At 45.8% G+C, this 288358-nt stretch overlaps 1 protein-coding gene across 1 annotated transcript; it reads right to left on the bottom strand.

The window, feature by feature from the left end:
* Nucleotides 1–51478: 51478 nt before the first annotated feature.
* MYO1F (myosin IF) lies at nucleotides 51479–287284 on the bottom strand. The gene is made up of 28 exons (XM_069217167.1): nucleotides 286819–287284; nucleotides 223111–223248; nucleotides 195731–195820; nucleotides 178713–178807; nucleotides 174946–175033; nucleotides 165390–165479; nucleotides 164070–164201; nucleotides 163185–163319; nucleotides 147964–148096; nucleotides 145063–145259; nucleotides 142255–142335; nucleotides 140177–140263; nucleotides 139613–139699; nucleotides 138406–138573; nucleotides 137728–137813; nucleotides 133386–133467; nucleotides 119945–120051; nucleotides 118734–118832; nucleotides 116743–116887; nucleotides 94592–94706; nucleotides 93896–94065; nucleotides 90399–90544; nucleotides 88116–88262; nucleotides 86619–86767; nucleotides 72440–72520; nucleotides 69659–69863; nucleotides 64353–64522; nucleotides 51479–52303 (listed from the first exon to the last, which is right to left on the bottom strand). The coding sequence occupies exons 1-28, from the start codon at nucleotides 286819–286821 to the stop codon at nucleotides 52227–52229; spliced, it is 3303 nt and encodes a 1100-aa protein (XP_069073268.1). The 5' UTR covers nucleotides 286822–287284; the 3' UTR covers nucleotides 51479–52226.
* Between the last annotated feature and the right edge of the window lie 1074 nt (nucleotides 287285–288358).

The following is a 288358-nucleotide window of genomic DNA, read 5'->3' as shown; positions in this document are numbered from 1 at the left end:
GAGAAATTCAAGATGCTGACTCTAGCGCACGTCAGGTACTTCTGGCGTTGAAAAAAGAGGATTTGGATGGTGTCTGTCAACTTGCAGGATGCTTACTTTCATATCCCTATTCTCAAGCCGCACAGGAGGTATCTCCTGTTTGTGGTGGGGTCGCAACACTACCAGTTTGATGGCGGTGGTTGCAGCAAGTCTCAGGAGGAAGGGAATATCGGTATTCCCTTACCTGGACGATTGGTTGATCAAAGCCAAGTCTCCAGAGCTCGTGCTGCATTACTTGCAAATGACAACTCAGTTGTTGTTCAGTCTGGGCTTTTCGATAAACGTGCCCAAGTCTCACCTGGAGCCCTCTCAGCGCCTCCTGTTCATAGGGGAAGTACTGGATACAACATTGAATCTGGCCTATCCTCCGCCTCAGCGGATTCAGGACATTCAGGCGTTGATTCCAATGTTTCAAAATGGAGTGGTTGTTCCAGTCCTCAAGGTCCTACGTCTGCTCGGTCTGTTCGCTTCTTGCATTCTGTTGGTCACTGATGCACACTGGCACATGAAGGCTCTTCCGTGGTGCCTCCACAGGCAGTGGTTTCAACACAAAGGGGATCTCGATTAGTCGATAACGATCTCCAGAGATGCTGCAGCGGATCTACGATGGTGGCTGTGGACGGCAACCTTTCCCAAGGAAGGGCGTTTTCACTACTGCCTCCGGTGGCTACCGTCATAACGGATGCTTCCACTCTAGGGTGGGGAGCTCATCTGGGGGACCTGGAGATCAAAGGTCTTTGGTCTCCAATGGAACAGACTTTTCATATCAATCTGTTAGAATTGCAGGCAATACGTCTGGCTCTCAAGGCCTTCCTCCCGTCACTTCGCGGTCAGTCAGTTCAAGTCTTGACGGACAATACTACCTCGATGTGGTACATCAACAAGCAGGGAGGAGTGGGGTCGTACCTTCTCTGCAGAGAGGCTCTGCAGCTCTGGTCCTGGGCCCAGGACCATCTGATTTGCTTGATAGCAAATCATCTGGCCGGAGTTCTCAACATACGTGCGGACAGTGTCTCAGTCGACATTTCTCGGCTGATCATGAGTGGTGTCTCCATCCGGATATGGTCCTTCACATCTTTCGGATGTGGGGTTTTCCGCAGATAGACCTATTTGCCATTCGGGAGAACGCGCACTGCCCGTCGTTCTGCCGCCTCCGGTTTCCGGTGCAAGGAGCTTTGGGGGATGTGTTTCAGATGTCTTGGTGTCTCGGGTTCTGAGGAAGATTTGCCAAGATCGGGCTCAAGTCATTGTAATAGCTTCGGATTGGCCGAGAAGGGTGTGGTACACAGACCTTCTCCAACTCTCACTGTGCCCTCTGCTCTGTCTCCCTCTCAGGGCAGACCGCCTCTAGCAGTCACAGGGGCAGGTTCTGCACCCCCATCTCCAGAGCCTGCACCCACATGCCTGGAGATTGAACGGGGCAATCTGAGTGCTTTCTCTCTCCCACCAGAGGTAGTGGATGTTATTTTATTGGCCAGGCAACACTCCACTAAGATTGTTTATGCCGGGAGGTGGGCAAAATTCATGGCTTGGTGTGGAGAGAAACAAATTGATCCCTTGAGAGCCCATCTGTCTGATGTTCTGTTGTTTGCTTTGACATTAGCACAGAAGGGTTGTACAATTGCGACTGTCAAAGGCTATTTGTCGGCACTGTCAGCCTTACTTTGCCTTCCGGATCAACCTTCCTTGTTCAAATCACCTATTGTTGTTAGGTTCTTGAAAGGTTTAACAAATACATTTCCTCCCACTCCGTTTCTTATGCTGCAGTGGGATTTAAATCTGGTTTTAATTTTTATAATGGGTTCACAGTTTGAACCCATGCATTCTTGTCCTTTAAGATTATTGGTCTTTAAGAAACTTTTCCTTATAGCTATTACGTCTGCTAGGCGTGTGAGTGAGCTTCAGGCCCTTAGTGTCAAACCTCCCTTTACATCATTCATTGCTGACAAAGTGGTGCTGAAAACCAGGGCGGCTTTCCTTCCTAAAGTTGTCACTCCTTTCCAAATGGGGCAGTCTATTACCCTTTCATCTTTCTACCCTCCTCCTCATCCTTCAAAAGAGGAAGAAAGACTCCATTGCTTGGACCGCAGAAGGGCTCTCAGTTTCTATAATGAGAGAACAAATGACTTTCGGTTGGATGACCAACTCTTCGTTGGATATGTGGGAAAGATGAAAGGCAGAGCTGTCCATAAAAGAACATATCCAGGGGGGTCATTCTTTGCATTAAGATCTGTTATTCGTTAGCAAAGAAGATTTCTCCTGGGGGTATTAAAGCTCATTCTACCAGGGCTAAGGCTGCCACTGCAGCTTTGGTTAGGGGTGTGCCAGTGGTAGATATTTGTAAAGCGGCAACTTGGGCTTCCCTTCATACTTTTGCGAAGCACTACTGCTTGGATTCGGAAGTCAGAAGGGGTGGCCATTTTGCACGTTCTGTGTTGCAGGATTTCTTGGTGTGACTAGTCAGACACCCACCTCCGAGTGCAGTACTGCTTTGGGACTCTGTTCATAAGGTGAGGAATCCACAGGTAGTTGTATCCATCAGAAGAACAAGTTACTTACCTTCGGTAATGCTTTTTCTGGTGGATACACTAGCTACCTGTGGATTCCTCACAGTCCCACCCGCCTCCCCGTTGCCTGTCTGGTCATACCAAGACTTTTGTATTACAAGTGTATATATGTTTTGATTAATTTTTATATAAATAATTGTTGTAATTATGTTACATCAATTTGGTTATATGTATGTATTTATTTGAGCTACCGTGAGGCCGGTTTTCACCTGTTTGCCTCAAAGGCATGTAAAAAATGGGTGAAACTGACGCCAGCACGCCAGCGAGGACCTCTTATTGCCACGGTGACGTCAGACAGAGTCGCTTGCGGAGCCGTGCAATTGTGATGTCCTCGTCGTGGAGAGCTCGGAAGAAGATTTTCCATCGCATGCTGGCACATTGGGAGAATTCATAAGGTGAGGAATCCACAGGTAGCTAGTGTATCCACCAGAAAAAGCGTTACCGAAGGTAAGTAACTTGTTCTTTTGGAACAAATTACCACAAAATACTAGAAAGGTGACCCACCCTTAGAAGGTAAGTAATATACTAAACTAAATATATACACTAGTAATCAGAAACAGGCATACAAAAGGTTAGAAAACAGTGCAAATAGCAATAACCAATAGTGACCGTAGGGGGAGCACAAACCATATGCTAAAAAAAAATGGAATGCGAACAAGGTACCCCCACATAGGTAAGTAAAATGTGTAGAGGGGAGCTGGGGGTATCAGAAAACCACTAAGGAAAGTAACACAATACCACCCAGTGACCAGGAATGCAGGAGTAAAACACTGGATTTTCCCCAAGCCACCCAAAGGAGGAAAAGAAGAAAAAGAAGACACCCAGAGAAGACTGCAAGAAAACCAGCTGTGGATTCCTGAAGAAAGAATACGTGGGGAGAGGGGACCAAGTCCAAGAGTCACAGTGGAGCCCAGGAGGAGTAGGAGCTACTACCCCCTCAGCTGTGGATGCAGGAGTTGGACAACAGTGACAAGGAACAGGTCAGCACTGCAGCGCTGGAGCCGGATAAGAGTTCCTGATGGATGCAGATAGAGCCCCACGCTGGAAGGAAGATTGCAGACAGGTGTTGGTGCAGGAATTCCGCCAACAAGCCTTGGCAAAGGCAAACTCGCGGTTAGTGGAAAAGAGGTGCTGCCGGAGACCAGCAAGGCCAAGGAGGACTCAACTCAGAAAGGGGAGTCAGAGGGGACCCTCAGTGTCGCAGAGAGTCCACAGGAGCAGAGGCAGCACCTACAGGAGTCCCACCGGACAGGGACACAGGAATTGCAGAAGAAGCCCATGCAGCACTTCAAAAGAGGATCCCACGCCACAAGAGACCCACGCTGGAGGATGTGCTTTGCAGGATGGAGTGCTGGGGGCTGGAGCTACACGTTGCCTGAAGATCCCTTAGAGGAGATGCAAACAAGCCATGGCAGCTGCAAGGGACGCGTTGCATAGGTGTACTCCCCTGCGTGGGAAGGCAAAGGTGTACCTCCACCAAAGTTGGACAGCTGGCAGAGGGGACCAAGAGGACTGCTCCGGACCACCACCTGTGATGCAGGATCCACGCAGCTCAGCAGGAGAGGGGATCCACGTAGCCTGTCATCGCTTGTTGTAGGTGCCTGCCGTTGGAGGGAAGTGACTCCTTCACTCCAAGGGAGATTCCTTTGTCTTCTTGTGCAGGCTGAAGTGTTGCAGCCTTCGGAGGGTGCACGGCGACTGAAATGTTGCAAAGCTGGCAGGAGCTCTGGAAACAATGTTCCTGAAGAGTCTCTTCTTGGAAGCAGCTTGTAGGGTCCTGTAGGTTCCAGTCACAGTTCCGGAGGCCAGAAGTCAAAGCAGAGGAGTCATGCTGGAATCTTGCAAGCAGAATCTGAGGACCCACCCAAGAGAGAGACCCTAAATAGCCCTGAAAGGGGGATTGGTCACCCAACCAGGTACCATGCCCAGGTTCAGAGTTACCATTATGTAGCTGGACATAGGTAGTTACCTATGTCCAGTACAGACGTAAAATGGCATCCCTGCACTCACAAAGTCCAGGAAAATGGAACTGGAGTTAGAGGGAGCACCTCTGCTAGTGCAGGGGTTCTCTCACACACAGGTACCTGCACCCTGCCCTCTGGGCTGAGAGGGCATACCATAGGGATGATTTATAGTGACATGGTGTAGTGACCTGTAGTGAAAATGGGTGCATGCACCTGTTTCACGCATGCTGTAATGGCAGGCCTGCAGAACCCTTTGCATGGGCTCTCTATGGGTGGCAGAATAACTGCTGCAGCCCATAGGGATCTCCTGGAACCCCAATGCCCTGGGTACCTACGTATTATATACTAGGGACTTCCATGGGGGACCAGTGTGCCAATTATTGGAAGAAAAAGGTACAATTCAGAGGAGAGAGCAAAACTACTGATGTCCTGGTTAGCAGAATCCCAGTAGACATAGTCAAACATACTGACAACAGGCAGAAAATGGGGGTAACCATGCCAAGAAAGTGGGTACTTTCCTACACCTACCTTTTTCTTCACTCTTCATTCTTCGCTTTCCTCAGCACGGGTGTGGTGATCCACAGATAAGGACTTTAAACACATATCTTTGATGGTTCAGTTTGTTAATGTAATTGAGGCATGCATTTGGGACTTAATAGATTGCGAACCATGATTAAGAAGTATATGCCCACTTGGGTGTTAAGGGAAGCAACACAGTCCAATTGATTCTTTTACACACTGGACTCCTTATGTAGTTCTTCCTTATATATATGTTTATATTTAATTGTGCGGCATGCATGGGGAAATATTACGAACTTTATCCTTAGCACTAGACATCTCAGGCCTCGAAAAATCATAAAAATGTTACTAGACCTGCAAGTCGAGTAGCTTGAATAATCTACTTGACCTAACTGTGATATACTTGACCCAGAAACAGGTCTCAAATTGTGTGATCCTAGGCAAATATTGTATTTTAGAGTTGCCTTTTTCTTCGTTCCCACATATGAATGCACCTTCAAATATGTGAGTTCAGCATTTCTGCTGTAAAAAAAAATCCTCTTTTGTTTGATTAAATACACTAAACGTTTGCTCCATGTATAATAGATCTAGCCCACATATCCATGCATGACTTGCCTCTTAGTTTACTAATAGCTTTGCCATCAGGGCATGAGTGTTTCTCGGTTTATGTTTAAACACCCACTTTTAATAAATATATTACTAAAGCATGTGTTAGTGCATTGTCATTTACAGACAGTAAATTTCCAAGAAATGTCCAAAAACCTTCCCACTAACTTGCAGCTTTATTGATAAAACTATATAGTATATTAACAATAATCTGTGAAAATTGGCTTTCAGAAAACATTTTTTGTTTGCACATCAGTAAGTAAAGTGTTCTGACCTTTCATTCTATTAAAATAGTTTTTCATCACACAGAAGTATAAAAATTTGTCTTTCACAGCTACTGTAATTAAAAATATTTTGAAATATTTGTAAAGTTGATTTAGTTATATAAACGATGTGTGTTAGGAAAAGCCTGATAATCAAAAGCCTTTCATTTCACATAGGTCAGACAGTTCACCTTACAAAATCCTGGAACTCTGCAGTCACAAGGAAAAGTATTTGCATTGCAAGAAGACAAACTGACTTCTGACCTATGTCTATGAACACAGAGCAAATGTGACAAGAATAAAATTTAAAGGAATCTTAATTGCTAATTTAGTTTCTGACTGAACAGAACACCTCTTCTTTGTCCACTCCCCAGAAGGGTCCAGTGGAATCTAAAAATAGCTTGACCTCATAAAATAAAACTCGGAGTCCTGATCATGTATATAGCATCTCACCCTTTCTTGCTCACTTGGGCTTTATCATGTGATTTTGCTGCATTAGTTTGAGGGTGTAGTGAATCCTAGTCTGTTTTAATGGGATACAGGAGTTAGCTTAGCCTTTGGCTTGCAGACTCGTGCCCCCGTCACCTAGTGACTTTTACCGCACTTTGCTTGTTCACTTTTAGCGCATTTACTTAAATAAATCTTTTAAGATGGCTGCCTTGTTTTTAGTTAGGCCCATATTTTAGTTTGCATTATCAGTGCCACCATGCTAAGGTGTCAATATCAAGCGACAAATATAAACAAACTGTAGGTGTTCACATTAGGTACTTTCCCTCTTCACGCTTTCGAGGGAATTGTTTATACAAATTACCATCCCAAGCATGTCTTGTTATCTATTGTTTGGGAACAGACCTACGTCAAGGGTCCAAGCAGATCTGTATAAAAACTCCTCACTTAAACAGATAGTCATAGGGATTCTGACCAGATGCCATATGTCGCCTTGACGCTGACCCAGTCTTCGTGTCCCTACGGAGTCTGAGCTAGAAGCCTCATTCCGAGGGTTGGGGGGGCTCTTCTCATGGACATGGCATTGACAGATTAGGTTTAACATACCTAGCTCTCTTTTAGGTTAGAGGTTAGGATCATTATGCTAGGTTATTAGGACATATTTCACATCTCATGTCATTACATGTTCTTGCAAGATGGTGGGGGTCTTTGTATTAATGACTCTTGTCTTTACCATTCTGTTTCTTGCACTGTTCATTTTCCTAATCATTGCAGCTCAATCAACTTATTGCAGATTGCAGTTCAGCTAAATAAAACCTATTGAAACTTTATTGCATCTTCTTCATTGCCTGTGTTTGATTGAGACATGTTGTTCATGTGAGAAAGGGGTAATCTCCGTTTAACCATGACACTCCTTGAGATGTCACACTCTTGAGTCCATGCGTAAAGGCTGGCACAAATCACCTTTGACTGTTTGGGTTTTTGGTGAGGTGCAGCTTGTGAGCCGGGAGGGTTGGGACGACAGTTGCGAGTTCTTGTAGGATTAGAATAGTCACCTACAAACATAAGTACTGTCATCCTTAAACCAGCAGTCTTGCCTAGAGCAAGAGTCAAACTATGACATGGTGCCACCAACGATGGTGTTTAGGCAATAATTTACGGGTACCCCGACTATCACTGTATCACATACTTCAGATATCCTAAGTACCATTATACGGGGATGTCCGTGGTCTTGGGGAAGATCCTCCTCAGCTGAACAGGGAGCGCCTAATTAAGCTGTAGGTTGTTTAAGCTCAAACTCATAAAAGAACTTTACTCCCCATTTGGTGTTTCTTCTCTTATACATATTATACAATATGGCTAACGCCATAGACATTCATGAGAATGCTGGACAAGCATTAACACTACACCTAGTAGCGCATGACTTAACAGATGAGGGCGGGGATGTCACATTCATAGTAGAAGCTAGTGAAACTTACCAAACAGAAACATTCTACTCTTGTGTCACCTTTCCTGAGGACGACCAAAGATCATTTACATTCCACACATACAGAATTGCAAACGTACCTCAACGGTACCAAGCATACCATTATCTTGAGATTCAGATTACTTATCAACAATACCAGAACTGGTTTAATGGCGCCCTACCACATGTAATACAACCTGTGAGATCAGGTCCCTTAGGTAATGATGGACCAACGTGGCCTATGTTTGCCACATACACACCTCACCCAGGTGTACAAAATATGCAGGCAGCAGATCTGCAAAACGTATATCTTGAACTAGTAACACTCCAGACGACCTTTTCAGTTCATAACGTGAACTCTACCCCTGCGCGTGCAGCTCCACCAGCACCTGCTGGATACCAATTGGCTACTGGGATTAGTCCACAAACAGTACAGACTATCATGGGTAAGGTACCCACAGAACAAGAGAAAATACCGTTCTGGATAGCCCAGAAAACAAATCGGCTGAAAGCTGTGTTTCCCCATACGGGACCACAGGAGAAACATAGAATTCTCACAATGTGCCTGCCCTTCGGGATGGTTACCTCAGTGGATGACTGCGCCACATGGGGTACAGTCTTCGCTTCAATTTATACAACCACACATGGTACCCCAACATTGCCAATTTACCGGAAGTGTTAAAACAAATACAGAATGAGCATGGGCCTGCACCAGCCCTAGATTTGGGGATGAAATTAATGTGTAATTTCGACGCAGTCTGCACAATAATACTTAGTAATATCAAAGGGGAAGCAGTAGCAATGGCCATACACCAGCATCTCCGAGAGATTCCACATTTGGACCAGGAGAAAGAGCTACCGAAAATTATTTCCAACACCTATACCAGTATAGGACGGGATAGTTTGGGAGCCAAGCCAAAGAAGCTGGAATTACAGAGTACCACCACTAAGGAAGGTACTAAGCAAGCTCAGGTGGGTTCTAAGAAGCACTGGGATAAGCAAAAACAATTTAAGGATAGACGAAATAAGAGAGAAGATTCTCCACATCTGGAGAACTCCGAAAGGAAATACACTCTCAGAAATAGAGAAAATATAAAAACTCCTGACAGATATACTGATTCACGTCCCTCTCGTTCCTTTCAGGACGCACCGGATAGACGTAGCGAGAGAGGGGGCCGCCCTGATCGACGTCCTGAATATGTGAAACAGAAGAAAGACTCACCACAGTCTTCAGACAAAAAAGAAAATTCCCCACAACCAAAGCCACGGTTTAAAAAGAAAACGTTGGCAGCACTGTCAATTAAAAATGCCAGTACACTTGAGAACATTGCTGAAGAACAAGACGTGGGCAGTGACACTGCTAGACAGCGCAGCAGAGGTCACGATATGTCGTCAGTCTGAAAGATCATCTGGAGGTGACGGCAAATAGCAATTTCATTGCAGTTTAGACTGGGGTTGGGCGCGTACTCACACCCGACAGGGTTTATGATTTAAATATCCAAATTGAGGGAGACGTAGAGCGCACCATTGGTGTGATTTTTTGGGATGAACTTAGTTGTGATATCCTGCTGGCTGAAAGGGACTGGCCACCAGAGCACATCCGTAAGCTCCCACATGGAGAAGATGTCATTTTGCCTTGTTTCTCTGATCTTGTTCCAGAAGTGGTAAAACAAGCCTACGCTGTCAATTGGTCTTTAGCGCAGGCACCTGCGTTATACCGCAATCATGTAGGTTGGGACAAGGATTCTCCTTGCCATGTAATACCTATCAGGTCTACACCCCAACCTCAGCCACAATATCCTGATAAACACAAAACATAAGCTCCAGTGAGGGAGATCCTCACTCAGCTCGAGTACCAGGGAGTAATTGAGTCCTGCGTCTCTGCAATGAATAACCCGTTATTTCCCGTTGCAAAACACGACCATTCTTATAGAATAGTTTTAGATTACAGACATTTAAACAGTCATACACGTACATACGCTATACAAAATTCACATAGCACAGCATTAATTAACAATATAGTGCGTAAAAATACAAAACAACATTGTATATTTCCAACGGGGTTTTCTGCCAAAACTTAGCACACGAAAGTCGGGACCTGAGTGCATTCTCATTTGGCTCATAAAAAACGCTTTTGCCGTTTACCCCAAGGCTACAAGAATAGCCCAGGGCTGTTCTCATCCCATGTAACATCAATATTATATGATATTGATTCTGAGGCATTATCCTACGTGGATGACTTCTATCTCACAGATGACGACCTCAACATTTATATTGCTGGGGTCGATCGGATCGTTTTAGGATTCGCAGTCCTTGGTTACAAATTCAATTTTAGGAAAACTAAAATAGCCTTTCTCAGCGTATTGTTCCTGGGATACAAGCTATCAAACAAGGGGAAGAGCCTCGCCCGCACTTTCTAGAGAAATGTGTTCAACTCCACCCACCTAAGAAACTACAGGCTTTACTTGGTTTCTTCAACATTGGCAGAACATACATTCCAGACTATGCACAACGTATCAAGCCACTCTGACTTAATATGCCCCAATTTTTCTAGCAGACACTGGACAGTTGAACACACACGCATCCTTAGGGAATTGCAGCAGGACATGCAAGAAGCAAAACACTTGCACACCTGTGACAACAAAACAAATTTGGTCATCAGAATAATTGCTGGTGCCATTGGGTTTACTTATGTCACCTTTAATGAGGGCAACACAGCGCCCATAGCATATAAATCACATTTATACTCCAATGCAGAACAACGTTTTGCACCTACAGAAAAAATACTAACTGTAGTTCAGATGGCTGTCATTAAGGACAGGCCACTTGCCTAAGGGAGACGCATCATTGTTGTTACCTTAGAGGCCGTCACCAAAGCAAGCGTTCCTAACACTAAAGCTTTACATCCACGCTGGATTCAGTGGGCGAACCTCCCTTACTGCCACCGATGTTGACTACATCTTTAATAAAAAAAAACTTCAGGCACAAGAACTTCTCCAATACGAATAGGAGTACCCCGCTCTTCTAGATATTTTGCCACTTGACAGATACCATACTGTCATTTACACTGATGGTTCAGCACAACCAGCTGTAGGTACCAAACATCAATATTGAGCCGCTTACGCAGCCGTGAGTGGAGTGATAAAGGATGGATTTTTCCTCCCTTACAATACCTACACTCAGACCTTAGGGGACTGCACAGCTCTTCTGGCTGAACTCAATTATTCTAGCGCTGGAACACAGAGCCAGGATTGCTGACTTTAATTGTCTGTGACTCGTACTACTGCTTCCAGTCCTACAATGATTACCTCAATCATTGGAAGCTGAACGGGTTAGAGACTCCAAAGGAAACACCATAAAACACAAAACATTGTGGGGGAGGGTGGCTGATCTCAAGGATAAGCTACCTTGTGTCCATGTAGTACATACATTGGGCCACCAACATGCAGGAGTACACATTATTGGCAATACTCTGGCTGATGAAGCAGCCAAATCTGCAGTAGCTACGGCTTCTGTGGCTGCAGTGATTCGTTCTCAGACGAGATTGGAAAATGAAATTCTGACTGCAGTGAAAGCTTTGGCTGAAGTCAAGTCTCTCCCAAAAGCATACCCCACAAAATACTCTTACCACATAAGTGCACAGAATGTTGCTTATGCAAAACTTCCTGAGGTTGGAGATCGAGTGATTCCCAACAAAGACCAGAGATTGGATCCAATAAAAGCAGCGCATGACGGTGTCTCTTCTGCACATGCTGGTATCTCGGCCACAGAAGCACTCTTACACAAACACTTCTGGTGGCCAGGCCTATACAAACAAACAAAACAGTACGTCCTTTGTTGTGACATTTGCCACCAAATTAAGGGCTCCAACATTAAACACCCACCGCAGACATCCCTCTTAGTGTCCAGCAGGCCACTACAATGTGTGTACCCGGACCATTGCAGTCCACTTCAACCTGATGTTGCATACAAATACATCTTAGTCACTGTAGATTCTTGTTCTAGATTCCAGTGGGTATGGCCTCAGCAGTCGGCTGACACTCAAACTGTTATAAAAGACCAACTGATCTTTATTGGTACATATGCGGTTGCAGCATTCCATTCTGACCAGGGCCCTGCATTTGCCTCCAAGGCATTCAGGGACACCATGGGGACTCCTCACCATACCATCCCGAGGGAAATTCGTTAGTGGAGAGGCAGATTCGTGATTTAAAGCAGTCCTTAACAGCTAGAGTATTAGGCTCTGGCCGCAGCTGGCTTCATCACCTATATAGGGTCCAGAGAGCACTGAATAATCTGCCAAGACGGTCCTTGGGAACACACACTCCCTATTAGGCTTTCTTTGGGATACCTATGTATGTCCCAGATCTTGATGGCCCTGGTTTGGTGGCAGCAGACACACATTTTGACATAAGTGAACGCCTCACTGTTTAACAGGAGCTTCAGCAATTTTGTGATGATAAATCATCCGCCAGTACTGCCACCTTAGGAATAAGGGATTTACCGACAACTTCCACTGGCTGGATTCTTAAAGTCAGGGATCTGGTCTGTGAGAAGAACGCTGTGAAGAAGGAACTCAGTCCGTCCTACAGAGCACCGATCCCAGTCCTGGGAGTACAAGGTATCAGAACTGTCATCTTGCCACTGCTGCCTGGTTCCAAGGCAAACAGATTCAATTCCATTGATGACATCAAAGTTCACCATGTGGCTGATCCTGCACAGTAGACTAAGAGGTCCCTTGAGTAGTTCCTGGTCCCCTCTCACTACCTAACAGGACATACCTCTTCAAAGTAGAAATAATTACACTACTTCGGACTACACAAGCATGTCCAACAATGCTTCAAATACCGCCTCGATCGTTGGGAGGGTGGAAAATGAGCTCTTGCTGATTCCAGTTACCACTTCAACAACAACACCTGTCCAAGATTTGGCTGTTTTCCACACCAACACTACACAGACTGACAACACCGTCTACTATGAACCTCCATGCAAAGTGGATCCATCCACCGGTAATGCACCTGCTCCTGCGTTTGCTGAGACTGCTTCTGGTTACTTCATCGACATTGATGACTTTTCTTCAGACTCATTCACTCCAGTAATTGAAAATGTACCAAAGACACATAAACTGTGCCTAGGGCTTAAAAATAACTATTTAATTCACCCAAGGAACTATTTATGGTTCTGCTTGAGATTTTTTGCATTGTTTCTATGGATTGGTTTCGTGACTGTTTTCTTTTTACTTATAAATGGCCATTACCTTCCAGAACGCTCCTCAGTTGAGCTTGTGGATGAAGTCTTAACTCCATATCATTCCTCACATAAGGTCCGAAGAGACTTGTCCCTTGTAAACATTTCAGCTGTACCAATTCTTGATGGTATTGTGTGGGACAACGTTCCATTTGATATATACGGGCCTACTGAGGTCATTCAATTCCATATGTATTCAAAATTTCTATGACAGATGTAATTACACCTGGTAGTGTATCTGATGATTGGGATGTCTAGACAGTTGATTCTATGTTAACTGAAATGAAGGACTATTCAGTATTTGACAGTGATGATGTATATAGACATACAAATGAATTATGGGAAAATGTTCTGTTATAATAACTGGAGACATTACAACCTGCACTGTGCCACTAGACATAGACCAGTACTTAACTACACACAGTGGGAACACTGTTCAACACCACCTGTGGGGGGCCCCAAATGTTATTAAATTTACTTATTTTTCTGGGCATGACACAAAAAAATCCAGAATCAAATTATTTCGAATTACCTCCTTCACGAATTAGGAAAATTTTGCTAACTGATACAAAGCTTGTTTATTCATATTCCTTTGTTTCCTGTCTTGCAGTTGAAGGTTACAAATACTGGAGGAACACTGATGATTTAAAGAGTATATGGGGAACACAAGATTGGCAAATACATGATAGGGAGGCTTTATTTAGAGCATGCCTGATTCCTGTGCAAATGACACCATTCAACAGACATCCTGTCTGGGAAATGAACACGCCCAGTATCCCCACACCGCCAAAGTTTCATGATTGGCAATTCTTCTTGAATGTCACAGAGGAAGAGCTTGATGCAAAGGTTCAGGCTGGTACCTATAACTCTTCACTTTCCAGTCCCGACGGGTGGTTGATTTGGCCAATAGACACCAATGGATGTCAGGCACGTTTTTTCAATTCCTCAGGGGGTTTCAAGATTAGCAGGCCAGACCCTCGCTTCGTCTCGGGTCAACACTCGGGTATGGTTACAACATATAGGGGGTCATTACGACCTTGGCGGGCGGCATTAGCCGCCCGCCAAGATCTGACCGCCGTGCAGCCGCCAATGCGGCCGCACCCCCGCCACGGCCATTTGGAGATCCCCGCTGGGCCGGCGGGCGGAAACCTGGTTTCCACCCGCCGGCCCAGCGGGGATCACGGCCGCAACATAGGAGCCGGCTCCAAATGGAGCCGGCGGTGTTGCGGCCGTGCGACGGGTGCAGTTGCACCCGTCGCGCTTTTCACTGTCTGCATAGCAGACAGTGAAAAGCTGCATGGGGCCCTGTCAGGGGGCCCCTGCACTGCCCATGCCAGGGGCCCCACGACTCCCTGTTCTGCCAGCCTTTTCCTGGCGGTGCAAACTCCCAGAAAAAGGCTGGCGGTCGGGGACTCGTAATCCCCTGGGCAGCGCTGCAAGCAGCGCTGCCCTGGCGGATTATCACCACCGGGGCAAAAATGGCGGTATACCGCCGACCCCGGCGGTGCGACCCCGGCGGTGCGACCGCGGCGGTACGCCGGAAGGCATTGCCAGCCTGTTGGCGGTGCTCCCGTCGTTTTGGCCCTGGCGGTCAAAAACCGCCAGGGTCATAATGACCCCCATAGTGTGGGTAACAATGGGTACAGTCTAACACTTTAGCCGCAGTTAAAGAACATCTTAACACTCTTTCTGAGGATATAGACTTGCAGGACTTTTTGCTAGGTCCTAGAAAGCCACGCTCTAAAAGATTCATCTGTGTTATGTATAATGAGATCTGGAAGCTTTCTCAGATAGAAGCTGCTGTGCACTTAAGGCAGATAGACAAGGAAAACTTAGAAAAGGCTTTAGCTGTTGTCGATAACAACATGAACACTCTGTCCAACAAGATTTATCCCCTGACAAATATAGTATCGTCTGCGATAGATATCATTCAGACAGACATATCCCTTTTATATCATGGACAAAGTCAGCTGCGTTCCATCATGCAGTTAGGTCGGATGTTACAGACTTTGAAAAATGGCCGAATTCCATGGAAGTACATTAACAGTAGTGAATTGTTCACTGCTTTTAATTTATCCAGGGAACAACAGACAATGGCCCTCATTCTGACCCTGGCGGTCGGTGATAAAGCGGCGGCCAAGCCGCCAACAGGCCGGCGGTCTAAAATATGCAATTCTGACCCTGGCGGGAACCGCCAACACAGCCCGCCAACTTAACACTCCGCCCGCCACGGCGGTACAAACAAACAGCGCGGCGGTTCCCGCCAACAGCCAGGCGGCAGACAATGTACCGCCCACCCTATTACGACCCACCAATCCGCCACCTTTTCCGGGGCGGGAGCACCGCCGATAAGAACACGGCGGAAACAGACTACGAACGGGAAAACGCTCACCTCTACGCACTCCACGCGAGATTCCGGCAGTATGGAACCAGAGTTGCAGGTCATCCCCGCACTCCTATACCTGCTCATATACCAGGAGCACGCCCGGCGGCGCGGAAGACATCGGTGAGTACTGCACCTACGACACAGGGGAGGGAAAAGATTACCGGCACACACCCACCCACCCACACCCACTACAACACACACATCAATGCATTCCCACAGATCACTGTCACAACCCACAAACCACCCCCCTCCGAAATAATGCAAAGACCAAAAGAAGAGATCATAAACGGGCAGATATATTGAAATATGGACACCAGTAATCCCAATAAATAAATAAACTATGTACAAAATATATACAGCTACTAAATGTAGTCCAACCACTGTCCGTGGATCACAGGGGTCCTGTGCAAAGGGGCAAGGCCCAGTCCCACGACAAGAACTCCACGGAGAGAACACTGCAGGGGCATCAGAAAGAAAATAGGACAGGCACCTCAGGGGGAAGGGAAGGGGGGGCACCTCAGCCACTTGAGTACACGACGCCAGATCCACGAGGGGACTCCATGACCACTGGGCCATCCTGGGGAGTGCTAAGCCACAGTCCATACAGTGGGTGGCCTGCCCACTGGCCCATCCTGGGGAGAGCAAAGCCACAGTCCATACAGTCCATACAGTGGGTGGCCTGCCCACTGGGCCATCCTGGGGAGAGCAAAGCCACAGTCCATACAGTCCATACAGTGGGTGGCCTGCCCACTGGGCCATCCTGGGGAGAGCAAAGCCACAGTCCATACAGTCCATACAGTGGGTGGCCTGCCCACTGGGCCATCCTGGGGAGAGCAAAGCCACAGTCCATACAGTGGGTGGCCTGCCCACTGGGCCATCCTGGGGAGAGCAAAGCCACAGTCCAAACAGTCCATACAGTGGGTGGCCTGCCCACTGGGCCATCCTGGGGAGAGCAAAGCCACAGTCCAAACAGTCCATACAGTGGGTGGCCTGCCCACTGGGCCATCCTGGGGAGAGCAAAGCCACAGTCCAAACAGTCCATACAGTGGGTGGCCTGCCCACTGGGCCATCCTGGGGAGAGCAAAGCCACAGTCCATACAGTCCATACAGTGGGTGGCCTGCCCACTGGCCCATCCTGGGGAGAGCAAAGCCACAGTCCATACAGTCCATACAGTGGGTGGCCTGCCCACTGGGCCATCCTGGGGAGAGCAAAGCCACAGTCCAAACAGTCCATACAGTGGGTGGCCTGCCCACTGGGCCATCCTGGGGAGAGCAAAGCCACAGTCCAAACAGTCCATACAGTGGGTGGCCTGCCCACTGGGCCATCCTGGGGAGAGCAAAGCCACAGTCCATACAGTCCATAACAGACCCCACTGCCACTGGAGGAGGCAAGTTGGCCAGAGGACATCCTGCAGCCCTGCCCGAGATAGATCCTGCCCTGCCACGTCTGCCAAAGGGCCAGCGGTTCTTGCCTTGAAGGGCCCAGTTCAGCGCTCCTTGCCTTGAAGGGCCCAGTTCAGCGCTCCTTGCCTTGAAGGGCCCAGTTCAGCGGTTCTTGAGACGGCGGGGCCCAGCGGAGCGGTTCTTGAGACGGCGGGGCCCAGTTCAGCGGTTCTGGAGACGGCGGGGCCCAGCGGAGCGGTTCTTGAGACGGCGGGGCCCAGTTCAGCGGTTCTTGAGACGGCGGGGCCCAGCGGAGCGGTTCTTGAGACGGCGGGGCCCAGCGGAGCGGTTCTTGAGACGGCGGGGCCCAGTTCAGCGGTTCTTGAGACGGCGGGGCCCAGCGGAGCGGTTCTTGAGACGGCGGGGCCCAGCGGAGCGGTTCTTGAGACGGCGGGGCCCAGTTCAGCGGTTCTTGAGACGGCGGGGCCCAGCGGAGCGGTTCTTGAGACGGCGGGGCCCAGTTCAGCGGTTCTTGAGACGGCGGGGCCCAGTTCAGCGCTCCTTGCCTTGAAGGGCCCAGTTCAGCGGTTCTTGAGACGGCGGGGCCCAGCGGAGCGGTTCTTGAGACGGCGGGGCCCAGTTCAGCGGTTCTGGAGACGGCGGGGCCCAGCGGAGCGGTTCTTGAGACGGCGGGGCCCAGTTCAGCGGTTCTTGAGACGGCGGGGCCCAGCGGAGCGGTTCTTGAGACGGCGGGGCCCAGCGGAGCGGTTCTTGAGACGGTGGGGCCCAGTTCAGCGGTTCTTGAGACGGCGGGGCCCAGCGGAGCGGTTCTTGAGACGGCGGGGCCCAGTTCAGCGGTTCTTTAGACGGCGGGGCCCAGTTCAGCGCTCCTTGCCTTGAAGGGCCCAGTTCAGCGGTTCTTGAGACGGCGGGGCCCAGCGGAGCGGTTCTTGAGACGGCGGGGCCCAGTTCAGCGGTTCTGGAGACAGCGGCCGGTCTATGGCCAACTGCTCATTGCCTGGTGGTGCCCTCCTGGGCAGCGGGGATGGTGCTCCTTCAATGCCCACCTGGGCTGTGGGTGGTGGGGCCCTCCTGGCCAGCTGGGCTGGGTCCTCCCTGGGCAGCGGCTATGGGGGTGGTGGGCTCTCCCGGGGCAGCTGTGCCGGTTCCTCCCGGGGCAGCGGCTATGGGGGTTGTGGGCTCCTCCTGGGCAGCAGGCCTGCTGCCTGACCTCTCCGACTTGCTGCCCTTGCCCTCCTTAGTCGTGGGCCTGTGGCCCTTTCCTCCCTTTGGAGCTGTGGCTGGTGACTGTCTCTGGGTGGTGTCCGGGGGGGATGTAGAAGGCGGGCTCCTGCGGCGCCCCTTCCGCCTTCTGCTCCTCTTCCCAGGGGGTGGGCTGGCTGTCCCCTTGCTGCTGGGCGAAGATCCAGACATGCGGGCTGGCGGGCTCCAATACCCCTGCACCCTTGTCAAGGGGGCTGCAGGGCTGGTGGTGGCTGAGGTGCTCTTCTTACCCCAACGAGAAGGAGGGGGGGGCTCAGGGTCAGGAAAGAAGTTAGTAGTGGCGAGGAAGAGCTTCTTGGGACAATGGAGAGTGGTAGGTACAGTGGGAATGGGAGTGGAGGGAGAGGACGTGGTTGTAGGTGAGTCACGTTTGCTGTCTTTGGGTGCAGGTGCAGGAGGGATAGGCTGTCGTGAGGTGGATGGCTGTTGGGTGGGTGGGTGGCTGCGTTTGTGTGGTGTGGAAGAGGGGGTGACAGACACAGTGGGAGAGGACACAGGGGACGTGTAAATGGCAGTGGGGGTGGTGACTGCACGTGTGCGGACTGGAGTGGAGGGTGTGCTGGTGATGGAAACACTGGCTGATGGTGAGGTGAATGGAGGTGTGAGTGTAGACGTCACAGGGAGGGAGGAGGGAGACGAGGAGGTGGGGGTCACAGAGGTGGTAGTGACTGTTGGCATGTCTGCATCGGAATGTTGCGTGTGTGAATGTCTGCGTGATCTGTGGTGCTTATGTTTGGATGAGCTTCTCTTGGGTGTTGAGGTGTGTGCAGGCTGGTCTGATGGTGTGGGTGGGACAGGCAGAGGAACAGGAGACTGGGAGGAGGGAGTTAGTAGAGGCAGGCAGGAGACAGGGACAATGGCTGCCGTCAGTGCTGAGGCCAGAGCCTGGAACGATCGCTGATGGGCAGCCTGACCCGAATGAATGCCCTCCAGGTACGCATTGCTGCGATGAACCTCCCTCTCCACCCCCTGGATGGCATTCAAAAGGGTAGTCTGCCCAACAATGAGCGTTCGGAGGAGGTCAATGACCTCCTCACTGAGGGCAGCGGGGGTAACAGGGGCAGGGCCTGAGGTGCCTGGGGCGAAGGAGATGCCCGGCTTCCTGGCAGAGCGGGCACGGGGCGAACGCTGAGGGGCTGCTGGGAGGGCGGAGATGGTGCGCTGGGTGGCGGCTGTACCTGTAATGGCGGGGGGCACGGATGGTGCCACCCCCGCAAGGGAGCCCCCTTCCGAGGACGTGTCCGTGTCGCTGCAGGGTCCAGTCGTCCCCGTCGTGGAGCTCCCCTCGCCCTCCGTCTCACTGGTCCAGTCTGACTCTGTGGCATGGCCCTCCTGGGCCATGTGAGATGCAGCTCCCTCCTGCCCCGATGCCACTTCTCCTCCGCCTGATGATGCTGATGCACACAAGCACAGAAAGACAAACAAAAAGGGGGGGGGGAGAGAGAAATAAAGGGATATTGATTACATGGATCTCCGGTACAGTTAGCGGACATGACAGACACAGATGCCCCCTGCACTAAGTTGCGCACTTGGGGTCCGCTACGCATTCCGTGGAACATGCCCTACACGCCTAGAGTTGACAACTGCACCCATGGATGACACGGCCCAGGGATGGCTGTACTGACAAACTACTGAGGGTGGTGGCTGGGGACACAGGGGCTTACGGGGGTGCCCAGCCTACAGATATCGCCCTGGCCTAGGGGGACCCACCGCCCTCCTCCCCCACCCAGACACCTCCACTGCGCGACAACAGAGTAGATAATGCTTGGACTCACCCCCTTGTGTCTGCTGTGCTGCCCTCACGCGCCCATCCAAATCAGGGTAGGCCACCGCCAGGATCCGGAACATCAGGGGGCTCAGTTGACGGCAGGCACCCCGCCTACGTTGGGAGGCCATCCCCAGCAGAGACTCAGCGGTCTTCTTGGTCCCGCGGCGGATGTCCTCCCACCTCTTGCGGCAGTGGGTGCCCCGTCGATGGTGGACCCCCAGGGTCCGGACTTCCTTGGCGATGGCACGCCAAATCCCGATCTTCTCATGGGCGCGGACCTATGTGACACGTACAGGGAGGGAGAAATACCACGTTCAAGTTTGTCAGCATTTTCCTTGCCAGTAGCCCAACGCCCCCCATCCCCGCCAGACCCCCGCCATGCCCCCGCCAGGCCCAACAAGCCCCCCATCCCCGCCAGGCCCCCCGCCATGCCCCCCGCCAGACCCAACATGCCCCCCATCCCCGCCAGGCCCCCCGCCATGCCCCCCGCCAGGCCCAACATGCCCCCCATCCCCGCCAGGCCCCCGCCATGCCCAACATGCCCCCCATCCCCGCCAGGCCCCCCGCCATGCCCCCCGCCAGGCCCAACATGCCCCCCATCCCCGCCAGGCCCCCCGCCATGCCCCCCGCCAGACCCAACATGCCCCCCATCCCCGCCAGGCCCCCCGCCATGCCCCCCGCCAGGCCCAACATGCCCCCCATCCCACCAGGCCCCCCGCCATGCCCAACATGCCCCCCATCCCCGCCAGGCCCCCCGCCATGCCCCCCGCCAGGCCCAACATGCCCCCCATCCCCGCCAGGCCCCCCGCCATGCCCCCCGCCAGACCCAACATGCCCCCCATCCCCGCCAGGCCCCCCGCCATGCCCCCCGCCAGGCCCAACATGCCCCCCATCCCCGCCAGGCCCCCCGCCATGCCCAACATGCCCCCCATCCCCGCCAGGCCCCCCGCCATGCCCCCCGCCAGGCCCAACATGCCCCCCATCCCCGCCAGGCCCCCCGCCAGGCCCCCAAGCCAGCCAGTGGCCCCAAATCCAGATTGAATTAAACTCACTTGTTGGTCTGGAGGACCGTAGAGTAGCGCATACTGGGGGAGGACCCCATCCACAAGTTTCTCCAACTCCTCTCCAGTGAAGGCAGGGGCCCTTTCCCCAGGCGTAGCAGCCATTGTTCCTTCCAGACCGAGGTCACAGCAACACTTGCAGTATAGGTCCTCTCCTGTGAAAGTTCAAGTCGCAAGTGGATAAGTAGATAGAAAATGGCGGTCACGTCCGCGGCGGTGCGTACCGCGGCAGTGCGTCCCGCCACCGCCGGCGCCCTTCGCCATTGGCTCCTGAAACCCATAGGCTTCAATGTTAACCAATGCGGCTTCGCGCCGCGGTCTTCGCCCGCCGCCCGCCGCGGTGTGCCACGCCAGCGCATTGACCTCACATCCCATTGTCACACTTCACAGGTCAGGCAGCCGCCATTTCCAGGGCCCACATGGCTCAATTTCAACTGCGTCACACAGGCCTAGGCCTTGCATAGCCACTCAGACACGCCATTCACTGCATAGAGAATCGTTTACTGTGCTAGCTGTGAGTACGTACCTGTGGGTTGCTTGACTGTGTGCTCCATGTTGTCCTTCCTAGGCACCGTCCGCTGGGTTGGGCGAGGAGACGGATGAATCCTCCCGTGTACCGACCGCTGGTGGACCTGTCGACAATGGAAGAACGCCACATTATCCTGACCTACCGTCTTAACCGTGCCACTATCCATGAACTGTGTGCCCAGCTGGAGCCCGACCTGATGTCCCCCATCCGCCAACCCACAGGGATTCCCCCTCTGGTGCAGGTCATGTCAGTACTCCATTTCTTGGCAAGTGGGTCATTTCAGACAACAGTGGGAATTGCTTCTGGGATGTCTCAGCCCATGTTTTCGAAGGTGTTATCCAGAGTGTTGTCTGCCCTGATGAAATCCGTGAGGAGCTACATAATTTTCCCTGAGGTGGGCGAATTGGCTACAGTGAAGGGTGATTTCTACGCCGTTGGACATATTCCCAACGTAATTGGTGCCATTGATGGGACCCATGTGGCTTTGGTTCCCCCAAGTGACAGGGAGCAGGTGTACAGGAACAGAAAAAATTACCATTCAATGAACATCCAGGTGGTGTGTTTGGCTGACCAGTACATCTCGCATGTAAATGCCAAATTCCCAGGGTCAGTGCATGACGCCTACATCCTCAGGAATAGCAGCATCCCTTACGTGATGGAACAGCTACAGAGACACCGTGTATGGCTAGTGGGGGACTCTGGGTACCCCAACCTGTCGTGGCTACTGACCCCAGTAAGGAATCCCCGGACCAGGGCAGAGGAACGGTACAATGAGGCCCATGGGCGTACTAGGAGGGTGATCGAACGCACCTTTGGCCTCCTAAAGGCCAGGTTTAGGTGCCTGCATATGACAGGTGGATCCCTAATGTACTCACCTAAGAAGGTGTGTCACATCATCGTGGCCTGCTGCATGCTTCACAACCTGGCTTTGCGCCGCCAGGTGCCTTTCCTGCAGGAGGATGGTCGAGACGGTGGTGATGTGGCAGCGGTGGAACCTGAGGAGAGTGACGAGGAGGAAGACGACGGGGCTGAAACAGACAACAGGGACAGAATCATTGAACAGTACTTCCAATAGGACACAGGTAACATTTCAAAGATAATTTAGTAAATGTTAACTACTCTCCTGCATCTCTGCTGCCTGTCTATTTGCCCCAGTGTATGATGACTGAGTTTTGGCTTTTCCCTCCCTATTTCAGATCTGGGGTCCCCACTACGAGTCCTGTGCTTCGTTTCCCCATGGACTACAGCTTTGTGGCAGCTGTTTGTTGACTTCACCATGTACAAGGACATATTTGCACTGTCATGTCAATTACAATATATTGAAATCACAGCCAGACTCCAGATATTTTGGTGCAAAATAGGTGTTTATTTAAGTGCTCAAAATGGGATGGGTGGTTTCAAGTGGGTGGGGGCTATGGTGAAGGAATGTCCATGGCAGAGTCCAGAGTAACAGTCACACAGGTGCATTGTCCAGAGGCCTGTGGAGAGATGGAGCATGGGCAGTTCAAGCATGGACAGGGTGACAATGTGGGACAGTGGGATGACATCAGGTGGTATCCATTGCTGGCGGGGGTCTTGACATCCTACTCTGTCTTCTTGCGAGATCTCAGGGCCCTCTTGCGGGGTGGTTCTTCTCCTGCAGGAGGTGGGGGTCTGGTGGGCTGCTGCTGTGCGGGGGCCTCCTGTCCACTAGCGCCGGCGGAGGTGGTTGGCTGTTCTTGGTCCAGGCTAGTGGCAGGGGCCCTTGGGTGTTGTTGAGTGTCCGCCCTGGTGTTGACGAGGTCCTGCAGCAGCCCTACCATGGTAACCAGGGTGGTGTTGATGGCTCTGATGTCCTCCCTGTACCCCCGATAGTGTTCCTCCTGCAGTACCTGGATCTGCTGGAACCGGGCCAGTACCGTCGCCATCGTCTCCTGGGAGCGGTTGTATGCTCCCATGATGGTGGTGAGGACCTCGTGGAGAGTGGGTTCCCTGGGCCTCTCCTCCCCCCCCTGTCGCACAGCTGCCCTCCGAGTTGCCCTGTTTCCCTGGGCCTCTGCCCCCTGGCCGGTGTGCCCACTACCACTGCCCCCAGGTCCCTGTTGTTGTTGGGGTGGTGGGTTATCCTGGGTGCCCTGTAGTGGTAGACACACCGCAGATTGACGCGCCCTGGAGACAGAGGCATGGGCCCGCTGGGTGGGAGCTGTGCTGGTGTTCCCAGAGGGGTTTGGGTCTGTAGTGGCCTGGGCCTGTGTGAGGGGAACCGACTGTCCAGAGGTCCCCGATGGTCCGGGCTGGTCATCGGTGTCCAGGTCGACAGAGCTGCTGTCATCGCTGACGGCCTCTTGGGTGGGGGGTGTGGAGAATTCTGGCCCCTCCGCCGCGGTGTGTTGACGGTCGGGTCCTGCAGGGGTATAGAGGTATGGTTATAGTTTCAATGTGTGGCATATGGGTGTATCTATGGGTTCTCGTGTCCCCAAGTGCTGGCATTCGTGTGTGGGGGCTTTGGTGAGGGTGGCTTGTGGGGGGGATGTGTATATGCATTGGGCATGCTTTGGTGATGGGTGTCCATGCTTAGTGGACGCATGCAGGCCTAGGTTTTGGGATGTGTGGGTTGTGATGGTGAGACATTGGCGGGGAATAGGTGTGCTGGGGGTGGGGGTGAGGATGGTGGTGGGGGTGAGGATGGTGGTGGGGGTGAGGGTGGGGGTGAGGATGGGGGTGGGGGTGAGGGTGGGGTTCGAGGATGGGGGTGAGGGTTGGGGTATGATTTGGCATGCAGGTGGGGGGGAAGCAGTATTGAAGCTTCAACTTACCAGTATCCATTCCTCCGCCGACTCCTGCGAGGCCGTCAGGATGCAGGATGTTCAAGACTTCCTCCTCCCATGATGTGAATTGTGGGGGTTGAGGTGGGGGTCCTCCGCCAGTCTTCTGGACGGCGATGTTGTGCCTGGATACCATGGAACGCACCTTCCCCCGTAGGTCGTTCCATCGCTTCCTGATGTCTTCCCGATTTCTGGGGTGCTGTCCCACTGCGTTGACCCTGTCGACAATCCTCTGCCATAGCTCCGTCCTCCGGGCAATGCTGGTGTATTGTATCTGTGTGCCGAACAGCTGGGGCTCTACCCGAACGATTTCCTCCACCATGACCCTGAGTTCTTCGTCTGTGAAGCGGGGTTGTCTTTGGGGTGCCATGGGGTGGTGTGTATGATGTGTGGGGTGGAGTATGTGTATTTAAGTGAGTTGAGTGTGGTGGTGTGTGTTGTTTTGTGTGTGGATAGTGTGTGGGTGATGGTGTTGAGTGGCTGTGGCTGTTAGTTTGTGGATGCTGGTGTCTCGCTCTGGCCTTCTTTCTGAATTTTTTTGCGTAGGGGTTTGTGGGTGATGTGGGTGTGTGTTTTATATTGTATTGTGTGTGTGGGAGTGGTGTGTGTATGTGTATCAGGTGTGTGGGATTCAAATCGTCCAATGTGGCTGAGTTTTGTTCGTTTGTGTGTATTCTGACCGCGGCGGTGTGTCCCGCCAATGGAATACCGCGTTTGAATGACCGCCGCGTGGATTCGTGGGTCGTAATGGCATGGGCGTATTTCTGTTGGCGTGGCGGTGGAGGTTTGGTCACCTCCACCTTTCCGCCGACCGCTGGTCTGGCGGTCGGTTGTGGCTGTCGGATTTTCGGAGGTTTGCCTTCTGCGGGTCAGAATGACCGTGGCGGGTTTCCGCGGCCGCGGCGGTGTTATGGCGGTCTTCTGACCGGCGGTAAGTGCATTTTACCGCCGGGGTCAGAATGACCACCAATGTCTAAAATGGAAGCAAGTTTCACCATGCTTCACACAGAAAAGTTAGAAAAGTTGCCTTTTACAGTTGCAGAGAGTCCTTCAACAGTATGGCTCCTACATGGCATCATTAATCTGCCCATTTCCACTTTTCAAAATGCCTGAAACATCTTGCCGTGGGCAGGTACAAGCAACTAGGCGATAGCTATATTAAAGAAGAGTGGAAGTTGCCCTTTGAATACAAACGTCTGAATGGCAAAACAGAGGTCTTTCTCAGCGGAAGCGAATGCAAGACTACTGTTAGTCATACAATAATCTGCAAGCAGGTGTCCCTTCACGGCCTTTGCATTGCGGGGGTCGTGAACTTAGCCTGTTTTCTGAAGGGTACTCCCGTCCCTTTGATTCGACCAGCATTTCATGTACTTTCGAATGGAAGTTATGTGGTGCTGAGCGACCAAAGCTGTTGCGGTATGCGACCAGGAATTGCCTACGCAATTTTAGTCTCTGAGGTCGGTACGTGTTGTGGACAAGTTTTATTCCCCCCACCACCACCCCCCACACGAGAGATAAGTATCAGAAATGTGGCTTCACATTGATACATTAAATGTAAATTATGACAAGCTGAGCAGACTAAAGGCACTACTGTTCCAAAACAAATCGCGTTGACATCAGCTAGAGAGACATGTGCTCTCCAGACTGTGAGATCATCAGCAGAGATACAATCCCTATTAAATACCAACTTCCCCAAGCACTTTGGAGAGCTAGTATCCAGAATTTTCAATTCCTCAAGCACCACTGGGATTGTCCACTTCTTTAAGGCTGTTGGGTCTGGATTTGTGTCCATCTTCCAGACTGTCTTCAGAGTCAACCCATCGGCCATCCATTCACTCTTTTCAAGTGTGTTTGGTGGCTTTCCCATAGGTTTGTCATTTATTGGGTAATACTACTGCTATTTATTCTGATTCGCAGTGGTTATGGTGCCTCTTCAAACACTTGCCTACAGTGTGTCTTGCTGTTACGCCAGTGCCTCCTGTGGACCAAGCACTGCTGACGTCCCCGATGAGGGTTCATTCACGGTCGTGCCCCTTGAGACTAAGGCTGATTTGCGAGGCCAGTTATGAGCCATCCTTGGTGAACAATCTGGCTCTTTTTGGTGCTGTAAAGAGTGCCACTCCTGCCGATGAACCTGCACAAAAGACTACTACGCACTACTGCTCCGTGGATCCGTCTGCCTATCCTGTGATCGATATAACATCTGATGATGTAGCCTCTTTCCTGAGGTCCTTTCCATTCGATGGCTTCGAAGATGCTCTTCAAGATCATGACTTATTTAGAAAATTTGATGATTGGCTTATTATACCAAATCCAAAATTTGCATTTATTATCCTTACTTTGGCCTGCTGTGCTTGTCATGATTGACATTATGGCCCTCCTTATGACACTGGCGGTAAATCCCGCTTACCTCTGCGTTGACGGCCGCCAACTTACCGCCGTGCTGGTGAATATTCTTTCACCATATTATAACACACACACACCAATCCGACAGAATACAGCCACATACCCAAATCCGCCAGACCAAAGGTCAGTGATAAAGTGGCAGTCCCAAAACCCACACCATTACACCAACAGAACAACGCCCATCACATTATGACCCGCGAATCACCACGGCGGACACTCAATGGCAGTAAACCATTGTCGGTACATACTGCTGCACTCACAATGGACACCCACATACAAAACAACACCACATTGGACAATATTAAGACACACACCTGACACTCATGCACACACCACACCCACACAACCACACCACTATAAAACACACACCCACATTACCCACAACCCCTTACGTACAACATTTGCCACCAGGAGACTGAGAAGGAGAGCACAGAGACAACTAGACACACACACCACATACACCCATAAACCCCTCACGCACCCCACATCACACACCCCACCACATTACCCAACACACCCTCACCAACACACATCACACAACACCCATGGCACCACAAAGGCACCCCCATTTTCCTGAGGAGGAGTTAAGGGTCCTGGTGTAGGAAATCGTCAGGGTAGAGCAACAGCTCTTTGGAGCACAGGTGCAGCAAATATCTATAGCAAGGAAGATTGAGCTATGGCGGAGAATCATGGACATGGTCAACGCTGTGGTACAGCACCCATGAACAATGGACGACATCAGAAAGAGGTGGAACGACCTACGGGGGAAGGTACGTTCCATAGCAGCAAGACACCAGCTCGCCCCACAGCGGACTGGCGGCGGACCCCCACCTCCTCCCCCACAATTCACAGCATGGGAGGAGCAAGTACTGGCAATGCTGCATCCTGAGGGACTCGCCGGAGTTGGCGGGGGACTGGACACTGGTAAGTCAACATTCAACAATTATCACCCCCATACCTGCATGCCATCACACACCCTCACCCTAACTCCCATCACTCCACCACACCCCACATACTCCACCAACAGATCTCACTAATCCCAATTCCAGGCCCTGCATGCTGTACCAATGCATGGACCCCCTTCCCAGCCCTGCATGGATACTCATCACTAAAGCATGCACAGCATAGGGAAACTAACATAACCACAATACACCAACATACACAAGCAAAAGCTGGTAGAGTAACAACAACCATAGAGGGGAAGCTACAGAAGTACAAATGTCATACACTTGAAGCATAGTACATCATATACATCCACACAGGTACCCTAGCCAATGTCACTGGAGAGGAGGTGCCACCACTATCCAGTCCCCCAACAGAAGAGGCCCACAGTGATGACAATAACTCTGGGCCTCTGGATCTGGACGACTTACCAGGCCCATCAGGGACCACTGGACACCCATGCCCACTCACAGACCACCACAGAGCCTCCCCCATCAGGAATCAACACCACAGCGCCCACCCAGCGTACCCACACCTCTGTCCCCAGGACACGTCAATCAGCAGTGTGCCCACATGTACAGGGACCCCAGGCCACACCTCGCACACAAGACAATGAGGGACCTTGGGTCAGTGGCAGTGGGCACACCGTTCAGGGGACAGAGGCACAGGGCAACTGGGACACTGGGAGGACTGATGTGCCCCAGGGGGAGGACAGGAGCAGGGAACCGACTCTCCAAGAGGCACGCTCCAAGATCCTGGGAGCCTACCAACATTCCCAGGCCACGATGGGCCAGATCCTAGACAACGTGAAGGAGAACAAGCGGCTGCAGGAGGGACAGAATCAGGGGATCAGGGTGGACATGCAGGCCATTAACAACACCCTGATCTCCATAACAGGGGTGCTGGCAGACATGGCCAACATCATGAGGGAGGGAACAGCACACCAGCAGGCCCCTACCACTAGCCAGTCATCTGAACAGCCCTCCACTTCCGCTGCCCCTAGTGGCGAGGAGGCCCCGCCACAGGACTCACAGGCGACCAGCACCCCTTCCTCTGCAGAAGGTGAACCACCCCTTAAACGTTCCCTGCGACCCAGACAGAAGCCAGAGACACTTGCCAAGACCACCGCCAGGAAATGAGACTCTCCTGATTGTCCCCCTTGTGTCCCACTCAGTCTCCTTGTCCACCTTGAACTGCCATTGCTCCCCCTCCTTTGTCCCTATGGACACTGCACCTGTGCTACAAACAGACTTGAATAATACCCTGGACTTTCCTCCATCATCACCCCATTCCATTGCACTTTCCCCCTATATTTTAGCACAACAATAATCACCCTTGGATAAAACTCTACTAGTATTTCATGTATTGCAAATTTGTATTCATTGAAACATCTACAACCATTGCAAATGAACTGCACATAGAATGAGCATAGAATGAATGATCTGTTGCTGGTTGTTGTGATCACATCAGGACAATGTTGTCATATCACCAACATTTGTAAAATGAATATCCATAGGCAATAGTAAGTAGGGGAAAGAAGTGGGCCAGTATGCTAATGCCACACAGAATACACCAGTCGTCATAGAAATGTGAAGTTGCACTGTCTCACCTGTGTGCCACTGGAAGTACTGACGTATCACCAATTTTTAGTTGTCCACATCCTCATCCTCTGCCTCCTTATCCTCACTGTCCTCAGGGTCCACTGCTGCCACAGGGCATCTCCAGTCTCCTCCTCCTGCAGAAAAGGTACATGGCATTTGAGGGCCAGGTTGTGCAACAAGAAGCATGCCACTACTATCTGGCAGACCTTCTTGGGTGAGTATCACAGGGAGCCACCTGTCAGATGGAGGCACCTGAACTTGGCCTTCAGGAGGCCATAGGTCCTCTCAATGATCCTTCTGATTCGCCCATGTGCCTCATTATAACGTTCTTCTGCCCTTGTCCTGGCATTCCTCACAGGGGTCAGCAGCCATGATAGGGTTGGGTAACCAAAGTCACCTGCAAATATTGAGGGACAACATTTAGCCACACACTATACTATATGGCCAACAGCATAGGCATACAACAACATATACTTAGTGGGAACCAAGGCTCACCTATTAGCCACACCCTGTGCCTCTGTAGTTGGGCCATCACATTTGGGATGCTGCTATTTCTTAGTACAAAGGCATCATGCACCGACCCAGGATACTTAGCATTGACGTGGGAGATGTACTGGTTCGCCAGGCACACCATCTGCACATTCATGGAGTGGAAACTCTTACGATTCCTGAACACCTGTTCATTTTGCCGGGGAGGGGGGGACAAATGCAATATGTGTTCCGTCAGTCGCCTCAGTTATATTGGGGATATGTCCCATTGCATAAAACCCTGCCTTCACAGTGGCCAAATCCTCCACCTGGGGGAAGGCAATGTAGCTGCACATGTTTTATCAGGGCAGACAAGACTCTTGCCAGCACTATTGAGAACATTGGCTGTGACATTCCTGCTGCCAAGCCCACTGTCACTTGGAAAGAACCAGTTGCCAGGAAATGGAGCACTGATAGAACCTGCACAAGAGGGGGGGATCCCAGTGGGATGACAGATAGCTGAGATCAGGTCAGGTTCCAACTGGACACACAGCTCTGTGATTGTGGCACTGTCCAGTCTATAGGTGAGTATAATGTGCCTGTCCTCCAGTGTAACCAAGTCCACCAGGGATCTGTACACAGGGGTATGTCTCCAACTCCTATTCGTCTGCAGCAGTAGGTATCTAAGGAATACAGGAGTGAGTAGGCTGTCACATTTTGAACAACTATATCACAACAGCCATCCACATGGCGCATACATGTTTGGGGACAGTGTGTAGGAGGCTGGCCTTTTTTGTAGTGGGTACCTTGCGTACTTAAACCTTATACCAGGTCCAGTTATCCCTTATTAGTGAAGTAGTAGTGTTCTAGCAGCTTAGGCTGATAGAGGTAGCTATAGCAGAGCAGGTTAGGCTGAGCTAGGAGATATGCAAAGCTCATGCAATACCACTTATAGTTACACAGTACTTATGCACAAGCAAAGACAATACTCAGTGTTACCAAAAATAACGGTATTTATTAGGGTGACAAAGTACCAAAAATATCTTAGAGACAATACTCCTTCTGGGGGTAAGTATTTTACACAATATATACACTAGACACCAAAATTAGACAAGTAAATAGTCATAGAACAATGCAAACAATAGGAAATGCTATAGATTGCAATGGGAGAAAATAGGGCAAGGGGCAACATAAACCATATACTAAGAAAGTGGAATGTGAATCATGAATTCCCCCCTAGACAAGTGTAGCATGTGCAGAATCGCTGGGAGATTAAGAATACAGTAAAGGTAAGTAAATTACCCTACCCCAGAGCCCAGAAAAGAAGGAGTAAAGTACTGCAGGTTTCCTTAGGACACACTACACCTCCTGATTGGGATTTTGCAGCAACCAACCAAGTCTGCAAAGAACAGCTGCTGGATTCCTGGGCCTGAAGACCTGCAAAGGAAGGGGACCAAGTCCAGAAGTCGAAAGAAGTTCCAGGAAGGACAGGAGCCCCTGCCAACCCAGAAAAGGGTGTAAAAGAAGAGTCCCCGGTTAGTCGAAGACTGCAGAAATGCACCCTAGGAAGATGCCAGCGCGTTCCTACATGATGCAAAGGATGTCCCACGACGTGAAGATCGTTGCAGACGTGATTTTGTGTTGGAAGTCACCAACAAGCCTTGGCTACGACAAAAGTGCGTTTTGTGTCAAAATGGCGCTGGATGGACCCAGGAGGGACCTGGGGGCCTCAACTCTGTGTGAGGAGGAAGAGTGGGCTCTCAGCACTTTAGAGAGCCCTCAGGATGCCAGCCAGCACCTCTGGTGGTCCCAGGACATGGGGACAAAGGAGGTGCAAAACGCAGTTAATGCAGCACAACAAAAGAAGGTCCCATGCCGCCCGAGAACAACTCAGCGAGTTGAGCGTCGCAGGATGGAGTGCTGGGGACCTGGGCCATGCTGTGCACAAAGGAATTTTGCAAATAGTGCCTAGAGGCCTCAGGAGGTGAAGAAGACGCCGTACACAGGGGTACCGTCGCTCTCGGGGAAGGCAAGGTCTTACCTTCTCCAAATTGCACAAGCAGGACCTCTTGACAGTCTATGTCGATGATGTCCACCGTCTGTGTCCTTAGGAGCACGCTCGTCGCTGTGAGAGGAGTCCAAGGGTACCGGTCGTCGTCTTGGAAGGTGCCTGCTTGGAGCATGGGAGTGACTCCGTCACTCCATGGGAGATTTCTTCGGCTCTTCTGGTGCAGGATGAAGACCGGGAGTCCTCAGAGCGCGCACACCATGAAAACTGTTGCAGTTGCTGACTTGGAGCTGAGGTTGCTGAAGAAAAGTATCTCTTGGGGATACTTTGTTGCAGTTACAGCGTTTCTTGGAGCAGGCTGCGGTTGATCCGAGGTCAGAGGATGCTGAAGTTGTCGTAGAGGATTCCTGAAAGAAACTTGCAAGCAGAATCTGAAGAGAACCCACAGGAGAGACCCTAAATATCCCTGAGAGGGGGATTGGCTCCCTTATCAGGCATGGACCTATCAGGAGGGGTCTCTGATGTCACCTGCTGGCACTGGCCACTCAGAGCCCTTCAGAGTGCCCCCACACCTTGCAAAGCAAGATGGCTGAAGTCTGGGACACACTGGAGGAGCTCTGGGCACCATCCCTAGTGTGGTGATGAACAGGGGAGTGGTCACTCCCCTTTCCTTTGCCCAGTTTCACACCAGAGAAGGGGTCCCTGAACCGGTGTAGACTGGCTTATGGAAGGAGGGCACCATCTGTGCCCTTCAAAGCATTTCCAGAGGCTGGAGGAGACAACCCCTCCCCAGCCTGTAACACCTATTTCCAAAGGGAGAGGGTGTAACACCCTGCTCTCAGAGGAAATGCTTTGTTCTGCCTTCCTGGGACTGGGCTGCCCAGACCCCAGGAGGGGAGAACCCTGTCTGTGAGGTGACAGCAGCTGCAGCTGCAGGGCAAGCCTCAGAGAGCTGGTTTGGCAGTACTGGGGTCCATGGCGGAGCCCTCAGGATGCATGGAATTGGCTTCCCAATACCAGATTTGGAATGGGGGGACAATTCCATGATCTTAGACATGTCACTTGGCCATATTCGGAGTTACCATTGTGAAGCTATATATAGGTATTGACCTATATGTAGTGTACGCGTGTAATGGTGTCCCCGCACTCACAAAGTCCGGGGAAATGGCCCTGAAGTATGTGGGGGCACCTTTGCTAGTGGAAGGATGCCCTCACACTTAGTAACTTTGCACCTAACCATCAGCAAGTGAAGGTTAGACATATAGGTGACTTATAAGTTACTTAAGTGCAGTGAAAATGGCTGTGAAATAACATGTGCGTTATTTCAATCAGGCTGCAATGGCAGGCCTGTGCAAGGGGTTGTCTGAGCTCCCTATGGGTGGTAAAAGAAATGCTGCAGCCCATATGGATCGCCTGGAACCCCAATGCCCTGGGTACCTAGGTACCATACAATAGGGATTTATAAGGAGGGTCCAGTGTGCCAATTGAAATTGGTAAATGAAGTCACTAGCCTACAGTGACAAATTTAAAAGAAGAGAGAGCATAAGCACTGAGGTTCGGGTTAGCAGAGCCTCAGTGACACAGTTAAGCACTATACAGACACCCACATTAGGCCATAAACTATGAGCACTAGGGTCCTGACCAGCAGGATCCCAGTGAGACAGGCAAAAACTTACTGAAATACAGGAAAAAATGGGGGTAACATGCAAAGGAAGATGGTACTTTCCTACACAGTGTAATTTAAAGTTGTGTGCCTGAATATCCTGTGATGCATGAATAATCAATAGGCCTGTTCAACCCCCTGCCTGAAATGGCGACCGCCTGTCCTGTGTGGAGGGACAGGCGAAAGTGAGGTAATTCCGCCGATGTTGGGCGCCATGGCAGTAGGCGGTCGTGAACTGCCGTGCAATTCCTCATTGGTTTATATTGGGCCCTATGGGGTACAGTGGGCAATGGGGATCTACGCTGGCGGTGACGGTATGCACCGCCGTGGACGTGACCGCCATTTTCTATCATATCCTTCCAGAGGGGAGGACCTACACTGCATGTGCTGCTGTGACCTGTGTCTGGAACCGACCATGGCCCGTGTGACTGGGGAAAGGGCACCAGCCTTCACTTCTGAGGAGTTTGAGCGCCTGGTGGATGGGGACCTACCCCAGTACGGACTGCTGTATGGGCCTCCAGACCAACAGGTGAGTACACTGTGGGCACGATGCATGTGGCATGAATGCATGGGGTTGTGTGTGAAGGCATTGTGTAAGAGGGTGGGTGGATGTCCTCTTGGCGGTATACATGTTGTGCGCTGGGCTATGTGTGTGCCAATGGTGTTGCAAATGGGTATGGTGGGCCGTTTGTGTGACAGGCTGGAGTGTTTGTCTAATGGTGTTCTCCTGTCTGTATTGCCTCTGCAGGTCAGCGCCCATCAAAAGAAGGGGATTTGGCGTGCCATCGGCAAGAAGGTGCAGACCCTGGGAGTCTATGGCAGGCAGAGAACAGACTGTCGGAAACTGTGGGAGGACCTGAGACAGTGGGCACAGAAGACCGCAGAGACCCAGCAGGGGATGGCCTCCCAACGAGGAAGGGGTGCCCGTCGGACCCTGACCCCCCCGATGGCCCGCCTACTGGCGGTGGCCTACCCTGAGCTGGATGGGCGCTTGATGGCATCACAGCAGCCACAAGGGGGTGAGTACAGTAGCTATCAATACAATTTACGGCTGGTGGGGTGGTATCTGGGTGTGATTGTGTGTCCTTGGGTGCCCCTAGTCCAGGCCAGACATAGCAGCGTAGGTCCTCTGGTGGCTAAGGGTTTGAATGGAAAATACTGCTTACATAGCTTGTTAGTGTTCACTTCTGGGCAGGGCTGCATGGGTCTCAGGTGTGCTGCAGTTGGCGGTGTGTGCCCCTCCTCATGCCTTGGTGGCTAGACATTTCACTGGTAGTGCAATGCATAGTGTGTAGGCCTGTTCCCTGTGTGTGAGGGTGCTGTGTACGCCAACAGTGGTGTTGGTGCAGTCATTGACCCAGTGTATCCTTTGTCTCTCTCCCCCCCCCTTTTCTTGTTTTGTCATTCTCTCCTTATGTGCATTAGCTGGTGGAGGAGCAAAGGCACCGGCGACAGAGGGAGCTGCATCCCACAGGAGCCTGGAGGCAGAGTCCACAGACGCTAAGGGAACCAGTGGGACGGAGGGTGAGGCGAGCACCACGGCGGAGACTGGCGGGGACAACACAGACTCTGATACCTCCTCCGATGGAAGCTCCCTGGTTGTGGCGGACACCTCTGTGATACAGCCGCTGCCCCCATACCAGCATCGCCCTCCCAGTAGCCCCTCAGCAAGTTGCCCATGCCCGCACACCCAGGAGGGTGGGCATCTCCTTTGTCCCAGGCACCTTAGGCCCTGCCCCAGTGAGCCCTGCTGCCCTGAGTGAGGAGGCTATTGACCTCCTGAGATCCATCTCTGTTTGTGAATGCCATCCAGGGGCTGGTAGCCCAGATGCAGCAATGCAATGCATTCCTGGAGGGCATTCACAGTGGATTGGTGACCCAACAGATATAGATTCAGGCTCTGGCCTCCTCTCTGATGGTAGCCATTGTCCCGGTTTCTACCGTCCCCCCTCCAACTTCCACTTCCCAGTCCCATTCTCCTCAACCCCAACCCATCCCAAGTACACAGACAGATGAGCATGCACACAAGACAACACACGAGTGGCACAGGCTAACACAAGCACCATACTTCATCCCACAGGCACTCACACAAACACCATTCAGTTGCAGACACAATAACATCCACTGCCCCCTCCTCCTCCACCTCCCACCCAGTTACGTCCACACTTACACCTGCATGCACTACATCAATATCCACTACCAGCATCATCACCACACCAAGCAGAACACACACATCACTGGCAGACACCTCCACAACATCCATGCACGCGTCCCCTGTGTCCTCTTCTACTGTGTCTGTCCCCCCCTCCTAAAGGACACAAATGCAAGCACTCAGACACCCAACAGCCATCCACCTCACAACAGCATACAGCCCATGCACCTCCACCCAAATCCAGCAGATATACACCTCCAACGACGACTCCCTCATCCTCCACTCCCATTACTCCTCCCTCCTCAACGTCCCTAAAAAGCTTTTCCTTTCCACGATTGACCTCTTCCCTACCCCTCCCCCCCATCCTGCACGTATGGGAAGGGTAGCAAGGACGCAGCCCAGCACCTCAGCTAAATAGTCCACGGGGACAGTGGTAGCACCACCTACTCGTGGTGGTAGGGATACCAGAACAACAACACTGAAGGGGAAGGAGGCAGCACAACCTGGGATGAAAGAGAAGAGTCCGGCACTAGCTGGGAAGAAGGGGAAGGAGCCTGCACCAGCTGGGAAGAAGGGGAAGGACCCTGCACCACCAGGCAGAGAGGGGAAGAGCCCATCCTCCCCTGCCAGGAAGGGTAAGGGATCCCCAATCTATGACCAGGAGGAGAAGAGGCACTCTACGCCAGCGGAAGCTGGCAGGGCCCCCACCGCCATCCGTGGATGTGCTGCCATCACAGAGTGCAGGGGCTGTCCAGGAGCCTCCTCCAACCACCATCAGCATGCAGCCATCACAGAGTATAGGGGCTGTTCAGGAGCCTCCCCCAACCACCACCAGCATGCAGCCATCACAGAGTGCAGGGGCTGTCCAGGTGCCTCCCCCAACCACCACCAGCATGCCGCCATCACAGAGTGCAGGGGCTGCCCAGGAGCCTCCCCCAACCACCACCAGCATGCAGCCATCACCACCGGCGGATGTCATGTAGTCCACCCTTCAGGGGCTACTGTGTGGGGTGCCCCCTCCAGAACCAGTGGCCTTGCACTCCCCAGGACAAGGAGCACAGGGCATGTTGCCCCCTCCAGAACCAGTGGGGAAGTCACCCACTCGAGAGACTGTGGCCTTGCACTCCCCAGGACAAAGAGCACAGGGCATGTTGCCCCCTCCAGAACCAGTGGGGAAGACACCCACTCGAGAGCCTTGTGCCTTGCACTCCCCAGGACAAAGAGCACAGTGCATGTTGCCCCCTCCAGAACCAGTGGGGAAGACACCCACTCGAGAGACTGTGGCCTTGCACTCCCCAGGACAAAGAGCACAGGGCATGTTGTCCCCTCCAGAACCAGTGGGCTTGTTCCCACATCCGGCTGAGGTGCCCCCACCCCTCCCTCTGAGGTGCCTGCCTATTTGACAACTGATGCCCCTGCAATGTTCTATCCGGATGCGGGCAGGATTCGAGTTGGGCCTTGGATTGTGCCCTGTGGCCATGTGGGCCCTTTCAACTTTGGACTGGGGAGTGTCCCTTTTTTATACAAGTGTACATATCTGTTTAATGGCCATATCGGATCATTAATTTTGATGTTGAACTGATAACAATCACTTTCGTAAATTCCTGTTGTCCTCGCATTATTCTGCAGATTTTCGTGTCAAATTATTTTCTTAATGCAGCTGGGTGTGTGTGTGTCTGGTGTGTGTTGTGCGTGCGTTTGTCACTCTTTTCCTCCCACCCCCCCTTTGTGTGCTAGGCAGCTGTACTCACCGTCGTCTTGTTCGCCAAGCACACGCGATATGGGAAATGTATCCGTTCAGTTTATGGATGGAGTACCACAAAGAGCACTATGCAGTGACCGGTTATCTGTACTGGAGTGTGGATGCTTACGAATCCTATTGTATGGTATCTTTATTCACAATTTGTGGTGGACATTATATCACTTACAACCTAAGCATTTGTCTAATGTATTGTAATTCTAAAATGTTTTACATCATTCAGGAACAATACCAACATTTTATGAATGTACACTTGTGATAACGTATCATACCTGTTTCATACCGTTGTTTCCACTGCATTTTACTTGTCCCATTTCTATGCCGATTAACTGTTTTGTATATATTATTCACCATTGGAAGATACGTGTACGGGATCAAGGTTGTGGGTTCAGCTGAAATGTGTTGTGTTTACGGGTGATTAAACTCTCCGAAAACTTACTCTCCTGATGTCCCAAGTGTGCGTTTTACTTTTTGGAGATATGTATATATGTATGTATATTTTGTTTGTTACAACATAGGTATTTGTGTATTATATTCCTATGTCAGTTGATATATATATATTGATAATAATAATATCTTGAAGATGTTTTATCATCTCTAACTACTTTTTTCTGGGGGGAAAGTATATTTATATGCCAAATGGTTGCTACTGTTGTCTTCAACTCCTTGTTAAAGAGGGCAATTGTATGTTTTGTATGCAAGAGATAAACATACTATCTGTGTCTTATAGTGTAAGTCTGGTAGGATATACCTTTACATGGTAAGCCGTATTGCTCAATGACATGTTATACTGCTCTGTGTTCTGACATGGTAAAGCATGCAGTTTCGATCTACATATATGAAAAGTACATTTATATTCATTACCTCATTTGGCAATACTGTCCTCCGGTCATGGGTAGAATTTTTTACTTACATTTTCTGTATCTCTGTGATATCATTGCTGTGGTCCTTTCCACAGTATGGATGAGGTGTCCATGCAGCGGTTCGCATCGCCTTAGGAGAGCGAATAGTTTAAAATTAATTCTGTTAGTTCGCCTCTAACACTGATAGGTCATATTAACATAGTTTTTTCCTTATTTCGTTTTTTTGAATGTTCATGACTCCTTATATGTGGTTGCTTCCACAGGTCTTAGGTCATGAAGTATGTTAAGGCTCACCTACATTCTTTTGAATGCCTGGTCTTTTTTGCTTTGCTCTAGACCAGTTTTGTTCTTGGGACATTTTTCCAATGGTATTGATCATGGGAGATGCTATCTCTATCCTATTAATGCTTTATGAACTTTTATTACTAATTATTACTATGGTTCTTTTACACAGTTCCTTTACTAACGAGGATATATTTCCTCGTAGGTATTCTTATGAATGCATGGTCTATTCCTCTTGTACTAGACCAGTTTTCTTCTGGCTAGAAACGTTCAGTGTTGTTGGGTCACTTCTGAGACATATTTGACATACTAACATGGATGAGCTTATTCCCATGTTTTTCACGTCTTATGGTTTTATTTACCTGTTATTTCTTCCACAGGTTTTGATGTTGTAGAGTATATTATTACTCACCTTAAATATTATGATTGCCCGTTTTTCTTGTTCTAGACCGGTTTTGGGATAGTTACAGACTTTTTCAAAGGTCTCCGTTCGCAGCCCATCCTCCTGGCTGCTATGCTTTGGTATCTGATTCTAAAGTAAGGAATCTGCGGCTAGATGTTTCTGTCAGATTAACAAGTTACTTACCTTTGGTAATGCATTATCTGGTAGAGACAGCACGTAGCCGCAGATTCATTAATGCCCCCGTCAGCCCCCCACCCACCCCGCTCTGCGAATAAGGTCCTCTTTTGTCTCAGAAGATTTTGTTATGCAAATCAACACCTAGAATTAAGAATATGGTGATTATATGACACAAGGGTGTCTTTTGTTCCAAGCACACTGTTTCAGTAGGCAGTTTCTATGTGTGGATCCACATTTTGAGCGTGGAAAATAGTCACAGAAGAAACTGATGTTGGCGAAGAGGTTATATGAACTCTGTTGGTGTCACATCCAGTGGACGACGTTGATACAGAGTTGTGTTATGCCCTCTACCGACGTGCAGATGTAACATGGAGAAAAGTTTTCGGATCCAGGCTCGCACCTGGGAAAGATTCTAAAGTAAGGAGTCTGAGGCTTGATCCTGTCTCTACCAGATAATGGTTTACCGAAAGCAGGTATCATGTTCTTTAATATGCCCTTCTCGCAGTCATACAGATGTTCCCTGTTGTTCAAGGTTACCCAGGAGTATTCTCAGGTTGCCAAGCTTCTTTTTATCATTACCAGCACCCCTAGAGTGTTCATGAAATTGCTGACAGTGGATTCAGCACATCTCCAGAAGTCGGGGATAGCAGTTTTCCCCTACCTTGACGACTGGCTGTTGAAGGAGGTCTCACCACAATCAGTCGTGGACCAACTCCAGATAATGGTGAATCTCCTAAAAGTTTTGAGGTTCTTGATCGAGCTGAAGTCACATCTGGCTCCTTTGCAAAGACTCCTTTTTAAAGAACAAGTATTTGAAATGTTGTAGTCCCTCTGCCATAGTAAGTCGAGGGCTTTCAGGCTGTGGTCCTGATGTTTCAGCATTGGTCCTGGATCTCATTGCAACAAGTCTAGGACAGTCAGGCTATGATCTTTGTGTTTCAGTCTCGGTTCTGGATCTTGGTGAGAGCGTCTCTGTGGCTTCTTGACCTCATGCATGCTGCTTGTCTACCTCACCAGGTGACATATGTGGTGTGTGTGGCGATACATGGACCCTCAGTTAGATCAGCACCAAGGAAGCCTGTGGGATCTCATTCAGGCTTTGGAGGAGACTGCACAAGATCTGCAGTGGTAGCTGCTCACCGCAGCCTTACCAGCAGACCCCTCTCCTTTCCCACCCAGAGTTGGCGATGAGGATGGATATGCCACCACTGGGTCTCTGCCAGGAACCCTCCAATATCGATTTGGCATTTTAGGCCTTCCTGTAGTCCATCATGGGGAGGCTAGTTCAGGTTTTCACAGACAACACCACTACAGCATGCAGGGTGGAGTGTGGTCCTGGATGCTGGTTCAAGAGGCACTGTACCTTTGGAGTCGATAGCCAGAGAATTCACGGTGCAGTGGGAGTAGTTACAGAAGCAGCACCTCAATCTGGGATCGGGAGTGTGATTGATTGGCCTTTTGTAAGCCTCACAACTTCTCTATAAACAGAGAGTGGCGGAATGGGGTTGACTCCCAGTTTGACTTTTTATGCTACTCCTTCGATTTGGACTTCGAATTACTGGACAACTTAAACTGCGAAGAGGACCTGTCATTGCAGCAGACTCATTTCCTGCACAACTTGGAGGTCCCTCTCAGACCGGGAATCACCTGATGGGATCTTTTAACCATTGGTCCCCAAGCTCTGCCACTGGCACTTGGCAGAATTATGAATGGCAGTTGCACACTGAGGTGGTGTAGAACATCTTCAGGTAGTGGTGAAAAAACTGGATGGACTTTTTTCCCACTGTTGACAATGCACATTGTCAAAACATCTGCGTGTTGGTGTTTCCAAGAAAGCTCTCTCATGGAGATGCATTCCAACTACAGTGGAGCTTAGGACTCCTGATGTGATAGCTTCCGGATTCAGTCTGGCACCTGGGGAAGATTCTGAATGTGAGGAATATATGGTTAGATAGGGTATCTACCAGAAAGAGTACTACTGAATGTAAGTATCTTGTTCTTTTTTCAAGCTTTGTCCAAGCAGTTTGAGACCTAGGCCCTCATTATGACATTGGCGGTAAGTCCCGCTTACCGCCATGCTGACTGCCTCCAACATACCGCTGGTGTGCCGGTTTACCGCTACCCATATTATGACACACACATAGCAATGCGTCACTATACAGCCACACACACACAAGTCCGCCAGCCCAAAGGCCAGTGATAAACTGGCGGTAGCAAAACCCACACCATTACGCCAACAGAACTACACCCACAGCATTATGACCCACGAATCACCACGGCGGACATTCAACGGCGGTAAACCATTGGCTGTACATACCGCCGCGCTCAAAATACACACACACATACAAAACAACACTACATTTGATAATTCAAACTACACACACCTGACAGACATACACACACCACACTCGCACCAATATAAAACACACATCCACATTACCCACAACCCTTTACGACTAGAAAGAATTACCACCAGTGAGCGAGACACCCCAAGAGCACCCACAGAACCAGACCCACAGAATGCTATCACACATACACCATCCAAGCACCTTACAGCACACACCCCAACACATCACCCCTCACACCCTCACACACACCACACACACTACACCCATGGCACCACAAAGACACCCCAGATTCTCTGAGGAGGAGCTAATGGTCATGGTGAAGGAAATCATCCGGGTAGAGCCACAGCTATTCGGATCACAGGTGCAGCAGACATCCATTGCTAGGAAGATGGAGCTATGACGGAGGATCGTGGACAGAGTCAACGCCGTGGGACAGCACCCCAGAACAAGGGATGCCATCAGGAAGAGGTGGAACTACCTACGGGGGAAGGTGCGTTCTGTGGTAGCAAGACACCAGATAGCAGTACGCAGGACTGGCGCTGTACCCCCACCTCCTCCACCACAAGTAACAACATGGGAGAAGCAAGTTTTGGCAATACTGCATCCTGAGGGCCTGGCAGGAGTAGCAGGAGGACTGGACTCTGGTAAGTCAACTCTTTACTACTTTCACCCCCCTCTACCTGCATGCCATCACATACCCCCACCCCTACCCTCACCTCCATCACTCCACCACCTCACATACACCCCACCATAACAACCCACCCATCCCAATACCAAGCCCTGCATGCACCACCAATGCATGGACTTCACTCACAGCCCTGCATGGACACCCATCACTAAGGCATGCACATTAGAGAGAATCACCTAGCCCACAAAATCACTACTCACACAATGCAAAGCTGACAGGGCAATCACAACAATGGAGGGCAACACACCCATTCACAAGATGTCACACCCAGAAACAATAACACTGCATTTACATCTCCACAGTTCCCTTACACAACGTCACTGGAGAGGAGGTGCCAGCAACATCCAGTCCCGCCACAGAAGAGTGATGACAGCAGCTCTGGACACCTGGATCTGGATGACCAACCTGGCCCGTCGGGGATCTCTGGACAGTTGGTCACCCAGGCACAGTCCCATACCACCACAGAGCCTCCCCCCTCAGGAAACACCACCACAGCACCCACTCAGTGGGCCCATACCTCTGTCCACAGGACATGTCAATCAGCAGTATGTCCACCACTACAGGGACCCAAGGGCAAACCACAAACACAGGACGATCAGGGACCTGGTTTCAGTGGCAGTGGGCACACGGTTCAGGGAACAGAGGCACAGGACAACAGGGAAGCTGGGAGGACTGCTGTGTGACAGTGGGAGGATAGGCCCAGGGAACCGACTCTCCAGGAGGCACTCACCAACATCCTGGGAGCATACCACCATTCCCAGGAGACGATGGGCCAGATACTGGACAAGTTGCAGGAGACCCAGCGGCTGCAGGAGGAACAGTACCTGGGGATCGGGGAGGACCTGAAAGGACATCCACACCAATCTGGTCACCATTGCAGGGGTGCTGGCAGACATGGCCAACGCCATGAGGGAGGTAGTGGCACACCACTGGGCCCCTGACACTAGCCACACCGATGAACAGCCCTCCACCTCTGCTGCCGCTAGTGGATAGGAGGCCCCACCACAGGATCAACAGGCCACTAGCACCCCTCCCCCTGCAGAAGGAGAACCACCCCGCAAACGGTCCCTGCGATCCAGGCAGAAGCCAGAAAACATTGCCAAGACCCCCGCCAGGAAATAAGACTCTCCTGATTGTCACCCTTGTGTCCCACTCTGTCACCCTGTCCACCTTGAACTTCCATTGCTCCCCTTCCTATGCCCCCTTGGACAATGCACCTGTGATTCAAATAGACTGGATTCTATCCTGAAGTTTCCTCCACCATCAACCCAGCCCATTCCACTACTCCCTGGACTTCTTAGAACTTAAATAAGCACCGTTTAAAAATATACAAGTGTGGAGTCTGTCAAATGATTGAACAAAGTATTTGTTTAACAAGCTTTAAACACTGCAATACAACTGTACAGGAATAAATACACAGGAATGAACTGTAGTAGGCTGAAGTCAACACACCAGGTGCCAGAGTGGGGCACAGATATCCGAAAATAGAGCTGCCAAAGGGTACAGTAAGTAGCCATAGAATTGGGAGAATCTGCCTGCCATGTACAATGTCAAACACAAAACTGTCAGTGTAAAGTGAAGTTACAGTGTCTTACCTGTGTGTCACTGGAAGTACTGTTGTATAATTGCTGTTCTGTTGTCCTCATCCTCTGCCTCTTCATCTTCACTGTCCACAGGGTCCACTGCTGCCACACGCCCATCTCCAGCCTCATCCTCCTGCAGAAAAGGCACCTGGTGTCTCAAGGCAAGGTTACGCAACATGCAGCATGCCACGATTATCTGGCAGACCTTCTTGGGTGAGTAGTACAGGGATCCACCAGTTAGATGGAGGCAACAAAACCTGGCCTTCGGAAGGCTGAATGTCCTTTCTATTATTATTCTTGTTCACCCATGTGCCTCATTGTGACGTTCCTCTGCTCTTGTCCTGGGATTCCTCACATGGGTCAGTAGCCATGAGAGTTTGGGGTAACCAGTCACCTGCAAATTTCAAGGGATACCTGTTAGCCACACACTAACCCTTATGACCAACACCATACCCATACACCAACATACACTGGGTGGGAACCAGTGCTCACCTATTAGCCACACCTGGTACCTCTGGAGTTGAGCCATCACATATGGGATGCTGCTATTCCTCAGGATAAAGGCATTATGCACAGACCCAGGATACTTTGCATTGACGTGGGAGATGTACTGGTCCGCCAGGCACACTATCTGCATATTCATGGAGTGAAAGCTCTTTCGATTTCTGAACACCTGTTCATTTCTCCAAGAGGGGTAGGGGGGGAATGCAATATGTGTACCATCGATTGCCCCAATGATGTTGGGGATATGTCCCATTGCATAGAAGTCAGCTTTCACTGTGGCCAAATCCTCCACCTGTAGGAAAACAATGTAGCTGCACATGTGTTTAATCAGGGCAGACAACACTCTGGTCAGCACTATTGAGAACATTGGTTGTGACATTCCTGCTGCCAAGCCCACTGTCACTTGGAAGAAGCCAGGTGCCAAGAAACGGAGCACAGATAGGACTTGCACAAGAGGGAGTATCCCAGTGGGGTGATGGATAACAGATATCAGGTCAGGCTCCAATTGGGCACACAGCTCTGTGATTGTAGCCCTGTCCAGTCTATAGGTGAGGATAATGTGCCTGTCCTCCATTGTTGCCAAGTCCACCAGGGGTCTGTACACAGGGGGATGTCTCCATCTCCTATTCATCCTCCGCGGTTGTAATCTAGGGGGCAAAACGGGGAGCAGCTGGTCAGTATTCCACATTTCCAAACACTACACTGCATTGCATGTTGTGACTGTAAAAGTATTTTGTTGGATAGGCCCAAATGGTGCCTATGTGTACTGTGACACAGTTAGATGCCATGGCCTGCCCCCCCTGAAATGGCGTCTGCCTGTCCTGTGTGGATGGACATGTGGCAATGAGGTAATGCCGCTGACGTTGTGCGCCGTTGCAGGAGTCGGTCGAGTACCGCCGTGCAACTCCTCATTGGTTGTCATTGGGGTCTATGGGTTACAGTGGCCAATGGTGATGTACGCCGGCGGTGATGGTACCCACCACCACGGACGTGACTGCCATTTCCTATCTGTTCACTCACTTGCTACCTGACCTTCAACAGGAGAGGACCTACACTGCAAGTGCTGCTGTGACCTGTGTCTGGACCTGACCATGGCTCGTGTCACTGGGGAAAGGGCCCCTGCCTTCACCGCTGCGGAGTTGGAGAGACTGGTGGATGGGGTCCTACACCAGTACCGAATGCTGTATGGGCCTCCAGACCAACAGTTGAGTACACTGTGAGCACGATGCACGCGGCATGAATGCATGGAGTGCTGTGTGTGAGGGCTTCGTGTAGGGGGTTGGTGGAAGGGTTCTGGGCAGCATGATGCATGTATGGTGGGCAATGTCTGTGCGTAAGGGGATGGGGGGGCTATAGTGGGACATGAGTGTAACAGTCCGGACGGTCTGACTGATACCTTTTTCTGTGTTTATTTTTCTGCAGGTCAGTGCCCATCAGAAAAAGGGTATATGGCGTGCCATCGCCAAGGACGTGCGGACCCTGGGGGTCTACGGCAGGTGGAGCACCCACTGTCGCAAATGGTGGGAGGACCTGAGACGCTGGGCAAGGAAGACGGCGGAGGCCCAGTTGGGGATGGCCTCCCAATGAGGAAGGGGTGTCCGTCGAACCCTGACCCCCCTGATGGCCTGCATACTGACGGTGGCCTATCCGGAGCTGGATGGGCACTTGAGGGCATCACAGCATCCACATGGGGGTGAGTACAGTTTCGCTATATACTACTTGCACGTGGTGGGGTGGTCTTTGGGTGGGGGATGTGGGCCAGTGGGTGCCCCTAGGCCAGGCCGGACATTGCAGGGTAGGTCCCATGGTGGGCAGGGGCTGATAAACACCACCTACTACCAAGCTAGTAGGCATCCACTAATGGGCAGGGGTCTGTGGGTGCCAGGTTTGCTGCTATTGGCGTTAGGTATTCCTGTCCATGGCCTGGTTACTAGCATTGTGACTGGTAATGCATTGCCTTGTGCGTAGGGCTGTTCCCTGTGTGTGTGTGTCGTGTATGCCAACGGTGGTGTTCTTGGCACCATTGAACAAGTGTATCCTTTGTCTCTTTCCCCCCCTTTTTGTTTTTGTCCACTGTCCTTAAGTGCATTAGCATCATCTGGCGGAGGAGCAGAGGCATCGGCGACGGAGGGAGCTGCATCCCACAGGGCCCATGAGGCCGAAACCACCGACGGTGAGGGGACCAGTTGGGCGGAGGGCGAGGGGAGCACCACGGCGGAGACAGGATGGGACAGTTCGGACAGTGATACCTCCTCCTATGGAAGCTCCCTCCTGGTGGCAGACACCTCTGTGCCGACCCCAACTACACGTACAGCCGCCAACCACTGTACCAGCACTGCCCTCCCAGCAGCCCCTCAGCGAGTTTCCTGTGCCCGCTTACCCAGGAGGGTGGGCATCTCCTTCGCCCCAGGAACCTCAGGCCCTTCCGCAGTTAGCCCTGCTGCCCTGAGTGAGAAAGCTATGGACCTCCTTCGATTCATCTCTGTTGGGCAGTCAACCATAGTGAATGCCATCCAGGGGCTTGCAGGCCATTTGCAACAAACAAATGCATTCCTGGAGGGCATTCACTCTGGCATGGCCGCCCAACAGAGATCAATCCAGGCTCTGGCCTCCTCCCTGATGGCAGCCATTGTCCCTGTTTCTAGCCTCCCCCCTTCAACTTCCTTTACCCAGCCCCATTCCCCTCAACCCCAACCTATCCCAAGCATACAGGCAGACCAGCATGCACACAAGAGTGGACATGGCAAACACAAGCACCATACATCATCCCACAGGTACTCACACAAACACCATCCAGATGCAGACATACCAAGATTCACTGCCTTCACTGTGTCCCCCTCCTCCTCATCCTCCACCTCCCTCCAAGTAACGTCTCCACTCACACCTGCATGCTCTACATCCTCATCCATTATGACCATCACCAGCCACCTATCAGTACATGCCCCTCACTGGCAGTCACCACCCCCACATCCGTGCACACGTCCCGTGTGTCCTCTCCCACTGTGTCTGTGCCCCCTCATCCCAAAGAACACAAACGGAAGCACTCAGTCACCCAACAGCCATCCACCTCACAACAGCATCCAGCCCATGCACCTGCACCCAAAATCAACAGACACCTCCTACAACCACTCCCTTTTCCTCCACTCCCAAACTTCCACCCTCTTCCCGCCCCAATGTCCCTAAGAAGCTTTTCCTCTCCACCGTTGACCTCTTCCTTACCCATCCCCCCCACCCTGTCCTTCACGTCGGGCCAGGGTGGTCAGAACCCAGGCGAACACCTCAGCCACCCAGTCCACGGCCACAGTAGTGTCAACAGCTACTGCAGGTGGGAGAGGCTCCATGGAACCAGCCATCAGCACTGAAAGTGTGCCTGCACCAGCTGCCAAAGGGAAGGGCAAGGAGGCACCACCCGCTGCCAAGGGGAAGGGCAAGGAGGCACCACCAGCTGCCAAAGGGAAGGGCAAGGAGGCGCCACCAGCTGCCAAGGGGAAGGGCAAGTAGGCACCTACAGGTGCCAAAGGGAAGGGCAAGGAGGCACCACCAGCTGCCAAAGGGAAGGGCAGGGGGCTTGCACCAGCAGGCAGGAAGGACAGAAGGCCTGGGGCTGGGACTGATTCTGAGCCCCCATCACCAACCATGGTGGTTCAGCCGTCCGAGGCTGCAGGGGAAGGGCTGGAGCCTCCCCCCCACCACTGCCTGCACCACCACCAGCACTGCCAGCATCACCACTGCCAGCATCAGCAGCCCCAGTGGGCAGCCGTCCGAGGCTGCAGGGGACAGGCTGGAGCCTCCCCCACTACTGCCTGCACCGCCACCAGCATCACCACTGCCAGCATCAGCAGCCCCATTGGGCAGCCGTACGAGGCTGCAGGGGAAGAGCTGGAGCCTCCTCCCCCCCACCGCCACCAGCATCAGCAGCCCCAGTGGGCAGCCATTCGAGGTTGCAGGGGATGGGCTGGAGCCTCCCCCCACCACTGCCTGCACCGCCACCGCCACCAGCATTGCTACCAGCATCAGCAGCCCCAGTAGGCAGCCATCCGAGGCTGCAGGGGATGGGCTGGAGCCTCCCTCAACCACTGCCAGCCCCGATACCAGCCCTGCCTCTGCCACCATTGAGCAGCCGTCTCCGCTGGCGGACAGTGTGTAGTCCTGCCTCCATGGGCTGTAGTGTGTCCTGGACCCTGCAAATCCTGTAGGTGTGACACTCAGGTGAGAGACTGTGACCTTGCACTCCCCAAGTGCTGCATCACAGGGCACAATTCCCCCTCCAGAACCAGTGGAAGAAGCCATCCACTCACCCCATCCTTCCCAGGATGAAGCACACTGGGCACAAGGCCCCCTCCAGAACCAGTGGAAGAAGCCATCTACTCACCGCATCCTTGCCAGGATGAAGCACACTGGGCACAATCCCCCCTCCAGAACCAGTGGAGAAACCATCCACTCACCACATCCTTGCCAGGATGAAGCACACTGGGCACAAGGCCCCCTCCAGAACCAGTGGAAGAAGCCATCCACTCACCGCATCCTTGCCAGGATGAAGCACACTGGGCACAATCCCCCCTCCACAACCAGTGGAGAAACCATCCAATCACCACATCCTTGCCAGGATGAAGCACACTGGCACAAGGCCCCCTCCAGAACCAGTGGAGAAGCCATCACTCACCGCATCCTTGCCAGGATGAAGCACACTGGCCACAAGGCCCCCTCCAGAACCAGTGGAGAAGCAATCCACTCACTGCATCCTTGCCAGGATGAAGCACACTGGCCACAAGGCCCCCTCCAGAACCAGTGGAATAACCATCCACTTGAGAGACTGTGGCCTTGCACTCCCCAGGATCAAGCAGTGGGCAAAGCAACCACATGAGAGACTGTGGCCTTGCACTCCCCAGGACCACGCAGTGGCCAAACCACCCACTTGAGAGACTGTGGCCTTGCACTCCCCAGGACATCGCACAGGACATGTAGCCCCCTCCAGGACCAGTGGTGTTGTACCATCTTCCGGCTGAGGTGCCCCCCAATTCCCCATCCCCCTGAGGTGCCTATGTATTTTCGACCTGATGCCCCTGCAGTGTTTTCTCCATGTTGTTGCAGGAGTGAGGTGGGGCCTTGGCCTATGTGTTGTGACCCTGTGGCCCACGGACATTGAGGACTGGGCAGTGTCCCTCCATTTGTATATATGTATGTACTGTTTTGATTTAGAAGCACATATTTCTACTATTTTATCTTATTACACTCACTTTAACCAATTCCTTATGTCCTTGCATTATTCCTGAGTGGTACGGGGTGGATATGCAATGTTATTGCATCTGTTTGTGTGTATGGTGTTAGGGTTGGGGGTGTTGCGTGTGTGTGTCACTCTTTTTACTCCCCCCTCCCTTGTGTGGTAGGTGGCAGTACTCACCGTGGTCATCTTCGCTGACATTGCTGCTCGTAATGCAGGAATGCAGGAAGAGGTAGAAGAGCATGGGGAAAATGTGCAACTCGGGCTCCATGGCGTCGTGGTTGTTCCCTGAGTGTCCAGAGGTGAGTCCTTTGACTTCTGTTTTCTGTTTCCGCCGTGCTTTTGATGTCGTTGGTACCGCCCCGGAAAAGGTGGCAGATAGGTCTGTCTTAATACAATGTGTGGAACATTGTCTTCCGCCTGGCTGTTGGCGGTTACCGCCGTGGTGCTTGTTACTACCGCCGTGGCAGTCGGTGTGTTAAAGTGGCTGTCTGTCTGAGCGGTTTCCGACGTGCTCATAATTCCATTTTTTTTTTTTCCGCCGGCCTGTTGGCGGTATTACTGCCACATTATCACCGACCGCCAGGGCTGTAATGATGGCCCTAGTGAGGATATGTAGGAAACAAATTATACAAATTAAGTACAGATTCAATTGCAGAGGGCAGGAGTGAACAATAAAAGTACATCAAAGACTTGTCAGTCCTTGGCATAGGAGTGATAAGAAAGATTAAAAGGGAGAATAATAGCTGAGAGTAGAGATGTATTGGTGGAAAAAGGAAGGGGGGTGGCAAAGAAAAGTTCCCTGGTCATACCCATTCATAAGGAGAAAGGAAGTGCTAGTACTGGAGACTGAGTTAGTATGATTACAGAGATAAGAAGAAAGCCATGAAGGAACAGAGCCAGAAAGACCAATAAACAAGAGTAGTGGCGAGGATTGTGTATTCAGCATACCAGAAGCATCAGACAAAATAAAGTAGAAATTCTACATTAGAGCAGGACACAGTAAGCAAAATGGAGATGACTTCATACAGCAGGTGGAGTAGTCTAAATAGAGTTGGCAGAACGGAAACCTGACTGTAGGGGTAAAGGAGTAGGAGTCTAAAAAGCTATGAAATTATGGTGTACAGTGGGTTACAGAACCTGGGAAAGGAGAAGGGAGTTGAGATGCAATTTAGAAGTCACGGAGAAATCAAGAGAATGCTATTTAAATATAGGTAGGCTAACAACTAGCTTAATGGAGCCGGAAAAGAAACCAGAGGAGAAGGAAATGAATAGATGTGGCAGAGAGGTGGGGATGAAAGAAGGGGGAAAATAGGGCGAATAAGGGGTGAGGGTGCGGGATTGAGGGAAATGCTGTCTGTTTAGTAAGTTTGATTATTAAAAAAGAAAGAATTTGGAATGAAGGATGATATAGAAACATGAAAGAGTTGCCGATATTGACAGAAAAGTGGACGTTTCACAGAGGAGGAAGTCTCAGCGTAATGTTTTTGTAATTAGTAATCTCAAGTAATTTATCTCTTGTGCTCCTCTAGTGACTGTGTTAGCTGTTTCGGTATGTAATCCACTATCAGACTCTGTCATCCAAGAAAACTAACAGCAAAGTGTTTTAGAATGTGCTTACTTCTTTAGCCCCACACTGTGGACATCAACATAATCTTAAAAGTAAGTCCATTATTACATCATTAAATGGCCCAGTGTCTTTCTTTTTGATTACCTTTCACTTATTCTTTTGTAGGACTAATTGTGCTGTTGTGTATTCATACTTATTTCTGATTGTGATTTGGGCACTGACTACAAGAAAGTTTTAGTCAACTGAGTTCGTCTCATTCACTGTAAAGTGAACTGAAGAGTCATAGCGAATTCGTGTAATCACATCTTTTTCCTTTGCCTTTCTTCTTTTTTTTGCCAGCGATGCACAGAATCCGCAGAAAGCATTTGGTCCACCAATAGGTCTAAAATGTTAGACCTGTTAGTTTTGGCAATGCTTGATGTATTTTTGTACTGCATGTCAAAGAACTGTTAATGATAAATGCTATCAAACTACACAATGCTGTTCCAGTATGCCTGAACATATGTTTAACAATACTTTATTTTAAAAATACAAAAAAACAGCTGTTTATCATAGATGCTTGTGTTTCTTTTTTCTTGGGATTAAGGACGTAATCAATTACATATAATGGTGACTGAGTTCAATAGCTTTTTTCAAGGGTGAGAAATGATGTAATATTGTTTCAGTAAGGAGACCCATAAATTGCTCAGCCTGAAATGGACACAACGGTAATATTTCTCCAACTTGGAGATTTCGTCCTCCTAAAGAACCAAGACTGACACAGCGCGTCATCCATCTGAGGTAGTAAGATGAGAACCATGCAACTAATTGACATTACCAATTTGAAACAGATGGGAGCCGGGAGTTGTAGAAAAGTAAATAAGCACCTTTAAAAAATTGACCATTCATTTAAATATTAAAAATCAACAAAATGCGCAGTTCTTTCAAGAAATTATACCACCTCTCAAAACGCACCCACTGTATAGGTCTAAGAGACACACAAAGATGCACTGAAATGATTTTTCTGATCCTGGAAGCAGAGACAGTAATAACTTTCTCCCCCCTACCCTGTTTCCCACTCGCAGACCTCCCAAACTAGTATCTACTTTTGCTTGGATACATGCTGGTTCCAACACTTATGAGTTGCAGCTATATGGTCAGGCTTCAGGAGATGAAGCTTGGAAGAGCAGATGCAACCTTTATGCCGGAGAAGTGGTTGGAGAGGTAATTTAAAGATGCATATGACTTCTGAGTTTGTGCCAGTTCTCCCATGAAGGTTATATTTTCTGCACATAGTTTCCAGGGAAGAGACCTTCCTTTCCATGTAGCCGGCCCTTCCACCATCCAGAGGCATCTTAGAACAAAACACAGAAGAAGATTTCAATCTAATACCAGCAAAAACATTCTGTCAAATGTTTACAGATTCTCCAAGCATAATGTTATCTTGGTAAAAGGCGATGCTTATTATTATCATACAATGTTGAGAAACAAAAACTTGCATTTGCACCCTTATACGACTGATTCATCTTGGAGTAAAAACGAAATATTACAATCACACAAATGGTGCTCTTGCTAAGCGAATTTAGTGCAGGGTCCATAGTTCTACCTACTGTGTGGTGACATTCCAGTACTGAATTCCTAGCAGACCATCTTTCTATTACTTATTTTATTTACTTTTTTTTAAATGGGGGTGCACCTGACATCTGAGAGTCTTTTGGTTCTTGATCCACCTCTCTAACTGTAGCTTTTTTTGGCTGCTTTGCCTGCTCTCCTCAGAGTTCTACACTTAACATCCCAATCTTGATGTTATTGACTGTTTTACAGCATACTCTACTATCTCACACTATGTTTTCCTTTCGTCCACAGTTATTAACTGGTGTGATGTACTGCAAATTAAACTTGTAAAGTGACCTGATATTACGGTTGGTGAAGGCACACTTTGTAAAACTGTTGAATGAAAATATGTTTGTTGCCTGAGCTTGTGCATCACTTCTGGGTCTATGGCAGTCTTAATTCACAAAAAGAGAGGTAGGAGAAATGCTTATGCCCCACAATCTCCTAAATACACATACACTCATGCATTTCAAATCCATTATCATTGAGCTCCCTCCCCCTCCCCCTTCCAGGGTGGCTGAAGCTCATCTTGCTCACATTATATTGCTTCTTGAATAAACTTGTAGTGAGGGGGAATTACCCAAGATCTCAAAATGTCAATATATGGCCCCGGTCAATGTTGAGGTTCCTCGTCTCGTGCCTAATAGGATACCTCCGTGGTGCTGCCATTGAACTCCTGTGATGGGAATGGTCAGAGTGCAGTGCGAGCACAAAGGAATGCAAGCACTTTTTTTAAATAGAGATTGACCATGCACGTTTTTATTGCACTGAGTGCTGTGTGATCTTGCAGTGTGATAATATCACCATATAGTATAATGCGTGATTCACACTAGTGTGTCTTATGTGTTCTTCTATTCCTATTGATGGTTTCATTGACTTGTGTCACTTATGTTTTTTTGACTATGTGATGCAGGAAGGACTAGGCGAGGAAGTAGTCTTACCTCTATGCATGTGATTTTGACATGTTGGAAAGACAGTATGGACTCATTTGGAGAACGTGCCCTGATGAAGGCCAAGGACCCTGGTTCTGGGAAGTTAAACTAAGTGTTGGACCCTAGGCAGGTATTCTTGCTGGAAGGCCGCAACATGTTGGCATTATTAGTAATGTGGGTGTGTTGGTTCCCTAAAAATCACCAATCACTCTCCATTAGTTATTTCACAAGGCAGGAGCAACACAATTTTAATCCTGCCCTGTGCAATCCCTAATACAGGAGAAATTGCGGATATGCACAGAGGCAGTTTTATTTTAGCAATAACTGGTTCACTACGTACTAGGACATACTTTATTTCAAACTTGGTTTCCCAAGCAAAAACATTTTTCGGGTTAAAGGTTGAAGCCACCGAGTTAGTATCATCTCAACCCGATGGGGTGGACTGGCAGAGGATGAAGTATGCCACAGTTATGTGGGTGAGGCCTTTCCTGCGATAAATAATGTATGTCCACCCACAAGATAAGGGTCAAAAGTTAGGGAAAAGGGGAACACCAAACTTTAAGTCTTAATGGTGTGGGTCAAAAGCCTGCATTACCTTTTGTGGGTAATCCTATGGCAGACTTGTCATTATTCGTACCCTGATCATGCTCATACTTTTTATTTTGTCCGTGGCTGAAGTATGGTGTTGGTAGTCCTGTTTCTTTATGTTAACATCTGGGGATGCCCCTTAACTTTCCCATAGCCATGTTGATACCTGGTGTTTGGAAGGCAACGTGTTGCAATAGCATCTACCATCTTCTCCTTCATGTACTGTCTCTGCAGCTCCCAGTTGAGAGCTCCTCCTCCCAGGCTACCTGCTTTTCCCCCTTGGTACCTGTTTCCATGTTGTAATCACCAACCTTGTGGCTCTGGCAGGGGATTAACCTTCACAAAATTGCCATAAACACAACTTCAAATATGCACATTTTTAAGGAAATTAATAGACCTTCCACTAAAAATTCCTATGCTTTTAGAGGAAGAGACTTTGCATTTGTTGTCTGTAGGACTCCCATGGATCTGAGAACTGATATAAGAAATGCTTCCTCTTTATTTGGAGAAATGTGAACTTTTGTTGATGTCTATAATTGGATGTTTACCTAGGTCTCCAAATTCCATTGTGGCCTTAGTGTCAGTATGTGTTTTTAAACTTATCATAGGATATGGTAATTCTCCAGTATTGTATCTTTCATAAATTCACATGCGTGAATCATTCCCCGTCGTCAAAATGGGAGTCCCACGGTAACTTAATAAAGCAATATATATATATATATATATATATATATATCTATCATAGGCTATAATGGCAATGAAAGTCAGTTTAATAGCCTGTGCATGACCTTTTTTTTATTTTTTTAAAAGGACCAAACTTGAACCATAACGAATCAGGCGACAGCACCCTCTAGAACACTCCCAACAGAGACTGAATCCATGATGGTTGTCTACGACAGCCTCATCTATGATGGTCGTCTGCAACAGCCTCATCTATGATGGTTGTCTACGACAACCTCGTCTATGATGGTTGTCTAAGACGGCCTCATCTATGTTGGTCGTCTATGATGGCCTCATCTACGAGGGTCATCTACGACAGTCTCATCTACGGTTGTCCATGACGGTCATCTACTATGGCCTCATCTATGATAGTCACTTATGACAGTCTTGTCTAAGATGTTTGTCTGCAACAGCCTCATCTATGATGGTTCTCTACTACGACGCCCTTGTCTACAGTGACTTAGTCTGCGTAAATACATCTACGATGGCCTCATCTCTGTCTGCATTGTCGACGATGGCCTTGTCTATGACTGCATCCTCTACAGTGGCCTCGCCTACGACGAAGGCCTCGTCAACAACAAACAATGACAGCCTAGTCATTTACATGTGCCACGTCAAGCTTGAAGGTGATACAAATTAAGCTGAAATCATGTAATTGTCAACAAGGACATAATTCAGGATAATTTAGTGTCAAGAATTAAGGTACTAATATCAGCATGCCTACAACAGTTAACAACAAATCGAGCAATTACACCACTCCGCCTCCAACTGCAGAGCATGGGTCAGGTCCATGTAGCTCTAGTACTAGACCTACAGGGCATATTACACCCACAACTGGTGGATTCCCCAACCAGATGGATTTGAGTGGTTTCCATCCCCCTTGGACAAGCGACCAAACACTTTCAGCTTCCTGTATCTAACAAGACATGTGTTTGTTTTTCCTTTATGATTTTAAACAGGAAAGATGTAAACCCTAGTCCAATTGTTGATGTATCCAGGAGGAATTACAGTCATGGAAAACCATGTCATTTATAATCCTGCCTAGCCAGCAATGACGCATTCTCATCTATGTCCAATGCTACTGTACGGGCTGCCAATTCTCTTGCAATACGGGGCATGATTAGCCACAAGATGTGGTCAGACATGGCCACATAAATAAAATGTTTGCCGAAAGATTAAAAAAACAAATGCTGCTGCAAGGGGGCAAAATGATTGAGTTGTAGATAAAGCTTCAATAGGATACCCACAACTGGCAGGGTCAGTGGTCCTTGGATGCTAAGGTTTAAGGGCACAACATTTATAATTTGAGGTACAAATATATTTAATATTTTTATCGTATCATGCCGAGGCTCTGTATGGCAATCACGTTGACGGTTCTTGCAAGCAGTCAAGGCTGATTCTTGACACTGACAATCTTTTGGGGCATTACAGTTTTGAAAGAAACAATCTTTATAGGAACCCACAAAAGACACTTATCCGTTGATGAGTATCTGACTTATCAACCCACTCAGTAGCCCTTAGGCTAGCTAACCTACAGTGACAATGTTCTGGTGCTGATTACACCATCCAGTGGGGAAAGAACAGTTCCAAAAATGTTGTCTATGGTGGAAAATACCATCTGACAAATAAGTCCTGGATCTCGTTACCAGATTCCACCCACTACTCCACCAAAATGAGGGCTCCCACCTATTCTCCATCTCTTTTGGATGGTAGTGCTAGCTACACTTACCAAAAGTTCCATAGAGAAAGGCCCACATTCTCAGCAAGGAATAGGCTTCTCTTCTCGGTTTTGTCTCATAAACCAGAAAACAGAGGAGTGTCCATCCATCATACACATCCAAAAATTACACAAGTATTTCCAGAAACAATCCTTTTATGTGGTTACCCTCTCCATCAGAACAAAACAGCTCTGAATTTACAGTAATTATACTTTCGCATCTCATCAGAGTTCTTCCATTTGGCTTTAAATCAGTTTTTTTCAGGAAGGGCTCCCCCAACTTTGACAACTCGTTGATAAGAGCACTAATAGCATTTCAAAGGTCCAGGGCCACAGAGGCTTGCCTAAAGTTGTTTAACAAGCTAAGTCTCCTTGTGAATTTTCAAAGATAATCGTCTCCTCCATCCAAGAAGATACTGTTCTTGGGCCTCAACACTAGATGCTGTCCAAAAACAAAGACTTATCCAAAGACAAGGCTCTAGAAACTGGCCCTTAAAAAAAAAAAAAGTGCGTCTGTTGAATTAGCTTTTAGGCATCATGTCCTCGGCGATCAAAATGATCCCTCTTGAACGCCTGAAAATGAATGCCTTACGGGAGCAGCTACAAAAATAATAGATTTAATCAAAATATTCATTTGAGGGCCTGGTGATTTTCACATAGGTATGACGGAAGCTCTAGTCTGGTGGTCTCAGACTACAGATGCTTCTCTTGGAAGCTGGGGCAGTCATCCACAAAACCTCTAATTCGAGAAAAGTGGCCTCTGCTTCAGAAGAGCATACATATCACTCACCTAGATCTCAAAGCCATCTACTCAGTCTCCAAACTTCCCTGCCAATGTAGCAAAATCTTTGGTGTTAGTTCGCAAGAACAATACCACTAGCATGCATTATGTGAATAAACAAAGCGGCACAAGATCTTTGGCGATGTCCAAGGAGGATCAGGAAATTACAGGATAACTCTTTGGGCCAAACGTTCCCTGTACTAGAAATCTCATAGCAGACATGCTAAACAAAACTGGAAACAGCCTCCACAAAGGGGAGTTTGATCACACAGTTCTAAGTGTGATCTTCTCGTTCTGAGGCAAAACGGCTCTGCATCCCATTGCATCAAACGAAACCTGCAACTGCCATTTCTATGCAAGTTGGCATCCACATCCAACATCTTGGAGGAATGCCTTTCGACAAATGGTTCAGGGTCTATACCTACATTTTTCCCCCAATGCCTTTAATACCAAAGATTCTCATCAAGAGGAAAGCCAAGCAGTGTCATCTTATCCTGATAGCCCCCAGATGGCTAGTGCAGCACTGGTTCAAAGGGCTTCTCCTAATATCAGAATACAACCACATTCACCTACCAACATTCTGTAAACTTTTGACGATACACTAATGCCAGGCCCTTCATCCTGACCCGACTTGTCTCTTCTTATGCGCACAGCTCCTAATTTCCATCAATTCAAAGATCTCAATATTCCTTAGGACTGCAGGTTTATTCTCTCCAAGTCAAAGCGGAAGCCATGATAAACACATGTAAACGTTAATGGAAACGTTTCTGCCTATGGTGCCAGAAAATCAAACCTACATCATCTACTAGCATATTCTGGCAAATATCCTATCTCCTCTCACTAGCTCATTCACAGTTGGTACATGCGTCTGTTAAGGTACGTCTTACAGCAATATCAAGATATAGAAGTTCATCACATTTTCTCTTCCTACTCTTGCAGAATCATCAAACAGTTCATAAAGTATTTATTCAGAGTTTGTTCCTACAGTAAGGGCTCCTTCTTCGGACTTGCACCTGAACATATTTCTAATTCAACTCATGAAGAGTTCATTCAAACTCATTCACAGAGCACACTTCATATTTCTCAGATGGAAGGTCACCTTTTACTAGCGCTCACCATGACAAGTAGAGTAGATGAGATACAGGCTCCCAACTCAAGAGCTTTCTTGTATCTCACAGACAATTGCGTGCTTCTCTGAACCAATCCAAAGATTTATTCCCTAGGTTCCTTCAGATTTTGCCTCAATCAACCTATAATATTTCAGACTTTTCTCCCGAATTCGACATGACCAGCTGAGAGGTCTATTCATACGCTAGTTATCAAGTAATATCTAACATTTCTACTTACATTGCACTAAACAACCCTTGTGAACTGACCAACTGTTGGACTCAGACACACTTGTAAGGGTGCTCCAGTCACAACGACAACCATTGCTGAATGAATTTAAGCTGCAGTCCAGTTCTGCCACTAAAGGACTAGCAAGCCCCTCACCGAGAAAACTAGGGTGCTTGCCACTGGGGCAGTTTCCACCTCAACTACTTTGTTTGCGTAAGTACCTCTGGAGAAGATATGTCGTGCTGCGACTTGGAAAAGTATGTATATAACTCATACAAATCAGCACAGTGCAGTGATGCATCGGTTGGACAGGTTTTACTACACCATTTATTTCAATAAGGGGAGCCTCTTTTTGTTCCATGTGTTTAGGTATTCATGCAGATTTTAATGTATGATGTGTTTATATGTGTTTATATATCAATTTATTATATTGCATATGAATGTTATGTATATGTTTTCTACCACCATCCGCTATTTGCGCTAATACTATAAGATATACAAATACTATTGCTACTCTGATTCAAGCATGTGAATCTACTGGAGAAGAAAATAAGTTACTTACCTATAACTGCAGTTCTCCAGTATTGGTATCTTTCATAGATTCACATGCGACTTACCCTCCTCCCCAGAGAGGCACCCGTTATAGCTCGAGATTATCTATTCCCACTTGTGCTTGAAAATCTGAGGGACTCAGCCTCTGTTGGGAGTGTTCTAGAGGGTGCTGTCGCTTGATTGGTTATGGTTCAAGTTTGGTCCTTTTTTTAAAAGGACATGGATAGGCTTAAAACTGTTTTTTTTTATAGCCTATAATAGTGATATATATACTGCTTTATTAAGTTACAGTGGGACTCCCACTTTGACAACGGGGAATGATTCAAACATGTGAATCTATGAAAGATACCAATACTGGAGAATTGCAGTTACAGGTAAGTAACTTATTTTCCTCATAAATCGATTTGATTCTGGATTCTCATAGGTAATGATACTTTTTTTCTCTCACTTTTGGCCCAATTTATAAAAAAAAAAAATACCCTTTTGAGATGGGTATCCCCTCAGTAGGGGGAATATTAACATACCTTATGGCTTGTTAAACATAGTATAAAAGATCTCAACAAAGAACTCCGAAAGGATGCCCATTGGGTGTTGCAACCCCCACCGATTGAGGAGCAGAACCCAGTGACAAAGCATTGCAGGTTGTTGGGTGAAGGCCCCTGTGTCCTAAATAAGGGATGCCCCAAAACATAGGAACATCCCTGGTGTTTAACTGATCTATGTCCTACAAACAATATAAACAATCATTTCAGAATTCATAGTTAGTGTAAATAGTCTATATTTACTTGAAACCCCAGTTCTACAATTTGGGTGTTTGCTGTGAATTTATAAACATCCCATCCATCTCGCCAACAACTAGAAGCATAGTCTGACTAAGATTTGCTGTAAGGTTCCCCATCTTTGCGTGCTTCAAAATGAACTGTCTGACTCTGCCACACGTAATGGCACAGTGTAACATTAAGTATTCACAAAGTTATGATGTTGATTTCACTCTTAAATGTTTTAGCTCGACGAAAACATTTAGAGTCATATGATAGTTACTGGTCGCAATTGACCATTCATTCTGAGACCAGTAATGAATTTTAAGACCCACCCTAGGTACTAACAGGTCATTTCTTAAAATTCTGAATCTTAGTGGGTCAGAATCTGACCTACGTCATGCTTGCTAATGAGATACGTCACAAATTACAACTCACTATGATTTGCGGCCATCGTAAGGATGGCAGACGGCTGGAGTGAAGAGACCACCCTGCCTTTGACTACTTTTTAAATAAAGCAAACATGTTTTTCTAGTGCAGCCCATATTTCCTTAAGAAAACTGAACTTTCAAAATTAAAATCTTATTTTTCTTTATATAAGAGGAGGCAGGGGTCTCTCTTAAATATTGTTTTATATATTCACAAAGGGGAAGAAGTGCCATATTTTGGGAAAGATGTACCCCTTCCTTTGAGGTGTTAGGAATCTTTGTGTTTGTTACTGTTAAAATGCATAGTACATCTGACCCTAACTTCTTTGTTTTTTTTGTTTTTAAATGTTTTAGGATTGTGTTTTAGTTTGATTGGATTTGATTTGAATTGGCTAAATTTAAAACAAAAAAATGAAAATACTATGTGCTATTTTCATCTTTTGTTTATTTTTTTATTTAAGAATGTGTGTTTTAGGCTGTGGGTCTGATTCCCACACACACTGCTGTTTATGATGTCAAAGAGAATACTCAGTTTCTCTCATAAAAAAGGTAAAATCATTATTTTTCCCCAAAATGGTGTTAGACACTGATATTCACTTTCCAGCTGGCATCCTTTCAGTGGCAGATTTGTTTAAAAAAAAAGGCTTAGTCATCTATATGAATGTAACATTTGTAAACTCCGCATCACAAAACTTGGGCACAGAGTTCCGAATAACACATGGACTCACTGTACTGGGGCATTTTCAATATGTGGATACTTATTCTGGGTGCAGTCATGGGCCCTTTTCCACTTCCACTTCCACTTACCATCTGCTAAGCAGCTGGTAAAGTGGAACAGGGGTGCAGGCATTAGAAGGAGTCAGGGCAGGGTCCTGCAGAGCTGAGGGTAGCATTGTCTGCTCCCTGTTAATTTGTAGGGGCATTGTGCCTCTGTTTTCAGACCCTGCCCGTGCTGCCTTCAGTTCTAGCAGGTGCAGATCCACACCTCGTAAAATCTGGCCTGATGTTTCATTACTCTGTAATCTGTTGTGTGGGGACACTGGGAATCTGATAGTCTAGCAGAGTTATATTCCTCCACACTGTAAGAGTCTGAATGAGACCCTAGGAAGAGTAATGTTACAGCAGCTTTCAACGTGGGAGAAGTAGATGAACATTGTTGTTGTGATCACCAGTCAAATGTGTTGAATCTGTATAAGACACAGAAGCATTTTTGTCAGAAACAAGGAAAGAATTGGGAAACATTGGGAAAATTAAGTACTTTCGAGGAAGGAAGATATTAATTGCACTGTCATTAAATGTGAAGTGCATTCCCCTTATTTAACTGTCTAAATGGATCCCAATCTGCACTTAATCTTAACCGTACATCACCAGCCAACGTGAAATAGTGCCCAGGTGTGAAAAATAGCTGCGGGCAATAACTTCCAAAATGCAAGTTACACAAAGTGCTTGGATAGTGAGTTCTTCCTGCAATCTATTTAAGGAATTAATCCACAAGTAAATGATGAAATAAAAAGCACAATGCTGTACTGAAAGGAATGTGTAACCACCTTCAAATAAATTATGAAATGACAAGCACAGTTGCTTTTCCTGAAAGGAATGTGGAACCACCTTATATTATTAGTTCTTGCCCCAGACCTTTTGATTTTACTAAAATGATCAGGGGTGTGGAATTTAATTAAATATCTAGTTGTCCATGGGATAGGTTGCATCTTAAATCTACTTGTCCTGTGAAAACATCTACTTGCCCCTTTGGTGCACATAGTGTGGTGACAAATTATGGCAGCAATCTCATCAGAGCTCATACATAATAATAGCCTCTCTGATTATGCCAGCGCTAATACTATAGTAGGGCTTGAATACTTGCAATTTCAATCCCTACTATAGCAATTTCCCTATTTGGCCACCTTCCTGCAGATCTACGTACTGGGACTGGAGGAAGCAGTAAGCAATTGTTTCAGTGCTGGAATGTCTTAGAGCCTGCAAACCTACTAACTTGCATGTTTTAGGGGTTCTCACCTGTTCTTCTCTAATCTTTTCCTATACTGAGAAAGGTTGGAAATTTACTCCTGACAATGGCAGAAGTAGAAGTTCTTCCAGGATTGGGGAAAACGGGGTTGGAGGGAAAATGAACTTGTAAATGCTCAATAGATTTTTGCATGAGCAAATCTACGCATGCATATTTGCTCATGCTAAAATACAGTTGACAAATATTTTGTAGGAGTACGATTTCCGGATCTACTTCTGTACGTTCTTGTAAATTCCAGAAAGCCACTAATTCAAAGACATATCCCATGGGTGCACTTTGTGACTTTCTTTAAGAATTGGGTCCCTAATTAGGTCTGGCATTAACCAAGACATTTTGTTTTTATTAGACTTCTATCTCCCTCGGTCAATTCGCTGGCTTTACTATGAGTGATCGCATTCTGCTTTTCCACAAGGAGCATATTGGCACACAAAGTAGTTTTGTTCAGTGCCAGGAAGTACTGTGGCAATCAGTGGCATAATGAACCAGGAGGGCCCCCCCTGCAAAGAGCATAAAGAGGGCCCCCCTCCAGACTCAGGGCAGGTGCTGTGCTGAGGGGGGCCACTTGAGGGGTCTCCCCGCACCGCAGGGGCTACGGGGCCTCTGTTACACTACTGGTGGTAGTGTGTGCTTTTTGAGACCAAAACACTTTTTATGCTTTTTGCCAGTGTTTGTTACAATGGTGAGGGCCTGGCAGCTCCCACAACAATAAAGTGTTTCAAAAGCCATGTCAAAACAAGACACGCATTGACGAAACCAAAAGACTTACAACAAATGCCGGATCAGTTGGTTTTGCCAGTGCTTGTTTATTTTCATGCTTCCCATAATCTTGTTGAAAATGGTTACAATGATTTTCCATTGGGAATATTTTTGGAAATACTTGCATGCATCAACACATTTTACTAAATGACGATTCAAAGAAATAGCATCTAAAATTTCTGAACATTTTATTTTGAAAACGAAGAATCACCCATCTTGCTTATAAGCTTCTGCAAACATTTACTTCTAATCAGAGAGCTTCATGGGAGCATTATACTTAGCCTCATATTGTTAAGCTTTTCAAATGTGTGTACACATTTATTTATTTATTTATTTTCTTTTTTACTGGAACCACTGTTAGTGGAGTGGGCCTTAAAACATTTATTTGCAGCGCTCACCCTAATGATTAAGGCTTTTCATTAATGAACCATAAATGCAAGTTGGAGCAGCATTAACATATGGACATGCATATTACCTCAAACGCAGACAGTTCGCTTTTCTGTAAACTGGCATCCAAAGGGTTTGTGCTGCAGGAGTTTGGGCCTCCTTGTCCCAAGGACAAAATAAACATAAAAACTTGTTGCCCTTGTTGGGCTATAGGAATTTCACATCCCTGATTATTTGTGCAATATGCCTTCTTAGAGAGGTTTTCAGCGAATGTTCTTCATTGATTTATCTGTTATTGTGTCTTTCATATTTTCTTCTTTTCTCTACGGTATTAAGGAACAATGGGTCAACCGACTTCGACCTTTGGTTGACTTCTCTGTGAGTAACAGCCTTTCTCCCTTTACAGGGAGCGCATCCACACACAACGTGGTTCTCCTAAGTGCTATGGACTACAATAACAATGTGTGCTTTTAGAGACCAAGAATATATTTAATTACAGCCTTTGCGTAGATTGACAGAGGTCCAGCAGATTTTGAGTTATGTAAAAACCATTATAAAACAAGCATAGACTCAGCTGTTAAGCATTGACGAGCCAAAAGGCAGCATCTAATGCCACACTTATTTGCTATGTCAAAACCTGCATAATATTGCACGTATTGCATTTATCCAACTTGCCTCCTCCTGCCCACACTTTCACCCTCATGACAAGCAAAAAAACAGTATTTGCTTAGGACAAAATCGAATGCAGCAAATAATCCTGTCACAAATAAACAAATGCTTAGGTATCAGCATATGGGAAAATATTATACCTTCCATTAAGATGTCAATAATGTCATTGACATTGAAGCTGAGTTCATCCACATCTTGTCCAACATATTGGTACAGGGCTTTACACTTTGGACCCGATGGCTTGGGAACTGGCTTGGGACGTCCTACGGGTGGCAGAGGACGCTGACTTAGGCTTATCTTCCTCTGCCTTCTGCAGAAATTAAAAACAAGTCAACAAAGTTTTTAAAACAACTCTGGAGAAGCCAGGAGATATGTGTTACAACTGAAATGCAAACCAGAACTACTGCTACAAAAGGCTGTGTTGCATTTTTAAGAAAGCATATACACACAGCAATTTTTACTGTGTGAAAAGGTGTAATATTAAAAAATAATCAATTTTTGTTGCATCTTTAAGGAAGCCTTTGTGCTGCGACATCTTTATTTTGTGACAAACGATCCTTCCAATACAGATTTTATTATGATACTAATGTAAAGCTAATTAACCAAAGATTAACGAATAATACTGCGTCTTGAAGACAGGTTAAGACATCAATACAGCATTCAATTCCTAAACAAAACCACTATAATCAGACAATAAAAATATTGTCAGCAAATTAAGTACATCAACAAACATACTGTATTTCAGTACAAGTTACTCCTCAAGCTGTGTGTCATATTGCATAAGCAGTCCAATCAGAGGACTGCTTAAGGCTTATCATCCAACCTAATGGGAACACACATGAGGTAATGTAACCACCCACAAAATGCCATTGGCTTGATGGACATTGCCAGCCCCCACGCCCTGGCGTCCACCGAATACCTCCTCCTGGGTGATTTGAATTTCCACCTCGAGGACCGCAACAACCGAAACACCACTTCCATACTTTACAATCTGACCACCCTCGGCCTCAAGCAACTGATCATCGCGCCCACTCATGCTGCAGGACACACACACTAGACCCCATTTTTACCTCAAGCAACTGGATCACCTTTAAAAATACCTCCACTCTGGACTGGACCAACCATCCCTGCATACACTTTGTCATCACAGCACCCAACAGCCGCCTCAGGGTCCCCCACAGGAAATGGAACGGAATCACTGACGAGCAACTCACCACAACCCTCACCAAATCACCCCTACCAAGGATGCCAACGCTGCAGCACGCAACCTCAACTCCTGGATCATCGAATGCACCAACTCCTTAGCCCCCCTCCGATCAACTTCAGTCAAGCGCATCCCCAAAAAAGCCAGCTGGTTTACTGCCGAACTCCAAGAATCCAAATGCATCTGCAGGCACCTAGACAAGAAATGGAGAAACAGCAAAACCAGCGAAGACCTCGCCTCTTTTAGAGCCGCCAATGCCACCCATCACCAACGCATCAAGAATGCACTCCTTGAATGCATCAACACCTCCCTGCACAAAATGAGAGAACTCTTCACGGTAATCAACAAATTCACCAATCCTCCCTGCAAAGCCACCAATATCCCCCCCCCCCCATCGCAAGACCTCTGCAACAAACTGGCCACTTTCTTCCACCACAAGATTAAAGACAGCTATGACAGCTTCCTCCCACAGAACCCACCCAGTGTCAGAACCTACGACCAACCCAGCCCCCCAGAACCCACCCAAACCATCCACAGCTGGTCCACGCTCACCACAGAAGAGACAGAAATCAGCATGAACAGCATTCACTCCGGAGCTTCAACAGACTCCTGTCCTTACCACGTCTACAATAGGGCCAGTGCATCCATCGCCCACAAACTCCACAAGACACTGAACTGCTCCATCACAACAGCCACCTTTCCCGAAGATTGGAAACACGCCGAAGTCTGCCCCCTCCTGAAGAAACCTGCAGCCGACCCATCTCGCTGCTACTCTACCCAGCCAAAGTCCTGGAAAAAGCCATCAACTCACAGCTGCCACAATTCGTAGAGGACAATAACTTTCTGGATATCTCTCAGTCTGGATTCGGCTGCAACCACAGCACGAAGACAGCTCTTTTTGCAGCCACTGATGACATCCGCACACTCCTCGACCGCGGACACACCGCAGCACTAATACTCCTCGACTTCTCAGCAGCCTTCGACACGGTCTCCCACAGCACCTTATGCTCCAGAGTCCATGAAAAAGCCTTGACATGGATCCACGCCTTCCTCACTGGAAGAACTCGGAGAATCAGGCTCCCACCCTTCATATCCAAACCAACAGAAGTCAGCTGCGGAGCCCCTCAGGGATCCTCCCTGAGCCCAACGCTCTTCAACATATACATGGCCCTGCTTGCAGCCATCGTCAGAGACCACAAAATTAACATTGTGTCATACGCCGATGACACACAACTCATCATATCCCTCATTGAAGACCTGGACAAAGCTAAGAGGAACTTTCACACCGGAATGAAAGCTGTCGCCACCTGGATGAGGGAGAGCTGCCTCAAGCTCAACTCGAACAAGACCGAGCTCATCATGTTTGGAAACTCCACCTCAGCCTGGGACGACTCCTGGTGGCCCACATTGCTCAACACACCACCTATTCCGACTGACCACACCCGCAACCTAGGAATCATCCTCGACTCCTCCCTATCAATGACCCGACAGGTATACGCAGTCACCTCTTCCTGCTGGAACACCCTCTGCCAATTCCACAAAATCTTCAAATGGATCCTGGTCAACTGCCGCAAATTATTCACCCACGCCCTAGTCACTAGCAAGCTCGACTACGTCAGCACCACAACAAGGAAACATCAGGAAACTACAACGCATCCAAAACACCACAGCAAGACTCATCCTGAACCTCCCCCGCCAAGAACTCATCTCCCAAATCCTGAGGACCCTCCCTTGGCTCCCAGTAGAGAAGCTTCAAACTTCAAACTAATCAACCACAGCTACAAGGCCCTGCACAACATCGAACCATCCTACCTCAACCATTGCATCTCCTTCCATAACCCCGCTAGACCCCTCTGCTTCACTCAGCCGGCGCTAGCTACTGTCCCACGCACCTGGAAAACCACCGCCAGAGGAAGATCGTTCTCATACCTTGCAGCTAAGAGCTGGAACAACCTGCCCACGCACCTCAGATAAAGCCCATCTCTCACCATCTTCAGGAAGAACCTCAAAACATGGCTCTTCGAATGAGGCCCAGACCCACCACCAGCACATTGAGACACTCACGGTGAGTAATTTGCTTTACAAAAACAGATTGGTTGATTGATCCCATCCAAGTAATGAATGTCACTTCTTCTGAGACCTCCCCAAGGTTCTTTAATGTTTTTTGGCTATGTTAGATTTGAGGAGCAATATGAAAGTGCTTGGGTTTGGGTGCTCTGGCTGACGTGACATGACATCTTGCACTGTTGTGGGTCCAGTGGCAACAGAAGCATATGAGGTATGATGGAGAATAGGCCAGAGGAGTTTGTTTTCAAAGTGCCTTCAAAATGAGGGCCAAAGTTCCCAGGTGAAGTTGTGCGGGTTCAGTCTGTGTTTATTTGAAAGGAAAATGGCTGGACTTTAAAATCACTTATGGCTCAAATAACAAAAACCTTAAAGGTCACCTAGGGATGATGTTAATGAAAATGTAATGACACAAAGGAGCTTTGTATATCACAATGGCAATGTAAGAATGATTTGGAAGAATAGCAGTACATTAAGCTAACTTCTCATGAGTGAGGTTCATTTCCAGTGCTGTATGTGCACAATAAGAAACCACTCTGGACTCACCTTAAACATTAAAGTGAGTTGCTCTGTTTCGTATTAAATAACCTACTCCCAAGGCAAGAAGGCCACAAGCAGAAGCGGAGCGGTTCTATCTGCAAAAACTTGCACTTGTTGTAGAAGGATACATGAACACCTTAATTGTTGCTTTAATATTTTAAGGTTTCAGATGTTAGAGATATAGGTCCCGTTGAGATATACAGTGTCTGCATTAAATTTGCTGACACAGTATCTTTCACGCTGGGACTCCAACTACTTAAAGGAGTCAAAATCTCCCAATGAAATTGCGAGGGGTAAGAGAAGAATTACCATCAAATGGACCACAATTTACCACTTCCTCATGTTAATATTTCATTTCTCAAGAGGAAGCTATCGAATCCACCTGTAATCGTCTTTAACTCAGCCTTTAGGAGGTTAGTCGAAAACTAGGGTCAAAAGTCCCCAGATGAAGTCGTGATAGTTGAGTCACTCAGGATTCCATCCATAATCCTCTTTAACTCAGCCTTTATGAGTAAAGAGTACTCCCCAATATCAACACTAGGTGAGAGGAGTGACTTGGACTTAACTGGGATGGCACTAAGGACCTAGCAGAGAAGCCCTCAGTTTGGTAATGTTTGTCTTGTTTATACGAACTGATGCTAACCGACTTCTTTCAGGGGTTGAAAAAGTGTTGAGAGAGTGTATGCACTATTGACGTAGACAACTCACATAACAGGCTTGACAAAAAGACGTGCACAATTCTAGCAATTTGATATTAGTTCATTGTAACATGCTTTCACCTGCTTCACACACACGAGTGCACCTTCTGCACATTAAACATTGAGGAAAGACTATTGGAATACAGCAGCTTGTGGAATTAGGTGTTGGAGAAATCATGCGTGTTTAAATGTATAAATTAATAATCGTGTAGGCAAATAGTGTTTGCACAGATAAAAAGAAAGTATAATCCTAACAGAAGATTGTAGTCCACAAACCATAATAAAAAGTAAAATTAAACGATCAGCAGTGTTGTTTCCTGAAGGAGATGCCTTTAATAAGGAATTTGTACTTTGTTTACATGGACGAAGTGCAGATATCTATGATTATAATATCTTCTGTGACTTTATATTGTTTTAGTCCTTGTAACAATAAGCCCTGAAGAATGGAGTTAGTGGTCTGGTTTCTGCTGCAGTATATAAATATGAGTGTTCCTGAAATTCTTGTTTTGGTCCTTGTCATCTAGGAACGCAATCTTAAAACCCTGGGCTCTGCTTTTACAAACTGGTGCTTTGGCTAAAATGATTGACTGAGTGAAGACCACAATTCTCTATATTAGATAGTTAAAGGAGAGCCTAGGAATTCCATGTGGTGTCTTGACTGACATCTGAAGATTCTAGCATGTACTGATGGCAATACCTGTGTATTTCTGCTTCTTCACCTTACCTCATGCATCTTGGAAGATCAGTAAATATGCTACGTATCTTCAAAAGCCAGATGTACTAGGGATATTGTCCTTCGTGATAGGTGTGTCTGTTGGAGGAAACTAAAGATATGTAACCGTACAGGTTTTAGAGAAGCCCTGTGCTGCAGTATTTGGAAGCACATGTTCTTGCAGTCTAACATAGCACCACTCACATTCAAACCCATGGTCATGCTTACCCAGCAACACCCTGGTCGGGGACATTTAGAAATTCCATATTATTTTCAGAGGGCAGTAGTGCCCTGCTTCTCCGTGCAGGCCCTTGCTTGGGCAGAGCAGTAGCCGAAGGTGGCATACGGTTCATCTTCTGGGTTGTAGAATATGTTGGCACTCGTTGTTTGTTGGTGTTACTGGGAATATGGGGGGTTCCATTTCTGTGAGCACCTACATGAGAATAAAGTAAAAATGTCACTGTTGTAAATAACAATGTGTTTCTATTCTCACTTAAGATGTTTACTCAAAATATGAGATGTGAGCAAGGTGTTTAAATGACTGGTGCCAAAGGTTATACCCTTTGTTCATACATTGCCTTCTTACAGTGGGGGGATTAAAAGTAACAGGTTCATCCACCTTCCCAACTATTTAAACACATATATGTGTCTTCATGCATAAATCTGTCAGGAATGTCAAAGCCATTGTGCAGATAGGGTATACCTCGCCCCAACTATGGCCATTTGCAACTGGCGTCTTGGGACCCATCCTACTGCGGCTCTGCAAACTGGGCCAACTACATACCTCCACAATTGCCACAGGGTAGTGAGGGGACGTAGTCAACAGTTTCTCAGGGAGGTGATGGTGGAGCGTGGGAAAATAGCTTAGAATTGATTAGTCAGCCAGTAGGTACAATAATGTATTGTCCAGCCCGGTGCTTGTCTTTTCGTCAAAAGAACTATAAACTCTCAAAAAATGAAATAATCCATAATGGGCAAAAACAAAACTTAAATCTGTGTGGCAGATTCTTCTGCACTTTCAAGACTCTTATTCTGGTTGCATGCTAAGTCCCGCTTTTACCTGCTGAATGGTTTTGATGGTGGAAGCCTTGTCTCTTTAATTCCTCACTTAAGTATGTGGGTCTCTACCCCTCACCACAGAAATGCAGGCAGTTCACTTCCACTGTTTGTGGAATCTGTCCTCACCCTCCATCTTGTGCCATGCTAAACCAGGGTCTTCCAAATGGATCTGTTTGGTTCCAAAACCCAGATTCATACCACACACAGACTCTTATACCATTTATGTCCTGCACATTTTCTGCACAGACACACACTCAGCATGCATACTCGATATCAGTGAAAGGGTCTGGGCATTCACATTACAGAACTTTACACGAGAGGGGTCAGGAAACCGCGCACTCTCTGACACCCAGAAAAGAGTCAGGGTCACAAAACAGGGTACACTGCCACCAGTGCTGAGACCGTAGTCCAATGCCCACTATGAAGGCATGCTTTTTACACTCCTGCAGGTCGAAGATACGGTTCTGGACCACGTATTATCAAGGACTGGCCATGCCTTTGCAGAAAACGCAAGATTAGTGCGACACCGTGGCCCAAAAAAGTCTGGATACCCTTTTCACACACAATGGAGCGCTCACAGCAGCGATACATGCCTTTGTACTATGCACGCAGTATTCCAATCCAAACTGAGGAGTTTAAATTGACATCCACTTCTACATCATGCTCAGAAGTTGCCCTCAGCAGCCTGATCCCCTTCTGGTTTCTGTATACCCCCTTACTTTATGGTTCTGTTTCAAACATGTTTATTTCTAAAGTTTTTTAGAAGCAGATTTGTTGTATGACTCCTACAAATGCATTACTGAAAGGAAAACGTGGCTCACAAGAATTAGTCCCCATTTCTACTTATAGAGCCCACTAGAGAAAGCATTTATTATTTTTTTGTTTCTGGGAATTTTATAGGGAAACCTAATTGGGGTTTTCAGAGTTCAATCTTCAACTATAGCGGGTGTGGCCAGCGAATTTTAGAGTGGAACTCAACAGATTTTTAACTGATGAGATGCCTATTCTGCTTAGGGAAATCTCAGTTTTGGAAAGTCGTAGCAGATAGGTACTCCTTTGGAAAAAAAACAACAACTTATAAACATGGTCCTCTTTATCACCATCTTTATTAACGCAGGGCTTACTGTTAGGAAGTACGATGTCCTTTCATAACATCACACAGGCTACAGTTGCACTTGATAAGTATGGAAGGCTAAAATGTAGTTACTGCAACAAAATCTGAATACTGAAGAAAAGTTGTAAAAATTACTCCTTGTTGATAAATGGAAAAAATTACAAATGCATTTTCAGTGTAAAGCCAAAAGGAGATATTTCTTCCAAATTAATGATGGCTGGAACAATTTTATACTTTTGTTCCGAAAGAAGGTCAGCTGGTCTTTGATGCCAGACACATTTGTTCAACAGATAATAAGTAAAATATAAATGAGCACATTGGAGAAGATAAATTACCAAAACGAAGATCAATTAATCAGGATTCAATTAATTTGATCAGAGCTCCTTTTTTGATAACATGAGTTATATGCTGGGGTAAAAGGAAAACGAATAGGTAAACCATGAAATTGTGTTTAGTATGGAAATTGTGGCATGGATTCAAAAATGTGTTAAATACAATGAAAATAAAATGGTCAAGCGGTGCCTTTACATTGGGGGTACAGTTGTAGCTAGAGTGCTTCATGCGGCTTGACTGAGACAAGTAGTTTTGAGCATTAATCGTTTTTGTTTAGGATTGAATAGATATTTTTTTTTTCAATTGATTATTTGTTTAGCTAAACAAAGGGAGTGTTGTTTCGGAACTGGGTCCTTATGCCTTTATAAATATATATGTTTTAAATGGAAATACTTGGCTGAATAAAGCTCGCAGAAAGAGCATAGGTTTATTGTTCACCTTCCCTACATACATGCACAAGAAGGATCTCTGACGATGGAAATACCTGGTTCTAATTTCCTTACCTCCTGGAGGTGGTGGGGCGGATCTGGATGGTGGGTCTCTTCGAACTCCTCTGCTCTGGGGAATTCCTTTTCTTGTAGGCTCTATTAGATAAACATTTCACATGGTTCAGTTAAGTCATCGAGATTTCAGGACCAGCTGTGACAAGTCAACAAGCACCGTCATGCTGCAGTTGAAAATGCTGCTTTTGGTCTTTCTCTGCTGTAGGCTACAACGCTAAATACATTTCAAAAGTTTTTTTGTGCCTGTTTTTCAAAATGTTTTGTGCATGTTGAAAAAATACACTGCACATTTTTCTAAAGAAATCTTTGAACAGATTGATAGAGCGCTGACTGTAACATCTTATAAAGTCCTGGAAAGAATCATCTTGAGCAATTTCAAAGCATGACATGAATATCCTGTTTCTACAGAAGATCAATTAGTGTATGTTGCATTTTGAGGCCAATAGCAGATCTGCGCATGAGACAAAGTTTACAAATAAGTATGCAAAAATACCATAGAGTTGCCTTTTGACATTGAAACTCATTTTGCTGAAAAGCATACTACAAATTGCCAAAAATAGACTTAAGCACCCCTTTTAAGTAACAAAGGGCTTGATTTATAGTTTGGCAGACTAAGCACTCTGTCAAAGAGTACCCTGTTCACCTGCCCAGTTTTGCGTCGGGCATACCCTTAGTTTACTGACGGTGGTGTTCTGACTTTAGCATCAGAAAACTTGCTGTGACTGCCACACGTAGAAGGGGCTGTCAGAATAAAGACATCAAACTGCCCAGCCTGTTTATGGCGAATGGTCTGATACATTTCTGTACGGACAGAAAAAATAATGACCCCCACCACATCCTGGGAGAAAGCTCCTGGGTTGTGGTGGGCATTCTACTTTTTGTTTTTCAGAAAGAAACTCTCTTTTTGGAGTTTGTCTAAAAAAACAAAAATGTTTGGTGAATGGCCACCCAATAGACTGCAGCCACACAACTTGAAGTGCCTTCGTAGAAACCTCAATCATAGAAGCTCTTCTGAAGACAGGGTGATGAACATAATTCTCTACCCCATCTTAACAGATGGCATGCCGCCTGGGAAAGCAATAAATCAGTCCTAGAGTTTTGACACTGTGCTTTATAGGAATCCAGGTGCTTCAGAATACAAAATAATGCCAGCTAGGCAGTTCTTGTTTTCAGTTTTGTAAGGCAAAAATTTGATTACAAAGACGTTCTTAGAAGTGCATTCTAGAGCTTAGCTCAATAACTTAGGTTCTCCAGTATTGGATCTTTCATAGATTCACATACTTGAATCATTCATCGAGGCGGGAGTCCCACTGTAGCTTTTAATATAGCAGTAGGTGAACTACCTTAGGCCCTAATGGCAATGGACAGTTACTGTCATAGCCTATCTATGTTATTTTTTTTAAAGGACCAAACTTCAACTACAACCAATTAGGCAACAGCACCCTCTAGCACACTCTTAACAGAGGCTGATTCCCTCACATTTTCTACTGCACGTCGTGGGCACGGAGTCTCTCTGAGCTCTGCTCAAACTCTTCTCTTTCTCAGTGAACCGATCAGATTACTTTTCAGAATCTACAGATTTAGAGTGGACATTATATCAAAACTAACCAAGAAAGAACTTTTCAGAACCCATGACACCTGTAGGAAGAAAAGACTTGATATTGATGACCCACACAAGAAGTGTATGTACTGCCTCCATCCAGAACACAAGGTGAGAGATTGTAAAATCGGCCGCACCTTTACGCACAAAACTCTTAAGTATAGAGAAGGCAGACTCTTACTATGGCTCCAAAAACAAAATGAAAAAGACTGCCCCTCTTCTGATGAGGGTGGTTCCTCTTCACAGGCCTCTCACTTTCTTAAAAGGCCTAAATCCAAGGAGAAACTCACCTATGAACCACCTGAAAAGGTTCATCAAAAATCTAAACATACATTAACTGGACACAAAAAGAGCCATGAAGATCTACCATCATTTTCAAAAAAGCAGCTAAAGGCCTCAGAAAAGGTTCACTCTGAGCCTACTACTCCGTCTATGAAGAAAGCACCTCCAAAAAATGCTTCACAATCCTTACTGTCAACGAATAAGATAAAGAAATTACCATTGGAATCTGCTAAAATAACCTTGTCGACAAGAGCACCGTCGATGACACACTTGTCGACAACCGCATCTACAATAATGATGACTACAACCACATCGACCTTCACCACAGCGGTGGTCTCCAATGATTATTACTTTGTTGCCACTGTCATCGATGATGATCATCTCTGCTAAAATATACAGAAGAACACCAATGACAATGGACCCGCGATGACCCAGTCTACGAGGGTACCTGCGCAGTTGCTACGTTTGGAGAAATTATTAGTACCATGACTAATGTTATTGCTCGCTATTCTGATTCAATCATGTGAATCTATGAAAGATCCAAAACTGGAGAAGAAAATTGCTTACTTTCCTTTAACTATAGTTCTCCAGTACTGGTATCTTTCATAGAGTAACATGTGACCCACCCTCCTCCCCTTAGATTCTTCCCTCGAACATACGAATACTTACTTCATACTCGTACTAGAAAATCTGAGGGAATCAGCCTCTGTTAGGAGTGTTCTAGAGGGTGCAGTTGCCTGATTGATTGTAGTTAGTCTTTTTTTTATTTCTATTTTTAAAAAGAACATAGGCTATGACAGTGACTGTCCATTGCCGTTAGGGCCTAAGGTAGTTCACCTACTGCTATATTAATAGATACAGTGGGACTCCCACCTCGACAACGGGGATAAATCAAGCCTGTGAATCTATGAAAGTTACAGGTAAGTAACCAATTTTTTGTATCAACTATTACATTTTTCCTTTTCTCTTAAGGTAGGAAATCTTTTTATTATTTTTGCAAAGAGGAGTCTTTCTTATGCTGTTTTTTCAACAACACCAGCTTTCTTTAATTAATGTCCCACCTGTGGTAAATATTAAAAGAACAAACACAGTTTGTGTGTTCCTTTTGGATTCGTACACTGTAGTGGAGTGTAAACTGTGGCAGTAGATGGGTGTAGAAGGTGAAAAGACATACAGGGTGTGGCTTGAAGGCCAAATTGGACTTCCAGAGGATTACCAAGAAACTAACTATGGTGCGATCTGACTTAGCAAAGGGAGTAGGAAAGATGATTATTCTCCCCTCTATGCATGGTGGAATCCACTTTGAAATACTGCAAGCACCCAAATAGAGCTGTCGATGACATCCCGCTTTTGTTCACGTCTTGAAGTTTGCCATCAAAGAATTGAACTTTGAGAGCTTCACCAAACCTGATTAACGTTGCATCAATGTTTGTAGATGAGAAGTCCCAACAGGCATCTTCTTTTACTAGGATGTTGCCATTTTGAGCCTTGATGTCATGGCTTCCTTTATTGTCACATATGACTAGATCTAACATGTGAGATAGCTTACAGAGGAAGAAGATATAGAGATTCATAGGGCCTTATTTTGAGTTTGATGGTCTTGCGACCAGAAAACTTGTGGTGGCAGTTGCACTGCTTACTCCTGGCAGTCAGACTGCCAGATTACAATCCTGGCCGTGGGACCACCGCCAGGATCAGGGATCTCGATGGGTTGGCTGCAGTCGAAGCCGTGGTCTGCCACAGCGGCTCAAGTTCAGCACCGCCATACTGATCAGAACTTCCCTTTCTGCTAGCCTTTTCATGGCGGGGTGTCCACCATGAAAAGGTTGGCGGAAACGCATTGCAGGGGGCCCCCCACTACCCAGCACTCTCAAAATACGTACTGTCTGCTATAGCAGACAGTGCGCATTCCTAGGGTGTGGGGGCACCCTCTGTGTGACAGCTTTGGCTTCAGCTTCCTAAGGAGCCAAGGCCAGTGCTGCCACACTGTCTCCACTGGGCTGACCGGTGGAAACCTAATACAGAGGTTTCAGCCGGTCAGCTGGGTGAAAACATTGTAATAGGGCTGGGGGGCACCTCCAGCTTTTCGGTGGTCTCCTCCCCACAGGTCTGGTGGGCGGACGGTCAGCCTGCCAAACTCATAATGAGGCCCACAGTCTCCTCATCACTGCAGTAGGAGGAACAACCTACAGAGGCGCCAGACAGCCAACCTCTGCCTCCTGAAGGTGACATATTCCTATCTGCTCATTAGCCACAACTAACAGTGTACCTCCATCACCGCATCCATCACAGTGATGGCCCTCATTCCCATGAAACAGTTGGGGTATGTCTCACCCAGAGAATGTTTACCTCTTCAGCAAATACATTTCACTTGGTCCAAGCTGAGCAGAGATCACAGACATGGTGGTGTAGGAAAGTACCATCTTGCCTGGCATGTTACCCCCATATTTCACTGTATATATGTTGTTTTAGTTGTATGTGTCACTGGGACCCTGCCAGCCAGGGCCCCAGTGCTCATAAGTGTACCCTGTATGTGTTACCTGTGTTATGACTAACTGTCTCACTGAGGCTCTGCTAATCAGAACCTCAGTGGTTATGCTCTCCCATTTCTTTCCAAATTGTCACTAACAGGCTAGTGACCAATTTTACCAATTTACATTGGCATACTGGAACACCCTTATAATTCCCTAGTATATGGTACTGAGGTACGTAGGGTATTGGGGTTCCAGGAGATCCCTATGGGCTGCAGCATTTCTTTTGCCACCCATAGGGAGCTCTGACAATTCTTACACAGGCCTGTCACTGCAGCCTGAGTGAAATAACGTCCACGTTATGTCACAGCCATTTACCACTGCACTTAAGTAACTTATAAGTCACCTATATGTCTAACCTTTACCTGGTAAAGGTTGGGTGCTAAGTTACTTAGTGTGTGGGAACCCTGGCACTAGCCAAGGTGCTCCCACATTGTTCAGGGCAAATTCCCCGGACTTTGTGAGTGCGTGGACACCATTACACGCGTGCACTATACATAGGTCACTACCTATGTATAGCTTCACAATGGTAACTCCGAATATGGCCATGTAACATGTCTAAGATCATGGAATTGCCCCCCCAATGCCATCCTGGTATTAGGGAGACAATCCCATGATCCCCCGGGTCTCTAGCACAGACCCGGGTACTGCCAAACTGCCTTTCCTGGGGTTTCACTGCAGCTGCTGCTGCTGCCAACCCCTCAGACAGGTTTCTGCCCTCCTGGGGTCCAGCCAGGCTTGGCCCAGGAAGGCAGAACAAAGGACTTCCTCAGAGAGAGGGTGTTACACCCTCTCCCTTTGGAAAAAGGTGTTAGAGCTGGGGAGGAGTAGCCTCCCCCAGCCTCTGGAAATGCTTTCATGGGCACAGATGGTGCCCATTTCTGCATAAGCCAGTCTACACCGGTTCAGGGATCCCCCAGCCCTGCTCTGGTGCAAAACTGGACAAAGGAAAGGGGAGTGACCACTCCCCTGACCTGCACCTCCCCTGGGAGGTGCCCAGAGCTCCTCCAGTGTGCTCCAGACCTCTGCCATCTTGGAAATAGAGGTGCTGCTGGCACACTGGACTGCTCTGAGTGGCCAGGGCCAGCAGGTGACGTCAGAGACTCCTTCTGATAGGCTCCTCCAGGTGTTGCTAGCTTATCCTCTCTCCTAGGTAGCCAAACCTCCTTTTCTGGCTATTTAGGGTCTCTGCTTTGGGGAATTCTTTAGATAACGAATGCAAGAGCTCATCAGAGTTCCTCTGCATCTCTCTCTTCACCTTCTGCCAAGGAATCGACTGCTGACCGCGCTGGAAGCCTGCAAAACTGCAACAAAGTAGCAAAGACGACTACTGCGACCTTGTAACGCTGATCCTGCTGCCTTCTCGACTGTTTTCCTGGTGGTGCATGCTGTGCGGGTAGCCTGCCTCCTCTCTGCACTAGAAGCTCCGAAGAAATCTCCCGTGGGTCGACGGAATCTTCCCCCTGCAACCGCAGGCACCAAAGAACTGCATCACCGGTCCTCTGGGTCTCCTCTCAACACGACGAGCGAGGTTCCTTGAACTCAGCAACTCTGTCCAAGTGACTCCCCCAGTCCAGTGACTCTTCAGTCCAAGTTTGGTGGAGGTAAGTCCTTGCCTCCCCACGCTAGACTGCATTGCTGGGTATCGAGTGATTTGCAGCTGCTCCGGCTCCTGTGCACTCTTCCAGGATTTCCTTTGTGCACAGCCAAGCCTGGGTCCCCGGCACTCTAACCTGCAGTGCACGACCTCCTGAGTTGTCCTCCGGCGTCGTGGGACCTTCCTTTGTGACTTCGGGTGAGCTCCGGTTCACTCCACTTCGTAGTGCCTGTTCCGGCACTTCTGCGGGTGCTGCTTGCTTCTGAGTGGGCTCCTTGTCTTGCTGGGCTCCCCCTCTGTCTCCTCACGCAATTGGCGACATCCTGGTCCCTCCTGGGCCACAGCAGCATCCAAAAACCCTAACCGCGACCCTTGCAGCTAGCAAGGCTTGTTTGCGGTCTTTCTGCATGAAAACACCTCTGCAAGCTTCTTCACGACGTGCGACATCCATCCTCCAAAGGGGAAGTTTCTAGCCCTCTTCGTTCTTGCAGAATCCACAGCTTCTACCATCCGGTGGCAGCTTCTTTGCACCCACAGCTGGCATTTCCTGGGCATCTGCCCACTCCTGACTTGATCGTGACTTTTGGACTTGGTCCCCTTGTTCCACATGTACTCTCGTCTGGAAATCCATTGTTGTTGCATTGCTGGTGTTGGTCTTTCTTGCAGAATTCCCCTATCACGACTTCTGTGCTCTCTGGGGAACTTAGGTGCACTTTGCACCCACTTTTCAGGGTCTTGGGGTGGGCTATTTTTCTAACCCTCACTGTTTTCTTACAGTCCCAGCGACCCTCTACGAGCTCACATAGGTTTGGGGTCCATTCGTGGTTCGCATTCCACTTCTAGAGTATATGGTTTGTGTTGCCCCTATCCCTATGTGCTCCCATTGCATTCTATTGTGACTATACATTGTTTGCACTGTTTTCTATTGCAATTACTGCATATTTTGGTATTGTGTACATATATCTTGTGTATATTTGCTATCCTCATACTGAGGGTACTCACTGAGATACTTTGGCATATTGTCATAAAAATAAAGTACCTTTATTTTTAGTATATCTGTGTATTGTGTTTTCTTATGATATTGTGCATATGACACCAGTGGTATAGTGGGAGCTTTGCATGTCTCCTAGTTCAGCCTAAGCTGCTCTGCTAAGCTACCATTTTCTATCAGCCTAAACTGCTAGACACCTCTTCTACACTAATAAGGGATAACTGGACCTGGTGCAGAGTGTAAGTACCCCTTGGTACCACTACAAACCAGGCCAGCCTCCTACAGGTGGTATGTATAAAAACACAGTACTGGACCCAGGAATGTATTCAGTTCAATGCCTAAAATCCATCCCTTCAAGGCTGTATGCAGTTGAATATGCAGTCATCTTGAGGTTATTAATCAATAATTGAGTATCTGGAATTGCATCTTTTCGTTGGCAAAAATTCAAACTTCTGTCATTTTCATGACCAACCAGACAGATGGACTCTTCAGACAAGGATGTAGGTGAAATAGTTGTTATAACTCTTCCTGCAGCAAGTGTCCTAGACTTTTGGTGCTACCTTGCTTGCACTCTCTAACCATTTTCCTGTAAATCATAAGGAGATTTTTGAGGGAATATGAAGGTCTTACTAGCAATAATTAGAGCTTTCAGTGTATGGTTCCTGCCATGGTCGTTCCTGTGATGCTTGTCATGGATGCACCATAACTCGCCTTACACGCAAACATGCAGTAGGAAAATGTATCTCTTTACCTGAGAACATACTTCTAAGTTGTCATGCATCTAAGTAAGTCCAAAAGATGAAGACAGAGCAAGAAACTGTGAAATTAAACACTTTAGAGATAAAAAGCGAGATCCCAGCTAAAGTAATTATGGCTGGCTTCCCCAACCAGTGAGTTCAAACACTCTATTGCCAAAGAAAGGGACACACAGTCTACTAAGGATAGGGAACACAGTTTCACTGGGTGGGTTTCAAGCAACTATCAGACACTAGGCCTGATTGACTAATATATTGCAAACTGTACGATTGTTGGTTTATTCCTTAATTTATTGACTTCTAAGCGGTTCCCAGAAGTATTCCTCAAAAATCTTTGTAACTTTCCATGTACTCCAGTGCAAATGCATCTGAGCATGTGTAATGTACCTAGTGTAATATTATGTACGTGAAAAGGTCACACGTGTGCAAATGCACTTCTTTTTCTCATCAAGGAAAATCATTTTCCCACCCCCACATGATTTCACTCCGTGCACAAAGTTACTCCAGACGTTTTTAGGGTGTGAATGGCACAGTAAGGTTGTCCTAATAGCCACTCACCAATTTGTAGATGTGACCAGACTTTCCAATGCATACCTTCACTGGGACTCTCACTCCTCATTATAGGCAGAAGGGTTACTGCTGCATAATTTTACACCATACTGGCATTACTAAGTCTAAACCTACATTTTGTAAATAGTAAACGTAGCTTTTTGCTTGTACAAAATGTCCACACATTGCTGAAAATTCTTTCCAAATCCAAATTATCCAGCAAAAAGGGAGTTTCATACTTTAGATCTCAAGAGAGCCTTGTATCGCACTAATCTAGCTAAAGAGATATTTAAATTAAATCAAGAGTTTCTGAATACTTGTTTACTATCCTCAAACCAATCGACTAACATCTGTTATTAACATATGGATTAACATCAGTTATAAAAAAAGTGAACGTACCCCTAATATATAAACCTAAAGCCCATTTCACAAGGAACATGGAAGCTACTGGTGCTCTTGCTAGAAATTATCCAGTCTCTTAATTAGCATTGCAGTCACCTTGTAAATGAATAGCACTTTCGCTCAGAATTACTGAGGATAAAGACTTCCTTCACAGTTTGTTTGCATGATCTTGTTCTTAGCTTTTTCGTACAATGCTGGGTCATTGCTCCCTTAAGTTTGACTTCCTGATCAGTTGGATAAGAAAGTTACTGTACACTTTTCCTCCCAACCCCAAAACTCCACATTTTGGGGATTTTCTAGAGAAGTAACAAAACAACCCTGCAATTCCAGTCTTGCTATTCCTATACATGGTATTGTTCGTAGGTCATCATAGCTACAATGTACAGGTTGTTTCAACTGCTTCATAAGAAGGGCCTTATGTATGATAAGATTTTGAGATAAATATTGTTAGAGCACTAAGCAAAAGTGCAGGAACGGAGGCGTGGCCTCGACCGCCGCCAAGAAGGCTGACATCCTGTGAGGCTTTCGCAGCGGGGGCCCAAATAACATGTAAATCACTGCCATCCTCGCCTCACTCCAGTGGTGGACAGTGTGCTGGGGCTGTCTGAGGTAGAGCCTTTCCGGGGTGGCGATTTTGGGAACCCTGAACATGGCACACCTGGGTGTCTGGTGACGTGAGGCCCGGGCGGCTGGTCAGCCTGTGGCGACTGCTGCTGTGGGCATTCCCAGCGATGCGGTTCGCTGCTGCTGTAGCGGAACCTAACCAACACGGGGGTGTTTCCTGGTCCTTCCGACATCAGCTGGGGGAGCCCCCGGCCTATGCTCATTGCAGCCATGGGGCCCGCCTGGCGAGGATGTCCTGCTGCCTGCAGAGCCGAGCGCAACGTGGCGCCCCCCCCCTTACTTCTGGGTGCGCCACACTGGCCTGCACTGCTTACAGCCTTGTCGGCTGGACACTTGCTGATCCGGGCCTGGCAGCAGCTGCCGCAACTGGAGCAGTGGCCTTGGCGGAAGGACTTGTTGCTCGTGGTAGAGTGGTGGGCCCCCTGTGGCTCTTCTGAAGGTGTTTGGAGGCTGGTGGCGGGGTGAAGCGGGCTTCTGCCATGCTGAGTGCCCCATCCCTGAAGACAACATGCCTGACCGCTCCAGGAGTGGCCTTGGTGGATGGGCCCCCTGGTGGACGGAGCACGAGGTGGCTGCCTCGGACCGTGAGGTGGTGGTCAAGCCGGCCTGCGAATTGGGAAGGCCCCTCGAGGCTGGACATTGGGGCCCTTCGATGAGGCCTGAAGTCTTTCCTGCCAAGCGCTGGGACACAAGGTGAGCAGACAGGCTGCAACTCTTTTTAGGACTGGCCCCCGCGGGGGTGCCTTGATGACGGCCTGGTCTTCTGGATCCATCTGGACCCACCACCCTGTACATTTTTCTTTGCTGGATTGCATCCATGTCCCCTCTGACTGGTGGCATCTTCGTGGCCCTCCTGGTCGGACAATCCCTGGAGTGACTGTGGATCTCTGACCACCAGCCCTGTTTGCTGGGGGTTGGCGTCATGGGTGTAGCAGGGGCATCATGATCTCTTCTGCATCGCTGACAAGCTACTGCCGTAACCCTGCTTATGGTGCCCTGCTGCCTCAACCCTAGAACCCCCCCGGCCACTGCCTATTCCGCTTAGCGTGGCATTTCAGCTTGGCTTGTCGGTGGTCAGTGCCCCGGCTTCTGACATCGCTTTGCACACCTGCATCTGCGGGTGGAGGGACTTGGGACCTTGGCCGGCACCCTGGCTTAGTGGCTGCGCTCTTAGACATTGGCATTGGTGGCCGAGGGGTGACCCCCCCATTATAGGTGCACTCCATTGCTGGGTGGAACGCCCGTCATGGATAAAATGAATCCCCAACAGCGCAGACTCAACTTTGATAAAACCAGATGTGGGATGGCTAGCCACCCCCTCCAGAGGTGGAGGACCTCGCTGGCCAGGACATGCCCGTGGCCTCGTCCCAGGACATAGCTGCCATTATGGTGGAGCTCAGAGCAGTGTTCCCTGTGATGGAGGGTAGATTCAACACCATAGCTAGCTGCACTGGCAAACTAGGTGAACGCCTGGACAGACAGGGAGTCAGACTGGACACAGCAGATGAGAGTGTCTTCAGTCTTGAGGACTGCAGCGCCACCATGCAGAAACAAATGGAAAAGATATTGCACTCTTAAACAATCTGTGATGAGGTGTGAGGACCTGGAGGCCTGCTCTCACAGGAATAATATCCGCATTGCGGGAGTTGCTGATACCACCAATATGGGCAGAGCGAATGCCTTTGTTGAGCGCCTTTTAACTGAATTTTTCGACCGCGCAGATTTCTCCACCACTTTCGCTGTGGAGCGAGCTCACCGTTCGTTGGGCCCAAGCCCATCTGAAAGCACCCCCTCCACGCTTGCCCATAGCCCGCCTCCTTAATTTAAAGGACAGGGACACATTACTTCACCTGGCGCGTGAAACGGGACCACTCCAGTCCCGGGGGCCTTCACTTCAATTTATCTGGAATTCACGTCAATAGTTCAGGAGGCCCATCGAAAGTACTCTGATGTTAAAAACACTCTCAAAAAGAAGAGGCTGCGATATGCTAAGCTCTACCCTGCTCGCCTTCGGGTGGAATTCAAAGGGAAGGTTCCGCTCTTTGATACCCCTTCGGATGTGGCAGTCTTCTGCAAAAAACTCTCCTCTTGCCCATTCTGTCACGCCAGAGCATGCTGCCTCTGATTCCAGGCACCGCTCACTGGCCTTACCATGGCTTTGATCCTGCCTGTGCCGCTGCATGGGGTCTGTGCCTGTGAAGGGCCTAGACAACCCCCTTTCTAGAGGTCCCACTGACTTTGAATAATCTGCCATGTCACCCCTAAAAACAAGGTGCTTGCAGTTGATTTACTATTACTACATATGCTGGTTCTTATCTTTAGGACCGCAGCCTTCCTTGTTGGCACCACGCCCCACTGGAGATCGCCATAGTTGTAATTTTGGGATTGTTGTATGTTTTGTTTTGTTTCATTGGGCTGCGTTGGATGTTGAGAGGGGGTTGGGTTGGTGTGGGAGGGGGGTTGGGGAAAAGGTGTTTTATTTCTTTTCACTGTTGTTCACGTATGTTATGATGTTTGCTTACTACAACGCTCCATACAGTTTTCCCGCTGCCTTCCATTGTCCATTCATGCCACGCCATTTTCTGGCTTCATGCCCATTGTTCATGTCTGACCATGGCCTACGACGCCACTTTCATGTCCTGGAATATATGGGGAATCAACAATCCACGGAAAGGGAATCGGGTGTTAACCTATTTGACTAGACAAAACGTGGGGAAGCCTTCCTACAGGAAACGAACCTGCCCCCCAGTATGGACCCTCCTTTCGCTGAGACTTGGAGCACACACTGCTATTTCTCATGTTACAGTTCATACTCCGGGGCACTTCCATTCCAAAACACAGATGTATCCCCTTTCTATTTCAATTGTGCCATTCTGACCCTGATGGCCGATATGTCCTCGTGTGGTGTGTCCTTGGTAGATCAACATGTGCTACTTTTAAAATGTTTACACCCCTGGCTTTGGATTTGTGCTGTAGAGGATAAAGTTAACTCTTTTACTTGTAACACTGGCTAAATATTCTACTTCGTGTGTTATATTTCACTTGGTATCGGACAGAAATAAGTTTTAGGTGTTTTCTTGTATGTTATTTAGCTGCCATTTCGGAAACCTTGTTTACCTTGCGTTACCATTTTAGAAAAGTTGTTTCCCTTGTGTTACCGTTGTCAGAAAACCTTGTTTACAGCAAGATCCTTGTGATGCACATCATCAAATCATTCAAGTCGATGGCTTTCTATGATATTTGCCTTCTACCATGATATACAACCTTCATTGTTGCAACAACTTCAACCTGGCAAGTCAGCTGATAGTTCAATACTGCACTCATCAGTTTTAGACCCTGTGTTGTATTCCCCAGAGATAATTTAATGGCAAGTACATACTCTTTCTCAACTCGAGACATAATCTTATATTTCCGTTTCTGTTTATATCCTGCAGAACATCTCTAAAGTCCTTTGTTTCAGAAGCCACATTCCTGTAGACTTGATAGGAGTTATACATTCCAGACTTAAGCTGTCCTCATTTAAGACAACCCTGAAGTTCTAAATCAATATTCCTATTACCTTAGGCATGTCCTCATCTGTTTGTCACCTCTCCAGAACCCAGCCTTCACAGTTTTTATCCACACCAGTTCCAAAACACCCAGAGGTCTTCTTCAAATAGGACGATATTTAAAGTCTGTCAAGAGGCTGAAAGTGTGGTCTGATCTGGGTCTGATCTGGGTGCTGCAGGCAATCTGCTTCATACCTTGAGCGTTAGAACCCCATATATTTGTCCTGACAGCAGATGTTATTGAAAACTCAGAAACACAAACTTAATGTAGGTGCAAGAATATTTACTGTCTTTGATAAAGAGGCATGTTGCTTCACCAAGTCACCCACGTCAATGGGGGAAATATGGTGCTCCTGCTGGTGATGTACTACATATCGCTTTGCCTGGCCCTATCCTAAAAGCAGCCCTGCACAACATACTAAAGTTACAAGAGCACTGATATCTTTGGAGTGTAGATTGTTATATGAGTTTGATTTATTTGGCTCAGGTGTGTTAAACCAAAGACTGAGGGGATCATTACGATGGTCAGCTTATCCGAGCCATTGTACATCGGAAGTCTTTGCTTTCCCATGCCCGTCAGACTATTGTCTGGTAAGCTAAGAGCTCTCAACCAGAACTGCAGGTATTATTTTGGCAAACGTGCTGTTGCAAGTACATCAGGAGCATTTTTATCAAACTAATTCCGGCTGATCTGCCACATCATGCTAGGCATTGGTTTTTTTCTTCTTTGAAACAAATCCCTAATGCAGGGCTTCTTTCTTACAAACATAAGATAAGTGGCCCTGATATGAAGGAAGATTTCTTCCTGCATGTGGGGCATTGATTGTTTTTCTTACAGAGACCACCTTGTCTTGCATGGAGTATGCTTTTCAGAATTACTGGATTAGTGTTTCTGCAAGAATTAGGTGGAACAGTCTGCCCTTCTCTCTTTGCACCCATGCTGAAGTTTGAGGGCAGTGATTTGCAGTGAACTTGAGGTGGAGCATCTATCTGCGTTGTCACTGGGAACATTATTTCAGCTGAACTGACTTAGTTAGAAGTGGCGTAAGACAGGCCTCCTAATTAACGGCAGCTAATTCAACATAATTTCTATTGATGACCTTTCTTGATGGACTGAAATTGAAACCAAGGCAGTCCACAATTTAAAATGTTTAAATTGTCTCCAACATGCTTAAAAAAAACTAGCAGCACGCCATGGAAATTTTTTATGAGTCGTGGAAATTGCCCCCCAATTTATGGTCACATATGGTTCCAACCTCAAAAGCTATCATCAGGACGAAAAGGCAAATTAGCTACTTACTTGAGGTTTTTGGCAACCCATCTCCGATGCTGACAATGAGGCTTTTGCTGCTTGTTTTGACAGTGGCCACATCTCCCTGGCCTCTCATAAAGCTGATGTTTCGTATGCCTCCACCGCCCCATCCTTCCTTCTTCACCTTGTACTGAAGCCTAAGATTAAAATACAGCCATTATGGGCTAGGGAAGACAGACCATTACAAGCTACAATGTGCCAGGACTATGGGCCAGATGTACCAAACCGTTTGCGAGTCGCAAACGGCGAAAATCACCGTTTGCGAGTCGCAAACGTGTGTTTGCTATGCAGAAATGCACGACTCGCAGTGGTATGCAATTCCATACGCGGTCGCAAATGGAGACGCAGTTACCATCCACTTGAAGTGGATGGTAACCCACTCGCAAACTGGAAGGGGTCCCCATGGGACCCCTTCCCCTTTGTGAGTGGACCCAAAAATATTTTTTCAGAGCAGGCAGTGGTCCAAGGGACCACTACCTGCCCTGAAAAAATCCGAAACTAAAGGTTTTTTTCTCCAAGTGCAGCTTGTTTTCCTTTAAGGAAAACGGGCTACACTTGAAAAAAAAAACTGCTTTATTTAAATGCAGTCACGGACATGAAGGTCTGCTGTTCCCAGCAGGCCTCCATCCCCGTGAGTGCCCATAGTCGCTATGGGGGCGCAAATTGTGACCCACCTCATTAATATTAATGAGGTGGGTCTTTGTGACCCCATAGCGACTCGCAGACGGTGTCTGAGACACCGTTCTGCATAGCAAATTGCGACTTGCAATTTGCCATCCTCCTACATCTGGCCCTATCTGCTGAAGAGAAACCTAAACACACTGTGACCTGACACTGTTCATTCCTGTTTTGTGCTCAGATTAATTACTACAGTTTCAGATTAATTCAAGAATTGCTGTTGATCCCTTCTTGTTGCCATTGCATTTCAGTCATACATTTCAAATTTTTATAGGAACAATTTACTTCTACTGAAGTACACAGGTTTTGCACATAATTTACTAGCATATCCCGCCCTACCTTAATACTTTGTTGGCCAAGCCCCCCAAAAGCTCTGCTGGTGCATTCCTAAACTGACCTGCACCGCCGAAGTTCTCCCTTGTCCCGTTTCAACAACACAAGAACGTGCATAGAAGGAACTGAAAGGGGACAATTTAGAAACAATTTCAACAAATTAAGCCCATCACTCGAGACTTTTTTAGCATCCTTGTCTTGGCCTTTTACAAAATTCCAAAAGTTAATGAATGATGTAAAGTGTTTTTTACACAATTAACATACGAAAAAAATACCTAAAACTGATTTGCATATACTCAACGAATGATCTCTCATCCATTCAAGCCATCAACAGAGCACCTCAGCACTTATACAAAAAAAATAGATCAAGACATCCGAGTCTCAGACAGCATTTGAGCGCAACCTAATTAAGAAGTGTGCAAACCTATCTCTTAATTGTACTTTATTTCCTAAGATCAATTCATGTGCTCTTACGTGTCAGCAAAGTTGAGCTGTAGTTTGGTCTTGCAGATCTCCTCGTAGCGTTTGCAGAGAAGGCTAACCAGCTCTGTTTTGAACATGGATTCCAGCAAGTTGTCAGACTCCGCCTCATGAAGAATGAAGAAATCGTCCTGCCTTGTGCTAAAAGCGAGAGAAGGATATCTTAGTGATGTGTTATCTTTCATACACAAGAAATTGTTACTGGTGGATAAGATTATTTTCGACCACCAAACATGCCATGCTGGGTATTTCTGATGTAGTAGCTATGGAATATTGGGACTCCTTTCAGAGCGCATTGTGAAGCTGGAAATGTTTCCCTGGCAATATTTTACTTCTCGCATTAGAGGATGCCAGTTTTACCTAAACGGACAAAAATGTATTGATGTCCCGTTACTGTGGAACAACAGTAGGTCAGTCATCTTTGCCCTGACAAATAACAATGTTTTGGGGAAACAAAGGGCTCAAGAGTCCTTTTAGGAAGCAGCATTATTTTATTGTGCCAAGCACAGCCTTTATACAAAATGCCAAGCATGTTTAATGTAGGTTCACTAGGGCTAGATTCATGCTAGATGTTCAGAATATCCACATACTATATGAATGATCTTCACTCGCATTTATTGTATGTAAATGTATCTCATGTCACATTCTGAAAATCTAACATTCGGTCATAGCTTGTGCAGCAGCTGTAGAAACTCCTGAAATATATCCATTGCAGTTAAACTTGTTAACTCTAAAAGGACATCAACCTAGACAAAGATATGTTGGAGCGTTCTAGTGGCTAACTTATTGTCACCATAACCCCACAGTAGAAGTCCAAAAGTCAGCCATAGGGCGTCAGGTTCACGCCCAAGTGAGTAAACACATAAACTTCTTAACCCTTAGCTCCCCCCCTGTGTCCCGCCATCGCCCCTTTTGCCCCCCGGTTTTAATGTAATCATTGCCCCTCCCCCCGTGCTGCCTGTGTACCTCGCTGTGTCCTCAGTGTGTAGTGTACGGGCATGCTTCCTATTCCCAGCGTTATCCGTCTAGTGAACTATTGTGGGTTGCATCCTGTCGAATGGTAGCTGCGGAAGCTGGCTCTGCTCCTTCTGTGCAGAACATCTCGTCATGTAGCTTATCAACAAGCTGGTCCCAGGGCTCCTTCGTCTTAGGAGAACCTCTACCCCTCCGAAGCTCTACGTGCAGGACCAGTCCTTCGGTCTCTGACCATTTCTTCAGCTCTCTCCTCTAGTTGGGAAAATAAGGGCCAGTAATGTTTTTCCAGTTCTTCGCCAACTCTCTTTTGGCGAGTATGAATGCGAAATCCTGAAATCTGCTAGTTGCTCGATTCTTGGAGGTGTGTGTGAACAAGTGTAACAAGCATTGTGCAGCTGTACAAGCAACTTCACGTTCTACCATATCCGCCACTTCCCTCAGCACTGAGTTCCAGTATGCCTTCAGCAGAGGGCAAAACCAGAGCATATGTATGAAGTCTGCCGCCTCTGTCCCACACCAGGGGCACTTCGCGTCAGGGACCTGTAAATGGTCCAGCAGTCTCTGCGGGTTAAGGTAAGCTCTGTGTAAGTAAAAAAATTGTATGAGCTGAAACCTAGCGTTTCTGGAGATCTTCGGTACCCTTTGTAGTATTTAGTCCCAGTCGCTTTCTGAAATCTGGGTCTCTATGTCTACCTCCCATTTATGTTTCAGCTCCTCAAGAGATCCCTGTGTCCCTGCGTTGATTGCCCTGTACAAATTTGTGACAGCCTTCTGAGCCCCGTCCAACATCACTATATAGATACTTGGGCGATGAGGGGCAGGCTCCCCATTCCCAGTCCTCCAGTGCGCTCGAATTGCATGTGACCGCTCGGTGCAAGATAAATTGGCCTTGTGAAAGATCATGAGCCTGCCGAAAGTCTTTGAATGGCAGAAGACTGCCCTCCCGGTAAAGATCCCCCATCTGTATGGCCCCAGCCTCCTCCCAGAACAAGAGTCCTCTCCATTCCCCTGCTCGGCGTAACCATTGAAGCCAGGCCAGTGGAATCTCCGGTGCGTATGGCGCAGACAAGCCTGGACACCGGAGACAGCGCCTCCAACACTGGCCGAGAACCCCAACCTTGAACGAGAGCTGGGGCCCAGGGTGGGGTGGCCAAAAAACATTCCTGCCAGCACCAACACTGGAGGAGCCAATGTGTCATTGTCTCTCTCACCGGCCCCCCGCTCCGCCACCCAGCGAGCACTACCTGTTTTTAATGTATAATATACATTGCCATAAGGAAGACAGAAAGAGCTGACATTCACCTCAAAGAGACACTCCTGATGGCTTGGATGTCCACCTTCTTCTTCAAGACTTCTTTTATCAGACCCTTCTCTGGTCCCTTCTTCACCTTTTCACGGCCAATCATATAGACGTACTTCGGGGTCAGTATGAAGTCCCGCTTAATAGACTGGAAAATGTAGGGAGATTTGCAAGTGAACACAGTTAACACTGTTTAATGCAAGCTTAAGGAACACAATTGATATGTATGTGGAGATTTGGGAAGTGTTTTTTTTTTTTTTTAAGTTGTATAAATCTGTATTTCATATCTATCACATAAGATGGAACCTACTTGTTAAGACATCCATTTAGCTCTTACATAGTCTACAATCTATGTTGTGTTGCAATATTGAATGTTTCTAACAATACCTAATTTTTTTCTGTACCCTTTATAGAGCTTGCGTCTTCATTGGTTTTGGATGCTTCAATGATTGATGCATCAAATATTAAGGTTGCATTGGATTTCATTCATCCTCTTTTATTTGGTTGACCCTTTTCTTATAATGTATTTTATTAAGTGCTACAGATCCAGGACTAACAGAGTGCCATACGGAAAACAGGAAGAGATAGACCCTGAAAAGAACTTGTGTTTTAAAAATGACCATTGTGTATAGTCTATATAACCATACATCCACCCAGGTGTAGGTACAGGATATCGAGTAGCACTATCCAGATACCTTAATATTGAAGCCAAATATTGATAGGTAAGTATGTATACATTTTCTGTAACTAACGCCACATATAATGTACTTTCTTTGTTTATATATATATATATATATATATATATATATATATATATTTATATTAATGGTAAGTAGATGTTGAACTAAGAGAACAAAGAATAGTCCATCTATTCTTACTTATATTCACTTCAATCCTCGATTTGTTCTTGATGTTTTGGCTATAATAAGGTAGCTCTATACGTGCTACTCGATATTCCAGACTTCAAGTATCTATCCAACCAACCACCTTTTCTACATTCAGAGAGACATCTAAGAGAAATTAGAAATTTAAGTCACCAGTTTTGACAGTCATTCCATAAGAGGGACGGGAAGAGCTTACTTACACTATAAACTAAAAACAGTGACCAAATAAAGTCAGTATATCCTCACTAAAGCAGGCAGTAACTATTTTAAGAAGTTAAAGTTCCGAGCACCCTATTAAAAGTAATGGCATAGAACATATAGGGGGTCATTCTGACCCTGGCGGCCGGTGACCGCCAGGGTCACCGACCACGGGAGCACCGCCAACAGGCTGGCGGTGCTCCCGAGGGCATTCTGACCGCGGCGGTTCAGCCGCGGTCAGAAAGGGTAAACCGGCGGTCTCCCGCCGGTTTACCGCTGCCCCAATGAATCCTCCATGGCGGCGGAGCGCGCTCCGCCGCCATGGGGATTCAGACACCCCCTACCGCCATCCTGTTCATGGCGGGAAACCCGCCATGAACAGGATGGCGGTAGGGGGTGCCGCGGGGCCCCTGGGGGCCCCTGCAGTGCCCATGCATGCCAATGGCATGGGCACTGCAGGGGCCCCCGTAAGAGGGCCCCGCAAAGTATTTCAGTGTCTGCTTTGCAGACACTGAAATACGCGACGGGTGCAACTGCACCCGTCGCACCCCTGCAACTACGCCGGCTCAATTCTGAGCCGGCGTCCTCGTTGCAGGGGCATTTCTGCTGGGCCGGCGGGCGCTCTTTTGGAGAGCGCCCGCCGGCCCAGCAGAAATGTCTGAATGGCCGCCGCGGTCTTTTGACCGCGGTGCGGTCATTCGGCGGCGGAACCTTGGCGGACGGCCTCCGCCGTCCGCCAAGGTCTGAATCAGGCCCATAATCTTTTCTATGGCTCTCCCAAATGAAAGTTGCCTGGCTTGGTTGTTTAAGGTTCCTTTGAAAAAACATTTTTTCTTTTCCAGTATGAATAAGATTTCCCGAAAACCAGTCATTTACAGAAGAAAAGTTTGTTCTCACTTTGGGAAGGTGATTTGCATTGGCACTTTCCTGTTCGATTTCTCTTTTCTTTACTATATGTCCCATTTCAAATTGTATCCCTTTAGCAATACAGAAGCTGCTACTCCTCGGCACCTAAGAGGACATTACCTTTGCCCTCCCTCCAACCTCTCAGCTAGCACTATTTCCAACTGCACAATCTCCCTCTTTCAAGGCATCAGTCATCATCACTCACTGAGCCGTCCACGGCGCTGAGCCTGTCCTTCAACAGAAACGTTGCACCTACCACTCAAGAAAGACTGTCACCTTTAGACTGACTCACATCTAATCCATTCACTCGTTATGTAAGTTGTGCTCTGGGGTGACATCCTTTGCACTACGCACTGGAACGTCCTGAATAAATAAGCGACCTGCACAACCATCCGCACGTCTGGAAAGCAGTGAAGACCAATGTGTTTCGAAGCATTTGACCCTTCCAGCAACCATGACCACCCTTAAACAATGTCCTTGAAGTCTTTGCTCAGTGCTTCAGGGACATTTTGGGATTTTCCCTGCCTGGTGCTGCCATATTGCATTGTATGCTGAACTAAATACTAACTACAAGTCTATAATACATTGAATATTTCTCTGTCTTTCAGCTATGCTCCTCTTTGGATCGTTTGTTTTCGCAGCACATAAATATAAGCACAAATCTAGTGTGTTTAAAAACTTTGATGTAACTCCTCACATCATATACAATGGTGTCAGACTTTTCCTGAAACTGTTCATCACTACAATGAGAGTGAGTGCTAAGCAAAGTACTGTCTGTAGTGATAGCCAGGCACACATGGCAGGGAACCTGTGCTTCGATGGAAAAATATACACGTCAAAAATAGTAGTCAGAAATTGTGCACCAACATTTTACAACCAATCAGTAATTTTGCAAAGCAATGTACTAATGAGTCACACTGTAAATACTCTAATGTAGGGAGGCGATGGATATACTTGAAGTATTTGCAACCCCATTTGGCCACAAGTACATGGATAGTAGCCTTCCAGGAGCAGCCGACCACCATCACTTGGTTGGCATTCTCAAATAGGATTTCTTTTTTTTAGCGCAGCTCATGTGTCTTAAAATTGATGCCGCGTTAAACCAAAAATGTTTGCCCAAACACTTTGGTCCCAGGGGTCACTGCCTGCTCTCCCAGAGCCCACCAGTCCACCAAACACATTTTCCATAGGATAAGCTGTCCAAAGGGGACCGCTTCCCCTGTAATAAAGAGTTTCCACCTTCATTGAGGTGTTTGGAATCTGGCAGTGTTTGAGACCGCAATTATCATAATTAAACACTGATATATGTCATTGCAAATTACAAATAGGACGGGGCACCCCTTGCACACCCTTTCCTAAATATGATTTTAGTGGGTAAATCCCTCTTGAAATGCCACAAGGGCTTTCTGAATCGCAAGAGGGGTTTATTACATTTCGGAAAGAGTTTGCTACTGGAAAAGCATTTCAAACATATGCTGTGGAATGCCAGGTTACAAACGCTCCATCTGCACCTTAAATCGCCGGTCATATTTGTTGATGGAGTCCGCAAAGTCTATCCTTTCCCTCTTTGCCATGAACTGCCGCAGCTCGTGACGGTCCTCCATGCCGAGGTAGTCGCCGACAAAGTTTCGATTGATGCTGTTCCTTCGTCGCTCCTTGAAGTTGTAGAGGATGTTGGAAGCTGAGTCGAAAAGAAAATAAGTTATCCACCTATGTGTGTCATGCCCATGGTGTTGGCGATGGACACCCTGCGCGCCTGCCACCCCACTCCCACTCCCAATTGTTATAAATGTATTATATCATTCACTGTTGTTGTTTTCTCGCTGATACTTCCCATACCCCACACAGTCACCTCCCTAAACAGGAGCACTCAAATAATTACTTCAGAGGTGGGTGCAGGAGTTTCAGGTTAATGTAGAGTATGAATGTCCAATGTAGATCTAAAATGACCAATTCCTAGTCAAATTTCCTACATCTACATAATCACTAATTGTGTAAAGAATTTCGACTAAGATTTATTATATGTAAATTTTGTTATTTGGGGGTTCTGAAAGTCTGGGATGGTTATGGCCCTCTTAGCCCTATATTAAACCCCAGCTATAAAGGGCTAAAACGTCTTTCCATATCTTTTCTGCGAATCTAGGTTAAATGTTCAAAATGTGTAGCTTTTAGTTTAAAATACATTTAGTTTGATGTCCTGTGCTTACCTTCTTCTCTCATCTGCTCATATCTCCTCCTGGCAATGTGCTTTCTCCATGCTTTCTGGATAGTTCTAGCAAAAGCATCGAACTTTCTTTCTCTGACCTCTTCCAGCAGAAAGAGCTATCAGATATAGCGAAGAAGAAGAGGACATATGGGTTGAGTGACTCGTAGTGTCATTTTAAGAACAACCAATGTTAGATAAATCATATGAAGCACATCAGGTTTAACCATCTGGGATATTGTAATTATGTGAGAGTCAGCCTTAACGCTGTACCATTCTGATTACACTTTGTTCCACCCTCAGCAGTTAGACTTCAATAAATAACAAATCTTCAACATTTGATTAGATTCTTTCTAGATTAGTGAATATGAAGTGAATCAGTGAGTGTGCTCAATAACTCGATGGTGAGGTTCTAAACTGGAAACTATATCAGTACATCTCGTTTTCAGGGTCTTCTAGGGCAGCGGTTCTTAACATTTTGGGGGTCATTCTGACCCCGGCCGGCGGCAGTAGCCGCCGGCCTGGATGGGACCGCCAGAAGACCGTCCCGGGGTCATAAGACCGTCCCGCGGTCAAAAGACCGCGGCGGTCATTCTGGGTTTCCCACTGGGCTGGCGGGCGACCGCCAAAAGGCCGCCCGCCACCCCAGTGGGAAACACCCTTCCACGAGGAAGCCGGTTCCGAATGGAGCCGGCGGAGTGGAAGGTGTGCGACGGGTGCAGTAGCACCCGTCGCGAATTTCAGTGTCTGCTAAGCAGACACTGAAATTCAAAGTGGGGCCCTCTTACGTGGGCCCCTGCAGTGCCCATGCCATTGGCATGGGCACTGCAGGGGCCCCCAGGGGCCCCACGACACCCCTCACCGCCATCCTGTTCCTGGCGGTCGAAACCGCCAGGAACAGGGTGGCGGTGAGGGGGTCGGAATCCCCCATGGCGGCTCAACAAGCTGCGCCGCCATGGGGGATTCCTCAGGGCAGCGGAAAACCGGCGGGACACCGCCGGTTTTCCGGTTCTGACCGCGGCCATACCGCCGCGGTCAGAATGCCCTCAGGAGCACCGCCAGCCTGTTGGCGGTGCTCCCACCGTCCCCGGCGGTCGGAATGACCCCCTTTGTCTTCTGAGGGTGCCAAATGAAACACTACTGGAAGCCATGGTCCTTCACCCAAACAGTTTCTGATTTGATCCTCAAAATAATACACAAACGTATTGGAAGAAGTATATAACAAACAAATGCACAGATTATGATTTTTTTAATTCACAAAAAAGCGGAAATCGAAATGTTAATGGGAAAGTTGGAGGTTTTCAAAATGTATATATACAATATAAAAGCTTTATTTTAAAAACAGTCAAATGCTAGTTTCTACCATATAGATTTTTTTTGCTCATAACACATGCTCTTTTTTTGTTGGTGCATACCAGTGCTTCTATTGAGGCCGCAAACCATCCATATTAGAATCCGATTACTGTACTTGTGCTGCTCTCATGAATGGAGATTAAAAATACCAACTTAATGTTTAGCTTCCAATTTCAAATTCCTTCACATTTACAGAGTGTTTTAAACCTTTCAGTTTTCAATTTTGAATGTAAATGTACTTAGCAGTTTGCAAATTTTATTTAATTTTATAGAGCCATGGAACCTTTGAGTCTTCAACTCATTGGGGGGCTGTGGACCACAGGTTAAGAACCACTGTTAAAGGGGTCTAAACAGAGTGCTATGTCTACGTTGTCTTATCTGATCAAGTAATGGTAAGTTCTCTTGTAAGGGATTTCCATGCATAGTTGTAGGAAAATGGCTCCCTATTGCAGTTACCCCCCACTTTTTGCCTGATATTGATGCTGACTTTACTGAGAAGTGTGCTGGGACCCTGCTAACCAGGCCCCAGGACCATTGTTCTTTCACGACAAATGTACCATTGTTTTTACAATTGGCACACCCCTGGCACACAGATATGTCCCTTGTAAAAGGTACCAGTGGTACCAAGGGCCCTGGGGGCTGCAGCATGTGTTGTGCCACCCTAAGGGACCCCTCACCTAACACATGCACACTGCCATTACAGATTGTGTGTGTTGGTGGGGAGGAAAAGGCAAAGTAGACATGGCATCCCTCTCAGGATGCCATGCACACAAAATACTACTTGTGGCATAGGTAAGTCACCCCTCTAGCAGGCCTTACAGCCCTAAGGCAGGGTGCACTATACCACAGGTGAGGGCATAGCTGCATGAGCAATATGCCCCAACAATGTCTAAGTCTATTCTTACACATTGTAAATACAGTGTGGCCATATTAAGTATATGGTCTGGGAGTTGGTCAAAACGAACTCCACAGCTCCATAAAGGCCACACTGAATACTGGGAAGTTTAGTATCAAACTTCTCAGAATAATAAACCCACACTGATGCCAGTGTTGGCTTTATTACAAAATGCACACAGAGGGCATCTTAGAAGATGGCCCCTGTATTTCACCCAATCCTTCAGTGCAGGACTGACTGGTCTGTGCCAGCCTGCCACTGAGATGAGTTTCTGACCCCCTGGGGTGAGAGCCTTTGTGCGCTCTGAGGCCAGAAACAAAGCCTGCACTGTGAGGAAGTACTTAACACCTCCCCCTGCAGGAACTGTAATACCTAGCAGTGAGCCTCAAAGGCTCAGGCTTCGTGTTACAGTGCCCCAGGGCACTCCAGCTAGTGGAGATGCCCACCGCTCTGGACACATCCCCCACTTTTGGCAGAAAGGTCCAGAGGAGATAATGAGAAAAACAAGAAGGAGTCACCCACCAGTCAGGACAGCCCCTAAGGTGTCCTGAGCTGAGGCGACACCTGCCTTAAGAAATCCTCCATCTTGGTTTTGAAGGATTCCCCAAATAAGAATAGGGATGTGCCCCCATCCCCTCAAGGAGGGGGCACAAAGAGAGTGTAGCCACCCTCCAGGACAGTAACCATTGGCTACTGCCCCCCAGACCTAAACACACCCCTACATTTAGTATTTAGGGGCGACCCTGAACCCAAGAAATCAGATTCCTGCAACCTACAACAAGAAGGACTGCTGACCTGAAAGCCCTGAAGAGACAACGGAGACGACAACTGACTTGGCCCCAGCCCTACCGGCCTGTCTCCAGACTCAAAGAACCTGCACAGCGACACATCTGACAGGGACCAGCGACCTCTGCGGACTCAGAAGACTGCCCTGAACCCGAAGGACCAAGAAACTCCCGAGAACAGCGGCACTGTTCAAAAACTGCAACAACTTTGCAACTTTAAAGCAACTTCCAAAGAACTCTGGCCCTCATTCCGACCCTGGCGGTCAAGGACCGCCAGGGCCGGGGATGACGGAAGCACCGCCAACAGGCTGGCGGTGCTTTCTTGCCCATTCTGACCATGGCGGTAAAGCCGCGGTCAGAAAACCCCGGGCTGGGCTAATCCTCCATGGCGGCGCTGCAAGCAGCGCCGCCATGGGGATTCTGACCCCCTTCCCGCCAGCCTGTTTCTGGCGGTTTTTACCACCAGGAACAGGATGGCGGGAACGGGTGTCCTGGGGCCCCCTAACAGGGCCCCAGCCTGCTTTTCACTGTCTGCCTAGCAGACAGTGAAGAGCGCGACGGGTGCAACTGCACCCGTCGCACACCTGCAACACTGCCGGCTCCATTCGGAGCCGGCTTCTGTGTTGCAGGCCCCTTTCCCGCTGGGCCGGCGGGCGCTACCTTAGGTAGCGCCCGCCGGCCCAGCGGGAAAGTTGGAATGGCCCCAGCGCTCTTTTGACCGCGGGGCGGCCACATGGCGGTTCCCTCCAGGCGGGCGGCGACCGCCGCCCGCCGGGGTCAGAATGACCCCCTCTGTCTTCCCGCCGGAAGCGTGAGACTTCACACTCTGCACCCGACGCCCCCAGTTCGAGTTCAAGAGAACAAACACCCCAGAGAAGACTCCCAGGTGACTACGACAACGTGGGCACCCTGAGTTGACCCCCCGCACCTCAACAGTAACGCCTGCAGAAAGGATCCAGAGGCTCCCCCTGACCGCGACTGCCTGGTAACAAGGAACCGGGCGCCTGGACCAAGCACTGCACTCGCAGCCCCCAGGAATGAGAGGAACCACCTTCCAGTGCAGGAGTGACCAGCAGGCGCCCCTTTTCCTAGCCCAGTCAGTGGCTGGCCCGAGAAGTCCCCCGGTGCCCTGCCTGCATCGCCTAAGTGACCCCTGGGTCTCTCCATTGCTTTCAATAGCAAACCTGATGCCTCCTTTGCTTACTGCACCTGGCCGCCCCTGGGCCGCTGAGGGTCTGTTTTGTGGGCTTCTGTGTGTCCCCCCAGTGCTCTACAAAACCCCCCTGGTCTGCCACCTGAGGACGCAGTTTCTTACCTGCTAGCATACTGGAACCGGAGCACCCCTGTTCTTCATAGGCGCCTATGTGTTTTGGTCCCCCCTTTGACCTCTGCACCTGATCGGTCCTGTGTTGCTGGTGCGGTGGCTTTGGGGTTGCCTTGAACCCCCAACGGTGGGCATCCTATGCCCAGGAGACTGACTGTGTAAGTGCTTTACTTACCTGAGAAACTTAAACAAACTTACCTCCCCCACGAACTGTTGATTTTTACACTGTGTCCACTTTTAACATAGCTTATTCCCATTTTAACCTAAACTGTGTGTACTACTGTTTTAAATCAAAGTTCTATACTTACCTGTGTGAAGTACCTTGCATTTTATGTACTTACCTCAAATCTTGAATCTTGTGGTTCTAAAATAAATTAAGAAAATATATTTTTCTATATAAAAACTATTGGCCTGGAGTTAAGTCTTTGAGTGTGTGTTCCTCATTTATTGCCTGTGTGTGTACAACAAATGCTTAACACTACCCTCTGGTAAGCCTACTGCTCGACCACGCTACCACAAAATAGAGCATTAGTATTATCTACTTTTGCCACTATCAACCTCTAAGGGAAACCCTTGGACTCTGTGCACACTATCTCTCACTTTGAGATAGTATATACAGAGCCAACTTCCTAGTCATAAGCACTGAATAGTCATGCCCACGTGTGGGGACCCAGGAGCACTTTTTCACAATATATCTTCCTAAGTGTAGATATTTGCCTTTCTTCAGGAAGGCCTGCAGTCACTTAAGACATATTATGCAGCCTATAGGAACAGGCTACAATGGCCCAATTACTCTTCTTGTACTTAAAAAAGGGGTCAGGAGATTATGGCCTTCACTATGACATTGGCGGTAAATGTTGCTTACCACCGAAGTGACGGCGGCCAACATACCGCTGCAGTGGCGAATTTCCGTTCGTCATATTATGGCACACACACCAGTCCGACAGAATACTGCCACATATACAAATCCACCAGCCCAAAGGTCAGTGCTAAAGTGGCGATACGGAAACCTAAACCGTTACGCTGACAAAACAACGCCCACCACATTATGACCAACGAATCACCACGGCGGACATTCAGTGGCGGTAAACCATTGGCGGTACACACCGGCGCACTCAGAATAGCCACCCAAATACAATACAAAACAACACAACATTGGCCAAAATTAAAATCAGACACCTGACACTTATACACACAACATACCCACCCACCCATAGCACTATAAAACACCCCCCCACATCAAACACCACCCTTTATGAATACCAATAAGCTACACAAGACGAACACGAAGACCACTGAGAGAACTACACACACACCACACCCATACTTCCATCACACACCCTACATCCCACAACCCACCACAGAACTTAACACCCTCTATACAACACACACCACACAACACACATGTCCCCACAGATGAGGAGTTGCTGGTCATGGTGGAGGAAATAGTCAGTGTAAAGTCACAGCTCTTTGAAGCACAGGTACAGCAAATTTCCATTGCAAGGAAGATTGAGCTATGGCGAAGAATCGTGGACAGGATGAACCCCGAGGGACAGCATCCAAGAACAAGGGACGACATCAAGAAGAGGTGGAACGACCTACGGGGGAAGGTACATTCCGTGGCAGCAAGGCACCAGCTCGCCATCCAGAGGACTGGCGGTGGACCCCCACCTCCCCCCCGCAGCTAACAGCATGGGAGGAGCAACTCTTGGCAATCCTGCATCCTGAGGGACTCACTGGAATAGCCGGAGGACTGGACACTAGTGAGTCAATATTCACTACTTATCACCCCCCATACCTCCATGCCATCCGACCCCCTCACCCTCGCTCCCATCACTCTCCTCCATCCCACACACTGCACCTACACATCTGACTAACCCCAATGCCAAGCCCTACATGCAATACCAATGCATGGACAGCCCTCCCAGCCCTGCATGGACACCTATCACCAAAGCATGCACAGCATGGAGAACTAGCATTCACACAATACATCACCATACACAAACAAAGGAGGCAGGGCAACAGCAACAATAGAGAGGAAGCAAGGGATGTACAGTATGTCAAAGACATGAAGTATAGTACATCACTTACATCCCCACAGGTGCCCCAGCCAATCTCAGCGGCAAAGAGGTGCCACGACTAACCAGTCCCCCCAACAGAAGGTGCCCCCAGTGATGACAGTGACTGGACTTCTGGATCTGGATGAACTACCTGGCCCATCAGGGACCACTGGTCAGTCGGACACCCCCTCCCACTCCCAGTCCACCACAGAGCTTCCCCCTTTAGTATCCAACACCACAGCACCCACCCAACGTCCCCACACCTCTATCTCCAGGACACGTCAATCAGCAGTACGCCCACCAACAGGGACCCAGTCCACACTGCACCCCCAAGACAATCTGGGACCTGGGGTCAGTGGCAGTGGGCACACCATTCTGGGGACACAGGCACAGGGGAACAGGGACACTGGGAGGACCGCTGTGCCCTAGGGGGAGGACAGGCCTAGGGAACAGACTCTCCAGGAGGCACTGACTAACGTCCTGTGGGCTAACCAACAATCCCAGGACAAGATGGTCCAGATCCTTACCAACATGCAGGAGAACAAGCGGCTGCAGGAAGTACACCATCAGGAGATGAGGGAGGATTTGCAGGCCCTCAACATCACCATGGTCTCCATAGCAGGGGTGCTGGCAGATATGGCCAACATCATGAGGGAATGGACAGCACACCAGCAGGCCCCTACCACTAGCCAGTCTACTGACCTGCCCACCACTTCCGCTGCAGCTAGTGGGCAGGAGGCCCTGCACAGGACCCACAGTCCACCAGCACCCCTCCTCCTGCAGAAGGTTACCTACCCCGCAAACGTTCCCTGCGACCCTGACAGAAGCCAGAGACACTTGCCAAGACCAAGACCACCGCCAGGAAATTAGACCCTCCTGAATGTCCCCCTTGTGTCCCACCTTGTCACCGTGTCCACTTTGAACTCCCATTGTTCCCCTTCCTATGGCCCCTGGGACACTAGACCTGTTCTACAAACAGACTGGGAAAATACCCTGGACTTTCCTCAACAATAAACCCCATTCCATTGCACTTTTCCATCACTTATTTGCACTTCCATAAACACCCTTGAACACACCCTTGAAAACTACCTGTGTGAACATGTTTTATGTAATGAAAATGTGCATATATGGAAACAGTTGCATCCTGTGCAAATGATTTGAACACTGTGATAGCATACAGTTAATGACCTGTATCTGTCTGTAGTCATCACATCAGTACACAGTTGTCATATCACCAACATCTGCAAAATGAGAAGCCATAGGTGACAGTAAGTAGAAATGCAAAGGAAGTGAATGCCATCCTGCTACTGCCACACAGAAACATCAATAATCAGAGGAATGGTCAGTTCCACTGTCTCACATGTGTGTCATTGGAAGTATTAACGTAAAACTGATGTACTGCTGTCCACATCCTCATCCTCCCCATCCCCACTGTCCTCGGTCCACTGCTGCCATAGTGGCTATACCAGTCTCCTCCTCCTGCAGATAAGGCAAATCTCGTCTGAGGGCCAGGTTGTGCAACATGCAGAATGCCACTACTATCTGGCAGACCTTCTCGGGTGAGTAGCACAGGGATCCACCGGTTAGATGGAGGCTTCTGAACCTGCCCTTCAGGAGGCCGAAGGTCCTTTCAATAACTCTCCTGGTCCGCCCATGTGCATCATTATAACGATTATCAGCCCCTGTCGTGGCATTCCTCACAGGGGTCAGGAACCACAATAGGTTTGGGTAGCTAGCGTCAGCTGCAAGTATTGAGGGACGCACATTTGCCTTACACAATGGTATGGGGTGAACACCAGAAGGCATACTCTGACATACATCGGGTGGGAAGTCAGGCTCACCCATTAGCCACACCCTGTGCCTCTTTGGTTGTGCCATCACATTTGGAATGCTGCTATTCCTCAGGACGAAGGTGTCATGAACTGCCCTAGGATACTTGGCAGTGACATGGGAGATGTACTGGTCAGCCAGGCACACCATTTGCACATTGAGTGAATGGAAACTCTTCTGATTCCTGAAATCCTGTTCATTCTGGCGGGGGCGGGGACAAACGAAACATGTGTACTGCCAATCGCCCCAATAATGTAGAGTATATGTCCCATTGTATAGAATCCTGCCTTCTCAGTGTCCAAATCTTCCACCTGGGGGGAAGAAATGTAGCTGCACATGTGATTCACCAGGGCAGACAAAACCCTTGTCAGCATGATTGAGAACATTGGCTGTGACATTCCTGCTGCCAAGCCCACTATCACTTGGCACGAACTAGTTGCCAGGAAATGGAGCACTGATAGAACCTGCACTAGAGTGGGGATCCCAGTGGGATGATGGATAGCTGATATCAGATCAGGCTCTAGTTGAGCACACAGCTCTGTGATTGTGGCCCTGTCCAGTCTATAGGTGAGTATTATATGCCTCTCCTTTAGGGTAGCCAAGTCCACAAGGGGTCTGTACATGGGGGCTTTTCTTGACCTCTGATTCCTCTGCAGTGGTAGGTATCTAAGGGACCCAAGAGTGAGTAGGCTGTAACAATTTGAACAATGGAACCACCACCTCAGTGTACATAGAGCAGTAATGTGATGGGACATTGGGAATGGCAATGTATGTACAAAATATGGAAATGACGCAGTTCTCGATTATCTGAATATTGTCCACCACCATAAAATGGCGAATACCTGTCCTGTATGTAGGGACAGGTGGAAGTGAGGCAACTCCACCGGCGTTGCGCTTCATGGCATAAGGCGGCCTTGCACCGCCGTGCTATTCTTCATTGGATAACATGGGGCTCTATTGAGTACAGTGGCCAATGGAGATCATCGGCGGCGGTGACGGTGTTTTCTGTCCATAACCTCACTCGATTCCTGACTTTCCACAGGACAACACCTACACTCCATGTGCTGCTGTGACCTGTGTCTGGATCCTGCCATGGCCCGTGTGACCAGGGAAAGGGACCCTGCCTTCACTTCGGAGGAGTTGGAGCATTTGGTGGATGGGGTCCTACCCCAGTATGGGCAGCTGTATGGGCCTCCAGACCAGCAGGTGAGTACACCTTGGCACGAGGCATGTGACAGGGTTGCATGGAGATGTGTGTGCAAGCAACGTGTCATTTTGGGGGGTCATATGTCTGGTGGTAGTGTACATGGTGGGTGCTGAGTAATGTGCGCGCCAATGGGGATGGAAGAGGATTTTTGGGCCATATGTGTGACAGGCTGGATTGTATGTGTAATGATGTCCTCATGTCTGTGTTTCCTCTGTATGTCAGCGCCCATCAGAAGAAGAGATTGTGGCGTGCTACCCCCAAGAAAGTGCGGACCCTGGGGGTCTACAGCAGGCTGAGCACCCACTGTAGGAAGAGGTGGGAGGACCTGAGATGCTGGGCCCGGAAGACCGCGGAGGCCCAGCTGGAGATGATCTCCCAACGAGGGTGGGGTGCCTGTTGGAACCTGACCCCCTAATGGCCCGCATACTGGCAGTGGCCTACCCAGAGCTCAATAGGCGCTTGAGCGCATCACAGCAGCCACAAGGGGGTGAGTACAGTATGCGTTGCAACTATGATTAGTAGGTGGCATGGGAATCTGGTGGCGGGTGTCAGTGGGTGCCCCTTAATGCCAGGTCTGACATTGCAGCGTGATCCAGCTCAAGGGTATTGGGTGTATTGCATGATCTGGTAACATAGCTAGGTTGCATTCCATGTCAGACAGGGCTTAGGGGGTCCCAGGACGGGTGCAGTTGGCGGTGTTTGGTTCTCATCTTGCAGTGGTACCTAGCCAATGGAATGCCAGTGCGATGCATGGGACACAATCCTGATCCCTGTGTGTGAATTTAATGTGTATGCCATCTGTGGTGTTGGTAACAGAGGGAGCTGCATCCCACAGGACCCAGGAGGCAGGGTCCACCGACGCCAAGGGGACCAGTGGGAAGGAGGGTGAGGGGAGCACCACGGTGAAGACAGGAGGTGACAACACTGACTCTGATACCTCCTCCGATGGAAGCTCCCTGGTGGTGGCGGACACCTCTGGGACCACCCCAGCTACAGGTACAAGCGCCACCCCCATACCAGCACTGCCTTCCCAGTAGCCCCTCACCTAGTTGCCTGTGCCCGCTCACCCAGGAGGGTGGGCATTTCCTTTGCTCGAGGCACCTCAGGCCCTGCCCCAGTGAGCCCTCTGCCCTGAGTCAGGAGGCTATTGGCCTCCTGAGATCCACCTCTGTAGGGCAGTCAACCATTGTTAAGGCCATCCAGGGCCTGGCATCCCAGATGCAGAAATGCAATGCATTCCTGGAAGGCATTCATGGTGTATTGGTGGCCCAACAGAGATCTTTCCAGGCTCTTGCCTCCTCTCTGGCAGCCATTGTCCCTGTTCCTACCATCCCCCCTCCAACTACCACTTCCCAGTTCCAATCTCCTCAACCCCAACCCATCCCATGCACACCTACAGACAAGCATGCATACACACCATCACACAAGAGTGGCACAGGCAAACACAGGCAGCACACTTCAGGCCATAAGCACTCTTACAAACAACAGACAGTTGCACACACAACAACATCCACTGTCTCCCCCTGCTCCTCCTCCCTCACTGTCACATCCGCACTCACACCTGCATGCACTGCATCAACAGCCACCATCACTCCAACAAGCAGCACACACACCTCACTTGCAGACACCGCCACAACATCCATCCAACGCATCCACTGTGTCCTCTCCCACTCTGTCTGCCCCCCACCTCCTAAGAGACACACGCACACAAACACCTAAGAGCCATCCACCTCACATCAGCACACTGCCCATGCACCTGCACCCAAGTCCAGCAGACATACACCTCCAACAACCACTCCCTCATTCTCCACTCCCATCCTTCATCCTGACCCACTGTCCCTAAGAAGCTTTGCCTTGCTCAAGTTGACCTCTTCCCTCCCCCGCCAACCCCCCTCCTGCCAGTAAGAGCAGGGTCACAGCGACCCAGCCCAGCACCTCAGCCAAACAGTCCACGAGGACAGTGGAGGCACCTCCTCATCGTGGAGGCAAGAGAGGGAAGGATCCCACTCCACCATCCAAGAGAGGGAAGGATCCCACTCCACCACCCAAGAGAGGGAAGGATACAAATCCATCACCCAAGAAAGGGATGGATCCCACTCCACCACCCAGGAAGGGAAAGGTTCCCACTCCACCAACTAAGAGATGCAAGAGCCCCCCAACAGGGTTCCCTCACCTCCAGCAGAGGCTGGCAGGGTCTACCCTCCAACAACAGTGGACAAGGATCCCTCACCTCCAGCTGGGACACAGCAGCCCTCACCCCCAGCAGAGGCTGGCAGGGACTCCCCTACAACAACAGTGGGCAAGGAGACCTAATCTTCAGGAGAGGCTGGCAGGGTCTCCCCTCCAACAACAGTGTTGTACAAGGAGTCCCCTCCAGAACCAGTGCGCAAGTTCCCCACCTCAGAGACTGTTACCTTGCACTCCCCAACAATGTGAAATGGGCATGGAGCCCCCTCCAGTACCAGTGGGCAAGCTCCCCATCTCAGAGACTGTGACCTTGCACTCCCCAGCAAAGCGAAATGGGCACGGAGACCCCTCCAGAACCAGTAGGCAAGTTCCCCACCTCAGAGACTGTGACCTTGCACTCCCCAGCAAAGTGAAATGGGCACGGAGTCCCCTCCAGAACCAGTGGGCAAGTTTCCCACTTCAGCTGAGGTTCCCCCTCCCCTTCCCCCTGAGGTGCCTGGCAACTCCCACCATGATGCCCCTGCACAGTGTAGTGCAGATTACGTCGGGGAATGAGTTGGGCCTTGGACTGTGCCCTGTGGGCCTTTTGTACTTTGGACTTGCCATTGCCCCTTTCTGATCAGTGACTCATGTATATCTTGTCACATGGACAATATGGTGGCTGTTTGCATCAAATTACACTATCAGCTCTGAATAACTGTAGTCCTTGCATTATTATGACGTGTGTCCTGTGGGACCGGTTTTGCTCTGCAGCTGGTTGTGTGTATGGTGTGTGTGTGGGTGAATGGTGTGTGTTGTGTGTGTGTGCCACTCTCCTTTTCGTCCCCCCTCCCTTGTGTGCTAGGCGGCTGTACTCACCATTGTTGTCTTCGTTAGCATTGGTGTTCCAGGTGGAGCATGGCGTAGAAGAGCATTGGGATGACTTGAAGTTCCGGTTCCATGGCGGCCTTGATCTTCTCTGTGTCTCAGATGGTGAGTCTTTGGTTTTCTGTTTCTGCCAGGCTTTTGATGGCGTTGCTACCACCCTAGAAATCATGGCGGTGTGCTATGTCATAATATGGTGTGCGGTACCTTGTCTTCTGCCTGGCTGTTGATGGCTACCTCCGTGGTCAGTGGTGTTTACACCCTGGCGGTTGTTGTGGTACATTGGCTGTCTATGGGAGGTATCACTGCTGTGGTCATAATTTGGCTGTCATTACCGCCAGCCTCTTGGCGGTATTACCGCCACTTTATCACTCACCGCCAATGTCATAATGATCAGCTATATATGTATATAACTTCATGTTGTTTTTATAAAAACAGCATAAATGTCTTTCACAAACCCTTTTTTTGGTAGAGTAGAGAGATGAGTAAGGCAGGGCAGTGTAGCTCCATCAGCTGCCATTATATGAGTTAAAATAGAAGCTGTACCTTTAAGAACCTAGAGACCACCAGTATCCCATCGTGCTCAGAAGGTGACAGTTGCTTCAGTTCTTTTTTCCAGCTTCTGCTGACAGTGTCCTGGAGCATTGAGCTCGGCAAATTTTTTGCTTTTTTTTTTCAAGAAAATTCAGTTCTGAATTTTAGTGACAACAGATACATTCAACATCTTTAGTACCTCCGTACCTTGTGCTATCATTTTCTGACAGAATTTGTAAAAATCCATCTGTTTTTGATAAGTGCCCAGACTGTGGGAAAAAAGGCTTAGACAGATCCTCACAGAGTATGTATTCTGTATTCCAGAAACTCATGTTCCTGACATTTGCCTTATTTGCAGGTGTAGGAAAGTAGCACCTTTCGGGCATAGTTACCACCACTTTTTGCCTGGTGTTAGTATGTTCGGACTGTAGTACACTGGGATCCTGCTAACAAGGACATCAGTGTCAGTGCTCTCTCCCCTAAATGTAATTGTATGGTAACTTTTACTCCCTTCAATTTGTATATGGGTGCACTCATGTTAGTCCCTAGTATATGGTACTTAGGTACCCAGGGCATTGGTACATCATGGGTCCCCCATGGGCTGTAGCTTGTATTGTGCCACCCATGAGGGCCCATACAAACTGTGCCATTGCAGCCTGCGTGAAATGGTGCATGCACCTTTCACTCCAGATATAAGGTTTGCCTTATGTCATGGTCACTGCACTCTCACCTTGTAAGTCACCCCTAAGGTAGGCCATTCAGCTCAAATGCAAGGAGAATGGTTTTGAGAGTGAGGGCACCTTTGGAAGAGCAGAGGTGCCCCTACAAACCCCAAACTCCATTTCCTGGGCTTTGTAAGTGCGTGGAAGCCATCTTTAGGGAGTGGTAGTGGACACTGCTAAACACGAGTTGTCCAGCTATGTAATGGCTTAACTGAACACAGACATGTTTGGTATCAAACATGTTGGAATCATGCAACTACACCGATTCCAGTGCTTGTTGCATGATACCATGTACTCTGAGGGTTCCCTAGTGCATCCTCCAGTCTGCTTGTAAAGCCTTGCAGGGTCCCCATGCTAGCCTGTACTGCTGCTGCCCCCAGACACTGTTCTGCCCTCATGCTGCTGAGCCTAACTCAGGCAGGGGAAGGCAGAACAAAGGATTTCCTGTAAGATAGAGGTGCGACCACCTCTTCTTTATAAATAGGAATCTCTGGGGTGGGGTGGAGTGCCTCTGAGTGCCACCAAACTGCTTTAAAGGGCAAATTTGGTGCCCTCCTTGCATAAAACAGTTTGTACCAGGGCAGGAACTCCTGGTTCCTGCTCTGGTGTGAAACCACACAAAGGACAGGGAAGTGACCAGCCAGCCCCCTGTCCAGCTCCTCCCCTAGGAAGGTGAACACAGCTCTGTCAGGTGGCCACTTGATTCTGCCATCTTCAAAATAAGATGAGCAGAGGCCCCCTGGAGCACCTGACTGGTTAGTCCAGCTTGTTGACGTCCATGACCCCCCGATTGGTGGGTCACTGTGGTAAGTGTCCAACCCCCTTCCTGAGTTACTTAAGGCTCCCCTGAGGGTGGTACCCGAGATTCGTTTGCAAGACTTCTGCAAGTCTCATCTGCAAGTCACTTCCGCACCCTTGACACCGGAATCACTGCTGTTCATTGATGGAACCAAAATCAAGACTGTAGCCAATAGGAGGGCTCCTATTGCAACTTTGTTTCCAGGTTCTGCAAAGACTTCTGCAACCCTGTGGCCGTGCATCCTCCAGAGTCACTGGGAAATGTGTGCACTTAGGAAAGCAAGAAGGAATCTCCCTTGGAGTGAAGGAGTCACTCCCCTGCATCTGCAGGTACCTCAACGACCGGCTTGTGGATGCTGCTGTCCCACAGATTCTTCAAGGCTCTACAACATAGGTGGTGGTTCTGTGGCTCTCCAAAGGTCTGACCTATCTTCCTTGCAACTGGGAAGTCTGCGGTCCTTTGCTGGAGCTGTTTGGCTGGAACCCCTGTGCACCACGTCTGCTTGCCGTTGCCAAGGCTTTTTGGCTCTTCAGTCCTAAGACCTCCTAGCTCCAAGAAGCCTCGGCCTCCAGCACTCTCCAGCTCCAAGAACGATGTCCTCTCGAACTCCTGCGACGTGGGTATCTCCCTTTGCTGTTGAGGCCTCCCTGGGACTCCCTGTGCCTGCTGCCAGAGTGTCTTGCTGGGGTCTCCATCAATTCCTGCTGGCTCCTCTGTGTACTGAGGGCTGGACCTGACCTTCCTGCCAAGGTTGGGTCACCTGGACCTTGCTGGTCCCTGAATATCCTGCAAATTCTGCAAAGGCTTGGTGGTGGTGACCCTTCTGCAATTGAACAACCAGCATGGGACAGCTCGTGGACTACTCCTAAGATATTCCTCCTTCGCCTGGACTCTCCAGCTGCACTTCTTTGTACACCTTCCTACAGGAAAGCATCTCCAAGAAGGGTCGGCTTTGGTCTCCTGCACTGCCTGGGCACATCTGGGCGGTCTGGACTGTCTCCGCTTTCCTTAGGTCCTCCTTTTCCGGAATCCATGCATGGGTTCCACCGGCCTGATCCAAGGGTCACGACCGGAGCTTGACAACCGAGGTTCCCACTGACTTCAGCAGGAGGGTCCGACACAACTTCACCCCATGCACCTGGGCTCCCTGGTGTAGGTACTCCAGTGACCTGGGTATCCAGGAGTGGGGACACTATCCAGCCTCCCTTGTCCCAATGGGTTTCCTCTGGGTCCTCTGGAAAGGGCCCTAAAACGCAAAAACTCCAACCACGACGTCCCTGTGTTAGTCTATAGACACTGACCCAAGATTATTTCTCTGCGCACGGGAGCCTGGGGAACCCTATATATTTACCTTTGGTGTTTTAGTGCTTCCTCAGCCCTACGGGTCCTTGGGTGGTAGCGTGGGTTGGGAGTGATTTGTATGCCCATATCTCCAGTTAGGAGATATACCAAAGTTAGTTCTAGAGTGTGTGTTATAATAAATATAACATATTTTTCTAACACTGGTGTGATTCTTTCCTGTGTGTACATCACTGACTGACCTATGTTGTATTTGCAAACGCTTTACACCCTCCTGGATAAGCCTTACCTGCTCTCTACAGCTACCCCTATGAGAATTCTAGTGATCTAGAGCCACCTACGCTATCACTGAGGGTTGCCTGGACTCAGTACAGAGCGCCATATACTGAGCCAGCCTCCTACAGCAACAACTTTTTAAGATGCACCCTTCGCGACACGAAGAAGATCGCCTTTAGGGTGCAGAAGGATGACGAAAGTAGAAGACGCAATCTGCAGGAGAGACCTCAGGGCAAGGGGAGGGTCAGTCCTTTACTAGGGCTCTATCATCTGTCTCTGGAGGTCGTCTCAGACAGAAAAGGACTGAAATACGCGGTCGGTCCCAGTCAACGTCGAGAACATTGACGTCAAGAAAAAGTACATCGTTGACCTGTTAGCCTTTTAGCCATGGTCGATGTCGAGGACGCACCGCAGATCAACGTCAAGACAGCGGGTACTGACGTTGATGGCAACAACGTCGGCCCACAGACATCGTTCGATATTGAGGAGCCCAAAGTCACCTCGCAGTTGAGATCCTTATCAACTTGGAAAAATCACTGTTGATCGATGGCGAGGTCAAGATGGATTTCGAGACAGTCTGTCACCGTCAAGGCAGACTCAGATGTCAAGGCATCGAAGTTGTGCGCCATCAAGGAGTAGATCAACATCGAGGGAGTGAGAACGGTCGATGTTGAAGTATTTCGTCCGGCTTCAGGAAGCGTGCTAAAAAAGGAGACAGTTCTACGGTTCACCAGACTCCGAGTATTCTGGCACCTATTCCCCGTCACAGGATGCACTAGCAGATCCTCCGACATTGCCATCTCTGCGTCCTCCTCCACAGCCTATTATGCCTCCACCACCTACAGCACCAAGGCTTGAGACGCCTGCTTCACCACCATTAGCACCGCTACCTTCTGCATCAGGACCCTGATCTCGCTTCCGTTCTCGTCATCAATTATATCACTACTCAGGACGTCATCCGCGCAGTTCAAGACAATCCTCCCATTGACACTATTCAGTAAGGTCTCGATCCAGGTACATTAATTGAAGTTCCTCTACAAGTACACTGACCTTCTACAAGATCCTTTCAGACTCCCCACCTCTATGCATTTCAGTGGTGGACAACATTTCTGCTGTTCAAGAAATTCTGGTCAGGGCTGCTAACAAATTAAACATTCCGATGTCCACTCCAGCACCTACAACATCAGCCCTATGTTGCAGGGTCTCGGTCATCTTTGAGAGCCTGCAACATAGGACAGTTCACATCCTTTGCTACCTCTAGTGCCAGGGCTCTTAGAATCTGTGATGGACCTCTTTTTAACCCCATCATCAGCCAATTCAGCTCCATCAAGACTTCGGAAGAAGTACTGTCCACCAGACCAGGACCCGGCCTTCCTCTGTACAGACCCACTGCCAGACTTGGTTATTATAGTGGCTGCACGGAATCAACATGCCACTACTCCTACTTTCATTGTTCCACCGGACAAAGAGAGTCACAAACTAGACTCTGTGGGTCGGAAGGTCTGCAGTACTGCAGCCACCACAATGAAGGGTGCATGCACCCCTACCTTATTAGTCAGATACGACAGAGCCCTCTAGGAATCACTCCAACAATTTGTCACGCATATCTCTATAGACAAGAGAGAGGACTTCAATTAAATTCCCACAGAAGGCCTAATGGTTTCCAATCAAGTCATTAGCGCAGCAGCAGATTCCTCTCTACTGGTGACAGACAAATACTGCCACAGCATATCTCTACAATGACATTCTTGGCTTCTTCTTTCTTCTCTTAAACCAGAATCGCAACAGAGAATCTTACATTTACTGTTTTTTGGTACCACTCTCTTTGGCACTCATACTGATGATGAGATAGCGAGGATGAAGGCAGAGATGGAGACACTAAAAGCCATTGGCTTAGAAAAATCTAAAGAGCCAAGAAAGTCTTTCAGGCCATTTCAATGCTGTTTATCTTCACAGAGGGTTCAAACCCCTCATTAGTATCAAGGTTGCCAGTAACCCGGTATACACTTCCAAAAGTACCAACGTTCCTACCAGCCCTATGAAAGAAAGCAGACTAGAGGAAGATCAAGTCAGCGAGCTAATCAGGGAGACAAACAACCAGCATCAAAACCCTGAATCATTTCTTCCCCTTCTTCCGTTACCCACTCTGGTGGGGGAAACATCCAACATTCTCTGGAAGAGTGGCAAAACATCCCACAAGATGCTTGGTTCCTGAATACTGCTTGCAGTGGATACTGTCTCAGGTTTACCAGTCCTCCACCGTCCATTCCTCCCAAACCATCCAGATTCCAACTTCCACAATTACAAACAGAGGTAGACATCCTCTTACAGAAGCATGTGGTGGAGCCCGTTCCTCCTCACTAACAAGGAACAGGAATATATTCCAGATATTTTCTTTTAAAAAAAGAAAGACATGAAGAAATTCAGACTAATGCTTGACCTCAAAAACCGCCAACAAGTGGATTCGGCGAGAAAAGTTCCAGATGCTGGCATTACACCAGATTTACCCTCAACTACACCAAGGGGATTGACTTTGCTCCATCAGTTTCAAGACGCATACTTTCATATAACAGTAGCCAGAAAGCATTGAAAGTTCTGGAGGTTTGTTGTGGGGCACAACTATTATCAGTACCAAGTGCTTCCATTTGGCTTTAAATCAGCATCCAGGACATTCTCTAAATGCATGGCGGTAGTTGCTGCCAATCTATGAAAAAAACAATGTATTCATGTACACATATCTAGAAGATTGGCTGATTAAAGCTTTCATATATCAAGAAGCTTACCATCACTACAACTGGACTTGCGAGCTCCTACAACGCCTGGGCCTCCATGTCAACCATTCAAAGTCAACCTCGGTCTTAGTACAACTAATACATTATCTGGGGACCTCCATCAACACCCTCCAAACAAGCGTGTGTCCTTCGAAGGAGATACGCTTATCAGTCCTCCAGGCATCTCCAGGTTTCATGAAAACCTCCTATCTAACAGTGAGATTAGTATCCTCTCTCCTTGGCTTGATGGCCTTCTGCATATTTTCCACACCGAATGCCCATCTTCACATGAGACCTCTACAGGAATGCCTCGAGGACAAGTGGGATCAACTGACCAGCAACTGGGATAACAGGATTCAGCTATCCCATCACGCAAAGCTGTCCTAGAAATGGTGGTGCTCCCCAACCAATCTCCTTTGAGGTAAACCATTCCATCAGGAGATTCCTCCTCACACCATAGTCACGGATGCCTTTCTACTAGGATGGGGAACCCAAGTGGTCACAGAGAGAACCAACATATTACATCAATCTCCTAGAACTGCATGCAGTCCATCTGGCGCTGAAGGTGTTTCATTCATCATTCACCTCCAAATCTCTGCTTGTTCAGACAGACAATACAACAACCATGTGTTACCTCAACAAACTGGGAGGAACGACGTTCAGGCTCTTGTCTTATGAAGCTCAAACAATTTGGAAATGGCTTCCAGCCAGAGACCTCTCAATCACTTCGCCTCACCTTCCGGGGGTGCAAAACACTTGCGCCAATTCTCTCAACAGACTCCTTCAAGAAAATCACGAATGGGTCTTAAATGACGACATCGTTCAAGACATCTTTCAACAGCGTGGAACTTCAGTCATTGACTTGTTTGCCTCTGCACAAAACAGCAAATGCCAAAGCTTCACAACAAGGTTCTTCCAGCCAGAGACACTGGGGAATGCCCTATGGATCAGCTGGTCTGGCAGATTTCTCTACGCTTTTCCACCGATTTCCCTAGTCCCGGCAGCCCTCATCCAGCTGTCCCACCTGAGAGCCAAGATGATTCTCAGAGCTCTGGACTGGCCACGTCAATGGTGATTTACAGACCTCCTTCAACGGTCCATCCATCCACATCTAATGCTGCCATGCAGACCAGATCTACTGACAAAATTCAGAGGCCAGATGGTGCACTCCAATCACTCCTCTTTGAGTTTGGCAGCATAGCTCCTGAGCTAGTGCAATATGGACATTTAAATCTGCCGCAAGACTGCATGGAGATCCTCAGAGAGGTGAAGCAGCCTTCCACATGCTCCGCATATGATTTCAAATGGAAGAGATTTTGCATATGGTGTTCATCTAAGAACGAGGACCCTATCACTTGCCAGGAAGATGTCCTTCTTCCATACTGGCTCCATTTGGCACAATGTGGCTTGCAATTCTCTTCTATAAAGGTTTACAAAGTAGCTCTTACTACCTAAAGAAAATGTCCTTCACAAACCTCTTTTTTCAGAATCCCAGTTATCAAGGATTTCCTAGAGGGCTTGAAAAATGTTTTTCTTCCTATTAGGTGCCCTTCCCCTCCCTGTGAGCTCAATATAGTCCTTTAACGCCTTATGCAGGAACCATTCAAACCCATACACAAGTCATCTCCAAAACCTGTCTTGGAAAACCACTTTCCTTGTGGCGATCACATCTGCCCACAGGGTTAGTGAGACCCAGGCACTCTGTTTGCATGAACCAAACACTGTATTCCTTTCTAACAAAGTAGTAATGAGGACTCGCCCGAAATTCCTTCCTAAGGTGGTTTCGGACTTCCATGTCAACCAAACAATCTCTTTGTAAAAAAAAAATCAGAATCCCTCTACTCCAGCTGAAAGAACCTTCCATCCCCTGGATGTAAGACGAGAAATTAAATTCTATCTTGACAAGACACGGGATATCCACAAGTTGGACCAATTGTTTATCAACTATGGTCCCCTCTGGACGTGCTTAGCCACCTCTAAGTAATCCATTTTGAGATGGATAGTCTCATGTATTTTACTGTGCTATCAAAAGGCTAACAAAACACTCTATGCTAGACCAAAAGCACACTCTACTAGAGGAAAAGAAGCTACCACTGATTTGCTGCACAATATTCCTATTCCAGAGATTTGCAAAGCAGCAACCTGGAAGTCGGTTCACACATTCACTAAGCACTACTGCCTAGATTCTGACGCTAGAGCAGATGCTCAAGTAGGGCAGGCTTCCCTCAGAAACCTATGCGCTTAAATTGTCCAGTTCATCTTATGTTTCCTCCTCTGCGCTCCATAGGGATGGGCTTGCTATTCTACTCAGTGCTTATGACTATACATGGACATCCCCTTTGAGAGAAGGAACAGTTTCTTACCTGTGACTCAAATCACATTTAGGAATTTCTAAGATAAGTCATAAGCAATGCTCCCTCTTCCACAGTGGAAAAGGCAGAGATCCACCAGTAGTCTAATAACACAAGTTCCCTCAAAAAGAACTGAAACAACTGTCACCTGCTGCGCATGATGTTATACTGGTGGTCTCCTGGTTCTTATAGGTACAGCCTCTATTTTAACTCATATAATGGCAGCCTATGGGGCTATACTGCCCTGCCTTACTTCATCTTTCTACTCTACCATGAAAAAGGGTTTGTGAAAGACATTTGTGCTGTTTTTACAAAAACAACATGAAATAATATACATATATAATCTCCTGGCCCCTTTTCTAAGCACTAGATGAGTAATTGGGCCATTGTAGCCTGTTCCTGTAGGCTGCATAATATGTTCATGTCTTAAGTGACTCTGCAGGCCTCCCTGAAGAAAAGCAAACATCTACACTTAAGAAGATATATTGTGAAAAAGTGCTCCAGGATCCCTGCACATGGGACTTTTGAGTGCTTATGACTTAGCATGGAAAGTCCCCTACGAAAGAACTCGAGTTACAGGTAATAAACTGTTCCTTCAGATGCACCCCCTCAATGGCTCACCATTTCCATCCCTCTTTCCCAACTATGCTCATTTTCTCTTCTGTTATACCAACACTCAATCAATGAACCAGGATTTATAAAGTGTGACAAGTCTCCCATGAGGGTCTCCTGGCGCTGGAGTTACTAGCTGCTTCACGTTACTCTGTTCATTCGAACAACCATGTCATCTGTCCTTTTCTGAATTCCCAGAGCAAAGCGGCGTTCATGAGGTGCAAAGGAAGGCTGTTCTAGGCTTTGGCGACCTTTTGCTCCCTTCTGAATGGGCAAGAAAACCTACCGATTCTGGGTTTTTCACAAACACCTTGCTTCTTCCCATCTGGAACTGGTCTGCATCCATGTTTACGGACCTCAGCAAGTGCTGCACACCCTGACGTTCATCACCACTCCATTTGGGCCAGGATTCTGGGGTCAGGATTGCGTACCTGGGAGAGAATAGTGCATTAGGCTGAATCTTTGGCCAGGCAACATTTCAATAAAATAGTCCAAATCATTTTGACACCACATCTGAGAGAACAAGTAATATCTGTCTGTTACACGTTACATGCTGTCATTAACGTGGTTTGAGGGTGTCATAATAACAAATAAAATCATTTTCCTTTAATTTGCAAGGAAATCATATGACAATCAGTATGCCTGCACAGCACGGACGCGGAACCTGAACACTTAAATTATTTATAGCTGAAGACGGAACCTTTGAAAAATGTGGGCAGTGGGCTCACTCGCACTTACCTTAAGTTGCTTCAGGGCAATATCAACCTGGGCCAGGTTACGTCTCTGCTTAGCCCCCCCGCACTCCCACACCCCTTCCCCACCTCCATCTTCTTTCTCCACCAGGTTATATTGAACCAAGTAATAGGTACCACCCCCAAATCTAAAAAAGCCAAGGTTGCCTAGATGACAGTGGCACATCCATGGGATTGGATGCATTATTGGATGATGAGGCATTGTGATGCACAGCTTTGGAAGGAAGCTACCACCTTACTGGTTAAAATAAAGGCCTCCAAAGGTTAATGTCTTTGAGAGTATATCTCAGATTTAGAAAGATTCTTTGAACTAAATCGGAGAGACAAGGCGCAAGATTATTGGTCTTTGCGTGTAAATGCATTACTAAATCACAAAACAAAAGTGTTTTTTACCTATGCAAAAATTGATGTCCTTAGTCAACATACAGCCAAGGCTCACCTGTAAAACAGAATCTAGCCTTGAGACTCTAACTCCATAGTCCAGTCAGTGAAGAACCTTACACAAAGTGTAAATGCAGATTCAGAATTAATAGAGGATGCATTGGTGACTGTCCATACGTCCTTTCTTTCTGGGAGCTGAAAATATAAAATGTTGCCTTGCAACACTGAAAGCTAGCAAACTAAAAGAGCAGATACTATTCTAAGTCCTAGATGATTTTAATAATTATTTTTATATCATTATGTGATTTTAATTAGGGATCTGCGTATATATGGTAAAAGCTGCATTTTATTAGGGTTCCCAATATTGTGTACATCATCCTCTACGTTTGCCGTTGTTTAGGCTGGAATAGTCATTGCTTAGGCATGGAAAAAATCTTTGTAGCATCTTCAGTGTTCGCCTAAGTTTGCAACTTTTAATGCCATTCTCCACCCTTCACAGCCTTCTGGTAAATATACCAGGTTGTTGTTTAGAACCATGTCTATTTATAGTAATGCTCTTGGACAAGTGGGTGAATTTGTGCTGGTGCACTAATATCTCAATGCTGGCAAATAATTTGTCAGCTACTCCTGCAAGCAAATATCCCAGTATTTGGGGTCCAAATGTCTATCTTTCTAAAAGATCTTGCCACTCATACTGAAAAGATGTGAAAGACTGGTCAAGGTCCACACGAGAGATACACACTTAACTTGTAGGCATGAAGGACTCTGATTTCCGCAGACCTTTTTTGGATCATGCTGACAGTGCCCTATATGTTGGCTACCATACAAAATCTAATGGTGCAGTAATTGGCCTACTTGCAGGAATAAATTCTCTTGTCTCTTTTTGTTCTCTGATTTCCTTATCCTAAGGATGAGACCAATGAGGCAGAATCCTGGTCTTCTCGTTGAATTCATTCAGAATCTACTTGAACTTGGCAATGTGATGTCAATTTTACGTCAGTATCACCTTGTTCCTTATCCAGCACACTGAGTGATATGAGCTTGAATCCAGTACGTGACAGCATTGTCTAATGCTTAGTATTGTGTCTAGAAGAAAACACACGACCATCCTCTTCTTTTTCTAAAGCTCTGACCATCCACGTACCTTTGTAAAAACTTATGAAAGACCCTCCTGTAGGCAAACCCAGCTCTCCGGACACGGATGTTCTCCTTCAGGCCTAAGTACTCTACTTGATGTTTGACTCTGTAGAACAGAAACAATTAATGTCATCCTCACATGCTTTAGAAAGCTTCAGTGCATACATACACGTGTTCTCTATATAATGCATCACCCCACAACTTATGGTATTCATCTAGCTGTATTCATCACAGAGGTATGGCTGTCATTTCAACTCCTGGCTTTCATGTGGACTTCACGGACTCCGACACATTTCACTGTTGTAATGTCACTCACTAGCAAGTATCAGGTTCTTGTCTAGCTCACAAACTTCCTATCCGCTGGGTCAGTATCCCTGAGCATTAGCAAATCATACAGTATGCCTGTTAGCCTTTAAGACACAGTTTCCAAGGTCACTCGCTAGGTAGATTGTTTCATAGTGGAGAACTGGCGTTAGAATGGCATCTACCACTTCTGTTCCCATACCTGGAGTTTGATTAAATGGATGCCAGCCTGCATGGGCAGTTACTCTATGGCCTATCTGCCACATGTAGACAAATCCATCGACCTGGCTTTTCAAAAACAGACCCCCAAAGCAAGAAATCTTTATTTGGGATATTAAAAAAAATCAATGTAGCTGACAGGCTTGAAGGTTTCTACCAGTGCATGGTGGACATTTCAGCATTTATTCATATTCAGGTAGGCCCGGACTGAAACAACTGGTAGGCGCGGCATCTGAAGTCTTGTCATAAATAGAGCAGCCTTCCGAGCCCATGCACACCAGCAGATGCTCGGTAGTGAGGGTTTCTGTTGTCAGGAAACTTTCAATCCCCCAGCCCCTAATTGAGACAGGTAGTTTGTGAAGCTGGATGACGGGCCATACAGCAATTGTTTACAGATGCCCATTAGCGCCCTCCTCTAAATGACTCTAAACTTAACAACAATTATCAGATTCACATGTCAGTCTGCTATGGCTGTACTTGTGTCCCTTCCTTATAGAGTACCACTAATCCAGACTCTGTTGCGCCCTGAACTGTCTCCTAACTTTATTCCAAAGGAGTACAAGTACACATTGCAGTAATGCATGAGCCCTCAGAAAGGACACATGGGCTTTTGGAGATTTTTGTTACTGAGGGTGGTCTTTCTAGTTTCTTTTAAATCTGTTGAAGTGTTAGAATAGTGATCTTCTCCATGCTTACCTACTCTCCTCCCAGTCTTTTGGTCGTTTTGTCTCATTGGGCTTGATGCAGCGGATGTAGTGTGGCGTACACTTAATTAGCGTGTTCACCAAGTCATTGGCCTGTTTCTGTGACAAAAGACAAATATGGAAGCAATGAAAAAGTAGCATCAAATGTCCTAGGCTAGTCTAGCCCAATGCAGACTAATGCCTATTCTTTTATCCTAATGAAAGTTAGTGTGTCTGGAGAGACCAGGACATCCACCATAGGTAAAAACTACTAAGGCATATCTGTTCTAGATGTTCAGTTTGACCTCTGACTAAATGAATAAGAGTTCATTAATATTAAATGCTCAATTAAATTAATTATATGTCAGAGTACCTTTTGTGGATTTCCTTGAAGAAATCTGGTGAATGGCTCGTGGACCGATGGTAGGGAACGAAAAGACACACACACACACACACACACACACACCCACACCCACCCCCACACCCCCCACCCACCACCCCCACCCCTGGGTTGTCAGAGACAGAAATAGAGTAGACCAAGGACAGCCTAATTTGGTGTTAACTATCTCACTTTGCTGGACAGTGTCACTCATTACTTGTGAGTCTCACTTTTTGGGGCACAGTCTCACTTTGTTATATTCAACTGTAGGAGAGCAGACTTTTTCCTCAAGTGAGCTTTCTACATCACAGCACAGTCTCGCCAGTTGGGTGTGACTCAAGCTTTGGTGTATACTCATTCATTTTTGTGTGGTTTAAAGTTCTGGAGAATAGCCAATGAGAGTAAGCCTCAGCTCTTGGAGCACAGTCTAACTAATTATTTATAAGGCTCATCTCTTGGCGGGAAAGTCCCTCTCACAGTTCTAGAGGCTCATTTCTTGGTGCACTTTCATAGTCATTGTTATTATGTAAACTGTAACATAGGCTCACAACTTTAATGCGGCATGTCGAATAGAACACTGTTTCACTCACAAGATGTACGTGAGTGGTATTTCTATAACACTCGCCTAGTCAAAAGTCTGCACAGCTCTACACAGGTTCAGATACAAGCATTAAGTCAACCAATGAGAGGAAAGGTGTGCTGTGTTGTGGACTGTTAATGCTTTGTGATGTAGTGTTCTTGAAAGAGGTGCCTCTTCAACTCTTTTCTTAATTAGATCAGCGTTTGGTTGGTCCTGATGCATACAGTGACATTGTTCAAGATCATGGTTGCATAGATGTGAGTCCCACATGTTGCTCCACAGCTTCTCTCCCTGGATGGAAGTTTCTGATCTTAGCGCACAGTCTCTTTCAGTGGTTGCAAATCTCTCTCCTTGGACTGCATGGGTGTGTTGTTTCATTTTTTGGAATACACCTAGAGTCACAGAATGTTAGATTTACATCCCCCAGCACAGTTTTACCAATTTGCTGTGAGTTCCATGCTTTGCTCTAACTCACTTTGCCACAGTCTCATTCATGTGATATAAATTCTGCATTTAGGAATACAGGCTCTCTCTCATTGGAACTGATGTTTTACATCTCTTTTGGACATCCGTAACAATCCTGGTTACTTCAATGAGTCATTCAAGAGGGCTTTTGTTCTGATATTCCTCAAGCGTTACTCCAGTGCACACTTAGATGTAAGTTCTCTGCTGAGGCCTTTTATATGACTGTATTTTTGTGTTACACTTAACTTTAGACTGGGATGAAGTCAACCAGGTGCAGGGCTAGGCATAGTAATTTATAAAATACTTTTGTTGGAGCAACAAAAAAAAAAATGCATAACTGTCCTTCTAGTTCATTCCCTGCTTCACTTGCATTTGTCGCCCTAAGTGGGAAGGGTATGCCCAGACGTGGGTCTCGTGCTTCCCATGCCACTGGATTCAAGCTAGCCTGGCTGATGAGGGGTGAAACCCCGAAACCGGTCCCAGGAGGCTTGTTTCTAGTCCAGGGAAGACATGGCCTGGCAGTTCCGGCTGTACTGTTACCATGGGGATCAGGGTCAAGACTAATTTGCATACGCCTGGGTCCAAACTGGAATAGCATGGGCAGCAAAAAAACGATTGATTTAGGCCCAGATCTCTGTACTGGGGTTGAATGTTTGACATTGTTCAGCATTCCGTCCATCACTTGTTCTTTTTGCACTTTTAGAAAGTGGGCATTTCTCTGCCATCATTGCCATGTGTGCCTACAACATATCTCCAATACACGTCTGACCTGGGCTAGGTGACAGCTACACTTGTGCATTCCCTTTAGACACCCACAACACAGGATGCTCTACTGCATCTGCATTCATTTTATGGGTCATCCTGGGGAGGAGGTTGGGAAGGGCTCATATTTACACCTCAAACAGTAGTGGCCTGAGCCTACACAAAGGGCTTGATCACTTCCCACTGATAGCCTGGAGCTGGGACTGGGCTGAAAGGGGGACCCAGGCATTTAAGATAAACCTTTTTAAGTCATCCCCCACATCAAAGGCACTTTTTGGTGTAAGTAATGGGTCTCTGACCCTATAAAATAAGTACACTTCTGGACTCAACGTAACTCTGCTGGACTAAAGACTGCTGTGTTGTTAGGATCACCACTCTGCCAGGATTGACTGTTCCCAGGAACTGCTGCTTTGCCTTGTTGTGCTGCCCTGCTGCCTGTGAATCGTTGCCTTGCAGACAGAACCAACAACTACCCCCAGAGTGACTCCAAAGGATTGCTGACTTTCCTCCACTTCTCCTGAGGGTCTCCGGGACATCCAAGGCCCGGTCGCCGAGTAAGTCACCATGTGGGTCTCACACCGCTGAGAGGCTGAGCGTAGCATTCCCACTGCAACCACTGCAGCTGTGTGTCTAACCCCAGGGCTGGGAGTGGTGTACCGATGTGGTATCCACCTTGCTGGGGATTAAGGCAGAGCCAGGGCCGCTCTCACTTGCTTGCACTTTTCCAACGTGATAAGTGCACACTTGCTGGGTCCTCTCTCTGGAGTTGGGGGACCGTCTGACTGGCCTGACAGCGCCATGCTTCTTCACATAAGTCCTTTTATATTACATAACTCCTGATCTATTGATTGGAATTTTGTCGTTTTGGTTTTACGTTGCACGGATAAATATTATTCATTAACCTGTGGGGAGTCTTTGTGGTGTATTCATTGTGATTGCTGTATGTGTGTTGCACAAATATTTTACACATTGCCTTCTAAGTTAAGCCTGCCTGCTCTGTGCCAAGCTACCAGAGGGTTAATTGATTTGTGTATCGGACTATCCTGACTAGATTGTGGTCCCTACTTGGGCAGGGTACATTCCTCTGCCAACTAGAGACCCAATTTCCAACAGAGATGTTAAGATTATGCCCAGAAAATCAACCAGATAATGAATCCCAAATTATACATTTCTTCGAAAAATCCATATTAACAATAATAAGTGCCCATATCTGGACATTTACTATTTGTTTAACCTCCAGATGCCCTTATTATTTTCTATTAAAATAAAAAAAAAAGCATGGATAATAGCCCTGATCTTAAAAAAATAAACTAACAATGTAGGAATCCTTAGTGGCCTAACATAGACGAAGGAACGGAAATCCCCAATAGAGTTATCTCCTAGTCTTGCCAGACAAAAAATACATTGTCTAGGTGAAAATGCAGGGGAGTTTGTTGCTCACTTGCCTGAGTGAAAGTAATCTTTTTCCCATGTGTCTCAATCTATCTGGCCTCTTTGTGAATATGCAATAACAGTGGCCTTTGGGAAGTGGCTGTCACCACAAACAGTCTGCGCTAGACCCGTCACAGAGACAACGACTGGATTTTGTTTGTAAGCCCAATATGTATTGTCGAGAAGCTTTAAACCATCAACTTTGAGGCATCTTCCTGCTTAGGTCTTGAACTTGCTTAATAATATGGACTCAACAGTTTGGGCAGTGACAGTTCTTTAGTTGTGACTACCTCTAGATTGTAGATGCCATTAATCTCTGATAAGACGTGGATGAAGACAGTCTTTAAACTCTTGGTCATGGCTGAATGGTAGTGCCTGGAAGGATGGAGGTCTGTGTGTTTTGGTTGGTCTTCTTTACCACAGTTTAGGTCTAGAGTTTTAATCCTCTGCTCAGCATCAGTGTCTAGCTCCTCCAAGCAAAGCCTTTTGAAGGGAGCCTGCTCACGGGATGTATTCATGGCACAGGAGCACAGTTACAGCTAACAAAGCATTCAGAAACTGCCCACTCAAGAATATAGGTTCGAACAAGCCAATATAATTATTCACAATAACACTAAGTCTACAACAATGCTCAATACGTCTCTAGACTAGTTCACATTTTTATCTTTATTTCTGTCATACATTTTTCTCAATAATTATACACCACAGATATAGCTCTTATAACAAGAAATTGCAAACACACACACATATATATATATATATATAAATACATATATGTATATGTTCGATGGCATGTGTAGTTGCAGATACCACCATCTAGTGTTGGGCTCGAAGTGTTACAAGTTGTTTTTCTTCTAGGAAGTCTTTTCAGAGTCACGGGATAGAGTGACTCCTCCTCCCGGTAATACTGCGGATGGTTATCGACTCCTTTGTTAGATTGTTTTCGTTCTGCTGTCGGGTTCAGACATGTTTCCTCTCGCTCTGAGATTTTCAATTTGGAAACTTTAGATAACTTTCTTTGACCGTCGGTATTGTTTCGATCGCGTTTCCCTCTATAGTCGAGCCGATAGTACAGTCGAAAACCAAATTTCGCCCTTCTGTGCGCGAGCGCCCAACTCAGGCCTGTTTGGGCCTACCACACCGAAGCCTTATGGATCGGACTCCATTCCGATTCTGTCCTCGATGCCACGTGGAATTTCCATACACAGACCAACACCTGGTATGTAATCTGTGTCTCTCTCCTGATCACCCAGAAGAGGATTATGAAGCCTGTCGATCGTTCTGATCCAAGAAGACACTACGTGACCGGAGAGCCAGGAGACTGGAAATGGGGTTGAAGAGTACAGAGTATATCAACACCCTTGAGGAAGAACAGGCGCAGACAGCAGTTTCCATTTAGGACACCGACTCCGAAGAAGACTCTGAGGAAGATAGCCAACTCATCACTGCCAGTCAGCACATGAGTACAACTGCCCCTACGCTCACTCCTAAAAAATCATTGAAGGACTTTGGTGCACCACTGCCAGAGAGCCATGGTTTTCCCCGCAAGAAAATACTCGGCCACGACCTTCACGTCTGGCGCTGAAAAAGCCTCAGAGCAGAAACAACAAGCTGTATTTTCTGGCCCGAAAAAAATTGCAACTTTCGGAGCCGAAAAGTATTCTTACATAGAAGAACAAGGACTTTTGAGCCACCTAAAGCAGAGCTTCAATTCATATGATGAACAGTCCTCTAAATCATCAAAACCATCAGAATACATTACTGAGGACACTGACATTCAACCTATTCTAGAAATCATGGATGAAAGACAATCAAGGATACATATCCATAAAGAGACTGGGATCATTACTGCACCTTCTCCACAGACTAAAAGAAAATTGGCTTTTCAGGAACATCTCGATAATGCTCCACCACCAGCAAAGATTTTTAAACGGAAGGAGAAGCCATTATCTCTGCATACTTCTCCCCCACATTCACCACAACGTTCTTTTTCACCGCCACCCATTAGCCCACCACGATTGCCTTTACCAACTCACTCATAGACTTATTCTCATGGTGATAAGGTTGATCCTTGGGATCTGTTTGATCCAGATCGCATACCAGCTAATGACCCAGACCTATATCCTTCAAAACATTTCCCACCAAAGGATACAACTGCATTCACGCAGTTCATGTATAGGGCAGCTGCGTACCACGGGGTACTCATGCACAGTGAGCCTCTAGAGGAGGATTTCCTTTTTAATACCTTATTCTCCACGCACTCACGTTACCAGTGCCTCCCAGTGCTACCTGGCATGATCAAGCATGCAGATGTGATATTTAAGGAGCCTGTTAAAGCTAGGGTTTTAACACCACTCTTAGAAAAGAAATATAAGCCTGCACCTACAGATCCTGCTTACATTACACATCAGGTACCTCCAGACTCCGTGGTTGTCACTGCCGCCAGAAAAAGGTCCAATAGTCAATCGTCACAGGATGCCCCTCCCCTGACAAAGAAAGCAGGAAGTTTGATTTTGCTGGCAAGAAAGTAGCTACACAGGCAGCTAACCTATGGCGCATTGCAAATTCACAAGCCTTGCAAGCAAGGTATGATAGAGCTCACTGGGACGAGATGCAAGAGCTATTACAACACCTGCCAAAAGAACATCAGAAAAGGACTCAACAAATTGTTGAAGAAGGTCAGGCAATAAGTAATAACCAGATAAGGTCTGCCCTTCATGCTGTAGATACAGCAGCTATAAGTGTGAATACTGCTGTAACCATACGCAGACACACATGGTTACGTTCTTCTGTATTCAAACCAGGAAAACAGCAGGCAGTACTGAATATGCCTTTCGATAAGAAACACCTGTTTGGTCCTGAGGTTGACACCACAATAGAAAAATTCAGGAAATACTCAAGGCACTGCTAAAGCAATGGGAGCCCTATACACAACACCTTACAGAGGCTCCTTTCGTAAGCAGCAATTTAAAGTAGGATTCAAGCCCCAATCTACAGATGCTTCTACCTCCCAGCCTAAATAAGGTCAACAACAAAAGTACCAGAGGGGGGATTTAGAGGCTCTTATAGAGGCCAACACTTCAGAGCCAGAGGCAAATTCCAGGCCTCAAAAAATGTCACTACCCCATCAAAACAGTGACTTCATAAGCATGCCACAACCCCACACATCTCCTATGGGGGGCATACTGCAGCAATTCCACTCCCAATGGCAGTATATCACCACAGACCAATGGGTACTTACAATTATCTGCAATGGTTATTGCCTAGAATTGATTTCTACCCCTCCAAGTATTCCTCCTCGTTATCACAGGTGGTTCCCATAACTCTACGCTCTATTATAAGAAGAAGTACAATCGCTACTACTAAAAGAGGCAATAGAATTAGTTCCAAAATCTCAACACGGAACGGGGGATACTCACTATACTTCCTCATTCCCAAAAAGGATGGTGCACTCAGACCCATTCTAGATCTCAGACCACTAAATCTATATACCCTGTCAGAACACTTTCACACGGCAACTCTGCAGGACGTCATTCCACTACTATAAAAACATTACATGACTTCATTAGATCTCAAAGATGCTCATTTCCATATACCCATCCATCCAGCTCACATAAAATACCTAAGGTTTGTGATAGCGAGAAAACATTACCAATTCAAAGTTCTGCAATTCGGCATAACAACAGCTCCAAGGGTATTCACAAAATGTTTAGCAGTAGTAGCTACCTAAGAAGACAAAACATACATGTCTTTCCTTATCTAGATTATTGGCTAATAAAATCAAGCAATTTTATACAATGTCAACAACACACTCAATACACAATAGAAACCCTACATACATTAGGGTTCACTCTCAATTACCAAAACCATCCTCAGCCAACACACAAGTGCAACCTTACCTAGGTGCTATTCTCAATACACAAAAAGCCTTAGCCTATCCAAATACACAAAGGATACAAGATTTCCAAAATCTCATACAACAAATGCAGCCAAATCAACAATACACTGTAAGATTTATCATGAAACTATTGGGAATGATGGCATCCTGCATAGCAATAGTACCACATTCAAGACTAAACATGAGAACACTACAACAGTGCCTCTCATGACATTGGTCTCAAGCACAGGGTCAATTGCAAGATCTAGTGTTGTTAGACCGCCAAACGCACAAGTCCCTTCAATGGTGGAATCGCAGCAATTTAATGAAGGGGCGGTCATTTCAGGACCCTGTGCCTCAGACCATAATAACAACAGATGCATCAATGATAGGTTGGGGAGCTCATCTCAACAACCTTACAATGCAAGGGGAATGGAATTCAAAACAGCTAAATTATCACATAAACCATTTAGAATTATTAGCTGTGTTCCTTGCCCTAAAAGTGTTTCAACCACTTCTCAAACATCATGTATTACCTAAAGAAACAAGGCGGGACCCATTCATCTCAACTGTCCCTTCTAGCCCAAACAATATGGAAATGGGCAATTCACAATCACACTCATCTACTAGCAGAATACATTCCAGGAATATACAATCAGGTAGCGGATCTCCTAAGCAGAACACACCAACAGATACACAAATGGAGATTCACTCTCAGGTACATCAACAGTACTTTCAAAAGTGGGGGACACCAGAAATAGACCTATTCGCAACAAGCAAAAACACAAAATGCCAAAACTTTGCATCCAGACACCCACACCCTCTGTCCAAGGGCAATGCTCTATGGATCAACTGGTCAGGGACATTTGCTTACGCTTTTCCCCCCTCTCCCATCACTTCCATTTCTGGTCAACAAACTGTGTCAAACCTCTGTCACCATGACACTCATAGCCCCCACGTGGGCACGACAACATTGGTACACAACACTCCTAGACCTGTCAGTAGTACCTCACTACAAACTTCCAAACAGACCAGATTTGCTAACACAAAACAAAGGACATATCAGACATCCCAGTCCCAGTGCTCTCAACTTAGCGATTTGGCTCTTGAAGTCATAGAATCTGGATACTTGCAACTTCCATTAGAATGTATAGAAGTTCTCAAACGAGCATGCAAGCCGACAACTAGACAATACTATGCTAACAAATGGAAACAATTTGTTTATTACTGTCAATCTAAAAAAACGGACCCACTTACAGCATCAATACAAGATATTGGGGGTTATTCTAACTTTGGAGGAGGTGTTAATCCGTCCCAAAAGTGACGGAAAAGTGACGGATTTACCACCAGCCGTATTACGAGTCCATTATATCCTATGGAACTCGTAATACGGCTGGTGGTATATCCGTCACTTTACCATCACTTTTGGGACGGATTAACACTCCTCCAAAGTTAGAATAACCCCCATTGTATGCTACCTACTTCATTTACAAAAGTCAAATTTAGCTTTCTCATCTATTAAAATTCATCTTACTGCGATATCAGCATATTTTCAGACTATACAACATACCTCTTTCTTTAGAGTTCCAGTTATCAAAGCCTTCATGGAAGTTCTCAAATTTATTGTTCCACCTAGAACACCACCAGTTCCTGCTTGGAATCTGAATATTCTACTCACAAGACTGATGGGCCCACCTTTTGAACCCATGCATTCCTGTGAGATTCAATTTCTAACTTCGAAAGTTGCTTTCTTAGTAGTGATTACTTCATTAAGAAGAGTTAGTGAAATACAGGCATTCACTCTCGAGGAACCTTTTTTCCAAGTACACAAACATAAAGTTGTACTTAGAACTAATCCAAAATTTCTGCCTAAGGTTATATCACCTTTTCACATAAACCAAACAGTGGAATTGCCAGTCTTCTTCCCACAGCCAGATTCAACCGCAGAACGAGCCCTTCACAGTCTTGACCTCAAAAGAGCTCTAATGTATTATATGGATAGAGCAAAAGAATTTAGAAAAACTAAACAGCTTTTCGTTGCCTTTCAGCAGCCACATAAAGATAATCCTATCTCTAAACAAGGATTAGCTAGATGGGATTTTTTAATTTTATTCAAACATGGTACATTAAGGCAAAACAACAACTTTTAATAACACCTAAAGCTCATTCCACTAGGAAAAAAGGTGCATCTATGGCATTTTTAGGAAACATACCAATGGCAGACATATGCAAAGCTGCCACATGGTCTACACCACATACATTTACAAATCATTACTGTGTAGATGTATTTTCAAAACAACAGGCCAATGTTGGTCAAGCTGTCCTACCAACGTTATTTGGAACAACTCCAACAGGTTAGCCACTGCGTTTTTTTGGGGAGAGCAACTACTTGTTAGTCTATGCATAGCATGTGTATCTGCAGCTACACATGCCATTGAACGGAAAATGTCACTTATCTAGTGTACATCTGTTCGTGGCATGTAGTGCTGCAGATTCACATGCACCCTCCCTCCTCCCCGGAAGCCCGTAGTCATTGTAGTTTCCTTATTTGTACTTATGTATATACATTTACATTTGCATGGACATCTATTTTACTTATTATTTTTATAGCACATTTACATTCTTCCACTCCTTCCTACACCCTTTTGCGGGAAAACAATCTAGCAAAGGAGTCGATGCCCTTGTGCAGTATAACCGAGAGGAGGAGTCACTCGAACCAGTGACTCCGAAAAGACACTCCAAGCCCAACACTAGATGGCGGAAGCAATGCATAGCACCACATGCCACGAACAGATGTACACTAGGTAAGTGACATTTTCCATATATATATATACACACACACACATATCGAATTTTTGCTAAAGACCACTGATTAACCACCCAAAATTGCAATGTGCCATTCATTTTCATACATATATCAACCAATCCACATTCATACACATGCCTAGGTCCAGCTTCACATGAACCCCTTGGGTGCCCGGGACAAGGTGGTTGTCTTTCAGAAACCTCTAGACACCAGGGATAATTTTTTTGTTTTGTTTTACTTTTTACACGTGGGGAGCAACCCCTTAGGCAAGGGATGCTCCCCTGGGGGTGGGGTGGAGGGGGGCAAATTGTCTTTAGGCCAGTAACCACTAGACACCAGGGACTTTTTTGTAAAACCTCCAACTTTGCCTCAAATCACACATTTTCCCCCAATTTTTTTGATTGAACCTTCCGGAATCGTCAGGAATCCACAAAATTCCTACCACCCAGCATTGTCGCATCTATACTGATAAAAATTCTGCCCCGCTTGTCAGCCTAAAAACTTTTTTTTTTTCAAACTGCCCTTTTGGACCCACTTTGGTTCCCCCTTGTTTTCGACATGTTTTTGGCTCTTCTCTCTCACAGGCGCTTGGCCCACCTACACAAGTGAGGTATAATTTTTACCGGGAGACTGAGGGGAACGTTGGGTGGTAGAAAACTTGCGCTGGTGTGGCGATCCCACACAGAAATGTGTGAAAAATGTAATTTCTGGGTAAGAAAACACTGGGGATGCACGCAAGTCTCACCTCCCTGGACTTACTCGGGTGTCTAGTTTTCAGAAATGTTTGGGTTTGGTAGGTTTCCCTAGATGGCTGCTGGGCCCAGGACCAAAAACGCAGGTGCCTCCCTACAAAAACAGGCAGTTTTGTATTCGATAATTTTTATGTGTCCACATAGTGTTTTGGGGCATTTCCCGTTGCGGGCACTAGGCCTACCCACACAAGTGAGGTGCCATTTGTATCGGGAGACCTGGGGGATCGCTGGTTAGACGGAAGTTTGTGGCTCACCTCAGATTCCAGAACTTTGCAGCACCAAAATATGAGGAAAAAGTGTTTTTTTGCCAAATTGTGAGATTTGCTAAGGATTCTGGGTAACAGAACCTGGTGGAAGCATCACAAGTTACCCCATCCTGGGTTTCACTATGTGTCTAGTTTTCAGGAATGTCCAGGTTTGCTAGGTTTTCCTAGGTGCAGGCTGAGCTTGAGGCCAAAATCCACAGCTAGGCACTTTGCAAAAAACAGGTCAGTTTTCTTTGGGAAAATGTTACATGTCCACATTGTGTTTTGGGGCATTTCCTGTTGCGGGCAGTAGGCCTACCCAGACAAGTTAGGTACCATTTTTATCGGGAGTCTTGGGGGAATGCTGGGTGGAAGTACATTTGTGGCTCCTCTCAGATTCAGAACTTTCTGTCACCAAAATGTGAGGAAAATGTTTTTTTTGGGCCAAATTTTTAGGTTTGCAAAGGTTCCTCCCACCACTCTAGCCCAGGAAAACCCATCAGGATATGTAGGACACACCTCAGCTCCCTTTGTGTGACTATCTAGAGTGAATTCACAAACAGCCCAACTGTCATCCTGACCCAGACATGTAAATTGTGAGTTTAGAGACCCCAAACTCCAGACCTCTATTTGCTCCCAATGAAAAATTACACTTGAAAGATACTTCAAGGCAATCCCCTTGTTACCCTATGGGAGAGATAGGCCTTGGATTAGTGTAACCAAATTTAGCAGTATTTCTCTATCAGGACATGTAAACCACGCCAGTATATGTCTTACCTTTTAAATACACTGCACTCTGCCCATTGGGCTGCCATGGGCTACCTTAGGGGTAAATGACATGTAGTAAAAGGGAAGGTTTGGGCCTGGCAAGTGGATGCACTTGTCAGGTCAAAACGTCAGTTCAAAACTGCACACACAGACACTGCAGTGGCAGGTCTGAGACATGTTTATGGGGCTACTCTTATGGGTGGCACAATCAGTGCTGCAGGCCCACTAGCAGCATTTGATTTACAGGCTCAGATAAATATTGCCTGTTTTGGCACAGGGTGCACTATACTAGGGACTTACTAGGAAATCAGATATGCCAGCCACAGATAAACCAATCACTAATACCATTTTGACAGAGAGCACTTGCACTTTAGCACTGGTCAGCAGTGGTAAAGTGCCCAGAGTCTTAAAGTCAGCAAAAACAAAATTCAGCACAGGATCAAAAACGGGAGGTCAGAAGCCAACAAGACATGGGAAACCACTCAAAGACCTGACAGGTCTAACATATTGAACATACGAAACCAAAAAAACTACAAAAGATAATGCAAAAAGCTTTAGAGGTACTGTAAATAATTTGAATAAAGCACAATATTGCTGTTGCCGATAAGTATGAATTAAAAAAAATATATGAATATATATATATATATATATATATTTTTTTTTTTTTATCATAACAATGTGTTTTGTCAGTCTGGTTTAGTTATCTTGACAACATGTGTTACGGTGACACACAAGAATTTGGGAACACCATTCTTCAAGGCGCTGTGATGGTCCAGCAGAAACAAGGATAAAATGACAGGGGAAGACGGGGCTTTTTGGAGCCAAAGAATAGTACCAATCTATCCACAGAGGAAGATCTCCAAATTACAAAAGGGGAACTATCCAAGGTTTTCAATAAGGAGGCTCAATGTTATTGTGAACAATTATATTTTCTTGGTGGAACTTATATTCTCGAGTCGGCAGTTTCTGACTGCTTTATTCGCTGTTTCCTCTGCCTCTGCCCCTCCAGTATCTCTAACAAGGGCCACTAAACACACACACACACACACACACATATATATATATATATATATATATATATATATATATATATATTTCAGTTCATATTTAAATAATTATGGCACATGTATAAAGGGGCAATTGTGCTAGTAAATGACTCGATAAATCATTTTCTGTGCAACTTTGTATCTGCTTAAAGCCAGTATGTGCTGCAGTAGCTTGCACCATTTATGCCATTGTGGTATCTGTTTTGTGTGTGGGGGGGTTGCACTGATGCTTCTCCTTATGTTTGTTCTGTGTGTTGGGGGAAGCTTATATTCATGTGCGAGCAAACGTTGGTTGGGCTACAAACTGCAGCAAGTGAAGGAAAGCAGCGGGTAGGAACATTACCTTGATCTTGGAACTGGCAGTGGTTGGCCTCCCTTTCTTGTCAGCATCCAGCTTCTCGGGGAAAAGGGCTCTAATGAAATAACTAATGAGAAGCAGTTTGAGAAAAGAAAAAATATATATAAGAAAGACATCATGTTCCTAATCCATTTGGCACAAACGAAATCCGCTTTTCAAACTTAGTTATCAAGGGACTACCTCTCCCGGATTCATTCTCCCTCCTTACAATCTCAAGGCTGCTATAAATACACCATCATAGTGGATATGTTTTATACATTTTTTACCAAATGCATCTTTCTGATAATTTTTCAAATATTTATTTTCTGATGAATCCTTTTTCCTGCAGATTACACCCCTCATGAATGTTCTCAAGGTGCCAGACAAGCAATAGCTTTCCAGTCCTGTTACATATAGTCATGCAACTCATTGTGCAGCTTCGCTTGCCCAGGACCTAATACCCTGGATGTATAAAGCACATTGGTGTATGGCATCAGTTTCTGTTTATCTGACATGGGTATGTAGCACCTGCAGTGCTTCAATGGCAAAATTACTCCACTTTCAACAGTGACTAGGTCAAATGGCTCCTCTTAGGGTTTTGTGGTATACACTCCGTCAGATGCTCTAACAAGATTTTTTTAATCTGCATGAGGCATCTTGCATCCAACCACAATCTCTTGATCTATGACTCTTGTTCCTTGATACATGAAAGTAATTACAGCATGGAATGCCAAAATATGTTGGGCCTAGGCCCATAGGGACTCCCCAGTGTGATCTTTGTCCCTTCAGAGGAAGTCTCCCAACAGGGTAGGATCTCCCAAAAAACAATCCCATTAAAAACACATAAAGCACCATAGGAAAGAGAAATCTTCTTGCCTCAAGGGAACTATCCTGCTCCTGGACTGTTTGGAAGCTCAATGTAATTTCTCAAAGACAGTCTCTTTCTTTTCATCAGGCCTAGTTCCAATATTAAAATAGATGACTCCAGAGTTTCTGACTCCATTTGCTGGGTCCAAACAGATCTAGCCTTTTGTTAGGCCATCTTAGACATATTCAGGAAGGCTAGATGACCTGGGAGCATCTTGCCCATGGTTAGTTGGCCTTGAAGCAACTTCTGCAGAAGCATATGTTTTCCAGGGCCTGACACCAGTGTCTTCAATGCAGCTTGAAGTCATTGGCACCACCCCTGAATCTGACCATATGCCATTTACTAAGTCAGGAAATATTATCTGAGCAGAGAGTGACATGGTTTATGCCTATTTTCATAATAATTAACCTCTAGTAAAGTACCAACTAGGGCCCAGAGAATTGCTGGCATGGAGGAATTTTTCAAGTTAAACTCTGATGCTTTAGATTAGCCGGACAGGGAGTATAGCTGCACAGTGGATGACTCAATTGATGATAACAGCTTCACCTTTCTGTAGAAAGAGGCATCCCATACCCACTTGCCTCCTTCAGTTTAAGTTCATTCATTCATCTCTTTGGCTCAACATTTCTGTGAAAGCATTGGAATTATCCTTTAACACAACTGAGGCAAAGTCCAACACTTCGACTGGATTTTACTACCTAGTCAGAATCGCTGCTGTCTTCCAATGAATCACTTTTAGAGCTGGTTTTGGCTCCCTGAGAAATACCAGTGTATGGCCAAGAAGTTCATAGACATAATGCATGATAGCAGAAACTTGCAACACCTTGGTGCTAACAATTCTGTCCCCCTTCTCCAGATAGCCCTGTGGTACAAGCCTTTTGCAGCAAGACTAAACCCAAGTGTCTTGCTTGTGGCCTCTCCAGACTATGAGACTACAGCATCCATTTTAGGACATCCTTATACCTCAGTCCTCATCCCTACTTTTCATCCCTGCTTCTCATCCATCATCCCTACTTCTCATCCACCATCCCTACTTCTCCTTTAACATACATACTTCTAATCCAACATACATCATCCCTACTTCTCATCCGACATACATCATCCCTACTTCTCATCCATCATCCCTACTTCTCATCCATCATCTCTTCTTTTCATCCCTGCATCTCATCCCTACTCCTTACCCATCATACCTGCTTCTCACCCATCATACCTGCTTCTCTTCCATCATTCCTACTTCTCATCATCATAGATCATCCCTAATTCTCATCTATCATCTCTGCTTCTCATCCATCATCCCTGCTTCTCATCCATCATACATCATCCCTACTTCTCATCCATCATCCCTGCTTCTCTTCCACCATCCCTACTTCTCAGCCCTGCTTCTCATTTCTACTTCTCTTCCATCATCCGTGCTTCTCATCCCTACTTCTCTTTCATCATCCCTACTTCTCATCCCTGCTTCTCACCCATACTTCTCATCCATCTTCCATCATGCCTACTTCTCTTCAATCATTCCTACTTCTCATCCATCTTCCATCATTCCTACTTCTAATACCTCCCTACTCCTTATCCATCATCCCTCAGTCATACCAACACATTTTCAGGTTGGGAAACACACCTTCACACTGATTGGTTGGCAGCAGCCAGTCAGGGTTATGAGAGAGGCCTGCATTCTATTTCACTGAAAAACAGCCTTCTCATTGCATGTGTTTGGAGGAGAGGAAATGCAACTGTGTGTTTATTTCCAGTGAATTCAAGGCTGTACAATAATTCATTTTATTTAACTAAGTGTTTTTTCTGTTTACACTACCTCTGTAGAAAGCTCTGCTGGTTTGGGAAATACAAGGAGCCCACAGCTTGGGCCATAAATCAGCTCTTGGAGAAAGAGTTACACAGTTCATCTACATGTCAATGAATGCCATGCCTTGTATCTCCCAAACCATCTGAGCTTTCTGCAGAGGCCTGTGTAAACAGAAAACACTTATTTAAGTAAAATGAAATGTTGTACAGCCTTGAAATCACTGGAAACACACAGTTGCATTTTCTCTCCTCCTCTTCACCCAGCACATGCAATGTGAAGGGTGTTTTTCAGTGAAATAGAATGCAGCTCTCTTTCATAACTCTGATTGGCTGTTGCCAACCAACAAGTGTGAAGTTGTGTTTCACAAAACTGAAATTGTGTTGGTATGACTGAGGGATGATGGATGGGAAATGAGGAGTAGGGATGATGGATGAGGAGTAGAGATGATTATTGAGGTATTAGAAGTAGGAATGATGGAAGATGGATGAGAAGCAGGGGTTAGAAGTAGGAATGATGGGAGAGAAGTAGGGATGATGGAAGAGAACCAGGGATGATGGATGAGAAGCAGGGATGATGGATGAGAAGCAGTGATGATGGATGAGAAGTAGGGATGAGGGATGAGAAGCAGGGATGATGGATGAGAATTATGCATGATGGATGAGAAGTAGGGATGATGGAAGAAAAGCAGGGATAATGTATGATGGATGAGAAGTAGGGATGATGTATGATGGATGAGAAGTAGGGATGATGGAAGAGAAGCAGGGATAATGTATGATGGATGAGAAGTAGGGATGATGGATGAATAGTAGAGATGAGAAGTAGGGATGATGTATGATGGATGAGAAGTAGGGATGATGGAAAAAAGCCGGGATGATGGATAAGAAGTAGGGATGATGTATGATGGATGAGAAGTAGGGATAATGGAAGACAAGCAGGGATGATGGATGAATAGCAGGGATGAGAAGTAGGGATGATGTTTGATGGATGAGAAGCAGGGATGATGGAAGAGAAGCAGGGAGGATGGAAGAGAAGCAGGGATGATGGATAAGAAGTAGAGATGATTGATGAGAAGCAGAAATGAGATGCATGGATAAGAGGTAGGGAGGATGGATGAGAAGTAGGGATGATAGATGAGAAATAGGGATGATGTATGATGGATGAGAAGTAGGGTTTATGTATGATGGATGAGAAGTAGGGATGATGGAATAGAAGCAGGGATGATGGATGAGAAGCAGGGATGATTGATGAGAAGCAGGAATGATGGATGAGAAGCAGGGATGAGAAAAGGGATGGAGGAGTGAGGAATGAGGGTGTCCTAAAATGGATGCTGTACACTAGAGTACTGATAGCTTTTCGGAGATCAGCAGCTACATACAGAAACAAAGAAGCAACTGTGTGACCAAGCTACACTGTACTTACCATGCCATTTTGTTTTTACTCTCTGTAGAATAGATTTAATTTGATAAAAGAGTACTAAACAGATGCTAATGCTGTTTGACTGATAGGCGATAGTGCAACATGGCTTGTATGGCTTTCATGGAAGTAAAGCTGGCTTCATACCATACAATATTCTCTACATGTGGGTATGAACAAAAAACACTTCCAGACCGTAGCACTGTTTTGTGATATACTTTACAGCACAGTATCATCTTTTGAACTTTCGCTTAGTGGGTACTCACTATTCACTGCTCTGCATGAGTTCGATCAAATCATTGAAGAGGACGTCCCGATTCCGTTCACAAAACCCATTAATGTCATAAGATACCTAAAGGAATGGAGACATCACCTTCAGAATTAGTATATAGGGCAAGGACAGATCTTACCTTGTGCAGGTATTTGCTGTTAGTAGACACTGGAACTAATTTCTGGGGAGTGAGACTTATGTTTTTTTTTTTTAACATCAAACTTTGACCCAGTACAAAAAAGAGAAAAATTAGAAAATTGTGGTAAAAGGAACATGCAGGAATGTGAAGAAACAGTACAATAAAGAGACAAGAAGTGTAAGGTGGTGGAAATATGAATCATGAGGTCGAATCCAAACTGGGCTTAAGAAAATCTGGTGTTATGCAGCACAGGGGGTGAACATCTTGCACATATTTGTTCATGAATTAATGACTGCATAACAGTTCCATTGTCTAAGTTATTCAGAGAGTCCTGATTCGGTTGCCTCTTTAGTACAGTGCCATTCTTCATGCCAAGAAAGGTACAGAATGCAATAAATTAGTTAGACTCAGAGGTGACAAAGTCTAATAAAAAGATACTAGTTTACTTTGTGTTTTACCTGCTTTATCTTCGAAACAACCCTTCTAGCTCAAGCCTACAGAGAATAGTAGATGGCTGGCTATGACTAGGTGTACCTTGCCTGCATAGTGGTGAAGAACAAAGCCCGAACTCCAGCTGTTGAAGTGCTCATGGGTCCCTACTGCCGCCTGGAGCTTCTGCAGCAGTGTCTGGTCAGCCCCTTCGCCTGTTGCGTGCATTGTTGCACAAACATCGTCAAGAACGCTCATGATCCCAGGAGGGTTCTGGAGAGAGCAAGAAACAGAAGCTTAAAGGAGGTGGCTCTGAATGATTTATGCATTTCAATTACAATCAATCAGTGGTATATGTATTGCTACCAAGTAAAAGCTTTCTGTCTTGAATTGTTTGACATTTTAAAATTTGTGGTTTACGAAGTTGCAACCGTGTTGGCAGTCAGATAGTAATGCGCACAATCCACATTCCGTTCTGATGCAGATCATCTAATTCATAGTTTCTTGAAGAATGAATGTATTAGTAATTATAGATCCTAACAAAAAACCAAGGCCCAAGTCCCATGGACCAAATTGTGAGATGTCTGCAGTGTCACAAATATACTCCAGCCGTCACCATGTTTACTAATGGACTCATTTGGAGGATGCACCATCAACCAAATTCCTGTCTATTCCCAAACTCATTTAGAATGTGAGTAATACAGTGACAGAAGCAACTCTGGTGAAAATGATGTGGGAGACACTGGCAGTTTTGGGTGGCCATCTGACACCATTACTGGCTGAATCGATTCCGTCTGGGGTTACCATATAAACCATTGTGGTACCAACAGAAAAATTCCCCAGTTGCCCCCCTAGCACAGGATGAGAACACCTAGCACAAGGTGGCCTTTGGTTATGGTATTTCTGAAGACAGGCCACAACTTGGGGTATTTCTTCAGTAATAATTTAAATGAGAGCAAATCCACCATCCTGGCATGACCTTGCCGACCTGCCACAACATTTTCGTGCCTTGTGCTGTGGTTAGCTGACAAGGGGACCAAGTCTATATTAGTTGGGGTGGTCATGGCTGTGGTGTAGGATTTCTGCTCTGTCTCATCTACCAAAGAGCGACTGGCCTGCCTAATTTGTGGTGAGGACCAAAGTGTACTTGACAACCCAAGCATCTGGGCAAGCACCAAGTAGACTTACTGTTCACACATCCCATACATTAATTATAACACCAGAAAATTCTGGAGCCTTCACAGGTTGGATTACATTATTTAGATTTAGATCTAAACCATTCTGCATAAAAGAGAATTTACCGTCTCCTTACCAGCTTGTTCTCTATGAGTTCACAGACTACTTTGTTGTTGAAGTATTGAATGGGTGTCCATTTGATTCCTTCTTGGACATACTCCTCCTGGAAGCAACCGAGAGAGGTAACATTTATCACTAGAAAGTCCAAGACAATTTGACTCTGTATTATTCAAAGCTCTTGGGATAGATAAGTCATCTCAGTGCCCATATTTCTTTGAAACAATATTGCCACAGTCTCTAAAATGTAGTTCATGTAATTATATCACGTTGACCCCCTTAACCCCGGATGTTGTTTGTTCTTGTCCCATCTTTCTTATTTGCTGCGCTTATAGTCCGTCCCACTAAAGGTTAAGTTTACATTCACAACAAAATCCTTCTGTACCTGCCTTTGCCAGGAGGAGGACTCGGGGACTGTGAAACATTGCTTTTGTAACAGTGTTATGGTAAATATAATGACCATCATAAATTGTACTGCCTGTGGCATGGAGTGCTGTATTATCGATACAGTGGGACTTGCCACCAAGACAACTAAAGATGTTCGCAACCGACAGACTATTTGCGTGAGACGCAGTTTTCATACTTGCTCTGCTTTCAGGGTCAGTTCAATAAAAATCTGCTGCAGCTTCTCGTTCACAAAGTTGATACAGAATTGCTCAAATCCATTTCTCTAGAAAGGCAACAAAAGAAACACAGATTTAAAAGGCTTTCTATCACGCACGTATGACATGTAGGATAACTTTTCCAGGCCCATGTTTTTAATTATCTGCTTTTTAGGTCTTGGCTACCAACAGATATGGTGTCTATTGGAGACTTATGTTTTCCAGTATTTTGTTTTATTTTAACAAATCCCATTGAAAGACGGCATCTACTGTCGCCGTCGCTGAACAGGATTTATTAAAATAAAACAAAATGTCTTTAAAGGTGGCTGGTACAAATAAGTACACAGTGGCCATTCCAAAGCGGATTTTTGTTTTAAACATAACAAATGCATTCAGACATGTCTCTGCAGTTTTTCTTTATATCGCATCATTGTATTTAGGATGTTACTAATTAATGTGTTATATCAAGGAAGCCCAATTATATTTTAAGCTCAGGCACATTGCAACTTGACAACTTTCTGTTAGTACATATGTATAAACAGAGACATGAGAATAGCGCCTAATCTTTTTTTTACTTGTTACTTGTTGTAAAAGATGTCAGAATTTGAGTTCTGAATAAGAAAGCTTGCTCATATTTATGAAAACGTGTAGGATCATGTACAATGCACCCTGTACAACCCCAAGGTTTAGCGTTAGACATCGAGCCACTGGATGTTGCATTTCAAAGTGACCATCTCATGAATTATGTAGCAAAAGCTCCCAGAAGCCAAAATGATGTAAATGTTCTAGATTTACTAATGTTGGTCATTATTAATGACACTGAATTGTAGTAAATGAACTGATTTTGTTTTTAATTGGATGGACTCTTTACCTGACCTTTTCCCTTTGACAGTAAGCATAATACCCAAAGGTCAATTTTGCTGTGTTTTGAGAGTGAGACCATTGACTATTTTTAAAAACAATTGTCAGTGGCCTATACTACTGGAGGTATCCAACTGGAAGATATATTTTATAGCACAACTGTCCAACATAGGACTGGGAGGGCATGAGTCACATCAGATTTTAAGAAAAATAAAATGTAAATGAAATCCATTTAAATTCACTGTATCTACAAGTATACTGAAAAAACTCTGGTATGTCACTAGCACTATTGACCATATGTTGGACACTCCTGGTTTAATGCAAGCAACTTTGGGTATTACTCATTGTCATCCAGTTCTTGTATTTCTGATTGCACAAGAAATACTTTCTATAGTTTCAAAGTAGAGATTCTCAGTTAATGCCCTTAAATGGACTGATCTATTTTTATTCCTCCTTTAGTCATCCTTTTTCATTCCTTGTTTAATGTTTTTCTGATCCCTCATCCATATTTATACAATAGGCGTAGCCAAGCTTCACCTCGCCTTGAAATACCCTGTCCCCTTTGTACTGCACTGCAAGGAGACTTACAAAAATCTCACTTCTTAAAGTTTTATTTGCATATCAAACCTTCTAGAATACAATAAGAAAATGTCCCTAGCCCTTCTGCAGGAGCTGAATAATACCATGCATTCAAAAACATTTCTTACAATCAAGCCTTCCTGTGCTCTTCATTGGGTCGGTCGAGATCTCTTTTTGTTCTTTTTTATTTGAGATATCCAACAACGAGTAGTGTGCAGTAGAAAATGAAATCCATCAATGAAACCAATATTAAAAGAAATATCCTTTAGAAAAATACTCTGTACGAGGGGCATTTTCAATACAGTGACATAGTATAGCTAACCAATATGTTCTGCCCAAGAGACACCTACCCAGCAATAATAGGAAAAAGAAACAAAACTCAGATAAGTCTCTGGAAAACCATACGTTGAAATCACTAATACAATAATGACCACACTCATCAACAAAGACCAAGGCACATACAAGGAATATTCTAATCACTGATTTGTGATTAATTTTATGAATTTTAGATCAATAATAGTTTTGATTTTCCTCTCTCCAAGAACTGAGAAGTATTCTGGGTGGAGAAGTTGCTTCATATACACCTATATTCATGCCTTCAATCCAAAAGTAAAAATACCTTGAAAATTTCAAATCCGTAAATGTCCAGCACTCCGATGCTGTACTCTTCATTTGGCTTCTGCATGGCCCTGTTTATGGACTAAATTAGAAGATATGTTCAGAATCTGAAGACACAACTAGGTGACAATGCATTACATTAGGTAGGGCCCGGGACAACATGATTTCATGGCATGTGCTTCTGATATAGGTTAGAAGAAAGCCCATTAGCATGCTTTGTAAAAGAGAAGATGTGGTCTAGTCCAGAAAATCCTGGTACTGATTATAGCTTTGATACTTGACCAAAACAGAGCATGATTGTGGACAAATTACTTAAATTCCATATATCTAACGCTGCAAATATGTTTGGTGTGATATATGTCTGTGCATGTGTAATGTAAAATTGCACAAATATATATTTAAAAAACATTTTGCTTACAGTCTCAATTCTGCACATTCCCCATCACATCACACACACACTCTCTCTCTCTCTCTCTCTCTCTCTCTCTCTCTCTCTCTCTCTATCTCTCTCTATTTCTCTCTCTATTTCTCTCTCTCTCTCTCTCTCTCTCTCTCTCTCTCTCTCTCTCTCTCTCTCCAGTTTAAATCCTCATGTATTGTATTGTATTGCATATTTGTATAGCACAAACTACCTTGGCCAGGTATCAAAGCTCTGCGTGGATACATAGCTCACTACAGTGAATCCTAATTTGAATGTGTAGTGTTAGTTGTAAGTGTTGCAGTTGATCATATATTATGCAACATCATTAAAGTTGGTATGTCAATTAGAGGAAGTTATTTCTGGAAAGTATTTATTGATTATTATAGATACAGATGCGTTACTTATGTTTTGATTTACTTTCCTAATTGTGCCGCTGTGATTAAATCAGTACAGGGAATTGTTTAATATTCTACTGCAGTGGTTCCCAACCTGTGGTCCAAGGACCCCTGGGGGTCCACAAAGGCTTCTCAAGGGGTCCTCGTCTGCTTACAAAATTAAATAATATTAACAGATTAATAAAGTGTATATCAATACAGAGCCTAAATTACAATTCAACATTTTAAAATATCCTGTAAATGTCAAGGAATTTTAAATCAGAGGCTAAAAATTAAATGAGTATCCTCAGATTGATTTGGTGGAGCAGTCCATCAAACATTTGCCAATTAAATAAAATTTATTATCGTTTGTGCATGTGTTTGATGAATGCTTGTTTCTGTATTTTTTGTGTATTGTTTTGCGGTTAAAATCATGCACAAGCTTTAGGCCAAGGACCCCGGGTTCTAGTAATGACTCTGTGGGGTGGGGTCCCTGGATTCCAATAATGATTCATTGAGGGTCCCTGAGTTTCAGTAATGATAAAGTGGGGGTCCTCTGAAGTGAAAAGGTTGGGAACCACTGTTCTACTGTGTGGTTATCCTACTACATACATTGTGTTTCAGGATATAAGTAGCGTTGTTAGAGAATAGTTATACATATTAATATGAGATTCTTCTGCTACAATAAAATTGTTTTCTGTAATAACACTCAAATGTTCCTTGGAGCTCTGCTGGCACTATAACAAATGGCTTACAGAAAAATAATACATGAATAAATAATAATAGTAAATAGTTGCAGGGCTGAAAACCAAAAATTTATCAGAAGATGAGAAGCAGGATAAGGACATTGTAAATATCAACCAGAATAAATACTCATCAGCTCCAAAGTTGTTTTTTGGCCACGGATCCAGTTAAAAGGGTTACGAAAACACTGCCTTTCCTGAATACGATGTGTTTTAATGTCTTGAAGTGTAAAAGATAGTTCAAATAATGAGAAAGGTTCTTATTGATTTTATTTTCTAAATGGCATTACTAAACTATACCAAAAGATAAGCCACAGTGTGATTAGTCTCAGCAAGATGGGAAGCATAATTGAACCTGGACGAAGAAATGTCTTGACTATGAAATGTATGTGCCCACTAAGGGACAGGGGAAGGTATACTATATGTATTGACGCAATTTAAAGAACAGCCTATTTTCCATGTGAAATGTGCTAGGTTTTGTTGTCATTTTGCATTTCTATATTGAGTCTGCTAAATTAAAAAAGAAAGCTGATAATTCAAGTATATATTAGTCAGAAAGTTAGACTATGTAACTATATTGAGGCAAGATGTTGCACTGGCAAGGTTTGCTAAACCCAGTATGCATGTATTGTGTTTCAAGCATTAACTTCCACGTGGTGGAATGAATAATGTGAGACTTTTACTTGACTAAATATAATTGATGTAGAAGTGTGGTCAAGCTTATGAACGCCATAAGTTGGCTTCTATGACAATGCAATGTCTTGGGCATACCATTTTCAATGCACAATTTCTGAAAAATGAGAATTATATATTTGATGATCTATCAGTATGACTATTGTAAGTTTGCAAAATTTAATTATGTGAACTGTGCTATCAGGTGTCGTCTAAGCTGAATGATTGAGTGAATATACTTATAACACACACTAGAAGCTACAGGTCTTTTGGAACCTACCAGCCTTTCTGGTTCGCAGGATGGTAAAGTTGGGTACAGCAGTTGTAATTTACAATCTAATCTTGGCTTAAGTTTGTGTACCATGATCCCTATGTTTTTGTAACTTAATTTTCATTAAAAAAGTTACATTTCCATTCTTGGCTAAAACAACATAAAATAATGCACATTAATGAGGATGTTGGAAAAAGCCCAAGGATTGATTAGAAAACAATACTTAATATGGAAAGCAACAACATATTCACAACGCAGGCTGAATTCATGCTTTTTGCTCCTGCGTGGTTAAGTTTTTTCCTACTCCATGCTACAGATTCTTACTTACCTCTACTAAGAAGTCAAAGACACGCGAATACAGTCCTTTAGTCAGGGCATCTCGAGTATATGTTGCCTGCTCCACATTAAGGGTGACGTTGATGGACTCCGACCGTCCTCCCCATTTGCTGTCCATCTTTCGGCTTGTCAGCTTGTCATTTAGTCGGTCCTTGTCGATCCCCAGCAGGTAGGCGGGGAAGGATAGAACTGTGCCAAGAATGGTCAAATAACAACATAAGTGTACAGTGACTAACAGCTTGGTTGGCAAATGGTTTACTCATCAATTTTGAAATCGTGGAAAAGTAAAAACACCAGCTTCACAAATGTACATTTTTATAACCCCCAATTAAATTGTAAGCTTATCCCTGGTATATTGTTGTTTGTTTTTTGATCTTTGTAAGTTTATTTGCCACACTTTTTAACGGATACAGCGGTTCCACAATCTCTCATGTACACAAATTGGGAATTTGTGTGTCTCCAATTTGGAAAACTGCAGGTTTACCAGAGGAAGGACTTTAGGTGACTCTCCAAACATGAAGTTCAGCTAACATCTACTGACAGATATTTGATGGTCTTCAAAGGGGGAAGTAGTTGGCATTACTATGAGTAATTTGGAAGCACCATTTCACCAGCATAGACAGTCACTTTACTGAGTAATAACAGAAACCAAAATACAGGGAGCAACTCTGAAGGGAACTCTTGATTCAGGTTTCCTCATTCTGGGGATAGTCCCACCATATGCAGTGTGTGATAGTGCTCAAACATTCCATCTTGATATAGGTTATCCATGGAGTTACAAAGAAGGTCATCATCCTGAAATGCCAAGTTGATTTTGAGATAAACCATAATCTGTTTCAAGACCTCACCCTTGATTTATATTTGGCTACCTTTACATCCTCCACATCCACTCCTTTTGGGAGTTAGTTTCAAGTGGTGGGTGCCTAATGTATTAATTTAGAGTAAAACAAGGATAATAAATATCTGGAGATGTATCTTCAAATATTGTCCTGAGTTCTTCGACTGCAAGAGGTGCAGGAGCTGCTTATTCTGCAGGAACTCATGAAGAAGGGACAGGTACCAAATCAGCAGGCAGAGAGTAGCAGGCTACAGTGCCACAGAAACACCAAACACAGTGGAGGAAGGCACTAGGCAGAAGTGGAGGCAGCATTGTTGCTCAAGTATCATTAGACTCAGCAGCACCACTATGACAGCTGTAGGGAGAAGCAGATCTCCTGTGCTGTTTTTTTCAGACTCGTACCTCTGTGCAGTCATGAAGCAGACGTGAAGTGGCTCCCATGAACAGCGGTGGTAACGTGTCTGTTAAAGGGCTTCTTAGAAAGGCTTGTATTCACTGATATCCCTAGATTTACATGCAGGTGGTTTTTACATTACACCACTGTGACTACAGTTCTTGTGGGATTCGCTAATAGAAAGTGGTCATTTACATTTAGGTCTGGCTGACATTTCACAGCAAAATGGATATAGAAATATGGAGAAGGGTATATGCACAGAATCTTACCCTTAGACCTGGATCAACCACCAGATTTACCCAGGGGTGCTCAGTTCCTATATATTAGACTACAAAAATGCATACCATTTACCAGTGGATGTGGAAGACTGGTAGGCTGTGCTAGAAAAAGATGTTCACATTCTTCAGGATTTGGTGCATGTACCACATGGTAACAGTGCCATAACATTTCTCATTTTTAGAAATAGGAGATTCTATATCATTGCTATAAATTATCATTTCCACACCTTGCGCTTCTCTCTGAGCCTAATTTAGAGTTTAGCACACGGGTTTTACTCCATCAGGTCAGTGGAGTAGAGTACTCTCACCCAGAGGGAGTACCTGCCCACCAAATTTCGAGATGTATGCCCCATTTCTTCCACATCTTTTGCATTGGAAGAAATCAGCATTATAGTGGTTTCTGTCAATGTATTGAAAGTTTGACAGACTGCTACATCAACATGACGGAACTGTACTGCAAACTTTCAATATCTTTATTTTTTGTTTTCTTAAACAAAAACCCAAAACAGGACTTTATTTTTTAAATAAAAAAAAAGCAATGACCATCTCACCATGGGATTTTTCTTCCATGGTGGGGAGTCATTTTGGAGTTTTGATGGTCCCTTACCTACAGGGTTTACCTCGTTGTGACGCACCATGGAAACATGACATTTGTTTTCCACATCTAAATAAGGATGGTGGACAAATGGCAAAACCCCTTAGGCTCTCACTCTGTCAGAGGTATATGCGGTAGCGGAGACGGAGTAGTCTCCACCGTGAACATACTGAAGGTCCGTCTAACTCTAAATGAAGCGGGCGAACCTTCAGTTTGGCAGAAACGGTACTCCGTTACCTTAGCGATGGAATACCCTCTCTGCTAAACTCTAAATCTGACTCTTAGTCCCTAACAGCACCTAGGAGGCCGCAACTTATCTACACAAACAAAAAGAGGTCAAATCTGCGATGGAGTTGGATGTTAACAAGGGAATTACGTTGCTTCTGCTACACCAATCATTTTGAAGATTCAACGATTTTGTGTTTGAATAGGGGTTTTTAAGATGCTCTTAAAAATACAATCTCTCTGGAGCTCATGAAAGCATTTATATTGATATGACTAAAGAAGGTTATATGTGAAATGAAAATATGATCTGTATTTAATATATGGTCAATGGCTAAATTGATAGTGATGGCTCATCCTTCATTGTAGTTTTGCAGCTGCCAAAACATGATTTAGAGCGTTTGTGTGAAACTAGCAGTAGTCCTGAATTTCTGTATAAACATAGAACTTATGTTTTTAGTGTTGTGCAGTTAGCATCTGGTACAATAAATGGTACAAACATATAAGAGTCACATATTGGCAGCCTTTAGAGAATCCATTTTAGAAGCGACTTGAAGCTCACTTACGATCCAAATTTTCAACTCTGGCATAGTTGTCCTTCTCAAGGAAGTTGATGTTGCCAATGTGAAGGATTCCAGCTGTAATTTGCAATACCTGCTGCTGGTCCTCCCCGGCAATCCCAATGACGTGCATGGCTTCCTGTGAGGGGGAAGAACCATTATATTTGATATGAAGAGGCAGTAGGGCACCTCATCCATTTTTCTAAAAATGCAGTGATCTCCTCTAATAGTTTTTAAAAGTTGGTTTTCACTTAGGGCCAGATGTAGGAAGGGTTTTGCGACTCGCAAACGGCGAAAAACGCCGTTTGCGAGGCGCAATAGCCTCTCTGCGATGCAGAAATGCATTTTGCGAGTCGGATCCGACTCGCAAAATGCGTTTCCGACTCGCAAATAGGAAGGGGTGTTCCCTTCCTATTTGCGACTCGCAACGCTATGCAAGTTGATTGAAATGAACTCGCAGTTACCATCCACTTGAAGTGCATGGTAACTCATTCGCAAACGGTAAGGGGTCCCCATGGGACCCCTTCCCCTTTGTGAATGATCACAAAAACAATTTTTCAGAGCAGGTAGTGGTCCTATGGACCACTGCCTGCTCTGAAAAATACCGAAACAAAAGGTTTCGTTTTTTTTTTCTAAGTGCAGCTCGTTTTCCTTTAAGGAAAACGGGCTGCAGATAGAAAAAAAAAATGCTTTGTTAAAAAGCAGTCACGGACATGGTGGTCTGCTGTCTCCAGCAGGCCACCATCCACGTGAGTGCCCATACTCGCAATGGGGTCGCAAACTGCGACCCACCTCATTAATATTAATGAGGTGGGTCTTTGCGACCCCATTGCGAGTCGCAGAAGGTGTCTGAGACACCTTTCTGCATGGCACATTGCGAGTTGCAATTTGCGAGGCGCACGGACTCGCAAATTGCAAGTCGCAATTTCCCTTTTTCCTACATCTGGCCCTTTGTATCATAGAATATTAGCCTTGACATGCAGATTCGGTTTTGCCATACTAAATACTAAAGTAGTTGTACTTTTTTTTCTAGGCATTTCCCCTGACAAAATTTGTCTTAATCTTTCCGGAAAGCTGTGCAGGTGTGATCATTTTCACACAGTTATTAATTCCATTCCCTTTGGAAACTCCTGTTTACAGATATATCAGAATTTTGCCCTGAAGGTATGCTGAGTGTCTTTGTCTCTTTAGCGGTGAGTCCATGGTTGTAGTGCTCCGTAAAACCCCCAAATTTGAGCATTATATCTGCAGAAGTGAAACAAGCTGCAGATTTTAGATTTTAAAAATACTCTTAGGCCTGAGTGCTAGGGAACCGAATTGCACTCAAGGTTGGAAAGACATGATCATTAAAATATGAATCTGTAGCAAGATGTAAGCACACTACTTCTCTACTCTCAAAGGTGCCATTGTTTTAGCTTTCTGGTTTAGCTAAAAGTCCTACCCCACAAGTTACGTTTCATGTGGTATACGTGACAACCACTGAGTCGTTATACATATCTTTATGTGCCTTCTCTTCATGGCCTTTCTAAAACACAGAGCAGAATATGCACATCCTTGGGACTGAAAGGAGAGTGAAATGGGTGTCTAACATGTGCACACTGGAATAATGAGGTAGGGAGAACCATTTTCTAATCAAACGTAATATAAAATGTCCTAGCTATCGTGAAGGAAAGTTTAAATTCTATTAAGGACTCGGAGGCAAGGATTATGCTTAACTCTTCCTTTAATTTCCACTCAGCAGCCTTAAGTAATACCCATTAACATTTCAAAGACTACAAATCCCATAAGTCTTTGCTGTAACCAAACAGTTGCAGCCCCATAAGTATAGCCATCCAGGACCGTGCTGTCTTTGAGTAAAGGAAACTTCCTCCGGAGTAAACATCCGTGCCGTAATGTCTAAGGCACGAACATCTGACACTCTTTTGCAGGAGATTAAACATAATAACGTAGCCAACTTAGCTGAAAGTTCCTTGCAAGAAAGATACTGGTTGTCCTGGTTGTCCTGCCAAGATGGGAGCATCTACAAAACTACATTAGCGTCCCAGACTGTGCTCCGGTGGAACCGATAACCAGATGCCCCCGAGGAGATGACACACAGAAAATGTTCACCTAGTGGGACATCATGAAGGGGAACGTGACCCAGAGAAATAGCTCATCTGCATGCATTTATCGTACAGTATGGCCACCCCTTGTCCGCTAATTCAGACAGGAAATTGACAACCTGCACTACATCTGCCCCCACAGGATCCAAATGCTGTCGCAAACACCAGTGTAGCCACCTAAACCAGGCTGATCCATATCGTTTAAGTGTAGAATCAGACCAGACTTGTTTGATAAGGAATGAAGCGTGTGCCGAAAGGCCTGGAACTTCCCAACAGTCCCTGTAATTCTGCAAACCATCCTAGTGAGATTGTCATTCTGAGCCTAAGTTGCTGTGCGGATCCCTCAGCATCTGAGGGGTCTGGGAAAGGAGGATTGGAGAAGCCATAGAAAGTTCCAGAAGAACTGGAAGCCAGACTTGAGATCTCCAGAACAGTGTCACCAGGATCACCTCCGCTTTCTGCTGCCTGATCAAGGATGACAGTCTGGGTATCATCGAAAAAGGGGAAAACGCGCAGCTCCGAAACTGGGACCAGTCCTGGAGAAAAGCACTGGTCGCTTCTGTCAGAGGGTTCGGCTGCCAACTGAAGAATCGGGGTCACTGGTGGTTAAGTCGGGACGCAAACAGGTCCACTTGACAAGGGCCCCAGTGAACGATGAGTTGCTGAAAGAGAATAGGATCTAACTGCCAATTGCTGTCATCCTTTAGGTGGCAAGAATGCCAATCTGCCATCTGATTCAGCCTTCCGGGAAGGTACTCCGCTGTTACAGGAAGGTTGGGTTGGAGGCAGAAGGCCCAAAACTCCCTGGCCAACTCCACCAGAACCTTGCACCAAGTGCCCCAAGATGATTGATATATCGTAGTGCGGAGACATTGTCCATCTTCCGGAGGATGGAACAGGACACCCTGTCGGTCGCTAGGCTCTGAATGGCAAAGGAGCCTGTCAGGAACTGAGTATGAAGGGATCATTCTTGTTCTGACCACTGACCTCCTGTGGTAATTGTAGGAAGTTGGCTCTGTATATACTATCTCAAAGTGAGAGATAGTGTGCACAGAGTCCAAAGGTTCCCCTTAGAGGTTGATAGTGGCAATAATAGATAACACTAATGCTCTATTTGTGGTAGTGTGGTCGAGCAGTAGGCTTATCAGAGGGTAGTGTTAAGCATTTGTTGTACACACACAGGCAATAAATGAGAACACACACTCAAAGACTTAACTCCAGGCCAATAGGTTTTTATATAGAAAAATATTATTTTCTTAATTTATTTTAGAACCAGAATTCAAGTAAGTACATAAATTGTAAGGTACTTGGCATAGGTAAATATAGAACTTTGAAGTAAAACAGTAATGTACACAGTTTGGCATAAAATGGCAATAAGCTATTTTAAAAGTGGGCACTGCAAAATTCAACAGTTCCTGGGGGAGGTAAGTAAAGGTTAGATCGTCAGGTAAGTAAAGCACTTAGAAGTTCAGTCTCTGGGGCATAGGCAGCCCACCGTTGGGGGTTCAAGTCAACCCCAAACACCCAGCACCAGCAACACAGGGCCGGTCAGGTGCAGAGGTCAAAGAGGGACCCAAATATCATAGGCGCCTGTGGAGATTAGGGGTGGTCTGGTTCCAGTCTGCTAGCAGGTAAGTACCTGCATCCTCAGGGAGCAGACCAGGGGGGTTTTGTAGATCACTTGGGGGGTCCCAAACAAGCAGACAAAATAAACCCTCAGCAGCACAGGGGCAGCCAGTTGCAGTGTGCAAACAAGCATCGGGTTTTGTATTGAAATCAATGGAGGGACGCAGGGGTCACTCTGGCGATGCAGGTAGCAGACAGGGTGGCTTCTCAGGCCAGCCACCAACTGGGCAAAGATGAGGGCCGCCTGCTGCTCACTCCTGCACCGGTAGTTGGTTCCTTTCGGGTCTGGGGTCTGCGGGTGCAATGCTTCTTCCAGGCGTCGGGTATTTTGTTACCGGGCAGTCGCAGTCAGGGGGATCCTCTGGATTCTCTCTGCAGGCGTCGCCGTGGGGGTGCAGGGAGGTCGTCTCAGGGTGGACACGCAGTGGGAGTCACCTGGGGGTCCTCACTGCAGTTTTGGTTTTTCTGGACACAGGCCAGGGGCATCTTATGCGTAGTGTTGTGGACTCACTCTTCAGGAGTGAGGTGGGAGTTCCTTTAAGATGGTTTCTTCTTGGTTGTTTTGGACAGAGCCGCTGTCCACAGGAGTTTCTTGGGCCTTTGGGTTGCAGGGCAGTCTTCTGAGTCGGCAGAGGTCACTGGGCCCACTGGATGCATCACTGTTGCAGGTTCTCTGAATCTGGAGACTGGCCAGTATGGCTGGGGCCAAAGCAGTTGTTGTCTCCTTCTTCTCTGCAGGGTGTTCAGGTCAGCAGTCCTTCTTCTTGTTAGGTCGTCAGGAATCTGATTTCCTGGGTTCAGGGTTGCCCCTAAATACTAGTTTTAGGGGTGTGTTTAGGGCTGGAGGGAAGTAGCCAATGGCTACTGCCCCTGAGGTTGGCTACACCCTCCTTGTGCCTCCTCCCTTTGGGGAGGGGGGCACATCCCTAATCCTATTGGGATAAACCCTCCAAAGCAAGATGGAGGATTTTCTAAGGAAGGGGTCACCTCAGCTCTGGACACCTTAGAGGCTGTCCTGGCTGGAGGGTGACTCCTCCTTGTTTTTCTCATTAACTCCCAAAAGTGGGGGCTGTATCCAGAGTGGTGGGCATCTCAACTAGCTGGAGTGCCCTGGGGCGTTGTAACACCAGGCTTGAGCCTTTGAGGCTCACCGCCAGGTGTTAAAGTTCCTGCAGGGGAAATGTGAGGCACCTCCACCCAGGACAGGCTTTGTTCCTGGTCACAGAGTGCACAAAGGCACTCACCCCATGTGGCCAGAAACTAGTCTGGAAGTGGCAGGCTGGCAGAGACCAGTCAGCCTAGCACTAGCAGTTGGGCTGGCATGCAGGGGGCATCTCTAAGATGCCCTCTGAGTGTATTTCTCAATAAATCTCACACTGGCATCAGTGTGGATTTATTGTGCTGAGAGGTTTGATTCCAAACTTCCCAGTATTCAGTGTAGCCATTATGCAACTGTGGAGTTTGTGTTTGACAAACTCCAAGACCATATACTTTTTATGGCTACCCTGCACTTACAATGTCTAAGAATTGGCTTAGACACTGTACCTGCATAGTACTCATGCAGCTACGCCCTCAAATGTGGTATAGTTCACCCTGCCTTAGGGCTCTAAGGCGTGCTAGAGGGGTGACTTACCTATGCCACAGGCAGGGGGTTGTGGGCATGACACCCTGAGGGGAGTGCCATGTCGACTTAGTCTTTTTCTCCCCACCATCACACACAGCTGTGAGGCAGTGTGCATGGGCTGAGTGAGGGGTCCTCTGGGTGGCATAATACATGCTGCAGCCCTTAGAGACCTTCCCTGGCTACAGGGCCTTTGGTACCAGGGGTACCATTTACAAGGGACTTATCTGTGTGCCAGGGCTGTGCCAATTGTGGAGACAAAGGTACAGTTGTAGGGAAAGAACACTGGTGCTGGGGCCTGGTTAGCAGGGTCCCAGCACACTTTCAATCAAAGCTGGCATCACAAAAGGCAAAATGTTAGGGGGTAACCATGCCAACAGTGGCATTTTCCTACACAATCGCTCTACAGAGACTGGCATCGGACTCTGACTATATCTGGGGCAAACCCAAAAATGTCTCTGCCATTCCAGGCATGCATGTGATCGAGCCATCAGTGGAGCTCTGTGCGAGCTTCTGGGCAGAGGGAGATCTCCTGGCGTACCTTAAGTGTCTTCTGAGATGTAGGGCCTTCAGAAGCAAGGGATCCTGGAAACATCGCCTGAACACATGAGGACAGGAGACCCACTATCCGGGCAAGTTGGCATTAAGAAACCTTCTCCCTCTCCAGCGTCTTCCATTTTCTTCTGGGTAAGATGAAGGGATTGCCGCACTGTATCTATTTCGAACCCCCAGAAAGATATTCTTTGGGCCAGAGTGAAATCTGATTTCTGACAATTCAAGAGGAAGCCCAGTCTTGTAAGGGATTTTTGATCAAATCCAGCTGTCAGAGGAGGGTCTCCTTGTTCTGGTGCATCAGGAGAATATTATCTAAATGCACAATGAGCCCGATTCCCCTGATCCGCAACCATTCCATGACTGGTCTCATCACCTTGAAGAAGCACCAAGGTGCTTAGGGAAGTCCGAAGACATGTGAATTTAAGAAAACGTCTGTGTGGTGGGAAAATGGGCACGGTGAGGTAGGCATCTTTTAAGTTGAGCCTCATTAATCAGTAGTTGGGTAGAAGAGTATCCCTGAGGAGGTGAATACCCTCCATCTTGAAATGGCTGTATACCACCCACCTATTGAAACCACCCACCTATTGAAATTCTTGAGATTGATAATAGGTCGGAACCCTTGGTCTTTCTTTTCGACAAGAAATATATTGCTCACAAAACCCCTGGGATGGCGAGTCGAGTGAGCTATTGCACATTTATTGAGAAGTTTGGACACTTTGTGATCCATTACCTGTGTGTCTTTTCCGGGAAAACACCAGAGGCCATGGATGGGAGGTTGGACTGCGGTTCTGTAAAGTTTTTGGTGGAAACCTGGAATGGTTTGAAGAACCCAAGCATCCCTTGTGATGAATGTCCACTTTTGGGTGAACCACTGAAGCCTGCCCCCTTCCACGCAAGGGAAAGAAGGGGCATTGCTTACTAGGGGCACCTCCAGGTGCGTTGCTTGCTCCACAATACGGTTTTCTGCTGCCATGGCCTGTGCCGCTTCCTGATGAGGGGTAGAAGCCCCCAAAGCACTTCTGATCCTGCCACTGGATGGATCCCTTTGTGGCCTTTGGGGGTTAGTGACGAAGCAACTGGGGGAGCGCCCCCTTGAAAGAATTGCTAGTTAAAATCTTTAATAGATTGTTGTGCTTTATCCAGAGAAGAAAATATGTTTACAGAACGGGTAAGCTCTTTATTGAAGGGATCTCAGAAGAGACCCCCTTTTACAACAGGACCTGCCACTGTAGAGGCCAGTTCACCCAACCGGGGCTCAGTATTAATAGGGAACATCTCCTCTCCATGGAGAGGGCACAGTTCTCATTGCCCAAGAAGCACAGGACTCGTTGGCCCCAACATGAAAATATGGTGAGGTCAATGAGATTGCCAGAATCAATGGCATCCTTCGCCATGCCCAAGATCTTCGTGAGTGGTCCCAGGACATCCAGGGCCTTATCCTGACAAGACTTCCAGGATCACTTAAGATCTTTAATGAATTTGGCAATAAAAGTTGCCATCTTGGAGTCAATCTCTGGTGTAAAGGTGACTTTATTGGCCAGAGTAGGTCTAGGGCATTCCGCCCTCAGGCAGCCCCACACGTCTTTGTCCATGGCTTGCATCTATGGCTGGCAACATAACATGCCAACTTTTGCGTGGGGACCCAGTCTGCGGAGCGATGGTGCTAAATGTCTTCTGGGTTAAGCATCCTGGCACCCCTGTGGAGCTGTCACCATCATCATCATCATCATCATCATCATCCAGCATGGCTCTCTTGGTGCCGTCTTCCAGATGCCATGGTCTACTCGGGCCCGGCTCACCTCCAGAGCCCCCATCAAAGTTATCAGAGTCTTCCCCAGCAGTGTCATCTGTCCCTTGGGGGGAGCAGGAATTGTCTTCGGGGATAAACACAGGCTGGGTAACCGCCCACGGTTCTCAGGCATCAGGGCATCTTTTCAAAAAGACCAGACCTAACCGCTTGAAAGTGTAGTCGGAGAAAGTTGGCACTTTAGCAGTGGCGTCCGATATAGCCGTGTTCGAGGGACCTGCGCATTGCCAGGAAGCAGAGGCCTTGTTGCTTCCCCAGCCGGGGGTGTAAAGGAACTTCGGACTGTCAGCTCTAGAAGTTGCTGACTCAGGGGTTGTAATGCTTTAGCAACCACCCGCTCCAAGGATGTATCAATTACATTCGCCAACTCCTCATCAGTAGGTAGGAGGGTATGGGACTCCTCCAAAAACTCCTATCTTGCATTAGAATGACTGGCCATAATTAAAATGTGTCACAACACCAAAGGGGGAAAGAAACTTCCTGGTAGGACTTGGACCAAGACACTAAAAATATCTTAGCCAATGCTTGTTGCCACTGCCACGAGGTATAAGGCAGCCAATACTTGATATACGTAAATTTGGGATTGACAAGCCTTATTAACAAAGCAATCTGCTGCCGTCAAATATACTGGGCCAGGAATAGCATGCTCGGCGGAAAGAAAACCGCTTATCTACAAGGGAAAGGGAATTCGATTTAATGAGCAACCGTTGCTGAAGTGAAAGGGATTAGCAACAAGGCGTCAGCACAAGAATCTCTGGATTATAGTTGGCCACGTCGCGTGTAGGGTGACAATAGGGGGGACAGCTCCCTAGCGTCGCTCCCCTGTAAGGGAGGCAAAATGGCCAGGAGGGTCCTCCGTACTTAGGGAGGGTGGTCCACCTCTCTTTTATGGCCCCCAAGGTATGAGGAGGGAGGAGTGAGGCCAGGAGGTCCTTTTAAGGGGGGACATCGCAGGGCTGGGCCTCTTTGGGCAAATGGGGAGCTTTTGTCTCATGTGCTAAACAATCTTGGTTTCCCTTCTTCTTCAGCTGGATGGTGGACATGAACAATCTTGGTTTCCCTTCTTCTTCAGTTGAATGGTGGGCATGCTTCTTTATTCATAATGCGTAAACCGTTCAATGGCAATGGTAATTCATGGGGGAATTAGAGACATGATAATGAGAGATAGGGAGGAGATGGTTATAGCGACTGTCCCAAGAATTTGTACAAGGTGGCTGTAGGGAAGGGGAGGACTACCCTACTTAACATATATGAGGTGACTGCAATATTGTCAACATTGATTGGTGGAACCTTGGAGGATTACACTCCCACTGACGCATCCGATAAAGGGCGAATTCAGCGATGGAAAGGTCTTTTGCTCCAGTGCATTTACCGATTAAGGCTGTAACCAATTCAAGTTACACAGCTCAGTCTTTAGAAAGGCCTTCACAAGCGGGCGGTAGCAAGGTAGTAGAGTCAAGAGCGTCCAGAGCTTTGTTTGCAACGGAACAGCAATCGCTGCTTTTGCAGAGATTTCATCTGACATGGTGCGTGGTACTGCAGTATCACTTGACTCTCTCATAGCAGCAAGACAGGGTCTGTGGAGGAGAATTGTAAAGCCTGAGGAAGGACATAAATCAGGGCTACTGCACATACCATCCGGCAGGGTCCATGCTAGGTGGAGAGCCATTAGCGGCAAAGAGGTACAAAGCATTTAAAGATTGAACACTTTTTGCCATGTTCCCCAGCTTGTGGATGTGGGTGGACTCTGTTGTTGCGGCTTTGTTGTTACTGGTTTGTTACTCTGGGCACTTTACCACTGCTAACCAGCGCTAACAGCGCATGTGCTCCTGTACAAAATGTGTATGTAATTGGTTCATCCATGATTGGCATACTTGATTTACTGGTAAGTCCTTAGCACAGTGCACTACATCGGAACGCGAGCCATTGCACGGAGGTTTCAGTGAAGGTTTTTAGGTAGCTTTCTCCTCCTAGGTAGGCAGTGGGCGAGTCAAGACTGTTACGGCAAGTGATTGTAGGGCGACCCTCAGTGCATTTCGAACACCTCAGTCAGTCCCTGGGGTGCCATTGGCCCCTGGAAGGACTCAGGGACCGGGGCATTGAGAGTGATTCAACGGAAGGGAGGTGCTGATTGCCAGAGGACAAGGCCACAGCGCCGCAGGCCGACATCTGTGGGTGCTGAGCAAGGATAAAGCGATGCTAGCCACAACTCAGAGCCTTCCTAGGCAGGCCCAACTTTGCACGAGGATTATTCCAGCAGGCAGAATATTTGCTAGGTGGCTAGGAAGGGCAACAGCAAAGAGAAAGAAATGTCGGCACGTGGTGTGCCTCAAGGCGGGCCGGAGGTAAGACCTGCGCATGCAGCCGTCAGTTCTGGAGAAATTCAATGGTACCTTATTGTGGCACACTCCTTGGTGCACCAGTCAGCAGCTCCAGCTCGCCACCAATGCCTCAGTCAGCAGCTCCAGCTCGCCACTAATGCCTCAGGAAGAGAGGGCCTTGGGGTCATACTTGACCACCAGTGGTGTGCGGTGATATGGCTCGATGCATGGTTTAGGCAGGGACCCACAAAGATCAGTACCTTACAGGAAATGTTCCCAATTGTCCTCTCGCTCCGTCGGTGGCTGTAACGATTAGCCAACAAGAGAATTCATTCGGGTCGGACAACATGGCCGTAGTACAGGCCATCAATTGCCAGTCAGGAAATCGCCAAGTATTGGTAGGGCTGTTGAGGGAGCTGGTGAGCGTTTACTAAAAAAAAAAAAAAAAAGTGGAAGGATGCGGAGATGAGACCGTTCAGGGCGAGCGGTGGCGTTGGTACAGTGGAGCGAAGGTGAGGGGCGCTGGGAGTGCCCCTGCTACCTGAGCTAGAGACAAGGCGTGTTTGACAGGTTCACATCGGTAACACAGTCATGGGGTGCTGGTGATGCCCATCCACCTGCCAGAGGGGGGCATCGGGTAGTGCTGTGGGAGAAAGACAATGGGAATCACACAGGTGGTTCTCTAGGCACTTGACGGCAATCGCCCATTCCTCAAAAGCAAAGGGAGATCCGACGGCGGGCTTCGCTTTGAGGGCAGCACAAAAAGGATGGGCTGGACAGGAAGGAAAGACACCTGACCAAGGGCTCCCATCGATCTGGACATGCTCAGGGCTTTGGTGGGGGGCACTCTCTGCCAGCAGTAACACACAGTACGAGGAGCTGTGGTTCGGTCCAAATTCCCAAGCTTCCTTGAAACGGCTGCACCTTAGAGTTAATGGCAAAGACGAGAGGCGGCACTTCCGTTAGGGCACTAAGACTGGTGTGATCTCAAGATAGGGCAGGACATGGCGGAACGGAAAGTACAGCGCGCAAAAGCTGACCAGAAAGAAATAGGCAGGGGGATTCGCTTGAGAGGAATAGGAGACCCACCCCCAATGTTGCCCGATGGAGCTACTCAGGAGGTACATTGCATGCCCCCCCTCACAACTAGCATACCTATTGCGTCACCTAGACGGCCAGCCTTAATGCAGTTCCAATATAGGAGGGTCTTGAAGTGGGCAGTAGAAAAGCAGGGTACCAAGGGCGGAAATGGCGGACACATCCCATGTGAGATAACGGCATGGCTAGGGTGCTAAATGTGTTGAATATATTGTAGCATGGTTGCACCACAACATGTGCTGTAACAGATGTCAAGAAATTGTGTGGTAATGCTTTCCTTCTCGTCCATCTAGGGACTGCAACAGTATGGTGATGGGCCACTCCTTCCTGGCCAGAGCAGAACGCCGAGCCAGAGAGGGTGGCTGGAACCCCGGTTTCAGAAACATCAGACGCGGCTGGATGGGAAGCCCAGGAATAAGACGGGCATTTTGGAGGCTAGAGTTGGCCAGCTGGTGGGGAAGAGAGGGTTTAGGCCTGACATTCTTGTAAGCCACCTGGGCGGAAACAACCTAAATACTGGTGGGAGAGGTCCACTGTGGCAGGCCTTGACGCAGGGTCTGGCCAGAATTGTCACCAGGATGGAAGACTGGGTAATAACTTGGGCTGAGACGATCCCAGGGAGGTGTGGCAGGGAGCCAGGTCTCCGGCCACAATTGAAAGGTCCAGGCAGAGAATAAACAGGTCGCTACCATTATTATTGCGAATCAGCAGGGATTTGTTTTCAGCAGACTGGGTACACCGGGCTGATGCGGGCACATATATTTACAAAAAATATTAGAGACGCTCTCGAGATAGCAGCCTGTAATTAGCAAGTAAGGGATGAGCAAAGGTGGGGGGGGCTTCGGTTATCGCGAGATGCCATCCCCGAGGCTTGGTGGAGTTACAGGGCGATCCTAAAGCTTTAAAATTGATTAAAAGGCCTCCAGATGGTGATTCCTGGAGCCAAAAGCTATTCCTCAGGCTACTGGAAGCCTATACGGCGGGGCCTGGGATGACGCGACAGCGCTCCTTAATCCCCAAAAGGGACAGTTGGAATTCTGAGCAACTGTGGAGACTGGCCGGGGTCTCGCTCTGACTTGTCAGAAGCATGACAAAATTGATAAAGCGGTAAACCACAATAAAGGAACGAGCTGTAAGATACTAAGCACGTTGGTGCAGAGAACACCAGACGGAACAGCTCTAGCTTTCTCAGGATGGGTGTCGGCCAATGTTTAAGAAACTAATTTCCGACACCGGGATCGCCCATAAGCTAACCCAACCTGTGTAAATAATAAACATGCAACATATTATACCCACAAATGTTGTCCTAGCATTTTTTATGTCGCATGCATGATATTGTGATAAACGCCAATTGCACACACCCCAAGGGACTAGGGGTAGCAGCGCTATGTGAAAGGAGAGGCCTGCCTCGCTTCCTGGAGATGCGCGCCTCTCACACCCTCAGGTGCAGCCTGGCGCAATCGCGCGAAGGCCTAAAGGTCACCCAGTAGGGAGACACAGCCCCTCTCGGGGCCGACGCGTGCCAGTAAAAACACTACCAGGCACGCCGGCAGGGGAAAAGGCTGCCGCATGGAGGGCCGAGGCTGCTGTGTAGTCCACGACCTCCGATCGCATAGGGAAGCGCGCAGCACCCAGTGACACGTGAACTAGGCAAATAACAATAAGTCCAAAGTAGTGAAGCGGTACGCAGCAGTAACAGTAAAGGTGATAAGAAGCACAAAGTAGTGAAGCGGTAAACCACAGTGACAGTAAAGATGACAAATGGCAATGAATAAATCACAGTAACATATTCCCAAATGTGAAAGGCACTTATCTGGCTGCTGAGCTGTGAAGACAGAGAAAGTGCGGTCCTGGGTGGCAATACTATGGACTGTATCTCTGTGGTGGTTTGGTTACAGCAAAGACTTATGGGATTTATAGTCTTTGAAATATTAATGGTTGTTACTTAAGTCTGCTGAGTGGAAATTAAAGGAAGAGTTAAGCATAATCTGAGCCTCCGGTCCTGACATGGAATCAACATGCTTGAAGATGATGTATCATTTGAATCAGTTGATGTGTTATTCACTGTATATATCATTATAGTTATACAGACTGAAGTCTGAACATTGTTATATGATTTAATGTCATCAGCTAAATGCAACCCAATCCTCGAAGTTACAAATGTAAAATCTAGGTCCAAAAGGCTATTTTCAAGGCACAATTACAGTAGTTCAAAATTAGATACATTTGTTGAGTAATCCTGGTGGGACTTATTTTATTGACATAGTGGTAATCCTAAACATGTGGCATGGATTTAGCTAGCTGTCACATATGTTGGACACACGTGCTCTCAGGAGGGTGTGCATTAAGCAGAAGACCCCCAGCTTTTTTCACTTTGGGTCCTGGTGCGTCTGACTTCCCCTGATACCATCTGACCTTTATCTATGGGTTCTATTTTGTTTCAAGACGAAAAGTCTTTATGTGTATTCATTAAATGCAGCAGGCGTGCTATGTCAGATAATGGTGATTTAAAAGCAATGGATTCTCTATATGTTCGCCTTTCGGATGATTCTAGTACACCACCTGGTCTCAATTACTCACACTTTACCTAGAGGGATTGCCAATGTTTAGCTAAAGAATTTTGTATTGATGTCTTTATATAACCGAGAAAGGTCTTTACAGTGATTTTGTGCTTCCCCCTTCAGTCCAAAACATAATTTTTAAAAAATGATTAATTTTGAGCGATTTTAGGGACTGTCACATTTTGATAAAACATCTTGTTTGTATCCATTCCAGGGTTTCTTCCTTTATCTGTAACTTCCCCATGTCACCCTCTCAATTGGAATGCACTCATTGCCCCTTCCACTCCCCACAGTTTGCTTTCTACTCACACCATACTACCTATGAGTCCCACCTCTGCTTATCACAGTAAACGTCTTTCCTCTGGCATGCATCATATTCCTTCCAGTTCCAGGTCATTGCATCCCTGCTTTAGTGCATTTATTATGGGTTATATATTTATTTTTAGTGCTCTAAGACTGGTTTATATACAATTTTAGTGCCCTAAGACTGGGCTATATTTATTTTTAATGAATCAATCATGGGTTATTTTCTTGCCAGGAGTGTATAATATGTAGCTTTATGGCACTTATGTTCTCAGACTTAAGTGAGAACACTATTGGACAGAGGCTACTGAGAATATTAGTGTAGATTATATCTATTCAGCCAAAGGTCGAATATTATCACCTATGTTGCAACACAAACTCACCCAGAGCAATATTAACTTCACTAACAGTAGGACTATCCGGAATTGTCAATATATGATTTGCTGAAATACCACTATTTTGGATAAAAATCACAGAATTTCAGCCTAAAGAATAAAAGAATAGGTTTTCCCCCAGCCTAGCAGGCTTTTTGCCAACAATTTCAATATGTCATGAATCGGGCCTAAATAGCGAAAAATCTGTATCTGTAAGTCATGATTTACTTAAAGAAAAACTGAGAAAAACGCAAAGTTTAGCTCAACTGGCATACCTCATTAATGCCAAGTTTCCCATTATTATAGAGCATAATTGTCCTAAGTTTTGGTCAAATAAGCAAAGTGGAAACAAGTGATAAACCTGGCTAAGAAATACACTGATTGAAATTTGATGCTTGATGATTAGTCTGTTCACTTTATTCCTTAGGCATTGTGTCCTAATTTTTGCTTCAGACAACTTTACCTAGTTTTGCTATGTTTTTGCTATTGTTCTGTGTTGCATCCTGTCTTTTGACATGACACTGAAAGAGAGAAAGACGTTTGTGTGAAACTTTGTAATCCTTGTAGATTATGCTGTTAAAATATGCCACAAAATGGGGAAAGGATATCTCAGGAGAGATGAAGTGAACCCACCACACAGTTCCCATGGCTGTTCCTAGAGATCCTAGCAGAACCAATGGCCAACATTTCCTTTTTGTGGTAGGCTGGAAACTTTTAGAATATTAATCTATTCCTGCATTTCTGTGTAGAAAGTAGATCAACCCTGTTTGTTAGCAGCTCTTGCCCCGATGTGACTGTGTTGAATCTTTAGGAGAGCCAATAAAATTATCACCATTCATGTCTGTTTGCTGATCATTACCATTGTTTCATGGAAGTCTCGTTGGTCATCGGTGCCATCCACCTTGTATGTTTCTGATTGGTTCAGGTAGTAGTAGTAGTCAACAGGCATGAGACCAAGGTTCGTACGTAGTTCTTGACTTGCACCATCTAATAGCTGAGGAAAGGAGATCAGGAACAGTAATACAGATAAAGGGTAATGAGAAGAGAAAAAGAGGAGAGGGTTTAAAAGGGAAATGATAAATCAGAACCAAAGTGTGACAAGTGAAACAGCATTACAGATGAGGAAAAAGGGAAGGTGTGGAGTGATAAAAGAAGAGAATATAGGAAGAACTTTGCAAGAAAGAGATGTTAAAACTAGTAACTGTATTTTTTTTAGTTGTTTATTACAGCTGGTGAAAGAGTATAGTTTTTGCATTCATGACAGCATTAACAGATAAGTCGTGTTCTTAAATCTCATCTTCTCCTCGGTATGATGTCAGACCTGGGTCTAGGTCATTCATGTTCAACGTAGGTCCACGAAAGTCTGATCAAAACCATGTTTTCAGGATAACCACTGACTCTATAAATGAATTCAATTTAGATTTACGTTATGTAAATATATCTCAAGTGGATATCTTGAAGGAGCCCCCATGTGTATGACATGGGGACACTAGGCAGTCACCTATGAAGTCCCAGACCTGGAGCGCCACATTGCCCTACAAACAGTACATGTGATCTATTTCCAGTAGAAACCGGAGAGATTATATGACCCTGCTTTAGGTAGCAACAATATCTGGCTGGTTGCAAGTGATTAAAGGCTCTTGAATGCAGTTAATGCAAGCCTGCAGATTCAGTCTGCACTTACCCCCTTAAAAGAGCTTGCTAGGTTATATATGCATTTTCTGTGTGTTAATTTTATGGTCACCTGATAGTATATGTGGAAGTTCCTTTCGCCCTCATTTTGGTTCACCACCCTTGATTTCTCTAGTAGGAAATTGGAGATTTTTCCTCCGTCTGGTTCTCCACCGCGGCTGAATTGTATTTCAAAGTATTTTCCCTATGGAGAGAAACAACATATAGTAAGATAGTGCAGCTAATTTGTAAGCTTTAGAGACAGCCTATAATGTACATATCAAATACATTTTCAGATTACTATCTTCTATCTAAATTTTGATTTGATTAGACAGATTTGTCAGTCAGACAAAAAGTATTGCCAGGAAAACAACCATTGCATAAATCTTGAGTACAATTAGACGTATACAAAAACGGCATGAGAACTGCTGAAAAGCACAATATGCAATTTGTAGATAATGTCTGAGCTTCATACACAGAAATGGTGATCGGATCTGTGAATGCCTATATTGCAAGTATTTCTTACTTGATGCATTCACAGGAGGTAGTTCTGTGGAAAGAAGGAAGGTGCAAGTGTCTTAGTTAATGTAGCCAAAGATAAAGACTACAAGTAAGAGTCATTACTAGAGGGGAACGCTGTATCATAAAAAATTTAGCTTGTACTTTTGGTTTTTTTTATGGCATTGCGAGTTTGCAATCTGGACACAAACAGAAATGTGCTTATACAAAGTGAACATTCTTAAATTAAATTAAATAACCCAAATTTTCCATGAATACATCTATCTTAATCTTAGAAATTGAGTAGAGACTCACACCTATGCTACCATTAAGAAGAAGCACAAAAAATATTTTGTGAATCAGGTTTAAATATTCTTTAGAGAGACATGTCACAGTAATTTTTATAAAGAGACTATACTTTTGCACTAGGTATGTGCGAAATCTGTGTATTTTGCTTTTGCGTAATTACATGAAATTTTCTGAAAATTATGCATAATTACGCAAAATGCAAATATATAATTTAGTGTTACATTTTAATCATGTGAACTGTAACCTTGCATCAATTTTTGATGTTGTGGGTACATGTTGTGGTTAAAAAGTAGTGTAAAACAAAACAAGTGACATGAGCAAGAGCCACTCACATCACAGCCATTCACATTATTCCTGCTAGCTTGTGTAAATGTTTGCTGCAAATGGTGTATAATTAATTACATGATGTGGAATAATGCAGTCTTTTCAAGAATTTCACATAAGAATGCGAAATCCCTGAAAATCGTTGAATTACACTGGAGTAATTTAAATGGTGCTAAGGTCTACTTTGTACCACCTACATGTTTTTGTAAGTTTTTATTCATTTTGCCAATATGCTTAATATGTAGTTTAAAATTTCACTTACAAAGCGACTTGAATTATTATTCCTCACGGTTTTTGCATTCCCAAAGGCTTCCAGAAGAGGATTAGACTGGAGGATAATGTCTTTCACGTGCTGTAATCAAAACAAAGGTTTATTTCAGAAGTTGACTCTGTATTCTTCAGTAAGATCTACTGAGATGCTTTCCATCAAAGGCACCATAGACTCATTTCATTCTTTTGATGTGGAGTTATAGAGTGTTAAATCACCTTTACAAGGCCATCTAAAGAACCCCCTCACCACCATGCAAAATTACATTTCAAAGGAGTTCCTCACACTGAACCCAACCAATACAAAGTTCTTTCTCACATCCATCGCAAGCAGGTAACTTAAAATTCAGGAATGAATATTTGGGAATAAACTAGTCAACTTTGCATCACACGTTGGTGATAGCGCATTTTATTGGACTCTACATCAACACCAACTTCATCTTGAAGACACACCTCATACACAAACCCAATAACTTCTGTCTCTAACAGACTTAGGTTTGTAAAATAAAGCAATTACTTGTACTGTAAAAAATACAGAAAGGCCATTTAAGAAGACGAAATGCACCTTGGCTGGGACTCCTGTGGCACACCACACTCAACTTAGGAGTTTTCTTCATGTGGTTGTGTGTTGCATCACGGACCTCAGCAAGTGAGACAGGATCACTCCAGCATTAAAACATCCTCAATGGCTCCCTCAGTGGGCCGAATCATCAGCAATACTGCTTGCAGCACCACAAAGCAGTTCACAATAACAATAAAAGCTTGGCTTTTAAGGTCCAGACCCTTGGGCACCTATACAAGACTTGCAGCAGCCTGCAGTCCCAGACTTCAGACAAGCAAGTGCAGGTAGAAGTAGACTAAATTCCAGGTCTGCTATGCTACAAAGGTGTGGACACACTACCAAATGAATCCCCTGAAACACCCTCTCTTCTCTACTTCAGAAAAGGCTTCAAAACAATACTCTTCAAGAAACAGCTCCCTGTGATGTTGCCTCGTAAGCAGTGATTCACTTGAATAATTCTTTCCACTTTGCCACCCAATGTGGATAGATGGTTATGTCACGGTTCTCTACTACAAGGTCACACCCCTTCCAACCCTTCTCCACAACCAGTGTTGGTGCTCTAGTGTGATTTTATATATCCTGTCTCACAAAACATTGACTAGTGTATGTCGAATTTCTCTGCCTGATAATATCCATTACGCTTTTGTATGAGTACCTCAAAATCAATGTTTTTCCATAGTTTCATGGCAGCTAAAGTCAGTCAGCGAGTCAATAAATACTTTATTTCGTCCATAGATCATAAAAGCAATAAATCATAAAACATCAATATATGAACAATTTAAGACAGTGATCTGTACAGCTCATAGCACATAAGACCTTCCAATTCCAGGGCCCTCTGTACATTACAGCTACTATACTCCTAGAAACAAGGAACAATAAATGTTAGGGTACTGTGAAGTAGCGAAATTCATATGATCCCATCCATACACTTTATAAGCACATCAGTATTTTTCGCAGTGTGTGCAATAATCTTAATAGCTATACTTTTAGATCTTTCTGACAATGCCTTTTAATTCCGTGGCCCTCTATTCTTTATGGTTAAGTAGGCTCTCCACTGTACTCATAGGCTTGAGTGACAAAAAATCTTTAAAGTGCTGTACAATAAAATTAATTTGGTCCTATGCATTTTTAAAACACATCAATAGATTTAACAGATAAAAATGATCATAGTTTTCATAATTTTGGCAGTGATTTAAATAGTTATGCTTTTAGGGCATTCCTTCAAGGCCTTCCGGTTCGAAGCCCTCTATTTGCAAAGGACAATAGATCTTAAAGTGCAATAGTCTAATACAGTACATACTATCCCTTACATTTTCAAACTCATCAATAGGTTTCACAATTAAAAATAATCTAAATAGCTGTGATTTAAAACATTTTCATAAAACCTTCCAATTCCACGGCCCTCTATACCCTGCAGGTATAGAAGTTCACACTCTTCTATATGCCTAGGCTCAAAGATTAATATATCTTAAAGTGCTGTAGTATCATAAGGTTCATTTGAGTCCATATATTGTAAAACATATCAATAGGTTACAAAGTGTGTACAATGATCTAGCTAGCTATACCACTGGGCCTTACAGGGTTCGCTTCCTCAGAGAACAGGATGAGGTATCCATTTTTAATCTAAGTTTCCATGCCCAATACATGAACCTGGAAACCGCAAACGTAATTACATCTCTGGTTTCAGTTTTCATGACCCTCATAATCTCCCAGTGATGTTTTGCACCCATAGCTCTGCATAAAGGTAGTATCCATTTTTTCCGGGGTCGCTCATACAGTGGACAAAAGAAGAAAAAGTGTGCTTCAGTCTCATTTTTATAGGAACAATAGGAGCACTCAGCAGACACGCTTTTGGCCTTATCCCACTTTAAGGTATAGGATCTCAGTGGCAGCACCCCACATCTGAATAGGACATAGAGCTGCTTCGCCTGGGCAGGAAATATTCTGTCCAGGTAGGGTTCAAAGTGTGGTATGCATTTGTGCAGTAAGAAAAGAGCTGATGTGCTCCCTTGCTTTTGATTACTCCAGGACCCTATAGTTATGTACTGCTAGTATTCTTCTTTCAATTTCTGGCTAAGACTTCTGATTGAACCAGGGTCTTCCCACAATTCACCCATATCAAGTAGTTTACTAAGGTTTCTAACCTGTTTTAACCAAGGCATTCGCATTTGAGGGTCAAGAGCTACTAATTCTGCAAGGGAAGACCTATAAAGGGAAAGATCCCCTGATGACCAAACCCTGATCCAGTATAGAAGGGGTTTCAAGGAGGTTATTTGTTGTATGCTATTGAGTCCCAATTCATACCTCAAAGGAAGAAGGGGTACACTTTGTGGGGGGTTGAAGAGGGCCCTAAAAACTTGTTTTCTATTTGCTGCAGTACGTTGGTATTCGAATATCCCCATATTTCTGCCCCGTAAATAGAGGCGGTCGCAGCTGCAGCTTTGTGTACGTTTAATGCTGGCGATACCGGACCCCCATCTAATGCCTTGTATATTTTAGGTATGGCCATTTATCTGCAATAGAGTGTGGTCTTACATTTCTCCAGTTGGGGCTTCCATCCCATTTTTTCAGAGAGCCTTACTCCTAGGTAGTCAAAGCTTACGACTTGTTCCAACCTGTCCTTGCCTAATTTCATATTGCCTTTAAAGGATCGGTGTAGGTTTATAGCCATGAACTTTGATGGATTGAGCTCTAGGCCTCTTTCTATGCAGAAATAAGTAAAGGAGTGCAGCTCTTGCTGGAAGCCCATTGGTGTTCTTGATATAAGGAGAGTATCATCTGCGAACATAAGAACTGGGACGGGTACTTCCGCAAGTTTAGGTGCATCATGCCTGTATTTTGATAGCCACTTCACTGCTCCATTTATATAGAGATTAAACAAGGTTGGGGCAAGGACACATCCTTGTCTAGCTCCCCTATTAATGGAGATTTTAGGCGTAAGGTCATCCCCCCCGTTCCATCTATCCCTGGCGTAAGTATCCTTATGTAATATTCTCAGTAACCATACAAGGTCCGTGGGTGTCCAATATTATTCTAGGACCTACCAGAGTTTGCCCCTTGGAACCAAGTCAAAAGCGACTCAGAGATCTAAAAAGGATATATATAGATGACCTTGTTTCAATTTAATTTTTTTAACATAATTTCATAAAGTGGAAGACCTGGTCCACTGTACTGACACCTGCCCTGAAGCCCATCTGGGTGTCTTCGAGAACTGCATTATAATTAAGCCAGGACTGGAGCCTCATCAACACCTGCCTACAGAATATTTTCTGGCTTGTGTTTATTAGGGTTATGGGTTGAAAATTAGAGGGTTCGTCTCTATTCCCCTTTTTGTATATGGGGATTATGACTGCTCCTTGCCAAGATGGCGGAATCCTCTCCCCCTACAATATGGCGTTGCTCAATGTGTCAAGGAAAGGAGCACAGACCTCATGTTGGGAGATATAAAGGTAACCTGATATACCATCTAACCCAGGAGCCTTTTCCCTTTTGACCTGTCTCATAGCATTATGTGTTTCAGCTAGAGTAAAGCTCACTACCTCTCTTCCCATACCTTCCAGTATACTATCACCTAAGGCTATGTCAGTTCTACTGTCAGCCAAGCTTTTACCATATGTCACAGCAGTTTCCATTAATCCCTTCTCCTTAGGTGTGTATAAACTCTCAAAATAGGCGACCCATTTTTCAGGTGGTACAGTCAATTCCATGTAATTATCAAGAGTGCAAGTTCCCAGTGAAACAAATTTCCAAAAGGCTTTCTCATCCCCTCAGTGCTGAACATCTGCTATTTCTGCCCACTTCTCGATTGCCCAAGCTTTTCTAGCCTTTAGCAGAACAGTTTTGTAGCTCTTTCTAGCATTTCTTATTTGCTCCTGGCCTTCCTCCTTAAGAGTACTCAGTAAGGTGCCTTTGGAAAGTCTGTATTCTTTAGTGTACCAGGCAGGCAGTTCTTTTTCTTTGCTATCAACTCTTTTGACTTATTTTACAAAGAACCTGCTCAGTTGATCCATCAGATGTGTATGGAGATCGGGGAAGATTCCCCCCTCGCTCCCTCAGTGATTGCCTTGGTTGATATATTCTCAAAACCATTATAAATATGTGTTAAAGCCATTTTATATTTCCTTATCGCTGGCCATTTTATTTTCCTCAGGTTATTGGAGGTCTGAAGCATATTGACTTTTGTTACTGGGTTTAAATCTGGGTTCTCAAAGGGGGCCAGGCTCATCAGAGCATGGTGGTCACTGTCCATTCTTAACACAATTTCCATATCTATTAGGAAAGGGCAAAGGAGCTGATCTAAGAAAAAGTAATCTATATTGTTGGGCGTTGGGAGAAATCAGATTTGGTATTGCCATTTATGATACTCAAGCCATGAGTCAAAATCAGATCAGCCATTTGTAGGGCAAAGTATGATGGCTTTTTCTCCTTAACCTTAAGGGTTCTAGGTCTTGCCAATACATAGGGTGAATAGATCTCCCTTCTTTGCAATTCCATCTCCTTTGTTATTGTGGTATTGCAATCCCCTGCTATTATTTCCAGCAAATTCCCCTGGAATTTATCAAATACATTTGAAAGTTGATCCACCATGGGGGAAAATCTGGTAGGCGGTATAGATCTTAAGATACATTTACAGTAGCTATAGCTTTTGTTTCACAATAGATGGAGTGTCTGATTTCAAGGCCTAATAAATCTCTGCTCTCAGGTCCAAACAGAGTCAGGCCAATAGGCCTCCCGAAGCCCTCCCCAAAGAAGATGGAGTGGCTTCTACACTATGGCCCTCATTCTGACCTTGGCGGGCGGCGGAGGCCGCCCGCCAAAGTCCCGCCGTCAGGTTACCGACCGCGGCGGTAATTCTGACTTTCCCGCTGGGCTGGCGGGCGGTCGCCTTCAGACCGCCAGCCAGCCCAGCGGGAAAGAGGCTTCCACGATGAAGCCGGCTCGGAATCGAGCCGGCGGAGTGGAAGCTGTGCGACGGGTGCAGTTGCACCCGTCGCGTATTTCACTGTCTGCGCAGCAGACAGTGAAATACATGTAGGGGCCCTCTTACGGGGGCCCCTGCAATGCCCATGCCAGTGGCATGGGCACTGCAGGGGCCCCCAGGGGCCCCGCGACCCCCCCTACCGCCATCCGGATCCCGGCGGTCCGACCGCCGGGATCTGGATGGCGGTAGGGGGGGTCGGAATCCCCGCGGCGGTGCAGCAAGCTGCGCCGCCGCGGAGGATTCAATGGGGCGGCGGTACACTGGCGGGACCCCGCCAGTGGTGCCGGTCCGACCGCGGCTTTACCGCCGCGGTCGGAATCCCCATTGGAGCACCGCCGGCCTGTCGGCGGTGCTCCCGCGGTCCTCCGCCCTGGCGGTCAAAGACCGCCAGGGTCAGAATGACCACCTATATGTTATAAACCCAGATCTATGTACTGGTTCAGTTGCCCAGGTCTCCTACAGGAGTATAATGTGGTGCTGATCTATAAAGCATCCCCATTCTGGGTCTGAGGGTTTAGCTCTTAGTCCCGCTATATTCCAGAACATTAGTTTTATTTGATCCCCCCATGGCAAATCTTTCTCTAGTCTTTGTATTAGATCCTCAGTGGCTTGCTCTTCCGTAGTTATGCCCCCTGCCCACACAGTTGGGGTTTCCACATGATTTTCTCTGGAGCATCAGTTAATCCTATCAGGGTTATCACCTCTGTGCGATCTCGTTCCTCATCTACACTCCTGTTGAGGGGCACTATCTTCCTTTCATTTCCCTTTAGTCAATTCATCTTGTTCAGGTCCGCTTCCTGGCTCGACCAAGAGGGATTTATCCAGTGGGAAGATGTGAGCGCACAGTTTATGGCGTTAGATGGTGGGCCGTTCTCATTTGGGTCATACAGTGTAAGGGTTATTTGGGAGGGTTTGGTGGGCTATTAAGCCTTCCACTAGATGTTTTTACCTTAACCTCAGTCTTATTGTGTGACAGTTGTTATTACTATTAAGGTGATTGGCAAGAACAATGTCTTCTCTAATAACTGACCTACAGCCTTTCGTGTGCCTTATCCAATGTATGGGTTTGTTAATAAGAATTTCTTGTGTTTCCCTTTTATCAGTTGTTCGTTTGGGGACATTAACGATAAAGATGTCATGTGTCTTCCCACGGGTAGCGTTTGGGCCTCTACCTCCATTTGTGACATCCTGGCTGATTGGAGATCCTGCTCTATAAGTTTTCAAGGTATTTGAGAGTGCTCCGGCACTAGATTTGCACAATGATCTTGATATCGACTATCCTTGTGAGTCATAAAGCTAGGGGGAGCGTTCCTACTCTTATCTGACTAGGTTCCTTAGTACTGTTGATTTGCAGTTGCAAGGGAAGATAGTCTTGGGGCGATATGCTGTTGCACCCCACCTGGGTCTGATCTTTTATGTAATTCTTCTAGTGTATTATTTATTATCCCTGCCAGTAACATTGAGTTTATCCAATTTAGTGTGTAAGTATTTTGCTAGTCACCCCATACACTCTTGGAGGCTTACTATTTCAGCCTTGAAGGAATGTAGTTGTTCGCCTATGAAGTTACTCCCTACGGTAGATGGAGCATTAGATGTACCTGGAGTCCTTGAGCCAGTGGGTTCTATCACCGGGGTGCCCAGTATCTAATATCTATTAGAACAATCTATTCTTCGTAGAGATGAAGTTATTAATATTTCTTTATCCTCAATGGGAATATTTTGGGCTATTTTAGGTTGTTCCATAGGTATTATTTTAAGTCCGGGGGCTGGGTAGTAATTTCGCTACATTTGTCCTTAGGGGAGGGAGGACTTTAATTGTTAAATTGCTTAAGGAACGGTGTTCTTTTACTGTCTTTTTCTGTGCCGGCCCTTTGATTGCCTTATCTGGGTGTTTGTCTGTATATACAAGCAACCCTTCGACTTACTCGATTAGTTCATAAATTTCTGCTAATGTACAGTTCTCTGCTAGATGTCTCAAAATCTTTTTTTGCTCTCCCTGATCCCTGGGGACTGTCTTGCCTTCCGATTCACCATAACCTCAGCCCTTAATCAGTCCTGGGAACCTCGAATGATTACTCAACCTAATTGGGTTTAGTAGAAACAGGAGCCCAAGCTAAATTACCGACACCCGGGAATGTAACAATAAAAGAAAAACTCCAGCGAGGCCTACTTGATAATAGGTGTTGGGGGGGTGGCCCAGTCCAGCCTCCTTCAGGCTCCGATGAGTGTGGACGGGCCCGCCCTTGGCCCGGGCTTTGCCCCTGCACGTCCCGCGCTGCGGCTGTCTCCCTAGTGCTATGTAGCACTTGTTGATGTGATGAGTAAGAGCAGCTGTTGCGGAAAATGGTTGCCTCCTGGGGCCAGAGATCAATCTGGGACACACAGTCTCCCTCGAAGTGTTTAGCGCATCTCACCCTGCGGTTGTCTCCCTAGTGCTATATAGCGCTCGTTGGTGTGATGAGTGGGAGCAGCTGTTGCGGAAAATGGCCGCTCCTGGGGCCAGAAAACAGTCTGGGACACGTAGTCCCCCTTGAAGTGTTTAGTGCGTCCTGCGCTACAGTTGTCATCCTACCGCTATATAGTGCTCGTTGGTGTGATGAATGGGAGCAGCTGTTGCGGAAAATGGCTGCCTTGTGGGGCCAGAGTACAGTCTGGGAAACGTAGTCCCCCTCGAAGTGTTTAGTGCGTCCCGCGCTGCGGTTGTCTCCCTAGTGCTATATAGCGCTTGTTGGTCTGATGAGTGGGAGCAGCTGTTGCGGAAAATGGCCACCACCTGGGGCCAGAGAGCACTCTGGGACATGTAGTCCCCCTCGAAGTGTTTAGTGCATCCCGCTAAAGTCCTGCTAAAGTAATTTTGTACGTATTATATTCAAATATCAATCAGTACCTCACAGCATTATCAAGTTCTAGCTGATACATGGAAAGATAAACAGTTTGTGTTGGTAATTAGTGTGAGCCCTACTCTATTCTAGGGGTGGAGGGGGCAGTTAAAAATCATCATACATGCCCTATTTTTCCTTTTCTTCTGTACCGCCTTTTGCTTTTTTCTTACATTTTAACAAAGACCATGATATTATCCCTTTCTTCGTCGTTGGCAATGTCTTTTAACTATAGCTACTCCTTATGTCATTTGGCTTCTGCTCTTTGTAAGTCCAAGGGGGAGAGCTGAAAGGGCTTTTGGTAGGTGAGACGTTTTTGGGAGTGAGCTGAGAGGAAAAGCATAGTACTTGAGTTGATGGCTTGGAGGAAAAACAGAAAAGTGGATTGGAAGCTTGAAGAAGAGTGTTGGTTGATTGAGTGATGTAAGAGGATGAAGAAATGTTGGTACTAATGTGACCACACTGCATTTTAGTGACAGAACACCATGGGAACACTGAATCTCAATCCACATACATCTCAATGTTGTTTCAGTATGTCTGTTGGGTATGGCAAGGCTCTTCTGCCCTGCCCTTATTGTAAGTAGTTTCTCCGCTATGTATTGGCGAGTTAGTGAATTTGTCCCAAGCACAATTAATGAGGGCAAAGTGTAAGGGGGTTGAGAAAACATGGTTTCTTAATACATAATGGATACAAATTTTAAGAACATGGCCTAACATTAAGAGTTTGAGTGAATCTTACATTTAAAGGGGACATCCAGTGTAGAGAAAAAACATGGTTCTCTTCAACCTGTCCTACATTGCTAACAAAGACAATGGGCATTCCAGAAAGTTATTTTGTTTAATTATGCTTGGGGTTTGAGACCTAATGTGACATCATTCACTGGACTCCGCCTTTAGCATGGGTCTGTAGTCTCACACTATAAAGTTGGTTCACATGAGAGGAATGCTGGAGTAGAACTATACCATCATAGTACTGCAGAGATTCAGATCAAATTGCCAAATATTTCAATTGTATCACAATAAGAAATTCGTATAAATCCGTCGAAAATGGAGAATATCTTGAGGCAGAGATCGGAAGGAGCAGCAGATTGGTGATAGGTTTATCAGAATAAAGGCATAAGTCACTTACCTGTACTTTTTCACCACCACCTGAGACTTTGGAAATATAGCCCATGATATATTTTGCTGCCACTGTTTTTCCAGCACCACTTTCTCCACTAGGGACACACAAGATTACAGAACAATCACGTTTGATTGAGGCTGATAACTGAAATAATTTGGCTCTGTCACAATTTTACTTCCTTCCACTGCTCTGTGAATCCCAGTAACACCAGGTCGCAGCTCATGAAAAGATCCACATCTTCTTAAGGTTACCTAGGTGTGCAAAACCCCACCTGCATTGCAAAGGGCAGATCCAAACTCACAGTGATAGTATAGCAGACTATCAACATTCTAATCCTGACATACCAAAATAATGTGGCCAAAACATTTACTATCATAAAGGTATGTTTATATAGCTAAGTATACATTTACGATTCTTAACTACACATATGTGTACAAGCGCTATATAAATATATTTACAGTATGAAGATGTGGAGTTAAGAATCATAAATCTATACTCACCTATATGTACTTACCTTCATGATAAAGTGGTATTGAATATTTTGTCAGGACGATATTTTTGTCTTCGATATTCTGACCCACAGACATCCTTGGCTTACCACCTGCAGACCTTTATTCCCACAAATGGTTCCCCTATGGTTCCACAGAAAATCGGTATGTACTATGCTGTACTAAATTTAGGGGTATGTGCTGGAGCATGGAAGAGACATTCGCACACCTTACCAATAGTTTTCACACTACATTTACGCTTGGACGTATAATCAAAAAAGTGTTAAGAAGCTTCTTAAATAGGGTGGAAATGTTCCTTTAATCAGCCCCATATTTCATGAGATGCATAGGATCAGGGACATCTCCAACTGGAAACATATTTTCCTAAGCTAGAAAAAATTAAATGCCCTGATGCACATTTATGACAAGAAAAAAACTTAGAAAAAACTTAAATGTCCTGATGCACATTTATGGCAAGAAACAAATTAAATGTCCTAATGCACATTTATGCCCAAAAAATGTAGTTAACATTCGTTTACTTAAATCACATATTACTTTTAATTTTTAGCTTCTATTCTGATTATCAGGTAGATTTCAAGTACTGCTATGATTTACTTTATATCATTATAGCAAAAAATCAAAATCTGCATAGTTCATTATAAAGACTAGGTTACTGGAGAACTGACAGGGCATTTACACAATTTTGCCAGTATGATAGACGAAGCTGGCAGAGGTGATGTCACACACTCATTTGTAAGCAATGACACAGGTGGTGAAATTTCAGTTAGCACTGACTGATGTCTCTGTGGATTAAATAATCTTCTGAAGTGTTTGAACCTATGGTATCAGGATCAGTCCCTAAAGGATCAATCCCTACAGGTTCACAAAGCCTTTCATCCACCCTATGGCAATCAAGTCAATACCACTGAGTTGTGTTATGAAAAACGTGTTGTGAATAGTAAAGAGGTCCTTTGCTGTGAATGTGCGTTTTACAAATGCATGTTTGTATTACGTTATATAGACAACCTTTCACTCAAGTGACGAACCGCTGAATATTTCATTTCTTACAATCTTTGTTATAAATTTGATCCTCACACCTGTTTGTCAGTGATTGCTGGATGGCGGGAGTAGCAAACTACTAAAGCTTAGAATAGCTTTAATATACCTATTTTCTAAAGATCTTTGTAAAGGGGGATGAAAGCAGTAATATACGCCTGTTGCCAGTCCAGCTGTCCTTCAATGATGACATTTTTGTTACCTTTGAACATACCATAAACCAGAGGAGTAAAGGATAAAGAGGGTATATTTCCCTATCTGTCTCCATCCAAAACATAAGTTGTTTGGAATGTATTCTTTAAGCAAAGCCAGATGTTTCACCACAATGTCCCTCCTCTTCTCACTAAAGGCATTGATGGTTCCATTAAGAACATGCAGATTCTGTGCTTGACTGCAAGATCAAGTGTATAGTTCTGTGCTCTAGCATACATTGTTTATCCATTTGCCTACAATCATTGATTATTGCTTCTTGCTTACTGACATACATTGCTACTTAATGTATATTGTTTCTAGAAACCAAACAATGAATTTTAGAGGTGACCCTCTTTTTTTTCTCCTGGAAACAAATTTACTCATTTATGGATTTAGGTCTTTAGGGGATCTTCTCCGTAACAGAAACATATTTGGGTATTCACAAATCTTTAGAGTAACCCATTGTGAGAACAGTTACAGACTCACGTCTGTCATGAGCAGGAGTAAATCCGTTTCAAGGATAGAAAGACAAGAACACCACTAAACCTCATTGGCCCCTTCCACTGTGTGGGAAATCATCATTTTATTTAGCACATCCTTTGTAAGACTCGTTAGCCTTTTCACAACTCATTTGGAGCCCAGAAGGGGGCCTAATGATTTGGAGGGTGCTTTTTGCAGAGAATATGCCCACTTACACTAATGCTATAACACTGGTGAATGTAGCATTCATACCTCTATCTTATTTAGAGCTCAGCAATATTTTGTGGGCAATAATTTCTCAGGCTACACTAACACTTGGTAGGGGTGCAGTGGTAACTCCTCCAAAAATAATTATGGATCAACTACCTAAACTATAGCAGCCACCTTTCTGGGGAACACATTTTCAATTCAATTGTGTGAATTCTTTTTTCACGCTTTCACATTGTCTATTTGTCCTACCAGTGGGGATCAGCACTGTTGTATTTTGCCCAAAAATAGAGTTTGTTCCCCCAAGTACTCAAAACATAGAAATCATAATTTGTCACGTGTTGCCTTAGCACACTAGGCTTTTTTGACCTGTGGTTTATTTTTGGAGAACTTATTCCACACATATCATCGAATCAGGAAAATACCAGGGTCTACAGGAGTGACATCACTGCCCACACATGGACATTGTATGAGCAACATGCCAAGGGCCTCGGAAGTTACCTCACTCAACCGCTGACAGCAAATGATGTAACTTGATGGCCCTTTCCCCTTAACTAGCCTCCAAACAGCCTTATGTTAGCTACTGTAGAGTCAGGGGACAGGCAAAGCGAGGAAACGTCAGGTAGTAAACAGGGTATTGCAGCACTGCTTCCGATCTGTTCCTGTCACAGAATTCATGACCTCTGAGACCAGGAGCAGCAAGGGTAGTGCCAGGGAAAGGGCAGCCACATGTAGCAGCTACTTCACTGCCTATCCATAACTGGCGTTTAGCAATTTATTCATCGCTTGAGACGCATGTGCCTAGTAGAAAACGAAATTCTACAACACATACAACACCGCAACGTTTTGAAAAAGAAACTATTATTTTTCAGTCTCCTATAAAGGGGTAAGAAAGAAGGACTTGTTCAGTTCAGTGACTTGATTGTTAAGAGGTGTCAGATAGACCTTCTGAGTTGTTAGCCACATTTTACATTCATTCTGAGAGGTGTTTTTGCTGAAATTCATAGTATTGCTATACTGGTGTGTATTCGTGAAACTTTCTCTCTCGAGCAATGACGATAAACAATATATTTTGAGTAGCCCTTCTAGCTATAACACTGCAGTTTACGACACTGAATCTTTCATGGATTCCCACCACTCTACTCAGTGGTAAAAATGTTACAAACCTTAAAGAGATGAATCGCTAAGTAGGCAGGCCCTCAGGGTTTAACATTTATGATCCGATTGCTGAACATATTTTTGCAGACGTTGCACAAACCCATGGAAGTCACACACCAACTACCTGACAATGTACTTAGCTTTGAAGCACCAGTTGATATGAATGTTCAATAATACAAGATCTGGGCTTACCTGATAATGACACATTGGTTTTCTCCGTCAATCAACATGTTTCGGTACATGTTATCTGTCAGCGCATAAATATGAGGGGGGTTTTCATACTGAGCCTTGAAGAGTAATAACAGAAAATAGTTAGAAAAAAGTTACTAAACAAATTGTCCAGCTCATTCTCAGTGCATCTCCATTCTCATATATTCACAGCCTGTACTTTTAAAAGTTAGACTCACGGCCAAATCAGTGTGCGAGTCGATAGTTTAAAAAAGGTATCTTAGGAGAGTATCCAGCCAGCCAAAACACTTTTTAATACTTACTGCAAGGAAATACAAAATATTCATTTTTTTAAAGCATGCAGACAATTTTGTTTTAAAACGTATATATTTAGATAACTGATTTTGCTGTTATGTACATTGCTTAACCCTAGTGCGGAAAATCGAATGAGACAGTTGGGAAGAGCTCAGAGAGTAAGACACCTACCAAATGATTTAACACATTGTTTTTTAATTCTACCCTGAAATTGTTTTAAAATTTTGGGTTAAAGCAAAAGAATAGAAGATTGATTAATGAAGCAGTCACATGTTTTCTTATGCCAAAATGTGATGCCTTAGGTTTGGTTGCTGGGTGCTTTTTGTATTTGTTACTGAAGAAATAACATTTTATAATTTGTGTACACTTTTATAGCGATTTTAACATACATTTATAATGAATCTATGTCTAACTGCTGTTTTTAGTTTTAGTATTTGATGATCACATCTTTCTGTGAAATAAGTATGCATGTTTTGTAGTTTGTATAATCTAGATCTATTTTACACAATTTCTGAGTTAAGAATGTTCTCTTCAGGAGATATGAAAATAGTGAGGCTGGGTAAGCATCAGTTGGGCCAAGCTCAGGACGGAGCAATGCCCAATCCTTTAAAGTTGAATTTGTACTGTCTGGAATAACTACACTGGTGCTTAACCATATTGATGACTTTCACATTAAGGAGGTGGATGTCTTGCCATGCTCAGGTTTGGTCAAGAAGGAGCAGCCCGACCAGGACAGCACGGGCATCACCAAGTGCCTTCTGGTTTGGAGAACCCCCAAATTTATAGCTCATTTGAGGAAGTGGTGGAGATTGACCTGTCGATGAGCAATAGAGCAGCCACAGAGAACCTGTGTATTACTGTGCGCAAGAACAGCAGGTTAATTAAGTTTCCAACTCATAAGGCGAAAAGCCAAGACGGGCTGCAAATGCTGGTCGTGGATAGTAGCAGTATTGGCCTCCTTTTCTAAAGAGTTTACAAAAGGAGAGGCAGACTGAGTAGAGGAAAATTTTCCCCGGGTGCTTGCTGTGACTTTTCCTGCGTGGGCATACATCTCTAATCAGTTTAATGTTTCTATCACTACTGCTATAAGTCCTAAGGAGGGGTATTCTCAGCGTCCAAATATGGCTAGCCAATTAAGTACTGAAAGGGTTAAAAAAGAATCAGAACCAGATACAAATATTGTCTCGAAATGTTGCTGGGATTAAAAGTAAATTAGTTGAGGGTGAATGGGGCCGGCTCATATAGTCTCATGATATTTGTGTCTTTCAAGAGACCTGGTGCACAGACCCCATTTACAGGAATGGTTTTACTAGCTTCCACAAGAATGCTTGAAGCAAGAAAGGGGGAGCCCATCTCGAGGTGTAGCTATTTGAGTCAAGGCCGCTCTTCAATGCACAATTATTCCCATTCCTACTGAATCTATAGACTTACTGTCCTTATCCCTTAAATTTGCCTCAGTTGTAACCCTGTCCATTTTCAATGTATTCAATGTATACCAGTCTGGCTGCACGTATACCCTGGTGAAATTATAAGCATTATTGTCCGATTTCCCAAACAACTCCTATGTTACTGTAGCTGGGGACCTCAACACTACATTTGAAGCTCTATTAGCATATGGTCCTGATCTAACCTCTGGAATGGACTTGTAATGGCATCTGCGCTAAAGTAGAGCTGCCTCCTGCCAGATGGTTACCACGTGCAGCACAACTGGCGGCTCTTGCTCTTAACTTCGATTTTAGAGCAGCCAATGGTAGTACCCCCTCGAATCTACAGGGCAAACACACTTTTAATTGTGTGGGTTGCTTGAGTAGAATTGATTATTGTTTGGTCCGGGTCATGGTTTGGCCCTTCATTAATGATATGGCAGTCCTGGAAAGGAAGGACAGTGACCATAATGCGCTCTCCTTATATTTTGAAGGGGGCTTGGGAAGGCAGTCTGTCACCTATGGTCATCACGTCCCAGGGGAGGTATTTTATACCAACAGTGGGAAAACCATCAGATGGAAGTGGGTAGACAGGAATCCAGAGGTCCTAGACAGAGTTATTGACCTGGTTAGAGAGGCAAAAGTTAAGCTCAGTGACATTGATGATGTGAATAGTTTTCGAACCATTTCAGAAGTGCATGAGCAATTATTTTATAATGTAAGAAGGGATTTAGCAACAAGGAAGAAGATGTTGAAGAAAGAGCCAGTGAGGACTCCTTGGTTCAGTAAAGCATGCCCGGCAGCTAAGGCTGATCTTATTGCTGCTGCCAAAATTGACTGCAGATATGTACTTGTAAATATGAAAGGCTTATAGGAGGGAGCTAACCAAGGCAAAGAGAGAGTGGGAAACACCCTTTGGGACTCCCTGAAGGATTCTCTGGCCAGTAAGGATACTAAAACCTTCTGGAATTCGTTTTCTGTCTTTGAGAGGGGGCCTAATAGGAATGTTGAGTTTTGTGTACAACCCCGGCAGTGGGTCAGTCATTTTGGCAATCTCTACAAGGTGGATTGCTACCAGGGTCAGAAGGTTCGGTGCGGCCTTCTAAGCAGGTCTACTTAGGTAATACTAACTACCCCCCCTATAACGCAGAAGTTGAATGAGACCATGCCAGCCATTTCCTCCAGCTTAGTAGCAAAGACCCCTGGTTCTGATATGCTGCCTAGCAAACTCCATCTATCTAATGTAAAAGTGTGGGAAACTTACATTGTTGTAAAGTGCCCTTTTTGGATGGTCACTCCCACACACATACACTTTTTGCTGCTTGATGCTGTTGATTTTGACGTGTTAGTGTATTGAGGCCTGCTAACCAGAGCTTAGTACTTATGCTCTTTCCCTTAAACTGTATGCTGAATTGCATAGGCTAATTGCCAAGGACTTTACTACCCCTATAAGTCCCAGGTAATTGATACCAATGGTACCCAGGACAAGGGTGGTAAAGGGGTCACCAGGGCTGCAGCACTGATTGTGTCACCCTGTGTGACCCGAGTAAAAGTGAGACTGCAGAGCTGCCATGTCAGCCTGCATGAGCAGCGTGCTGCTCGAATACGACTCTGCCCACACCAGGTGCAGGCAGAGTCCCTTTCCTGCCCATAATACAGGTCAGTCACCCCTAAAACAGGCCTCCTATAGCCCAGGAGGCAGGGTGCACTGTACTATGAGTGATGACATATACGCATGAGCATATATGACGCTGTGATAGCATTTAAAACATAATGCTACCACGAGTAACCAGCGGTCCATAGGATAACATGGACTGGCATCTGGGTAGTTCCCAGATGTCCAGCTCTGTGATGGCCTGGCCGATTCCCCCTGTGTTTGGTACAAAACATCTTGCTTTTTACCCCTTGAACAAGATGCCCATTCTCAGGATTAACTAGCACGTGCCCAGGTGGCACCCCTAGATGATGCCCACCGAATTACCAAGCTCTCTGCTGTTTTGGCAGGCTCTCTCAAGCCTTTGCCACCACAGACACAAGTCTGCCCTCCTGCTGGTTGTGCTAGCACTTCCACAGAACAGAGACAAAGGGCCTGAGCAGGCAGGAGTTCACACCTCCTCCCTCCCATACTGGCTACTGTGAAAAGGTAATCATAGCGGTGAGCCTCAAAGGCTTCACCCGCCTTTGAAGTGTAATTACTTGTGCCCCAGTGGAGGACAAAGCCCTTCCCTCCCTGTCCAGCCTGACACTCCCAAAAGGCTAGCCATACCTCTAAGGTGGGCTAAAGGGCCTCTATAGACAAGGAAGGGTTCTACCATCTTGGCAACCCTTAGGTTTAGTGGATTCTGGGTGGGAAAGTGACCCACTCCCAGGAAGGGGTCACTACATGGGTGGGCTAGCCTCGGGGACCAGTAGCTCCTTGGCCACTGTCCCCCTCCCCCTCGGTGGGCCCTAAATCCAGGTTTTAAGGGGCTCCCCTGGCACCAGAAAGTTAGTCCTTACTTGTAATGAAGAAGAGGCACAAAGAAAACGTCACCGACAACAGGACCTGGACCCCTGTAGCAGCGCTAAGAGAGGACGCAGGCGTGACCTACAGAAACCACCACTGGAACCGAGTGACTGACGTGTGCCCGAGGTGAAAGCTTTTTGGTCCTGGCAACAGGGGCGCCAGTGGAGCAAGGAAAGACTCCACTGACTGGTGAGACCAGTCCCCTGTAAACTGCAGGACCAAACGATGTGCTGAAGTCAAAGAACTGCAACCCGACAGGCTCCATGTGAGTGAGCTTCAAAAAAATTGGTGTCCAGCTTCCAAAGAGTGGGAGTGAGGTCTTTGCCAAGATTCAAGCCTCTACTCCCTGCTGGACGACCTCCAGCCATCGAAGTACCAGCGGACCACCTTTGCAGCTATCAAGGCTTGTTTGTCGCCAGTCTGGAACCCAACATCCACTCAGACATCACCAACTCCAGAGCAGACTCCCAGCATAGAGACTGAAATCAGCAATGACCCCTCTCCTGTGGTTCTTCATCCTGAAGAGAGGTACCATGAGAGGAGCAGCAAAGCATCTTTGGCACAACCAGCTATTGTGATTGACAGCTAGAAGCCACCTCGGCACCCAGAGCCACTGGACGTGGTAACGAAGTTCCAACTGTCAAATCCAGGCCCCCCAAAGACATCCAAAGGGTAGAGCGTGTGTTGAAAATACCCGTTTGGCAAGTGGGGCAAACAAACCAGCAGCCGTGGACCCATCAGCACCAAGGACAACCAAAACTGCTATGCACCTGGGCAAGATAATAAGAAACTGACTGTTGACTCCTGGTCTAGGGGCACGCAGAACCTCAAGTCCAGGTGGAGCTCCCCGGAACTCACCCTGCAAGTGCCCAAGTGCACACTTTGATTTTCTCCATTGACTACAATGGGAGCCATTTAAACTGTGAAAATACCCTATTTTCCAAAGCTTCTAAAAGTCATACCTCCAGTTATGTGTAACTTAAAAAGCTAATTTTGATGTCTAACTTTATATAAAAAATAAGCTTTCATTTTCTAAGTTGGATTTGGATTTCTTCTGAGTCACGTCATTTACTTATCGTCCATGTTGGTAATGTGAAATGCTCTACACATGTTCCTCTAAGTACCCTGATTACTCTTTGTCACTCTACCAGGACTGAGCTAAGGTTTCTAGTGTGAACCCGAGGTCCACTACTGAGTAACGTGCTAGTATTACATGGTAAAACTCCCTAGTCATACCACATAATACTGCCACCTTGCTACATACATCTTCTGTCAAATGCAATTTTAGCAGGTATGGAGATCCTGGAATCTGGCAGAAATAGTTCTGATATACAAAAAAGGGGATCGCAGTGGCCCAAGCAATTATAGACCTATTAGTCTGTTAGATGCTCTTCAGAAAATCTTTTGCAAACAGATTCTGGCTCATTTAAATAGGTGGATTAAAGATTACAGCATCCTTTCCGACTTTCAGATGGGCTTTAAGAGTAAAACTAGTACTATAGATTAGGTATTCTAGTTTAGTTCCATCTATTGGAAAACTTCGCTCATAGTCGGGGGCAATCTTTATGTTGCCTTCGTCGATTTTCGTGCGGCCTTTGACCTGGTTCCCAGACCAAAACTCTGGGTGGGGCTAGAGGAAGTGGGTATGCAGGCTAGTCTGTTGAACATACTTGTTTGGATCCATGCTGAAAATGATGCTCAAGTACGGTGGGGTGATTGTGGCCAACTAACCAACCCCTTCAGTATTTACTGAGAAGTAAGGCAGGGGCGTGTAGTTGCTCCCACCCTTTTTTCATTATATATAAATGGAGTGGTAGATTTTGTGACTAACGATGGCTATGACACTTCTAAATTGTGTGGCAGGAGGGTCCCGGTCCATTTTGCCAACAACACTCTTTTATTGTCCAAGACCCCTCAGGGTCTGCAAAAGATGTTATATATTTTCTTTTTGTTCTGAAAGGGGGCTGAGATAAATAGTACCAAAACCAGGTTTATGGTACTTGGCTCAGTGAGACAGAAAGGTACATCGAGGAATATCAAAGTTGGTACTAATCTAATCGACCAGGTACACCACTTCAACACCACTCGATACTCAGCTACTATAGCAAAAATACATAGAAAAACCTACTCAAGAAGTGTACATTTATATTATGAAGGCCTTAGGTGTGGCACTCTATGGCTGTGATCTTTGGGACCATTCATTCACTCTACCTTGCTGAAAATGATTTCCTCAAGGCACTGTTAGGTCTTCCGGCAAGTACCCTGTTGATCCCCCTCTGTTTTGATCTGGCCCATAGATGTGTTTATAATGAAGTTGAGTGTAGAATCCTCACCTATTGGCACGGATTATGGACCACAGTGGAGCTAAGATCCTATTGTGAGGGGTTAACCCCCTTGCTATCTGCAGGTTGTGTATGTAAAATCCCATGGTTGAACTCTTTGCGCTTGCTTTTGGAAGCATTGGGACTCCTTAGATTCAGGTTTTCTCCTGAGGATCTATGTACAATATCTAAAACCAGACTGTTGGGAACCAGTTATTTTGCAAATAAAGCATACTAGTAAGGGTTCTCTGGTGAGGGGGTTTCTTGATATCAAACCGTTGCCCTTGTTTTAAACAACTATTGATGAGATTTTTCCTCCACAGGCAAGGAAATTGCACACCCAGTTCAGATTTAAGACCCTTCCAACCATACAATTTTGTAGTAAATGGTCCAGGGGTCTGTCAGGAAATGATATGTGCCCAGTTTGTTACAAGGCATCAGAGTGGAGCATTTTCTGTTTTTTTGCCCAGTGTATAATTTAAATAGATCTAAATGGATAGTTCCCTTATGTAGGAATCTGGGTATCAAACAGCACACAGAGGCTCTCAGAAATGTTGGTACAGATCTAAGCAGAGTGACAGTGTAGGAAGTTGGCTCTGTATGTGCTATTTCAAAGTAAGGAATAGCATGCACAGAGTCCAAGGGTTCCCCTTAGAGGTAAAATAGTGGTAAAAATAGATAATACTAATGCTCTATTTTGTGGTAGTGTGGTCGAGCAGTAGGCTTATCCAAGGAGTAGTGTTAAGCATTTGTTGTACATACACAAGACAATAAATGAGGTACACACACTCAGAGACAAATCCAGCCAATAGGTTTTTATATAGAAAAATATCTTTTCTTAGTTTATTTTAAGAACCACAGGTTCAAATTCTACATGTAATATCTCATTCGAAAGGTATTGCAGGTAAGTACTTTAGGAACTTCAAATCATCAAAATTGCATGTATACTTTTCAAGTTATTGACAAATAGCTGTTTTAAAAGTGGACACTTAGTGCAATTTTCACAGTTCCTGGGGGAGGTAAGTATTTGTTAGGTTAACCAGGTAAGTAAGACACTTACAGGGCTTAGTTCTTGGTCCAAGGTAGCCCACCGTTGGGGGTTCAGAGCAACCCCAAAGTCACCACACCAGCAGCTCAGGGCCGGTCAGGTGCAGAGTTCCAAGTGGTGCCCAAAACACATAGGCTAGAATGGAGGGAAGGGGGTGCCCCGGTTCCGGTCTGCTTGCAGGTAAGTACCCGCGTCTTCGGAGGGCAGACCAGGGGGGTTTTGTAGGGCACCGGGGGGGACACACGTCCACACAGAAATTTCACCCTCAGCAGCGCGGGGGCGGCCGGGTGCAGTGTAGAAGCAAGCGTCGGGTTTTCAATGTTAATCTATGAGAGACCTCGGGATCTCTTCAGCGCTGCAGGCAGGCAAGGGGGGGATTCCTCGGGGAAACCTCCACTTGGGTAAGGGAGAGGGACTCCTGGGGGTCACTTCTCCGGTGAAAGTCCGGTCCTTCGGGTCCTGGGGGCTGCGGATGCAGGGTCTCTCCCAGGCGTCGGGACTTTAGGTTCAAGGAGTCGCGGTCAGGGGAAGCCTCGGGATTCCCTCTGCAGGCGGCGCTGTGGGGGCTCAGGGGGGACAGGTTTTGGTACTCACAGTATCAGAGTAGTCCTGGGGTCCCTCCTGAGGTGTTGGATCGCCACCAGCCGAGTCGGGGTCGCCGGGTGCAGTGTTGCAAGTCTCACGCTTCTTGCGGGGAGCTTGCAGGGTTCTTTAAAGCTGCTGGAAACAAAGTTGCAGCTTTTCTTGGAGCAGGTCCGCTGTCCTCGGGAGTTTCTTGTCTTTTCGAAGCAGGGGCAGTCCTCAGAGGATGTCGAGGTCGCTGGTCCCTTTGGAAGGCGTCGCTGGAGCAGGATCTTTGGAAGGCAGGAGACAGGCCGGTGAGTTTCTGGAGCCAAGGCAGTTGTCGTCTTCTGGTCTTCCGCTGCAGGGGTTTTCAGCTGGGCAGTCCTTCTTCTTGTAGTTGCAGGAATCTAATTTTCTAGGGTTCAGGGTAGCCCTTAAATACTAAATTTAAGGGCGTGTTTAGGTCTGGGGGGTTAGTAGCCAATGGCTACTAGCCCTGAGGGTGGGTACACCCTCTTTGTGCCTCCTCCCAAGGGGAGGGGGTCACAATCCTAACCCTATTGGGGGAATCCTCCATCTGCAAGATGGAGGATTTCTAAAAGTTAGAGTTACTTCAGCTCAGGACGCCTTAGGGGCTGTCCTGACTGGCCAGTGACTCCTCCTTGTTGCTTTCTTTGTTCCCTCCAGCCTTGCCGCCAAAAGTGGGGGCCGTGGCCGGAGGGGGCGGGCAACTCCACTAAGCTGGAGTGCCCTGCTGGGCTGTGACAAAGGGGGGAGCCTTTGAGGCTCACCGCCAGGTGTCACAGTTCCTGCCTGGGGGAGGTGTTAGCATCTCCACCCAGTGCAGGCTTTGTTACTGGCCTCAGAGTGACAAAGGCACTCTCCCCATGGGGCCAGCAACATGTCTCTAGTGTGGCAGGCTGCTGGAACCAGTCAGCCTACACAGATAGTTGGTTAAGTTTCAGGGGGCACCTCTAAGGTGCCCTCTGGGGTGTATTTTACAATAAAATGTACACTGGCATCCGTGTGCATTTATTGTGCTGAGAAGTTTGATACCAAACTTCCCAGTTTTCAGTGTAGCCATTATGGTGCTGTGGAGTTCGTGTTTGACAGACTCCCAGACCATATACTCTTATGGCTACCCTGCACTTACAATGTCTAAGGTTTTGTTTAGACACTGTAGGGGTACCATGCTCATGCACTGGTACCCTCACCTATGGTATAGTGCACCCTGCCTTAGGGCTGTAAGGCCTGCTAGAGGGGTGTCTTACCTATACTGCATAGGCAGTGAGAGGCTGGCATGGCACCCTGAGGGGAGTGCCATGTCGACTTACTCATTTTGTTCTCACTAGCACACACAGGCTTGTAAGCAGTGTGTCTGTGCTGAGTGAGGGGTCCCTAGGGTGGCATAAGACATGCTGCAGCCCTTAGAGACCTTCCTTGGCATCAGGGCCCTTGGTACTAGAAGTACCAGTTACAAGGGACTTATCTGAATGCCAGGGTGTGCCATTTGTGGATACAATGGTACATTTTAGGTGAAGGAACACTGGTGCTGGGGCCTGGTTAGCAGGGTCCCAGCACACTTCTTAGTCAAGTCAGCATCAGTATCAGGCAAAAAGTGGGGGGGTAACTGCAACAGGGAGCCATTTCTTTACACAAGCCCCCCCCAGCCCACAGGCCAGGAGACTCAGCCCAAGCTGGGAGAGTCTTCCTAGTCTGTCAGGCGAGGAAGAGTAGGAGAAATAGGCTGGTTAGTTGCAGGGCCTACTCTGCCTTACATCCTTCTGTTCAGGTCATTCCCTTTGGGGAACTGACCCACTTCCACAGTGATAGGACCTAGTCTGAATTGCCTCTTGTCTGCCTCTTCAATGTCTCCACCCATTCTTTCTATTTTGGTCTTAGAGGTGTCCACCTCTGCTAACCTTATCTTGGCCAGGGTCACCCCTAGCTTACCCAGAGAGGTTACCCAGAGCTGGAGTAACCCCACCATGACCAATAGGGTCAGGGGGCCTAACTTGCTATTTGGCATGGGGTCAGACCACCATGCTAAGGATAGTGCAGCCATAAAGGCTAACACCCAGCAGAGGCCACTGACAGCTGTCAGTGCCCAGAACCACACCTTTAGCTCTTCACCTAAAAGGGAAGGGGCTAAGTTACAGGCTTCTTTGGGTTCAGGTTGCCTGTCTGCTGTATTGGAGTGGGGGGTTACCACATCTTGTAGTAAACACCCTTCTTCCACTCTTTCTTCTGTTAGCTGAGGAGCCACCCACTCAGGTTTAACAGTTGCCTGACTAGCCAGGACTTCTTGTGGGTCAGGTTGGACTTTATCAGGGCCATTTTTGGAGTTCTCCCCTACTGGAGCAGAATCTCCTTGGCTTGCTGTAACCTTGGCTAAAGGTTGTCCACCCTTCCTACTCTGTTTTCTTTTCTTCTTCTTCTGGGGCCTGCTTGCATTTACTGCAGAGGCAGGACTTCCAGAATCCTTGGGAGAGGACTGGCACTGGACCAGTTCCTCTCTTGGGCTCTGACTAACCTCTGGGTAGTCATTTCCAAGGAGACAATCAAGGGGGAGGTCTGTACTGACTACTACCCTTCTCCAGCTAAGAGTGCCACCCACTTCTATGGGTACTAAAGCCACAGGCCTCTTAGTGACCCTGTCTAGGCTAACTCTTACCCTGGCAGTCTCACCTGGGATGTACTGGTTTGAGAGCACCAGCCTGTCATGCACAATAGTGTGACTGGCACAAGTGTCTCTCAGGGCAGTGGTTGGGATTCCATTCACCAGTAGGTGGTGGAAGTGTCTGCTTCCCTCTGGAATCTCCAACTCACCTGTTGGGCCCTGTTTCCAGTTGAAGGCTAGGAAGACCTCCTCATCTGAGGAGTCATCTCCCATGGCTACACTGGTTACCCCAGGAATTTTGTTCTGGGGTTTGTTTTTGGGACAAGAAGTGTCCTTGGTGTGGTGCCCAGACTGTTTACAGTTGTGGCACCAGGCCTTAGTGGCATCCCAGTTCTTACCCTGGTACCCACCTTTGTTTTGGGTTGTGTCTTGGGGCCCACCCACCTGTTCTGGTTTTTGGGGGCCTACAGAGGACTCTTTTTCTTTGTTTCTAGTGTCACCCACTTTTTCCTGGGGAGTTTTTGTAACCCCTTTCTTTTGGTCACCCCCAGTGGAAGTTTTGGTTACCCTAGTCTTGACCCAGTGGTCTGCCTTCTTTCCCAATTCTTGGGGAGAAATTGGACCTAGGTCTACCAGATACTGATGCAACTTTTCATTGAAGCAGTTACTTAAAATGTGTTCTTTCATAAACAAATTATAAAGCCCAACATAGTCACACACTTCATTTCCAGTTAACCAACCATCTAGTGTTTTTACTGAGTAGTCTACAAAATCAACCCAGGTCTGGCTCGAGGATTTTTGAGCCCCCCTGAATCTAATTCTATACTCCTCAGTGGAGAATCCAAAGCCCTCAATCAGGGTACCCTTCATGAGGTCATAAGATTCTGCATCTTTTCCAGAGAGTGTGAGGAGTCTATCCCTACACTTTCCAGTGAACATTTCCCAAAGGAGAGCACCCCAGTGAGATCTGTTAACTTTTCTGGTTACACAAGCCCTCTCAAAAGCTGTGAACCATTTGGTGATGTCATCACCATCTTCATATTTTGTTACAATCCCTTTGGGGATTTTTAGGATGTCAGGAGAATCTCTGACCCTATTTATGTTGCTGCCACCATTGATGGGTCCTAGGCCCATCTCTTGTCTTTCCCTCTCTATGGCTAGGATCTGTCTTTCCAAAGCCAATCTTTTGGCCATCCTGGCTAACTGGATGTCCTCTTCACTGGGGCTATCCTCAGTGATTTCAGAGGTGTTGGTCTCTCCTGTGAGGGAACCAGCATCTCTGACTATTATTTTTGGAGTCAGGGTTTGAGGGACCCTGTTCTCCCTAGATAGGACTGGTAGGGGGGAATTGTCCTCCAAGTCACTATCCTCTTCCTCTGAGTTGCCACCCTCAGAGGGGTTGGCCTTTTCAAACTCTGCCAAAAGCTCCTGGAGCTGTATTTTGGTAGGTTTGGGGCCCATTGTTATTTTCTTTATTTTACAGAGTGACCTTAGCTCCCTCATCTTAAGATGGAGGTAAGGTGTGGTGTCGAGTTCCACCACAGTCACATCTGTGCTAGACATTTTGCTTCTAAAAGTTGGAATACTTTTTAAGAATCTACAACTGGTTCTAGAATCTAATTCAAACTTTTACAAACTTTTAAACTCTAAAAGGAATGCTAAACAGGATCTAACACAAGGCCCTAGCAGGTCTTTTAAGAATTTAGAAAACTTTTCAAATTGCAAAAATCAATTTCTAATGACAATTTTGGAATTTGTCGTGTGATCAGGTATTGGCTGAGTAGTCCAGCAAATGCAAAGTCTTGTACCCCACCGCTGATCCACCAATGTAGGAAGTTGGCTCTGTATGTGCTATTTCAAAGTAAGGAATAGCATGCACAGAGTCCAAGGGTTCCCCTTAGAGGTAAAATAGTGGTAAAAATAGATAATACTAATGCTCTATTTTGTGGTAGTGTGGTCGAGCAGTAGGCTTATCCAAGGAGTAGTGTTAAGCATTTGTTGTACATACACAAGACAATAAATGAGGTACACACACTCAGAGACAAATCCAGCCAATAGGTTTTTATATAGAAAAATATCTTTTCTTAGTTTATTTTAAGAACCACAGGTTCAAATTCTACATGTAATATCTCATTCGAAAGGTATTGCAGGTAAGTACTTTAGGAACTTCAAATCATCAAAATTGCATGTATACTTTTCAAGTTATTGACAAATAGCTGTTTTAAAAGTGGACACTTAGTGCAATTTTCACAGTTCCTGGGGGAGGTAAGTATTTGTTAGGTTAACCAGGTAAGTAAGACACTTACAGGGCTTAGTTCTTGGTCCAAGGTAGCCCACCGTTGGGGGTTCAGAGCAACCCCAAAGTCACCACACCAGCAGCTCAGGGCCGGTCAGGTGCAGAGTTCCAAGTGGTGCCCAAAACACATAGGCTAGAATGGAGGGAAGGGGGTGCCCCGGTTCCGGTCTGCTTGCAGGTAAGTACCCGCGTCTTCGGAGGGCAGACCAGGGGGGTTTTGTAGGGCACCGGGGGGGACACACGTCCACACAGAAATTTCACCCTCAGCAGCGCGGGGGCGGCCGGGTGCAGTGTAGAAGCAAGCGTCGGGTTTTCAATGTTAATCTATGAGAGACCTCGGGATCTCTTCAGCGCTGCAGGCAGGCAAGGGGGGGATTCCTCGGGGAAACCTCCACTTGGGTAAGGGAGAGGGACTCCTGGGGGTCACTTCTCCGGTGAAAGTCCGGTCCTTCGGGTCCTGGGGGCTGCGGATGCAGGGTCTCTCCCAGGCGTCGGGACTTTAGGTTCAAGGAGTCGCGGTCAGGGGAAGCCTCGGGATTCCCTCTGCAGGCGGCGCTGTGGGGGCTCAGGGGGGACAGGTTTTGGTACTCACAGTATCAGAGTAGTCCTGGGGTCCCTCCTGAGGTGTTGGATCGCCACCAGCCGAGTCGGGGTCGCCGGGTGCAGTGTTGCAAGTCTCACGCTTCTTGCGGGGAGCTTGCAGGGTTCTTTAAAGCTGCTGGAAACAAAGTTGCAGCTTTTCTTGGAGCAGGTCCGCTGTCCTCGGGAGTTTCTTGTCTTTTCGAAGCAGGGGCAGTCCTCAGAGGATGTCGAGGTCGCTGGTCCCTTTGGAAGGCGTCGCTGGAGCAGGATCTTTGGAAGGCAGGAGACAGGCCGGTGAGTTTCTGGAGCCAAGGCAGTTGTCGTCTTCTGGTCTTCCGCTGCAGGGGTTTTCAGCTGGGCAGTCCTTCTTCTTGTAGTTGCAGGAATCTAATTTTCTAGGGTTCAGGGTAGCCCTTAAATACTAAATTTAAGGGCGTGTTTAGGTCTGGGGGGTTAGTAGCCAATGGCTACTAGCCCTGAGGGTGGGTACACCCTCTTTGTGCCTCCTCCCAAGGGGAGGGGGTCACAATCCTAACCCTATTGGGGGAATCCTCCATCTGCAAGATGGAGGATTTCTAAAAGTTAGAGTTACTTCAGCTCAGGACGCCTTAGGGGCTGTCCTGACTGGCCAGTGACTCCTCCTTGTTGCTTTCTTTGTTCCCTCCAGCCTTGCCGCCAAAAGTGGGGGCCGTGGCCGGAGGGGGCGGGCAACTCCACTAAGCTGGAGTGCCCTGCTGGGCTGTGACAAAGGGGGGAGCCTTTGAGGCTCACCGCCAGGTGTCACAGTTCCTGCCTGGGGGAGGTGTTAGCATCTCCACCCAGTGCAGGCTTTGTTACTGGCCTCAGAGTGACAAAGGCACTCTCCCCATGGGGCCAGCAACATGTCTCTAGTGTGGCAGGCTGCTGGAACCAGTCAGCCTACACAGATAGTTGGTTAAGTTTCAGGGGGCACCTCTAAGGTGCCCTCTGGGGTGTATTTTACAATAAAATGTACACTGGCATCCGTGTGCATTTATTGTGCTGAGAAGTTTGATACCAAACTTCCCAGTTTTCAGTGTAGCCATTATGGTGCTGTGGAGTTCGTGTTTGACAGACTCCCAGACCATATACTCTTATGGCTACCCTGCACTTACAATGTCTAAGGTTTTGTTTAGACACTGTAGGGGTACCATGCTCATGCACTGGTACCCTCACCTATGGTATAGTGCACCCTGCCTTAGGGCTGTAAGGCCTGCTAGAGGGGTGTCTTACCTATACTGCATAGGCAGTGAGAGGCTGGCATGGCACCCTGAGGGGAGTGCCATGTCGACTTACTCATTTTGTTCTCACTAGCACACACAGGCTTGTAAGCAGTGTGTCTGTGCTGAGTGAGGGGTCCCTAGGGTGGCATAAGACATGCTGCAGCCCTTAGAGACCTTCCTTGGCATCAGGGCCCTTGGTACTAGAAGTACCAGTTACAAGGGACTTATCTGAATGCCAGGGTGTGCCATTTGTGGATACAATGGTACATTTTAGGTGAAGGAACACTGGTGCTGGGGCCTGGTTAGCAGGGTCCCAGCACACTTCTTAGTCAAGTCAGCATCAGTATCAGGCAAAAAGTGGGGGGGTAACTGCAACAGGGAGCCATTTCTTTACAGACAGTATTTCCATTGTCCAGATTCGTGCTGCGATATAGTTTAGGTGGTTGAAAATGATTGAAGCTGCGAGGCTACCGCTGATATTTGCCATTTTTATGTCTAGTGGGCGATTGGCTGTGTTAACGCTTTTTGGGGTGTCCTGGATACTGTGCTTAAAGCCCAGGTGAGGTGGGTTAGGTTTGCTTAAATATTTGTGTTTTACCAATTCATTTATTTTTAGTACCTGTACGTTTAGTTGTTTGAGTCGAATACCTATTTGCACATTTAGAGACTTCGCAATTTGCTCCTAATTCAAATATTTCCGAACTGTTCTGCGAAGCTCCTCCTCTGAAACCTTATTATGCCTGGTATACATTTTATTTCGATTTACATGGTGCATTTCTATGATCCAGTTTTTGTGCCCTTTTGTCGCAGATTTTAGTACACTTTTGTTGGCTTTAATAATTGTTTCAATTCATTACATTGTTGCTGATATGCATCTTAGGGAACAGTAATGGGTTCCATGGGTGTTTTTATCATTTTAACTGTTTTATGATGACTTTGTGTTTGTATGCACTTTTTATAATCCTGGAGATCGAAATTAATTATTAATTGATTGGTTACTATTTTAATAAATCACACAATAAAACGATTGAATAGAAATTAAATTCCTCCCTGTCCATCAACCTCACTCTTTAAATTGCTATTGGACCAAGTTGTTCACAGCTGAGGAGGCTCTGACTTTATATAACTTTAGGTGGTTTAATGTGGAATTTTGACTAACCTCACTAGTATTTAAAAAAACGAAGTACTGCAGTGCGATGTTTTTTCCTGGCAATGTATTACTTCTGCCAAAAATTGTATGTTAGGTTGGGAGAAACACAAATTAGCGTTACACTTCTGAAAATACGTAGTGATAGCTGAAGGGAAGAGCGTTACACAGAAGGCACCGATCAGAAGATCAACATGGTGAACAGTAGGGCATTATTATATTATTAGATATAGCAAAGGGGAAGGCAGAGACAGATCTGGGCTAGTGGTCGTTTCTAGTACCAAAGATAGAACAAACAGTAAAAAGCAGAATAATGTAATTTAGAATTATAGTACCATGTAAAAGCATCTCTATTGCGAGAGACACCAGTGGTTTCTGGAGTGATTTGATGGGGGAGGTGGGGATACTTGATAACAGACTACCCACACAGTAGCAACATCCCAAATATCTATATAATAATGAGGCTCCAGGCTTTAGATTGGGTATAATACAGTTTGTGGTAAACTCTTAATCTCACCCTAGTTTTTTTCAACGGTTCCTACACATCACTGATGCTGTAGCATTTTTTCTACATCTAGTGGGATTAGGTTGTCATTTCATGTGGGTTTGATCTATAGCCCATTTGGTATAATTATTAAGGAAATAAAAGTCCAAAATTAGTTATGGCGCTCAACAAACACGTCAGGTGTTTGTTATTTTAAAACTAACTTAATCCAGATATGCACTTCCCCTATTCCGTTTGGTTAGGTTTCCCATTGAGGCAGGATCCTTTGAACAACTTTGATATTATGAAAGAAGTCGGTTCTTTGGTTCGGTACATCAAAGATGAGTTTGCATGATGTTAAATGCATGTTATGTCCATCTGTCAGTATTTTACTGTTGCATTCGCTAAGAAAACAGTATGTATGATCCCTCCCATTAATCTTCATCAACACTACTAATGTCTGCTTTCTGTGAAATTTCAGAAAGGATACTCACGGCTCCTTGGTAGAGGTCAATCTCCCGGTCGGTGAAATAAGGCATCTGTTTGAAAGGGTTTACGGAGATGAGCACAGAGCCAATGTAGGTCTGAGCTGTTGGTTAAGGGAGGGTTAACATATAACTGTATACATTTGGCAGATAAATACATCACACATCCCACGTACTCTCAAAGACATAAGCAGAGGAAACGTGCACCAATTCTTTTTAACCTGCTTGTCTAACAGTTGCCCCGGGGACTTACATTTCCATATAATACTTACACTGTGGCATGAGGGAATGCAATTTTCATTGTAGTAGGACACATTTTAGCTACATAATTTAAGGTGATCATTCCCTACCTTTCTTGTCCAGTTGTACGCTACAAAAAATTGCATTTGTTGTTTCTGCTATATTGTTGTCAAAGGGGTCTGAGTAGCACTGTCTGCCCTTTGTCCACTACTAACAGTGTCAACAGAATAAAAGACAGTGGTGTCTTAATAGATACAGCCTTTTACTATACAAATTCACCCCGCCTCACTCCCCTTATCAAGAAAGGATCATCAATTAACCCAAACCATAACATTCAAGGTTATGAGAGTTCTTCGTTTTGTGTTGGAGGGCCACGGGCCACGGGTTGCCCCTTCCTACCCAACTGTAAATCAGCATACCGTGGGGGAAATCATCTCAACATGATTCATTTGGTTAGCAGCGTTCATATGAAAACATACCTTACTGTTTCTGGACCTTGAAGTTTGATTCAAGAATGTCATAAGACTACATCCACAGTAACAGTAACCAGGGTGATTTTTTCAATTGTGTGCCCTTTTAATTATAGATCACTTTCTAGAATTTCTCAGAAATTAGAACAAACTTGGTAAATAGTCATAGCTGACGTTGATAGACTGGCTCTCGTTAGGGCCTCCTGAGCCCTATGTAAAAATTGTTGCTAGTTGTGTTGTTCAGTGACCTATGTTATATAGACAACAGATTTGGAATTTACTGCTTAAACACCATGAGGTCGTCTGGATCAGGCACACGGGCAGAAGAATCAGGCAAGATGTTACAGTACGAGGTCAAGGGAGGAAGGCGCTACAGAACATTTGAGGAGTTGGGACATTGACTGGGCACACAACTCAATGTACTAAGAGTGTTTATCATTAGTGTCCCCGGACTGTAAATTCAGCTGAATGATCAAAGTGCTTGGCAATTGTATTTCAGTGTGGCATGCCTATTAATGACAGCTATAGTCCATCATACTGGCTTACTGGCATGCTGGTTTAAATGGACCCAAAACTGAAATAAAGGGCGCCATCCAGCACCAACTCGAACAAGGTGATTTGTATTATTTCCATATAGAAAGAGAGAAAGGGTATCTACCCTGGTAGGATCATAAGACTCCAGGCTAATTGCTGGTGATATATTAAAACGTGGCCATCTATACTTCTAAAATTGGTATTACACAACAGTCCATATTGAAATGGGCATCAAGCGCAGACATAACGAGATGCATAGTTTGGTGGTATAATACCAATGTACAACCGAAAGGCAAAACCCTGGAGAACTTTCATCCCAGTTTTCCCACTGAAGGTCATTAGTGATGCATTGGCATCCTAATCTGTGCCTGACTTTTAACGACTTTCTCGCTGTATACAGTCTGATTCTCTACAGTTTTATCATTGTTTCCACACCCTGTGGAAATGTTATCCTTTTGTTGCCCAGTTGTTGAAACTTATCCAATTGGTGTTGTTTCTGAAACAGGGAGCAACATTACTTTTTTTTTCTTTTTACCTTAGGGCCATTCTCTCATTACTGTTCCAGCTCAGAATTGGTCTCCTGAAGACCCCAGAATAACCCCTGATCCCTGCATTTATCTCCTTTCTGATTATGTTTATAAGAGTCAAGTAGAGATGTTTTCTCCATCCATCAATGACCAAAGCAGACTCTTCTAGGCGGCCTTTTTCTTAAGCCAGATAATGGCCAAACTGGCAGACTTTATAAACTCACTAGACACCCCATAGAAGATGAATACTACTGATTACTTCTGTATTGTTGTTAATGTGCAACATTCTAAAATCAATTCCTTTAACATCGGTCTATTTTGGGAGTAAAATAGGCCATGCTTTAGTCAAATAAAAAAACAAGCAGGTCCTTTTTAGTGCTTCACAGGGCCTGAAGACATGTGAGTCCCTGGAAAAGATGTTCGGGATTTCCAGGAGAAGGTGACCCAAAGACCCACAAGCATGAAATATGATCGTGTGGGGCTAAAATGAATCCAAGCAAAGGTTTATTTCCATAGACCGCTATGTGTCGCCTAGGACATTACTGAGAGCTAAAACATTAAGTGAAACACCAACCAACCAAAGCGTTATTGCACAATTATTTAAAATCATTGCAATTACACAAAGACAAGCATTGTTATATTACAAATAGAGTAAGGTAAGACTCTGAAATAATTATGTGTAATTATTAGCTATATTAGTTATCAAACACAATACTTTGAAGTATAAAGCACATGAATTAGAGAATTGCCTGATGGATATCCAAGGTGAACCACGATGTGGCATTTTTTATTTGCTTCAATTTTGACAGTGAAATAGTTATGATAATCAGTTTACACTCTGGAATTTGGAAATGGGAGATAAGGCTATACCTTCGCCTTGTAAAAGAGTGTCTCTGACCTGGTTTGTGGATGAGGAGCGTGTGTTTTGGTTTGAGAATAGTGGCATGACGGATTTTCATGGTAGCCGGGGATTTCGCCAAATATGCCTTGCAAGCAAATTCATGAGTTCTTAACTTGACCATGAATCTAAAAGTCTTTCAATAGATGGCTTTCAGGGATAGCATGAAGTGGTCCCATTTATCAAGTTCTGGGCACATTCTATCTGCCTCATTTTTTACTATTTGAGGTCTTAAGAGATGTTTAAGAGGGCAATGTAGATAGCCTGTCACTGCAGTCTATACTGGCTATGACTATAGCATGGTTAGTTTTGAGGAATGGTGAGAGAGAGAGTTGAAATTTAGGTCTATTGATCACTTCATAAATTTTTTACTCTAAAATATGATTTTGGCGTGTTTAAATGAGGTGTGGTGAGTGCCTGAGATAAGGGTCTAGTTATGGAAATGCTAAAATCCAAGACTTAAAAATATTCCATTGAGATGGACCACAAAGGGGAGGGCCTTCCTAAGTGAGCAAATCATTTTGAAAGAATGGAATTACTTGTCTGTCAGTGGCAGATGTGCATCCATCTTGTGGCTCAGAAACTAGCAATTTGCTGCTGGGAAGAACATGATCACGTCATGTTCTTGTACAAACTATGGCTTTGCTAAACTGGGGAAGTTAAACATGCTTCCGGTTTGATGGAAAAAGATGTTTAGGTTCAACTGTATTTTAAAGTTTTCATCTCACCCACAGGGCGCTGTTGAGTATTTTGAGAGAAACATAGCCTTTAACTTGTTCCCATCAACTTTAAAATTCTTCACCCCTCCCCCTGCAAGGCTTCCTTGTTTTGCTCATCCCAAGTGGTGTAAGTCTGTTGCATTCCTTTACCCTTTCTCTGTATGGTACTTCTCCATTAATTGGCCTCAGACCGATGGCAGACTAATATTTGAGTCACGTCCTTTTGTATGTCTCAATTCTTTGAGGCATTTAGGCATGACAGTTCTTTAAAATTGTTTGCCAATAGTTGCATGAAGGGGTGCCATGTAACAACATAGGCCTTAAGTATGTTTTCCACTGAGAGCATTATTTTCACTGTGGTGATGATGCTCAAGATCTGTAGTAGCCAAGCTGAATGCGTGGGGGGCAAATCTTTGACCCAAAGCAGCAAGATCACTTTGTATTGCTGCTGTCTGTGCCAGTGTCAGCTGTTTGCTTCTGATCTCAGGGATTTTGATGACCTGCATGATGGAAACTGTCTGCCTGAGAGGACCACCCCAGGGTCCAATAGGATCTGTGTTTCAGAGCCCTCTTTAAATCCTTAATCGACTCATCCCAGAACCTCCCAATTTTGGGGCACCTCCACAATAGGTGGACAAGTGTCTTCACAGCTCCCTCATCACTTCCAGCAGAGCATGCTGTTTGCAGTGTTCCACCTTCCTACCTGCTCAGAAGTTCTATACCAGTACATCCGTACCTTGCATTGGGCTTCTTGTAGGTGGACATTGATAGCGAATGTACATGCTTTCTCATGAAGCTCACCCCACTCTTTAAATGAAAAGCCCTCTCCCAGTTATTTGTTGTTGTCTCTGTGTCTTGATTTGCAGTGGGATGTCAATAAGGCAACTTGTACATTTTGGAAATTAGAGCTTTGTTATGGGGGGGAAAAAGATGCTTAAAATATTTTGCAAAGGAGATTAATTAATCATGAAGTGCGGATTCGCAGGGAAAAGGAAGATGAGATCATCTGTAAATTTTTATCAGGCTCCAAGTCTCACTCACTCAATCTCTATTCACATTTCCATGCTGACTTTGGCAGAAGGATTCCTTGGGGTTATAATTAATTATTAATAGTGTCTAGTTTGGATACATATGTATGTAACTATTTAGACAAGTTCAAGTGACCATGTGGTGAAATTATTTGCATCATAGTCGACCCCTCACAGGGCACAAATGATTGGAAACGTTATCAGCATTTGCTGTTTGTATGTACGCGTTTCTGTATGTGTATGTATGAATATGGTATTTCTATAGTGTGAAACTAACCAAAAGGCAGGGGTCAAAAACAAGCTTAAAGTCAAAGCATAATAGAAGAGAAGGCTAGCCTGTTGAATAATCCCATTGTGATTTAGTGTTCCTTACAGAGGTGAGTCCTCAACTCTTTCCTAAATTGAAGCATAGTTGGGAAGGTTCTGATGGATATGGGGTTATTGTCCAGATCCTGGGTGCTATGAGGGAAAAGGCGAGGTGCTCTTCTGTTTTCTTTTTGGCGCCTATTAGTCTGCTGCCTGATGGTGTGGCTGTGTTTGTGCTTTGAACCAGCAGAGATGATGTGCATATCTGTAAGATAGGCAGGGATGCAGGTAATGATAGCTTTGTAAGTGATGCAGTTGATTTGAATATCGGGCTGGCCGGCAAGTAGAAGCAATGGAGTGGGGGGTAATGTGATCATATTTCTTCAGGCCCTGGATTAGATGTCCTCTGGCATGTAGAATGCTCCTAAGAGGTGCCAGATTCGAGACTGGGAGGCCATGGAGAAGTGCTTTACCATCATCTGGAGTATGAGGACTTGAACAGCAGTTCTGAAGTCACTTTCTGGAAGAAACAGTTTGACTTTCTTTGAAAGATACAGTTGACACCATGTTTTCTTTTTGGCAACATGATCTGAAGGTGCGGTTGGTGTCCAGGGTGAATCCAACTGACCTGGCATTCAAGGAGAATTAGGGTTCCTAGCCTTCAAGGCTCAAGTCATTGAGCGAGGTCTGTACAGTATTTTGTTGTTCATGGCAAATAGCAGGAAATTTGTCTTGAATCAGTTGACCTTAGGTAAACCTTGGACATCCTCATCTGAATGATGTGCAAGCAGTGTTTGAGGTGTTGGATGTCTGAAGCGAAGGAGACTTTCAAGTAAATTTGTGTATAATTGGCATATTAGCGAATCTTGATGCTGTTATCTCTGAACAGAACACCAAGCGGCTCCTTGTAAAGGTTGAAGATGACAGAAGTCAGTAGAGAACACTAGGAGACTCCAAATGTGATAAGGATCTTTTGGGACCCGGATGTGCCCATGTAAGCCAACTGATGTTGGTTGGAGAGGTAGGAGGAGAACCAGTGAAGGCCACTGTTTATAAATTCCATTTAGGATTCAAGGGCACGTATGAGGTTGGGATGGTCCTATTAGTGATCCCAGCTGGAATAAAATTTCAACTGACAGCTGTAAAGGAGCACACAACTTTAAAAGATTTTCTGAAATTCTAAACAAAGTGTTCCCTTCCCAAGATCCATTGTATTCTTATCCGCTGGTGGTGGCACTGTTGGTTGCGAATGGCAACTATCAGCCTATAATACATTAAGTCCACCTTGATTGAACTTGACTTGACACTAATTTATCCATTTTATGACTATAACATTGTTGCTGTTTTGTCTCTGACTGCTGATCCTGTGCTCCAGTTCCCGTTTCAAACTGCATATTCTCATGCGTACCCCTGCCTTTCAGTTTTGCCTGAATTCCTGTTTTTGGTAGTTTCTCTTCATCTCTAACAGCACAAAGTGTAATTGGTTGAGCCCCACAACTGACCCTGAAAGAGCGTTTTTTTATAGTTTGAGATATCTGTATCCAGCTATTACTATGAGGATACATCCATCTTCAGCAGCAACAAAAAAGAGTGTACATTCCTCAAGAGAGATTGGACTTTGTTCTCAAGCACTTTAGGACACTTGTAGCGAAGATGTGCATATTAACAATCTGAGGAAGAGCTGAATATCTCTTAAGGAATTCAGAAACTCAAAGCTTCGTATTGCCGTACCTACAGTCTCTTAAATGGCTTGCCATTGAAAAACACTGTCTTTTCTGTGTTCTATACATTCGCCATTAAGCATTAAGCATTTTCATTTGACCTGCCCAAATTGCATCCAGTTAATGTTTACCCCGTGTCTCTTTTGACAGCACCTGCATTCAGCATCATCAAATTTCTACCCTTACTTCAAAAAATGCAAAAGGTCAAAGCCCATTTAGCTACCTTATTGCTAAAGCCTGGAAACAGTCACCACTCAGCCTACTCTCCTTCATGCCTTTAATTATCTGTCAAAAAATACTTAAACCTATATAGCAGAAAATATACGTTTTGTCAGTCGAGTAATTAGGTGCTGATGAACTATCTGATTAAACAATGCTTCTTGTTCCATTACCAATGTCTCATTTGACCTAAAAAGTCTTTATGATCACCTTTGTCAAACAGAGTAGCATATCCTCCCTTTGCTATAAAATTCGGACACTATCAGCATACATTGCAACACTTATGTTCTTGTTATGAGGAGTTGCATGGCTCATCCAACACCAGTAGTCTTAGATGACCCTCTAAATGCGTAGTATGCTAAAGGAAAGGTATATCAATTAACATTTTACAGACCCCCACAACCAGGTTTTGATTTATCAACTAGTGCATACCCTCACTCTAGCCACCACGTTTACTTGCATTTATCATAGTCATTGACATGAACTTCAGTGTTGCACTGCCTCTTTCAAACACACAGAAGAAGTTGTGATTGACAAAACCCAATAACCTTGCTTAGTGGAGTATTGTAGCAAGGTGACAGTATTATGTGGTGTGACTGGGGAGTCTCACCATGTAATATTATTACGTTACCCAGTAGTGGATCTCGGGTTCACACTAGTAAACCTTAGCTTAATCCTGGTAGTGTGGCAAAGAGCAGTCAGCCTACTTAGAGGAATATGTGTAAAGCATTTCACAATACCAACATGGATGATAAGTAAATGGCAGGACTCTAAAGAAATCAGTCACCAATTTAGAAAAATAAAGCAGATTTTTATGTAAATCTTGACACCAAAACAAACTTTTTAAGTTACACACAACCGGACTTATGAATTTTAGAAGCTTTGAAAAACAGGGTATTTTCACTGTTTAAATAGCTCCCATTGAAGTCACTAGAGAAAGTCAAGGTGTGCACTTGGACACTTGCAGGGTGAGCTCCAGGGAACCCTTTTGGACTTAAGGTTCTGCGGGGACTAAGAGTCAACAGTCACTTTCTTATTACCATGCCCAGGGAGTCCGGGTGCGGAGGTGCTTTGGCTGTCCTTGGTGCTGACGGGCCCACGGCTACTGGTGCGTTTGCACCACTTGGCAAACGGGTACTTGGGGGTGGACACATGTTCTACCCTTTGGATGTAGAGGTCTTTAGGGGGCCAAGACCAGAAATCGATAGTAGGAAGTTCGCCACCACATCTGGTGGCTCTGGGTGCAGAGGTGGCTTCTAGCTGTCAATCACGGGAGATGGTCGTGCCCAAAAATGCTTTGGTGCTCCTTTCGAGGTCACTCTCTTCAGGATGCAGAACCACGGGAGAGGAGCCGTTGCTGGGGGTCTGCTCTGGAGTCGGTGATGTCTGAGTGGCTGCTGGTTTCTGGATTGGCGACAGACAAGCCTTGGTAGCATGGTAGCTGCAAAGGTGGTCCACTGGCACTTCGATGGTTGGAGGTCATCCGGTGGGGAGTAGAGACTTGAAATTTGGCAGAGATTTCACTCAACCCTTTAGATGCTGGACACAAAGTTTCTTTAGGCTCACTCTCACGGAGCCTGTCGGCCCGCAATTCTTTGACTTCAGCACAACGGTTACTTCTGCAGGTTGCAGGGGACTGGTACCACCAGTCAGAGGAGTGTTTCTTGGCTTCTTGGTATTCACGGGGGTCCCTTTTGTTCGGACCAATGAGCTTTCACCATGGGCACACATCAGTCACGCAGTTCCAGTAGTGGTCTCGTTGGGTCACTTCTGTGTTCTCTCTTCTCTCTGTGGCTGGAGTCCAGTTCCTTTTGTTGGTGACAACATTTTCTTTGTGCCTCTTCTTCTTTGCAAGTAAGATCTGAGGGTCTGCAGGCAGGAGAGCCCCTTAAATGCTGGTTTAGGGGGTGTTAAGGGTGTGAGAGGCAGTGGCCAATGGGCTACTAGTCCTTGTGACTAGTCCACCCTTGAAGGGACGACGTCCTGTGGGAGTACTTCACTTTTCTACCCAGAATCCAGTATTCCTACAGTTTGCCAAGACGGCAGAACCCTCCCCTTGGCTGTACAGACCTCTTAGCCCACCCTAAAGATGTGGCTAGCCTTTTGGAGGTCTACTTCTCATGCATAGCTAATATTCCACCTGTCAGGCTGGAGAGGGTGGGAAGGACTTTGTCCTCCACTGGGGGGACAAGTAATTACATATGAGGAGTGGGGGAAGTCTTTGAGACTCACTGGCTTGATTACCTTTTACACTAGCCAACCTGGGAGGGAGGAGGTGTGAACCCCTGCTTGGCCAGGCCCTTGGCACTGAAGTCTGGTTAGTCAGCCTCAGTACACTAAGAGGTCAAAAACAACAGCATCAATCAGCAAAAAGTGGGGGTGACCATGCATAAAGAGGCTCTTTATAACATGCATGCATATAGTTCCTCTAAACAAAATTAGAAGTGAGTGAATGGTGAATGCCATTGTGCACTCAGATTCAGAAAAATGCCCTGAAATTCATCTAGCCGAAAACCATCTTGATCTTCAAATTAAACAGTCAAACATATGTGGTTCTAGTAAGTGTACAGATTTGGTGTCAAGCTTTCTCTGAGACTCTGGATATTTTTCTAAGTCTGCAATTCCTTTTGCAACTGTGACAAATGTTACTGTGTGCATTAACAGTTTTCCAGTTAATAAGGTGTCAATGAAAGATATTTGCCAGGTGAAATTTTGACTGATAATTAGGATCAGCTAGAATCAAAAGCTATTGTTTCCATTATCTGTGTACAGTCTTGTATAGTGAGGCCAGCCATCTACCAGTGGGCCAATGAGGTATAAATACAGCCTTGGATTTTGAAGTTAGCCAATGTCACTAGGTTTTCTTGAAGGGCAGTTGCTAAGGAGATGCTGTTGGCTTACTGCACAGTAATACTTTCAACCATGGGTGACAAATTGAAGTAGACCGAGGACTAAATTGGTTCCCACTTGGGTTAGAGAAGGTTGGGTGTTTATCTACAGAAAATATATAGATTAGATATAAGAGGTACTATGAACTATTCAGTTGTGTGAAAAGAGCAAATCCTACAAGGAGATGTCACGGTATGGTGTCTTTAATATCTATAGAATGTGGTCATTTAGAATTCTCATAACGTGACCTAATGTATTCCATTCTCTGCCCTTTTCCCAAACAGTAATATTCATTCTTTTTTCAATGCAATACTCTTAATTTCTACTTCTGATCTCTGTGTTTGAATTGTGTTGTAATGTTGCTTGCAACGATCCCTCACTTCACATGTATAATATTCTCTTCCATGGGATTCTCATCAATAGTCAAAAGTACTGAATATTCCCGGCCATGTGCGAGGACCACGGAGCACATTTTAAATAAATATATATATATATGTAAATATATATATATCAAGGCTGTTGGATATTTGGGAATAAAGGATACATTTCACTAAGCTGACAAGAGTGCCGTCTTGTGAATCACGGATGATTTGATATATATGTATAACAAAATGATTGTGTGTAGTACCTTTAAATACACACACACACACACACATATATATATATATATATATATACATAAATATATATATATATATATATATATATATATAGTATAGGCTAAAATATGCCTAAATGATATTGAGTATTAATTTAAGCAATCATCTCACAGTATGAACTATTTCTGTAATTCAGAAAACAAGAGACAAAAGGTGTAATTACAGCCTTTATTTGACAAGGAAACTGTAATGAAATGAAAGGCACTGTTAGCCAATAGACTGCATTTACAAGTATAACACATCAGAGGACCCTCTGCATTCCATCATGCCCCACAGGGTCAGTTTTTTATTCCGGCTTCTTCAGTCAGGATCCTGGAGCACTGAGCTCTTCAGTTTTGTGACATTTCAGTCAAAACCATTATTTTACAAATCATGCTATTTTACTATCATTCAACAGTTTTTGGTATATTAGTCTGCTTTTCTGACTGGAGAATATATTTTTCTGTCAAATTATGACTTCACTATTTGTGAAGCGCCCTTTTGGTAAAAAGAAGGCGCAAACTGACCCACATTCAGCCTGTATTATTTGTCTATCTAAATCTCATCTTCCAGAGACATGTCATCACTGTCCGAAGCTGTCCAGAATAATTTTAAGAGAAGATCAGGCTGTACGGCTTGCAAGAGAGAGGAAATACAGGATCTTCAAGAGACCATGAGGAGTCTCAATCATTCTTCAAAGAGCCGTCCTTTAATTATAAACATGTACACAGAGGAAGATCACGAGAAAAAACACAATTTCCCACTGACATTGACAGGTAGGGTTCAAAGTGGGGAAAATTCCTGTGTGTTCGCCGTCGATGTTGTAAGTGACAACTGGCATGCAAGGTATAACGTTGAAGACTTCCATGGCATCGAACCTGCCCCTGCCATTGTGAAGGTCATGGTCGAGATCAGCACCAACAGCTCCGTCAATGTCAAACTGCCACCTGCAATCGATGTCGAAGCACCCGCTGTCGTCATCAAGACTGATTTCGAGATGCTCGCCGACAACTCTGTTGACATCAACTGGGCATCAGCGGTCAATGTCAAGACACACGGCAATGCTAAAAGAAACAACGTTGAGGGATGTCTGGCAGCCATAAATGTCAAAACAGCCATCAAAACGAAGTTTGTTGAGGTCACACCAGCTGATGTTGAGGCAGTTAGAAAAATCACGATTTAAGTCAGACACACCCTGTAAGTGGCTATCGACGTTAAGAAGCCGGTCTTGCTCATCAGACATTCGGATTTTGTCAGATGAGCATAGAGAACCAAGATTTGTCATTCCAGTGAGGACTCCTCCTGATCCACCTGTTGATCTATCACCACGGTGGCTGGAAAGTGTGCACAAGTGGCATAATCCTCATCCTTGGAGTCCTAGATCAGACTTTTCACAAACGTACTCTCCATCCAGGGGCACTCTGCATATGTTGTCTCTGAAATGCACTACTCCCCCTCAGGCATTCTCTCTGGACTCGCCATCATCCCTTCTTAAGAGATGTGCATTTTCATCGCAGTCTCCATGAAGTTTAAGAGCATTGGAGATAGATCAACGTCCAGAACTCCATGAAGGCATAAATCAAGGTCCAGAACTCCACACAGACAACAGACATAGATCAAGGTCGAAATCGCCAAGAACCAGGACTACCTCCAGGTCACGACAATCCCATCGGTCCAGACTGTGCCTTAGTAGGCATAGAACAGCCTCCTGGTCTACCATATCATATTCTTCTGTGAAGGATTACTCACCAACAATTTTGGACATGCCTACAAAGGTATATCTGGTGGGCCACTTAATTACATTTGATAATGTATTAGTCAGAGGTGCATCAAAACTAAACATTGACTTACCAGTGCCTACTTCGTCTTACTCAGTTATATTTGAGACTGCATCACAGAATAGCATCTAGATCACTCCTTCCTCTAGTTCCTGGCTTGCTAGAACCAGTGATGCAGCTGTTTTTGACACCTACTTCTTTACAAAATGCACCATCGTGGATCCTGAAAAATTACAAGGCACCAGACCAGGACCTGTTATTTCTAAGGTCTCATCCACCACCAGACTCGGTCATTGTGGCTGCAGCTCAAAAGAATCACTCTGCCACTTCCTCTTCATCAGTGCCTCCGGACAAAGATAACAAGCAGATGGACGCTATAGGTAAAAAGATATGCAGCACATCCGCCACTTTCATAAAGGTGGCCAGCACCTCTGCCTTGCTAGGAAGATATGATAGGTCACTCTGGGATTTGCTTTCTTGGTTTACAGAGAAACTACCAAATGAGGACAGATCGGAATTTCAAGAGATCCTTCATGAGGGTGGCTTGGTCTCTAATCTGGTGATTAGTGCAGTCGCAGAGGCTTCAGACCTGGCGGTACATGGATATTCCCATGACATCTGTGCCAGAAGGTCATCCTGGCTTCACCTCACAGGTCTGAAACCTGAGGCACAGCACAAGATTCTCAACCTCCCGTTCACTGGCAATTCATATTTGCTCACATGTGGACGACGAAATGGCCAAAATGAAGACTGAGCTGGATACGCTCAAGGCGGTGGGTCTTGAGCAAAGGAAAGAGTTCTAAAGAAGATACAGTCTCTATGATAAGCAACCTTATCAGCAGAGGGTTCAAACCCCTCACTGGTTTATGCAAAAGCAGCATTAGGCTTGATCAGATTATCCCTGCAGACCAGCTTGAGGGAGAGGAGTTCCTTGACAGTCAGCATCCTCTTCCAAAACACCAGACAAACAATTACCCCCAGCCTCCTTCTTCTCCGATACCTGCTCTGGAGGGGGAATGTCTTGAATATTGCTCAGAAAGGCTACTCACTTTGACTCAAATCTCCTCCTCCCGCTGTCCCTCCTACAAAGACATCATGTCACACGCCCTCTTGCAACACAAGGTCACCAGTCTCATGCAAAAGGAAGCTATAGAGGAGGTTCCATCCTCCCTAAGGGGATGAGATATTTACTCCTGCTATTTCGAAGTAAGGAAAAAAGGCCCAAACCCAGAATTCAGACATATTCTGGACTTAAGAACACAGAACAAATTCATCAGCAAAGAGAAATTCAGGATGCTTGCCCTTTACCAGATTTATTCCTAACTCCATCAGGGGGAATGGATATGTTCCATCAATCTACAGGATGCCTGCTTCGTAATTACAATCACCACCGCGCACCGGAGGTTCCTGCACTTCAAAATGGCCTCCAAACACTACCAGTACAAAGTACTACCATTCAGCCTCAAATCAGCACCTCACACATTCTCGAAATGCATGGCTGTAGTGGCAGTGTACCTGAGGAGGAAAGAGTTATTCGTCTACCCCTATCTAGATGACTGGTTCATAAAAAGCCTCTCCTTGTCTCAGACGGAACGACATCAGATTTGCATCGAGACCCCACCTGCAAACTCGTCGCCTGTTAACCACACAGGTGGCTTCTCGTCAGGGGTCGATGGCCTCTTGCATTTTCATCATCCCACATGCCAGATTGCACATGAGACCTCTCCAACAAACACTAGAGGATCAGTGGACTCAGTTCTCAGGCCACTGGAAAGACAGGCTGACTCTCTCACAAGATGCGCTGCAGTCACTTCCATGGTGGACACACAGTTGAAATCTACTGATGGGGGTTCCTTTTCACCAGAACCTTCCCACATAGACTCTATTCACGGATGCCTTCCTACAGGGGTGGGGTGCCAACATGTGTAGCCTGCAGACCCCAGGATTGAGGACAGACAAGGAACAGCAAAATCACATCAACATACTGAAGCTGACGGTGGCTCCATCTGGCCCTCAAGTCTTTTTATCCATCCATAATGACTCTGTCCTTGTTCAAAGAGACAATACAACCACGATGCATTACTTAAACAGACAAGGGGGTACTCGTTCTTGTCCCCTAATTCTGGAAGGGCAGACCATTTGGAACTGTGTATAAGCAAAGAACTTAACAATTTGAGCCATTCAACTGCCAGGAGTCCAAAACACCAAAGCAAGCTCTCTCAATCACACCAAAAACCCTGACTGGATTCTAAACAACATCGTTTAAGGCATTTTTCGAGAATCGGGGCATCCACAAATAGACTTGTTTGCAGATGAAAACAACAAAAAATGTCTAGACTACGCATCCAGGTTCTTCCGTCCACGATCAAAAGGGAATAACCTTTTGATAGGCTGGTCAAGGAAACTTCTTTACGCATTTCCCCCAATTCGGCTGATATCAACAGTAATCAATAAGTTGTACAGATCCAGGACCAGGATGATCTTTATTGCTCCAGAATGGCCTTGCAACTGCTGGTTTCCAGATCTCCTATATCTGTCAGAAAGACCACACCAGAGTTTGCCATGCAGACAGGATCTCCTGTACAAACTCGGACAGATGTTCCATGTTCCATCCCAAGGCCTCTAACAGGATTGTATGAACATCCCCAAAGAGTCCAAAAGACAATCTATCACAAAGTTGTATGCCTTCAATTGAAAGAGGTTTTATTTGTGATGTGCCCAAAATAATCATCTTCCAATTTTGGGTCAAGAGAATGTAATCTTACCTTATCTATAACATTCAGCATAGTCTGGCCTGCAGTTTTCATCTATAAAAATGCATCTAGCAGCCATCACTGCTTATAGAAAGCCTCCCATACAGATTTCTTTCTTTCAGATGCCTCTGTTTAAAGATTTTCTAGAAGTGCTGAAGAAGGTTTTTTCTCCTGTAAGATCTCCTTCACCACCATGGGAGCTTAATATTGGTCTCTCAAAGCTCATGGGTCCTCCCTTTGAGCCTATACACAAAGCCTCTTTACAACACCTCTCTCAGAAAGTGGCTTTTCTAGTAGCTATTACTTCAGCGCGTAAAGTCAGTGAAATTCTGTGTCTATGTGCTAAAGCGCCCTATAGAGTTTTCCATGCTAATAGGGTGGTCATGAGAATGCATCCCAGTTTTCTTCCCAAGCTGGTGTTTGATTTTCACATAAATCAAACTATTTCCTTGCCATCGTTCTTTTCTAACCCCTCCACTCCAGGGGAAAGGGTGTTACATTCTTTAGACATCAAGAGAGTTCTAAAGTTTTACCTAGGCAAAATGGATGATAAAAAACAAAAGAATTGATTGGCACGCACTCCGCTCAGCCACAGAATAAATTTAAGTGATTTATTCGGTGCAAAAGAAAAAGAACAACGCGTTTCGACTATACAGTCTTCTTCTTAGTTCTTCTAAGAAGAAGACTGTATAGTTGAAACGCGTTGTTCTTTTTCTTTTGCACCGAATAAATCACTTAAATTTATTCTGTGGCTGAGCGGAGTGCGTGGCAATCAATTCTTTTGTTTTTTACATATTTCGAGAGTTCAGCCAACTCTCCTGCCTTGCACCAGCTGTTAGGCGCGTCGAAACCCTTGGCTTGCTTTGTTTGGAATGCAAAATGAATGATATCAGACAATCTGATCATTTATTTGTCAACTTTGGTCCAATGAGAACAGTTATAGTTTCCTCCAAGCACACTATCTCTAACTGGATGGTATCCTGTACAGTGTTTCCTTACAAGCTATTCAACAAACATTTACAGGCCAGGCCTAAGGCACATTCTAACAGAAGCAGGCAGCAATTGCTGCTCTACTGAGAAATGTACCCGTTTCCGAGATATGTAAAGCTGCAATATGGAAATAGTTACACACTTTTTCCAGGTATAACTGCCTTGATTCAGACACTCTGAAAGATACTCAATTAGGGCAGATCTCTAAGAAATCTTTTTTGATAATATAACTGCTCTCTGTTCAATGTTATCAATTTGTCTGCAGGCTTGTTGGTTGGGCTTGCTATTCTATTCCTGGCTTATGACTATTGATGATGATCCCCAGGAATAGAAGGATAAATTGCTTACCTGTAATCCTAGTTTTCTTCCAAGGGAATCCTCATCAAAGTCATAAGCAACCCTCCCACCTTCCTGCATTAGCCTTTCATTCAGTAGTGTATACTTTTTTGCTTATTTTTCTTCATATCACCGTAAAAAAGACCTGACCTAATTGTCACCTGTGGGGCATGATGGGATGCATAGGATTCTCTGAGTTTGGTACTGTGCCAGTTTGCACTGTTATGCTTTTAAATGCAGCCTGCTGGCTAACTATACATTTAATTTCATTGCAGTTTTCTGGTCAAATAAAGGCTGTAGTTACACCTTTTGTTTCTTGTTTTCTGCATTACAGAAATAGTTCATACTGTGAAATGACTGATTAATTGAAAAATCAATATAATTTATGTATTTTTAGCCTATATTATAGGCTGTATATATATATATATATTTAAAAATACTATGTATTAATGTTGTTTTTTATATATATATGTGCGTATATATATATATATATATATATATATATATATATATATATGTATAGTTTCATATTTTACTTGCCTATGTCTTGATGAATCTTCACAAACTTTTCCTAAAACATTGACAGTCATGTCAGCTGCTGTCTGGAAAGTTTCAGGGTGATCCTTCAAGCGGGGGCCGAGAAAAGGTGGGGGTCAAAATAGGAGCATTAGTATTTCGTATGTTAATTGCCATGAGGATTTTGAACAGCGAAAGCACCCGAACCGCTGGATGGATTTACACCAAATTTGGCATAAAAGTCACTCCTGGTCCATTCCGTCGTTTTTGCGATATTAAAGAAAATCCAAATTTGTATATATAGGGATGCGAAGGCTCTGCGATCCCTTCTGATCTCATGCTGAGATCAGATTGGCTGCCAACACTTCAACAAGGAATTGTTGACAGCCATGTTGGTACTCAGTGGGGTTCCTTGCTTTTTAAGGCCATTATCTTAGATTCTATGACATGATCCCAATAAAGTGTATCTAGGGTATCACTACACCTTGAGGAATACTTGTGGGCTGTGTCCAGAACTCACTCATGCCTAATTTTGGCATCCAGTTTTTTACGTAGGAGAGCCAAGTAATTAAAGTATATCCTTGCCCAACTAATAGGACTGTAAGGCTTTCACTGAATGGGGACAGGTATTCCACATTTTATACCCTGAGCCAGTATAAGACCGGCTTAAGAGCTGCAACCTTTGATATAGGCCTAAGAGTGAGATTGAGTATCAGTGGGAGAATAGGAGTGCTGGTGGGTAATTTCAGGAGTCTTTTTGTAAAGGAATTCTCTGCCTTTTCAAGAGTCAGGAGGTCAAGGTGGCCTCACAGATCCGCCCCATACAACAAGGCCCCATAGTCTTGGATTTTGTAGATTTCTACAGCTGGAGAAATTGCAAAAGAGGGAGCTCTTCTTGAGAACTTTGTGATCACTTCTACTCTATACTTTAAAGTTAAGATACGTTTCTCTATTTCGGGTGCCCATTTGTGGAATTACTTAACCTGGCTCCTAAATAATCAAATTCTGTGACTCTCCCCAGAGCTTTTCCCTCTAAAGTGACCTTCCAGTTGGCATTCTTTCTGGAGCCGAAGATCATACATTTTGTTTTGTTACCATTAGTCACTAGGCCATGTCCATGCAGACGGTGGTAATTGTTCCCCTTTGGATTGATAAAACTCTGGCGGTTTTAAAAAGTAACAAAGTATCGTGAGCGAAAAGCAGGCCTGGTATTTTCTGGCAAGACATTTTGGAGGAGTCATTTTCACAGTCTAGCAAATAAGGAATACACCAGTTCATATTTAAAAAAGAGAGTGGGGGCCAGCACACAGCCTTGTTGGATGCCTCAACTAATGGGAATATCTTTTGGTAATTCCCTTCCTGGTCCCCATCTAACGCATGCAACATTTTCCATGTATAAGGCTTGTATTGGCGATAGAAGACCAGCTGGAACTCCAAGTTTACCTAAAACCTCCCAAAGTTTCGATCTCGGTACCAGATCAAATGCGGCACGTAGGTCCACAATGCTACATATAGGCCTTCATTACGTACTTGGCAGGGTGCCCCGCAGCCAACAGTGCCGGAGGTCAATAAATGACTGCCAGTGTTGGCGGCCGGCATCCCACCAAATAATGACGCATGGTGGCTCATTGCCATTGATGGCGGAGAGGTCCGCCATGCGCCATGCGCCATGCTGGTGGTCAGTGGAGGGGGTGGATGCTGCTCCACCCTCACCGCCACGTCACTCCATACAGCGCCATACCTATAATGAAGCAGTTATAGGCGTGGCGGTGTATGGAGAGGCTGCGATTTTAGGGGCTTTCATTGGGCCAGAATAAGACGGATTCCCTGACGAGTGTCTTCTTCCCTAATCAGATCTATAAAAGGACCATAGGGATCAAGTTTAATGTTGAAATCTCCTGCTATGAGTACCACATGGCTCTTACTGTGTGATCTAATGAGAGAGGTTATGGTCTGAGATGGTTTATTAAAAGGGCAGGATCTGGTATAAATGTTTATGAGAAGGTGAGAAGACCCATTCCTAGGGGATAACCTTAGCACCAATAAATCGGGGGAGTCAATCTTAATTTCTTTGATCTGGCAATCAAGTTGACTCATGTGATAAGGACTACCTGCTTTTGAGGGGGTTGTTTCTTTACTATAAGTTAAATAACCTTATCTAAAGATCTTCTCGAGGGCCCAGGTCTCACGGAAAAAACAGATATTACATTTTCTATAAAGGCACCCCAGTCATCACTTTCCAATTTTAGGTGAATCCCAGCAATATTAAATTTTTCCAATGACATACCCAGAGCTGAATTATCAGGTTTAGGGATAAGAGGAGTGTCTAAGGGAGCCCCTACTGCGGTTGAAGTTTGCTTTGGGACAGCGTAGATTATAAATGGATGCTTACACAGCCCTGTAAACCTGTCAGTTCTTGGGCTAAAGGAAACATTCAGTAATGCAGTACTGTTAAATATCCTTGGGGTGGAAAGGTCTAGGGGCCAGATGTAGAAACGAAACATTTTGCGACTTGCAAATAGCGAGTCATAGCGACTCGCTATTTGCAACTCGCAAAATGTTATGCAGTACGGTGTCTCAGACACCGACTGCGACTCGCTATGGGGTCGCAATGACCAAACTCATGAATATTCATGAGGTGGGTCGCAAATTGCGGCCCCATAGCGAGTCAAGGCACTCGCAAACATGGAGGCCTGCTGTAGTCAGCAGACCTCCGTGTTCGTGACTGCTTTAAATAAAGCAGTTTTTTTTTTTAAGTGTAGCCCGTTTTCCTTAAAGGAAAACGAGCTGCACTTAAAAAAAAAACGAAACCTTTAGTTTCGGTTTTTTTTCAGGGCAGGCAGTGGTCCCTTGGACCACTACCTGCCCTGAAAAAAATGTTTGGGGTCCATTCACAAACTGGAAGGGGTCCCATGGGGACCCCTTCCAATTTGCAAGTGGGTTACCATCCACTTCAAGTGGATGGTAACTGCGATACGATTTGCGACCGCGTACGCGGTCGCAAATGGTATTGCATCCCACTCAGACTCGGAAATAGGAAGGGAACACCCCTTCCTATTTGCGAGTCGGAAATGCATTTTGCGAGTCGGTCCCGACTCGCAAAATGCATTTCTGCATAGGAAACTCACATTTGCGACTCGCAAACGGCAATTTTTGCCGTTTGCGAGTCGCAAATCGTTTCCTACATCTGGCCCTAGGTTCGGTAAATAGACACTAGTCAACTACTCCCTCATACATGGATCACTTACCACCCATGCTAAATTGCTTTTCCTGTCTTTGTTCTCGTACTGGGGAACCTGGTCAAGAGATAATGGCAGAGGGAGCAGTGAATGATGTAGTTAGTCTACTTCTGTCAAGCCACTCTCCCACGAATCAACAACCTCTTTTTCCACTTTTGAATTATCTTGCTTTGTATCCATGATCAAGTCCTCTCTCCCACCCTCAGGTTTATCAAGAGTAGCTGCCTGCAAATTAAGTTTAAAACGAATTGCAGAACTCTATGTTGATTCATCTGAGTACTTGCAATGCTTGCTTGTATTATTGTATTTGAGTTCAGTCAGGAAGGCAACCACTAGGAAGGACCTCATTACTTGTCCTTCACGAACCACCGTTTTTCATGGCTGTTTTTTTTAAAGAACTGAATCAGCATAGTTCCTGGACAAAAGCTGAATCTTTTGTTTTTTGGTTTGTGTGGTCTGGTTGAGTTTCTCTCTTGTGACATTTCTCTGGCAGTTTGGTTCCCATCCTTGAGCTACATCGGCTAATTTATGAGGCTGGCTGAATTTTGAAAAGTCTAAATGTGCTCAGGAATATTTATTAGCATCTCTTACCCAACAGGTGACCACCCACATGTTGCTTACATAAAGCTTTCATTCTTGACCTAGGGCTTTCCTGTGTGGCATAGCAATTAAACTGTTTCCCCATCTGCCCTATCCTCTTTCAGAATCATCCAAAAGTCTACCAACCACTCACTTATGTATTGCCACTGAGAGCTCATCTGGCATTGATGTCAAGTTGAATGAGAGGAAGGGAACTTGTAACCTAAATCCTGGGCGGTTGTTGGCTGAATCATGTTGTATAGTCAGCCAATCAGATTGCAGCTTACGTTGTGTGTGCTTTACCCTTACTATGTAAAAAAAGAAATTACATGTTGTTATGACAGTAAAATTAAACAAATGAACAAGGAAAAACAATTAGTAAATGGGGTGTGTATTTATGAGAGACTAAGACCTAAAGTCAGCATGCACGTCCAAAGGGGGAAAAGGCATAAATCAGCAATGAAAATGTAATTGTGCCAGCGAAGTAAATACACCAAAGAATAAACAGTGACTATACAATATAAACTATACCTCATGCCTCTTCATCAGAAAATAACGGGACACCAATGCCAAATTGTAAACATCCATGAAATGCCCGCCCATAGTGGACATCTGATTTAAGCAGTGACAAAGAATGAAACCCAGTGAAAGTCAAAGGGTGAATTGGGTTAACCTACCTCCCACTCTCTGTTCTTACTGCGTATTATTCTTTTTAAAAGAATTTATTAAATGAGGTGCTCCAGACAGCTTTAAATCTCTGTAGCCAGACCTATGAATGCTCTATAACATCTTATACTTTCAAAGATCCCACCCGGACAGTGCGCACTGAAAGAAAATCATGCAACAATTCCCATTGCCCCCACTGCTAAGAATTCTACAACTGATGGGAGACAGTTTGCTGTGCTTAGCTCAAAGGCTTGGTGTGGAACTGGTCACCAAACAGGTTCAAATACAGTACAAACACTCCACCATCAGAAAGAAGCTGAATACCTTACTGTTTCAGCATTCCTTCCCAGTACATTCCTGTTTATTACTTGTGTTTGTTTTCCTCCTCGTGTCTCTTTAGAGCCTCCAAGAATACAAAATATCAGAGATCACCTGCTTGGATTCCATTCACTGTGAGGCCTCCAAGTCCCAAGCATTCATGTAGTGTTCTAATAAAACCAATATGTACATAGCTGTTAAACGAATGTGTTGTGTCGCGCCATTCACTTTCGTGGTGCTCAATTCTATATTGCAGCAGCAATAATCATTGTTTGCATGTTCTTTCTGTAAACATATGAGAATACTGAAGCTCACTGCTTCAAAAGAGCACTGACACACAAGAGCAAGCAAAGCACAATAGGATTCGCATGTAACATGCAATATGGTTCAGAAACCCTGAGGTGCACACTTCAGTGCGATTTTCATACCACTATACAAACAATATTTCCTGAATAAGGTGACTTTCTGGAGAAAACTTTCTCGGCGCTGCTAATGAATGAATCCCACTGATAGGTGGAATGGTACCTCCCTGCAATTATAGGCATGGCTGTATTCAAGTTAGAGGCTGCATCTGAATAAAAGACTATAATCTAGCAGAACTTTAAACACATATATGGCTAGTTTCCAGCCTTCCATGGTCCGATGGACTCCGCACGCCAGGCATAGAGTCACTGAGTGGGGAAGGTTTTAGCATTGGCTCGTGACAGCCCCTGTAAAAAACACGAGAAAGGGCGGTAGTAGGGCGTGCGTGTCCTTGCTCCCCTTATAGGGAATGCGACTCAGTTCAAGCTCAGGCTATATCATCCTTAAGCAAAAACTTGAAGACTCTCTTGTTTTATTAGCATGTGTTACTCTCTATAGCCTTTCGGTCCGTTCAGCTATTGATATCTAGCGCCTGGAGCCTTCTCGAGAACATCTGTGCTCCTTCCTTTAGCCTCAATTTTGTAGCTGAAGGGATCTGCACTTGAAGGTTTTTCTTATTTCTCTTACTACTTTGTACCTTTCTTCTACTTTTAATCAGTGGTCTAAGTGCTTAAAATTCAATTCCAAATTGGCTTCCTGCGAGGGCAAAAGTGAGGGAAAGTATGTTTGACAAAGTGTTCAGTAAAATCAGGCGCTTGCACTGTTGCCTGTGTTTTCCAGAAACTGTACGATTGCGACTGGAGTTGCTTTGCAGCCGTGCTGGGTTACTTGTATTCTTGAGTCGACAGTGGCAGCATTTTACAGCACGAAGCTAACTAGACAGATTGTGAGGCAAACGTGCCCTTAGAGCAGCTGTACTCATCCAACCTGCACCCTCGCGCCTGCTCTCACGTCCTGCACGCAAGGACGCAGCAGAATCGAGGAGTGCAGCTTGTGGGCGCTGACATCTCATTCTAACACCATCTTTTCTGACTCAAATATTGACAAACCCGCTTCCCTCCAAGCAACAAAAGCGGAAGCGAGAAAAGACTCGAGTCCACAAACATTTGGCCTGTGACATTCGGTCAGCTTTGCTGGGACGGCAGCCCCCGCCATGGTACACATTTCTATCGGTATGCAAACACTCGGAGGCAAGAGTGGGGGCCACGTCGGCGGTGTGATGTAGGCGATCGAATGGAGCGAGGGACTGACTCATGGCAACCACACCTGAATACACCAGGATGCCACCAATAGCGTCCCTAGCTGCGAGCTTTCATCGGGTGGTACCATTACAACTGCGGTCTTGTTGTCTGTACTTCTGCAAGCCAGAGAAAGGGGAGTGTTTTAGCCTTTAGCGGAAGCAAGTTCTGGCTCTGGGTGTCTTGCACTGAAAACCACCATCTCCATCTCGACTTAAGTTTGAAAAGGCAAATGTAAGAACCTGTAGTTCCCTCCTTCTTAGTCAAATCAGAAGGTTTGGGAATTAACTTTTGACTGTTCTGTAACATTACGAGTTGACATAATGCAGCCGGGAATCTATGAACAATACATGAAATGACATCACAAGGCTCGTTGATAACATCACAAGTAATCAAGTCCTCTGTCCCATCCTGGAAACAAGTAGTAAATTTGTGTTCGTAGATTTATATCTATATGAGGTGTATATTCACTCGTTTTGGAATTCACAAAAAAGCGCATTGAGAGCTCTGCTAGCATGTTTCAAGGTATACTTCTGGGAATGGCAAGTGAGTATTGCAAAGGGATCACGTTCCATAGTTCTCTGTAGTGAAGTCACGAGCTACTTGTGCAAACGCACATTTTTTCCCTGTGGAAAACATTTTCACTCATGTTGATTGTCCGTCCGGTACAGAGCATCAAATGTGGGGGCAATCCATTAACTCATTCTCGCCCTTTAATGTAGATTTTCCTGATATAGGGAAGTATTCTAGGATGATTCTTGAACTCTGAGATTTAGACTTTGATATTTTGCTTACTATGTTAGAGTCCTCCTTCCAAGAATTATGAACCCTAAATTAGCATTTGTTATTCCACAAGAGGAACGAGAAAGGACCATAATCATGTGCAGACAGTGTTCCCCTTTTATTTAAGAGTCACATATTATATTAAGATATTGCTGTAGGTGGGGAAGTGATTGATTATTGTTAGTTGAAGATGTAAATGCTAATGTGCCTTCGTGATGTTGCAGCTTGCAAACATTTCACATGGAGAAGCTCTCATGTCGTAGACTGTATCCACAAAACACTGACTGTAGTTATGCATAGGCCTTGTTCTTGTGCAGATTACAGAGGTTCTATTCATGCTGCACTTCTACGAAGCCAGTGTTTCATCTTAAGATAGAGACAGGAATTTAGATATTGTCATAAGGTATATCACTTGTCTTATTAGAAGCAGTGAGTTGGATTCAGAATGATTGGATTCTTAGTATCTTTTTCTTGCCAATGGTTCTGCAGTGCAAACTGAGTAAGCACTAAGGAAGGTAGAGTGAGCTAACTTAATGTCTCTCTATCTCTCTCCTGTTCCATTCCCTAAGTCTAGTGCTAAAAACATACATGATTTATGGTTGTAATTGTGTTGCAGGAAGTGTGAACATTTAAATCACTCCTGTTGGGTCTGGATTGGCAGGTTGGTGTGAGCTAACAGCTTGCCTAGCCCATGTTATAATCCAACCTGATCTACAGATTTTAATCATTGTCACAAATCATAGATATAATAATTAAATTAGAACAAGGGGTTAGTCTAATGAGACCAGAAAACAGACTATTACAATCTGAATTAAATCAAGTAAAAAAGTAATGTGGCTGTCTATTGAAAACTGACAACAAAGATACAAGTAAGATGCCCTCGCCTCTATAACCAAAAACCTTGTGTTTTACCACCCCAGTCTTAAGCTGCGTTATGTACATCCCCAAACACAAGCTGTAATACTTTCTGCAGCTACAGAGAGATTTTAAGGTTATTACAAAAAGTTTGCATTGTTCCTTGATTGTCACTTGAATTTACTAAGTAAACCTGCGGTATTTTATGATGATGAAACCATAATAGCCCTTGTTTTTATTTTACGTAAGTGAGAATGCTGCCAATATAAAGTGGTCTCGTAGGAAATCACATAGTGAATTTGTGAATCTGAAACATGGTCATCCAGATCTAATCAGTTACACTGCCTCCTTTAATCATTTGGAATAGGAGACAGTTGGCCTGAAAAGGGAAAAGACCTACCTGTTTTATCAAACGTTACAAAGCAAATTACAAAATGTACTGGCACAAGCTTTTAAACCTCGTAAAAACTGCAAGCAGCTTGTAGGTTTAGTAGTACCCTTAGATCATTGTTTATCTGAATTTTGACCAAGATGTTTGTACTCAGGCCACCCTCAGCGGAAAATAAAAATTCAGAAAGTCCTGGCCTGTGGCATGCTGGCGCCACGCAGTGTCACCAATTTTGCAGAGTGAATTTCCTCCAAGGTGCTTATTAGAAGACAAACTCTAGCTGGAATAGAACAGACTCCACCTTGTGCCTCAGATACTGAGGAATAGTAAGAAAGACAGGACCGAAGTCATTCTTATCACCACAGAATGGACTAGGAGGGTGTCATGAGCCTGAGTCTTTGGCATGTGATCAGGCTGCTACTTAGGTAGGACCTACTGTCTCAGAAGAAAGAAAGGGTCCTACAGCCCATTCTCCACAACCTACTCCTCCACAACTGGAAATTGAGCAGTGGCTTGCCAGACGAGGTGGTTGATGTCATCCTTGTTGCTATCTGCCCTTCGGAGCTGGGCCCTGTGAAAAAACTTGTTGCTTGTTGTAGTGACTTAAACGCGACCCCTTGCAGTCCAGACATTTGGATATTCTTTACTTTTTTTCTTTTGTTAGTGGTGGCCAAAGTGAAAGGGTATTTGTCAGTTCTTATGGCCTTTCAATGTTTGTCTGACAAACTCTCTTAAGTCATTGATCTTGATGCATTTTATAAATGTTTTTACAAGCAACCCCCTCCCCCCTTTACCACCATTTGCTATGCCTCAGTGTGACCAGAACTTGGTTTCAACATTTCTCATGTGCATGCCTTTTGTGCCAATGCACAGGTATTATTCTTTACAACTCTTGACACGAAACCACCTTCTTTATTGCGATTAAGCCAGCAGGTCACTTGAGTGAGCTGCCTGCAATCTTTGTAAATCTTCTACACCTTCTTTTTTTTAGACAAACTGGCACTGAGAACCAGAACAGCCTTCTTGCCGAAGCTCATGACTTTCTGCCATGTTGGCCGGTCAGTGACTCTGCTGGCATTTTTTTGGTCCTACCTCATCCTTTGAAAGAAGAGAGGCTCCATCTACTAGAACCTAAAAGGTCTCTGTTCTTTTACATTGACTACCAAAGACTATTGACTTGATGAATCAGCTTGCGGTTTTCATCAGGAAAAAGAAAAGAAACGGTATGCAAAAGACAACCCTCTCAGAGTGGCTAGTCATGTTTGCTGAACTCTGTTACACACAGGCCGCAGAGTATTCACCAGAAAGAGCATTACAGAAGGGAAATAACTTGTTTGTTTTTTCCAAATACAAAGTTAAAATGGCCTCTGCACTTGGAGACCATTTAAAAATGTCCCTGCCCGGTTCTTCCACACCTCACGTGGCAAATCTAGGCAGGGAAAATAAGGGATAGTAGCCTGCCCTCAGTGTCGCAGAATGATAGTCAGGGTGACCCAGTGGTCCTGTAGTGGACAGACTATTGTGTCAAGGGATATTATTGTGTTCCCTGATTTAAAGCAGAACAGGGAAACTCATAATTGGCAGAGTTTGGGCACAAGCCACCTACAGCTCCTTCACTCTAAATAGCGCAGGTACTCTGCTTTACGGCAGGTTAGATTATCTTGGTGGCTGCTTGATCTGTAATGATTAAAATGATTGAGAACATTTTAAAACACATAATAGGTAAAGCCAGCAATACTAAAATGTTCTGTTTGCTCTCTGGTACCTCTAATAAAATTGTTGCATGTGGTTGCAGGTATCTTAAAACTATATACAGGAATCATTTAGCAATTGTAAGCTGGGACTGGGTAAATGTGTGTTTCATTGACTGATGTACTTTTGAATGTTGACTATTTGTAAAGGTTTTTGGTAACTATATAGATAAAGGAAAAAAGACTGATTGTTGGTGCTGTTATATAGCTGGTAATTTTCCTCAAATGTACCCCATTAAGCAATTTTCTTGGTAGACTGGCACCAGCACCCCATTTTACAATAATGATTCTCATTGTTACTTTTAGAGCAGTTTTTTCAACAAAAAATCCCACTCGGAGTGTGAAATGTCTAAAGCACAGGAAGATGAAGTCATTTTGCAAGATCACACATTGCATAAAACCGGAATTAATATGTTCTAAAACTAGTACAAGTAGGTCACCATGAAGCTTCATACCCTTCCACAGACAACCACATGACTATGACTAATGCGCAGATACATTGCCTCTTATGTTGTTAGTTGCCTGATCAAAATGTACTACTTCCATAAATATAACAGAATGGCAGCAAAGCAGTTTTAATGTTCCTTGTCTCTTCCCTACCACTTCTTGACTCTGTGTCCTTCTGTGTCTGTCTCTACAAAGGATACAAAGATGTAGTCATCCGTGTAACGCTTCTTCAGATTTTCCACAATGGCGTCCTCTGATATCTTGGACAGAAGGACCATGTCGTCCACTCCACTCTGCTTGACATTGTGACTCTGCCAGTGGTGCCGCTCCTTGCTACCCTGAAGGGAAAATAATTCAATGCTTAGCATGATGGGCCAGTTCAGACGAAACCTTTAGTTCTGGAAGACGTTGCTACAGATTGCCCATCAGATGTATACTTCCCTCCTGTAGCTTGGCCAAGTTTGCAGCACCACAGCTGAAGGTGGAAGGTCTGTAACATGAGTGATCATGTAGGCAGGCTCCATGCATGCCAGAGTTTCAGGACATCCACATAACATACATTTACACACAATGGATCTAATTTTCAGAATCAGTGCTCATCCAGAAAAATCTGGCTTGGATAGGGCCATCCTGGATAAGACCACAGCATGTTTTTTTTGTTTTTTAGAAAATTCACCTAAGGGCTTATTTACCAATGAATTTTGAAGTACGTAATGTAGTACTACTGTAGTAATGGTCTACGTACTCTTATATGCCTTTGTGAAGTTGCCCCAAAACATCTAAAATGGGACTGAATTTGGAATGTGACAGGAATAGCTAAATACAGTTAGTATAAATAGACATTATTCTGCCCTCTTGGCACTTTTATTTAACCATGATGTGTTTTATTTTGTATAGAACATAAAGCAGTACAAGACGCCTCTTTGCACATTTATTGAAAGGCAGTTGGAAATTTCAGGGTTGATTCATGAAGGCATGTAAGATTATGTAAATTACTATTCCTCTAATACTGCTTCCTGGACTCATACATGTTTTTGTAAATTGGCCACTTCATGTTCAGAGATGAGGTATAACTGCGTGTTCTTTAAAGCCTATCAGGTTAAGCCTAGAACATAGAAGACTTTGCTGTGTGTAGGTGTACTCTACTCTTGTAACACTCCTGGCTTACTACTGAACTCGAGGAGTAGGCCATGAGTACTACAAAAGTTAGTCAATAGCAAAATCTTAAATTTATAAACACTTAGAGCCGTATTCACAAACAGAAGTTATTACTAAATATGAACACAGATAAACTGAGGGAATAGGGTATGTTGAAAGGGAAGGTTAGATAAAACGAAAAAAAGATGTGAAAGCAAAAAAATATCTATGTGGGTAAAAGAGGAAAGCAGCAGCGAAAGAGAAGTCCAGCAATGCTGAGAGATTTTGAGGTCCACCAGAGAGATGGTGGGAAAGCGGAACATAGCACAGGCTGCAGGAGGAGGAAAGGTTCTGCAACATTATTTAAGATATTTGTTCAGATACCAACCGTACAGAAGTTTCAGCCTTCCATAGGTATTATTGCATGAAGGAGGAATATAGTTCTTGGCACATCACTTTCACTTAAAATTAGCTTAATATGTTTTGCTGTTGCCCGCCTGCCACTGTAGCATTTCCCTAATGGCCACAAGCCAGGGTGGAGCACCCATGGTTCTGGGGGCACCAGATTTCTGCAGTGTATGAATGGTTTGAAAGTTGTTGTACGGGCTGATTTTGTCTTCCTCTTCGAATCTGTAGCACACGAATATTTACAGTAAGTGAATGAGTTCGTGAGTGTATGGGGGGAATTGCTCTAGTGAGATGCGAGTTGGGTTGATCCCATGTTTAGGTTATAGATATATATCATAAAATGCCTAAAAAATTGCTTTGCTGCACATGAAAATGAGAATCAAATCTAATATAATTTTGCTTGGTTCTCTAAAAAATTCTTGAACTAAGACAGGGTGCATGAGACAGACCGTCCATTAAGGAGCGGTGATATTGCTCTGCCCAGTTAGGTGTGTTTCACATCATTCAAGCAGCTAATTCTACCCGTCTACCTATCTCCCAACACCTCTCTGTCGGTGCTGTCACTGTCTGGCCTAGATATACTATCCTTCAAATAATGAGGCACTGCATGGAAAACTAAAGTGCTGTGTTGCACGAACGTCAAAGGACAGAGCAGCACCAGCTTCAGCAATATCTGCCCACCAACGACCCCATCGGTTGTTCCTGTGCTAAAAATGGCTGTTCTGCACCATGCTCAGTCTTGCACTATGAAGCAAAGTCAAGACAGCAGTGTCTAGCTTCGTGTTTGTAATCAAGCGACTACCTCCAGCACAAATGTCCTGCCTAAGCAACCACGCGGGTGTGCTTTAGTTTAAAGCTCAATCCTTACATGTACATGTATCAGACGAGAAATCTCTTGATCACTTGGTTGCACCCGATTTCACTCGGTGTTAGGATCTGTGCAAAACTAGATCACGCTACTTTAGTAGATGAGACTTTGTTGCAAAACCTGTTGTTTTTGTGCTGTTTCACTCCGAATATATCCTCTTTGCATAACGTAGGTGAGGCCGGTGGAAAGCATTTCTGTATTCAAAAGGCAATCGTTTCTTCTCTTTGCACGACTTTGCAGCACACTGTTGCAAACCTTTAGGAAATCTGGGCCTCTGTGTTGATTTCTCTGTTTCAGTAATCTCCACTTTAAATTTTTCCATCATCCTTCTATGCTCCCATATCTTCTACCCCCAGCTCTAGCTCCCTCTAGCTCTTCTTCGTTTATCTCCTGATTCCTTGTCTTGCTCGTTGGCTTCCTCTTTACACTTTTTTTTACTTTCCAGCGACACATATCACTGTTCCTCTCTTTCCCAGTCTCTCTTCCAAACATTCTAGTTTTGGGACTACATGAGGTTAGATTCGTTCCTGGAAGGTTATTAGCAAATGTTCTGTGTGATCTATTCTTGTCCTAACTTGCATCTGCTGTTTGCCATTGTTTGTTGTTTCATCTACCATTGCCTAATTTGACATTAACCCTTAATTTCGAAAATGGTTTCGCAATTGCAATCTCATTCTTGTTGCATTTAAAGTACCTCGTAAGGCACTTTGGGCCAAATGTACGAACACTTTTTCCCATAGACACAGAATGGGTAAAAACCTTTGCTACATCTGGCCCTTCATGTTCGAAGGAAACTGTATGTTTGCATTGTTTTAGGTTTAGCTTGGTCCCACTCCTGCCACACTTTTTGAAGATAGAGGCGTTTGAGGTAAGTGGACGTGTAGTCTTTCTGACTGGTTTAGAAAGAAATGAGTTAGTGTGTTGAGGACTCGATTCAACCGCCACACCACATTCATTTGGTATCTGCTAGGCGAGACACAGAGAGAGAGGAGAAGAGTGAGAGAAAAGCGGAGAGGAAGGGGAGAATGAGGGATTCTGGTTTGATCCTTTTTACCAGGACTGCTTTTGGTTCCCAATCCGGCCCTGCTCCAAGAAGAGCAGCCTTCTTCTGAGCGAGAATGGGATTTGGGTGGTGAAAGCAGGCCTTACCCTCCTGATTTCCAGCTCAGGTCCCTACTTTAGCTGCGGTTAATAGGGATTAATAGGGACAAGGGGTTTGTGAGACTTCACAAATATGCATTTCACCACTCAAGGTCATAAAAGGAACAGGAGCGGGTGGTGAGTGGTACTGAGGAGGCTAAAGTGTAGGGTGAAGAGGTTTCAGCAGCAAAGGACTGTGTCGGAAAGGGTATTAGGGGCAGAACACCCACACTTGATAAGCCTATGAGCCTGTGCCTTTTACTAAATTAATGTGAAATACGTGCTGTAAGCAGTACTATTTGAACCCATTTTTTTCACATTTTAAAAGGGAACCCCCCTCAACCCCCTGAACCCTCTTAATGCTCAGCTGCTTCGCTTACACAATCATTGAATTTCACAGAATTGTGCTGCGTCCCGTCACTTTAAAGATCACCCTCCAGTACTGTTTGCTTCCTCTGGTAGCTTAGAATGGCTACATGAACCTGAGCCCTGACTGCCAGCTGACCCTTTTCATGGGATCGTTTTCTGCATGCCGTGGGACTGCATCAGGCATGTATTTTTATTTCTGACCACAGTTCCTTGCAAAAGGGAGATAGTCAATTGCTTGGAAGCAAGCCTAACAAAGCATTGGTCAACTTTAAATAACGGACCATACACTGATGTTTGGAAGAAGTGACCAAATATGTTCTTGGTTGATCTACCCAACACTTTAGGCCCTGATGAATGTATTACCAAAAAACAAATCAACACAAAATGATGTTTGCTATTTAGAAAAGAGGTAGCTCACGTCCCGTTTTGGGTCTGCTGTAAAAACAGCATTGGAAGTCTGGCATACCCCATGGCAACACACAACACATAATATACAATACATGGACTTGAGCCAGCCCTAGTCAGCCATTGACTTGTTTGTGCACACCATTTTCAGGCAGTGGCTCCATGTGCTGTTGGTCATGGTATGGATTTATGCGCAGCATTCACAGATATTTCAATTAACATGTACATTGATGACACATTAAAAGTAACTATGTGAAAGTATGTTTATGTAGTTCAATATATAAAATAAAAAAAATTAAACAGTTAATTGGAGTATTTCCAGCCGTGCGCCCCAAATTTGCCCATATTTCTTGTGACATCCCCTCCCTATATCTTTTTATTTACTGCAGCACACAAATCCATTGCTCGCCATCGCCACCCCCACCATCGCTCACAATGACGACCCAAACACTGCAGGACGCACCTTCCACAAATGGATCACCGACTGCACCAACACCATAGCCCCCCTCAAAAAGAACAATACCCACGGAAAGAGAGCCAGCTGGTTCACCCCCGAACTCTGAGAATCGAGACACACTTGTTGCTGCCTCGAGGAAATCTGGAGAAACACCAAATCCCCAGAAGCCCACAGCAACTTCAGAGCCACCATCACCGCACACCACCAACTCATCAGAAATGCCAGAAAGAAAGCTATGCAAGACAGAATCTCCTCACAAGCACACAACAGCAAGGAACTCTTCAGCATCATCAAGGAGTTCGCCAACCCAACCGTGAAACAACGGACATCCCACCCTCACAGGATCTCTGTGACAGACTCAACACCTACTTCCACCACAAAATCAAGACCATCTACGACAGTTTCAACAAGGGCAACCTACGTGCAGAACCCCCTCTACCAAACCCGACACCAGCATACCAACAATCTCCACCTGGACACCTCTCACCACCCCCACTCCGAGGCCCCCACGATTCCATGCCCCCATCACATTTTCAACAGAGCTGCTGACACCATCGCCCCCAAGGTCCGCTCACATCAACCGCTCACTAGCTGCCGCCACCTTCCCCGACGACTGGAAACATGACGAGATCAACCCCCTCCTCAAGAAACCTTTGGCAGACCCCACCAACCTCAAAAACTTCAGGCCCATCTACCTACTTCCATTTCCTGCGAAAGTCATTGAAATAGCAGTCAGCAGCCAACTCACCACATTTATGGAAGACCACAACATCCTCAACATCTTGCAGTCTGGATTCAGGTCAAACCACAGCACCGAAACAGCCCTCCTGGCCACAACAGACGACATCCGCTCCCTACTGGAAAAGGGAGAGATGGCAGCACTCATCTTACTAGACCTCTCGGAGGCCTTTGACACAGTCTCCCATCAAACCCTGATAAGAAGACTCCACGAAGCGGGCATCAGAGACAAGGCCCTTGACTGGATCCAATCCTTCCTCCCCGGCAGAACACAATGAGTGAGACTTGCCCCCTTCTTCACAGATCCCACACCCATCACCTGCGGAGTGCCCCAGAGATCCTCCCTCAGCCCCATGCTGTTCAACGTCTACATGGCCCCGCTAGCCACCCTTGTCAGAAGCTACGGAATAAACATCAGTTCCTACGCCGACGACACCCAGCTCATCCTCACCCTCTCCAACAAACCCAACAAGGCCAGATACAACTTCCACAAAGGCATGGAAGCAGTCGCCAACTGGATGAGAAAGAGTACATAAGTACTCATCATGGGCTGTCAACCCAATGCATGGAGCAACTCCTGGCAACTCCCCACCCTCGGAAACCCGCCTGCAACCTTGGAATCTTCCTGGAACCCGACCTCAGCATGAACCACCAAATCAACTAAGTCACTTCCACCTGCTTCCACACTCTTCGGCTCCTATGCAAGACCTTCAAATGGACCCCCCTCGAACATAGAAATACCGTCAGACACGCCCTCATCACCAGCAGACTGGACTACAGCAATGCACTCTACACCAGTATTAACAAAAAACATACCCGCAAATTGTAAAACATCCAGAACGCCGCCGCCAGACTGATCGTCGACCTACCGCGACACTACCACATCTCGCAACACCTATGTACACTGCACTGGCTCCCCTTAGAGAAAAAAATCACTTTCAAGATCCTCACCCACACACACAAAGCCCTCCACAACACCTGAACCAGCGACTCAACTTCCACATACCCCACAGGGCCCTACGGTCAGCTCAGCTTTCTCTCGCAGAAGTACCCCGCATCAGGAAAACCAGAACAGGAGGACGCTCCTTCTCCTACCTCAGCCACCGCCTTGAATGCCCTACCTATCCACATCAGACAAACCACCTCCCTCCTCAGCTTCACAATGGAACTGAAAACATGGCTTTTTTTAAACCACCTCACCGGTATATGCTCTACTCCCACCCCACGCCCAGCTCCTTGAGACCCTAACGGGTGAGCAGCTGCTCTTTACAAGCACTGATTGATTGATTGATCCATCCACTCATCAGTTGTGGGAGCAGCTGGAATGTAGGCTCCATCGAACTATATTCCTTTTGGCAACTTTCAGGCCCCACCAAGAGAAGCCTTCAAAATGGTCATATGGTGCACCTTATAGGAAATAAGAAATTGCACCATGCGGCCGACAAGCCATGTTTGCATGCACCATCACAGTTGTCATATCGAAGAAAGAAAATGCTTTCAACGAGAACTGTCAACGGCTGTGACATGTGCAGCACCCATGCAAGCACCTGCTTTGGAACCACAGTATTGATGGCCATTCCATTCTGGCCACCAGACACGCACCCTTTTGTGACCTCACATGGAGCTTCCATGGGCCTTTTGATTCAAGGCAATATATTTGTCTAACTACTGTGTTGAAATGGGCATATCATTGCTCCTGCATCCTTGGGGAATGTACTGCTCAACCACAAGACAGCAGCATTCGGAGACCGACTAGTTCACCGTAGCCGGCCCCCTGCTCACAAACCAGAAACACTCTTGCTCTAGAAGAACCGATCCCTTTAGCATTACCTCCTCCACGTGAGGGAGCAACAGAGGCGTCATCAGCAGAAAGTACATGCCCAGTGGAAACCGAAAAACCAGCAGAGGTGCACATTGGCCATGCATGGGAGGAGGGTACACAAAAATCCAGCATTAAAGAATACAGTGGAAGCAACAGTCAACTCCTGATGCTTGTGTTTCAGCGGCTTCTCGCGGGACTGGTTCTAGGCCTGCCTTCGCCAATGCCAGGCAAGTGTTTCTGATCTGAGGTTAGTTGAAAACAACAATGTGCATGTCTCGCTTACTTTACCCCTTGTCATCTTCACACATTTTTCCCCATCCTTTCCCCTTCCTGTGGCCTCTCGTCTGCCTACTTCATTTCAGATGGCCCTCTACCCTTTCTACCTCTGCTCTTCATGATTCCTTTAAACGTCTCATTTTTCACTCGCCCTCTGACTACTTCCTTTCAAGGTTTTTCTTACCCTCCATCCCCCTCTGTCATCTATCTGGTTCCTCCAACTGCCCCTTCTCACTTTGCATGTTCCGTCCTTGACGGTCATCTGAACCTTCCACCTCTCCCGCTCTGTTAGTCCCTGATTCATTTTGAAGAACCCTTTGCCTCTGTTGTTCTTCTTCTACACTTTGCACTTATTTACAGACACATCTCTCCATCTGCCCTCTCCCTCCTTACTTAGGGCCAGATGTAGGAATATTCCAAATTGTGACTTGCAATTTGCGAGTCCCTGCGACTCGCAAATTGCAAGTCGCAATTTGGAATGCAGAAAGGTGTCTCAGACACCTTCTGCGACTCGCTATGGGGTCGCAAAGACCCACCTCATTAATATTAATGAGGTGGGTCGCAATTTGCGACCCCATAGCGAGCCTGGGCACTCACAGGGATGGTGGCCTGCTGGAGACAGCAGACCACCATGTCCGTGATTGCTTTTAAATAAAGCAGTTTTTTTCAAAGTGTAGCCTGTTTTCTTTAAAGGAAAACGAGCTGCACTTAGAAAAAAAAAACGAAACCTTTTGTTTCGGATTTTTTCAGGGCAGGTAGTGGTCCCTTGGACCACTGCCTGCTCTGAAAAAATAATTTTAAGTCCAGTCACAAAGGGGAAGGAGTCCCATGGGGACCCCTACCCGTTTGCGGCTGGGTTACCATCCACTTCAAGTGGATGGTAACTGCGATTCCAATGGAATTGCATAGCACTGCGAGTCGCAAATAGGAAGGGAACACCCCTTCCTATTTGCGAGTCGGAAATGCATTTTGCGAGTCGGATCAGACTCACAAAATGCATTTCTGCATTCCGGTGAGGCTTTTGCGACTTGCAAACGGCGTTTTTCGCCGTTTGCGAGTCGCAGACGCTTTGCTACATCTGGCCCTTAATGATCACCCTCTGTACCAATGTTCTGTCTGCTTGTATGCTGTTGGGGTGCCGGGGTGTGGGTGAGAATCAGTGTAAGCCTTGCACTCGCTGTACTTCGTCCAGGCTCATGCTGTATCTGCTGTGCTCTAGGTGATTACTCACCATGGTATTATGAGTAAACATATATTTAATTGAGCTTATATAACCTTGCAGTTTGTGCATTTTATCATTCTATTTTTGACAAGTGGACTGCAATTGACAGACCCACCTTTTATAGAAAATTAAAATTGTATACCTCTCTTGTCTGTTACCATCATCACAGTGCTCAGTCTTGTAACTGCAAATCCCTTAGAAGAACAAATTGGGACGCGAGGCCAAAACCTTTGTAAATACTGTGCTCACACAAGTCTTCAGCACTAAACACAATGGGGGTCATTACAACATTGGCGGTAAAAGGCGCTTACTGCCGTGCAGAAGACCGTCAATACACTGCCGCGGCCGCGGAATTCCGCCACAGCTATTATGACCCACATCTCGGAATCCACCGAAATTCAGACACCCACACAAGTCCGCCACACCAAAGGTCAGTGTTAAACTGGCGAAAACAAAACCTCCACCTCCACGCCAATAGAAACACGCCCATGCTATTACTACCCACGAATCCACGCGGCGGTCTTTCAACCGCGGTATTCCATTGGCGGTACACACCACCGCGCTCAAAATACACACACATCTCCAAAACACTGCCACATTGGACAATTCCAAATACACACACCTGATACACATACAAACACCACTCCCACACACCCAATACAATATAAAACACACACCCACATCACCCACAAACCCCTACGACCAAAAATGTGGCACGAAGGCCAGAGAGATAGCACAGATTAGACAATCCCACCACACAGAGGCACACAACACCATCACCCACACTACTTCCACGCACAAAACACCACACACCACTACACATCACCACACTCATCAACACATACACCACCCCACACATCACCCACACCACCCCATGTCACCCCAAAGACACCCCCGCTTTTCTGAGGAGGAGCTCCGGGTCATGGTGGAGGAAATCATACGGGTAGAGCCACAGCTATTTGGCTTACAGGTGCAGCAAACATCCATAGCCAGGAAGATGGAGCTATGGCGCAGAATAGTGGACAGGGTCAACGCTGTGGGACAGCATCCAAGAAATCGGGAGGACATCAGGAAGGGGTGGAACGACCTACGGGGGAAGGTGCGTTCCGTGGTCTCCAGGCACAACATTGCGGTTCAGCGGACTGGCGGCGGACCCCCACCTCCTCCCCCACAACTAACAACATGGGAGGAGCAAGTCTTGACCATCATGCATCCAGAGGGCCTCGGAGGAGTCGGTGGAGGAATGGACACTGGTAAGTCAATTCTTAACTTTCATATCCCCCATCCTACCTGCATGCTATCACACACCCCCACCCTCACTCCCTCCCCTATCACTCCAACTCCTCACTAATGTACTCATAACACAAACCACACATACCAACACCAAGCCCTGCATGACACAACTAAGCATGGACACCCAGCACTAAAGCATGCTCGCTTCACATACCCAGAACACCCCCCCAACCATCATCACACAAGCCCCCACACAGGAATGCTTGCACTGGGGTACACAGTGAGCTACCAATTGCACACCATGACACACACACATGCAATAATCATGCCCTTATGCCCCTGCAGGATCACGAAGGACCGTCACCACCCTGGAGGGTCCAGACAACTCCACTCCACCCACAGAAGAGGCCCACAGTGACGATAGCAGCTCTGCCCTACTGGATCCTGATGACCAGCACGGACCATCGTGGGCCTCGGGACAGTCGGTTCCCCTTGCACAGGCACAGCCCAACACTGACCTTCCACCCTCTGGTAACACCAGCACAGCACCCACCCAGCAGGCCCAAACCTCCGTACCCAGGACAGGTCAATCAGCGGTGTGTCCACCACTACAGGGAACCCAGGATAACCCACCACCCCAACAACAACAGGGACCTGGGGGCAGTGGTAGTGGGCACACGGTCCAGGGGACGGAGGCACAGGACACAGGGGAACTGGGAGGTCTGCTGTGCGACAGGGGGCGGACAGGCCAAGGGAACCCACTCTCCACGAGTCCCTCTCCTCCATCATGGGAGCATACCACCACTCCCAGGAGACGATGGCGACTGTCCTGGTCAAGTTTCAGGAGACACAGCGCCTGCAGCAGGAACAGTATTTGGGGTTCAGGGAGGAGCTCAGGACCATCAGCTCCGCCTTGGGCACCATCGTTGGGGTTCTGATGGACATACAGCAGACCCTGAGGGACACCGTGGCACTCCAAGGGCCCCTGACACTAGCCAGGACGATGAACTGCCCAACACCTCTGCCGGCGCTAGTGGACAGGACGTCCCGCCACAGGACCACCACACCAGCACCCCACCCCCTGCAGACGGACAACCACCACGCAAGCGGGCCCTGAGATCCAGGAACAGAACAGAGCAAGATGGCAAGACCCCCGCCAGGAAATGAAACCACCCTGATTGTCCTCCCACTGTCCCACTTTGTTACCCTGTCCATACTTAAACTGCCCCAGCTCCACTTCCTATGCCCAGATGGGCAGTGCACCTGTGAGACTAATAGACTGGACTGTGCCATGGACATTCCTCCACCATCACCCCTCACCATTTTACAACCCCCCTCCATTTTTTTGCACTTCAATAAACACCCTTGAACCACAAAACAATGTTGAGTCAGTCTATGATTTGGTAATATGTATTATCAATGACAGTGTCAAAATGCGTTTCTACTTGTAAAGGCAACATACCTATGTCACACATCACAAGTCCTTGAAGGATGCATGCAGATGACACACGTTGTTAACCACACCTGTGAAACCGTAATGGAAAGGAACAACTCAGTTACCAAATAATGCTATGAAATTACACACAGGATAGAGGAAGACGTGTGACAGTGAATGTAATGGTAAAAAAGAAAATGTTCTCACCTGTGTGTCACTGGAAATATTGCTGTATGCCTGACTACCTGTTGTCGTTGTCTTCTTCCTCAGCTTCCTCCTCATCACTGTCCACAGGCTTCACAGGCTCCACAGCTGCCACAACACCGTCATCTGGACCATCATCCTGCAGAAAAGGCACCTGGCCTCACAATGCAAGATTGTGAAGCATCGAGCAGGCGATGATGATCTGGCACACCTTCTTCGGTGAGTAGAATAGGGAACCACCTGTCATATGGAGGCACCTGAACCTGGCCTTCAGGAGGCCGAAGGTGCGTTCGATCACACTCCTAGTCCGACCATGGGCCTCATTGTACCGTTCCTCTGCCCTGGTCCTGGGATTCCTCACTGGGGTCAATAGCCAGGACAGGTTGGGGTAACCAGAGTCCCCTAATAGCCACACACAGTGCCTCTGGAGTTGACCCATCATATCAGGGATGCTGCTATTCCGCAGGATGTAGGTGTCATCCACTGAGCCAGGGAACATAGCATTAACCTGGGAGATGTACTGGTCTGCCAAACAGACCATCTGTACATTCATAGAATGATAACTCTTCCTGTTCCTGTACACCTGTTCACTCCTAAGGGGGGGGGGACCAGAGCTACATGGGTCTCATCAATAGCACCTATGATGTTGGGGATATGTCCAAGGGCATAGAAGTCACCTTTCACTGTAGCCAAATCTTCCACCTCAGGGAAAATGATGTATCTCCTTATGTGTTTCAGCAGGGCAGACAATACTCTGGACAGCACGTTGGAAAACATAGGCTGGGACATCCCTGATGCCATGGCCACTGTTGTCTGAAAAGAGCCACTTGCAAGGAAATGGAGCACTGACAGCACCTGCACGTCAGGGGGGATTCCAGTGGGATGGCGGATTGGTGACATCAGGTCTGGCTCCAACTGGGTACATAGTTCCTGGATTGTGGCACAGTCAAACCGGTAGGTGACGAATAAATGTCGCTCCTCCATTGTCAACAGGTCCACCAGCGGTCGGTACACCGGAGGATTCCGCCATCTTCTCAAATGTCCCAGCTGACGGTGCCTTGGAAGGACAACAGCGACGACCGAGTCAATTTTTAGCAAGGTATGTACCCACAGTTACACAGAAGACGACACCAAACACAAAACCCTTCCTACATGTGTGTTGAGTGTAGGCCTAGCTATGTGTGACGCAGAAGTAAATGAAGCCATGTGGGCCCCTGAAATGGCGGCTGCCTGACCTCTACACTGGGACAATGGGATTGTGGGGTAACTGCGTTGCCGTTGCACACCGTCGCGGTAGGCGGTTGTAGACCGTGGCGCAATGCTGCATTGGTTAACATCAGACCCTATGGGTCCCAGGAGCCAATGAACAAGTGCGCCGGCGGTGATGATACGCACCGCCGCGGATGTCACTGCCGCGGACGTCACCGCCATTTTCTATCTGTTCAATCACTAGATACCTGACCTTCGACAGGAGAGGACCTACACTGCAAGTGCTGCTGTGACCTCGGTCTGGAAGCGACGATGGCTGCTGCGTCTGGGGAAAGGGCCCCTGTCTTCACTGCTCAGGAGTTGGAGAAACTAGTAGACGGGGTCCTCCCCCAGTACACGCTACTCTACGGTCCTCCAGACCAACAGGTAAGTACACAGGGAGCACGTTGTATGGGCTATGCTGGGTGGAGAGGGCTGGTTGTAAGAGGGAAGGGGGCAGAGTTCAGGGGACATGAATGCATGTACCAAATGGCAAGGGTAGGGAGGGGGGACACTTACATCGACGGTGCAGTTTGTAATGGCTTCTCTTCTTCCCTTGTGCATGTCATGTAGGTCAGCGCCCACCAGAAGAAGGACATTTGGCGTGCCATCGCCAAGGACGTCCAGACCCTGGGGGCCTACCAGAGACGGGGCACCCACTGCCGGAAGAGATGGGAGGACATTCGCCGCTGCAGCAAGCAAACGGCGGAGGCTCAGCTGGGGATGGCCTCCCAATGTGGGAGGGGTGCCCATCGCACCATGACCCCCCTGATGTTCCGGATCCTGGCGGTGGCCTACCCGGAGTTGGATGGACGCTTGAGGGCATCACAGCAGACACAAGGGGGTGAGTACAACCTCATTCTGCGGACTTTGCGCGCAGTGGAGGGGTCTGGGTGGGGGAGGAGGCCTGTGGGTGTACCTAGGCCAGGCAGAAATACGCAGACTAGGCCCCTCTGTAATGCAGGCCATGTGGCACTCTACCCCACCGCAGTATAGTGCGAAGTACAGGTATAGATGCCCCTGTGACATCCATGTGTGCAGATGTCCACCATAGCCATGTAGGCCAGATCCCAGGAATTGCATCTGCAGAGGCCAGAAGCACGGCGTAGTGCAGGGGGCAGCTGTGTCTGTATTGTCCGCCAACGGTAGCGGTATGCCATGCACTCAACCTGTTCTTCTTCTGTCTTCCCCCCTCCTTTTTGTGCTTTCCCTGTTCTTTTGTGCATCAGCATCATCAGGCGGAGGTACAGTGGCACCGGAGCACGAGGTAGCTGCATCCCACATGGCCATGGAGGGCCACACCACGGACTCAGAATGCACCAGTGGGACGGAGGGCGAAGGGAGCTTCACGTCGGCCACCGGATCACCAACCAGCGACACGGACTCGTCCACCGATAGGAGCTCCCTTGTGGTGGCGGCACCATCTGTGCGCCCCACTTCTACAGGTACAGCCGCCACCTCCCCTACCAGCACCGCCCTCCCAGCAGCCCCTCAGCATTCGCCCCGTGCCCGCTCACCCAGGAGGGTGGGCATCACCTTCGCCCCAGGCACCTCAGGCCCTGCCCCAGTCATCCCTGCTGCCCTCAGTGAGGAGGCCATTGACCTCCTCAGGTCACTCACTGTTGGGCAGTCTACCATTGTGAATGCCATCCAGGGTGTAGAAAGAGAGTTGCAACACAGTAATGCATTCCTGGAGGGCATTCATTCTGGTCAGGCTGCCCTTCAGCGAACCCTGCAATCTCTGGCCTTAGCACTGATGGCAGCCATTGTCCCTGTGTCTAGCCTCCCCCTCCAACCTCCTCCACCCAGACCCAATCCCCTGTACCCCAGCCCATCCCAAGCACACCTACAGACCAGCATGCACACACCTCAACACCCAAGGGAAGCTCTGGCAAACATAGGCACCACACAATCCACAGGCACACACACAAGCATCACCCACATGCAGACACACCAACACACACTGCCTCCACTGTGTCCCCCTCCTCGTCGTCTGCCTCCTCCCTCCCAGTGTCGTCTACACTCTCACCTGCATGCACTACATCTACAGGCACCAGGAATCGCACCAGGACACCCAGCACCACAACCCGCCCACCTGCACTCACCACCTCCACTCACATTTACACGTCCCCTGTGTCCTTTCCCAATGTGTCTGTGACGCCCCCACCCAAAGTACACAAACGCCGGCAACCACACACCCAACATCCATCCACCTCACGACAGCCTCCAGTACCTGCACCTGCACCCAAACCACCTAAAGTGACACCTCCTACAACCACCTCCTCTTCCTCCACTCCCAGACCCCCTCCAACTACCCATCCCAGTGTTCGTCAGAAACTGTCCCTCTGCAAAATTGACCTTTTTGCCCCCCCCTCCAATTCATCAGTCCCGTCGTAGCGCCTCAGCCAAAAAGCCTCCAGTACCAGTGGTGCCTGTTCAAGGTGTGTGGAGTGCACCGGCCACCAGGGCAGGCAGTGTGACCCGGAGCCAAGGCACTGGCAGCCCACCCCCTGTAAAGGCTCTGAAATTGGAAAGTGGCCGACGGGACCCTGTGAAGACTCCTGGAGGCAAAACAACTCACAGGGGTTCCAGGGGGATTGCAGAGTCAGCTGTGACTCCTCCAAAGGTGGGGAAGGGCCAGAGGAAGTCTGCACAGCCTGGTGTGAGCATCATGGCGGAGAAGGCGGCATCCTTCCCGGCGGTCGGGACGCCACCGCCAGCACCATCGTTACTGGTCCGGAGACCACCGCCAGAGTCATTGTTCAGGAGGGCCCAAGTATCGTCACTGGTCAGGAGACCACCACCACCGCCGGAGTCAGTGCCCAGGAGGGCCCAAGTATCGTCACTGGTCAGGAGACCAACGCCACCGCCGGAGTCAGTGCCCAGGAGGGCCCAAGTATCGTCATTGGTCAGGAGACCACCGCCGGAGTCAGTGCCCAGGAGGGCCCAAGTATCATCACTGGTCAGGAGACCACCGCCAGAGTCAGTGCCCAGGAGGACCCAAGTATCGTCACTGGTCAGGAGACCACCGCCACCGCCGGAGTCATAGCCCAGGAAGGCCCAAGTATCGTCACTGGTCAGGAGACCACCGCCACCGCCGGAGTCAGTGCCCAGGAGGCCCCAAGTATCGTCACTGGTCAGGAGACCACCGCCACCGCCGGAGTCATAGCCCAGGAGGGCCCAAGTATTGTCACTGGTCAGGAGACCACTGCCACCGCTGGAGTCAGTGCCCAGGAGGGCCCAAGTATAGTCACTGGTCAGGAGACCACCGCCAGAGTCATAGCCCAGGAGGGCCCAAGTATCGTCACTGGTCAGGAGACCACCGCCGGAGTCAGTGCCCAGGAGGGCCCCGGCTGCCACAGCCCCGCTGAGAAATGAGGGAACGTCATGCCACACACCAATGCCCAGTCCAGAGAACGTCATGCCACACACCAATGCCCAGTCCAGAGAACGTCATGCCACACACCAATGCCCAGTCCAGAGACCGCCATGGCAAAGCACCGCTGAACAGTCCAGAACCGCCATGGCAAAGCACTGCTGAACAGTCCAGAACTGCCATGGCAAGGCACCGCTGAACAGTCCAGAGACCGCCATGGCAAAGCACCGCTGAACAGTCCAGAGACCGCCATGGCAAAGCACCGCTGAACAGTCCAGAACCGCCATGGCAAGGCACCGCTGAACAGTCCAGAGACCACCATGGCAAAGCACCGCTGAACAGTCCAGAGACCGCCATGGCAAAGCACCGCTGAACAGTCCAGAACCACCAGGGCAAGGCACCGCTGAACAGTCCAGAGACCGCCATGGCAAAGCACTGCTGAACAGTCCAGAGACCGCCCGCTGAACAGTCCAGAGACCGCCATGGCAAAGCACCGCTGAACAGTCCAGAGACCGCCATGGCAAAGCACCGCTGAAGAGGGCAAGCACCGGGGAAGAATGAAAAGGCCGCCACATCACGCATCGTTATCCCATGTGCAGCTGGGACAGTGACGGGACAGGAACTGTCACGGGGAGACTAATCCAGTCTGGGCACCAGTCCCCCTACAGAACCAGTGGAGGCTGTTATCTACTTGCGAAACTGTGGCTTTGCACTCCCCAGGATGGTCCAGTGGGCAACCCACCCACTGTAGAGACTCGAGTGACTGTGGCTTTGCACTCCCCAGGATGGTCCAGTGGGCTACCCACCCACTGTAGAGACTTGAGAGACTGTGGCTTTGCACTCCCCAGGATGGTCCAGTGGGCAACCCACCCACTGCATAGACTTGAGAGACTGTGGCTTTGCACTCCCCAGGATGGTCCAGTGGGCAACCCACCCACTGTAGAGACTCGAGAGACTGTGGCTTTGCACTCTCCAGGATGGTCCAGTGGGCAACCCACCCACTGTAGAGACTTGAGAGACTGTGGCTTTGCACTCCCCAGGATACATCAATGGGCATGGAGCCCCGTTGTGGATCTGGCTTTGCACTCATCCGGCTGAGGTGCCCCCCCTTCGTTTCCCCCTGAGGTGCCTGTAGTATTTCTATGTGATGCCACGGCAGTGTTCTCTCCGTTTGTGGACAGGTATCTTTTGTGGGCCTCGCCCATGCATTTTTGGACTAGTGGTGCACGGACATTGATATGTGCATATCTGCACTACTTCTCGTAATGTATATACTTTTGACTGATTTAAAGATATATCTGTATATTATTGAGACATGTATATTGATACATTACAATGTTTGAACTGATTTTGTTTTGTCTTTGCATTCTTCCGGGGGGGGGGGGTTGTGGGTTGTTCCTGAGGTTTTTGTGAATGCATTGGTGTGTGTGTTGTACTATGCGAGGGTGGGGGTGAGGGTGGGGGTGTTGCGTGTGTGTTCCCCTAACTTTTGCCTCCCCCTCCCCTATGTCGTAGGTGCAGTACTCACCGTTGTCTTCACCGGCGCCGTCGTTGCTCTTCGTAGATGAGTAGGAATACAAGGGCCGGTAGGATTTGCAATTCCGGCTCCATGGAATCCTCCTTCCTCGTGGGATGTGTTCAGGTGAGCGTTTTCCCATTGCAGAAACTGTTTCCGCCGTGTTTTTATCCACGTTGAATCCGCCCCGGAAAAGGTGGCGGATTGGCGGGTTGTGATACTATGGGCGGTACATTGTCTTCCGCCTGTCTGTTGGCGGTGTCCGCCGCGCTGCTTGTCTGTACCGCCGTGGCGGGCAGTGTGTTAAAGTGGCTGTCTTTGTTGGCGGTTTCCGCCAGGGTCATAATTCCCTTTTTTTGTCCGCCGGCCTGTTTGCGGTATTACCGCACCTTTAACACCGTCCACCAGGGTTGTAATGACCCCCAATGTCTTAACAAGCTCGGTTAATACCTGTCTGTGAAGTTAGCTCATCGTGGTGGTTATGTTTTTTTTAAAAAAGAAAACGTATACATAGTTGTTCTCAAGGGATTGAAGACAGTTCATGTGCGTTCCATTTGTACATTAGTGGAGGTCGGTGAATGCTTGTACCTGAAGGTGAGAGAAAATTCCGTAATACCGATTTTTTTTTCACCAGTTTTTTTGCGAATTGAAAATGTAAATCCTACTTTAAAATGAAATCTGTTTGATATTTTTTCACTGAACTCAGGAGGTGCCATTTAGAATCCTCCCCACATTCCGGTGGCGGCACACGGATGACTGAATATCGCTCTTCCTTTATGAGGCTCCGCCTCTTCTTCTAGGCCTACTCCTGCCTGGTGTGCGCCTTCTTGTTCTTTCAGCCTTTGAATGGGACAGATTGTTCTCACCTACCACTTTGTCTTTAGTTTCTCTTTCGGAATCAAGGAGCACATTTTCTTCATATTCGACCAGGACAAGATAATGCTACACCTTATGCAGAGTATAAATACACACTGCAATCCTTACCTTTCAATATTATTGATAAAACAAGACAAATTTATTTTGATTATTTATTTTAACCAGTTTTAAAATGTTTGCTTTGCTTTCAAAGTTAGTATTTTGCCATTGGAACTTGTAATGCCAGAAACAGATTAAAATTGACGTATTTTCATTTTTTTCCAGAAGTCTCATTTTTATTGTAATTACATTTATATATTTTTAACATAGTTTCAAACAGATTTAACGCCTTGAATAATTCCACACAATTGAAGTAACTTTTGGGTATTCTGTTACTCAAATAGTAAGACAAATTAAAAAGGAGTACCGTTCCCACCCAGATCATTTATTTTAGGTAGTTGAATGACTGTTAAGCAACTATCTAATGGGAGGCACTCAAATAGTCCTTCCATGACAGTGCGAAATTGGAACAAGGTATGTTTGGAAGGAAATGGTACATGATGGATTTAAGAACTGCACACCAAGATTTGAGATGACTCATTTTATGAGTTTTCTTTTTAGCTGATTTATATATTGTACATTATATTGGTTTGTTTATTTTTAACATGTTCTTATTCCTGTTATTGCTATAACATTTTTGTAATAATTTTACATAATAATATACAATAAATTAATTAATTCATAGTGCATACTATCCCAGATGAACACTTGAAGCACTTTAGAGTGAGTAGCACGCTACTCCAGGATAGGACTTTTAGGGGCGGTTCCTTCGCATGCAAAGGAGTGCCTCCCCACTGGCTGAGCCACAAGGAGAGAAATAAAACAATAGTTTACTATTGTGTAATTTTTCTGCTTCTGGCACAGCCAGCAGTGCAGGGAGAGGCGGGGCTGGGCCACAGGCGGTTGAGGCGGGAGCAGGGGAGAGTGCACCTAAGTGTGCATGTCTGAGGCCGGCAAACACACATGCGCACTTAGTTTTCTCCAGTCCGGCTGTGTTTAACAGCCGGGCAGGAGAAACTGCACAGACCCCAGGGTTGTGTCTAAGTGGCAGTCACTGCCAGTCAGAGCAATCCTGTCATGCTTTTATGCAAGGGTTTGCATGAAAGTAGCACCAGGATTGCTGGGGAGCCTGTGCTGGTATCCCAGCAGTGAATGCTGGGACACCAGCAGAAGAGGAGCATGAGGTGGCAGGGACGGAGGCAAGGTAAGTGTTTTTTTTTTTTTTTTTTTTTTACCTCCTTCATCTCCGTCCGCATTCACCCGACCCTCACAAATCTCCCCGCCCCTCTCCTTGAGTTATGCGGCCGCTGACACCGTTAGTGGTTAAATCCAGTAGTTCTCTTCCAGGGGATCCTCATCAATAGTCATAAACATTGAATATTCCCGCCCTTGTGCGGGGACCCCAGAGCATATATAAAATACACACATATAAAGTATGAAATATGCACAAAAAATATATATGGCATTTTTAGTAGACAAATTTTCATACTAAACTCATATATACATGGGTAAAACAGCAATGCAGACTATAATCATAAACAGGCTAAAATGCTTTATTTCTATGGAGTTTTTTTTTTTTAAATTCTTTTCAAAATTACAATAAGAGAAAAATATCTACCAAAGCCCCCCAAATGGGCCTAGGGAAATAAGTAGCAGTAATCATCAGAGAAAAAAGAAAAAACTACATTGAAAAACAATGGAGCATTCTTAGCCAATAGGCTGCATGCAGGTTAACACAGGAGAACCATAAAAACTTTGGCACCGTGCCTTTAAGACCCTGAGCACCTCCAGTATCCCACCATGCCTCAGGGGTGAAGGTGAGGTGACAGTTGGTTCACATTTAGGTCAGTTCTCTTTTCCGGCTTCTTCTGAGAGGATCCTGGAGAATTGAGCTCTCAGTTTTTCTGAGTTTTTCTCAGAAAAATACTTCAGAACAGCGTTTTTTCCATCTTTACTCGACAAACTAACATCTTTGTCTGAGTCTGGAAATTTTTTCCTGACTGAAAAATGCCTTCACTTTTTGTGAAATGCCCTTCCTGTGGGAAGAAGAAAGCCCAGTCAGATCCACACACTCTCTGCATTGTGTGCTTGCCTCAGAGTCACTGCCCTGACACTTGCAAACACTGCAAGAACATGTCAAAAAGAACTCTGAAGGACAGGGAGAAGATCAGGCTTCATGGACTTCACGAGAGGCAGAAAACATCATCCTCTTCGCTTCCCAGGCAGCCAACAAGCCATTCTCAGGAGAGACAGGCTAGATCGAAGTCAGCAGGTAGGAAGATACCTGTTTGTTCCCCGTCGACGTCGTCGCTGCCACCATCTCACCACCATAGATCGCCGTCGACGGCGACCCAACCGATGTCGAAGGATACGGCGTCGAGAGAACATGGCCACCGCAGGGGCATATCTCCGTCGACGGCAACCCACCGATCGACGTCGAGCCATCACCGGCGTGCCCATTCGCCGCCGAATGCCTCGCACCCCTCGACGTCAAGGAAGGCGACATTGAAATCGCCTCAACGGCGAGAACGAGGACGTCGGCTGTCGGCGGCCCACCACTCGACTGCGAGGCACACAACGGCGAGCAGGTCGCGGTCCAGGGATCACCGGTCAACGTCGAGGCACTCAACGTCGAGACAAGAACAACCGGTGGTCTCCATAAGGAGTGGTTCGTCTCGGTCAAGAGCTGCATCGTCTGGGCATGTCTCGCCCATCAATTTGTCACCGAGGTGGTTGGAGAGCCTTAATAGACCGACGGCCTCCCCGGACTCGCAGTATTCGAGGATGTACTTTCCTACTGCCTCTCTCCCGAGAACACCATCACCGACAGCGCGGGCAGTACGGGCTCGTTCTGCTTCTCACCAGTTGACCACGTGGCCTGGGCGCTCTGCTACAGCATCTCGCAGCAGGTAATGCTCCCAGAGACGATCTAGGTCACGGTCAAGACACAGAAGGTCGCCCTCTTGGTCATCGTCAGGGTCATCCGTCAGACAGTACTCCCCCACCTTAACGGATTCTCCACCAGCTAGGGTTTCCCCGGTGGACGTCATCACTACCTTTAATGAGGTGCTTTTCAGGGGAGCACAAAAGCTAAACATAGAGGTTCCAGAACCGTCAACCTCCTCATCCGTCATTTTTGAAACTCTGCCGCATAGGGCGGTTTCGAAAAAGCTGCCGCCGCTAGTGCCTGGTCTGTTACAACCAACCATGGACACCTTTTTAGCACCGGCCACCCTCAAATCAGCTCCTGCTAGGATCTTGAAAAAATATAAAGCCCCTGAACAAGATCCTTTATTTCTCAGGACGGATCCGCCGTAGGACTCATTCATATTGGGCGCAGCCCGAAAAACACACTCAGTAGCATCATCCTCCACGGTTCCACCTGACAAGGAGAGCAGGCATCTAGACTCTCTGGGGAGGAAAATGTGCGGCACGGCGGCTTCTATGATGAAGGTCTCCAGCACTTCTGCACTCCTAGGCAGAAATGACCGTTCACTTAGGGACTCTCTGAACAGGTTCGCAGACAAATTGCCTAGGGAGGACAGGCAGGACTTCCAGGAGATCCTTCAAGAGGGATGTCTGGTCTCCAACCAGGTCATCAGCGCAGCAGCAGATGGGGCAGACTTATCTGCACATGGATACACACATGGGGTTTGTGCAAGAAGGTCTTCCTGGTTGAGACTGACTGGATTAAAGCAGGAAGCACAACAGCGTATCTTAAATCTTCCGTTCAACGGGAACTCGCTGTTTGGTACCCATACAGACAAAGAGATGGCGCGCATGACGGAAGTGGATACCATGAGGGCAGTAGGCCTGGAGAGAAAAAAGGACTTCAGGCGAAGGTATAGGCCTTACGACAGGCGCCCTTTCCAGCAGAGGGTTCAAACCCCTCATTGGTCCCAGAGGCCACAGCATAGGCAAGGACGCCCACTTTTTCAGTCTCGTAAGGCCACAAGGGAACGAGGGTCAAGTAGACCACAGCAGTCCACACCCAAAGCGCCAGCCAAACAATGAGAACTCTCTTCCCTTAACACTGTGCACCACTCCGGTGGGGGGAAGTATCACAGACTTTATTCACGAGTGGCGTGGTATAACAAAAGACAAATGGGTGCTCAACATTGTCGAGAATGGGTACTCTCTTCTTTTCCGACAACCTCCACTGCACTTGCCACCAACCAAATGCAATCTGTCTCACGTCAACCTACTGCGCAAAGAGGCTCACGCCCTTTTACGAAAGAAAGCAATAGAAAAGTTCCAGTCGCGCACAGAGGGAAGGGGGTATACTCCAGTTATTTTCTGGTAGCGAAAAAAGGCCGAGAGGGTGTTTTCAGACCGATTCTGGACTTACGACTACTGAACAAGTGTAGGAGGCTGGACTGGCTTGTAGTGAGGACCAAGGGGTATTTGCACCTTGCACCAGGCCCAGTTATCCCTTATTAGTGTATAGGGTGTCTAGCAGCATAGGCTGATAGGTAATGGTAGCTTAGCAGAGCAGCTTAGGCTGAACTAGGAGACGAGTGAAGCTCCTACAGTACCACTAATGTCACTTGCACAATATCATAAGAAAACACAATACACAGTTATACTAAAAATAAAGGTACTTTATTTTTATGACAATATGCCAAAGTATCTCAGAGTGTACCCTCAGTGAGAGGATAGGAAATATACGCAAGATATATGTACACAATACCAAAAATATGCAGTATAGTCTTAGAAAACAGTGCAAACAATGTATAGTTACAATAGGATGCAATGGGGACACATAGGGATAGGGGCAACACAAACCATATACTCCAAAAGTGGAATGCGAACCACGAATGGACCCCAAACCTATGTGACCTTGTAGAGGGTCGCTGGGACTATTAGAAAATAGTGAGGGTTAGAAAAATAGCCCACCCCAAGACCCTGAAAAGTGAGTGCAAAGTGCACTAAAGTTTCCCAAAGGACAAAGAAGTCGTGATAGGGGAATACTGCAGGAAAGACACAAACCAGCAATGCAACAATGATGGATTTCCAGTCGAGGGTACCTGTGGAACAAGGGGACCAAGTCCAAAAGTCACAAGCAAGTCGGAGATGGGCAAATGCCCAGGAAATGCCAGCTGTGGGTGCAAAGAAGCTTCTACTGGACAGAAGAAGCTTAGGTTTCTGCAGGAACAACAAGGGCTAGAGACTTACCCTTTGGAGGACGGATCCCTCATGCCGTGGAGAGTTGTGCAGAAGTGTTTTCCCGCCGAAAGACCGCCAACAAGCCTTGCTAGCTGCAAATCGTGCGGTAAGCGTTTTTGGATGCTGCTGTGGCCCAGGAGGGACCAGGATGTCGCAAATTGCGTCAGGAGACAGAGGGGACGTCAAGCAAGACAAGGAGCCCTCTCAGCAGCAGGTAGCACCCGGAGAAGTGCCAGAAACAGGCACTACGAGGATGCGTGAAACGGTGCTCACCCGAAGTTGCACAAAGGAGTCCCACGTCGCCGGAGACCAACTTAGAAAGTCGTGCAATGCAGGTTAGAGTGCCGTGGACCCAGGCTTGGCTGTGCACAAAGGATTTCCGCCGGAAGTGCACAGAGGCCGGAGTAGCTGCAAAAGTCACGGTTCCCAGCAATGCAGTCTGGCGTGTGGAGGCAAGGACTTACCTCCACCAAACTTGGACTGAAGAGTCACTGGACTGTGGGGGTCACTTGGACACAGTTGCTGGATTCGAGGGACCTCGCTCGTCGTGCTGAGAGGAGACCCAAGTACCTCAGTACCATATACTAGGGAATTATAAGGGTGTTCCAGTAAGCCAATGTAAATTGGTAAAATTGGTCACTAGCCTGTTAGTGACAATTTGAAAGAAATGAGAGAGCATAACCACTGAGGTTCTGGTTAGCAGAGCCTCAGTGAGACAGTTAGGCACCACACAGGGAACACATACCTTATAGGCCACAAACTTATGAGCACTGGGGTCCTGACTAGCAGGGTCCCAGTGACACATAACAAACATACTGAAAACATAGGGTTTTCACTATGAGCACTGGGCCCTGGCTAGCAGGATACCAGTGAGACAGTGAAAACACCCTGACATACACTCACAAACAGGCCAAAAGTGGGGGTAACAAGGCTAGAAAGAGGCTACTTTCTCACACAAGTACATAAAAAAGCAAAAGTTCAGGATGCTGGCCCTTCACCAGATTTTCCCTCAGCTACATCAGGGGGACTGGATGTGCTCCATCGACCTGCAGGATGCGTACTTTCACATCCCGATCGTTCCCAAGCATCGGAAATTCCTGTGCTTCCGGATAGCCTCACAGCACTATCAGTTCAGGGTGCTAACATTCGGCCTGAAATCTGCCCCTCGCCTTTTCTCATGATGCGTAGCAGTGGTAGCGGCACATCTACGGAAGCAAAAAATCTTAATTTACCCATACCTGGACGACTGGCTACTGAAAGCCTCCTCTCCGGAACAGGCGAGAAGCCATCAGGACATTGTGCTCAAGGTTTTCAGGTCTCTAGGTCTACAAGTCAACTACCAAAAGTCCACCTTGATTCCAAAGCAGAATCTCCACTACCTGGAAGCAATACTAGATACAGAGCTCGAAAGAGTGTATCCTTCGGAAGAACGACTATTATCAATAAAGAAAAAGTGTCAAGACCTGTTGAAGTCCGACGCACCTATGGCCCGTCAGGTGACATCTCTACTGGGTTCCATGGCCTCATGCATTTTCATTGTCCCGAATGCCAGGCTACATATGAGGCCCCTCCAAGAGGCGCTGGAAAACAACTGTAACCAGAGCACAGGCCGCTGGGAGGACAGAGTGCGGCTGCAGATAGGAGCACGACAGTCATTACAATGGTGGATGCACAGACCTCACCTGTCAATAGGAGCTCCGTTTCACCAGGTAATTCCATCCGACACTCTGGTAACGGATGCGTCTCTTCAGGGATGGGGGGCTCATCTAGGTCCCCTTCAAGCTTAGGGCCTGTGGTCCGACAACGAAAGGGAGTACCACATCAATCTGCTGGAGCTCAGAGCGGTCCATCTGGCTCTCAAGTCTTTTGCTCCATCGATTCAGGGGAAATCTCTCCTAATACAAATGGACAATACGACCACAATGTATTATTTGAACAGACAAGGTGGAACGAGATCCCTACCCCTACCTCGAGAGTCTCAAACAATCTGGCATTGGCTCCTGGCGAGAGGAATGTCGCTTACAGCGGCTCATCTACCAGGTCAACAAAACGTGGAGGCAGATTTCCTGAGCAGACACCTCGAGGACGCCCACGATTGGGTCCTGCACGACAAAGTCGTTGAAGACATCTTCGCTCAATGGGGTCGGCCTCAATTGGATCTCTTCGCAGACGAGGTAAACAGGAAATGCCCAGACTTCGCGTCCAGGTTCTACCGTCCGGGATCTCGAGGGAATGCCCTGTTGATCGACTGGTCAGGGATATTTCTCTACGCTTTTCCACCGATCCCCCTCATACCGGCGGTGATCAACAAACTTTACAGATCCAGCACCAGAATGATTCTCATAGCTCCGCAATGGCCTCGTCAGTTCTGGTACACAGATCTCCTCAACCTATCGAAACAACCTCACAGGAGGCTGCCGTGCAGTCCGGATCTCCTTTGCAGGCTGGAAGGCAGGGTACTTCACCCCAACCTACCCTCTCTGAGCTTGACAGCATGCATCCTGAATTCCTGCAGTATGGGCACCTAGGGCTCTCGCAGGAGTGCATGAACATCTTGAAGGAGTCCAGACGACCTTCCACCCGGTGTTCTTACGCGTTCAAGTGGAAGAGGTTCTACATATGGTGCTGTCAGCAAGGTCAGAATTCCATACTGGCTCAGGAGGAGGTCATACTGTCTTACCTACTCCATTTGGCAAAATCCGGTCTGCAGGTATCATCTATTAGGGTACATTTATCTGCCATTACAGCCTATCGTAAGTCACCTTCTCAGGAATCCTTTTTTACGAGACCAGTAGTCAAGGATTTCTTAGAAGGTTTGAAAAAAGTTTTTCCACCCATTCGGAAGCCCTTCCCTCCATGGGAGCTGAACACAGTACTATCAAAACTTATGGGCACTCCTTTCGAACCTATACACAAAGCCTCTTTGCAACACCTTACGTAGAAGACGGCTTTTTTGGTAGCCATTACTTCCGCAAGGAGGGTCAGTGAAATTCAGGCTTTGTCTTCCAAAGAACCGTACACAGTTTTCCACGAGATTAGAGTGGTTCTACGAACTCACCCATCATTCCTACCGAAGGTGGTGTCAGAATTTCACATCAATCAGACTATGTCTATACCAACTTTTTTCCCCAATCCGGAGACTCCGGCGGAGAAAGCTTTTCACTCCCTAGATCTGAAAAGAGTGCTAAACTTTTATTTGGATAAAACCAAGCTGATTAGACATTCCAATCACTTGTTTATAAATTATGGTCATTTGAGAACAGGGGAGGCAGCATCAAAACGAACCATATCTAGATGGATAGTTTCTTGTATTGTTAATGCATACCAGTTGGCTAACAAACAACTACTTGCTAGACCTAAAGCGCATTCCACAAGAGGAAAGGCGGCTACTGCTGCCCTCCTTAATAATGTTCCAATCTCTGAAATTTGTAAGGCTGCTACATGGAAGTCTGTACATACATTTACTAGACATTACTGTTTGGACTCAGATGCAAGAGCAGATGCCCAAGTTGGGCAAGCTTCTCTGAGAAATTTGTTTGCATGATACATATCTACTCCTGCACTTCTATTGGACAGTCCGCAGAGTCAGGGGATGGGCTTGCTAATCTATTCAATGGTTATGACTATTGATGAGGATCCCCTGGAAGAGAAGTATAAGTTACTTACCTGTAAATCCTAGTTCTCTTCCAGGGGTATTCTCATCAAAGTCATAAACTACCCACCCTCCTCCCCGGACGCATGTCTCCTAGAAGTGCAGGACAGACTATCTTTCGAATCGGCTACACAGCTTGTCACCGTAAAAAAGTACTGACCTAACTGTGAACCAACAGTCACCTCTCCTTCACCCCTGAGGCATGGTGGGATACTGGAGGTGCTCAGGGTCTTAAAGGCACAGTGCCAAAGTTTTTATGGTTCTCCTGTGTTAACCTGCATGCAGCCTATTGGCTAAGAATGCTCCATTGTTTTTCAATGTAGTTTTTTCTTTTTTCTCTGATGATTACTGCTGCTTATTTCCCTAGGCCCAGTTGGGTGGCTTTGGTAGATATTTTTCTCTTATTGTAATTTTGAAAAGAATTAAAAAAAAAAAACTCCATAGAAATAAAGCATTTTAGCCTGTTTATGATTATAGTCTGCATTGCTGTTTTACACATGTATATATGAGTTTAGTATGAAAATGTGTCTACTAAAAATGCTATATATATTTTTTGTGCATATTTCATACTTTGTATGTGTGTATTTTATATATGCTCCGGGGTCCCCGCACAAGGGCGGGAATATTCAATGTTTATGACTTTGATGAGGATACCCCTGGAAGAGAACTAGGATTTACAGGTAAGTAACTTATCCATACTGGTTGTTGTTAGTTAATGGAATGAGTCTTGTGCTCTCAAGAAACCATTCTATGCTTTTACTCCAGTTTCTTTGTGGTAGGTTAAATCAATACGAGTTAGTTGTGATAGTTGGTTGGTGGTATGAGTAGATAAGGGACTGTTAAGATGCAGTGATAAGGTGTCAAAGAAGGAAAGGTTGTAATATGTGAGATGAGGTGTGGGCAATTTACTGACATCGATAAAGAGATAAAGATTAAAGCAGACAGGTGTTTGACTTAGTGCAGACTATACCCAGAGAGGGAAGGCATGAGGAAGGACGGAAGATACAGAGAGGGTTATTGGAAAGAAAGTAGAAAAACAATCAAAAGTTTTACACCAAGGGACATTTTCACACTGGCTTTTAGGAGTATAGTGGAAGGTGCCTTTGCGATAGCCTTCTTTCCAGGGAGCTAAAGCTGTAGAAAGAAACAATAATATTTACATTTGAGTTAACGTTACATTAAGTATGTACTTTTGATTGGCACTGGATACAGAATTGAGTTATACTGTAAACTAATAAAGCTTTCTGGACGCACAATTAATCATGATGACCTACCTTCATTTTCATTGTTCATACTTGAAATAGATTCGCTGTATGCATGCCAGCAACTTTTCCAGTAAGCAGTGTGGTTGAAAGCAAAAAACATCAGTTTTAAATAATAGAAACTAGATGCTGTAATGCACTTCCAGATACCCTTGCAGTGCTGATAATGTGAGAAAAAAACACTTTGATATGTGTACCATTTTCTGGCATAAGGCCAGTGTGTTTGCCCAAACCCACCATTCTGAGATTAAACTTTGTGTGCTAGCGACTGAGCTACCTTAAATCTGTAAATTAGTTTAAATGTTTTCACTGAAGATGGTGGTAGCTTAATAGTAAATCACAACTTAAGATGGCTAAGACTCAGGAGCATGTGCTTCGTCTTACAAGAAGGTTTCATTCTGTACAGCATAACGTGCGGGTGATGAAAAGGAAGGGGGTGCCTTCTCCATTAGAACAATGCTACCTGAGTCTCTCACAATAAATACAACAGAGGCCAGTGGAATTAGCAGCCTGGGCGTACATAGCTCACATTTTGGGCCCAAACCTTAGAGTTGTGAGCAGCGTGGTCAATGTATGAAAGAAGGTTTGGCCCCTTTCCTTGAAAAGGTCTTCCCAAATTCAGGGTTCAGCATCCAAGCTATGGGGGTTGTAGATAATAAGCTTCTTTAAATGCACTTAGTCAATTTGTCTATGAAATTTAATATGCAAGTTTGGGGGTCAAATAGGGTTTGTAGATTTGACGGCTCCCCTTAAAGCATAGACAAGATGCATATTAATTACATTGGAATCAATGTTTTGAATGTAACTGATAAAATACCTTTGTTTTTGCAACTTAAACATTGCTTCCTGATGGAGAAAATGACTTGACATCGAAAACCACATCCCGATACTTACTGCTGAATTAACGCTGGTTATAAAACTGAGGCAGGTCGAATATACGTCACCATCTGCTTTCGCATTACCGTAAACCCAACAGTTCAAAAGTGGTAGAATTTACAAAATTACCATATATAACACCGCCAGTATTGAGATCACCTTACATAGTTTCAGAAGCAAAATCACCTGCAATTATGCTAGGTTAGAGCACCTGTATTCATGAAACCATGTAGTAGTATGTTTTGACTCAATCCTTGTGGATACTACCCCTTCCACTAACCCTCTTATTTCAGATCAGTGACATTTCGTGTCCCTCTGAGAAGATATTTACCAGTGACAGGAATAAACATGGTTGCCTTATCAGCTGAAAACTAGGAGCTTTTACAAGTAATCTATGTTATTCAGCAACTGAGTATTTACTAAATATGAGATTCTAGTATGACTGTAAAAAACACCTAGAAGTAATTTTTCATCAATGGCATTTTTCTATAATGTGGCCAGTCTGCTTTAAAAAACGAAGGAACAATCAGAATTGAAAGTGTAATGTTCTTTACATGATGTTCAGAAATGTTAAAGAACTGACCTTTTGTGTCAAAGACCAAGGAGAGTGTAGGACGTTGAAGGTAGTAAGTGTTAAATGAGTTGAAGGGGAAGATACTTCTAAGCTCCACTGTAGATGATGTCTGAAGAAATTAGTTGTTATCTAGATAAAAGTGGGACTGAGTTTGGAGATGGGTTTGCCTGTCACACAGAATTTTAACATTTACTCTAGTCTTCCATCCAGTCATCATCGTCATCAAAAGCTTTGTTTTGGACGCAGAAGTGACCATGAAAGCACATATTAAAAACAGTTAAAATTAACAACAAAACATTCCATATTAACAAACACATGCATAGAATTAAAAGGCATAGATAAAAAGTGTCAAACAAACTATTACATTGCATGACCAGTTTAACCATGCGAAGTGTAGAACATTTTAACAAAGATGCAATTTAAAAAACAATATAAAACTTGTAACTACCAGGTGAAAGGTTAATCTATCAATTCAAACATTAAATAATTTCTTCTGGTAATTGCACTTTTGAATAAAGAACATATACTGACACAATTAGATGGGAAATCAAGCAGTTGCAAATACGCTAGGGCTACTCTTGAGGATCTAAGCCCCTCCTTCCATAGAATAAAAACCTCTTAGTAAGGTCATTATAGAACTTACCGAAAAGAACAAAATGCAACAAACTTTGCTGTGAAGTCTCATCACAGTGGCATATCAGGACTTTAGAGGACTCAAATTGGCCAAGAGGAAAATCAAGATGCCACCTTGCAAAGCCTAATTTCAACCTGCTGAGTAATAACCTGTTTGAGGAGCCATCAATCCAATCTGGAAATGGTTAAAAAATTGGGAAGTTTGAATCTCAACCTAATCTTTCTTCATAGTCACATTGACTGTGCATGGGGTGACATTTACAAATAGAACATATCAATAGATTTATTCCAAAATTGACTCATTTCTGTGTGTTGATTAGCTCAGTCTAATGTATCTACAAAATGTCTGTTTCTCCTAGATGTGTGTTATTTCTTCAGCACAATCTCCTTGACATAAAACAGAATAAAATGCCCAGAAGGAAGCCTAACAAGGACTCAAAATGTAACTATTTTTGCAATAATTAAGTTGTTTTTTGCACAAATTAATTTTGATGTAAAGCAAGCGAGCTGAATTTGATGGAATATTGCTAAGTGGTGTGCTCCATAACGCATTAGTAACTCAGAATCCATTCTGTACAATGTTTAAAATTGGCTTTTCAGTACTGTAAATCCATATTAACATTGAAGATGAATACTAGGCACTTCCGATCAACCATGACATCATTTCTCTGAATCCAAGTAATTTCGTTGATGCAGGTAATAAGGAGAAAGAGAAGCAACCGTAAAAAACGGAATACTTGTCTTTCATTTTCACAAACCACTGCCCAGTTCCTTTTACAGGACTTCCGGTTGGGGTTTTTGAGAACGTCAACGTCTTCATTGCACAAGGCTGTCATTTCCAATTTAAAGCTTAATTTCCTTAAAAGGGTATCTATTGATGTTTGTTCACAAGTTGAGAATTGAATACGTATAAAAATACAGTGTATCCTAGCTGATGCAGTTCTTACTACAAAGTTCAGAGAGGAACTGACGTACATGGAGATTGCAAGACATTAAAGGCCAGCAGGCAAGCAGCAGTAGGTACGCCGAGCTGTAGGTTACTCTGTTTCCACAAGAGAGTGAAACAGTGTGTTTTCTGAGGTGTACAGAATGTTATGTTGCTGAAAATCGTCCAGGGCCAAATCTTTTTTTAGTTTTTGCAGACCAGTCAATTCTCTTGGGAGGATTTAAGGGATGGAATGTGTTCCCAGACTCAGACCCCATGGAGGTCAAATAACTTCAAATTTAAATATTATATTTTTGTTTTCATATTTGTAGTGTTTTACATAGTACTGATAATAATCTTGCAGCCTCTATAGACTACTTAGTGGTGATGAAACAGTTTAATTAATATCAGAACAAGATCCAGGTAGAATAACAGATCTGGATGACACAGTTCAAGTGTGAAAGCTAGGTGGACATCAAGGCACGGGGGATGGGTCTATTTGTAAGGTAGAAGGTATTTGGAAATTCTAATAGAGATTCTGGCCAGTCCTTGCAGTAGATGGATACTGTTGTAAAAGAAGTAGTGTGTTTTTACAGTGACTGCCAATAGGTAGGTTTTGAGGTATTTCTTAAATTGTGGATAGTTCAATTGGCCTCCTGATCAGATCAGTTTAATTCCAGAGTGCTGGCAATTGTGTTACCGTTGAGGGGGGCGGTGAAACCCTACTTCAGCAGCAATCCCAATCTCTGTCAGCGTGAAACATCAGCAAATACTAAGTTGCCTTGTGTTTAACTGTAGGGAAGTGCCCTCTTTTTGGCATGTTACCTGCAATTTCTGCCTGATGTCAGTGTGTTTGACTGTGTCACTGGGATCCTGCTAACCAGGACCCCACTGCTTATGCGCTCTTTCCTCTAAATTTTGTCACTGCATACTGGTAACCCAGTATTTCATCCCAAAATGGTATACTGGTCACCCCTTATAAGTCCCTGGTATATGGTACTTAGGTACCCAGGGAATTGGGGTTCCAGGGGATCCCTATAGGCTGCAGCATTTATTTTGCCACCCATATGGAGCCCATACCACGGCTCCTACAGGACTGCCATTGCAGCCTGTGTGAAATGGTGCATGTCCCCACGTCGTCCAGGACCATTTTCCCAGACTTGGTGAGTGCAGGGACGCCATTTTACGTGTGCACCGTACAAAAGTCACTATCTATGTACAGCTTCACAATGGTAACTCCGAATATGGTCATGTTTATTATCAAACATGTTGGATTCATACCCCAAGGCTTTTGCAAGCATTGATTGTATGATTCCATGCGCTCTGGGGGCAACTTGGAGGGTCCGCAGTACTGCCATTACAGCCTTCAGAGGTTTCCAGGCAGCCCCAGATGCTTCTACCTCACACACAGGGTTCTGCCCTACTGTTGCAGGCAGAACAAAGCATTTCTTTTGAGAGAGGGGTGTTACACCCTCTCCCCTTGGAAATAGATGTTACAAGCATGGGAGAGGTAGCCTCCCAAAGCCTCTGGAAATGCTTTGAAGGGCACAGATGGTGCCCTCCTTGCATCATCCAGTCTACACCGGTTCAAGGACCCCCTGCTCTGGCACAAAACTGGACAAAGAAAAGAGGAGTGACCACTCTCCTGTTCATCACCACCCCAGGGGTGGTGCCCAGAGCTCCTTCAGAGTGTCCCTGAGTTTTGCCACCATGGATTCCAAGGTGGTGAAGCACTCTGAGTGGCCAGTGCCAGCAGGTGATGTCAGAGTCCTCCCCTGATAGGTGCTTACCTGGCTAGGTGACCAATTCCCCTTTCAAGGCTATTTAGGGTGTCTCTTTTGGGTGGTTCTTCAGATTCGTAATTCAAGACTCCAGCAGGAAGCTTCTGCATCCTTTACTTCACCTTCTTACTGAAAAAACTGCATCTGGATCCTCCAGGAACTCTACAACTGCAACGACTAAGCAAAGACGACTTCTGCAACATTGTATCTTTAGCTCCTGCCAGCAGCTGCAACTCTTTCCCGGTTGTGCATACTCAGAGGACAGCCAGTCTTCAGCCTGCACCAGAAGAACGAAGGAATCTCCCTTGAAGTGAAGGAGTCACTTCCCTTCTTCAGCAGGCACCCCTCTCCTGACAAAGTGCGTGGACCCAGCAACATGAGTTGTGGACTGAAGTGGCCCCGACAGTCCCGACGTCCAACTGTCTAACTTTGGTGGAGGTAAGAGCCTCCCTTGCCTCCCATGCCTCCCATGCAAGACAGTACCCCCCTTACACCGCGTGTTCTGCAGTTGCCAAGGCTTGTTGGCATCCTTCCACGAAGGTCTTCGTACACCATGCAGCTCCAGCCCTCAGCACTCTGCCCTGTGACGCACAGCTTCCTGCTTGGTTCTCTGCAGTGTGGGATCCCTTTGTGTAGTCGTGCGTGGACCTCCTTTCGCACTTTCTTTGTCCCCGTGCTGTGGGACTCCTGTGTGTGCTGCCTGGTCTTCTGAGGGCTCTCTGAGTTGCTGAGAGCTCCATATGACTCTCCCTCCTGGGTAGAGTCCACCAGGTCCCTCCTGGTCCTGGGCAGGGCCATTCTTTGCTAGCCACAATCGTTGCGTGTGCCAAGGCTTGTTGGTGGACTCCAGCAACGCAAACCAGAATGCAATCATCCAACTGGTGTGGGACATCATCTGCACCAACCAGGAACCCGCATCAGGCTTTTTGGGTGCAATACTGACTGTTGTTCTTCTCTGGTGGTTCTTCTTTTGCACCTCCATCCGGGTTAGCAGGGTGCCCTGTTCTCCCTGGACTCTTCAGTGCAGAGGTGTAATGAAGAGTTGGGTTTGAGGGTCCAATATTTAAACATGAATCCCACTTTGAAGTAGGAGAAGGTTCTGGAGGTGTCTACCCCCAGAGGTGCTTGAAATGTCCTGCCTCTCTGCCCTGGCTCCAGGTTATCAGGGGTTACAATAGACTAGTGGCAAACCCTTTGTGAGTGTGCTCAGGCAGAGCCTTTGTGATGTGCAAGTGTGGTATGCGACAACTCCTCCACCTCATCAAGCCAGAGATGGTCCATCCTACTATCACTTATGCTCCTTTGTGTCACTATCAGGGAGCAATGTACAAAGACCAACTGCCAGCTATACCTAGTCATGTGACCCAGGAAAAAGGCTGCAGGCACCAGATGGTTAGGACATGAAAATGCCAACTTTCTAAAAGTATTACAAAATCTTTCCATCAACCACTTTTTGCCTTAAGAAAAGATCTAAGTATTGGAAGTCAAGTAGTACGGGCATACATTCCATCATTAACACCTCAAAGTAATTTAAGACAGCGTTGGAAATTAACACCAATTGAAGGTCATAATAAATGTGGCACATGCATTAATTGCAACCAAACAATTGAAGGGAGTATCTTACAAGCACATCACATTCTCTAATTGTAAGACTAGACATGTAGTCTATGGCTTTATTTGTCAATGTAACAAACTATGCAAAGGGAAAACTAATCAAGGGACTCGTCAAAGAATTACCCAGCATAAATCTTGTATTCTGCGAAAAGTCATGACTGCTCCATTAGTCAATCAGTTTGTGGAGAAGCGGCATGAGTTTCGATGGGCAGTGTTAACAATTATACAATTGATTCCTAGAGGAGGAAATATTGATAGATTATTGACATAGAAAGAGGCATACCTCATTCTTCGGTTTAACACCGCAATTGAATGAAATGACAGAGATTCAAAATCTAAGTGGCTAGACTCCGTTATGTTTATCTAAGTCTGGCTCCAGTTTAAATTTAACAGAGTTCTTGCATCAGGAGTGGAGCATTTTAATAAGTTTTTATTTTCAGTTTTGGAAGAATAACAATACATGTATTCTTTTGTTATTTTGGTCCTCTCAGCGGTACAACAGTAGGCTACTGAAAGGCAAATTTTGTTCCAAATGGCCACATTTTGTGTTAGGCACATTTCAGCTTGTCACATTAGGTGCTCTTCATTGTTCAATCAGCATCACCACAGGTGGGGCTACAAACCCCATAATGCATTGAGAATAACATCAATGGGAGTCCAAGCTGCCACGTTCATTTGATTGGCCAATCTCCGATGGCAATATAAAAGAAGGCCTTGCCGACTAGATCGGTTTAGGCAATTGGCGACGTCGCATAATCTCAACAGGAGTCACATCAAGACGTTCATGTACGCTGTAAGTGGTTCACTTCATTTGTATGTGTCGCCTTCGAGGATGAACACTGTGGCCTTTGTAAGATGGGAATTTTGGCTCCCGCCCATCGGTGGCTTGTTAATGTGGCAATGTAGTTACGTGAAACATACTCAAGGTTCATATGTTCTGAATCGTTGAAGTTTTTGAGTCTTGGAAGCTACAATGTAATTAACCATGCCAACTGAGTGCGGAGTTATAATATAGCTTTTTTTTGGTGTGTTGTGTTTCAGAATCAGAATGGAAATTATTTCGTCCTTGAAGAAACAGAGAGGGTGATTTGTTATTACCGTCTAAAAGTGAGTTGAATTTCTTTTTCGGTTGTAATCAAGCGTTACTGCTCAACCTTGCAATTATTTAATCTGGGCCAAATTTTTCTGTTACAGAACAGAAACCGTTATTAAGAAAACGGAGACATGTTGTCAGGGATTGAATTTTTCCCCAAAAAAGCTTTTGGAAGGGGTACTGAATGAATGGTACACCCAGTGCTTCCTTCTTTTTGACAAGTGAGTCTCACAAATGGTCCGCTCGTTACCATGAACACAGATTATTCAAAATGATTGCCCTTTAATCTTCTGTCTTTGTATCTAGACTACACGGATTAGTGTAATCTTCCCCCTGCCATTCAACTTTTTCTTGCCATGGGACATCTTTGAATTTCATGTAAGTGTAAAGGTGAGGTGCTCATTTCAAGACCTACTTTGTACACATTTATTGGACTTTTATTTTTTCTTACTGTTTTCAGTTCTAGATCCTGAAGAGAATCCCATAATCAACGTTGGGTTTGAAACATGTTGACATCTTAAATTCCTGGCAAGTGTGCCAGGAGTGAAAGGGATTTATATAGACCTGCAGGCAATTGTCGATCTAAACTAATGCATTAATATGATCCCTGTTAGAAGTAGTTCTTTAACCACATGGTGTTGTACACACTCCTAGGCTCCATGCCAATTAAATGGAGGCTTATTAAGGGAATTTGTCCCTGTGCCCCTTTGGTAGTCTACAAATTCAGAACAATGTCTACAATGTTGAATAGCCGGGCTGTAAAAACTGCATAGACCTCAGGGTTGTGTCTGAGTGGCAATCCAAACCGCTCAGACCAATCCTGATGCTGCTTTCATGCTACGTTTAGCATAAAAGCAGCTTCAGGATTACTGGGGATCCTGTGCTAGTGTCCCAACGAATGCTGGGACATGAGAAGAAGACGAGCGATGAGCGAGGCTGTGCAATCACGGCCACAAGACTACTCTGTGTAGCCGAACTGCTGCAGTGTAAAACCTGCAATGTAACATGCATGACTGCTGCAGAGCAAAACCTGCACTGTGAATGGTTAAAATAACCCCATTTGGCAGGCAAAAACCTCCCTTTGAAAAATTAGTGAGGCACCCATATGTATACCTTGTAGCAGACAAGGTAAAGTGCATGGTACTTAAAAGTGGAAAATGTAGAAAATTAACGTTAGCATATCTCTACAGTGACAAGGTCCTAAAAGCTATTTTCAGTGTGGCGGGCCTAGCTGTCTTATGTAGAAAAGCAGAGTATAGATTAACATACTAATACTGTATCTTTGGACTGGGAACAGCTAGAAAAATAATCAACCCAATATTTTAATAGTTATTAAAAATCTTATGTTATGGTGAAGTTGGACTTTAAATAAATAGGAAAATAAATTTTAGAAAGTTTCCCTTTACCTGTCTGAACTGTCAGCAGGCTAATTAGCCTAAGCCTTTGCCAGCTCTCAGACTTTGCTCAGTAGTGAGCAGGTTTGAACAAAGTGTGGATTACCTTCCAAGAGCAAACATTAAGCTGAGCTGAACGGGCAGAGATGACTGCCCAGAACTCCACAGCATGAGTGGTGGCTGTAGGCATCCTGTCATAGCACACTGTCAAATCCTGTTGGAAACATCCGTTGACACACATGTAACAGTTAGGGTACAGTTTAAAGAGGGTGAGACCTGGATGCCAATATAATTCCTGTGTATCCCCTGTATGGTTGCTGAGGGGCCCTGCATTTGCCCTACCTGACTCATAGCTCTGGGTTTGTTGTGTGTACAATGCCTCCTTCAAACTAGAATTTAGTGTTAGATGTTGAAGGGCACACCCAACTTTAGTATGGCCAAGGACTGTTGACTTATTGAAACCGCCCTGACAAATGGCATTTTGGGCCCATTTCTAGGAAGGCACACAGGAACAAATAAAAAGTGTGCAGGATTGGCCCCGGGAACATTTACCTCATTGGTTAGGGCGTGCTCAATAGACCTCTCCTCTCAATATCCAGTGACCAGCATAAATGTAGCACCTCTGGTCACCCACTGCAGAACACCTTCTGGATCTGAAAAAGATCGGAAGCAGAACGGACCTGCTGTCTGTGACATCAGAGGAGCCCTGACAGACTGAACCTGTGCCCTCCTGTGCCCAGTACAAAGAAGTGGACTCCAAGGGTCAATTGGCTTACCTCTTGTGTGGCTACAGAGTGAGCACAAGCTACAAGAGGCCTTTTCCTTGGAACAGCCAGTCGAGCAGTGACAACTGCACCTGGACTGGACCTTTCTGTTGTCTTATGTGACACTAACTGCGTCTCTAAGAGCACCTCTTGAGGTCCTACGTGGGAGTGGATGTTTAAAAATGTACTTCTCTGGTTGACTGTCTTAAAAGACTAAGGCCCATATTTATACTTTTTTAGCACCGCATTTGCGTCATGTTTTAACGCAAAAGCGGTGCAAACATACAAAATTTGTATTTGGTAAGTTTACGTCGCTTTTGAGTCAAAAAATTATGCTAATGCAGCACAAAAAAGTATAAATAAGGGTCCAAGGGCCTGATTTAGAGTTTGGTAGCGGGGCTACTTCATCACAAATGTGACAGCTATCCCGTCCGCCGCATTACAATTTCCATAGACTATAATGAAATTGTAATACAGTGGACAAGATATCCCTCACATTCGTGACACAGTAAACCCCTCTGCCAAACTCTAAATAAGGCCCCAAGTCAGACAGTAAAATCTTTGACCAAAACAAACCTAATTGGTGTATCTGAACCTTGCTTCAGCATGGTCAGTCTGAAATTGTGCCTAGGTCTGGGTCAACTGTGATCATAGACTATCATTGAAGCCTAGAACTTTTTGAAACTATTGGTACTTAAATTTTTAAAAATTCATATCTCTGGTTCCTTTTATTGGAGTTTTGTCTTTTGTGTATTAAACTTTTCTCTATTATTCTAATGTTGTTTGAAATTTTCACTTTATTGCTGTTTCAACACTGAATAGTATTTTACACATTGCACTGTTTACCCTGTCTGCTGTGTTGCATAACTATCGGGGGTTGAGGTCAGATTAATTTAGTGTCTTGGAGAGTTCACCCTAACAAGTGCTGTGAGTATTCCCTGAAGTGGGCAGTTGCCCACCCCAACTAATAAATCCAGTTTCTTACACTAGCCATAACAGAAATTGTGATTCACATAGATATAACATCTCTCCCTCGCAAAAAACTAAAGGAGAGCACAGGCTACCACACAGGTTTTACAAAATCTCTTTGGTGGTATTTCTCCCTGAGGAGCTAATTAGGCAACGTTGTGGGACTTTTCCTCATTTGAAAGAAGGAAAATTTATAATATTTCTCAAACCTTGTAAGATTCTCAAGAAATGCAGGACGTATTGCCCAATTCCTTTATTGAATATGTACTTTATTAAACACTGATTCTAAAATACTAATGAAAGACTATACAGAAAGACTGACAGGAATGAATACCCATCATATTGTTTCAAATCAAATACATTTTATAACCACCAATGTCCATTATTTATGGTAAGCGGTAGACTATGCAGCGGTAGAGCAACATCCCCTTGGAAAGTGTTTTCTGCATGCAGGTAAGCTATTTGACATGGTGAAGCTGCAATACCTGTTACAAGTGATATGTTACCTTTTTAGTTCATTACTATGCTGTGATACTTATTGTAGTTTTCGAGTACTATGTCATATTTCCTAAATATTTCCACAGAGTCTACACTATCTGGCATGGGATAGACTTAAAATCACTTCCACCAGTCCCAGTAGTTAATCAGATTCTGTAGCTACATGAGATTAGCCAACACTATGTGCCATGATTTATATTGTTGTTACTTCATTTGTTACTGACCATGTTTGGATTGGTGGTTGGTATTGCATGACTCTTTTGATTAATTAAAGTTAACAATTCCATGTATTTTTATCCTTTTGCTGCAGGCAAAACGACTTGGAAACATACTGAATGAAAATAGGTTTCAGAATTAACGTTTTTGTTAGTTACATTAAGTGTGAAACACTGTGGAAAGATAGGGAGGATTTTGCACAGGACCTGACGAAAGCCCAGGGATACGTTCTGCACAAAGACAGGGCTGAAACATTTTTACCAGTAGTGGTTAGTAAGGGAAGAACTCTAACAGTTACTAACTACACCAATTCCCCTTTTGTTTATAATTTTGCTTAGGACAGGTGGGCGTGATTAAAATGACTGAGATTTTTCTGATTTAATTAAATTGTTTTCATCATCTGACTCTTCATATCTTAGCACATTTTATCAACAAAACATCTAAATAGAGCTTAGGATGACCACACCTTGCACCACTGTAGTGCTGATGAAGAAGGTCCTTGTAATGAAGCATGCCACCTAGTGTGGTGTGGGGTTCCAATCTTATTCTCGGAAATTTCAGAAAAAGGTGAATGTAACCAATACAGAAAAAGCCAGCCATAAGAGGATGATATACTTGTAGGAGTTGGTAACAATATGTCTAACATTCCTAACACATAGCACCCCAGTTTTATAATGTTGTTTGCATAACTGTTGTGAAGCAGCATTGAAGTTTGGGTTCTTAAAACAATTCTAACTCAGGTGGTGATACTACGCAGAGAATGCTAAAAAGTGCAACTTTTTTTATACCTTGGATTGTGGTAAAAAGAAAGATATAGACCATTTATGATCTAAATTATGAACCTTCGTTATAAAAAATGGAGAAGGATTTTCAAACGTGATGATATACTGCTAACCCTAGTTGGAAAAATAAATTCTAATAAGAATGACTACTCCTCCCCGTTGCTTAGTTTTCTTCCAGTGTCTACCTTATCATTGTTCAAAAGACTAATGATTGCCTTATCTGGGCAGGCAAAAACCAAATAGCCTGGCTAAAACTTCTTGCTTCCCACCTGGATGGGGGTAGTAGATGCTCCTAGATGTTCTTTTACCACCATCACCTATCCCTGTGCAAAATTATGATTCTGAGTTAGTATTATCCATTCCTTGCTAGCATAACAGTCCAAATGCCAAGCAGGCAAGGTATCCAGGGGGATGTATCAAAATTTGACTCCCCATAAATTAACAAAAAAAATCAATTAAAGACACTAAAGGCACTATTATAGTGCTAGCCACAGTGCGCTAAAAGGAAAGAGGCTGTATCCCTCAATTGGAAAGCTCAAACAACCTGGAGGAATTAACTTGCACTCGCTGTGAATGGTGCAACAAAGGAATCTGGGCAATAGACCAAAACCTTAACTCTTAACAGATAGCCCATTTCCAGGAATCAAACCAAATTATAGTGTTGAATGCAAAGATAGATTTTTTTAAAATACCCGCAGGTTTACAATAACTTTGCCTACGATTATGAATAAGGAACAAGACAGTTTAATGCCCTGATTAACCTGCTTCTTGGGAAGAGATTCATTGGCCAAACCTACCAAGGCCTGTTGGAAACTATAAAACAGGACTATACAAAAGCCCCAAAATTGTGGAGAGAAGAACTAGCCACTCAAGTAACAAGTTAAGCTTGGAAGGAGATGAATCACGAAATACATCTCTTGCTAAGCTTAAATCTATGCACAATACAATTTTTTATATCATATGCTAAAATATACCAAGAAAGGCTACTTAAAATAAATAAAGAGTGCCTTTATCTCTGTACAAGTGTTCATAAATACTCTGGGAACTTGAAAATATTTACAATGAGAGCGCGCTAACTTGTGGTCTTATTGGAGTTTCATATATAAAGAACTAGAAATGATAGTAGGCTATCATTTAAAAGGTGACCCGAGTGTGACCCTTATTGGGACCTTCATGGGGAGACATTGAAATCTCTGCACAAATCGCTTGTGGAAAATCAAACAATCTAATGCTTTTTGCCTCCATAGTAGCAAGATCACTTACAGTTGAAACATGGAGAGACCAGCACTATTCTTCTGCAAGGGAATAGCTCATAAAAAGGAAGAACATTTTTAAATCTGGAGGAAATATATTTTCTCTTATTTGGGCAAATGTTTAAATAACATCTGATCTGGGTAAGCTTTAAAGACTGGCTGTTTACAAATTAAACTAATAAGGACATCCCTTTTTCACTTTTAATTTACAATGTGTGCTAGTCTAATCAGAAAGGCGAGATTTTTAAACCAAAAATGAACTTGAATTGGAAACTCAACCCATCTTATCTAATGTACCAATTATTATATAGCATATAGTTTTCTTTTAGCCAATTCCGCTCCTCTCTATTACAAGTGCATTGCAATGATTTTCTGCACGCACCCAATTAAAAAACTACACAAATATTAAGATTTGGGTATGGCTGACTTGTATCTTGCCTTTCTTTTGAGAGTCCTCCTGATATTAGGTTAGATCTGGCTGGCAAATGGTTGGTCTAATTAGCTAGCAAACTTGTGTTGTATTAATGTAGTAGGCCCTTCTGTGTAGGATGAAAAGTTATTGTAAACAAAAATAAGCCTGACTTTCTTATGCTAAAAAGTTATTGGCATGTGGTAATCCGATATATCATTGTGAAAAGCTCTTAGCAAAGATGATAGGCCTTTATTATTTGATTGTCATATGCCCTGTTAAAAATCGTAGCCAAATATATTGTTTCTTGGAAACTTAGTAGCATAGTAGGCAAGAGTTTTGGTGGTGTGTAATCGCTTAGAGTAGAGGATTTTCCAAAGTTTTAATCCCTTTAGTGGTGACACATTACATTGCAGCCCACGACTTTGCAGATACTTGTAATTTCTGCACGGAGCTTATGTGTGTGTGCACAAAAGTACTTATTTCTTTTTAAAGTATAAGCAATATTTAGAGATCGATTTATTGAGTGTTATTGGTCTTCCTTCCATAGCTCTGAGTTTCTAGCGGACAGCTCCTCTCCGAGTCAGATTTGGGCTGCTCTGCCACTCTAGCCTCAGACTCAAGCGCTCAAAGAGGTACTTGGTTTCCAGTTCGAGTGCCTGCAGCATGAAGGCCTGGGACAATAGAGATAATGGGAATCCATTGATACAGTTGAATCCCAGTGATCCTGCAGTATGAAGCCGTGGGACCCCAAAAAGCGGATTGTGTACATTTGTGGCAGCAGTGTGATTTAGACCCATCTCTTCCAAAAGGCTGTATTAATGCAGAGACCATACCTTTCTGTAACCTAATCCTTCTGCCTCTCTTTAGCTGTCCTCTACATCGACACCCACTTCTCCCCAGACATTACTTTCCCATTCTTGATGCTGAAGCTAGCATGTTGCCTCTGTGGGCTTATCTTTTCTGTTTTCCTGTCCCCACCAGTCCTCTTATCTGTCACCTTCCAAATTGCATCCTCTGCGGGTGCTGTCCATTCACTGTCTTGCATCTTCTCGTTCTCAAAAGTTCTTAACTCTGAAACAGACAAAAACTGAGGATACCAGTATATTCTCAGCTGAAACCACATATTTTTGCTTTGATCCTATACCTTTATTGTCCTTCTGCTGCTTGACTTCCTCCCACTTAACAGTTAAACTCATGGCCACCTCGGACGAAATCTCAAGGCCAAGAGTCATACGAGCGTGATTTGAGGAGTTCTGGACCAAAGATTCAATAGAAAATTGTGAAAGTCAAAGAGTTCATTAAGTCATTGAGACTTTGAATTATGAGACTTTGTTCATGAAATGAGACTAATCCCCATAGAGTGAGTCTATTCTCCAAGGTGTTAAATTAACACCAAATAAGTGAGGTTGTGGACAGAGAAGTGAGTCAAACTCAACTAGTGAGTAAGTGTTGTAGCACTTGCACCTTAAAGGGAGACTGTTCCAGGACGTAGGACTCTTAAATAATGGCACAAATCGTGTTGAGAGGCCAACACTCGAAGGAAAAGACTGTGCAGTAAGACTTGTGACTTCAACCACACAGGTGAGTTTGTACTTGTAAGCAACAACTGAGACAGCGCTTTAGGACATTAGATTTGTACAGCGCGAATCAGACAGTGTCAAGAGACACTCACCCAATTAATGAAATGCACCTGTTCCTCTGAACTCTGCGTTAGTTTAGGTGCACCCTGGCCCCATCCTGCATTCTCCCATTTGGTGCATGTTGCTTTTTCTCCGTACTCATTTTCAATTTAGCTCTTCTGTTTGTGCTCCAACTCTGCTGTCTTACAGAGACTCCCCATGTTGTGAAAGCTTCCCCTGGGCCTGCTGCTTAGGTCTGGTTTACCAGCGCAGCTGTCTGAAATACATACTGTTAGCAATTCTTTAAAATATGAATAAGAAGTGGGCTTTGGCTCTATCCAGAGGAGTATATACCTTTCACCTAATGGATGTTTGGTGTATCATACTACTGCATATGGAGTGCTTCCACTGCTGTGGTTGAGGAGCTATTTTACATCTGAGATTTACAGTGAAGAATCGCACATGAAAGTCTTTATCTCATGCATGCATTGGATACGGAAAGGAATCCTTTTTGTATTGTTTTACTCAGCAGCAGGGTTTTTGAAATGTTTTAGTCAGGACTCTTATCCAGTATTGGATCTTTCATAAATTCACATGCTTGAATCTTCCCCGTCATCGAAGTGGGAGTCCCACGGTGTCCTATAAAGCAGTATACAATAACCACAGAGGCTACAGTGCAAATAGGCCTTAAATTTGCTAGACTATCCATGTCCTCTTTTTTAATGGACCAAACTTGGCCCACAACCAGTCAGGCGAAAGCACCCTCTAGAACACTCCCAAGAGAAGCTCCCTTCCTCAGATTTTCACCGCACGTCGAGTGTGAAGTGAGTCTCCGTGAGGTCTGCTCAGTTTTTTCCACAAATTACTTCAAAAAAGTTTTGGACTTTAATTTATTTGAATTATGGCTGATTCTAAAGGCCTCTTTCATCCCTGCGAGACCTGTGGGAAAAAGAGAGTTCCTGTGGATGAGCCACATAAAAATTGTACTTATTGCCTTCACCCTACTCATAAGGCAAAGGAATGCAAAATCTGTCATACTTTTCCACTTAAGACTTTGAGAGACAGAGAAGGCAGATTTTTGCTGTGTCTACAAAAAACTAAAGCCCAAAAAACATCTTCTGAGGAAGATAGTGACTCTACCTCTAAGTCACATAAAAGGGCCAGATCTCTGGAGGGAACTTCTGAGGAGAGCAGAAAATCCCTTAAAATTCACCACCAGTCGAGGGATTCTAAGAAAAGGGAAAAAGAAAAATAATCCTCTACAGAGGTAGCTTGATCTGCTCCAGCTACCCCATGTAAACCACAAAAGCAAAACAGTAAATTTGCCTCAGGCATGTCGAAGACAGGAGAAAAATTTCCTTTCCTAACCCCATCGACGATGACCGTCGCCACCATATCGTCGACGATACCATCTACATTGACGACCATCACCACATCTTCACTTCAGGTTCCCATATCGTCCACGAGAACCTCGGAGACGAAAGGTAGTTCAATGCCAACGACGAAGGTTTACCTGACGACGACGGTAAACACTATGCCGTTGTCAGTGGATAAGGCCTCATCAACGATATCGTCGACAGTAGCACTGCCATCGACTACTCCACTGTTGATGACCCCACCGTTGACACTCCCACCAACGATACCACCGACGACGACACCGTCAACAAGATTAAAAATGAAAATGTTCTACAAACCTACCCTGGAATACACGGCAAACATTTCACCCCTTCTTCTGAGTTACCTTTTAGACATGGAAGACTAAGATGAGGAAGGACCTATTGGACCAGCTCATAGTCCTTCAGAGCTCCATGTTAAATATCAAGAGGAAGAGTATTATGGGGGTGACCAAAGTCAGGACTTTGAGGAATAATATTGTCAACCCTCTACTCACAGGTACACAGAGCATCAACAGTACTATCAAGAATCCCATCGCTCTCAGGAATATATGCCTCGCTCACTAGTACAGGATCTTCAAGACATTTTGTCAGACTACAGACGGCGCTTCCCTCCACAGACCGGGGTACCACCATCAGCCCCTCCACGTATAGTTTCTATTCCAACATCAAATATACTGCCTCCAGCTAGGCCTAGAATGACACCACCACCACATGCTGTCTCCCCTCCTAGAGACGATCCTTCCACATCGGAGGATAAGGCCAGGGAAGAAGGTGAACTACCGGCTCAACCAGACGACTGGGATGATTACATCATCCCTACTCCATATCTACCTTAACACCCTCTGGCTGATTCCCCTCCGGAAAACATTGGGGGATTTCATTGTATTATGGAAAGGGCAGCAGAAAGATTTCACCTACCCATTGCGGTTAAGCATTCTAATTGCTTCTTATATGATTTCAAGGACCAGGCACTGAAATCAGTTAGATCCACCCCATCATTGACCACTTATGGCAGGAGGGTATTAGAATTATGAAGAACCCTGCTACGGTGCTGGCAGTCATGCTCCATATTGACAATAATACAGGGCTCTTGATGATTTTCCTGCATGCCTCACGGGACACCCTAGACTGGATTCCGTAGTTTCTCAAGCTGCGTAGAGAAGATCAAAAACTCTGGCAGCTCCCATCTCAGTACCACCAGATAGAGTCGGACAACACCTTGACACTATAGGAAAAATATTTTCCCTCATGTTGGCTGTTACAGTGAGGGCTGCTAAAACGTTGGCTATCCTGGCACGATATGACAGGCAGATGTGGTCCAACATCAAATCTATGATAGATCTCATTCCAGAGGACCTAAGACAGGACGCAAAAAAGATTTTACAAGAAGGAGAACGAGCCGCTTCTGAAATTATTGACACTGCCATGGATATCGCCTCAACAGGGTCTAGGCAACTGGCAGGCGCCGTTGTTCTGAGGCATCAGGGTTGGCTCAAAGCCATTTAATTTAGACCTGAAGTGCAAACAAAGATTCTGGATATGGCTTATGACGAGGATATGCTATTTGGCAAGCACATAGACAAAGCTCTTCTTGACATTAAAACAGACACTGACACCGCTAAGTCCCTAGGTGCCTTGCAATATAGAAGATTGCCTTTCAGAGGGGCAAGGGGGCAAGGTTTTTCCACCTATAGAGGTTCATACTACCACTCCCAACAGTTTCAGCCTTACCGATTGCAATATAGACCACTGCAAACGTTTCGTCTACCAACTACGGCTTCGTTTAACTAAACAGTGAGCTCACCGGAGACACAGGACGTAAGCAATGACCCAGTCCAAGTACCAGCTGCTTAACCTTCCTGGCATCAAGTTGGGGCAAATACATCTAAATAGCTCTACAACTGGAAAACTATATCCTTGGATCAATGGGTATTAGACATAGTGGCTTATGGCCACACCTTGGAATTCACACTAAAACCACCAAATACCCCCCACCCCTCCAAAAGGGGTGCATTCCCCTCATCTTCACTTATTAAAAAAAGAAAGCAAATTGATGCTTCACAAAGGAGAATAGAGAAAGTTCCAATGGCTCAGAAAGGAAAAGGATTCTCTTCCCGTTTTTATCTTGTGGGGAAGAAAACAGGGGAATGGAGACCTATTCTAGACCTGCGGCATATAAACAAATACCTCTGCAAGCAAACTTTCAGAATGATCACTCTTTCAGATATATTAAAGCTCCTAAACAGCGGATACTATGTGACATCTCTAGACTTGGAAGATGCTTATTTTCATATCCCCATTCATCCCAAGCATCACAAGTATCTGCGGTTCACAGTGTCTGGTACTCACTATCAGTTTTGAGTCCTTCCCTTCGGACTCAGGTCAGCCCCACAAATTTTCACCAAGTGTTTAGCCCCTGTAGCAGCCGTTCTCAGGAAGTAAGGTCATCAGGTTTTTCCATACCTAGACGACTGGCTACTAAAAGCGTCAACTCCACAAAAAACACCAAATGCGACAAAGGACTGCCTTATGCTCTTTCAAAATTGGGTCTCACAATCAACGAGAGAAAGTCTTTCACAATACCCACTCAGGGAATTACATTTCTCTGAGTTATTCTGGACACGCAGCATAACAATGCCTTCCTTACAGAGGAACAACAGAATTGGCAGACATCTTTGGCCATGATAATATCAAGAAGAAAGTTCATTTCAGTGAAGTTGTACAGATCGCTCCTAGGTATGGTATCTTTCACAATCAACCTAGTGCTAAATGCACGTCTAAAAATGAGACCGTTGCAGAAGGAATTACAGATTCAGTGGAACCAATAACAAGGATTGTTCGAAGATCGCATTCTTGTTACGCCAAAGATGATAAAAGCATTAGACTGGTGGGCTCACCAGTCTCATCTTTCTCAAGGCTTCACGTATATTCCATTAGTCCCACAGTTTATAATTACAATGGATGCATCAATGGAAGGATCGGGAGGTCATCTCCAAGATCTGCAAATCCAGGGGAAATGGTCAAACCATCAGAAGCTGATGCACATCAACAGCTTGGAACTCAAAGTCATCTTCCTCACATTGCAGGCATTCCTCCCAAGGATACAAGGTTCTCAAGTCCTGGTGCGGACAGACAACACAACCAGCATGTATTATATCAACAAGCAGGGAGGCATGAAATCCTTAACACTCTCATAAGAAGCCCAGGAGCTATAAAGCTGGCTAGCAAGCCACAACATCTCCTTGAAGGCCGAACATGTCTCAGGAGCTCACAACACGTTGGCGGATGCACTCAGCAGGGCCAACAGCGATTGTCACAAATGGGAACTGAAACCAGCCTAACTAGACAAAATATTTGCAACATGAGGCAGGCCAACTCTAGATCTTTTTGCAACGAACCAGAATACCAAATGCCAATTTTACGCAAGTCGGTATCCCCATCCAGGGACTTGGGGGAATGCCCTTTCGATGTGATGGTCTGGGATCTATGCGTACGCTTTCCCCCCCCATCCCATTAATTCCCAAAGTCATAGCAAAGATGAAGGCGGAATCCTATTGCCTAGTACTAATCGCTCCCAAATGGCCCAGGCAGTTCTGGTACACAGAGCTTCTTCTGATGTCAGAAGCCACACCGATACGTCTCCCACCAACTCCAATGCTACTATCAATGCATCAAAAGGAGATATTGCTTCCAGATCCGACATTACTGCACTTGCATGCATGGCTCCTGAATTTCATGAGTTCCAGCATCTAAGGATTGCCCCAGAATGTAGAAACAGACTTTCTAAATTGAGAGCGGACAGCACAAAGAAAAAATATCGACTTAAATGGAAGGGGTTCTGTTGTTGGTGTCAGCAACATAACTTTCAACCATATGAGGCCTCTCCAGAACAAATATTACCTTACCAGTTAATACTAGCGAAATCCAGACTCGTGCATTCCTCAGTGAAAGTGCATTTGGCAGCAATTTCAACATAGAGACGCTCTTCAAACCCGGCCTCCCTTTGTTCATCACGTCTAATTAAACAATTCATGAGAGGTTTATTCAGGGTCTTTCCTCCAGTAATGTTGCCTCCCCCTGAATGGCACCTTAACATTGTACTCTCATAATTAATTAAATCTCCGTTTGAACCTATCCATAAGACAGACCTCAAGTTTCTTACATGGAAGATAGCTTTCCTACTAGCGATCACTTCCACTAGAAGAGTCTGTGAAATCCAAGATTTCACTACACAAAAACCTTTTCTGCATTTTACTGAGGATTTCGTCATTCTCAAAACAAATCCAAAATTCATTCTCAATTTCATCTCAATCAACCAGTTAATCTCTGGACATATTTCCCCAATTCAACATCACCAGCAGAAAAATCCCTCCACACATTGGATGTGAAGAGTCCCATCTTCAACGAACAAAAACTTTTCGCAAGTCTGATCAATTATTACTGTCATACGGACCTGGGCGACTCTGTATTGCAGTAACAAAGACAACAACAGCAAGATGGCTAACAGCAACCATTCAGTTCTGCCATTCTGCAGCAGGAAAACCTCCAGAAAGGTGGCCTAGAGCACATTCAACAAGGGCAGTATCTACCTCAGCTGCTCTGTTTGCTGGAGTACCGTTAGAACAAATAAGCCATGCTGCTACTTGGAAGAGTACACACTTGTTCACAAAGCACTACTGCCTCCAGTCCACGCATAGAACTGATGCGGCTGTGGGTCAAGCAGTCATATGTCATCTGTTCCAGTAAAGGGAGCCTCTATGATAATGACAAATTTTATTTCTTATACTGGTGATTATTTCTATTATTATTATTATTATTATTATTATTATTATTATTATTATTGTTGGTGTAATAAGTTGAACATTTTGTATTATGACTACTCTATATAAATTATGATATATGAAGTAGAAAATTCTTTCATACCCACCATCCGCTACGATTTTATTATACTACGTAGTTTATACTGCTTGTTATTCTGATTCAAGAATGTGAATCTATGAAAGATCCAGTACCAGATAAGAAATGAGTTACTTACCTGTAACTGCAGTTATTCAGTATTGGCATCTTACATGCGACCCACCCTCCCTTTACTAACTCAGGATGTATAATTCACTCTAGTGCTGAAAATCTGAGGAAGAGAGCCTCTCTTGGGAGTGTTCTAGAGGGTGCTGTCGCCTGATTGGTTGTGGTCCAAGTTCCATTTAAAAAAAGGACATGGATAGACTAGAAAATGTAAGGCCTATTTGCAATGTAGCCTCTGTGGTTATTGTATACTGCTTTATAGGACACCGTGGGACTCCCACATCGACGACATGGAAGATTCAAGCATGTGAATCTATGAAAGATGCCAATGCTGGATAACTGCAGTTACAGGTAGGTAACTAATTTCTTGTCCATCTTCCCCATTGTTCTTTCTAATCTGTGGTTTTCTTATCGGCTTTACATTCATGCTTATTCCTTGTTTCTCCCTCTGTGTCTCGTCAACTGTTGTTCCTCTGGTTACACCAAAAAAGCTTTGCGAAAGCCAACAGATCTGACTTTAATGAGATAACACCTGTAAATGTATGCTTGAACAAATTATGTTTACAAATGTTACTACATTAAAGCCAGACCCATTGTTTAAACCAGTGCTTATTTCCTCTGTTCTTGCTAACGGCTTTGCTTAGCTCCATGACCTTCAAAATACAGCTGAAAGCAGACTTCTGCCACTAGCAAACTTCTCCTTTTTCAGGTAAACCAAAGGAAGTCACACAAGAACTATAATATAACAAACGTCTTGCAATGTTTAATTCCCTTGCCTTGGGCTATATCGCTGTCTTTACTAACTTCATGAGTACAGGGTTTTTAAACAACACTGGGTTTTACACAGATATGCCGTGAGAGTTCCTCAGTATGCATTTCACACCTCTGACCAAGACTAAATATAAACCAAAGGGGGCTGATCTTCACAACGTTGCTAAGGCCTTGCAAAGTTGGAGCTTGCTAATATCGTTGGACTCAGCATTGGTAGAGTTCAATGGACATATTACATTATTCAAGCTTGTGGTCCTGGGCTTTGCTGAGTGTAACTAGTATGTCTCACGCAAAATGGGACCATGCTTCAAATTGTCAAAACAATGCACTGTCCTGCCTGTAACCCTGCAAAGACATGCCCTCATTTGCATGCTGTGATGCACTCCTTATTTGAGGACATGCCCTCTCCTTTTTTTATTTGCAGCATGATATAGCGCAAACGTGGACCAAGGAATTAGACCGTTTTACATTAGAACATGATTATGATTACATTACACAGTTTTCTTTAGCCACAGGAAGGCTAAGTGGTTTGTTCAGAATGACAGGATAATGAGCCGAGACTGGAATTCGAACACATCCCTGATTTATTATTATCCCTGGTAAGAGTATATCTCTGAACATTTCCAGGGTAGGTACATTTGGCGCCCTTGCAGCGCCCTCACTTTCCGATCCTGGGAGAAGATTTATTGATAACAAATGTGTAAGTAATTCATTATACAGGTGCAAAACGACATGGTGTGGACCATAAACCTGGCTTTACACTTGTAAAAAGGGTCATTCATGCATTTAAGTTGAACTCGCACTTGGCTTCGTGAAGTGGGTCATAGGTAGAGGTGGGAGAACTCGCAGGACTTGACTGTGGAATTCCTCCGAGTTACATAAAAACTCCGCAGTATGCTGTGGAGTTCTGTCAACAGTTGGAAATAGTCACGGTGCGCCGCTCACAATATGATTTAGCACTGGTAGGCCATTCTGCACTGAAAGGTCAGTGTGAACATCACTCTGTGCACCAGAGGGCCCAGCTACACAAGTTGATTTTGCTGCTACTCGAGTAGATTTTCTACATGAGTGGCAGCCTTCTGGCTGTGAACAGTCGCGACCTCCCATGTCTGCCTGCTACTGGCCTTGTTAGAAATGTCACGCCAGATGTCCTTCAAGCGACCGTAAATCGCGAGAGAGGATGCCAAATCGCTCTTGCCAACCTACTGTTCGGGAGCTGCACACGAGAAAAAATTCCTCCTCGTGACAATTGGCAGATTTGGTCGGAACTCCGGGTTACAAAAGTAATGCAGAGTCACCAAAATTCTGCCAATTCCGTGGGGAGAGCAAAATATTCCACCCACCCCTAGTCACAGGTTGGGGAGCAACTGGGACAAAGACAATGGAACAGAGAGAAACAGGCACATGGAGTGAGTGTCAAACTCTGGACTGGAGATGTATCCAATAGGACAAAGAGATACTGAAATTTGGACATAGTCACTGGGAGTGTGAGGTATTGAGACTAGATGAGAAATACATTGTGTCTGAGGGGACAGAGGCACTGGTTCCGTGAGGCCAGGATGCTAGAACTGGCAGACAAACAGGTAGGAATGGAGAAACATCAACAAAGATAAGGAAAGACATGGACTTGGAGCACAGATACCACAGAACACAAACATTTAGAATACTGTCACAGTACTCAATTGTATTGAACTTAGAGCAACTGAGAACATACCCACGGACCAGGCGTACACAAATATTGCATAAAAAAGCAGGATCTCAATCCCTTAGGTCTGCTTCATCATAGGGAAATCCATATCGACTGACCACTGAAAACATCTACACATGTGTAGGCAGGTTGCTTTTTCGTGCTGGGCTCCTACTTTAAGAACACCAACTTATTTTCATCATCATCATCTGATTTTTTTTATAAGGAGCAAAACAAACCCAGAAGGGCAAGTGTGCACCATATGGAGGTCATATACCACAGTATTGAGGACAGAAATATAGCCCTTTTAAAAAACGTACTTTGTTGTTTTGCTTTTTATATCTATATAAATATATATATATATATATATATATATATATATATATATATATATATATATATATATTCTCACTTAAAAAAACTAAGGTTACAGGGACCTTATAGTTAGGCTCACATTTTAAATGTACAAAACCATAGAAATTCACCTGCTATAAGTAGAGTTATCTCAAGTAACCATAACTCGTGCCCTAAGGTAACTATAACTCCCGCCATGCACAGTTTAAAAAAACATTTTTTTACTGCAATTAATACATTTATATTATCTGTGATGTTATCAAAGATGTCATGAGTGCTGTAATATGTGGAGTAATTAACAGTGCATGGCAAGGGCGTGAGTTATAATTACCTTAAGGCACAAGTTATAGTTACATGAGATAACTCTACCTATAACAGGTGAATTTCTATACCAACCATACCCTGCAACGCCCACCCACCCAAGACCGATCTCAGCCCCAGGGACCCCATTCTCCAGGGCCCAGTCCAAACATTAAATTTTTTGGGGGTGGGGAGGCTGCGCAGCCCCCCTCCCCAATCCACATGTCCCCCCTCCCACAGCCAATCTCGACCCCGGGGACCCCATGCCCCGGGACCCGGCCTAATTATTTTCAAAAAAATTTTTCAGAGTGTCACAGTGTTGAGGACCGTGGGCGGGAGCCTGAAGGCCCTCACAGTCCCAGCTGGCTCCCCACCTCCTTTAGGAGCCAGCATTGTTGTCACAGAGAGCAGTTTCATCTGTGTGCCTGCCTGCATCGCTGGTGGGAGGCACACAGATGAAACCTTTGCTCCGATGAAGGGAGAGCTGTTTGACAGCTCTTCCTTCATCAGACCGAAGTGTTTGCTATGACTTGGCGGCAGCTGTAAAGCTGCCGCCAAGCCACAGCAAACAGCTGTGTCCCATGGGTGGGCACCCCGGGACATAGCAGGAGCCGGCCTTTGGAGTGGCTGGCTCCAGGGCCATCAATGGCTCCTCAAGGAGGGCCACCCTCCTCAGGCTGATCTCGGGCCTCGGGTACCCCATTCCCAGGGCCCGGCCTAAATATATATTTTTTTTTAAAGGGGGAAGGGGCACACGACCCTCTCTCCCAAGGCCGATCTCGACCCCATCCCCTGGGACCCGGGCTAATTATAAAAAAAAATATATATATGTTGTTTGTTTTTGGGAGGGTCACAATGTTGGGGACCATGGGGGGAAGCTGTAAAGCTGCAGCTAAGTCAAGCTAACAGCTGTGTCCTGGGGGATGGCACCCGAGAAAATAGCAGGAGCCGGCCTAGAGGGTGGCAGGCTCGAGGGCCATCAATGGCTCCCCTACGAGGGTCATGTGGCTCCCCTCCAACGTACAATAGCCTCTACTCTGCAGATGGTTCGAAATGGAACCCCTTTCTATTTTTTTTCCAGATTGCCCTGCAGTGGTGATGGTCCCAAGGGATGCAGGAGGCATCGCCCCTGCACAATTTGCAGAATGCTCCGGGGAGGTGGTGGTCCCCGTGGCCCCAGGCAGACCATGCAGGGAACCCCTGCCCAGGGTTGGGTTGTTATATGGGTTGGGTGGTTATATGGTGTTGGCCACCTGCCAACCCCTGAAGGCCGTGTGCAGCGGTGGTCGGAATAACATATAGGCCCTCATTATGACCTTGGCGGGCGGCTTCAGCCGCCTGCCAAGATCTGACCGCCGGGCAGCCGCCAATGCGGCCGCAGTCCCGCTGCGGTCATTATGAGATCCCACTGGGCTGGCGGGCGGAAACCTGGTTTCTGCCCACCGGCCCAGCGGGGATCTCGGCCGCAACACAGGAGCCGGCTCCAAATGGAGCCAGCGGTGTTGCGGCCGTGCGACGGGTGCAGTTGCACCCGTCGCGCTTTTCACTGTCTGATTAGCACACAGTGAAAAGCTGCATGGGGCCCTGTCAGGGGGCCCCTGCACTGCCCATGCCAGCGGCATGAGCAGTGCAGGGGCCCGCGACTCCCCGTACCGCCAGCCTTAAAAGGGACGCGATTATCCTATATTCGTAGAAGAGATACCCTGGTCACTTTTTGACTGGCCTCAACACTTTTGGCAAATTTTGTGGTGACTGTTGGTGCGTCTAAGGATGTCCCCAAAGAATGGGTTTAAGCATTGCGAAGATTGTCACAGAATGATGTTAGTGACGGATCTGCATCAGGTTTGTCTATGGTGTCTGGAGCACGACCACGACCAAAGTCATGCTCGGAGTGCCGGGTCATGCACCCGAAGGCTTTGAGGGAGCAGTCCCTAAAGCTAATGGCGGCCCGGTGTTCGACTCCGCATCGCTCCCGGTCTCGTTCGAGAGGAAGGTCTCGAGACTGGCCGGAGTCACCACCACTCATCATCCTCAGTCATCTGGACATTCGGGGAGGAAAAAGAAGAAATCGAAGAAGGCCAGGCATTCTTCGACATCACCCCGTCACAAGGACGATGCGACGCGGGAAGAGCGTCAGTGCTGTAGGCCTCTGTCCGCAGAGCCTACTTCTTGCTCTGCTCTGTGCCATCCCGACTTTCTGGGAGCCAGAGCGACTCCTGCCCAACGTAACAATTTTTATGAGGACATGTGCCTCATTTTTGGGCAGTCCAGCCCACCTGTGGCACTTTTGGGGCCTGGGGAGTTGGAGGGGGGCCCTTTGGGTTCCGTGCCAGTAGCTATGGCTCCAGCCACCGAGAGTCCCCCTGGACCTGCACCAGTCGCACCACTGAGACCTTCCCCGGTGCCGGCGAGGTCATCGACGCTCCTGACGTCGGTTGGGCCCACAATCAACGTCGACCTAATTCTGATCCTCGACGCCCCATAGCCAGAACAGCATCGTCCAACACTGATTCCGACTTCGATGAGGCCTAGCCGCCCCAGGTTGGATTCAGACCCTTATTTCTATGTAAATGAATGCGAGAAAGCTGAATACCAGCAAGAAGTCCCAAACATGGACTGGGTTCAGGAATTGGGCGAGGCCAGTGGTCTTGATACCTCCCCAGACACTGGCATGCTGTCTCCTGGCTACGGCAGAGGGAGCTTCTTACTACATGGTGGTCAGTAGGGCAGCTGAGGTCGTGGCCGTGAACTGCCTAGGTTGCAATCAGGACTAATCTCCTGATGGAGGTGCTTCAGCCTGGGGCGTCTGCTTCAGAGTCTCTCCTTCCATTCAATAAAGGTCTCACTGATGTCCTTCTGGGTACCTGGTCCAAACCCAGCACAGGGGCTCCTGTGAATAGAGCAATCACTTGCCGCCATCGGCCTGCCCTGAACAACCCTAAATTCCTGACCGAACACCCCATGCCTGGGAGCTTGGTATTTCAGGCATCTTCATCATCTGGCTCATTTCCTTCAACTGCCCCAGATAGGGAATCAAAAAGACTGGAAGATGTTTTCTTCCTTTAGTCTGGCATTGTGGTGGGTGAACACCGCATGCCTTTAGGGCCATTATACCCACTCCCTGTGGGACACGGTTGCGCAAGTTCTGCTGCAGATCCCGGAGGAGGCCTGTGCAATCGTCTCCCAGGCTGTTGCTGATGGGAGAGACGCGGCTAAGTTCACCATTCGATGTGGGCTTGACACAACCAACTCTCTAGGTAGATCGATTGCGTCAACAGTGGCATTACAACGCAACGTCTGGTTGAGAACTTTTGGTTTTGGTTTGGGGGATGTCCAGCAGACCCTTATGGGCCTGCCCTTTGATGGCGCTCATCTCTTCGGAGATAAGGCGGACTCGGTGCTGGAGAGATTTAAGGAATCCGGGCTACGGCTTGATCCCTTTGACTTTCCACTTCCCCTTGTATCAGCAAATAGTGCTTTCAAACAAAATTTGTTTAACAGAAGAACCTCAGATTTAGTGAAGTTTAATTTATATCAGGACAAGTTGGAGTAGGCAGTTAAAAAAACCTGTAAAGGCCAGTATAGATGTTTGTGGATCTGAGACATATTAGACATTGTCATCAGCATTAGCAGTAAAGGTAATTTCAGTATCTTTATATTTAGAACCATAGAAGGAAGACAAGTGTCTTAAAATGTGAATAAAGGGCCCCAGAGACAATATAATGAGTAGCTGGGGAAGTCGACATCCCTATCTAGTATCTCATGAGAGGGGAAAGTATGAATATTGAATGCCATTAACAAATATTGAGGTTGCTTGAAAAGAATAGAGCAAACTAATATATTTTAAAAAGCCAGGTCCAAAACCATACCATTTGAGAACACGCATCATTAAGTACCAGTTTACCTGATAGAAAGCTTTTTCTGCATCTAGGGTGATATCGGCCATAGGTGTAGAGCTCTTTGGTGCAAAATTCTGAATATCCAAGAAAGCTCTAGAATTATCAGACTTGTATCTTCCCTTTACAAATCCAGTTTGCTCTAGACCTATTAATTTCGGAATAAACTGATTAAGTCAAAGGGCTAGAACTTTTGCGGATTTTGCAGTCCAAGTTTATAAGAAATAGGTCTGTATTTGGCACAGGAGGAAAGATATTTGTTTTTTGGAGGATCAAACACAGCATTGCTTCCAAAAAAAGTACCATGAGCCTCCTTATTGGAGAAAAAGTATTGATATATAGGTAGCAAATGAGAGAGTAAAATGTGCAAAAAAGATTAATAGAATTCAACGGTTAGCTTTCCCGTCCGGGGGCTTTGTCTTTAGGAAGTGTATTAAGTGCAGTCTTTAACTCAGAAATTGATAGATTTTTATCTAGGGGGTAAAAGTCAGGAGGCAGGTGAGATCATGGTGTAAGGGAGTCAAAAAACGAATCTAGGGCTTCATCTGAAGGAGATTGTTCTGGAGTGTACATGTTTTGGTAGAAATCCGTGAAGCATTTTTAAAATGTCAACATCCTCAAAATGTTTATTATCAGTAATGTTGTTTATTTTAACCTGCTGAGTTTTACCCATGGTGTATTACGCTAGCCATAGAACTTAGCATTAATCTTCAGTAAAACACAAGATGCATGTTCAGTCGAGCTTTTGTTCAAATTCAGCTTTGCTTGAATGATGCGTTTTAGAGTGATGTTATTTGATGTTCCTGTTGATGTTATTTGATGTTCATGTTCAAGTTCTTAAATGGAGGAAAGTAAGAGTGAGGCTTAAGAGCTTGCTTCTTTTTTGCTGCAAAATAATCAATAATATACCCTCTAGCTGTTACTTTATGGGCACTCCAAATAACGTGGAATGGGAGATCAGAGGTATTATTGGTATCAAAATATTCCTTCAAAAATGAGGCAAACTTTTCCACGAAGATGTTATCTTTCAAGAGGGTGTTGTTGAATCTCCATTTAGGGGAACCTGGGGTTCCTGGCAATATTTTAGTATCAACAATTACTGAGGCACGAGCTGGGAACCCGGGGTTTCTGGCAATATTTCAGTGTCAACAAGAACTATGGTGTGATCTGATATTAATCTATTAAACTTTTATAACTGAATAATTTTACCAATGTATTTAAGTTATGCAACATTTGTCCTGTTTTAACTTATTGATGATCACTAGTTTGCCCTCAGTCACTGTCTTGGTATCATGTATTTTTTTTCATTAATGACACTTGTACAACATTTTCAACAGCTGTTATTGCATCACAGCACCTTCTCCATCCACGTGCCCTTTCATTGTGTTCTCATATGAAAGGCCCAGGACAATGCATCTTCTTCTCTGATGCTTTTATTTAACATATTGATTATGAGGACCCTGAGAGCTGAACATGTCTTTCTTATAGCTACAAGTTTGTGGTCGTAACATCCTTTTTAGCCAGGACTTCCTGTATGACGTCACCATTTGTTGCCTACTCACTCAGCCACGTTTCTCTCGATTGTGCGGTTTGAATGTTGCCTCTCTGTACTTTTCAGGAAGTGTGGCTGTGCTTGGTTTCAGATTGTTTTAAAAAGTAATTTTCCTGTCTAAAGGCTACTCCCTCAGGTACCCACTGTATAATTAAGTTTAATGTTTTTTTGCAATCCTTACGCAATACAGTTAATTGATTCAAAGACATCACAGCAAATGCAAATCGGAGTATCATAATGTACAGTAAATCTGATACACATGTGACAGTATGAAAATTAAATGTGCTCGAACCACTGATATCTCCAGCTAAGCTCGAGCCGGAAGTCTGGCTCTGGCACAGCTCAAGGTCCTCTTTGAACTACGACCCCAAAACAAACCAAGCTTTCACAGGAGGCAGTGCTGACTAGTGGTTCAGGCTGCAAACCATGCCACATGGGAAACAAGGTTTGAATCCTGGCAAATATCCATATGCAGTAAAAAATAAAAAAGTCTGTCCCTCTGTAGTCCAACACTCATGTCCCTGGGCAAGGTTCACTCTATGTAAAATAGTCAAAAATAAAGTGTGGGTTCTACCAGCCACCCATATTCTAATCTCACGCCCAAAAATAAAGAACAAAGCATAACCCTTTAATGTCAGAAAGATATTCCCATCTAGTAACCGATTTGCACAGTGTGAAACCAGTAAATGTGGGCTCAATCTTGGCTTCCTGTTTGACCAAATTATGTGATCCTAAGCAAATACTTTATTTCACCAAACCTTTATTTCACCAAACCTCCTTTTTTATTCCCTATAATATATGGCAGCACCCTCAAATACATGAGTACAGGATGTGTTCTGTCCAAAACCTCTCATGTTTGATTTAATAGCCTATAATGCTTACCTGTGTACAATAATAATCTAGGCCACATATAGAGTACATGTGACAGCTGATTTGGCTCTTAGGGCCAGATTCACAAGAAACTGGCATATCAGTAATGATGCGCTAGTTTGCATGTGTCGTCCCTGCTCCGCCTAACAGCACCATGTGTGCACCGTATTTATAATTACGGCGCACCATGGCAGTGGTTAGGCCAGTAGCAATCAGAATTTTTGATGGGATTGTGGCGATTTGTTCAGTTGCGGCCTGCTTCGCTCATAAGGAGCGGGGTGGGTGCGGCTTGCGGGGGTGGGATCTTAAATGTAATTTTTTTTTTTTTTAAATGAACACTTACATTTTCGACGCCATCCCGCGCCTTTTCCCTGCTGTCTATACGGAGGCACAGGCTCCCAGCCTGCCCTGCGGCCAATCCTGATGCTGCTCAAAGTAGCGTCAGGATTGGCTGGGAACACCCAGGCAGACTGGGAGCCTGTGCGGGCTCGCTCCAGCCCAGCAACTGTGTTCCTAAGCTGGAGAGAGCCTACGGAACATATATGTTGGGCCAGCCTGAGACGGCCGGCCAAACATGCATGCGCAGTGAGGGGGAGTGCTGAGCACCCCCCCCCTCACTGCTCCTCATCCCAGATGCCGCGCCACAAAGAGGGGATAATAAACATAGTTTATTTATCCCATCATTTGTGAATGTTTTGCATCTTTGGGGGGAAGGGGTGGGGCTAGGGGGAATGTGACGCTACTCCACCCTAACGGAGGAGCCGCCCCTGGCTTTGCTCCTCTAGGCCCATATTTAGACTTTTTTAGCGCTGTGTTTGCACAGCTTTTTGACGCAAAAACGGCGCAAACTTACAAAATACAATTGTATTTTGCAAGTTTGCACCACTTTTGCGTCAAAATATGACGCAAATGTGGCGCTAAAAAAGTATAAATATGGGCCCTAGCGTCAAAAATGTTGACGCTAGTGGAGCAAAGTGTAAGGTGGCCTTTAGGTTAATATGGGTGCGTCATTTTAACACCTGCTCTGAGCAGGTGTTGAAAATGACACCAAAAATGGCGCAGTGAAATCTTGTAGTTTTCATTGTGTCATTTTTGCGGGCTCCTAATGCCGGAGCACCCCCCTTGCATACATTATGCCTGATGCAGGCATAATGTGGCACAAGAGGTCGCAAAGTGGTGGAATGCATGCATTGTGACACTTAGTAATTATGGCTCGGAGAAAATTGCCACCTTGAGCCACATTAGGGCCTTATAAATCTGACCCTTAGTTCAATAATCACATTTTCGTCAGAGCGGATGGGGAGCAGAAATGTTTCTCAATGCATGTTTTGAAACTTTTTTTAATACATATTCTGAATACAGAGATATAATCTCATTTTCTAGAGTGAAACGCTGCTGTGTGTAAACAAATATACTTTTTAATTTTGAAGACACCTTATCATATTCTGACATGGTGTTTGTTCCGTGGTTTACATGCCAAATATTTTCAAGGCAAGGCTTAGAGAGCCAGAGCCACCCATTGGCTCGGCTGTTGCTTGGATCTCCTTGTTAATTTCTTGGCTCGCCCACTTCTAACGAAAATCCTGAACACGCATATAAGGTAAATTTGAACTGTCAGCATTTTGCAAAAAGCTCAGAAGAGTGAGAAACGCTAGCGAGTAGAAAAGCATAAAGTACAAGAAACATCGGGGTGTGACAAGAACTAGTCTTTCAAGAAGACTGGACCCCATTATACTCATTAAAATGCACTTCCGTTCAGAAGTGAATGGCAAAGCCTTCAGAATCGCACCTGCACTATCCTTCTCAAACAACAATTGGTGAAAAACATCACATGTGTTGGAGATTTTACAAAAGGTTTACAGACCGTTCAGTCATCAATTTGATGTTATTGCACAAACAAATTTACCAAGTTATCATAAATATCGTGATCCCTCACCTCAAGAATTCTGTGCCTGAAACCACGGGTTCTTGGTACCTTCCAATCTAACATTTCTTTTTAGGGCAGAATTACACAACTAAGTTGGGAAAAGGGCCTGGAATCTGGAAAACGTTGCAAGTCCCAGGCATCCTGGATGCCTGCTTGTAATCCCCCATACTTGGCCCAAAACTTGTAAATACCTGGAAATGGGGTGGTAAAAGACCCTATGAAAGTATTGGGATTTATACAGTGGGAACCTAGCTACGAAGCAACGTCTCTTTGTAAAAACCTGCGAAAAAAAGAGGGGTAGTTCAAAGGAGGAAGATGAGAGCTGGGAGCCGAGCAGAACCAGGGGTGACAACCTGGGTGGCTCTTAAGGAGGGTTTCTCCTGGATAAGGTCTTCCTTTAAGAAAGGAGTCTTTCTTTCCAGGAAGAGCACACACTACCATGTGTATCAACTCCTCCCACTCATCAAATATATCGTTAACAACAAAGAAAGGGCTGGGCTTTATTTAAACACAAGTGCGCGCAGGAATTGAGGAAGAACACCAGTGGAAATGCACATCTGAAGGCATGACTTTAGTGTGCTTTATGACCGAAATCCATTCTGCACTAGTAGGCTTCTAGGGAGACTTGGTTGTTTACCATTACTGGAGTACCTGGTATGCTATGTTACACTGTCTAATAATATCGTATTGTATGCTATTGTAATTTAGGATATGGTACGTTATGGTGTTGTTTGCTAAGATACATTGTGGTGCTATAAACATTACACTAATAAATTGACCCAGATAGGATGGTTCAGTTGAAATGCTGACACTTAATCCCCAGATTTAATGGAGCTGTTCCTCTGGTACTCTATTAGTAAACCCATTGAAACTCAACTGTATTACCTTTCAGGACTAGTGTCTTAAAAAACATTGCCCAGGATTGGGGGTCAATTTAGAATTTCAAACGGATGTCAGAGCTTGCCAGTGTATATGGCGCTCCTGTTACATTACAAGGAAATCCAGGAATGGGTTTATAAAGTGTTCCTCATTGATTAGAATGCCCTGGGGGAGTGTCACCAGTCTGAAAACTGAAGGTCAAAACTTTGTTGGGAGAAACATTACACAGTGATCATGAAGAACTCTTTAGAACAGTCTAATATGGCTTTGGCCAAGCCCACTTCCTTTAAACACAAAACAGAAGCTTTTGTAGGTCTACTGTCATTTAGCACAGGCACAAAAGTACAGTGACATGATAGTCACACCTTTGTGGTTACCACATTTATTCCAGAATGCTTCCCACAGTGACCGCACTCTTCCAGCCACACTTAACAATGGTATACAAGTGTAAGGGATTCTATCTCCCACACCTTGTTGCTGCAATCCACAGTTACAAGCAGCTTTGTACACTAAGGCAAGGGCTCTCCTTTCTTTATCATGTAGTACACCAAAACTGGCCCACACTGGCTACACTCTTCAACATACACACACACAATAATTTATATCAGCGTACAGAATCCTGACTCCTGCTGTTCTTTGTCCCAGCCCACGCTAGGATAAGAGCAAGACACCAAAAAGCGTTATACATACATCACACTATAAACCCAAGATCCACATCCTAAGGATTATCATGTCCATCAAAAGGTGCTTCGAGGCTTCATCAGTGGTATCAGTGGTATGAAGGGCTATGCTAATGTAACAACAATACATCAGATACATGCAAGCAAGCTCAGCACAGTCTATAGACCCTTATTAGTCCTTGCTTACACAAATTACAACGGGCATGTTGTCCAAGTGCTCAAAGCAAAGTCTTTGAAAAGGATGTAATTTTATCCCAAGTCACTCTGGCCCCAGAGGGGCAAGGTGGAGCTACAAAGGATAGAAAGCAAGACCAGCCTTACCATGGTTCCCGAGAGGATCCTGTTCCGCTGGTTGGCTTTGGAGTGGTCTTCAGATCAGGTTTTGGAGCACTCAAACCGCCACCCTCTTGTGAGTAGTCTTAAAAGGAGATCATGTCGGATCCCGGGTCCTCTTGAGTGACTTCAAAGCAATCGATCTCAGGCATCACCTCCTTGCTTGGTGTCTGGCAACTGCCACTGCAAATATCAGCTGCAAGTTCCTCTTGCAAAAGTCAGTAATACATCCGACTTCCTCATTGTGGACTAGCGGTTCAGTGAGCTGCGAAGCTCGCTGCAAGCTTCCCTTCCCCCTCTGGCATGGATGCTAGAGCGAAAGCGCAGCTGAAAAGACTGCACTTCATGAGAAGAGGAGGTCCTGAAGAAGTAGCACACCTTTCCGTTCTGGTTAAAGCAGAAGATGCTGACAGGATAGCCAGAGCGCCCAACAACCAGAGGCTGCCGCGAAGACAGGCAATGTCTGGTAACAGGAGCAAAAACTTGCGAGTACTTCCGTTGTTTCGTTCTTTCGTTCTTCTCTTTCTTTATGTCTAGTTTCATAGTGTGCAACAGACCCCAGAGGGCTTTGGGGCACTGTTGAGGACTAGACGTTCATAACCAGTAAATAATGAAGGGCAAATAAACGCAGCAAACAAAGTAAAGTTCAATATTATAGAAGTGGTAAGAAATACCGTTAGCAGTACTTGAACTGTCCGACAAGCAGCAAATGCCGCCTATTAAATAATGAGGAAGTACCACCACACCAGCAGAATCTGCTAAGATAGTGGTAAAATGTGAGATGCTATGGCCTTCACGGAGCACCATACCAGCAGAAACATTCATTTTTTTCGGTGATGGTAATTTACCTTGAATTTTTTGTTATTCCCAACTGTGAACACAGCCACTCTCCACAGAATTTGTTCAGCTGCTAAATGCTTGGAAGTATGAGATCTGCTGGATGCATTATTTTAAGGCTGATATTAGTTAACCTCTGGCGATATTCTCATAGCACCTGCGGTAAAGGATAGATTAGCATAAAGTGGCACTATGAATAAAAGACATCTCAGTGCAGCAGCAAAGTAATGCTAACAGTAATTTTTATTTAATGAAGAGACAGTTTTATTAAACCCAGGCACAAAAAAAACCCAAAAAACGAATTGACGACTTTCAGTCAGAACAGAATTACCAGAGAAATATGGTAGCCGAGAAATCATCCACTGATGTCAATTGCACAAATAGAGCTGAAAAACCACTGATAGTCCCGACAGGGCGAGTGAATGGAACAGAAGAGGAGGTGACTCATTGGGGAGTCACCACTGAAATGGAAATGGAGTGGTAGTGCCCGACATCAGTGATATTGAAGTATTAGTGCATGAAGAATATCAACCTAATGAGTCAGGTGGACGAGGCGCGTGGTGTGGCACTGGATGGGCCCTTACAAGGAAATGTGGTAGGAGATGGCTTGATCAGCAATGCAGTGGAAGATGGAGAGGATGTGGAGTAATGTAGTCAACAGCCGAAGGGAAGGATGCCGAAGAAGTGGGAA

The sequence above is a fragment of the Pleurodeles waltl genome, chromosome 12, assembly GCF_031143425.1.
Source record: "Pleurodeles waltl isolate 20211129_DDA chromosome 12, aPleWal1.hap1.20221129, whole genome shotgun sequence".
Lineage (NCBI taxonomy): Eukaryota > Metazoa > Chordata > Amphibia > Caudata > Salamandridae > Pleurodeles > Pleurodeles waltl.
This window is presented reverse-complemented; position numbering and strand designations above follow the sequence as displayed.

What these genes read in the sequence shown, in the direction of transcription:
- MYO1F (XM_069217167.1), bottom strand. An exon ending in ATAATAATTCAAGTCGCTTT is followed by an intron (nt 164,202 to 165,389) that starts GTAAGTGAAATT and finishes TTCTCTCCATAG; the next exon opens with GGAAAATACTTTGAAATACA. An exon ending in AAAGACTGGGAGGAGAGTAG is followed by an intron (nt 118,833 to 119,944) that starts GTAAGCATGGAG and finishes TCTGTTCTACAG; the next exon opens with AGTCAAACATCAAGTAGAGT.